Source organism: Grus americana, chromosome 13 (assembly GCF_028858705.1).
Source record: "Grus americana isolate bGruAme1 chromosome 13, bGruAme1.mat, whole genome shotgun sequence".
NCBI lineage: Eukaryota > Metazoa > Chordata > Aves > Gruiformes > Gruidae > Grus > Grus americana.
Window position 1 is genome coordinate 11,686,308 of NC_072864.1, and position 222,350 is coordinate 11,908,657.

General features: G+C 40.9%; 4 protein-coding genes and 1 non-coding gene across 9 annotated transcripts; 1 reads left to right on the plus strand and 4 right to left on the minus strand.

The window, feature by feature from the left end:
* Positions 1 to 80,572: 80,572 nt before the first annotated feature.
* Positions 80,573 to 123,244, plus strand: SLC7A10 (solute carrier family 7 member 10). The gene is given in 12 exon segments (XM_054840322.1): positions 80,573 to 80,614; positions 80,616 to 80,712; positions 107,733 to 107,937; positions 112,790 to 112,941; positions 113,714 to 113,839; positions 114,821 to 114,974; positions 116,498 to 116,621; positions 116,717 to 116,820; positions 117,896 to 117,992; positions 121,211 to 121,360; positions 121,615 to 121,792; positions 122,815 to 123,244. Coding segments are annotated over 12 exon segments (1,557 nt in total). The 3' UTR covers positions 122,943 to 123,244.
* Positions 123,245 to 131,432: 8,188 nt separating this feature from the next.
* Positions 131,433 to 156,808, minus strand: LRP3 (LDL receptor related protein 3). 3 transcript variants are annotated; one of them, XM_054840443.1, is made up of 8 exons: positions 156,202 to 156,808; positions 150,926 to 150,973; positions 148,119 to 148,255; positions 145,030 to 145,168; positions 136,325 to 136,533; positions 134,953 to 136,039; positions 133,634 to 133,766; positions 131,433 to 132,720 (listed from the first exon to the last, which is right to left on the minus strand). In XM_054840443.1, exons 3-8 carry the CDS (start codon positions 148,240 to 148,242, stop codon positions 131,908 to 131,910), a joined length of 2,505 nt encoding a protein of 834 aa, XP_054696418.1. In that variant the 5' UTR covers positions 148,243 to 148,255; positions 150,926 to 150,973; positions 156,202 to 156,808; the 3' UTR covers positions 131,433 to 131,907. The 3 variants fall into 3 exon arrangements, with proteins under 3 accessions (XP_054696418.1, XP_054696420.1, XP_054696421.1); XM_054840445.1 differs by lacking the exon at positions 156,202 to 156,808 and adding an exon at positions 155,834 to 156,044; XM_054840446.1 differs by lacking the exon at positions 148,119 to 148,255.
* A 19,553-nt stretch (positions 156,809 to 176,361) lies between these two features.
* On the minus strand, positions 176,362 to 176,435 carry TRNAT-AGU (transfer RNA threonine (anticodon AGU)). The gene has a single exon. It is a non-coding gene; the product is annotated as a tRNA-Thr (tRNA).
* Positions 176,436 to 185,065: 8,630 nt separating this feature from the next.
* Positions 185,066 to 204,797, minus strand: WDR88 (WD repeat domain 88). Its single transcript, XM_054840757.1, has 11 exons — positions 203,868 to 204,797; positions 203,104 to 203,214; positions 199,350 to 199,438; positions 196,041 to 196,104; positions 195,421 to 195,559; positions 194,368 to 194,497; positions 191,526 to 191,710; positions 190,065 to 190,147; positions 187,770 to 187,838; positions 187,281 to 187,373; positions 185,066 to 185,831 (listed from the first exon to the last, which is right to left on the minus strand). Exons 1-11 carry the CDS (start codon positions 203,961 to 203,963, stop codon positions 185,694 to 185,696), a joined length of 1,197 nt encoding a protein of 398 aa, XP_054696732.1. The 5' UTR covers positions 203,964 to 204,797; the 3' UTR covers positions 185,066 to 185,693.
* Positions 204,798 to 204,903: 106 nt separating this feature from the next.
* GPATCH1 (G-patch domain containing 1) lies at positions 204,904 to 221,670 on the minus strand. Of its 3 annotated transcripts, none has more exons than XM_054840756.1 (20): positions 220,094 to 221,670; positions 218,930 to 219,064; positions 218,568 to 218,653; positions 217,966 to 218,126; positions 217,519 to 217,616; positions 217,297 to 217,355; positions 216,721 to 216,966; positions 215,720 to 215,867; positions 214,892 to 214,971; positions 213,653 to 213,857; positions 212,716 to 213,003; positions 211,084 to 211,265; positions 210,680 to 210,807; positions 210,270 to 210,403; positions 209,756 to 209,925; positions 208,861 to 209,065; positions 207,695 to 207,805; positions 207,099 to 207,223; positions 206,446 to 206,591; positions 204,904 to 205,218 (listed from the first exon to the last, which is right to left on the minus strand). In XM_054840756.1, the coding sequence occupies exons 3-20, from the start codon at positions 218,577 to 218,579 to the stop codon at positions 205,197 to 205,199; spliced, it is 2,520 nt and encodes an 839-aa protein (XP_054696731.1). In that variant the 5' UTR covers positions 218,580 to 218,653; positions 218,930 to 219,064; positions 220,094 to 221,670; the 3' UTR covers positions 204,904 to 205,196. The 3 variants fall into 3 exon arrangements, with proteins under 3 accessions (XP_054696731.1, XP_054696728.1, XP_054696729.1); XM_054840753.1 differs by having other exon boundaries at positions 220,057 to 221,670; XM_054840754.1 differs by having other exon boundaries at positions 204,904 to 205,780; positions 220,057 to 221,670.
* Positions 221,671 to 222,350: the final 680 nt, after the last annotated feature.

The window sequence follows — 222,350 nt, forward strand, 5'->3', positions numbered from 1 at the left end:
AGCCTATCATTCCCCACAAGACAGAATGAAAGCAGCAGTAAGCCCTGCTTTGTCAAAAATCAGCTGAAGTCAATGTAAACAGCATAAAAGCATCCATAGCTGGCTTGTACTGCCCTTCTCTAGGAGCTCTGGCCTCCTTTCAAAGGTGTCTGTAGAAGGCCACTAGCATTGCTGAGTGAATCACCTCTCTCCTGGCTCTTACTGTAAGGGCATCGAGAACCTATCCATTTTACTTTGCACCGCCCTACAAATCTCCTCTTAGGGATTAAGCTCTTTCCCAACCATTGGAAAATCCAGCTCCAAATGCCTGACCTACACGCACAGGCTCAGTCAATAGGGAGTGGAGGGGGATATCACATTTGTTTCTCAATTGATTGAAAGACCAAATGAAGCTGAGTCAGACAAATCCCTTGGTTTCCTCACACTCCACTCCCTTTGCTTTGGGGAGCTCCAACATGCGGGGAGGGGAGATAACACTTGGCAACAGCAAAGAGGAGCATGCAGAAAAAGAAATAGGGAAGTCTACCTCCCAAAAATTACTGTAAAATCTGACTCTCAAAGATAGGCTGGTGAGACTGGGAGGAAGTGGAAAATCATCATGCCAGGAAAGGTCCATTTGCTAGTCAGAGAGCAGAAAAGCTGGTCACTACCAGCGGATGCCTCCTGTTTTGTTATCTCTTCCTGCTGGGCTGCCCAATGGGAGGATGAAGAGTTAGTCAGCCCATGGCCTCCCCACTTCCGTATGCTGCCTCCTTTGAAAGAACTCACTCATTTTCAGCCCAGATATTTTATCCTGCCAGAGAGTTGGTGCAACTGGTTCCCGCAGCCCCCTGCAAGGCCACAGCAAGGGCACAGAGGGGTGTAGTCCAACACAAGCTGTGCTCTGGCAGGCCCCAATGGCCACCGGCAGCTGGTCCTGATTACAGCAGCCCCCGAGATGCTGTAATCTCTTCTCTAATATTGCTCTAATCAGTGCTGAGGCCAGCTTGTAACCTGTCCTCAGATCAGGGAGCTATAATTAATTGGCTACAGCTCCCTATAGGACCTGGGCACAGCTCGAGATCCCAGCCTTTGCAGTCTAACTTGAGGCTAACACTTATCTGAGTCTAAACATTGCTGTAATTAGTTTTTCCCCAGTGCAAACCAGGACTGTTAGTGCTGCATGCTAAATAGAAAAGATATGAGGACAAAAGTATGTGAATTACTGTAAGTTTTGACTACTGTTCAGGCAAGTTTCAGCTGCTGTTTACTTTGCTATGGTATGAAGGCCCTGCCTCAGTGAGGAACCTATAGAACTGAGGCCATACATCAATCAGACCTGAGCAATGCAGGAAAAGTACAGTATGCATTTCTTCCATAAAGGCAACAGTAAATAATCTACTAAGTTAATGGTTCACTGATGCAACTCAGTTTAAGAGGTGGAAAAAAACCTAGGGATGTTTTATCTATGACCCTTGGCTTAGGTCTGAGATACAGCTTTAACTGAAGAGCAAAGGTTAACTGTAATAGAAAATGTCGGCATTCTACAGCTTACAAGCCACATTCTGATTTTTTTTTTGGTCAAAATGAAGACAACTTCTTTAATTATGGCAACAGAGCCATAAAAAGTTGATTGCAGAGAACTATTTGTCAGTTTCTTCAGAGTACCATGGAAGACAACAGGAGTAGGTGGAAAGAGAAGACTTAGGAAAGGGGGGAGACTTCATATTTGCTTCAAAAGTATGAAGAGAAGCAATAGTCAGGAGAGGTCTCATTGATAGGAGAAACATCCATTTAGACAGAGTTAAACACAGTAAAATTTATGTCTCAAAAGTTGTGCCCAGGCACAGCTTTCACTATGGGCTCAGTATTATCCTACCAGACAGAGCATAAGCAAAGAAGCGAGATGCAAAAAAAGCAGGCAAATAATAGGAACTCTTCAGACAAATGTTGCCCTTGGGTAGCACATAAATGTAAAGGAGAGCACAACATAGTGCCTCAGCCCGGGGGCCAGCCTTCCAAAATGCAGCTGGGGGAAATACATACATTTCCAATCTGAAAATCTAACACACACACAGCATAAGGCTGGAGGGTACTGCCATCACTTTGTTTGACTGATAACTGCTAATACCTGGGGGCATGGTGTGGGGAGGGAAATTTGAACAGCAAGTCCCTGCTCTTGACCAGTATTACAATGCATCGATACTCAACTGGTCAGTTTGCACAGAAATAGCGTGAAATAAAATGACAGTGAGGGCAGTATGAGACACTGACAAGCACCAAAAATAAAAAATAAATTGAAAGCAGTCAGTCTCCACTGAGACGAATTTTCATGTGGTTTTTCTGGCATTGTCTTTTGGAAAACACTGGGGTTTTGCTACCCTTTCAACTTCTGGAGTTCTCACAAAACCTCTAAACCAGGTCTTTATTTATAATAGGAATTTTGAAACTATTTTTTGCATTCTTTTAGACTCGTTCAATTCTTGACCCCAATTACACTGAATAATGTGGTTACAACTAACATAAATATAGTTCCATTATAAATCAGGACGTGTTTGGCTGGAGACAGCCCTTTTTCTTGCCTTTGCTCATGTTCTGCAGCTGTCCAAATACATCCCCACACTCCCTGGAACCTGCAGCACAGTCTCACTGCCACAGCTGGTGGGGGCAGAGGTAATGGGCTGCAGGCTTCCCTCCCTTCATGCCCAGCCAGCAAGCCAATGCATGCTCCAGTTTACACTGTGATGCTGAAAGAATATTGTGTTCCTGTGAGGGGCATTTGATCTCCCTACCAGGGATGAGGGCCATCCGTGTCAGTTTGATAAAGATTCAGTAGCTGGCTGGTTGACTCCCTGGGGCACAGTTCAGTCTTGGCTTAACTGGAGCAAACATCTTACTGCATCGCTATGCAGAGAATAAATGATTCCAGGAATGCAACTATAACTGAGTATTCAAGGCTTTCTATACTGGGGATTATTAAAATGACAGCAATTGTCATCAGATATCAGCAATACCACATTTGATTAGAATAGGAAATAAAATCTTTACTGGTACTATCTGCTGGTGAACGCTGATCTTAACTGTCATGCTCCTCTGGTACATCAGGTGTCATATCAACAACAGGACAGCTAGGGAAATCAAGAGCCCAGCAAAGCACTTCCATGATCCTATCTTCCCCACCAAACACAAGACTTGTCAGGAAGATTTTTCATTAAATGACAGAAATAACAGGGGCAGCAAACTGATGGAGAAAAAAGGACTCACCCATCTTTACAGAACTAATTTCTCACCATGTCCCTTGTAATTCTTTTTTCATCTTCACCTCCTACTACCAGCTTACCAAAACCAACCTGAGTTGTGCCAAGACAAGATCAGATCTGCTTCTAACATTTTCAGACTCCACTGGAATCCAAAAGGCCAGAAGTGCTCCCAGGAAAACCTGTTCTTGGGAGGTTCCCACCTCAGTTCCCAGTTCACTGGAGGTCACACTGGATAAGCATTGACAAGCTTAATGAAACAGCGGGGTTCAACATCTGACTGCAAATACATGCCAGCTCAGGGTCTGGTCCTTCAAAAGTGTATTCATGTATAAACTCCTGTTCAAGTCAGTGACATGGTGGAATATCCCTAGAAGAGGATCTTTGACATCTTGTATAAGAGTTTTAAAAATACAAATGAATTTTCAAACTACACTGAAACACCACCAAGCCTCTAAACTGTCATTAGCAAACACTGATCAGGTCAAAAAGAACAGAGTTTAGCCCTCTGCCTACAAAGGGATCTAGAACTCAAATTCCACCATTTGTACCAATTTCTCAGATGTCCACACAGTTTTGCCACTATCTGAGATACACCTTTGCACAGTAAGTTGGTGGCAAATTTATTCAATTAGGAGCTGAATTAGGACTGAATTTAATATGGGTTTATTCTTTTCATTTTATTAGGATCAGCAAAGTCTCTGCCAGATCCAGCAGATCTTACTCTAATTATATGTTTGATGGAACTCACTGCCTGGAGACACAAAAGGCCATAAGCACTGAAGTCCCAGCTGCTTTTGGTCTAAATGCCCCATGCTAACACGCCTGGTGTGGACACAGGCAAGACCCAGCTCTGTTCCACAGACTCAGAGGAACTGCCTGCATCTTCCTGCACTACTCAAGCAAGTAAGCAAACTGAGTGCTTCCTGCAAACAGAGTGGTCTCCCCACAGAACATGGTCACCTTCCTCCTATAAGATTATTGCCTTCATCTCCCACCTTCACCAACAGCTCAGTGGCTAGAGCATTCACCCAAAATGGCAGTGTGGAAGGGAATCAGTAATTGAGGGACATACCTGCTACCCCACAGGCATTGGAGAAAGGGCTTTCTCAGCTCTGTTGGGAGCCACTGTTCAACTTTGCATTGAATCATTAAACAGTGACTGAGCCAGAAAGAGGGTATGGGACAGGGAAAGAGACTATTTGTCAGCCTAAAGCTAAAACATGAGGTGGCCTACAGAATATATGAACTCGTGCCTCAGCTGCATCTACAAGCTTAGGACTTTAGCTACAGTTCAATAATTATGAAGTGCACCACAACAAAATATCCACTTGCCTTAAGCTATGACTGTCTAGTATTTATGGCTATTTTCTGTATATTCCCTGTTCACAGATGTTGAACTTAGAGATTATTTACTCAGGGACAGATTCTGATTCATTAACACAGAAGAGGATATATTTCATGAATAGTCCCACTGAGACTAACTGGACTTTCAGCTTTACTGCCCAACTCTATACCCTCTCTCAGCAAAAGGTTAACTGGGAGTAAAATACTAGAGGATTATTTTTATCCACTGGGGGTTTATTTCAAAATACCTCCATGCTTTCAGAATAGTGAGTTTAGAAAGCTCACCCATTAGAGTGCAGTACATTGGCATGAAGTGAAAGTTTGCAGCTACACGTGATCCCGGAAACTCTGCAATACATGCTGAAGTGCAGTATCATAGTTTTGCAATTAGATTCACATTCTAAAAAAGAACTGAGATAAACTAAGAAATAGTTCTCCTACAATATGGCAAAGAATTATGAGAATTTATATAAAGTTTGCAGACAGCTGCTTCCCAACCTCTTGGTCATTACCCTAGGCTTAGCAATGGGGAAAAGTTAGAGTGGAGCGAGAGAGCCATTGTGTCCTCTTAGGACACTTTGTAGGAAATTACACTGATGAAGTTCTTATCATTAGGGTGGAAACCACCTCTTCGTACCTTGAGAAGCCTTCATGCACTCACAGTGCTAAAACCTAGTTCCATGCATTATATTGGAGTGTTTCCTGCACTGACACTGAGCCAACGTCACGGTAGCTTCAAGCTGCACTGAGGGCTGCTGCTGCAAGGGGTAGGTCTGACCATGTTATCCCTTCCCTTGTGCAAGCACTAATCTTTGTGTGACTGCACAGGCAGCCAGATCTAGGAACTGATCCACATGAAAATCAACCCAATGTATCAGCTACCCTGTGTTCTCCACACTGCTCCCTAAAGCACTGGTGCTGAACACAGCTGGGGCCGTACAGCCATTGAGACACCTTTCTCAGGAGGAACCCACACCTGGATTAGCACAAGACAGTCATGATGCTGCAGGCTAAGAGGCTCTGCTGTCACGCTAACCTGGTGAAGCAGCAGTCAGTGGGAATGAGATGACAGGACAGGTGCTGAGTGGATATCCACACCGCATATATCTGATGTACAAGGGTTCAAATGGAAAATTAGGTTGCTCTTATATGCTGTTGTGAAATTCTCCTGTTTCATAAACAAACATTTGCATCTTGGACACCTTTTAACATTTCTTCAGACACCCATGTTGAGCAAACTGGATACATATGTTTTCTTTGTAAAGTTTCCAAACACAGTTGCCTCAGCTTTTATTTCAATGTCAGTGGGAATCTAAGCTAGGTAAAAGAGCTCAAGACAGGGCCCTTTGGGTAAAAGAATATTGCAAATTATTTATTCAAAACATCTAGTATAATGCAATTTAATGTTTTGCAATGGCAGGCATTTCACATGTATCAATACTTCTGAATTGATCATTCAAGCCCATCACAGCACACACAAAGGAAGAGCGCAACCTGCTGCCGCCAAATCAGGAAGGAGCTGCTGTGCCCTGATACTGACCCTGTAATATGTGCACACCACACTGTGGGTGGTGTGAGGCAGGGGCACCTGCTAGTTGCCCCCCTAAGCACCCCAGAGCTTCAATCATGCACAAACTCGTCCGAACAGGAGCTTGCAAAGGGCCTCAGTTCTCACCGATACCTGTCATGCAAGCATCACTGGAACCACCAGACTTCGTGGTTAGCAGAGGTGACTTCAGCTCAATGCAGGACTGCATTCAAGAGAGTTTCGTTGGTGCCCTTTACTAGAAATGGGTAAACCCCATACAGTTCATACTGCAAGGGCCACAGAATTGTCTCATTCCTGACTCTTACATTTAGTTCCTCATCTTTTGACCCAAGGAGTTTTTGAGGAGGGGCCAGAGCAGCAGTTCTATGATCCTAAGTCATTGCTATCCATATGTGTAGTGATTCAGGTTATCCAGAGCAATATGCATCTGATAACATTAGCTCAAGCAATGGCAAACTGGTGCATAAACCCATGCTGGAAAATAATGAGGAGGTTGCTTAGGGCTTAGCAGTTGGAACACAAGATTTGGATCAGCTACAGAGGTGTAAATCTTGCTTCAGTGGGCTTAAAGAGTCACATAGGAAGATTTATCCCCAAGATTGTCTCTTGCAGGACATGCCTTGCAAGAGCAGATTAAATCTGCAAGCAGAAACAGTATGTTGCTTTCTTTTTCCCACCTCCCTGGAATAATTTTATTGATACAGCGCCAAATGCTCTTTTCTGTATACAGCAGTATGATTCTGTAACTACTCAATTAAAATTGGCAGTTAGCTATGGCCTTACGCCCACCTAACAGAGCAGGATTTGCTCTGTTGTCTTTTTGTTGAAATGTGACTACCCTTCCTTCATACCCTTCCTTCTCTCGTGCAGATGCTGACCACAAGGAAAACCACAATGATAAAGCTGTTTTCTCTTATTAGTCCATTTTTGTAAACAGTTCTGAATGCATGAGCATAGCTCCTTGGTGCGTGTTAAGGAATGGAAATCTCCATTCTGAGTTGAAATCCTACTGAATTCGCTTATGTTGCTTTAGTTTGAAAGGAGAATGTTACCTAGGTAAAGCTGTATGTAGAAAAATCTTTGCAAAACAAAGGGCAATTTAGGTGCAAAAATAATGCAGAATGAGCTCCTAATTGTTCCCATACTTACACAATTCTGATTTTTTTCTGCTCTGCTGGAGCATTTTTTATTTTCATCCTCCTTTTCTTTACTTCATTGAGTTATTGACAGTCAGATAAAATATTACAATATACCCAATGTATCTAAAAAATAGGCCTGACTCATTAGGCTGAGTCAATCTAACACATTTTCCAAATTATACTCATATAGTCTAATTTTAAACCATTTTAATATAATTTTAAAATGTTTCAGATTTTGGCAGAAAAAAAGGCAGCTAGCAATGGCAGAATAAAGATCCAGCTGGCAAGGAGATAGAAAGGAGAAAACAATTTTGAGAAATACATTTTAAATGGCAAGGAACTAAATATCTACTATAATGAAAGCAAATGGATTTTAAATAACCCAGCTAAATTGTTTATGTATTTTTTAAATAAAAATAATTAACCATCTTACAAAAACAAAACCTTCTTAAATACAATGTACTTACAGAGGCTCTTGAGTGGAAAAGCTTTCTACTGCTCTGGCTTATAAAATAATCACACACAAAAGAAATTCTTCCCTCTAAAACCACATACTAACAAATGTTGTGTTTTGTTCTCACATTGCTCTGCAAAAATTATTAGCTAGTAACTTTCTTAGATGCAAATAATTAACTATTAGCTGTCTTCAATACAGATATGCAAAAAAAGAAAACCAAGAATACAGCTATCCTTCACCTGCCATTGTCATAGGCAGTATTTCGGACTATCACATGAGCTGTCCTTACTGAAAGGAAAAGTATGGATGCTTCCAGAGATACCTCTAAGAGAAGAAATAAGAAGTAAGCCTCAGAAAATGGCATTTTTTTATCCTGAAAAGGGTATATTAAGAACAAGTATGATCTCTCTACTTGGTCTGTCCATAGAAAAGTGCAGTAACTAAGACAAAAAGAAAGGTTGAAAAGCAAGATATATTCAACTGAAAATGAGAAACTTGATCCGGAAACTGCTTAAAACATGTCTCAAATGTAAGGAAATGTCCTGAACAGGCTACAACTCCCATCATGTATCTCTGTCCTCCCAGCATGGATGAAAATTTTCTCACAGAAAACCCCTGCTGCAGCGCATCAGATGTAAAATAGCTGGGCACACTGTCCTCTTGAGGCAAACAGGCTGGCAAGAGCCTGTTTCTCAATTCCTGATGTTAAAACACTCAGGTTTGATCTGGGGCTTTAGCAGTTTTTTGGGTATAGGAGGCAAAAAACCCACTTGACTTTCAGATGGATATAGAACAGGGTAGTTTTGGAAAAAAAAGCCTTTCGGGATATTAGAGCATCAATCTAGCCACAGACAGAGGAAATCCCTGTGGAAGAAAACTGACGCATACAAGGCAACCAAACCTTAAGCAGTTAAATGTCTCCTGGCCCGCAGCAGCAGGACTTGTGCGCTATATGTGGTGGTGGAGACTGACGTAGGACAAGACAGAATCTTGCAGGTGCCCACCCTCTGGGGGCCCCATCACTTGTCACATGCTGCTGACAAGTGTCTGTCTGTCCTTTTCTTTCCTCAAGGCTGTTTGCTGCAGCCATCACGAGGCTTAGTGCCAGTGCTCTCAGCAAGGAAGGACAGCACAGCTATCCAGCCTGGCTCACGTCCTGCCACACATTTTATGCACAACCTCTGCCCAGTCCTCGGCACAGTAGGCTTTCAGGTGCTGCCTCCAATAGTGCAAATGATAAACAGCTTCTGGCATAAGCATAGACTCAACTTCAGCAGCACAAAAATGGAATAGTACCAGGAGATGGTTTTAGTTATTCCAATTTGCTCTAATTTCAATATGTCACTCAGAAAATAACTGTGGTGTGCACAATAAAAAATTAGGAAAAAACAAATCAAAGGGTTAAAGAGACACAGCATTATAATTGACAAGATATTTATATTGTTTGGTGGTTTCTTTTCTTCATGATTCTGCCAAAACCAACCTATAACCACAGCATTCAATTTTTCAAGTGTATTTGCCTGAGGCAAGGCAAATTTTTGCACCTACACACGTGGGCTTTTTCCAGGCATGTATGTGGCTGTAGTGAGTGCTATTATCCTTCATTAAAAGTGATAGATCTTCAAGATAAACAGGCATGGATTACCATTCCCCAGCTGAGTCTGGATCTATTACGTAAGTAGTCACTCAGTTTCTATAGTTGAGCTTTACAAACATAAAGTTATATGCGCTTTCTCAATGTCTCTCATCACATTATAATTTCTTTTCTCTTTACCTGGAATGTCTTATAATTTTTCAGAAACCAAAACAGTTTCTCTTACTAAATACTAACCAAGTACTGAAAATACATACGTTAAACTGTGGAGTGTTAGCTCAGCAAAATCTAACTTAGTTCCAAAACATAAAATTTTTCCTTAGAAAATACTCCAGGTGTAATTACAGGCTCACGCAAGTTTGTTTTTCAGTAAAGGTAATGTAGAATTTTCCTTCATTGTGCAAAAATATCAGTAGTCGCATGTTATGAGAAAGCTTGCCTGAAGTGATGACAGGTTGCCTAGATATACCAAAATGCCTGGAAACACCAGGATGGAACAGGAGTTTGGGTTTTTTTAAAGAACAATCCACATTGTCGGACAGTAAACAGACTTAGTCAAAGATCAAATTTTCACAGAAGTGGTAGTATCTATATTTGTTCAACAAGCTTCCTTTCAGCTTCCATACACAGCTAAACTCTCAATCAGCTCCTTACATTATTTGTTGGCTAGCCTGAAAGCTTCAAGCAAAGCTACTTTAATGGCCATTAAGTATGCTTGTGTCTCAAAGCGCTGCAGATGGTTTCCACCTCTATGAATGAAATCAATGCAGATAAAGAGGACAGGGGCAGGAAACTACAAGAAATAGTATCTTAATATTATCTGCAACATAGAAAAACCCACCCTAGTTCTATTTATCCATACACTAAGTGCTCTGGGGGCAACCTCTGGTCCATGAACATTTGGCATTTGGTTGGAGTGATGTCCATGTGCAGTAGGCAAGCGGCTGACTATTTTTCTTGCACACCCATCCGCACAGTCCAAAGTACATTATTCTAATGTACAATGACTCAATTATGGATCTGCCTCCAGATGTTCATTTCCAAAGCCATGGCAAAAGTCTGCTTCTCAGACCCCTGGCCGAGTTTGCCATGTAGGGAATTAGGGCTGGCTGGAAAAGAGCTATTCCATTTCATGCAAAATAATTTCAGTGTTTGAAATTTGTCTTCAACACAATACAAAATAAAACCAAAAACTCTCAAATATCCTGGGAGACCAAGCCCTGCATCCCCAACTCAATAGTCAGCAGTAAGAGCATTCATTGATCTGTGGGAGACTCAGGTTCAAGTCCCCACTCTGAACCAGGAAAATACTGACTTGAATCTGGATCTCCCACATCTCGGATGAGTGTCCTAACCACTAAGCTTGGGTGGAGCTCTTCCTCTTGCTTTACCCCACCCTGGATCTGATGACATTTTTACTGGAACAGATATATTTGTGTGAAGAAAAAAAAAAAAAAAAAGGCCCAAAACTTAGGAACTACTCTGATATGAAAAATCACCTCTGGATATTTAGAATCTGCCAGAATCTGGATTTATTAATCCATTTTGAAAACGGGTGAAAACACGATGTTTATCCTCTTTGAAGGAGCCCATTAGCAAATACAAGAGAGGGCTGTTCTGCAGTAGGGGAACAGGATTTGTCAAGTGAAACAGAGGGAAATACATCCATTGCACATTTCAGAGTGCTCTGCAGGACTTACTGAGCAGCAGCCAGACCAGGAGGAGGAAGAAAGAGATGGTGCTGAAGGTTTCAACAGAATATAGACTGTCCCAACACTCTTTCAGTCATGGAAAAGACACTGTAGGAGCAGGGAGGATACATATGGAGGCTCCCTTGAGCATCCCTGGGGCACAGAGAGCAAAGGGTAAATTGTATCTCCTCCCTTTTCTGCCGACTCCTTGAAGGGCAGTACCAACTGGGCACTAGGAGGTAGGGTCAGGAGCTTTTCAGATGAGGATGCCAAGCACTTCAGCTGGTGAATTAACCCAGAGCCCTCACGCCCAGACAACAGCTAGATCCTATTATTTTCAGGGCAGAGCTTGAGACTGCTGAGTACGGTCCCACTCCTATTTTTATACCATGGAAACTCACTGAGAAGGCTGCTGTGAAAAACAGCATCAGTTCCAACAAATCTGCCTGCTTTTCTGTTCGGCAACTGTGAAACATAACTGAGTTATACCAGTTTTGTGGGGGAGGGAATTACAAAACTGCCTGACAAACTGCCATGGATTTCAAGAGGGGCCTGCCCAGCCTTCCCTTGGTGAAGTCCCTGCTGAACAGCCTTGAGTAGGGTTCAGCCACACAGCATACTCTATTGCATTATTGTGTTCATTATTTCCTTTTCTTGATGGGTGTCCTAATTATTCCATAGATTTTATGCATATGGAATCACAAGCTCATTGTTTTATGTACTCACAGGTCAAAGAAAAAGATGCACTAATTTTCCCAGGAGTTATTTCTACTTTTTTTTTTTTTAATGTAGAAGCCTTTTGCTATGAAATATGGGATTCTTTTCAATTATTAACTCCTATCTGGTAACTTATTATGCAAGATAAAATTTAATGACTGTTTAACCTTGGGCCATACACCAGCAGTAGTCATTTTGTGTAACACTGTTTCACACTGAATTCCCTTGTACCAGAGGAAATTTTTGGGTTTAAATTTTTTTATTTTTTTACAATTTTATTATATTTATGCTTGGGAAAAATATGGTCAAATGCAAAATACATTTCTCTGGCTCTGTTGGAGTTTTAATTTGATCCTAATAGTACTGAATTTCTCAAGCATTGTACCAGTTCTATGAATGTCAAAAAAAACAACAGGTGTGCATTAATAATTGTTTAAGGGCGAACTGTTTTCATGTTTTGTCCACACAAAGCCATAGATGTAATGGGAGAGAAAAGAATTAAGATTTCTGTGTTTCCAGACACGTGATTTCTTTTAACGTTATGGAGATGAACAGTTTCATTGAGGAGGACAAACAATATCGAAAAAGTTATGTAGAAAGAAAAAATGTTGTCTTCTAAGACAAAGATATTTGGAGAAATTCATACAACTGATTACCCCACAAATACTGAAGAATACAGACAAGTCTATCAGTCAGCGCTCCCAGGCAGAATATCAGCTTGTGCTGACCAAGTCACCTTCCTGTTTAGGCTGCAATCTTTTTTCTTTTTTTTTTTTTTAATATATCAAATTAACACCTGACATTTGCTCCTGAAAAAGTAATCTCCAGTCAGCTCATTTCCAGTATCAGCAGACAAATACTATTTGTTTATAATATCGCAGGAAAGACTGTAATCTATCAGATGACAGCAAGGGTATTTACTTTCTACAGGATTTTTTTTTTAAGCAGTAACTGCTTCCACCCAGCTTAGATATCGATACAGTCTCATCAATGCTCTCTATTTGTACAGTACCATTGGCTGGTTCAGGATCAACAAACTGGAGGAAGATCTGGAACTGGTCATCTTATTAGAGACTTAAGAAAAACATTACTGGATCAAACCAGGGCCCTGTATCCAGACGCCAGCAGTGGCGAGTAACACACAGTGATATTACCCCAGTATAGCCTCCCAGTCTACAGTAACTGTTCCAGCTTCCTAACTGTAAGAAGTATCCTTCTGCTTAATAGTCTTTGATGGATTTTTCCCTCCATAAATTTCTCTCATACTTTTTAAACCTGTCAGCTTTTGGCATCCACCACAATTCATATCAATGGGTTTCATATTGTGCTAAACCCCTTTCTGTTTGCTTTGAACGTGCCCCTTGATAATAAATTTGATGTCACATTCTGCAACACTGACTGGTATCCCCTAATCACCTCTATAGGCCACTCAGGACCTCCATTGCCTCTTACTCAATCAGGCTGCTAATTCCTAGCCACTTTGGTTCTCTTGTGTATGGAAATCATTCTCTGCCTTTAGTTGCCTGCAGCTGTTCTGTCCTTCCTGAGATGAGAGAGAACACTGCACAGTCTTTAAAATGTGCATGTCTCAAGGATTTACACAGTGACATAACAGTATATTCTGATGCGTTCTCTATTCCTCTCTACTAAATTTGAATATTTAATTTACCTTTTTTAAGTGCTCCTGAACCCTGAAGCCAGCATTGTTACAGAATTAGTTAATAAAACCTCCAAATCTCTACCCAAGTGCTAGTAACTAGTTCAGAACCAAGGAAGTTGATGTGTTTTTCCTATGCACATTGCTACATGCTGAGGTCAAAAAGGCTCTGCTAGTGTACTGCAGTACAGTATGCATCACATGAAGATCTGGCATCAGATATTGTAAGTATTTCAAAGTCTCTGCGTGATCCAGTTTGGTTTGTTCATTTGAAACATCAATTCAAGTCTTGTCTCAGGTTCTAGGGTTCCTCCCAGAGGGCTATTCAATCCTTACACTAGATTGTCCTATATACTTTATGAAAGGCTGGGGAGTCTAGATTAATATTCACGCTGTTGCAACAGGCAACCGGTCTCCTCTTAGCTCTTTTAAGTGAAGCATCCATTCATCTCCCAAAAGATGTTTAAATGCTAACACATCTGCATTACACAGTGATCTTGAGAGAACCCAACATGTAACAAATTTGACACTAGTTTGCATATCTAATATTGAGGTAAGACCATTTCCAAATAGCTGCTTTTTCAAACTGTAATACTAACCCTTTTCCACACTTTCCCACTCAGTCACTTCACAGAAGACAGGTATGCTTCATTTTTAAATATTTGTTGCAGATGATAACACCAGGAAAAATATTTAACAGGAATAAACATGACATATAGTGTGTAACCCTTAATTTTACCTACCTCTGACCAAAACATTTAATTGTGAGGGTATAATTAGATTCACTGTGTCAAAACATTCTCTCTCAACTATATTCCCAATACAGAGCATTGTCCTTTACCCTACATTTAACACAGGTGATGGAAAAGGATTCTAGTCAGTTCTATTCCCTAAACCACAGAAGCTGTCCTTCCACAATAATCTCTTTATCAAACCACCAGATTGTTTTCTTGCTTAATATGACAGACATAATAAAACACTAGGGGCTTTGAGTTTCTTTCCAAAGTTCACAAGGTATGTTGGCTTGTACGTACATGCTTTAATGACAAGAACTAAAACACACTGAAAAAATATGCAGCAGCATTGAAAGTGATCCAGGATGAGCAATATGATATTCAGCTTTACTAATTAGTGCAGAACATAGTTACTAAATTACCAATATCATTAACACATTGCATGCAACTTTGCATAATAGACTGTAAACTAACCACATTGTAATTCCTGAGAACAGATAAGCACATTTGGTAGATGAGGCTCCCGAAGAATATTTCCTTAGTCATAACAAGATCCAACTCTTCTATTTTCCCTCCCCTATCAAGTAATTTTTTTAAGCAGATGAACTATTAGACATAGATTTTTTTACTGTCTTCCCCCCCCCCAAACAATTAGAGAATCTGATATGAATCTGAGTGAATTTTCTGGATAAAGCATTACAGTCCAGGTCACACTCAATCACTAATCATCTTTGTATATGCAAAACTCCACATCACATAGATAAGAGAAGATAAAAGCTTGACAGACTCCCAGTTACTTACCTTTTGTATACGTTATTTATTTCAATGGCATTTGACAAGAAAGGGTATATAACCAAAAGAAAGACAATGCTGTAAATAAGAGAAAGTTTTATATATTTTAATTCAGGAATATCAAGAGTTCTTTAGACGACAGCAAAACAAAGCCTCTGTCTGGGTTAGCCTTCTCTGTGGTGACTGCACCAAAGTTGATGCAATAACTTAACCTATAAGTGGGCAAGAATCTCCCATGAGCTTCCATGCACCATCACTTCCATGGCTGACCTACCCAGGTATTTATGTGAACAATACTACTTAGCCTAGATGTGAGCCCCTCCTCTCTAAAACCCTTTAGATTTCACAGTTACCAGTGTGTCAGATCATATCTTATAGCACTTCAGGCTGAGAGCTTTAGGACTCCTTTCATGCAGCTGGCCCAGCTGCAGAAGAACTTGCCTGTCTTCCAAGAACACCATGGCAAAGGTATTGCAGGACTAACAGCCCTTGAATGATTTAGTCTCTCTATAAGGTGCGCAGGTTCCAGTCCATGTTACAGGCAAATCTGGGCTAAGACAGACACACACTTCAGCAAAATTTGTGCTTAAACCACCTCCATACCTAAATCAGGAAACTCTTATATGGATACCAAAGGGACTAAGTCACAAATCCAGCTAAGATCCAGGTTGGCAGTGCAGTACTGATGTGCTCTGACTAAAATGCACCTTGTGGGAAGTGCCCCCTCCTCCCTGAGTTTGGCAAACATGGTGCATTTGAAAGACCTTTCACATTAGCGTATACAACCTGAGGCAAAAGCTGGGAGTCACCCACTTTCTCAGTTCTAATCAGATGCCAGAAAGCACTGGCTGAAAGCATTTTTTGTCTCTTCCTACCTCCTTTCTCCCTCTCTCTGTCCCACGCACTTTGCTTAGGATGGTACTTTGTGATTTGCTTGCAGCAAGGTCTATTCCTGACCAGTCTAAGACATGGAGACTCTTTAGTGTGGTGCCCTTTTCTAAATCCTCTTGCACATAATTAGTTGATATTTAAATACAGTCAGTCGGAGTTGAGTATGTTGTCTGTAAACAGTGTGAAGGGAGTGAAAGAGAGACTGTCAAGCCAAACAACTTGACATCCTGCCAGCCCAGCAGGCATCTGAAAGGAGTTTTCAATTTCACATCAACATTTTTGTTCCAAGAAAAAAAGAGAACTTGCACTCTATTTAAAAGCTGTTACAATTCTATATGCTGCCTGAAAAGGAATGTACTTCACCTAAACTCCTCACATATTATAAAAGAAGCAACCTATTGACACAAATTAGGAGCTATGATGTTCTTCCACCTCCACCCATCAACTCTTTCTGTCAAAAGGCTTTATATATTTAAGTGTACTAGAAGAAATTCAAACCCACCCTTTAACCTGGTGTGAATGTGCTTCTAAGTTAGTGTATAAGTTTCAGCATTTAATATTATGCCACACTCTCCTCACTTTTTATCCTGGACCACATGCTTTCATCTCTGTAAATGATGCCTGTAAAAGTCAGATTCAGTTGCCAAATTTAATAATTATCCAAGGGTGATTTTTCTCTGTACTAATAAATTGAAAACATACATGTTGTTAAAAAGTAATCATATCTCAATTTCATTTCCACCACTGAAAGTTTTTGAGTCTGTGCCAAGCTAGGTAAAACTACTGGTTCCTGAAGATATTTATGCAAGACAATTATATAGGTCTTTTCAAAATTTAGAATTTACAAACATCTGGCAAACCTTTTGTTATTATGTCTTCCTCTCTGCATGTTTTTTTTCCCTTTTCATCAGTTCTTGCAGTCAAGTCGATCAAATATTTTAAATAAAATAATTAGAGTTTAAATAAAAAAACCTCCCAAATGTTGTCTCAATAACACTACTCCAGTCTCCTGATGTGTTTTATCCACAGGAAATGTCTTCATAGATAAACAGGCATGAGAATTGTCTGCCAGTTCTCCTTGTTGTCCAGACATTTTCTGAACTTTACAAGTCACATAGACTTCAGCACAGTCCTGAATCTGAGTTGATAAGCCTTGCTAATGAGGCAGGTATACTAGCTTGGGCTTAGTACTGTGCTAATGTGTTTGTACTCACATCCAGTCAACTCAGTGTACAAGCAGAAGAGCGAGTCTTTTTTCTCTGGTAGACACATCCATTGCATTCTACAAAAACAGTACCTGTAACCTGCAGGCAACTATGCAATGAGATAGAAGCAATACTTGTCAAAACACAGACTGAACATTCAGCACACACAAATACTCCTATTGAAATAAGAAGGGCTATGAGCATGTAAGATTGGCTCATCCTCAAGAGTACAGTTAATCCAGGTACACGCACCCTGTGCAATGCTATTCCATAGTCCATACAGAGTTCACGTAAAGGATTTTCTTAGATGGCTTTTATGGACTTTGAAAGTGTTCCAGGTACTCCACTCAACTTAGCATCTTAGAAATTTTACGATCTCAGTGTGGCATACACCATATAGAAAGCAGCTGGGTTTTCAAACAGGTTCTCCTAATCTTTCACAATGTCCCTTTTTAAACCTTCTTTCCCAGGAACTCACAAATACTTCTTCACAACTGAGTCTCCCCCATCTCAGGCAGCCACATCTCCCACCTTGAAAAGAAATACACTTCACATAGTCTATAGATTATAGTCTTTGCCTAGTCTATTCCAAGCCTTCTAAACCGAAAATGCAGTTTCCCAGGAACCATGAAGTATGGTACGTTTCTTGGCTTTCACACGTGTAACATGCTAAATTAAGATACCAGAGAATATAGAACCTGTGTGCTTCATCCTTTAAGGTTTTAGCTACAGACTAAGTCACCAAAGGAGGCCTACAGTCACAGAGAGATGATCTACAAGTATTTGGTGATCTCAAGATTGAGTCTACAAATGCCATCCTAGCATAGGACAGATATTTTCCTTAAAAACAAATAAGTAATTGGGAAAAACGACGGCTGCTTTAAAAAATTGCTCACATGGGGAAAGCTGAGCAGCAATGTAATGCTGCTATTGGTTAATGCTGATATAAAGAGTGCCATCCTTCTAAGCCACCAGGTCACAGCAATTAGATGAACTGTGGCTGCTGGTGTAACAACATATTTTGCACTAAGCTGCTGTCAGAGGACAGGGTATGCTTAGATGTTTTTCATAAAAAGTTACAGGTTGCCCGGAGAGGTTGTGGAATCTCCATCCCTGGAGATATTCTAAAGATGTCTGGACATGGGAAACCTACTCCGGGTGACCCTGCTTGAGCAGAGGGCTTGTATGAGGTGACCTCCACAGGTCCCTTCCTACTGCAACCATTCTGTGACTCTGGAATGACATGGCTCCTTTCCAGAGACATGAAAGTAATATCCACAGCTCACATTGACAGTACTTCAGAGCATAAGGTGACAAATAACAAGGATGAACACACAGTGCAGATTTTATCACATTTTAGAAGTGACACTTAGGAAATCAGCATGCCACACCCTTGTCAGTGCTTTATCAGTTTCCTTTAGCCATCAGTCAGTGCTGATCCTTCATGACTCAAGCTGCCTATCTGGCACTTTCCTGTGGTGCCACTAACTAAACTGCAACATTTGAATCTCACAAGGGAGGCCACTGACAAACTAAAACTCAAATCTTCCCCCCCCCCCCCCCCCCCCAATACAGGCAAAACAGACAGCTTTGAGGAAAGGATTTGGGGAGAAACAGAATGGAGAGCCAGACCTTCCTAGATGTAGCCCAAGGTATAACTGGAACTCACTCTCTAGGCAGACTTTCTGCACTGTTTTTCCCCCCTCTGTTCTGTTTGCCACAGAGCTAAATGTCTGAAGAACATCCTGTGCATCATTCCCCAATTCATGGGCTACAACAGCATCAGTACAGCAACACACCCTCAGCCCTGGTTCATCCCCCTCAGATGTCCCACAATTTGAAGGATGTCAGTCATGTTAAAGCCAGAATATAGTCCATGCAAACATGAAGCCCTTTCCTTTTATTGACTCAAGTAATTTACTAAAAATAAAGAATCATTAGTCTGAGATTACAGAGAGTTATCTCTTTGGATGAGGTCTACAGTGTTTTAAGATTTTGTCTCTCTGACTGGAGCTTGTCTCCACAGGAACGCTTTCCCAGTTACATGGTAAAATTACACTGGTGTAGTTAAACCTCTGTAGTTATATTAGAATTACTTCTTCCTCCCTGTGGTCACTCTTATTCCAGAATAAGGATAGGGTTTTATGTTTTAACTACTTCCAACTACTACATGGGATAAATAAACAGACAAACAAACAAAAAGGCATTCTTGTATCAGAGTAACAGTGCCCAGACACAAGGCAAGATCCACACCACTCCCTTAGATTCTTTGCACGCTAGATTCGACCTCAACACGGTTCCCTTGCAGACGAGCCCTTTGCTGCTGTTGCTTTGCACAGCTTTCATCCAGCTGCTGGAGAAAAATCCCCACAGGAGTTAAGGCCCTGCTGTGCACACGCAGCAGGACCTGTACTTGCTTTGGAGGGCCTTTTTATCCCCTCGCCAGTCCTCCTCACAAAATGTCTTACCCCAGAAGCTGCCCTGTCAGAGTTACAATAAAGGGAGCTTTTTCTATAAAGAGCAAACATATACCAGTTCTCAAGATGGAGCTACTGTGGGACTCTTTACCTGTCCAAACCTAGACTGGAGCTGATCTGTGTTTGCCAAAGCTATGCTGAGGTTTCTAAGGTCCTAATGAGAGACACTCCGAGCAGCCTGCCAGACAGGGAGCCACAGAGAGACACTGCCTGCGCTGGAGCGACAGCAGTAGCAATGTAAACTCCAAAGAGGTGTTCATCTTCAGGGCACTGAGTTAGGGTGCCTTGTCCTCTCACGGTAACAGGACAGTAATGCAGAGGCAATTACATGGATACAAATCCACAAGTGTATTTCCACATCATTGTGACTGTCCACATCAAGGGAGGCTGTAGCCCACTATCGGTCGAGTACTATGTGAACAGCTCTGAGTCAGCTTTGCCCAGCTGTCTCCAAACTAATTTTATAAACTGCTTTCCAAAGGCACTGTCATCCTTCTCCTGCCACCACCTCAGAAGGCATTGGGGTCACAGCCACTATAGGAAAGCAGGAGCAGCTGCAATCAAACCTGAGGTGAAATGATTGAGCCACAACTTCACCTCACAATACCACAGGGAAGATGAAGGTCCAAAAGGTGGCTCAGATGCCTTGCCATAACCTGGGAGGGGCTGGGATAGTTTCAGAGGTGGTGCGCTCAGCTCCCTGGAGGGAAGGTGTGCCTGGAATCACTCATCAGGAGGTTCCAAACCAATTAAGAGGAGACGCTTACAGGCTACATGTACTTTTCTTTTATATTTTTCTCAAAGGAAATTGCTGGGCCACGATATCAATGAACTCGTACCTCTTTTCCAGGATTACATGCAGGAGATTATATTAGGGGGGAAAAAAAATCCCCCACAGATTTTCCATGAACCTTTATCACTGGCAAGAGCCCGTCCCACAGTTCTTGTTCACAGATGACTCCAAAATTATCAGATATGAGCAAAACTTCTCAAGCATAACCATTTTCCCAGTACAAAATGTCATTTCACTGAAAACAATCCTTTTCTTTAGCGGCATGCTCTATTTGTTAACATTTAGCAATGGGAACTCTCAAAGCAAATTTTTCTGCATTAATTTTAAAATTACACTTCAAGGAAAATTTCTTATACAGAAATTTCCTGGCGCCTTTTTTTTTTTTTTTTCTCCAAACAGGAAGGACAATGAAAAATCCTCAACTTTCTAATAGTTGTTAAAAGTATTGGTTACTTGTTTGAACTTGTTATAGGAAAAACACTAGGAAAAAGACAACACTGACTGTGTTTGGTTTATGTTACAAGTTAATATGCTATTAAAATGTTTAGGTCTTATTATGCACTTTAAAAATGTTAGTGCTTAATGTGCTCTGATTAGGGCTTAACAAGTCCTTTAAAATGTTACAATGTTAAACCACCAAATCACATTGTCTCTAAGGAGTAAGAGGCTTAAAAAAATCTTCTGTTCTTCACAACCTAACTCTTACATTAATAAAAACAAAATCCAGTCATAATGAGTTTATATCATATATCAGAATGTTTTGACATCCTTAATGACTGGGAGTTTAAAAGTTGGCTTAACTCTATGTGCTAGTGTGTGCTTGTTTGAGTGTAGGAGTTAAGGTTAGTGGTTTTCTGAAAGCCTTAAATAACAGAGATAATGGAGATGAACATCATGCGTTTTTGCCATAACTGGTGTCTGGAATCCTATTGCCTAATTTAAAGGGCCAGTTATGTGACTGTGAATAATTGAGAAAATATCCATTGAGCCTCATAGCTGTGATGCATTGGGCAGAATACCAATGTAGTGACACCACCAGCGAAATCTGGTAAATTCTGGTTAGTACCCACTGCTAAGCACTAAGGCGCAGATTTTCAAATGTACAAAAGCATACCCACAGTGTTGCGTGGGGGACGGCGGCACAAACTAACAAACTCGGGCCAGACTCTGCTACCTTGCTCAAACCATTCAGTATTACAAGCCAGTGGTGGTCTTGCAATGGCATTGGCAGTCACGGATTTCCAGCATTAGAGGCTTACAGTCACAGTCTCATAACAAACAGTTCTTGTCACTATTCCTCACTTGGAAAAAAGATCCGCAGCAAAGGAAATCTATTACAAACTCCAACATAATGTGACAAAAAATTAAAAGAGTAGCAACGCTGGCTTCACAAAACAGATGCATGTGATAAATAATTGCAAAGTACAACATTCTAATTGGGGGAGGAATTGTTCTGGTCTGTACAACAAAGGACACCTGCAACAGCGGTCAGTGGATGTCCCCTATCTACAGCTGTGCACAAAATGCTATGAAAGTAAGCACGATAGGCTCGTTTTTTTGTTCTGCTCTTCCAATTGAAATGTGTGTTACTCTCTTGAATTTGAGTGATCACTCAGGCAAAATGTATTCACTTCAGTATATGCCCAGCTTTGTTGAAAACTATAAATTTGGGAGACGTCCAATCACAGCAAAACAAACCCACATGACTTATCTAGCTAATTACAGAGTGTGAACAGTGAATTCTAAAGTAACAGCCATGGCAGATAGTTCTCGAGGTTGAAATACACTTGCACGCCCTATTCATCAAATAATTCCAAATAAATAATTCAGCAAAATGCTCAATCTTCATGGATAATTAACAGAAAAGGTGGCCTAATTAGCTCAATAAACTGTTTGGTGCAATTAACTCCACTAAGCTTTAAAGGACCATTCTTCATGGATACAGTTTTCAAGACGACTATTAAAGTATTACTGAGTATTTTTCAGTGACGTGGGATGTATTTTTGAGCTGACTACTGTCACAACTCAGACCATTTCAAGACGTCAAGAGCACTGATGGCTCCCCATATTATTTTCTCACCATGATAGCTCAAAGTTATGTTAGCAACTTAACTTATGCACACCTCTGTGCTGATATACCACCCTGCTATATGCAAGCCCACAGTGTTTACTTACTCCTCATTAAACTGGATCAACATTTCTTGCTAGATAACATGACATGGAGAATTTCTCTTGCCTTTGGTTTTATTTGTTTACTAGCATGAGTTTATTGTGAAACAAACATGAAAAATGTTCAAAGGCTTAAAAGTTCTTTCCCTTTCTCTTGAACTTTCATGTTCTATTCATTTTAAATATGTGGTAAATTGATTTTTTTATTTTCCATATTCATTTCCCCACGTTCCTTTGTATTAAGATAGCTAACACAGAAAAATGATTCCATCTGCTCTGCACTCATTTGTTTATGCCTTCAGAGATGCTGGGTGCTCTGCAGAGAGTAAATAGAGCTCTTCAGAGCTACTCTTCCCAGTCCAAATTTTCTCCAACCTCAAGCACCCAAAATCACAAGGTTAGATTAAAACTTACTATTATTAATCAAATTCATTAAATAATCCAGACACAAAAGCACTCTGTGCTTTAGTTTTCTTTCAATTTTCTTTCTAGTGTCTGAAATTTTCTACTATACACATGGCAGGTTTTCAAAGCCTTCTGCTTAACAATTACAGCTTAAAACTTGTGTGTGACAGAGAGAAGACACAGAGAGAGCGAGCAATAGGGGAGAAAGACAGAGAGAGGGAGAGTGAAAGACAGCCATGGGATTGCTGACTTAGCAGGTATTCCTTGCCCAGGAAGGAACTGGGGTACCAAGGCCAGAGATGGGAGCCTGGGCCAGCACATGGCAGAGCACCCTGACGTGCCCAGTCAGCGAGGTCAGCCTCATGCTTTCTCATTTTTGGGGGATATGTGGCTGTTGGAGGTGCAGGAGCACAAGGCGCATGCCTGGGCCCAACAACTCCCCAGGACAGCCCATGGGCAGACGTTCTGTACAATTGCCTGCATATTTCCCTCCTGTGGGCCCATAAAACACCCCAGCCCATCTCCCTTCTTTCTTTTGTGCTCCTCTCTAACTCATTAACTTATTTCAACAAATAGGGATTTTTTTTTGTCCTGTGTCAGCCCAGTCCGGGTGCTGTAGTGACAGCTGACCAAAGCAGAAGCTTTGCAGGGAGGAGTTTGTGAAGAGGCACAGGGCAGGAGGGCAGAGCAGTGTGGACGCGCTCTTTTAGCTGGACTCCATAAGCTGCTTTCTAGCTTCCTTCGCTGGAAGGGGGCTGTTGTGAGCAAGCTTTGCTTCACGCACACTTCACCCTGTGCCTGGGACTCTAACCAAGGCTGGCAGCAAGCTACAAGCATAGCAGCTTGCAAACACACCCGCTGCCATGCTGCGGAGCATTACTGCCCTGCTTTCCCGCAGTGCAACAGGGAGCAGCATTTACTGCAGTGGAGAAACTATTACATTCAGATTCTGTTAATATTCCTTAATAGGCGAAAGGCAGAAGAGTGGGGGAAGAGAGCAAACAATACGTAACAGTGTTTAAATTATAGTAAAGTACATTAACAATAAATACTCCCCTGTCAAGAATATGTCATGTAATTATATTTACTGCACTGAACAGAGGTAACCAATGTTTTGAGAGGGTGGTTTTGCACTCCCAAGATGACTCTCCTTCGGGGACAGCATATGTGAATAATTAGTCAGACATGGGATATCAGCTGAGAAAAAACCTCCTCCAGTGTAGTGTGCCAGTTGTGATGGCTAGAAAGTTAGCTCCCTCTCCTGGAATAGACCAGAAAGTTAATGTACATTGCACTGATCTAAACCAGGGCTCAGGCATTCTTCGGCATTTTAACTCTTTTTCTCCCTAGTCCTAGAACCTCATTCAAGGGAAATCTATGCTTCCTGAAGAACTGGGTTGTGCAGAGGGGTACAGCATATCACCTGAGCAATTACAACAATCTCACTGCCAAATTCACTGTGACCTTTGCTAAATTGTTGTACAACTGCAGGACGCAGAATACACGTCTGCAGAGCACAAGCAGTGTGACCTGCTGTCACAAAATGCCAGGATCCATAAAAATGTCATTGCAAACCAGACTTCTCTCACGGCTTTGACACTTTGCCCCCCAGCCCTTCTGCAAGCAAAATGACCATTGCTGCGATTAGGAATTTGGCCTGGACAGAGTGCATGTAAGGACAGCAGGACTTACTGCCTGAGCTGAGAATTTGAGAACTAAGGCTGAGGTGGAGACAGAGAGCAGATCATAAGAAGAAATTTTACTAGAGTTTCGAGTGTTTTTACTAAGTGTCTCTGCAAAAAAGTTGAAATACTGCATAGTTTTCACACAGTTTCCAGACCACATGGGAACACAAAGCACTTCTACTTAGAGAATTACAGCTTCAGTTTGCAGATCACAGTAGCTTGGAAAGCTGAGATGCAACTAGGAGAAGAATGAAAATGTAGGCGTTCATAGCTCGCTCACCATTTGGGATTTAATCAGATTCAGATAAAATCAATGGCAAAGCAACTAAGAAGTTCCCTTTGTTTTAAATGTAGGGCTTACAATAGCTGTATGAATATAATAGTTATATGAAACTGCACATAGAAAAGTATAAATAAAATTGTTTTCCTGTCTAACTGTAGACTTCATTAACTGCTAAATACAATCCTTTAAGATTATATAGGATTTTTCATCTGAGAAACTGAAATTTCTTCACACTTTGGACAGTACACTTCAGAGATAAATGAGCAAACAAGGCAGAAAACCAAAAAGCAAAATGAAATGCACACAGGACAAGTGATTTGTCCAAACAGGAAACCATTAGGATTAAAGCCCAGACTTTCCAACTCCTCTATCTGTGCTTTCACTACAAAAAGAGCCATTCTAAAATTGAGACATTTAAAAAAACAGTGACAAGAAAGAGACATATACACGGACAATTCAACCTCCGCTAAGTTGGAACCACCTCCGGCAAGAGGCTCACTCTTTCTACTGAGGAGTCAACTGCCTTCCAGCTCAGACACTCCAGTTAGGTAGTCAGAGCCTCTTAAGAGCAGTATTGCCAAAGAGTTTTAGAGCAAGCATAGGACTCCATGCCATAATAGGAGAGATTATCCACTACTGTATCTCACTAGCTGGGTAAGAAAAACAATCTCGTTATCCAAACTCAAAAGCTTTGTACTTTATATTACTATTATAAGTAGATATTCATAGATACACACAGAGTTGTCTCCAGGGGTGTTGGTGCTGTATAAACACTGAGCAAGCTAAGGTTACCCTAGTTCAATTGCCCAGATAGGACAAGCTCCTTAAAAAAATGTGACCCTCTCTGTTGCTGAGCTTGGATCCTCCTGAGTATCTCTCTCACAAATCCACTATTCAGTTGCAGACTTTGGGGACAGTTTGAATAAACTCCTTTACTTTGAGGTTTCAGTAGGTGCAAGAGCCCCTTATTGACTGTCAGCCTTTCCCAATATGAGTGAGGTGCAAATGGGATGAGTAGTGCTGTGGACAATGCCTGCATTGCCCTGCTCTCCAGATCTGTCAGTCTGGAAGACCTTCGTAAAAGCCAAGACGTTTTCAAGCAGTTTTAATAAAAGTAATAAAAATCCTATTTTAAACCAGGGTATCTACCCAAAGAATTTCACTGGCAAAATTATATCTTCCTATTTAGATTTAAAAAAACAAAACAAAACAAAACAAAGCTTCTTCTACAATAAGCACACAACGACATAAAATTTCACTAACAATAAAATATACAATAAATTTCACATATTATTTTCAGGATACCATATTGAAAGACTCTCATAAAATAAAATATTCTACCCTAATGCCACACAAATTAGTAGTTAGGTTAGGGCTAGTCAGCTAATGCTAGCATTAGATGAGATATGTTATAAAAACATGCTCTCTTTGAAATAGCAAAACATCACATGCAGAATAGCCATCTCATCCACAAAAAGGTGAAGAATTTTCTGCCTTCTGAGAAGATCAATAACTGTTGATTTTCACTCCTGGGATCTGGCTGAAGCTTGGCTGTAGCAGGAGACCAACAGAGTCACTAGAACGCTTCCCACCTTTCTACTCAACTTACACAGGACTCATTAGCTTTGATAAACACTGGGGAGGAAAAGTGACAGTAAAAGCTAGCAGCAGTCCTGATCATTATGTTGGAATTCAGTCAAGAAAGGAAGAATAATGCCTGGATAATGAAGCACAGAGATACAGAAAAGATACACACGTACTGGAAACTTTCAAAGGGTCCCGCAAATAGCCTTTTGCATTACAAATCTTGACTAGTATCTGTGACATGTATGTATATTCCCAGAGAGACACATATTTGGAGGCAAAAGGAGGACTCAAGTTGTTCTAAACTGTGTTTTCCTGGCTCTGTGCACAACTGGTATCTGTAAAGGAATTGCAGGAATAGTAGAGCATGGAGCACAGAACCTCTCCCAGGACTCAAGCTAATGACATCATTTCTATGTCAGGATGAATCTAAGTTGCCAGAAATTATTTTGGCTCCTTCAACTTGTACAGAACTCCTGGAGAATTAAATATTCCCAAAACTTAGTTTTGTAAAAGCTGTACCTTAAATTTGGCCCTATTTATGTCACAATACTGTACAATCTGGCAGCATTTAAACACAGATAGTTTGTGCTGAGTGCACAGTAGTAACTAACAATACAACTGGTCTTTTATTCTGAGTATTGGGTATAAGAATTTACAAGCTTGTATAATGTTCCAGGGTTGTAATATTACACATCTTGGAGGTTTACTGTAATTCCTATTGATATGAACAAAAAAAAAAAAATTCTTTCTGAATGAAATGTTGCAAGTTAGTGAAGACTTTTATTCTCTGCTGCATAATCTGATTCATGTTTACCCTCAACATTAATATTAGCTGTGACAGCTATATTAAGAAACGCCTACAAAAAGTAGCAGCTTTACAAACTCTCATGTTCCTGCAGTGACTGTTGAACTCTTTTTAGTCAAATAACGTAACTTAAAATAAATGCAAACTGTTTCTTTTATTTTTCACTCATGAAATGTGTGGGTTTATGCTTGACTTTTGCAATTAAAAACAAACAAAAAAAAAGGAAGTCATGTCCATTATATCAAGTGTTTCCCATAAACTCCCCTGATAGGTTCATTGCCAATATTTTTATTGCTAGTCCCCATGGAAATCAATACAACGCCTTCCAAATCTGTTTCTTAGAAAGGACTATTCAAGTCCCATCTTTCAGTCTCTGTAGATTTTCAGTAATTGCCGAGATGTTCTGACGTTCAATGATGCTATCCAAATACGTGTCAGATTTGATAATAGTGCTATGTTAAAATAATCCCTTTAAAATACTATATGCACACTAGTAAGAACTTGTCAAAAAATGATAAAAAATTATCAGTTGATTTAAATAATTTAAATATAGTATTTTACTTCAAGTTACAATAGAATTATGTACAATTTAGATATTTAAAGCCAAACGATCACTTTGGTATTCTCAACATTTCCGTTGCTTAATTTCTGAGCCCTCCTGCTTCCTTTTGATTCCACATCTCTGCAGTCATGGTATAATAGAAAAAGGAAACCGAAAGTAAGAGACGAAAAAGTTCATATTTTAAAACACCAGTTTTCACATGAAGAAGTTTTAATTTTTAACCCATTTCAACTATCACTATTCACAACTATCTTTAAAAAAAAACCAAAACAGCAGAGGTATGTACGCACATGCAAACAAATATCTTAATGGATAGATCAGAGTCTGTATTTCTTCTAATTACCATCCACGCAGACCGCTAGCACATGCAATGAGGTGCAAGTCAAGCACACTGCATGTGGGGCTATTTAAAATCTAATGGCTACAGAAATAGTGGAGTGGAATTTTTTCAGAATAATTATGAGGTAGATCAACAAGTACTTAAGACTTTTTCTAATTTACTTGCTAATTTGAAAAAAAAAGAAAAATTCTCAAAAAATGTGTCTTTTAAGAACTTGATTTCCTAGTAAGGAATGAAAAGTCTAAGTAACTGGTTTTTAACAAATGATTACTGCCATGATCCATTTGTGAATATAGCCTTGACTTTCAGTGAAAAATAGTGAATCATTAAGCTAAAGCTAGAATATTAATGACAGCCAGTAATCACTTTGAAGCTTTATGCATTTGGCCTGTTTGGATGTAAACCTAGTGTTTTTGATCCTTTCAATTGGAAGCAGATTCCCCTAATGTCATCCAGAGCACTACAGAGAAAGTCTGTCCTGCCACTCTTCTTCCTGTGTTCCCACTGTGCTGAGAGAAAGCCAAACGCACCTGTCCTACTCTGGAAGCACATAAGAGACAGAGAGGACACATCTAGGGATAGGATCAAGGTCTGTGGCCATTCTTACTTCACAAACTGGTTGTAGAAAAGTCAAAGGACTATCCAGTGACTCAGGAAACTGCACTATGCCATTAATCCTAGACTCTGTTTATGAGACCTGTGCAAAATAACAGCCATTATTATGAGCTTATGCTCTGTCAGCTATGGAAGAGTGGCTTAACTTGTACTTGAATGTGCAAAACATGGGAGATGATCAAGAGAGTCTCTTACTCAGAGGAAATCCAAGAGGTACTTTGTCCTGCTTGGAGACAACCACCATTGCTGAAGTAACTCAGCTGCTGCTCTCCTTGTTAGACTCTCGCCATTCCCGGCAAACAGGACATACAGTACGTGTTTCTGCTCTGTGTTGTTTCACAGTACTGCACCAGCCATAGCAGGAGGTGAGCAAGCACTTCATTCAAACTAAATAAAAGTGCCCCATAGAGTGAACAGTATTTTTACTTTTGATTTCAATGAAGGCAAATCACAATGTATGTGATTGCATTTCCTTCCAAACTATACACATTGAATCCTAAATGGTCAATTAATATTACTTAAAAGCTTATATATCATCTCAGTTCCTTTATATAGGTCAGATGTATTTGATGGTTGGTTTTTTTTTTCTCATCTTCTTTAGTATTATGAAACTGGACAAAAAATGTCTGAAGTTCCTCTTTTATGGAGGGTGTATCTTGTACAGAAAGTGCTGCTTTCGTTACATCTTGAACTCTCATTTTGTGACCTGTCTCTTTAGGTTAAAAGGGCAAGGGTTTATGAAGGACTTAAGAGCTAACTTACAAAGGCCATAACGTCCCTCTGTTCACAGTGGCAGTGTTCAATTTACCTAGCTAATAGGTTGTTTCAATTAAACATTCACATCCTGCACAGGGTGAATTTCTGAACTATGAATGGTACCTGTGCTATTGTTGATACACCCTTTCAGAATCTGTGGTGCATCAGTAAATGTGTTTTTTCTGCCCAAGCATCTTTGAATAACACCAGGGTATTTGTACAAAGAATATGGCAGGAAGGGAAGCTAAAAACTGAAACCTAAGACAAAATATGAAGAGATAATTATAGTTAAAGAATTTGTGTTTGATTACTGGGCTTTACATCTGGGAGTGTCCTATTGCACTCTCATATTAATATAATCTTGGCAATCTGAGAACAACTGAGCAAAAGAAAAAACCTATCATTCTGCACAGATGTGAATCAGCAGAATTGTGTTTTCTCAACTGGGAAGTGGTTTAAACTTCCTCTTTCATCTCCTATTGTTTTTAGAAAATTGTCTTGTGATTGTTCTTCAGCTACACAAACTAAGCCACTCCCTAGATAGGCCCAGGATATGCTTTGATTTCATTAACAATTTGAAACAAAAACCAAGAGACCTAGCAGTAGGATTAGATACGTACCAGGAGATATGACACCATCTCCCTGGCATGAAGGGTTTTTTTCCATTTCAAGCAAGGATGAACTTTGATTAAAAGCAGATAGCCAGGACATAATCTCTTGGCTTAAAAAGAGATATGCTTGTCCTCCATTCTTCCCTTGGCAGCACATATTTAGTACAAGATGGGACTAAGCCACCCTCTGCTACTTCCCTTGCAAATCCCATGGCAGTGAACAGAAGATCATATCTGCAAGTTACAAATCCCTGTGCAGATTCTGGGCCTCAGATCTATATACCCTGACAGCTGCAGGAGCCCAAAATCTGAGCGTAACAAAGACAGTCTTACAAAGAGCTCCCCTCACCCTGATGCACCTTTTGCCCAGACTGCAACTCCTGCTCTGAAGTATCATACACATCAGTTGACTGTCTTCCTACTGCAGCAAGGCCTATGATGCATCGATTGATATGCCCACCACCACCACCCTCATCCCCATTTTCTTTCACTGTGGAACTAACATAGAGAAGGGGGGAAAAAAGATAGAGGAAGAAGACACTCATATGGCCTGCTGCCAGCACTGGCTTACAGAAACACCCTGCCTGAAACTTGTCTGCCTTTATGCAGACACATGCATTTGCCTTCCTTTGCTTGCAAGGAATTGTTACATTTTCACTTTCCTTCAGTGGTAGAACTGAGATGGTGAAAAAGTTTAAACAGAAGAGAGATGAGCAGCTAGCTAGTATCTGTGTCTTTACTGTGCCTGGTAAGTCTGTCCATGCATTAAACTCTCCTGTTAACAGTCATCAGATTATACAAGGATACTAGGAACATCCTAGGAGTAACTCCATGAGTGCTAAGCACCTCATTAAAATTATACTTGTCTCATTTAGGATCACTAATATGTGAAAATTGCCCAATTGTGGCTTTCAATTTATCTATATATATCAGAATTCATAGATGACTGAATGTTGAAGGGGAGGGATAGAGATTGCAGTGTGTCGCATTAATTCTGCAGGAGAGCTCCCAAGGGGAGAATGGTGGAAGCTGCTGAGCTGAGCTGCAAACAGCCAGAGGCAGGAGGGGATTTGTGGGGTAACACCTGATCTGTGTTTGCCTGCATTTTCTCTCTTCCCTCAGCATCTGCTTCTGGCCGTTGACAGAGACAGGGCACAGGGAAGAGAGAGCCAAGGCAGAATCTTCAGGGACAGCAGTAGTTACTAAAAATCATACGAGTTACTTGTATAGTTTTTGCTCCTGTTGAATTAAAAACTATGAACTGGTCATAAATTTGGTCAGAGAGATTTATGATTTTTAAACTGGGAAAAAAAAGCTGAAATTTTAAAGTAGAAAAATTTCCCTTAGTAAATGACTTGAACAGACTAAGGGAGGAGTGATTTCTTGGCTATTAACATCAGAGTAGCCAGCTGCATAGCATTCACATTTCATTGTGGAAACAAGCAGATAAACAATCTCCTTCCATTGTTTGTAGTAATCACAGACTGCTAAATAATTTCGTGTCATTATTTTAGTTGTGCAACAAATAAGGGAAATAGCAAATTAGGTCTAAACCTCCTGTGTGTTTTGTTCTTGTATTTAAAATCTGTCCTTTTTTCACCTGTTTAAGTCAAATCTACAATTTATGCATGGTATATGTGAAAAGAGGACACACATACTTTTGCCAGAACAAAAGTGCATCCCAAATCTGCTTTCCCCAGAAATTGTGCTTATTTATATATTAGTTTTAAAATTCCGGTCCTGTCAATGCCATATAGAAGTGAGGCTGTGTAAAATGTGTTAAATCTAATAGTACTCTGCTAGCCAGTAAAACTTAAACTTTCAAATCTGTAAGACTGAGAAAGCCTGGACACTTAATACTAAGAGGAAAAGGAAAGTCTGTATTATTCACTAAAATTCTCACCTCAAGCTTTGTAATCTCCTTTAAAATAGATTGATGGTTAGGGTATCTAGAAAACTAAGAAAGTCAAATTATTAATTCTATTCACTCATGTTTGCATTCTGATAGCACATATTATGAAACAAACCCTGTTGTTTTGGGCTCTGTTCAAATACAAAAGAAAAATAATCCCAGCCTACAGGAGTTAATTAATGAAATGGACAGAATAATTCCAGCAGACTTGAGCTCTGCTTGTTCACCTTTAACATCTACAACATGTGCTGTAGATGGGAGGGTATCACTGCAAGATCAGTTTATACATCAGTAGCAAGGTATTTGTTCTTCGTGCTTGGTACAACTTGGTATTGATCACTTACTGCTGGCACACAGGAAAGAACATTTTCAAACAGATCCTTTGGTTTTGTTTTGTTTTGTTTTCCAAAACCACATAGTAACTTTGAGCTTAAAATAGATATCTTTTACCCTTGATCTCCAAAGCCCAAATCTATAATCAATTTTAAAACAACATTTTAAAGACAATTCAGAAAAGAACTGGAAAGTGTCAGATCATTTTTATGCTAACTTTGTATTGCCAACTGGTGTTAAGTATCTCATCATTCATGAGTGCAGCACCTGAACACATTGAAATGCAGAGTGACTGCTGACTTGCACATTTCTGAGTGTGTGTAGGGAATGAGCAGGGAGAAGACAGAACATTCTTTTAAAACTACTTGAGGCCAAATATGTGCATCCTTCATTCACTGCAATGTCACAAGATGCTCTGTGTACACCAGTATGACCTTAGATAATCCAGAGGCTAAACCAGCTCAGTACCAGAGTAAGCTCAGACTACAGTATTAGCTGTTTTCCTTGCTCAAGCTGAACCTAAGAATTAGTTACTTTGGGGGAGTGCATTTCTATCTGTTGCTTTGACAGCATAAGGATCACTTTTCACTATAACACACTTGAAACAGAGAGGTCTGGGCAACCTGAATGCCCAGTGTTGAGAGGAAAGATGACCTTGTGGTACCACTGTTTATTCATATTAATATACTGAAATTGGTTGACAGTATTCCCCATGAACCACTCCGGAGAAGAAAATAGAAGGAATTAGATGTCAAGCTGCATCTTCCCCACAGAATCCATGCCTAAGTACAACACCATAGAGCCACTAAGAGTACTATTACTACACTATCATCACAGAGCCAGGTAGATGTGATGTTAGCTAAATGCAAAACAATGCAGTCATGACAGGAAAATGCTCTTCCCAGCTGCATTTAACTGCAAAGTGGTCTACACAGAATGTTTCCTATCACTAAAGGCATTTGTTCGGAAATCACTCAGGTATTATGGCCCAACCCTGAAGCGCTGCATATCCTAGTGACTTGGGCCATGGAAGTGGGAACTTTGAAGAAAAGAGCAGCGTCACATTGGAAAGAAGGGGTGGACAGGCAACTCAAAAGAGCACAGAAATGGGGAAGAACGTAGCCAGGAAAAGGGAATATATAGAGGAGGAAGAAAGAATGGAGAGACATGCTAAAGAAACAAGAATGCCACAAAGGAGCAAGGTCAGCAGTAGAGTGGAGGAGGGTGAATTTACTGGGAAATGCTGCTTTAGTCATCCCGAAACTGTTAAGTGGTCAACTGGTTTCATCTGTAGACAATTAGCAGGGGCAGAGATGGAGCAGATTCACAAAACTGCCTGAGGAAGTGGTAGTGTCAACCCCCTATCACCAAAAGCTTGGCTGTCAGCATGCTCACTCAGGTTGTGTGGGATCAGTTGCCTTTTCTGGCTGATGACATCTGAACCAACATTTCTGGAAGTGCTCTGCCCTAGGGCATTCAGAGGGGAGTACTGAGCAGGGAGGGAAGGATAGAGCAGTCTCTCATGTTAATGCTATTTCACTTTGTATGAAATACTTTTATTCAACATGTGTGAAGGATGAGGGAGCAAGGAGAAAATTACTCCATTACCTGGTTGTTGACAAGATGGATGAAAAGGTTGAAGTTGCTGAATAGTGAGTATTTAAGAATTTCTGCAAAGTGGAACAGCGACCAAAGAATGGATTGAGAACAATCAAGGGAGCCTAGACTACATCCCAGTGAGGGCAGCTGCGTGCTCTCTTAGAAGATGTTGCTTCCAATTATCTCAGGCAGAATGGGAATGAAACATCTGTAATCCAGAGCAACTTCTTTAACTGCTGGGCAACTGGATTAAAAAAGCTTACAAAAAACCTGTTTGAAATGTTTGGAACAAAAGGAGAATTTCACCTGACAAACAGCAACAATTCATGTGGTTTTCAATTTGGTAAAGAAAAACTGTAATTTAATGGTTTGCAGGAATTTTTATTAGTATTATTATTATTACCATTATTATTATTATTATTGTTTAGCTTGGTGACCAAGCCAAAAATTTATTTCTTGTACAGATCCAAAAGAGACAAGAACAGAAACAGTGGTCTTTTGGCTGTGAGATATGGGAAGTTTCGGAAGAATTCAGGCATCAGCAGTGGGGGAGCTGCAAAGAACAGCCAAAATCAAAGGCAAGAAAGCTGAAAAAGGAAAAATGAGATACAAAGAGGAAGAGCTAACCCCACCCTATTCTTTCTGGCACCACAGGCATCCAGAGTACATGACACATGATTTCTTCCACTGTATTACAGGAGTAGAACTCACTTGATTTCTACCACGCCTTCTTCTTATCTACCATCTTCCACCTACATTTAAGATTCAGAATTGCCAGAATTCAGGTTTTCTCTCTTGGCAACATTCTCTTGTCCCTCCCTCATTTCAGTCTGAATGTGTTGGGGTTACCAGGGTTTGCTTTGATGCTGAACCAGATCTGAAGGTATCTGCATAAGCCCTGTTCAAACTGTAAGCCTTAGGTTAAGCAGGTTCTTCAGCACTGCTCAGCTATTCCCTCACAACTGTGTATAAAAATACGTAGTTCTCTCTTACAAAATAAACCAAAACTAAATAGGCAGATGCAAGCATGATTTTATTCATTCATCTCATTCTTCATCCATATGTAAGTTCAAAACCATTAGTATAAGTTAATTGTAATCGTAAAACTATTCAGAGACTTTGCAGTGAAATATCACTCAGACTTTAGTTGGTTAACTTCAGGATTTTCTTTACAATTTTTGGACCACTTTTTCAGTTCCTAATGCGTATAAAAACAACACACCTGATATTTCTAACACAGTTCAATCTTGAGCCACACTGACTTACAGGAGTTCTTCTGATATTTTTTTTTTTATACGCTTTAGTTTACCAGAAAAGTACTGAAAGGTTATGTTGAGGCAGTCACAACTCTCAGTGTAAAAGTACAGTTCTCTATCTAATAATCAAGAACACTTCAACTAAGGGAGAGAGGAACATGCCAAGGACTCAACCCCATTCAGCCTTATGCATATGACCAGCCCAGACAGTTCAAGAGGACCAGATGTGTGAGAGTGTGGATCTTTAGGTCTTTAACACAGTGGAGCTTCTGTGTGCAAAGTAAACATAATAATGTCTTTGGGACTTCAAGTCAGCTGTGTTATAGAATATTGCAAATCTAAAATACATAGCTCATGTATTGTTTTAAACCATCTCTCTTGCTTCTTTTACACCACCAGTAGAAAACTGAGATTTTTCTAGTTATTTATCCTTAATGTGTTTTAATGTCCTCTCTCGAAACATATCACAGAGTGGTCTAACAGCACATTGTTAGCATGATTCATAACAACCACACAGCGGAGGAAAGGTTTGAGTTGAGCCCTTTGCAGTAAACTATATTCATGTTACTCCTGTGGTGACCCATGGGAAGTACAAACTTAGGAAACATGAGATTTGTGTTGATTTTCATCATAGGTTAAATAAGCCGAAAGTCATTGTGATTCATTAAATCATTTTTATGCATGTCAATAGGATTGCCTATTCTGTGATAATTGCACAGTTATGGTTATGAATCTCATACTTAACCTGAATTAAAAAAAAAGATAGACCAGTCAGCCCAAAAGAGGGATTCCTGTGGTGCACAGCATTATGCCCAATTACTACACATTAACACAATCTTAATTATTAATCTTTTGTATTTGCATAGTACTTTTGATCCAAAAGTACTTTGAAAGCTGTATACAAACAATACCAAAGAACTGCTGCAAGCTCTACAATCCTGGGACAAGAACTCCCTGTCCCAGGAAGCACTCAGCAAATGGGGATAAAAGGTCTCAGCCACTCGCACCAAGGCAAACCCTGCCGCAGAGGGGAAGTACCATGAGACTTCTGAAATTCTTATAAAAGCAGAGAGGAGCTCTACTTCAACATTGAGCAAGCTGAAACTTTTGCATTTGTCTTACTTGGAAGACTATAATCTTGAGGTACCTTACCAGTATTTTAATACAGAATGCCAGACATCACATTTCATGCTTCAATTCTGTTTAAGAACACACAAACTTCTGAATCAACTAAATGACTTGCATACCTTTCCCAGACTTTGCCTTGTCACTTCCGTACTGCCCCCTTATGCTAAGAACAGCTTTATTTTCCCTCTTTCTTATTTGTGCTGTTCTGCCATCTTCTGCCTGTTCAAATCCTTCCTCACAAAGGCTTGAGCAACACAACTCAAAGAGGAAGTTAATTTTAAACACAATAGCTAAAATACATATGGCTCACTATCTAATTATAAGATCTCTTTCACTTACCTAGTTAATAAACTCTCTAGAAGCAGTATTGTTCCTTTTTTAATTTTTTTGTACTGTTATGGACCAAGTAGTTTGTCATCTTCTAATATATGTATTGTTAGACTTACATAACAGTTAAAATATACTTATCTATCTGGTATTCAGAAAACACCAGCTATTAGTCAATTAAATCAAAGTATCGTTAAAGTGTTCAACTTGATAGGAACTCTCCCACTCATTTACAAAACACATCGTTCAGACTCTCCATTGTCATAATTTCTTTAAAATACCACAACAGATACCACAAGAATAGAACCATTCTAATTTTAATACAGATATATATCATAATCAGAAAATAGGTCCTGCTCGAGCAGATGCTGTGATGTGTTACATCACATTTGTACACCAAAGTATCACTGAATCAGAGATGTTACACACTGCTGGCATTTGCCTCCTTTCAAAGGGCCAGCAGAAAAGCTTCTGCCCAAAACAACTCCCACTTTCACACCATGGCCATGACATTGTTGTATAACCAGACAATAGCACAAATAAATAAATCAATATTGTCAGTGCTGTCGGCTCAATCCTGTTTACATTTTAATGAACTCTTCTGGTAATAACTTCCAGTTTCCTCCATTTCCAGAAAGCCAGCACTCCATAAATATTGAGTTGTACTATTATCTGCTGATGTACCAGTTTTCTATAAACAGAGAAAATCCAAACTTATCACTGGGCCTAGCTGTTGAAAAAGGTTAGTATAACTAAATAACAAAACAGGAATGTTGTTTACTTGTTAATGTTCTACTAATGAAAAAAAGCTGTTATAGCTTTGATTAATCTAGACCATACTGGACAATTCTGGCATAACTTTCCTTGAAGAGTGACTATTGATTTCCTTTTCATTCTACACTTTGATACAACATATCTGGAATCTAGCCCAGGTTTCATAACTGCTACTATCTCCACATTAACAGCCTGTGCAAGATTAGAAATAGCTTTTGAAGATATATGCAAGGGTGAGGCAATCCAAGAATTCTCTCCATTTCCACAGGTTGAGCTTTTACATCTGTCTATGTAACAGCTTTTAAGGAATTAAAGGTGTTTGTAGGCATGATCAAATTCATCAAGTACAACTAATTAATTATGCCATTGTTTAATCTTTTAGCACTGCATTGTTTTTTCTCTTCTCTTCTCTGTCTGTATTTATAATACCTGGTGCAGACACAGTAATTACCAGATACTATGGGATAGTGACTGCTTTATCAGCGTGAGCTTGGGAGAGCCACACTGTCTCATAAATGGTGAAGAGTGAGTAATACTAATGGTCTCAAGTAGATGCTAGTAAAAATCTTTGTACTACTCCCCTCCATCTCTTATTCTCTCTAATGATACTCTGTATATAAATCTGTATTCTAGAGGGATGTCTCCTATTGATTTATGCACACACAAGGCATAGGCATAGCTTGTCCAAAACTTGTAGGCTGGATAAGTAGCTTTCACCTATGAAGAGCAATGTATTCAAAAAAGGCCATGGTAATTTGCAGACAGAAAAAAATTACTTGTAAAGAAAATACTTTAATACACTGTAGTGTAGTGTATTAATTACCTGGCACATGTGGGACATCATCATCGTCATGTATTCTGGTCATTTCTAGGAACACATAGCATATTAAGTGACATGGTATTCATGTCTCACATAAGTCATCTTTGAGAGTGGGTATACTCTATTTTTCCATTTTACTTCCTTAAGTCACAGACCAGCCATGCGGTACTGGGTTAACAGCCAAAGAACTGCACTAAATTAGGAGTTGATCAGTTTGCAACAACAAAGATTAGCACCTGGCCCATGGAATGATTATGAAGCAATGACACAATGCCAAAATTTAAAAGGCAACTGTACTTCCAGAATGGATCAGAAAAGGCTCTTCCAGCAGTTAGGAAAACATCAGTGCCATGTAAAAAACTCTAAGGTTTCCAGTCTCTCTAGTTCAATATGTCATTTGACACTGGGATTTAAGTGCAGAGAAGGTCACAAGGATTAAAGAGGCAAAGAGAAAGCCTCACAGAAAGGAAACCAAAATAGTTGGCTTGGTTGGCAAAAGCCAAAAGGAGACAAAATCATTGTTTATGAGTACAACCACAGGAGTAAGCACTAAAGGAAAACCCATTTAAACATATAAACAGTGTTTGTCCATTGAATGGGCAATGGAAGCCCTCCCTCAGTGCGGTAGAAATTTAAGAGACCCCAGACAAGACAAGTCTGCTACAGCCCCCATACTTCATATCTGGCGCTGATATAGTGACCATAGTAGGCTCATAGACTCCTTTGACTGTCAGCTGCAATACATTTAGACCATTTTAAGTGGCATTGCTGCAGTACTGAATCAGTGTTCTTTTCTTCCAATGGAACTTTACTCTTAATTGAGCTTAAAAAAAAGGAAACAATTTTATTCCATCTCTTCTTTCAAGAAACAACTTTTTGTGACAATTTTATAAAAATCTTTATCAAAATGTAAGGTTTTTTAATACCATTGACACTAATGGATTTTTTGCTTTTGCTATGCTTTCGTTTTAATTGAATTAAAATACATTTAGTTCAAATAATACAAATTAATAATAATTCATTAAGCTTTCCTCTTTTCAGCTCAAACTACACTAGGTAGTATTACAATTATTTGGCATAAGAGTTATTTTTAAGATAAATTCATAGTGTAAACTATAAAAATCAACCAATACTGAACAAGTAATTCAGCCACTATTAATTTTAGTATGTATCTATAATGCAATATGTTCATGACAGAACTCAGGAGTAGTCCTTTACTTATCTGTTTACTGGGAACATATATTTACTGTGAACTCTCAAGCAAACTGGTAATACTAATTTATCAATGTAAGAAAAATAAAACCATACCATTTCTGTCAATTGTCAGCAGCTGGCATAGTCAAAGGCAATGAGATGGCCATTCTTACAGAAAATCTAGTTTGTAGATCCCCTTTTTATAAAAATATTACTATTAAAATTGCTCTTTTTAACTCTAAATAAATGTAGAAGTCAAATGACTCAATACAGTAATAATAAATTGCTTAAAACAAAAAATGCTGTGTAAATTTAAGACTTTTACACCTGTTGCTGTCACAGTCTGCCAAACACTCACTATCACAAGAAAATTTTTTCTATCTAGGTTTGTGTTGGGCAAAAATATTAGAAAATGAAGCTGTTATTCAAAAGAGAGGCTTTCTGTTACACAGCATCTTCAATTATTATTTTGCTATTGTCATGAACTCCAGAAGGACAAGCTGGGTGACATGTGATGATGACTGTCAGACACTATAGAGAAAGCCTGGTGAACAGCAGGCTGAAGGGGAGTTTGAACAGCACTCTGCTGTTGCAAAGTGAGCAATCATCAGGTTCAGAAGTGAGAAGGAGCATTATGTGCAGAAGACAAAGTTACTTCCTCCCCCTGGGCTACTGGTAGCCTTAGCTAGAGCTCTCTACTCAGATGCAGAGCAAGGGGGGGAATTCAGCAACCGCAATGCTCAGGGAGCTAGAAATCATGATTTGTGCAGGCAAAACAAAAGAACTAAAGCTGTCTCCAAAGAAGAGAAAATCAAGTACTAGGTAAGGAGTTTTCAAGTATGTAAAACGTTTCTGCTTGGACAAGTACCAAGCAATGTTGCAGCTCACTATTAGATAGTGGTCTCTAACACAGTAGCAGGGGAAAGGATGACCTGGGCACACTGGAGCTCCTTTGAGACCATTTACAGAAGTCTCTGAATGTTTTAGGCAGATCTCATTCTATCTTGGAGGAGGAATAGCAACAAAAGGACCTTTCTAGCCTTTTTTTTTTTTTAATTAATGATCTTAGTGTGTTCAGGTTTTCTATTTTTATTGTTCAAATCACAGAAATAAGTAGGAGAGAAAGGGAAGCAAGTGCCCAAACTCAGCTTACAGTGACATCGGACAAAACAAGTAGCAGTATTTGCTTCATAGCCCTGAAAACACCAAGCCACACTCTGGATTTGGTTTCTGCCAAATCTCATTTCAGAAAAGCTATAGGCCTAATGGGATCATAGACTAGGCTTTTCTATCCATACTCTAGTTTCCTGAAAAGCCAAAAAAACATGCTGAACTGAGCTACTGAGAGGTTCTCTAGTGTGGAGATCAAGGGTCATGGGAATGGGCTGTATTTCAATGAATATGCTCCCTGGTCTTAGCAATGAGATACAATCTCATATGCACAAAATAGTTTATTACCCCTTTGATGACCAGTTGCATTCACATGGGGACTCACTTGAAAAATTGGAAAATTTGCTTCTTATATTTTAACTGGATATTACAGTAGAATAACAAACACATAACAAGACACAAAGGAAGCAGAAGTTTTAGGCAAAATACATGCCATGCATTTTTGATAGTACAGGTGATTAACCAAATTATTTGGGAAGTTGTTACTGAAGTCTTGATATCAAGGTCAGATGTCTTGGTACCTAACTAGAAGATAGTGGTTTCCTGCAGGTATAGCTTGATCAAAGTCTATGGCTTTTGCCATAGAGGTCGAAGCATTCCCTTCCAGCACAAAGAATGTCCTTAATAAGGGCAGTAACACAGTAGGTAAAGGGTGGAACAAAGGCGGCCACAGGCAAAAGCAACAATTAATAAATAATAGTCTGCAACACTCTAATATAGCACTTCACATGTCCAATGTGATAACTAATTAATCATAGCAACAACTTTGTACTCTTTCATCCAGCACCTCAAAGTGCTTTACAAATGTTAATTAATATGTAGGCTGTACTTTGAGGAAAGATATTAATGCATTGGCCCCAGTCAACATTAATTTGTTCTTCAACAGCACGGCTTGTGAAATCTGGTTGACTTTCCCAATGAAACATAAAATGTGCAAATCTTCCTGGCAACAAATCTGAAAATGTTCTCCATTCAAATATAAGCTATTCCATTGTATTGCTGACAATATGGCATGCTCCATCCCTCCATGTTGTACTCCAGGATAACCTCACATAACACAGCATGCTTTAAATGTAAGAGGAGATTAACTTTTCACAAGAAAATTGGATAACTGGTATTTTAGTCTGAACATCTGGCACATTTTAAGCTAAACTGTTTCTTTAAAAAGCTGGGGGTTTGCTGTGCATTCACATACTACAAGCGTTTGACTAACTTTAGCTCAACAGCTGAAACAAAAAGCTAATTTCTTTGCTGCAATGACCAGAATGGGGCTACCCAACATGACCGGATGTCTGTATATTTTACAATTATTCTAATTCCTCTATTTAGCACTGTAAATTTACATGACATTTTGTATACATTCAACCAATTTCTGCTCATACAATCAATCTCCTGGCTTCAAAGGAGCGTGTGCATGAATGAGACACACAGGATTTATCCAACATGCCCATTAAAAAATCATAATAGATTGCTCTGTAAATTCTTTGAGTGTGTTCATATTGTGCACATATCCCCAACTACAGAGTTGCTGAAGCAAAACTTTTGGGGCCCCTATGATCAGAGCTTGAGAAGGTCAGCTAGTTCCCCTCTGTTACACAGGTTAAGTAGAAAATGGTTAATAGTTGGAAAGCTATTACCAACTGTCACAACTTCTCTCTTCTTGTCTTCTTAAAGTCTCATAATAGTACATCCAGACAACCTTAAATTTGCATTGTTAGAAAGCTCTATTTATTCTCCAGAATAATAAACCTTCTGATGTTATTCAGGTTTTGTATCAAAAACATCTTCACAAAAATGTATTTCAAATACACACAAACACACACACATTGAAGTTGTTGGAAGGAAATGCTAAGAAGAGGCAGTACCAAACTAATCTAATCACTAAAACATTAACATCACAGAAAGGGCTGCCTAACATTCTGTAATAAACGTTTACCATTTATTTTGGGAACCACTTCCCATCTTCATGCCCTAGAAAAATACCAGCAGTGCAGGACAGAAACAGAACTAGCAACTCCTAACTTTTGAAATGAAAAGAGTTCACAGCAGTGCCAAGTTTCACCTTAAGGGTTGGAGAAGGGAAGGAAGAAAAAAAAAAAAAAGAGAAGAGTGCAAGAACTATCATTGAACAGGTGTCTTCTTAATAACATGAGTAGAACTAATAAGCTTAATTTCAGTTAGCTTTGAAGTCAGGTGCAGGCTATTAAGAGAAACAGTGGGTTAGCATTCCTGGGAGCAGGTTTACTAACAGTATTACACAAATAAGAAGTCATTTCTTTATGACTTGAATGGCTATAACTAGCTAGGGCTTACAGCGTTTTTTTAATCAATAAAGTGATTAAGATGATACAAATCACAATATAAACTGATACACTTTGGGGAGGGTCTGTGTATGTGTGTGCATGTGTAGCAACTGCTTGTAAATTATGAAGCATCTACCTGTGTCTAATTGGTTTAGAACTTAAAAATGTAGATGTTGTAAACTGGAAAAAGTTTAAAAACCTCTGCCTAGCAACCAGTATCATGTTTCAATAAATCTGAAGTATTCAACGGGTACACTTACTAATAAGGACCAGGAAAGAGTTGAAGAGTCAAACTGTTGTTTGGATCATGAAGCAAGCAGCCTTCTGCTGCTTTTTAATCACAATGTATTTCAACTTCTCATCTTTTCTCCCATCCAGGGACCTGACAAGCAACTCCCTAGCTACCACTTGTCTTAAAAGACAAAGACAGCATGTCCCAGTGGCACAGATAACCTTTTGACACTGTTCTTTTTTGGGGGTTTATGTGTGCTTTTTAATAAAAGGAAGAACAATCCTTTCCTCTTTGAGATAGTAAGGAACTTCAGAATGAATACAACTTCCATCTAAACACAGTTTAAGTGTGTTGATACAATATTTCTTTGAATTCTTAAAGGTACACAAACAGCAGCCTCCTGACTTCAGCAAAACGCTGCCTTCACTTCATTGAATCCAATATCTTCTTCCATGATTACATCATTTAAATCCTGTTAGACTAAACATCAAGACTATACTCTCCAAAACTTAGCATATATGCCATAGCTGGAGATAGTAGATGTCTCTGTTAAAACAACCTATTCTTCCACATATCTTTCATTTCACTAGAAATGCCGAAACTTAAAGAAGAACCATGATAACATCAGTTTGTGACCCTCTGTATTTCTGGTTAGAGTTTTTTCTTTCAAAACAATACTAGATACCCATTGTCAAGGTCAGAGATATTAAAAGTGATTTGTTAGATGTAAAATACTGTTTATTATAGTCTAAAGAGCAAGCCAGCTTGAAATAATAAATTAGTGCCAGATGAAAAACTGCCAGAATTCTCTATTATACATGCCTTTCCCTGGAAAGCATCCCAGATTTTTTTCCTTGATAGGCTCTTTTACTAAAGACTCCCTGACTTATGGAGTGTGAGCAAAAGTTATAGCTTATAAAAGGGTCAGTGAGGAGCATTAAGGGGCTCTGAAAACAACAACAACAACCAAAACTCGCATATAAACTCAGCTGTGGCTACAGCCTAAATGGTACAAACTGATGAACTGCAACAAATGCTAAGAAAAACTTAGGGAGTTCACCCACATAATTGCACTGGGTCAGATACTTGTAGCATCATCAGAAATCTGAAAACTGCATGAAGGAAGAAACCCAAATTATTCTCCTCTTCCCCACCACTCTCCATTGCTCTGTGTTGTTTCACAGACAACATACATCTGAAAGAAACAAGTAACTTGTATGAATTAAGTTCATGTTGAGAATGAAATGCATAAGTGATTTGATACTATGAAAGATAAAAGCGCTACTGATACCAGCAGGAAGGCTGGACTGTAATGAAAGACTGTTTCCTGTCCCAAGGTAAATATCGCCAGGTATACTGTTAGCTGTTGCTATTCTTCAATGGAAAATAATAGAATTTATATCCTTTTTTCTAACTGTGGGACTAAAGAGAAATGGAAAAGACAGCCTCTTTCTCTCTGTCACATGCATGATTATTGATTTCACCACCATATGCTGAGAAAGCAGGGTGGGACCATTGGTCACTGCAAGTCAGTGTTAACAGCAGGGGCATAAGGAAGCGCTTAAAAACCAAGCAGATGTCTCTGGCTGGGAACCTGGGAAGAGAAAGGGATGACTACAAGTTTTCACTGTACATGTCGCAAATGTCATGTAGTTCCAGGTCTGTTGGCTTGCTGCAATCTCACAAATAAGCCAAAAAGTGCCATCAAAAGCAGTCTGCCAGCAATAAAGCAACAAAGAGGCCCCCACCGGAATGGTCAATGCTGAAAATAAAAGTCATGTTATAAATGTTTACATGATGTAAGTTTGGAGTGTAGAGTCCAATAATTCTCACTGGCTCTTCTCTCTCACTTCCGTTCTTGGCAGCTAGATAACAAGTTCAGCCAAGCAACTTACTTAGAATGTACTGACATGAATCCCCATAGTGTAAATAACATATCTTACCTATGAAGGGTGATTATGTTCCCTTTATTCTTGAAAATAACATCTTCCTAGCCTTTTCATGAAAATCAACTGTTTGCATTCTTCATAGAGTTTATAGTATAGTCTATAAACACAATATGGAGTATTGTTGTTAATAACTAGAAGTTTGACATGGGCCCAAATCTAAACCATGGAGCTGACATCCCAGAGCATAGAGGAAGTTTGAATCTGAACATTGCATTTCCAGCCTGTCTCTGCGGGAAATGAATTCATAAAGCAATAATAATATCATAAACAGCACTTAACGCGTTAGGGCTGATCCTGCCAACACGTACTCCTCCAGCGCAAAAACTCTTGGCAGGTCTTAGACACTGCTGAAGCTTCACTGAAACTCTGTAAATGGACCTTTTGCGGGATTTAAGAGTCATACCATTGCCAAAGGGTGACATTAACCCTTTCTGTCTATACCACTGAAATCAGTCATGGTGCTAGCGTAAGCAATACATGATATATTCAATTAGATCAGGCGATACATCACTCCTGCAAGAACACCAGTCATCTGATTTTTGTCATCCTCCCTTTTGGGATTTTATCACTAGTGATTTTTAAATAAGGGTAGATAAATCTCATGAGCACAGAAGTCACGAAACACATTTGGGTCATCTTCTGAAACATCGCAACTACTGTTGTCTGCTCTGCAGAATCAGATCCTTTTTGTTGATGCTTTCTGCAGCTGACAGTCCAGTTCAGTCTGGCTCTGCGTCTGTCAGGGACTGGGCTGGAGGGTATCGTACAAACTGAGAAGGAAGCCAGCAAAGGCAAGTGCTGTGTTACTGGAGGAGGAGCAGACACGCTGAACACGTTGGAACAGTATAGCTCTGCTAGCTGAGATCTGTCCCCTGTCCTCACACTACTGGCACTGGCTACAGTTTCATTCTCCAGCTGGCTAGACGTGTACCTTCCACAGCAGACCAGCATTACCCTCATGAATACCTGCTTCTTGCCTTCAGACTTTCAGAGTTGAGATTTTCTTTTCTCCTAACACAAGCATAAAAATTCAAGTTTTGTCTGTATCTTAAAGTATTTTCTGAATATGAATTCCTGGAGCAATTCTTCACCTTCCACTCTTCTACAATCTTCAATGAAAGCATTAAAAGTGAGAGTACAATTTGGGCAAAATTTCCAGACAGTGAAGAATGCTTTCTGTGCAAAGAACAAATTGGCATGCGCAAATACCTCATATGTGGATAAGATTACTTGCAGGGACAGGTACCATAAAGGTACTTGCATAGACAGGTACACAAAGATACATACAGTACCCAATTCGTATACTGTCACACAATGTTTGCATAAGAAATTCAAAGTTATATCTGCTTTAATTTATTTATTGCACACACTATTAAACTACTGAATTTTTAATGTGTTTCTTCACTCTAATGTCAAACTGAACTTCCAGGGATTTACCATGAATGAGGAAAATGAGTATTTAAAAACAATGGAAATTGCCTTAGCAACACCCAGTTATTATCACCTTTCAATCTAGGCAAGTCTCAAAAGCTTAAAAAAAAAAAAATCTAAACACTAAAACATACTCTTTTCAAGTTTGAGTGAAGGATGCCAAGAAGTAATATTAAATTGCAGCTGCCCTAGGAAACCTAGCTCAAGACAAGCCAAACTGACTTGATGTGGATTCTTTTCACTGGGGCAAAGGAAAATCAGCAGTACAGGTTGAGGTCAACAGTCATCTAGTAGCGTGATTCTCAGAGGATGTTTGTCTCACATTGACCCTCTACTGGAACTTCAACAGGTTCGTGCCCTGTCAGAAGTGATGGAAAATCTTCACAGAAAGCAAAAGATAAAACAGTACTCAGATGGTATGGGACATGCTAGCACCAGAGCTCAAGAGGAGCTAGCACCTCCTCCTTGACATCAGCAGTCACAGGACTGATGTGACACAGCAGCTCCAAGCTGCTGAGAAGTAATTGCCTGCCCTTCGTGATGTACTTAGCCCTTTTTCTGCTCCAGGATATCAACCAGAAAACCTTTAACTGGAAGACAATAAAGTTGACAAAAAGAGACATGACTGTGTATATTTGAATGCTCATATAGAAATGCTTATGGCTGATCTCTTTCCTCCTGACACATTCCCATCTGGGATTTGGAGGGTGCATCACAGAATTCATAGCATTTGGGATTTATTTACTTGCTGTCTTAAGGCTTTCCCTAAGGTAACTTGAGCATAAAAGATTTTAAAGCTAAACAAACTAAACGATGAAAAAAACCCAAACATCTCAAATAACAATCTTTGCTGACATGGGTTATCCTAACAGCTGACTGTCAAGGAAAAGTAACCCATGTCTTTGTGGTTAAATAAACAGAAGATGGGCACACTAAAATATATTTTCATGCTATATACATATAATTTGAGCAGAGTTGAAACCCTTTCCTAGCAGGACTATAGCAGACAGCCATCAAAACTGCTGCGGGAACACAGCGATACAGCAGACCAGCTTGGAACTCATCCTCTGGCTTTTGCTTCCACTATCAGACAAACTCTCAGAAAAGCACCTTTCTGACTAGCTGCCGAGCCATTACATCTTCCCTTACCACCCCTCAGCAAAAAAAGACACAACTTAGGATAAATACATAAGTACTAGTTGTACAATCATATTGCCCATTACTTTTAATAATGTTACCTCCATTAATTGTAATAATGTTTTCGTTTGTTTCTGCTGTCTAGCAACCCCTGGCAATTTTCAAAATTAAGTCCTCTCTTCATACAATGACTGAGGAACTGAAACAGTACAGCACTGTAATATTGTTATAGCTTCACTGCATCTGAAATCCTACTACTCATTCCCAAATAATTTCACCTGAACAGTGAAGATTTTTTTTGATGGACTTTCAGAGCTTATATCTGAAGTGAGATGATACCAGAATATAAAAAAGCAATTTATAAGATTTGCTTAGCAGTTATGTCGACCTTTTAATCCACAAATGTCAAATGCTCCAACACAGAGGCAAAACTTTTAGGTTTATTTCAGAGACAAGCAAAAAAACCAGACAGCAAACAGATACCAACTCTGCAGAAGAGCTGGTACTGGAACCCAGTCTTCTCACATTTCCTGTTCCATGACTTATTCACTGGGACTACATTCCTTCCATTCTCTGGGCATCTTTCCACCTTTTAATTAACCGCCAGTAGCAACCATTAACTTGCCTGGAATTACTGAAGAAAGGGGAACTGAAGGTCATCTGTGTTTTTGAGGAGATGGGATAGAAGCCCACCAACAATCTAGTATCAGGCTCACTCCTGGCAGGGAACATTGCCACATGGTTCTTTCAAGACTTCTCTGGCAGCAGAAAGATACTGCAATGTAAAATACAGCCAGGAGTCACAAAGTCTAATGAAGAGCCAGAATGAATTCCTAGACTTTTTCCACCTCAGTTCCACTGATACAATGAAGTGATTCCCAACAAACAGCACAATCACTCCGAGTGCCAGAGCATGAATCAGCACATTGGTCCTCTCTGACCAAGGATTCTCCAGCAGTTATCACACTATTCTGTAAGGCCTTTGCTCTGCTCAGATCTCCCATCATCAGCAAAATTAAACTTTCCGTGTTTTATTTGTAGGATCTGTCATAGCACCTCATTCAGGGTAAAGAAGTTTCACACTAACTTATTCTGCATACTTCAGTTCTGTAAAGTCTCAAATCAGTTCAGACACTACAAGAAATCCTATAAAATTTATCCTTAAGCACCAGTGGAACAATGTTAACATGCTGTCATGTACAGTAATTAAACATATGCTTCTCTCAAGATTCTGACAGCCAATGTTCGGGGCTGCACTGTCATCATCTTGTATTTTTTCATACTTCCTTTTTGACATGGGACAACTCTACAAATAGCCTGTCACTCAAGGCTTTGCAATAACAAAGTTGAAAGTATAAGGTATTTTGTGTTCTGTGCATATTCTAATGCAACTGAAGTAAATCAAAGCAGTACATATAAGCATTCTGAATAACAGGTCACTTTAATTTACAAAAATATGTAGGGATCCAAGGATTAACTCTCATGAAAGATGCAGGCATTTTACAGTACCATTTAGGAGGAAGGCAGGTACCTTAGTACAGAACTGTGATACAAAACTCTGATGCCTCACCTGGATATGCCCTAATTCTAGAGGAACCCTTAATTTTTACCATATCATAGAATCATAGAATGGTTAGGGTTGGAAGGGACCTCAAAGATCATCTAGTTCCAACCCCCCTGCCATGGGCAGGGACACCCTCCACTAGACCATGTTGCCCAAAGCCTCATCCAGCCTGGTCTTAAACACTTCCAGGGAGGGGGCATCCACAGCCTCTCTGGGCAACCTGTTCCAGTGCCTCACCACTCTAACAGGAAAGAATTTCTTTCCAACATCTAATCTAAATCGACCCTCCTTCAGCTTAAACCCATTACCCCTTGTCCTGTCACTACACTCCCTGATAAACAGTCCCTCACCATCTTTCCTGCAGGCCCCCTTCAGGTACTGGTAAGCTGCAATTAGATCTCCCTGGAGCCACCTTTTCTCCAGGCTGAACAGCCCTAACTCTCTCAGCCTGTCCTCATAGGAGAGGTGCTCCATCCCTCTGATCATCTTTGTGGCCCTCCTCTGGACTCGCTCCAACAGCTCCATGTCTCTCCTGTACTGGGGCCCCCAGAGCTGGACACAGTACTCCAGGTGGGGTCTCACAAGAGCGGAGTAGAGGGGCAGGATCACCTCCCTCGGCCTGCTGGTCACACCTCTCTTGATGCAGCCCAGGACAGGGTTGGCTTTCTGGGCTGCAAGTGCACACTGCTGGCTCATGTTGAGCTTCTCATCAATCAATACCCCCAAGTCCTTCTCCTTCTCTCTCATCTTGTTCCTTGCGTTCTGCCTAGCACCTATACAACCGTGAACCTGGATGCAAGAATTCAGTGTCTGTCCATCAAAGCCAGATGGCCTCAGCCATGCCTGACAGCAATCAGAAGACCCCACTCTTTCCAAATGCAGTCAGAGAGCAATGCACACTCTGTTGAAGTGCTCATGTGCAGAAATGAATTCAGAATTCACTGGACCAGAAAAGAAAGAGAGAGAGAAGCCAACATGAACCTGCCTCCCTAGCCAGGTGCTCAGAGAGCTTACCTGGGAACTGTTTGGAATTGGGACTGGACCCTGATTTCTGTTGAATTCTTTAGTCACTGACTGACAAATTCATTCCCTCCCTTGAACTCAGCCTCTTCCACACAGTCTTGTTTTCCTTCTTACAGGCAGCTGACACAGTTCTCCTGAGAGGAGGAAGATGCAGGCTGGAGATTCTCGTACCTGAGGACGGTCTGAACATTGGCTTCCTCACTGAACTACTGCACTATTATATACAAAAGTGGGCAAAATCACCTTTTAAAACAAATTATTTCTACTTAATTCTTTGAAAGGACAGGAGCCAGGACCTATCCTCAGGAAGGCAATTTGAGCTATGAATCCACAGCTCCTGCTCTATATGGGCCCACTGAACCACCTGACTACATATTCCTGCTGGAGACCCATCGCGCTCCACATGGAGCCAATATAGGGCTCTGCTCTCTCCATGGGCCACATACTGGAGGATACCCCTACAAGACAGCGTGTATAGCCACTTGGAGAGACAGAAACAAACTCCCGGTGACTGAGCTCAGGTGCCAGACATGACACAAGTGTGTTAACTTTGTGCTCTGCCTAGGCTGGTTTATCCTCATCAGAAGAATGGCAGGCTGCCCCACAGGGCACTAACACAATGATACCAATGATAGAACCCAAGGGAACAGAATGAAGCTGCGACGGGGGAGGTTTAGGTTGGATATCAGGAAAAGGTTCTTCACTGAGAGGGTGGTCAGGGGCACTGGAACAGGCTCCCCGGGGAAGTGGTTACAGCACCAAGCTTGACTGAGTTCAAGAAGCGTCTGGATAATGCTCTCAGTCATATGCTCTGATTCGGCTGGTTCTGTGTGGAGCCAGGACTTGGACTCATGATCCTTATGGGTCTCTTCCAACTCAGGACATTCTATGATTCTACAATTACACTGTTTCCTAGATCCAGACTAGCTTGTCAGCAGTTGCCTTGGTACCTTGTACAGCCCTGCACTGCTCCACATATGGTGTTAAGCCATCACTGCCTAAGAACTACATTCCTACCTGAATCTACCCTCCAAATCTGAAAGCTCTTGTCAAAGGACTCAAATCAACAGTTTCCCCTATCTCACTAAGTACCCACATGAACACCAAGTCTTGCATTTCCCTCCCAAATTAATCCAGCTATGATCCCTTGCAAATTGATCAATTCCTTGATCTTGTCCAGTATGCTGAAAAACACAGCATGGCAGAAGTTCAGAGCATGAGAGAACTGAAAGGGTAAGGGGGGAGCCCAAGCCTAGAATATTAAAGTGTCTACCTAGAGCATATCAAGAGTTGGCTGACAGGAGACAGGGACAGACAAACTTGTCTGTCTTCACAGTGAAAGACAGCTACATCACTCATCCATATAAACAGAGAACTACTTTACTTCCTCAGAGTTTTAGCGAACATCTTGTAGAAGTAAACTGAGCCTTTCAGGAATGCAACATCAACTCAACCAAACCGAAAAACGTGAAAACCTTTCTCTGTGTACAATGTGTAGCAGTCATTGTCAGCCATTAGGAAACTAGTGCCCTTTTGCAATCACAAATGTCTCAGCTCTGTACAAAACCTAGTGTAAAGCTACCTGAATCCAACTGTAACTTATCAATATGAAAATCCTGAAAGTGCTAATCTTCCATTTTTCATATGCTGTGCTTCTGTAATGAAAGGATTGAGTGTATCTTTTAAAATAAGTATTAAAATTACACTAAGATTATATGAATAGGGAGAATAAACTTTGACAGACAAAACCAGAATTCTGCAAGAATATCCAACAGACGTTTTACTGCTTTACAGTGGTTATAGCCAGCACTTCTGCAACAAAGGGGAGTTTCAATTACTCTGGGGCACCAGGCACAGATTGAAACTCATATTTTCTTATCTATTTAAAGTTGCTCAAATAAGCATAAAGTAGTGGTGTAATCAGAGAAGCTATTTCCATTAATCTTTATGGCCTGATTTAAAAAAAAAAAAATCTAAACAAAGTTAGTTTATAGGGACGATCTTCCTTTGCATGCAATCTCACAATGCACACAATACCTGTGGGTTTACCCAGGCAGAATTCCCACTGAATCTATGGGGAATTTTTTCCTGATTATAAAGCACACAGTCATTTCCAGTATTTTACATTAGTTATCTCTGAGATGAGTATTGCCAGTACTGGAGCAACTTTAAATAGAGAAGTAGGACTAACTCTGTAGTAGCTTTTGCCTGAATTCTGCTAGCTATGACATTTTGTAAGTCCAGGACCAGCTGTTCTTAATGTCCCTGAGTGTATGCTAGGGCAGCCCAACATGTGACATTCTGCATTTAATTAGAACTTAAACTCATATATATTGAGACAAAAGTCAGGATAAAAGATGCCCTCCAATTCATTTGAAAGGAATTATACTCTCCAACACACATGTGAGAAAACTGTAATGTTTCAAACTCTAATTAGGAAAAAAATAGAAGAACAATTCAATTACCTCACATGTATTCCTGTAAGTTATTCATACAGAGCACGTGAATGCTGTTATCTTCATTACAAATGATACAGACATGCATTTATACCTAGTATGCTAGCAATTCCAGTAGATGATGTAAAGCAGGGTGCTGAAGAGGACAGACTCACTTGGTAGATTTACCTGGAAATAAAAAAAATGCACAAACCCAAGACATTCCCACTAACTTCAGCAGGCTTTGGATCAGGCTCTACTTGCCTGCCTAATTAGGGCTCTTCTGGCTTCCTGGCAGCAAAGTTCCAAGAGGCCACCCTGCCAAGACCTCTCCTACTTGCTGTTGACTACTACTCCCCCTCCCCAAGGAGGTGGGGGTTCTACAGCACAGAAACCAAATACATCCTTTCCAAAACTGCCAAGACATGTATGAATCCAAATGTGCAATCCAAAATTCAGTTCAGCTTTAACAATATTTCCTTTGTCATATGGAAGTTATTGCATGCTCCACTCCAAGGAAAATACAGATATCCCAAAGTCTTACTCAAAGGCCCAACATTTAACACTTTGAAGTAAGCTACAAGAGTCGAAAGCTTTGGCGAGCTTTACCAGATTTATCCTATGTGTTTTAATTGCCATCTAGTGGGAATAACGTGCAACTCCGTCTCTCGGGTTAGAGCCCTTCATAGAGAAATCCTGTCCTCTCCATCCCAGACGAACTTGTAAATTTGCAGGACATAACTGCCCAGAAGGTGTTTGTTCTGGCTCAACTCACCTGGACAAGGTGATGCATTTTGTCTGGGCCAGAGGATGTCTATCAAAACCAACTGGTGATTGTGCCTTTTCATCCTCAAAAACAAAGCCATACCTAATCAGAATAAGCCATACACTTTTCTACGGTCTGAGAAACAAATTATTTCTGTATGTCATTCCCAATGTGAGGTTTTCAAAACTGTGGAAGGACTTGGACTAAAATGCCAACAGCCTACATTTACAGCAGCTCTTAGGCATTGGTAATGAGAAGATACTGCAATGCTTAGGAATCATCATTCAAATCCCAAGTATTTATAGGGAAAGAAAAAACATAATTCTTCACTTATAGGTTATTAAATCTTTAGGCCTAACTTGACAAGTAGGCTAGTCCTAATTTACAAACATATAATCAAAAATATTTTCCTATTTTCCAAGCGTAAAGCACTGAGCCTACCAGCAAACTCATTAAGCAAAAGCAATTTCCATTTATAGGAGCTTAGATTCAGCTTTCCAAATACCTCATTTCTATCCCTCCAATTAGCATGCCACATATGGAAGATATTATACCAGATACCCTTCACCTTTGTCCTCAAAGCTATGAGAGGGACCAAGTGTTCTTTATTTCCTGATGAATCCTTAATTACCTGCAATGTGATATATTCCTCCTTCTTTCTTTTTGATCCTAAAATCTGAAAGGCAAAGCCAGCAAGGCACACTGTCTTTCTCTGACCCTTTCATTCTATATATTTCCCAGTCACAGACTTTAAATAATAAACACTTGCAAATGTGTAGTACCCATCTGCATTCCCTTTCAGTCTGTCTCTTCATAGACCTGGTAGTCTCTTTGTTAATGGCTCAGCTAGATTCATATCCATGATCAGTTATTTCTCAAAGGGCAACAGAGATGTGCCTGGACAGCAAACTGCTGTCTGCCCAGTATGGTGCCAGAACCATCAGATCCCAGGCATCTGAGTGGTCATCGGACATTATGGAAAAATCAATGTTTAGTTGATTTCAGTACTTCAGATCCCAAATCCTATGTGTTAATGTACACATCACAGGCTGACACCAAGAGCAAGGGAGAAACAAGGAATTGCTGGGGTCATCAAATGTATCTGTGCCTATGCCCTCCTCTGAGAACATTCCAGTACCACACCACTTCTTTTGAAAACAGCAAAGTACGTCAAATAACATTTTTTAGCTAACAAGCCTTACAAAATGTGTGCACCCTTTTATTTGGCATCCTATCCTACAAATACACAAGTTGCCAGGTAAGCCAAAGATAAGATGCTTACTTGCAAAAGAACAGCCAACTAGCATGTGGCACTTTGCTATCAGCCTGGAGTTCCCATGTTAACAGACCTTAACCAGGACTGGATTAACATTTAAGAAACACTTTTTATGTAAATTTGGAATCTTGAACTTAATATCTGGTCTATGCTAGTGAAGAAGTCTATGGCATTAAATTGACAAAGCTCACATTGGCAAACCCTATTCTACATCTGTCAGGATCATCAAACGATACTTAATACTTAGGACAGTGACAGTCGAGACAACTATATCAGTTAAGACTGCCACTCTTAAAGACTTTGCTCAAGAGTGGTTTTACTGGAGCAGGACAAAAATGCAGCTTCAGTGGATGAGCTGCGTCTGTGTTTTGCTTAGGTAGTGTTGTGGTACACCTACAATCATCTGCATGCTGTACCTATAAAGTGTAAGAATGGCATCTCTTTTTTACTTTTATGCTCTAACCTACTTTAGAATAGAAGGGCACCAAAGCAGCTCAAGCAGTTTTCCAGACAGTATGTGTAACAGCAAGGTAAGTCAGCTTTATCACATCTGTGGCCTTGACTGGAAGAGACTGTCTCTTTGGACAAGTTTATTAACACAGGAGTCCTCTGTGTTGGAATAATTGTATGGTTGCACTTTATAGGACATGGCAAGTGAGGACAAAAAGAGTGTGACCTGCCTATAAAACAATAACCTTATTGAAAGAAGTTCATTATCCCAAAATGATCTGATCTGTTAATACTGCCTTTCTGTTTAAGGCTCCTGAATGCTCAGCTACAAGAAAAGCCCAATCACATGCTCAAATCCATGTTAAAGTACAAGCACAGTTTATAACTCAACACTTTCTGAATTATTATGTCCTTGGGACATGGAGTTTCTGCTACAATCAGTTATTTTTATTTCTCATGTAGCAGCGATTCCATCTGGAAACAACAGAGTTATCTCCTATCCAACAAGGCAGCGTGCTTCCATGTGCTACGTGTCATCCCCTGGTATCTGCTTTCCCTGGACTTCAGTGTTTCAGTTGAAAAAAAAATGGAGAAACAGGCAGTGGCCTGTTGCATAAGGTATGCTCAGCTCCTGACAAGACTGGCAGACAGTTAAGAAGGCACCAGGCACTGATTGCTAGGACAATTTTCTGAATGATTGCTCTGTAATGCTGTCTGGGTCAAGCCTGACCAGCTACAAGGCAGCTATCAACAGAGACTTTGCAGGCTGTTACTGCTTGGCTGCTTCACTACATTTAAAAGCAATACGAACCATCTTACACTTAAGTGCATGATTCAAGGTGCTCAAAGTATCAAAACAGCCAGACGTTTTGTGACAATCTACTAATAGCCATTAGCATTCTCAAATGAAAAAACCCACATCTCAATGCCAATATTAGTTTAATTACTTACTGTGCTCATAGGGACTAACTTTAAACCATACAAACAAAACTGAAAACCAGTAAGTACCGTGGTTGGTTTTTTTGAAAACAGGTTAATAAAAGAATAGTAATAATGTATCAGAAAAACACAGACGCAACATAATAATTATCCTTCACACTTGCACAGCACGTTTCATCTGAGAAACACAAAGTACTTGAAAGACTAAAATTAATTCTAATTAAACCTCTCAGCATCCTATATAGTTATATGACATTTACAGAGCGGTAAGCAAGACTCAGAGGTTTGGTAAGTTGCACAGGACAATACAGCTTGTCATTGGTGGAGTCAGACCAAAAATCAAGATTCTGGCTTCTGGTTCTAACTGCTAGGCTACCCTGCCTATTTTGTTCAGCATCAGGTTTTCTGCTATAATAAAATGACAGATGAGGCAAAGAGAAGAGCAACCTTTTTATATTCAAAAATTGTGAGATTTAATGGCAAGCTAAATTGTTTTAATAACTGACTATTTTCTTCAGGCTCTACATATGCTTCTCCGTTCCCCAGTTTTCCATCTCATACGTAGTCAAAGCATGTTGAATCAAGCACCGTCAGGATAGAAATTACCTCTGGAAGGGAAAGGTTTTGTCTGTCCACATAAGATGCATTTTCCAAATCTAGAATGATTTCAAAACACATGTAATAGCAGTGGCCATCACAAGTAGAGTTTTCCATTAGAAATAATTGTTAAAACATACATACTTAACTAACTGTATTTTAATGAAACTTCTTCTTTTTAATTATTATTCAGTTCTCAGGAATGAAGGAGGGAAACTGAAGAAGCCAGACAAGAGAAAAGATAGTGGGGGATGAAAAAGAAAGAAGGTGCCAATCAGATAATTGCTTAGACCAAAGATAAACACTTTCTAAAGCATTAGAATAACATTTCACATTATAAGAGATGTAACATCTGCAAAAACGCAGATTTTTTTCAGTCTTTTTTCTTAGTTTATTAAATAATTATAATGTAGGAAAAAGCCTTTTTCAACCAGTGAAACTTGTTAAATGTGCCTCAGATCTATTATTAGCAAACATAATAATTGCAGCAATTATTTGCAGGTCAACAAGGAAAAGACGTCATCCACAAGAACCAACTGAATGCTGATACCTTGGTTTCAACACTGTTCAAAATGTAATTGATTTTCATAAAGAATTTGGTACATAGATGTGTACATTTGGGAAGTGGGGAGAAAACTATTACCAATTCACAAAGAAAATTCCAATTTCATAGTCCTATACCATACCTAATTTCCACCAGCCAAATGACTGAAACTGTCAGTGTTTAAATATAGTTTAACAATGTTGATCCTTCCTATAAGAAGGAAAACAGGACAGAAAATTATAAATCTGATTGTAGCTACCCATAAAAGGACAAGATCAAGGGAATAACAATAAGCAGGACAAATCATTATGCTTAAAATAATTGAAAAACATAGCATACACGGGATTGAGTTTATTTAAAAGTGCATACGCTGAATTCACCCATATTTTCATAGAGAAATTACTTATACTACTGAGTAGAAAACACATCTCCTACTTTTGTGTTGCAGTATTGAAAAATCTGGCCTATAAGAAGTCATTTATGGAACTAAGATATACAGAAACGCATATAGATCACAGAATAGCTGAGGTCGGAAGGGACCTTTGGAGGCCCCTAAGCCAACTCCCGTGCTCAGCACAGGGCCAACTAGAGCGGGTTGGTCAGGGCTCAGCTTTTGAACATCCCCAAGAGTGGAAATTCTGCAATTTCTTTGGGCAACCTGTGCCAGTGGTGGACCACCCTCTAGGTTAAAAAAAAAAAAAAAAAATCCTCATATCTAGTTGAAATGTCTCTTGTTATAACGTGTGACCATTGACCTTGTCCTTTTGTTGCATGCCTCTGAGAAGAAAGAATGGAAAACTTAAATAATTCCTTGCTGAGCCTCCTTTTTCATAAAGAAATGTCTTTTAGCATTTGTTATCTGAACTACTGGATCTTGCCCATATAACCCACAAGCATAAGGATGTTTGTTTTTTAATTTCTTCCTAAGTTCTTTTTTGGGTTGGAGACCAGCTATTTCATGTGGGTTTTGAGCAAACTGTAATTAATTAAACCGAGTAGCTGGAATCATCAACAGAAAAACCTTAGCATGCATTCTGGAATGAACAAGTAAACTAATGCACAAAAAACCAGATGACAAACTACTGCAACAATAAGCTGTTAAGCTTTATGATAGATATGTAAGGCCTGATTTGGGGAAATATGCTTTAATAACTCTAAGTCATATTGTGAAATGATAAAGAAGCAGAATGGGAAATTATATGATTTTATACCATTGCTGTTTACCCCTAAAATGTTCCAGAAAAACTTTTTGAATTAACATTGATATATTCATAATGAATTATTATCTGCATAGAACACATCTTGACTACAAAATGTGATGCAGATTCCTATATGCTGTTCTCTGAGAAGGGAAAGGGGAGATCAAAAAAAAAAAAAAAAAAAGCTAAAAAGTGCTGATAATCCTTAGCTGTCACTAATACCAAATACATTGCTTGTACAGAATCCTCACTTACTACACAGACCATCATATAGAACCTCATCTTTTACTATTATTGTTTGGGTACCAGGTATATGATGTACACAAAACGTGACACTGGAAGAACTCTGTGTTAGAGCAAGCGAGCTGAGAGCTGCTATATTGCAATAGCAGATCACCTTGCCTCACATTTACCAATCTTTTCCTGAGGAAAAAGTCTTTCATATGAACTTCAACTTCCTAATTTAGCAATAAAACCTTCCTCTTTTTTTTTTTACTCTAGCAGCAGCTTTTCCTGTTTAAAATATTTTGCAATTTTGCTCAGTCTCTACATGGGGGGGGGGGGGGGGGAGGGAGCAGGGGGTGAGGGGTTTATTTTTTTATTTTTAAGTGTAGCGCTTTTAACTGAAACTGTAATGTTATGCTGGTACAGGACACCATAAGGAATACGACAGGATACCATTTTCTAAAGATGAGAAAGTGCTTGTTTTCTGCTTGTGCTTGCTACACCTGAACATTTGTATGACAGAACTAATCCTGTTTAATAAGCACACACTCATTTTATGAGAGTCCTCATTTTACAATCCTGGTTTTCTCAGAGTATGTAATCCAATTTTTATTCACTTCCATCTACAAAATAATTCAACTTCCACATACCGATTCTTTTTTTTTTTTCCTTTTTTTTTAAATGAAGAGACAAGGAAAAAGGAAAAGGAACAAAATAATTGGATTCATTCCACTGGAAAAATCCTAGGTTCACTGACCAAAGTCACTGAGAGAAATCAAGATACAAAAAGCTTTTTTTTTTCTTTTTTTTCCACAACAGTTGTCAAAACTGAGGGGATCAGAAAGAAAACAACATGCTAGGGTTTCTGCTTTGCCACAAGGGCCTGCTATATTATTTACCATATAGCCATTAACCTCTGAAGTAATGGATTGACATGTCAACCATTTCATTAGAGTGACACAAGAAGAAGAATGACTCCGTGTTTAACACAGAGCACTGAAAGGCAATGAGAAAAGGTCCTGTTCCTGCCTGATACATCAACAGTCTATAAAAATCAGGGCTAAGTTTGCTCAATGTTATGCTAAGATCCACAGACATGTTATTTCACAGTATCCTGCCTGAGACACCTAAACTCAATCTTTCAGAGATGCTGAGCACCAACAGTTCCTGTGAAGATGACTGCATTTGTGATTGTCCACCGTGGTCATTAGCATCCAAAGCTAGGCATCCAAATTTCAAATATTTACTTTGTAAATGTAAAAACCTCAATCTCTAGGACTCAAAAGTTGTGTTTGAAGTGTTTGCGTGCCTCTTAAAATGATTTAGTGTTTCTGTGATGCTAGGATGCAAAATTTGTGACGGGACCAGAGGCCATTGGCTAAGTAATCCACTAATACAGGTAAACGTGCTTCCCTTAAAGAGCTGTTCGGCTCTCAGATGAATACTATTGGGAAAAAAACAAAGCAAACAAACAAACCCCCATGTTTGTGTTATGAAATAAAAATAACCGAACGCTCAATACAGTAGGCACTTACAGATTCTTTTTATGAAATGATGCCTTGTGAGGTCCAAGGAATATGCATAACAGAGCAATGTATATATTTGTATATCTCTCTCACACTGCATACAGTATTGTGCAATAAAAGGGTGTATGTGGTTTTGACCTTCTGTTTTTCCTCATAGCATTCTGTGTACAGTTTAGCTACTATATTTGGTCTAATGCAAACAACTACACTAGCACAGATTATCTGTTACTAATTACTTCTGTATCGGTTTTCATTTTCCCATTGTGTAAAGCACTATTTAGTGTATTTCTTACAGAGATCCCAACTTTAATTCAATAAGGTCTCAAACACTCTTGTAATACCAATCACTGAGTCGTTGCTCAGCCCTCCACACAGCTACACATCATGCTGCATGGTTGAGTGTGCTCCATTTCTGCTGGAGGGCACAGTGGAGCAGGTGGGCAGAGTGGGTATGGTTACTGGGAGAGACTAATAAGATTTTTTCCCAATTTGCCAGGGTGCTTAAAAATAGCAGTGCTGCTTTGAGGACAAAGAGCAAGAGGAGGTACAGAAGCAGGCAAAGATAGGGCTCTACTAACAAAATGCTCAGGATTTGAAAAAGAGTCACTGTGTCCAGGCTGCTTGGATTGGAGCTCTCCTTTTCCTTACAGGCCTAGACTCTTACTGTTAATTTTTTAATTTGGTGACAATGCAAAAGGACTTTTTGTTGGGGGTTTGGGTTGGGGGGGTGGATTTGTTTGGGGTTTTTTAACACGAAGACCATTTGTTGCCTATAAAGATATCCAACAGCTTACCTATCACTCTTTCTTTTTCAGGTTTTTCTTAAAACCAGATGTTACAACATAATAGGATATCTCAAAATAATAAAAAGGGCCCCTAGTGCAGGGCAAGAGCACCCAGACATTACAGCAACAAAGTAACTCACTGCTGAAAAGCCACCATTAGACTCCAAGAATTAGCTCTCTAATAATCATTTTGTTTTCAAATGGTTGGTCTCACGGATCTGCACTCTATACTCCACACTTCTCCAGATAGCGACAGTTTTCTTCCAAAAGTTCGTTTTTCTGACAATTTATTTCTTCCCTTATCATAAGTCTGTCCATCTCTCCAGTCTCCTCAGCATTTCAGCTGCTATGGAAATTGCACCAGGTTGTTACCACACAAGAACTATCTCAACTCTCGAGTTCAGAACAGTCCACATGGGTCTTTTTAGACTACAGTCTTTGCTCACATCCTCCCCACTAGAACAGAAAAATGTGATATGCAATTTCCACACAAGATCTTACGTCCTTGCCTAACAGATCAGGTGACTGGCTCCAAAATTTACTAGCACTTATTCGTTATTAGTACTTTGCTCTTCACCGTTGCTACTGAGCTGTGAATACTATTAGGTGGTAAAAAAGCATCTCATTTGCAAGAGCACTAAGCATTAGACATAGTCTCACATCTAAGATATACTTGGGATCACAAACTCAGCATCCTCTTGTTGAGCTCATTCGGAAAGCTCACTCTCAGATCCTAGAGCACACCTACCAGATTAGACCTTGAAGAAGGCACATCTGAAGACAGACAAGTATGGTACTGTTGGTCATCCTTCTATCCCAACAGTCCAGTGCACTAAGAATTTATCTGCAGTGTAAGACATCTGGCATATGTATCATATCCTGTGTGAGGGCCTGAACTATGTATGCCTTTCTAGGCATGAGCTCTATTATGTTCCCCTGGGCATTCACAGTATGATGCTCATAATGCAAGAAACAGAGAATGAACCCTTAGCCAATGGTTGCAGCACTCAGCTGGGTGAAGGACAGCAAAACCGAACTTTAACTTCAGTAAAGAAACTGGTAGTGGCAACCTGTCCTTAACAAGCCAGCTGCGAGAGCACTGCTGAGCATGATGCCCTTACTGATTTGTCCACCCCTGTCACTAGATGAAGGCCCTGGTGTCTAATGCAGGGTTATGGGGTTTCCAGCACAGGAAGTGTAGTATGAGGCTGTGTTAGTCTGTGGTTATGCACAGGACCACAAGGGTGCAGAGGACCCTTCACCTGCTGCATGTACAGGTCGCAGTGCTGTACAGCACACATCACATACCAGGCTCCCTGCACTGTAGCAGTCCTTCAAAAATGCAGTAAATCAGAGCTGCTATGCAGAACATGCAGAGCATAACTGCAGCATATCATGTGCAACAGTCTCCCATTACAGGTAAAAGGACAGAGTCATTTTTTATGGACTTCATTCCAAGATTCTGAATATAGTGAATTAGGTTCAATCCATATGAGAAACTGATTTCTAGATCTTTTATCCAGAAGCATTCAAACTCTGCCTATTCTGCCTATGTAACACAAGTTCACTGGTCATGCCATGCCACCCAAAAGCACCTGATGGTTAAATGTCTAGGATATAGATTATCAGACTGGGTCCTGTCCTCCCAAAATATTGCCACTTGTCCTCTTCGTCCCTGTTCTGCCAGCTGCTTTTTGCCCAAAGAGAAGTGAACAGAAATTGAAAAATCAAGTAATTCAAGAATTTTCAGGGAGAAACCAGTCCTGTGTGCAGTATACATGTGTTTGTGAGCACCAGAGTGACCTTCATTATCCTTGGAGGCATAGGAGAAACTGAGTTTTTATTCTCTTCAAGTGCCTGCCTCCCTGATTCATGTTACCTTTTCACCCCAGTTCACGTTCTTGTAAGGAGCATGCAAACAGCAAAGAAACAACCATGTACAACTAGGGGCAGTGCCCTGTTTTACAACACAAAGCAGAGGGCTGTAGGCATTCTTCAGAAATTGAAAAGCCAGCAAAAAAAGGGTGTGTTGGGGTATATGAATTTTACCTTCATAATTACCCTGTTATTTAAAGCTAATGAATAATTACTACAGCAACCTTGCTGTCATACAGTGTACACCTACTCACCCACAGCTCAAGATGAAACCAGAGAATCACATTTGGGGCCAAATCCTCCAAATAAATCTTATTGAGTTTAATGCTTAGTTTGCCAGTATCTCATGGCATTAAGCACCCTTTACTGAATCAGATCCCTCACTCAAACCAGTCTCAAGTTAATCGCATCTAGGGGTTTTTTATACTTCAAAGTTCTTGGCAATAACACTTTCATGTTTACATTCATCTACTGATTCTTTATTGGAATTTCTTCCAGCATTTAAAACTTTTTACATGCTGAACTTTCCTTCAGAGGTGCTGCTGACAAGGAAAAAACAAAACCAAAATCCTTCATTAATACAGTGATCCACAATAACTGAGAAGTCCCAACAGTGAAAGTAAATTCAAGCAAACTGAGTGAGCTGAAACTTTTTGCAACTTTTACAACATTAAAGCTTTGAAAAATTAAGACACTGGAGTGTCTATATTCTCCTCCACAAATCTTGCAATAGGGCCAGTATCAGAAGAGTTAAAATGGCTTTTCTGTAAGCAAACTTTATCTGCATTTGCCTTTTAAGCAAAGCAGATTTTCTGACTGCTGTGTGCTCCTGCATGAGAATCAGATTTAAAACATTTGAAAAAAAAAAATATAGAAAATACAAACCTTGAATGTGCTTTCCCCATATTATCCCCTCTCTAAGGGAAATACAGGAGAGAGGTTGATTCTGGTGAAGAGCAGTACAAGAGAAGATGAAATCCCACTAGGATTCTGGGTTACCAGGAAGGAATAAATACTTTATTACCCTAATGGAAAGCAGGTAGACTTTGTTCAGCTGCATTATCAACAATGAAACCACTGTTTCATACACAAAGAAAACAGAAATAGACCTGTGTTGGGGTTTTGTTTGTTTGTTTGTTTTTTGGGGGGAGGGTTGGTTTTCTGTTTGGGTTTTGTTTGTTTGTTTTAAAGACATCCTTGGAAGGGTGCAGGGAAAGAATGCAAGCTGTCTCAGAGCAAAGTACTGACCTTAGCTCACTTCTGAGTAGATGGAAAAGAATGTGTGCAATGTCTCTTTTGCCTCTCCTACTAATTTTCGCCCCAGTCTGTGGTACAGGCAGCCAGAAGAGAGGAATAGGCCAGCCCTTCTCTTGCCATCCCAGGGGGAGAAGAACAGAAGCGTCATTAGGAGGAGAACCCAGCACATAGACCCAAATTCACTCCATCTACAGAGAGGTGATCCCTGTCATCACAGTTCCAGAGTTCTGGCAAAATATGTCTATTTGTGCATTATCACTCAAGATAATCAGGGTGATCTATTTGTTATTACCACTACAATTGAAACACAGTTAGTAATTAGGACTACCTATACTGTAAAAGAATTTAAGACTGATTTCTAATGCACATGACTTAAAATCTGTATTCAGAACTCATCCCTCTCCTCCATGTCAACACTGTTTTGATGCAACTCAGCCAGAGTTGCAGTCTGCTGGTACAGTGTAAAAGCAAAATTATCAGCTATATATACACTGTACCAACATAAAGCAGGGATAGTTAAAAGGTATGAGATTATATTGTCTTCTCTGTCAACCTCAGAAGTAAGTCCAAGTAAGAACCTGTCACACCATAGGGCTTCTCTGCTGGGTTCTGGGCTACCTCTTCCCTGGGATCTGTTGCCAAAAAAACCAAAAAACCGCTGTGTATCTCTTCACGCTGAACCTAAGTTTATCATGGCTTCAGTCCCCTGAGGGTTTTTCCACCTCCTCCTCTCCTCATCAGGAAGAGGATGGAAAGCATGAAGAGAATAATAAATGTAAGTCATGAAGTCAACAAAAGAATCCCTTCCATTTGAAGGGATGGAGGAGGAAGGAAAAGGCAGCCTGGGGGTGCAAGGAGCAGTCTGAGAGCTTTTTTGCAGGGGAACAAAGGTGAACTAAGCAAGGACAGTCAGAGCACAAACATCGCTGTCAAATGCCTCTTGGGGTGCTGCCTTAGGAGTAAAGCAGCACTGGTGTTTGCCACCTTACAACACACACCTGGCCGCCTTGCTCCCATTTGCTTTGGGGATTGACGCACTTTTGCACGTGTGCTTCTCAGTGTTGGTTGACTTATACTAGCTCTCCTGAGAAACCCCATGGAGACATGGGGAAAGAGAGACAAAGAAAGGCCAAGCAACTGAAGCTAGTGATTGTGCATCTCAAGCTCTGGTTTTCAATTCACTTACAAAAAAAAAAAAAAGAAAAAGAAAAAAAAAAGACAGTTGGATAGGACAAACATTGCTGAATCTTTGCTATTAAATGAAACCAAGTCTCATTATTTCTGCACCTGCCTTGTAATTCTGACAAGCAGGGTAAATGCAAATGCACTCTAGTTAATTTTAGTTTTCTGAAACCACATAAAAATAAAGAAAAATTTGGATTTGGAATATTATCCATGTTGAAGCAAAGCTTTATAACACCTTCTGAGACAGCCATAAAACTGTTGCTGCATATCAAAACAATGAAAAGACAGCCCAGTGCGTGTTAATGTGGCAGCTTTACAGTACATTACACCTCTTAGCTATTTTTATAGATTTATAAGAACTGAATTTCCCAGTTGTTCTACCTACCCGTAGGCACCACTGCCATGGATATAAGTCTTTCACCCACTCACTGTATGCAAAATGTTAGATACTGAGTGCTCAGGACCAGACCGATTACTCACAAAACCAAAAGGACCATGAACAGCTAGCCCGTGGGGAAACAGGTTCAAAGCTATCGTTTTCTTCCCTTAAAAATACACTTTACAAAAATGCAGAAGCTCTGACAAACCACAGAAACAGAAAGAGTGAAGCAGCCAGTATTTCAGTTTGATAATATATCCTAGTACAATAACAATACCAAAAAGGGTGGGCTTTAGTGCCTAGATGAACAGTTTCAGAACACCACAGTAAGTGAAAGGTACGTGTAACAAGCTTTATATTTGTACAGTGAGCAAATCCATTATTCAATATTCTCAATAGTATATGCTAGATCTCATGGATCAGGAGCTTTTGTCAAGCCTTTGTAACATGCTTCTCCCCAGCTCTATTCCTACCTATCATTAGTTCTCGTTTCCATGGGAGCTCTCCAGGCATTAGCCTTACAAAAGTCACCTGAATTACTGAGGAACAGGGAATAAAATATCTGCAGGGATTTCACAGCTGTGCCCAGAGGTTTCATCTATTGTATACATTATTTTCAGACGATGCCCAGTTTCCAGGCATTTGGTCCACATGGGGCTATCCTGTTGATCTATTGTGTCTTTCAAGAGCCAGTTTCTTGGTCTGTTGGGTTTTTGATTACCTGACAGGAACTTCTATTTATTTCCTCACAGTGAAGCAGAAAATGTCTCATGATTTAATGAGTCTACAGGTAAAAATAATTTTAAAATATATGCCATCCTCAGAGATCAAGTGGACTTGCCACAATTTTAGATCCTGTATGGTTTATTAAGCAGAGAATAATACATGTCACAAAAGACATTCAATAAACCAGAAGAATGCTATTTAAATGATTTGTGGATGGTCAGTCAGGGAACATTTAAAGTATTTCCAATGATGGAGAATCATTTAATATATGTCCAGAAACAGACAGAAGTAGATATATAAAAAGACTACTGGGAAGTCATTCACCATCGCAAGTCCTCAACACCAGGCAGTTGTTGGGTGCCCTATGAACTGTAAGTTTGGTGGCAGCAGAATTTTAGATGATCAGAAGCCCATGTTGGGGAAAAAAAAAAAAATCTTTTTGAGTAGTCTGTATTAGAAGCTTCAGAAAAAAGCTACAGCAAATCTATAATGAAGACTTTAGCACCCTGTCCCCATAGACTAACTAGGAAGCCAACTTCTGACTCACCTGCTCCATCAGAGCTTCAGGCTGTAGTCTCAGAAGCACCTGTTCTTCTGAAAGCCGAAAGAAATTCAGATGACCTAGGTAAGCGTGTGACAGGGATGGCAGAATGGAGCATGCCCTGCAATAGAGGAAGATCTTGAATATCAGACTATTCCTAGAGCGGAGGCTAAGGCTTGTGCTACTATCTGAGAAACCAGAGAAAGCAGACACACATGAAGGAAAAAAAAAGGGTTGGAAACTGTAGCCAGAGGTGCACAGAGGAATTATTTTATTTTGGTATGATGCCAGGCTCCAGTGGAGCATTGGTCCAGGACTCAGTTTCTGCACATTCAGCTACTTTTTAGGGTGAGAGAAAATGGCATGGATGATGTGCTGGTTTTTGAGCAAGGAGTCCTGGTACTGGTGTGGTCAACAACTATGATCTAAAACTGAAGATGAAAAGGAATTTCCCAAGCTTCAGTCAAGATACAAACACTTTAATTTACAAAGCCCCAGCAAGAACAGGGCTCCACCCATTCCCCAATCTACAGAGTCTAAATACTTAACAAAAATGTAGTCTTGCAGATTATTCCTTTTTAAATGGGAACAATCTACTTTTTTAATTAGCAAATATAAACAAGCCTTCCACTTTCTACTTTCTATTTTGGGTTTTTTTTCCCCCCTCCAATCTCATCTTCTACCTCTTTGTGACTGAGAAAGACTTCTCACTCTTCTGGGGATAAAGCAGACATGACACCATCAAAGTTGAAAACTATTTCATGTTTTCTTGACAAAGGACCGTATCTCATATCAGGAATACCTGGAACAATAGAGGCCATGAGCTAGAGTGCTAGGTATGAGACTTAAAGACAACTCAATCTAACCCCCTGTTCTGTGAGTCGCCTTCTGCAAACTTGCCTGGTCAACCTCCCCTGTAACACCACCTGCCCCACAGGGCTCTTGTAGAGCAGCTGTGGTAAAGACTGTGAGGCATGCTGAGGACAAGGGAATGGATGCCAGCAAGGAACTGTTCTTCTCCCTGTGCACTATGTTCCTTTCCCTTCAAGTTAAGAGGAATTGGAGCAGAGCCTTTTGTAATGAACATAACAAAAGATGATGAGTTGGCCTCAAAGCAGTAATAAAAAAAAATTTAAGAACTCTTATAATAAAAAACACATTCATATAACTGGGCTTTATTATTTCCCACAGTTTTATTTTAATATATGACTCAGGGTGTGGAGACGAAGGTGTGATTCAGAGCAATAATGGGACTTTAAAAGCTTGTGCCACAGGGGTAGGCTAGGCCCTCTGGTTGCCATTTACGGAAGCCCCTAGTCAAACAATACTTCTACTCAGGTCCACATATGCTTTGTCCATATAAGGTAAGATGTGCACAAGGCATGGTGGGTACACTAGGAGGAACAGACAGGAGATGCGTATGTGAGGACAGAAAATACTGTGACTAGAAACCAGCAGAAGTGAAAGTGCTAGCCTTTAGATGCTGTTAAGTATTGGTAGTACTTAACATCAGGTACCAAAAAGATCACCTAGATACATGTTGGTTCTTAATCCTTGCAGAGTATATAACCATGGCCTTTAGACTATAGGAGGCTGAGCACCCTGAAATCCATACACCACATGGTGCCATTGGCAATCAGTGCTGGGTAAACAAAGAGAAATAGGTAAAGCAGGCGTATTCAGCCATGGCAGCATGCAGGTGTTTATCCAACACACTTCGCTTTGGCCTTCTGCACACACCTGCAATTGCTCCATTAAGAATCACCAGAATTTCAGAAAATTATGCTTGTTCCCTTTCCTCCAAGAGGTCATCTTAGGAATTGTCAGTGAAGAGAAGCAGATGTTTGTGAATCAGAGGAGTATACCAAGCCTCACAAGGAAGTGCAGCATTCAGCCATAGCCAAGTTAAATAAGATTCTTTGATTTGTCACTGGCTTCCCCAAAGCCCCAAAGATTTGCTTTGAGCTCAGCTTGAATGGACAACTCAGGTAGAAAAACACCAAATTTGTCTGAGCTGTCAGCAGCTCCCCGAGCTATTCCTGAAAGACTACAGGACTCAACTCAACAATTTGAGACTTTCCAGCTGAAAATATTCCATGTGCCACAGGCTGACTGTGGTTCCAGTTCAACAAAGCACTTAAGCACGATTCATTAAGAGCACTTGCCTAACAATCTGCTGTCCTATAGTTCCACAGGTGATACAAGGTCTAGATTATCACTGTTTTCAACACTACACACCATGTAGTGCTGGACTTCTGCATCTCAGTGCTTTAAAAGTTGCTGCAGTTGGACACTTTGCTCTTTTGAGCAAGATTCCCCAGAAAATGAGGTTTTGCAGTCATGCTATAGGTATGTCTGTCCATCCACGTCTTCCAAGTTTGAAAGGAGGATGAAGATGGTCAGGAGGCATAAAAGCAGAAGGTCAAGAAAGGACACTGGGCAGGGTACTGAAGGGAGGCAGAAAGAAGCCCCTGAATTTAGGGTGAGCTGCAGGACATGAACCCATCCTGCAGCAACATTTGTTGTGTGAACACACAGAATACTACTGGAAGAGAGATCAGTGAGATTACAAACAAAGAATAAACTCTGAATTCTGGTCCTCCTCTCTGTTAGAGAGACAGCCTTTCACTAGCTTACAAATTCCCCTTGCATTTCCTTCTTGTGATGTGCAGACAGCAAGTGAATACCAACACCTGGCTTAAACTGCATCTTTCCAAGTGGTTGATGTGTTCACATGAAAGATGATTGGCCAAGTGCACACACACAGAGAACAACCCAGCTGCTTTCCAACATAATCTCCTTCTCTACTGGCAAGTTGCTCCAGAAAGAAGAAACATGCTGCCTTGGAGAATCTTCTGCTTCTACTTACATTTGTGCAGGCTGCTCCCTGTTTGGATTGAGGGCGCTCTGCACTCTCAGTAACCCTACAGAGAGGTGCAGCCAGAAAATCTCACCGCACCCACCCACCTCCTGAACGTTGTCAGGCAACACCCAAAGAGCCTAACCCCTTTCTAGGGAAAAGGGCAAGTAGGAGGAAAATCTTATGCTATCATAAAAAATGTTTGGGAATGATGCGCTGCGCAGCAAATCCCCTACCCCTGTGATGATACTGTCGAAGTCTAACAAAGAAAAGCCATCCTGTCCCTCCTCCACTTGAAAAAGCCCACCAATAATACAATACATAAGACTAAAAGTCTCCAGGCAGATTGCAATGGGAACAAAACATCTGTTTTAGAGATGGGCGATCAAGTCCAGAGAGGTAAGAAATTTGTCTAACAATCACATTAAGTGCCAGTGTCTGAGCATCATTCACTGTTTTCTGGGCTGGGGCACATAGAAGATGTGAGTGAACAGGCTCACCGGCAATCCTACCTATGCGTAGCATCCCTGCTTCCATGCAGCTTTTCTTTAAACATAAATAGTTTTGACTGGGAACCATCCAAGGCTGACAAATTATAAATGGCCACCCAGAACTGAAAGAAAAACACCAATAATGCTGCAGTACTCTTACAGTACATATTCTTCAAGCAGTGCGAGGAAAGAAAGGTTTGGTGGTGCTGGTCTAGTACATTTGAATGGGACTGGGCTATCCAGACCTCCTTCTAGCTCTGCCTTGCGTGTGAGCAAAGCTCAAAAGCAACCCAGTCCTTTCTGTCTGAGTGCACCTGTACCCTGCAGCAACCAGAAAGGAGGGGTGGGTGGATGACCTGATGTACTTGCGAGAGCCTGTCATCTCTGTCTCAGCAAATTTTGGGGCCTGAGTTTGTCATTAGTGGGGATGCCAAGCCCAGATTTTAACCTCCTTGCAGCTCTGTTTTCCCTGTTTACCAGAGAAAATTATTTAATAAAAATTATTCCAGCGGGTTTACAGTGTAGTTTCTGTGAACTCTTTTAATAGGTAAGTACTGGAGGGGATGTGTATGAACTCTAAGCACAATGCACTTAAACCAAATATACATTTCTGTCTGTAAGACAGGTCTTCATCTTGTATATAGATGAGCTCCTGGATAACAGGATAATCTATTTTATTTGTGGTTCTCTGTGGAAATATTCACTAATACATTAAGTGAAGAGCATGATGCATGTATTCTTCTCAAAAACAATAATATTGTACAGATAAGAAGTGTTGTAATTTCCTTACTATTCCATGATACAATAGATGTGCCAGCTTACTAACAGGAAAGGGAAAAAAAAGATTTTGTATTTCAAAGACTGTTAGACAACCTCGTGTGCCAAACTGGCTTCCCCATTCTCTGAAGTACACAACAAAATAAGGTTCTACAATTCAGTCTCCACCTCAAGCCACTCACAGCACCCCTGTGAAGTACATTGTGTGGGTTGGTTGGACACCTTCAGGCACAGCAATCCCCTCTGTGCTGCACAGGCAGGGGACACACCTTTGCAGGACAACATACTAGCTAGCAGCTGAGACATGCCAGATTCTTATAGTACCCCTCCACTGGAAAAGGCCATGGGAGCACACCTTGTCTCTTCCAGTGAAAGCCAGCAGGCTAACACAAAGCCTCTCACTCAGGGCATACAGTTCACAGGCCATTTAGAAAGCTGATCCTTTCTGTTTCTCAGCTGTTAGTTAACACCTTCCAGCTGAGACCCAGTAACTGGCTGTGTAAGCACTTCTAGTCAGTTCTAGGGCAAAGTCAAACAAGTTGGTTCAAACCACTGCCAGGTGGCTCAGCTAACTTGTTTTATTTTGTCCTGGAAGACTCAGGAGTGCTCACAGGTCAGGAAGAGTTGAGAGGGAGCTCCAAAATCCCATATGAATGGAGCTAACTGGCATCCTAACCATTAGTCCCTTTGAAGGTGAAGCCAAGACAGGTTAGGTTAAACACCATTGACTTTGCCTTGACATAATCAATTATCAGGAAGACAGTATGCAAAAAGGCAGGAGGCAGTAGTCTGCTCCATCATGTCTCAGTGGTAAATGTTTGGACTAGCAGCCTGGAGATTTCCTCTGGCAGCTAACTTATCCCCTATAAGCAGAGAGATGCTCTGCCCCAGCATCTTGAGTGCAGGCCCACAGCACACTGACACAACCACACAGCCATGCCTTGGGCTCCCATAGAAGCAGGGTTCGGGCTCCACTCCACGAACCATTGCAGGAGCCTACAGAGCACTCAGGAAGAGTGTAGCCAGCAGATCCCAGCTGTGGCCACATGATGCTATCAAAATGAAGCAGTAGGTATGGTTTCATGCAACTTAAACGCAATCAGAAACAGAATTCTAGAGCTAATGCCAGTAGCAGAACTAATGTTACTTGAAGTCTTTAAAACAGACTATACCTATGGACCATGGTGATAGTGGTTGGCCTGATCTGAGAACGACCTGCATCCCTTCATCTAAATTACAGTTGGGCCATACTCAGACTGGGAGAACACATGCAGAACAATCACTGGTCCTCTGTTCTTCCTGTTTTCCTTCTTCATGCATCAGGCACAGATACACAAGTGTATTGCACGGCCAGCACTGCGTTCCTGCTACCCTCACAGAGACGGCTCACTCCCTTCATGGCATACTATATAAAATTGTGCTTTGCAAATACACACTGGAAGATTATTAGATTTTTTTTAAAAAAACCACTCACTTTTTTAAACCCAAACCCACTTCACCAAGACTTTTACTACTACAGTAATTTTAATCTTAAGCTTAGATGCCAAACTTTGAGAAACAAGTACTTAAAATAACCACACAGGAGGCACTTGTGGTCAGTTTTACTTTAAAATAGTGAGTTACAGATCCAGAGTGCCATCTACTGGGCTTCTCAGAGGATGACAAGAGTTCACAGGAGGGATGATTGGAGTTGTGGTTTCCGTGTCTGATACAGAACTTGTTTCAGTAGATAAAGGGGAAGTGGTGATATGAACTAAATTTCCTTTAAACTAGTGCTTTTAACTCTGCCCAACGTGTCATGTTCATAAGCAAGATAATATGAAATAAAATCCAAGTGATAATTGTCATGTTACTTGTGTAACTGGTTTTAAAAAATAAAATCCCTATCCCTCTCGAGGTAATTATTCACCGTACACTTACAAACTGGAAAGAAATTTCAAGGTGGGTGCCCTGGAATCTATTCAGGGATAAATACTATTCATTTTGAGTGACCAAACGGAGACTAAAAATTCATAAGTGCACCAAGCTGAGAGCAATTGCAAATGCAGAAGTGAGGAATAAAATTCAGGATTATCTCAGCTGACTGGTGAAATGGTGTAAAGTCAGGATGCTAATATTCAGCTGAACGAGTGGTGCAAGAAGAAAGAAGGGATCTAGCACACAGATGCAGAATAGGGAAGGACAGGGTAGATAACTATGCAGAGGGAAAAGGACCTGATGGTACTTTTCTTTCTGAAAAGGATGTGAAACAGCTAGAAGCCCAAGTCAACAGCACAACCACGTCACACACATATACACCAAAAAAAAAAAAAAAAAAAAAAAAAAAAAAGAGTCCCAAGCTGGGAGAAATGTCACTTCTAAGAAATGGAGGTAAATATTCCAACCCAGATAGCAGTTGTGATGCACTAGCTTCAATACTATGTCCAATTTAAGACACCATCTCAGAAGTTGAAGCCAGTCTTGATGACAGCAATAAAAACAGGGTTTAGAAAGCATGTCCTTCAAGAAAAAAAAAAAAAAAACCACACAAGGGTGTTTGCAATCTGTAGAAGAGGAGACTAAAAGAAGTGTTCTAGCAAACTGATAAACCAAAGCATAGTACAAAAAAAGAAAGAGACAGTTTCCCAGTGACCACTGAGGAAGAAAAGATAGAATTATGCTAATCACAATGAAGAAAATTTACACTGGTCATTTGAGAAAAGCTTTTTAGTTGTTATAGTGGTGAAACGTTGAAATACTGCAGTGTTATCAGAGATCCTTAAAAAAAAATATGCATAAACCAAATGCTTGTTCTGAAACTGATCATCCTTTGAGGTCCCTTTCACCACTGCATTTCAGTGTACTCTGATAACAAACCAATTGCACCAGTGCTTAACTAAAACTAGGTTCTTTCAATAACCCTGGCTCTAGAAACCTCATTCATCAACAACCTACAAATAGCTCTTTACATAATCTACTTACATTCATCTACTTATGAGCTGCCATGAAATATCTTTGAAGGGGTGATAGAATTTGAACATACAATGGCATACTTCATATAGGTGGAAATTTATAAATAGAGTTTTGTACACAGATATCTAAGTGTCCAACAGTTCACACCTGATGAATAATTTACCTGAAAGACGGCAAACATTCTGGTCACCAGAATCTATGGATAAAATCCTGCTGCTCAAAGGGAGCTGTAAGTGCAGTGAAGTATCTGGCCCTGACTCTGTACATTGCCAAAATATTGCCCTTTGTAGAGGCAGTGGAGGGAGTTATTAACACCAGGCAAGCCTCTGCTGTGTACAAGAGCCACGTTCCTCCTCTTCTCAATGCCCAATGAATGCAATACATTACAGAATTCAGAAGATATACTTCATTGTCAGAAATAACTCTGATCAGAGAGCTTTGCAGAAGACCCATTTCTGAGCCTGCTTTTCCAATTATCTCATCCAGGTCCCCATTCAGCAAGCTTGAAACATACTCTTAAAGCTCAGCCCACTCAGAAGCCACTGTTGCAAGACTGAAGATCATGTATTTGCTAACTCCAGCTCTTGGTTACATTCCTGCCCCTTACCGATGTGAAAGGGAGTCTTCCCAAAAACTTGAAACAAGAGGAAGAGACAATGTTTTATTATAAACACAGACTTCCCACTGCCTTACTGCATGCCACAAGACATTTTTGATTAAAGATGGTTGCTGGATTTCCATGTATAGCCCTGGATTCCCAGCACCCACACTAACCCGTACGGATCAGTGAAGGAGAACTTATTTACCCCTTAGCCCATTGTGTTTAAATTGCCCTGGAGAGCAGTGCTTTGCTAGGGCAAGGCAGTGGAAGGCTTGAAGGATCTTCATACTGTTGCTAGAGAATGGCTCACACATTCTGGTTACTTAGCTCTCACATTATCATTTGGCAAGGTATAAACATAAAAGGACGTTGTTTATGAATAATATTTGATGTGATTGAAATTTGTAATAATCAAGGAGGATGATAGAAACATATGCAACAAGTTATTAGGATTATATTTAATCATAGGAATTACTTTTACCTGGTTCAGACGCTTAGCTAGTTTGCATGAACTAATTAGCCTCTTTGACCTATTCCAGAACTGTTCCACTCTTGGAGGAACCTCTTTCCTGTTACCATTATTGCAGAGAATAGCAGCTACCCAAGAAGCGCCACCCTTGACAATTTCCTCCTTTACTGGACTAAAGGAAAAGATTCAGCCTTCCCTTTTCAAATGTACGTTCCTCATTTTCTTGTTTAGCTACTGGGGAGTCACACAGGAGTCACATACTAATGTGGCTTTTTCTACTAAAGCTTTCTGAAAACACAAATGTACAATATCATGTTACTAGAAATACAAAGAACAACATTTTTTCCACCTTTATCATACAGACACTGAACATGATAGAGCAAGGTGATGGAGAATGGGCCACTTTCAACAAGTAACTGATCCACCTGCACCTGGCTACATTTAGGGTTGCCTGTTGGGACTCATTCACATTAAAGTGAAAAGGCTTCATATGGTTCCCTCCCACTGATGTCACCTCCCAGTAAATGGGCCTTCTTCCTGCTCATATGCTTGCTCTTAATCCTAATGCCCTACAAGTTTCTGTACTGCTACAGAAAGGTGACAAAGAACAGAGTAACAGCAATCCTATTGCAGCAGGAACCCATAGTCCCAAGTCAGCCGTCAGGTGTGGGGCTGTCCAAATCCCTCTAACATGGGCTTGGCACAGGGCACATCTGTAGGGACAGTTCAGACCAGAATCTCTCATATTTTGTGCGGGCATAACAGGCTTTCCACAAGAACTATTCAACATTGCAAACCTTACTTGCAAGTTTATTAGCAATTAAGAATCACTTTACAATCCCATTACTCCCCAAATTTCCTTTTGCTAAACCAGTCAGCCCACAGCTTTAAAGATACACTACAAGATAGTTTATCCTTCCAAGTAACTATTTTCCAGCTGTTGTTTATGGTGACCCCATTAAATTCAAAGTTGAATTATGTTTTAACAACTATGGTATGTTTCAGTTTTGCAGGGCTGGTTATCTTTTAAGATAATAGAAATTTGTTTTGAGGGATACAAAAATGCAGTGAGACTGGACAGAACATCTACTATCATGGAGAGTCTTTATATTTCTTTAACCTTGCTCTCCTCCCATATGCTTCACATACATTAAAGACCATATTCATTTGAAAACTCAGTCACAGCATCCCTTCATAAATGGCACATTAAATTCCCTTTATTATTTCTCCCCAAAATACAAAACCCAAACTACATTGTTTGCTTCTCTTTTTTTTTTTTTTAGAGCGTAAGTAGCGATGAATGAAATAACTGGTTCCAACAACTTTAATAATTTCTGTACATTTCAGAACATGGAGAAAACGAGGACAAAAATAGCAACAGAAGAGAACACATGCAAGCTTCATTGCATCCTCTCTGTGCAGTTGCTATGCAGCAATTGCCTTCCTACAAAGAACTTTGGCTTTTTTGCTTACTAACATTTCGTCATTCAAGTAGATACAGTATGTTCAGATCCAAAACTAGTTAAAAGAAGTCTTTGCTCTGGGAGCTGTCTCAGATAACTACTAATTAGAATGTACATGCCCTCCAACTTGCTCATTTTGGAACTATGTTAACAATAGGACAGAATATACAACCTAAATAAGCAGCCAATACTACCATAGAAAGAGAAAAGTCCTCTCTTCACCCTCATGCAAAAACACAGTGAAGCTGGCAGGCACTCAGCCTTAAAAAAAAAAAAAAAGCATTTTTGGCAGTTAATGTGGGCAACCTTTGTCACTGCTGTCTTCTCTAACAGGTTTCTGGCCCACTGCTGTTTTACACTCCTGTGTTTTGCTATGGATGTGTGCATATCAAAAGCTCATGTTGTAAACCACCACCTGCTTACTCCTTCAGTAGCAGTAAAACACTTAAAACCTTAAAACTTTGAAAAGGGAAGTCATTTATTATGCACACACTGAGAAAAGAATCAGTAAATCAATGTTCTTTATATGGATTTAGGTAAAGAACTTATCTTCTTTCCAAGGACAAATGAGAAAAATTAAGCACTCTACAGGAGTCCAAGACTACAATCCTAAATTAAGTTACCAGCACAGATTTCTTGGCTGCATCCCCTTGCCCATAACCGTTATAACCCTTATCCCATACACTCATGTGGCAGGGAGAGACTGCACTGCTGCTGCACAGCCACCATCTTCCTCCATCATGAACACAGTTGCACCCAACCCCGTTTGCCCACCCTGTTTATTACCCACACTACCTGGTAACTAGACTAAACTGCTTACAACCTTATTGCCTGCACAAGGAAGTACATTCTGGCAGAGATGCCACAAATAAGCACCTACCAAATTAATGCTGTGCATCTTGAGAAAAATACAATCGTCTACCTCTATTTCATCTCCCAGGGCAAGGGTACAGGTCCCTTCAAATGGACATTTATAAGATCCTTACATGGGTGGGCAGCTGAGGGGTTGGGTCTCACTATCAGAGGCCTCCATCATGGCCCAGGGAAGCACATGCTGCCCAGCCGCAAAGGCTGCCTCTGCCTTCTGGGAACAGCCCCACACAAAGGCAAGGACATGGATGCTGCCCTCAAGGATGAAACTCACAAAACAGAATTTGGTGCTGAAACTGTAAAGTGTAATAGACAACATCCTGGCCTTGCTGAGCCACAATCAGATGTGCCAGTTCATTAACGTTCCTGCTGCAGAAGTTTTTCTTGGGCCAAAGCTGAGCTTTCACCCCATGGTTCTCCTGCACCAACTGTTCTTGCAGCTTTGTTCAAAATGCACCTGATGTGAAACTGGATAGGACGACAGAATGCTCTTAAGGTTCCTCTGTTTTTCTCAGTTTTAATGGTTTGTTGGCTACCTCTCCTAACCAGAGTTTTCTGGTGCTTTTCTGTTAGGTTTTTCCTTTCTTATTACCAGTAAAGTACTTGAAAATATATTGCTAAAGTCACCCAGTTGTGGCTCATGGCTTTCAGCAAGGAGGAACAGTTACAGAAGAAAGTATTTATATCGGCAGCCAGAGTGCACACATGTATGAATACTTAGCATTTTCCCTGGCAAAGCCCCCTAAACTGGCCAGAATGTTTAAAAAAATAATAAAAAATCCTGCAGCTACAGCACAGTTGAGTTGAAGAAGATTATTAGAGTTAATTGAATCCTAGTATTCATTTTCATCATCCCACAGCCAGCACGCACTGTTCCTCAGTAATCAGTGTAAGAGCACTGACTGGGATTTTTATCTTCCACACAATACCACAAAGATTATACACATATTTCAGAGGAAACCAACCTTTCTACCACAGCAAAAAAACCAAAGTACAGTGTTATCTTTCTAAGTGGTCATTTATTTAACAGATTCTGTGGTTGTTCTGTAAAGGTTAATTGATCCTAAACTTCATTATGCTCTTAGAATTCAGCAACACAGTTAGCAACACCATTAATTCCCATATTTCTTGATTTTTGTACTTTTTTTGATGAAGTTAAATCCATTTTTTAACTTTTACAAAAGACATACTGTCATAGACAACTGTCGTGAAGTAAATCATAATGTCCATATAAGACTAGCACACAGAGACTTTCAGAGGCACTAGAAATTACTTGAGCTGCAACCAGTGGAAAACATAGCTCTGAAACAATCATTTAAACCACCTAGAAGAAATACTTAAAAAATCAGGTTACTTTTAAACATCTGAAACTTTGCTTCTAGTCTTTGCATTTCCCTGTCTTTAAAAGGAGAACAGTAGTACTGTTTACATAGTTCAGAAAGTAATGCTTCTTGTAAAATGCTTCCTTATAAAAAGTACATAATAATTCAATAAAAGGACATTTGAGAAATAGTTAGTGAGGCAGTTTCTTTAGAAACAACAAATCCACATAAATCAATTTTGGAAACAAGTCTCAGCCTCTGAAAATCAATAAGCCTTTCTATAACAGCAGCAGTATAAAGCAGCTTTATAAAGTAAAATCACTTACAATTATCAGGTTTGTGAGAACAATCCACCAATTTCCTCAAACGACTCACCAGTTTTCAGGTCATACTTTTCATTCTAAAGTCAAACAAAATCAGACTGACATCACCACAGAAACTTCCCACCTTCCTTCACTGAGGTGAAGGACCAGACCTTCCTTCTCCCATTGACACCACTCCACCACATCCAATTTCCATCACCATGTTGGTTGTCCCACTGATGCACACTATCTCCTTCCCACACCTCCCAGATACCACATAATCTTATGAAAATTTTCTAACCTATGCACTTTCAGAATAGGTCACCCATGTGGGGATCCTCTCTGAACTCAGAGCTGCTCTCAGGAAGGTGTTCATCTTGACTTATAAACAAGGAACAAACCAGGGATTTCCATCAATAAATCCTTGGCTGTTACAGCTTAAGGAAAGAGTCCAGGTTCCCAAGCTACAATTTAATTTTCTGATTTCATCTGAGAACAGAGGAGACATCATGCATTGACATTCTTATGAAGGCACTTTGTCCACAGAGCAAAAAATTGCTAATTACTACATGACACTATTTCCTTACATTTACCTTGGTATTCCTATGTTCTTGCTGCAATGAAGTATCCCAACATTCATACATCATCTCATGTGAGAAAATGAAATAGTTATTATTTCCTTAAGCTTGCCAGCAGATGACTCCAGCTGCAGCTTATCAACAGCCCACTGCCTGCCCAGCAAGGCACCTGGGAGGGCGGGGGGAGACAGCCCTCAGCTGCAGGCTCCTCAGCACCAGCTCCCTTGGCAGCTAGTGCACACAGGGGCTGGGGGTTTAACTCCTTTCAGAGAGGTTCGAAACAAAGTGGGAAGGAGGAGAGAAGCACTAACAAGAAAAGTAAAGGCAGAAACCAAGCAGTCAGTGTTTGGGCATTGCCTTGTTGATTTTATCTATGCTTGCTTGGCCAGTATGCTGTCAGTACTGATTACAGGCAATAAAACTTTTTTTTCTTTAAGTTATTGCACTACCACAACTAATGAAGCACAACGGTAGGTGGGCCACTGCAGAGAAGATTCATGTGGAGACAGCGCTGTGAAACTGAACTCTACACGGAGTTAGCTTGGTTGGTCATAAAAGTCACCCAAAATGAGCTGAGGGCACGCGGGCTACCTGGGCGTTGGGACAGACCCTGCTGCCTGACAAACCCAATGACGGAATCGGTCATCTGACGCTTGGCACTTACCGAGCTGTGCTAAACTGTGGTGTGACTGCGGTTGTTCGCCCCCGCTGCTCGGGGGACACGTTTGCAGGTTTCTCAGAGGTGGCCGTCACGGCCGGGACACGCACCTCAAGCGACACGCAGCCCTCTCGGGGACCGTCACCCCGCGAGGGACCCCCCGCCCGCTCCCCACGGGTGCGTCTCCTCAGAGAGGCGGCGACAGCTCCCGCACGGGCTCGCCGCGCGCCCCCGGCTCGGACACCCCCTCCCACGCGCCCGGCCGGGGGCGGCGCATGCGCGCGGAGGCGGCAGCGGGGCAGAGCGGCGCGGGCAGCGATGGCCGGCGGGGAGCAGTGCGGCGCGCCCGGCGGCCCCGGGCGGGTGGCGCTGAAGAAGGAGATCGGGCTGGTCAGCGCCTGTGCCATCATCATCGGTAAGGGCCCGCGCCGCCGCCCCCGCGGGACAGCGCGTCCCGCTCGGCTGAGCCCCGCGCCGGGACGGGGACTCGGGGCCGGCCGGCGCTGTCCGGTGCGGGGAGTCGCGGCGGTGCGGTGAGGCACGGCACCCGCGGGCAGGTGTACCGGGAAGGTTACAGGGCGATGTCGCATGGGACAGCGCGTCTCGGGCAGCCGTGAGCTGGGTGGAGGGGGAGAGCGGCGGTCGGGACGGCGGTTCGCTATCTCCTGTGATGCACCGTCCTTGTTGAGGTGCCAACGAAGTAGGAGCAAAAGCCTCTTCCACCCAGTCGTTCAGCCAAACACTATCGGGAGGTTTTCTAAAGCGTTTTCCTGATGGCCTTATGCGGCTCTTATTTCTAAGGCTTAAACAGAAGTTGATTCTTTTATTGGAGATTGGGGTTCTTCAAAATGAAGGTGGCAGCTTGGGCTTTCAGAAAGCCACCAAATATCCCAGGACCCACTGTGTGGAGCTGGCAGCACAGGCGTCGGCAGCGATGTGCTCCCCTGCTTCCTGCACCTGCTGATGGCTGGCAGAGCTGCCGCCGCTCGGTGCCTTTTCCAATAAACCTTCTGGTTTGCGTTTCAGAGCTGCCAGCCAGCGGGGCTGAGCCTGCTTCTCCTGTAATAGAGTCAAAACTGAGCAATTGAGGCAGGCTGTGCTCAGCACCTTCCCTCAGTGTGCTCCATCACCGCGGCATTTGGCCTAGAGAAGCGGGAGCAAGCCTGGGGAAGGAGCAGTTTCCCTGCTGAATACAAGCAGCCTGTACAAAGACAGCGAGCCTCAAAACCCCATGGGAAGACCCAACCAATGTCTTCTCCACCACAAACCGTTGGAAAGACTCTCAGTGACAGCTGGGGCAGGGTCTGTGGCAACACGGGGAGATGGCAGTGGGCGTGACAGGAGCTGCCGCATCAGCGGGAATACACTGTGCAGTAGCAGAATTGCCTGGGACACGCCGTTGCAAATGATGTCCCCAAACTTGAGGAAGAGGACTTTACTGCATACTTTATATAGGTTATCGTACTATCATACTAGTGCAATTTTATGCTCTTAGTCCTCTGTACCTTTATGCCCCACATTTAGGTGGATAGGGTCTTGCAAAAAACAACCAACCAACCCAAAAAAAGAAAGAAATTTTAGTGCCATTGAACAGGATCTCTTGCATCATGGGCAAGGATATTGTATTAAAGGAAAATATTTCATTTGATTCCCATAGTGAAATACTAAAATCTAACGGGCAGTTTGTGGGAAGATGTGTTCTAGGTACACAGACATACCTTTACATTTAATCCCTTGGCATATTTAAGGGAGCAAATCTAGTTTCTGGATCTCAGTGGAGCACAGAGACCTTGCGTAAGAGTCGGATATTTGTGGGTATTCAGCGAGTCGCAGTGCTGCGTACCAGGTCACCTGCGAGTAAGGCACTTCCAGGGTTAGATGTCACCTGAGTTGCTGCTGGCCATAGGGAAAATGTATGGCATCTATGTCATTTGTTAATTCTGGTATTAGATAATTGTATCTCAAGACTGCTACCCTGCTCTTTCAGATCCCCTCCCGGTCAACCTTTCATCAGCCTGACTCATTTGCAACACGTTGCAAGCAGAATACATATACATAAAACTCTTGTACAAAATAAATTTTGTAAAACAGCCTCTCATCTAATCAAAGACATTTGAGTAGGGAAAAATATTGACATTTATGATAAATTCTAGTAGTATCAAGCAGTTTAAGAAGGTTATCTGCATAAACCTAAAAATTCTGCTGCAAATTCCCTCATATTTGACATAAGTTTGAAAAACAACCCTAGGATCCTCTTTTGGGGTTTGGTTTATTTCTGTGCAGGTGTGTGAAATTGCATCATGTATCACAAAGTCTTCAGTTACAAAGTGATATATAGTAAGAGTATAGTATAGTTTTGTAGATGTCACTACGTAAAACATTACAGCCTGTAATTAGAAGACACTGTAAATTATACCAAATCGGCTTGGAAGCCATTATTAGAGTTCAACAGAGAAATCTTATTTAAGACACTTTCAGCAAAAAACTAAACAACTTGATCTGAATTGGTATTAGGCAATACCAATTAGCTCACAAATTTTCTGCATGATAAAATTTAACATAAGGAGAAGACTTCTTTCCAAATGATTGAATGTGAGGCAAAAATGGGTGCAGTCAGTGTCAATAAACTTTGGAACTGATGACAGACCAGAACTGTTAGGTCGGCCATCATCATGGATTTCCCATTTCTGAGTGGGAAACCCTTTTTCCTTCAAGAGTTTGACATCAAACTGATGTGTCCCATGGCAAAGTCATATTGCTTGAGAACACCAAGAAAAAAAAGAAATCACCTTTAAAAAAACCCTCTGCTTGCTCTGTGTAGAGCTAAAAGAAGATTATGCTCTCTATTTTTCTTTAAATTTTCTTGTTATGTTTATTCAAATAGTGTATAAAAGTGCTGCAGATACAGAAAATGTAAGAGGATATTTCTGCATTATCAAATAGAAGTTTGATGCTGTGATCTGCCAGCATTACACCAAATGTTCTGATTTAGCTGACTGCTCTACAATTCTAATCAGCTGCAGGACGGATATAGAGAGTTATAATCTTCTAGTAATTAGTAACAGGAAGAGGAAACACAAGGAAGTATTTGGAAAATACTGTAAATATGAGCCTATAAATATGTGATTAATAAGCCCGCAGTTGCCTTCTATACAATAATTCTGCTCGTTTAAAATGCAGCATTATATGATTTGCAGTTGGAGGGGGAACAAAAAAAAACCATATTGTTTTCTGAGTGCTCCCCAGCACAATGAAATGAAGTGAAAGAGAAGGCTTGGAGGTGGGAGCACCATTACCTGGTATATTTGAGAATATTCCAATAATGTCAGGGTCTCTCAATGTTTCATAGTCCATTAGGACCCCATGAAATTTCATGGTTGCCTCTGAGGAAATAAAAACTACCTCTAGATGCAGGTACATCACTTCATCCAGCTTAAACATAACAGACTTCCGGCTGTTAGAACTGAGGAGGCACTCAGCCTGCTCTGTGAACACGGGACATGTGCTGGTTTGGGGAGCAGCGTCCCTCTTACAGGAGGGCAGAGGCAGCCTTCATCCTGCCGGCTGCCCTGCAGCTCCCATAGCCTGTGCCAATTCCCTGCAAAACAGGTGTTCCTTTTCAATATTCTTTCCGTGTTTAGAATTATAGGACAATTTTCTTACTGCTTTTACAACTGAGATATTTGTCAACATAATAAATTGCTATGCCATCTTAATACACTTAAAAACTCATCCTTTCAAATATTTACCATCTCTATAAAGAGGTTTGAAAGGCTTTGCTGTAAGAAGTGTAACAGAAAATATTCAGAAAAAATAGCAAAGTACATCAAATTAGGAATATAATATGCCTGTCCTATATCCACCCCATAGGACAGATTTGTCCCAGTAGCCTAGCTTTTTCACAACACGTAAGACTATCCTTCATTATTTATATTTTTTAATTTGCATAAAAACAAGCCTAATGAGAGAAAAAAGCTGTTTCCAAAGGTTGTTTCATGTTTAGGCAGAAGACACCTCTTTGGAGAATCCTAATGTAAATGCAGTTACTAAATACAAAAACTTTTTGATTTAATGCTAAAAGGAGACTGATACTTAATGACTGTAAAACCGAACACAGTGTTTAGTAGTAGTAACAAATCTTTCTGGCAATTTATCTCTGCCACAGAATTTTGGAAAGTGCCTGAGACTTGCTGTAGGAATACCCAAACCGCTCTGTCTCAAACATGGTTATGTACAGTGAAAACAAATCTCTCATGGGCTCCAGCTATTAATAATCTTCTAATGTACTCAACTACACTGCAAATTAAGCTTGCCAATACTCAGATGAAGTGATACAGCTTAAAAAGTAGTAACATATGTCCTTTATTATCTACTAGATAATAACTTACAGATACTGTATAATTGCTTGAAAACTGAATTAGTATTTATTTAGCAGATACAGAAATCTATGCTGAATTTAATTCAACAGTTATTTTATACACTTTCTACATAGCTGGCTTCATATCTCATTTGTTGAGCTACATCTGTAATTAAGATCATCGCACGTGTATCTTTTCTATGAGCACAGGCACATGAGCTATACAGAGAAACTCTTATTCAGTGCCTTCAAGGAGAGTTTTGCCTGTGTAGACGAAAAACTAAGTAAGAAGCTCCATAACTTGGCTCTGTGTAGTTTCTACCACATTCCACTGTTCTTTAGAAAAGTACAAGCATTAGAAACAGCAGCCTGATTAACGTCTGATACCAGCCTGGTTCTTTTGGTCTGAATAACAAAATTCACTGTTCTTACATTAGAAATGTACATTTACCTGTATATACAAATTGCACGTATGAGATATTTAACAAGAGATGTTTGATTGTTTAATACAGATCAAGTAGCTTTATGTAAAACAAACAGTTAAACATCTCTTAAAACATTTGTTTATGTGGCTTGTAAAACTGCATGGAAGTAGCCATAGGGTCATACTCACATTATGGTGAAGTCTGTTGTATACACATGAATGATTTTATGTCAGGCTATATAAGACCCATTAGAAGACCTACAAATTGAGTCACAATAAAATATGTCAGCTAAAACTAAATACATCTCCTTATTTTGCTGAGCACAGGCGGTCAAGTTATCTGCATCAGCTGACTTGATGTTGCTTAAAAAATGCTTGCAGTGCTTATTCTCACACACAAGCTTGGTATAAGATCCCCTATAAACTGCTTCCCAATTCAAGTCCAATATCAAAACCATGTTCAGCTGGCCAGTGAGCAATATGTTCAGTTATTGCTGCTTCTGGAAGTAGCTTTTTGGAATTTTTCTGTCCACATCACCCAGGAAACAGCACACACTTGCTTTCTTCCATAGCTGATGTCAGTCAGCCACTTTATGGATGGTCTCAGCAGAGTGCATACAACCTGAAAAGCCCCTTACATTGGAGATGCTTCCTTATGTCAGGGTTGTCCTAATATGTAGTGCAAATTACTGACCACATCATGATAATCCATCAAGGGAATGACCAAATAAGTTTCCCTGGTTGTCATTATATCTGCCTGGCATTGTAATTATTTACTAACAATTGCATATGCATCTACAGGGAAGTCTTCATTTGGATAAATATGACCTCCAAGGGCAGCACTCCGAGATAAGACCGAGTTCAGAGGTATAATTGCACTGGATGTGATTTTTCCTCCTTGCCATTAGCAGAAAACTATTTACCAGCCTTCCTGCATGTCATTTCTCTCTCTCCTTGCCACTATGTCTCTTGCCATTTTAACATGCCCTAAATCCCACAGGCAGTCTTTATAGACAGAAACCTAGTACAGGATTCAGCAAGCTGCTAGCTTAATGCTGGGGAAGGAGAACACGTGGAATTGGGAATAGTCTTCATACTCATCTTTTTCATAACATACAAGAACTTAAGTAGAAATAGATAGGTTTTAACACCAGATGCTTGATGAATACTCTCCAATCATGTTTCATAGGCCACCGTTGCTTAAGGAGACCAGTCACTGAATCAACTGGCACCCATCAAATCCAGCTCTTTATCAAGAATGTATCAAATCATTAGGAGATCATTTTTAGTCAGGCCCAATGGACTTCACTGGAGTAGTACCCAAGTTACAGGACTGCAGCAGAAAGATAGATGTATGAGAAAGAAGAAAAACACCCACATCTCTGTATGATTTCTTCTGATTTCTGTGATCCTACCCAGGAAAAACGGTGGTGTTGCAGCAAGAATCTTCTCCCTCTGTGAATCTGTGTGAGAGCATTTCACTTTTATAGCTAGCTGAAGTTTCAGGACACACTTTTGTTCGCTGACTTGTGAGAGTAATACAGATTACTTCAGTGGTTCTCTCTCAAAAAAAAGTGTTTCTAAAAAGAGTCTTCCTTATCTCCATTACACACCTTGCTAACTAATATTTTGAGCATTCGGTTCCACATGGCACTAGCTGACATAACAGACAAAGTATTTACACATACATGATTTTTTTTCAAAGCAATAGTTCAGGATCTAGCTCTAGACTGGAGAGAAATGTAATTCAACATCTTATCCTCTTATAAATGCAAATTATGGTTAAATAAAGGCAGCAGTCAATTTTTGTTCAAGATAAATGCCACATCTTTCTTACTAGCAAGAAACCACAAAGACACTTTTAAGGCACTTGCGAAGATTTTTTTCCATACAGTCCAGAGGCTTAGGTTCAGATTCAAAACTACTGAAAATGACATGTCCAGGTTCCATATGTACATTAAAGCTGATAGGTGTCTGTCATTTGGTATGATAGCCAGTATGAAAAAGCGCGTGCTACTGAGAAAGATCAGACCCTACATTTTGAAAGAAGGAAACCTAGGGATGCCCATCCAAAATGCATCGTGCAAGTTACATTTATGGCGTGATATGTTTTAGGGGTGATGGCATGTTGTCATGCTCTTCGAGGCTGTTCCAATATACAGTTATCCATCAGAATCATTTGGAGTAGCCTTTCACCTGAGTTTAGGGAGCTGAAAACAAGCTGCAGTTTCACTTGCAAGTAAAAACCATGGCAAAGTTCAAATTAAACTTGGTATAAATCCAGGGAGATCCTGCAGCTTCTCTGGGCTAGCGGTTTACCTCTGAGACTGAATATACAGAGGGAGGCAAAAAGGAGCTCTAATTAGAAATTCCTGGCAGAAAAAGAAAAAGCAAAAGCCTTAACTTTATATTTTTCTTAACTGAGTCTTTCTACACATAGAGAACGGTTTTGTTTGTCCACACATGTGCCTTTTTGTTGCAGTCTGTTTCCAGGAGAACTCAGCATGTGAAGTCCCTCATACACAATACGAAGAGCAAGAGCCAAAACAGCAGCAAAAAAAAAAAAAAAAAAAGAGTAAAAAATGTCAACATGAACAAATCCTTTCCATATGATCTTCAGGAACAGCAGTAGGGCATAATGAAGATCTTTTGCAAAAATCTCAATTTGTACTTTATAAAGTCAGTGATACATGAGCAAAACTTGCAACATTTGTAACACAATTCTATTTCCACGTTATTAGCTGTCAGGTATTCATTGACTGGTGGTCTTGGTTTGGGTGGGGTTTGCTAGTTGGGTTGGTTGGGGTTTTTTTTTTCCTTCTTGTCTTCTAAAAAAAGTAGAAAATTCTGATTGGGACACAATGACTCGGAAGGCTGAAGTGATGGGCTTTCTGCAATGGATGTCAGTAGTTTAGGTACCCTGCACCAGAAACTCTCCTTCTTCCTCGACAGATGAAAAAACAAAGGTAGCATCCTTTGGTAGTGTCTTACTCCTGATCTGGCAGTACAGTGTCTGCTTTCAGCAGTGCCATAAATCTCCACTCGTGTTCCCTTTTCCTGTGCCTTGCAGCTCATTTCCTTCTAGCATAATGTAGCCTTTTCTGTTGAGAAAGTCTGTTCTGCTTTGGCAGGCTCACAACAAGCAGAAATGGTTTGGTAGAGGTTTAGCTTTTTTGTGTTTGGAGGTTTTTGTGTGCCAAACTTTTCCTTTCAAGACCCCGGTTTTTGTTGGGCTGCGGGGAGAGTTTCTACTAGCTGCCACACTTTTTTGTCATCTTGATTGCAGCATGATAAAATGAGAAGGCATTTGTGAGTACCGAAGTGCCCCAAATATAAAACATCCTAACGGTGGTTTTTTTTCTGCTGGTCCTGAAAAACCCAGAAGTCTCCCAAAGAGTTCTTTAGCAGATGTTCCATGGTGAAGAGCAGGGAGCCAGCAATCCAGCATGGACTGAGCATCTCAGCATCCTAATTCCTTTTTAAATGTCTGTATCCCTCTCTGTGTAGCGAGAAAGCACAGAGAATATACAACCCTGTTCTCCTGCAGAGGAAAGCCATATAATGGTAAATACATTTCTTCACATGCCAGCCTCCACAAAATCTCTTTATGCAGTATTAGTTTATTCTCCTGATGTGTTCTTCTGGCACTGGCCTCTGAAAGTCAGGGCTGAAAAGCAAGATTAGAGGAGTGGTTGTCTGCAAATTGTTCCCATCTTCAGGAACTTGTAGATTCTATTTTTCCAATTTCAAGGTAATGAATGGCCCAATCTAGCATTTAGGGTGAGCCGATTAAATTCTTGCTCCTGGACATGGTTCATCATCTCTTTCAGACAATAGAGAGAAATTCCACTGGATCTCAGAGAAAGGTGGAGAGAAATACACTGGTGATGTTTAAGCCTGAGGAATTTCTGTATCATTGAGTAATGGAATAACCCCCATGGCTGAATTGCTCTGATTCACTTACCACTTTCTTTAGAATAGTACCAAAACTTACAGAAAAATAAAATCTTTCTGCACCTGAAAATTAAGCTGAAATTTTTTTACCTGATCCTTAAGCACTGTTGTAATCACACTTCAAACACAGGGCCTTCAAGATCAATAGTGTAAAACATAGCATTGAAAATCAGCAAGACTTCAGAAAGGTTACTTCTGACTCCAAGAAGTAGGTCAGTGATCTGGATGAGTGGCAGTTTTTCTGCTGTGAAAAACAATAGCTCTTTCATCAGTTACATGAAGCTGCATAATCTAGATCAGGCCAAACATCTTAATATAATATACCACAAAAATTATGTTTGAACAATATAAGGACCTTATTTAGAGTCACAAAAGCCAGGAAAAATCAAGTTAAGGAAGAATCTCATTCTATTGAATACACTGGGTCAGAGGACTAAAATCCACAATATTATATGCTCTATGACCATGAATGTTGCAAGGCTGCTCATCACAAAACCTCTAGTTCACCTGGGACACTGGACAACTCACAAACGTGTTAATTACGCTACATTAACTCTGGGTCAGATAATCACACAGGGGTGAGCAGTCAGGCTAGAAAAAGTTGCTCTCTAAGTATAGAGATGCATTCAGACAGCAGAGGACAGAAGTTGAGCTCTGAATACTGAAACATCTTCTAACTTAAGCAGCTTTGCAAAAAAGGTCATTGCACTTGAATACATGTGCATGACGTCATAAGCTACAGATCCGTTACATTGTGCAACCACCATGAAACAAGGAGAAAAACTATTAGCATGTGTCATATATGATGGGGTTTTAATAGTCCCATATTGTGCTGCGAGATCATTCCTGCTCAGGCCCCACGAGGAAGGTTGATGAATGCAGAAGAGTGTTCCTTGCATCCCTGCCAACCCATGCCTTGGAAAGGATCGATATGTGCTTCTTCATAAACCTGAAAATAATGACTGCCAAGGAATATGAGGACTTACAGCTTTAAGTTCTGTGCTTTTATATCATAAAAAAATCATCCTTTTGCAAAAAACACCCAAGGGATGAGTTTTTCTTAGGGAGTTGCAAGGAATGAACTGAGAAGAATGGAAATGAGGGGTTGAGTTCCTTCTCCGGATTATTACAAAATTCTTTAGCAGCTCTCCTGAGAGCTTAATAGAATAGGTTTGCTTGCTCATTTTTAGGGAGGTCATCTCAGACTATATTTCATTTCCATTTCCCCATGACTTTTTTTTTTCTCTGCCCAGATTTTGTCCTGTTTTGATAGCAGACTTATTTATTTGGTAGTTGAGGTTTCAAGCCTTGTTTTATCACTAATTTAAAACAATGCAGACCATTCTGATGTCCGTGAAAGGAGATGAAGCCATTTCAGAAACAGCATTCTAGGACTCCATAAATACAAAAGTTTCATAGTTTCTGATACTCTTAAATGAAGTCTGAAAACTTGAAAAGCCATACACATTGGAAACGTAAATAATCAGCTCTTTTTATAAGTGTCTTGATAATAGTAATAGCATTAGTTAGTACAAGAGAGCAGAAAGTAGCCAAGCTTGTTAAGCTTCCAAACACTGTACTTAGACTCAAGTAAATTAAAAAAATAGCTGAATCGATATTTTAAAGAATAAGGGAAAGAAGTATTTGATTCTGGGTGGTGTCCTCACATGCTTAGCCTTCAGCTTGGAAGGGATTTCTGTTTGTATGATAGAATTAAAATATTTGTAATTAAAAAAAAGCTGATGAACTACTTTTTTGTACTACTGCTAGTAGATCTTGTTGCAATAAAGCCATTTCTTATGGTAAACTCTGCCAGAGAGCAGTAGGACAGAACATCTACATGTTTGTTGGTTGTGGACATGACCAGTTCCCTAGCAACACATTAAGATTTAAACAAAAGGTACCCAAATCCTGTAGATATTATAAATGCATACAGAAGGAATAGCTCCCCTTTGCGCACTTGGGCTCCTGATGGAAGATTAAAGACCCTTTTCTTAAGAGGTTCCCCAAGTCCCTCAAATCCTACTGAAGTCAATGAGAACAGAGGATTTCACTGCCTCATAGGATCAGACCCTAAATCAAATTAAAGCAGCTAGGTACGAAGCACATTAATCCTTTATTACCCACATACCTGAGCAAGGCTGGCAGTCATACCGCAGTGAAGTCAGGTGAGAATGGACCATACTGTGCTCAGGTTGCACAGCACAGCGGAGAGCGATCACAACACGTGTAATCTGTTCTTGTTAGATATAGGGGGCCAGTCTCATACTTTCCTTTTACCGCAAATCTAACAGTGAAAACACTTGTCATTGACTTCACTAAGGGCAAATCATGCCTGACAAATTTGGTGGCCTTCTATGATGGGGTTACAGCATTGGTGGATAAGGGAAGGGCAACTGACATCATCTACCTGGACTTGTGCAAGGCATTTGACACTGTCCCGCACAACATCCTTGTCTCTAAATTGGAGAGACACGGATTCGATGGATGGACCACTTGGTGGATAAGGAATTGGCTGGATGGTCACACTCAAAGAGTTGTGGTCAACGGCTCAATGTCCAAGTGGAGAACAGTGATGAGTGGCATTCCTCAGGGGTCAGTACTAGGATCAGCACTGTTTAACATCTTTGTCGGCAACGTGGACAGTGGGATCAAGTGCACCCTCAGCAAGTTTGCCAATGACACCAAGCTGTGTGGTGGGGTCAACATGCTGGAGGGAAGGGATGCCATCCAGAGGGACCTTGACAGGCTGCAGAGGTGGGCCCGTGCGAACCGCATGAAGTTCAGCAAGGCCAAGTGCAAGGTCCTGCACGTGCGTCGGTGCAATCCCAAGCACGACTATCGGCTGGGCGAGGAATGGATTGAAAGCAGCCCCAAGGAGGACTTGGGGGTATTGATTGATGAGAAGCTCAACACGAGCCAGCAGTGTGCGCTCGCAGCCCCGAAAGCCAACCCTGTCCTGGGCTGCATCAAGAGAGGTGTGACCAGCAGGCCGAGGGAGGTGATCCTGCCCCTCTACTCCGCTCTTGTGAGACCCCACCTGGAGTACTGCGTCCAGCTCTGGGGGCCCCAGTACAGGAGAGACATGGAGCTGTTGGAGCGAGTCCAGAGGAGGGCCACGAAGCTGATCAGAGGGATGGAGCACCTCTCCTATGAGGACAGGCTGAGAGAGTTGGGGTTGTTCGGCCTGGAGAAAAGGCGGCTCCAGGGAGATCTAATTGTGGCTTAGCAGTACCTGAAGGGGGCCTGCAGGAAAGATGGTGAGGGACTGTTTATCAGGGAGTGTAGTGACAGGACAAGGGGTAATGGGTTTAAGCTGAAGGAGGGTCGATTTAGATTAGATGTTGGAAAGAAATTCTTTCCTGTTAGAGTGGTGAGGCACTGGAACAGGTTGCCCAGAGAGGCTGTGGAGGCCCCATCCCTGGTAATGTTTAAGACCAGGCTGGATGAGGCTTTGGGCAACATGGTCTAGTGGAGGGTGTCCCTGCCCGCAGCAGGGGGGTTGGAACTAGATGATCTTTGAGGTCCCTTCCAACCCAAACCATTCTATGATTCTATGATCAAATGCAGGCAGGGCACAGGAGCTGCTCCAGCATCCCAGCCGCCCTTTGCAGCAGGTAGGGATTGTCCTCTCAATTTCAGACACAGGGAAAGTGGCACACAAAGGCCAAGAGGAGCAAATTCACTTCCAGCCACCAACTCACAAGACCTCCCTGAAGACAGGTGTCCAAATACACCATCTATTGAAACCCCTGCATTTCTCTTTGTGGCCTTCTGACATAGTCCAAGGACTTCTCAGCTGAGATTTAGCTGCTCAAAAGCACCAGAACTGAAAAACCCCCAAACCAATGACAAAACTTCTGTAAAGTGACATTTATAAAGAATCGACTTCAGGCAGAGGTCTGTTGTTTTAGGAAACTATGAAAGAAGAAAAACAAGACAAATCAAACATCTCCGGTCTGTGGCAGAACTAGAACATAAAGTATTGTAACCAGGGTCCTATACCTTGCGATGGCAGGGGTGTTCAGGTCTGTTAATCTGTATTTTGGAGGATTAGCTAATTTAATTCCATGCTTCTGTGTACTCAAAACATTCTGTAAACAAGTTCTTCCATCCAGGGGGAAGGAGTGAGATTTTTTTAATGAAATTTTTATATAGCTTGTCAACCTCTTAGACAAACCTGATATATAAAGACATCAGTGAGCAACATGAAGTCTACTAATTCTGAAGATACTTAATTTCAAGAGATAGTTGTGGTATTCGGTAATACAGGATTCATATGCACAAATGAAAATTATATAGTAATATTGCTAACTCTTGAGATCATATTACAACAGGTCTGGCATTTTCCTTAAATTCCCAGGTCATAGATATTTAAGAGCTTCAAGAAAAGCTGTTGTTTCTTTTGGAAATCAACAAGTTTCTAGTTCTTGTCAGTAAAATTATCTAAATGTATTCCTTAAAAATAAATAAAATAATTAAAGTCAAGATACAAGTCAGCACCAATTTCTGAATATGCAAGGACAGCCACACAGCATTCTAAATGATGCCTGTAGAAGTATGTACTAAGCTGATACGTATTTGTAAATCTCATTTTAACTCAGGTTGAGCTAGTTACCAAAGTGCACTTAAATTTGAGTGCAAGCATTGTGCACTAGTTGTGCACAACCCAGGAAGCATAAATACAATTTTTTTGCTTTTTAATTCCACCTCAGTTCATTGACCATTGTGAAACATAATCCTATCTTTGTATTCTTGGCTAAAACAGAGACAAAGCCATTTAGAGATTTAGTGTTCCCATGCTGATAGAGGTAAAACTAACTACACCAGAATTTGCTAACACAGATTTACAACCAGAAGAATGTAAACTTGAGAGCTAGAATGATTTCCGATCAAGGAACTGTGAAACCAGCAAGAACAGCAAACTTTGCTAAAGAGCTCATGTCTTGTTTACATCTGCATCCAAAATAAGGTTTGTGTAAGATCCCAGGCAATGACAGTAGAGCTTAAAGGAGATTCTTAATCAATCTTTCTTCCCAGTAATGTAACCTGAGCTATAACATACCAGTTGGTGTATTTGGATGGCTTGTCACTGCTATTTTCATATTTGTTTTAAATATGTATTACCTGGAATTTCAATTCAGGAAGCCACTTTCAACATTTAATCCCTTTAATGTTCAGGACAATACTGAAGACTAAGCTTTACCTTAAAAGTTTAATGTACTTAAATTCCCATTATACCCCTTCAGAGATTAAGGATCAAGTGATGCCTAGTTTAGAGATGCTCTTCTTAATGGTCATAATGTCACAGGTTTGCAGAAGCTACATAAGCATGGTCCAAAAATCCACCAACTGGCCTGAGTATGAGAGCACTTTTGCAGGGTTTATCTCTGTAGGGTCAGAGCAGAAAGCATAAAACCCAATAATTTGAAAGGAAAAAAAAAAAAATCAAGGGCAAGAGTGGGAATTAAGTTTTGCCTTATTTACAATTGAGCAAATCATTTCAAGCTGCATCTTTTCTCCAGACCTGCTCATTCCTATAACGCTGCCCTGTGAGTCCTCCGTGTCCCTTTGCTGCTGCAGAGCCCTGGGGCAAACATGGCTCACGTGTGAGTTCTTGGTAGCCACAGCTGCAGGTTGAAAGGGCACCAATGCATGCAAACAAAGTTTTTATTTCTCAAGGAGGAACATTTTTCCCAGGAAAAAGCTGCAAAATGATGCTGTGCAAGGTAAGCAGGAAGGTGCCACGGGGCTGGGGAGCAGGGTCGGGGTCAGAAAGATGGTGCGAGCTTCCAGGCTGGTGTCTTCTGCTAGAGCCTAGACTCATTTAACAAAAAAGTTCCTTCTGTGCACTTGTATTAGTGTACAGTGTAACTCTTAAAATTGCATACTGCCATTTTATTTTATATTTCTAATTAGGCAAACCATGAGGACTGACAGCTTTCAGGAATAGACAGGAAGAGGCTTTCCCACTGGGCAGCAGTTGCTGATAAATTTTCCAGACTATTTGAGTAATCTGTTTACCATGCTCAGTCACAATGAGCAAGAAGACTAGAGCTAGGGGGAGGGGAAAAAAAAATAAAAAGAAATGCACAGCATTTTCCGTGAAATGAATTATGCTTGAAAGATGGTGTGAGGGTCCCTGCCATTGGCATGAGTAGGGCTGAAGAGTCTGGGCTGACAAAAAGCTGTATCTGTCATACTGTCCTTGTCTGACCCACAGCACTCCCCCACACAGCTGAACTGTTTGGCTGTTATTAAAGACAAGTTGGTGAGCTTTACAGCAGCATTTTGTAGTTGCTTTTCTTCTTGATAAATGCTGAAAATCATTGCAGGTGCAGAGGGCACCGTGAGAGCTGTCCCAGAGGCGCAGCTGTCACTTGCGGGACTCCTCAGCCAAGGGACAAACATTAAATCAGCTGCATCTGCTGGCATCTGCCTCTTAAGTTGTTACGAGGGGACCTTGCTCCACTATGTTTTCCTTAAAATCAGGATTTATCTGGTAGTAATCAGTCACACAGTGTCCTAGAGAAGACCCCCACCTCCTCCAGCATGCATGCAGGGCAGGGCATTAGGAACTGCCCATTTCCTCATCAGGGGATTTAATGACACATTTCTGCCATTTGCAGGTAAAATTCCAAGTCAAGATATTGAGGTCCAGAGAGCACAGAAAACAGATGTGGCACAGATAACGAGGGCTAATACAGCATAAAGCTGCACTATTTATAGAGAGCAGAGTGCAGTGCTGCACTTTCTTACCAGGGCAACCCAGGCATTTTAGGAACGTTAGAGGGGTTTCCTGCACACCCCTCTCACAGCACCAAGGTAGGTTTGGCATTCAGTTTCTCTTTGGAAACTAGTGGAAGGGTTGAAGCATTCTCTAATGCCACAGGAGCGCTTGGTTTCAAGGGTCCCTCATGTACTGAAGTCCCACAGTCAAGGGGTAGTTTGACCCCCTGTTCCCTGCAGCCCCCTGCACCGCTGTCAGGGGTGGTGCAGTGGGACCCACCAAAAAGAACTGCTCTGCAGCTCTCTGTTGGAGCCCCTCACATTCACCTGGCCGCACTGCCCTGCCATAAACCCTACTCAAGGTCCCTGATGTCAGGGAAGAAGGCAGGAAAGGAAGGTGCAACATGAAGCTCAGCAAAGATGGCTGGTAGTAATCCCTGCCTGGACACAGCCCTACTACTACATACGCTGCTTTCCGTGCGGCAGCATGCTAGAGCTCACTCAGTGTTACTCCTTTGAGAAAAATCCCAAAGAATATGCCTCCTAGTCCTGAGAAGGCTTTTCCCAATATTTCTGCCTTATCTGTGGTATTTGTTGCAGTGCCCAGAGAAGGGCGCGGGAGGCTGCGGGTTGCTCTCCGTGGTAATGAAATGCAGCCCACATAGCCCAGCGCTGGCAAGAGAAGAGGAGAACAAGTCAGAAGTTAAGGAAGTAGAGAAATCAGACCAAGTACAAGAGTCAGAACAGAGGAGCAGGAAATAAAGCAGTGGACTGTGTGCCTGAAAAGAGCAGACAGAGCCTGCAGCTGGTGAAAGGATTAGCAGAATAAAAGGAGTTCTCAATTTAGAACAACAACAAAAATCCTATCATACAGGCTTTAACTTCTCCTTTGATATAAACACATTGCAGCAGCCTTACTCAAATAAAACAGAATAAAACCATGCACTAGGAGATGTCCATCTTCTCTTTTATTATTTCACGTGCTCTGAAGAGGCCTGATCCCCAGCGTCTCCTCAACTTCTATCTACCTTAGCACAGGTCTGTCCTCTGCACGTCATCTAAGTGTTTGGTCCCCGGTGCAGGGAGGCATTGCACACGTGCGCACCATCTGACTGATGGGGACAACCATGTCTCCTTCCAGGTGCTCAACTGGGCCCTGGCAGGTTTGTAAATTAATCTATCGTACCTAGTGTATGCCCACATGTGTGCTCAGGAGAGCGTAATGCTTGCAAGACAGAGAATGGGATCAGAGTTCCCAGTGCTGGTTTTGGATAAGGGAGCATTTGCCTCCAAGTACTACAGTGATAAGTGCTCTTTGCAATTTAATCAGTCTTATGTTTTCTTAAAATATCAAAGACAAGAAAACAGAGGTGGTTCTCTCTCAAGGGAAAGATAACATGCCATCGCCTTGCAAACAGGTTGATTACAGTAACACTGGGGAAAACATCAAACCAAAACTGCGACAGCCACAATAATATTCCCTAACAAACTTCAGTTAAGAATGATATTCCGTCCTCGCTGCAGGTCCCCGAGCTATCCCGGTAAAAGACGCTTTCAGTCCCTCACGTTTCCCAGCTGATGTCACGGCCTGATTTCACCTTTTCCCTGCCCTTCGTGACTCGGTGCCGCGTTGGGGACCGGCCGGGGCGATGCCCGGCACGGCCTGAAGGGGGCGGCTGTGGCTGGCGGACGGGCAGCTGCCTGCGCGGGCAGGGCGGGGCGGGGCAGGGGCAGGGGCAGGGCGGGGGGGTGCGGGGGGGGGCTGCGGGGGGGGGGGCTGCCGGCCCTTCCTGCCGCACCCTGCTTTCGGGAGAAAAGGGACGGGCTGCGAAAACTGACCGTGTTTCCTTGGGGTTTTACGGTCACTAAATCAATCAATCAATCAATCCTGTAAGTGCAACACTTTTGCAGAAAGCTGAGCCTGGCTTGTTAAATGTTCCTGTCGGTAAAAGGCAACGTGATAAATTGCAAGCATCCTTGTGAGGATGCTGCAGCTCATTTTAATATACAGATATTACATTTTAATATATAAATATTAAAATGATTGACAAATCTCTATAGTATCTTATGCAATAACGAAATCTAACCCTAGGGCTAAAACAGACTATCACACCCTCTGTACAACCGCATCAGTTATTATTAGTGAAGTTATGACTGAAGTATTTACTTTCCTTTACTCAGTTTTCTGTTCTAACCACAGCTTCATTGTTAGAAAAACCCGGTTCTTCAGGTCCTCCTAGACTACACCTGTATTTTAGTGCTCAGAAGGCAAATATCTTCTTTATAAATCTACAACAAGTTAAAGAAAACATTTTTGTCAGTATTTTACGTAGCCTAATTTTTAAAATCTTTAAAGTTGGGTGTAGCATAATCAGATTATAAATACTTAACCCAGTAAAATCCACTTGGAATGCTGGAATTACAGTTTATAATGACTGCTCATGTTCTTACTTGCTAGGAATTTTAACAAATATTTGAACTGAAGTCAGATTTTAAGATCATTTAATTTTGTTAAATACCAATCCCTGTAGACATTAAATTATCACTGTTATTTTTATAGCCATTTTTCAGTTTTTCTTTTGCAAGCATATTAGCAGAGGAGCCATAATTCATTTTCCACTGCTACAGTAGTTACATTTTTAACTCGCATATGAAGTTAAATGGCTATTATTTTAATGCCAAGCTCTATAGATTCTTTTATTCTTCATCCATTCTTCATTAAGAGGTTTCTGAATGCTATTTAAAAGCAAAGAAATTCAAGGCCATTGCATGAAATATCTAAAAGCCTGCCACATAGCCTAAATTCATGCTTGACTAGAGGTTAAGACGACACACTTGGACTGTTTGCTGGCTTTAATTCAGCTGAGCCCCTATAGCCTAGTAATTTTTTAGGCCCGACTGCTTTGTTGATTCAGAACTTCATTCACCCTTTTATTTGAACTGGGAGGGCACTTATAATCTCTTGTATTAAATGCTACACTTCTGTTAATAAGCTGGAGAGGAGCAGGGCAAAAGCTGAGCAGCACGGTGTGCTCATCCATCCCGTTACGTGCCACGGCACGGCTTCGGCGCGCAGCAGCCATCACGCTCCCGGCAGAGCCAGCGCACGGGTCAGGGCAGAACCTGAGGTCAGCCAGGGCAGAAAGCAGCAAGTTTATTTACTGGAAATAACTAGAGCTGGTGGGACTGCTTGTGCTGCCACAAGATTTCCGGTTAGCACCAAAGGTACGAGCTACGCATGTTACTTCTTGGCTGGTTTTGTAGGTGTGTCATGCCCCGAGTTCACAAACAGGCAGTGACAATCAAAACCGGTTACTAATGTCCTCAATTAGGAGTGCTTAATTCCTGAGAGCCAATTAGTAACTGACAATTAGCTGGACTGGAGGCTGCTTAGTTTAGCAGTTTTCTGCTAAATAAATATATAAATAAATATCCATGATGAGTTACTTCATCACCATTATTCACAGAATCCACCTCATATTTAATTTGGTTTTAAACAATTTGTAAAGCATGATTCCTTTTGACTAAGCTTTTTCTGTTGTTGTTAAACAGTAATCTCAAATCTTTATAATATTACATACTCAGATACGATTTATTTATTTATTAACTCCCAGGCAGAATGCAAAGCTTCAGCACTTGTTTATAAGAGAGCTATTTTAAGCAATGACACCGACTGTCATCCTGTTGGCTTGAACAATGTCCACTTAGATGTGGGAGTGCTTAGAGAATGGGTGGACTTTTGGTTGTTTTTCTAATCACAGCTATCAGTGAAAACGGTATCTGCTGTTGAGGATACAATATATCAAAAGAAAGGTGTAACTGAAACCAGGTTGGTCTCAAACATTTCATTAAAGAAAAAAAATCTCATTTTCTACAGCTTCATAAAAAAGTGACAAGTAATGGCTTACATTCCCCACACTGGCACTGAGAAAGGATGCTGGACTTGCCTTTCATAGCCAAGATACCCAGACACACACTCAGACCATCTGTTACTACTGTAGCAATGAAACACCCAATATACAGTTGGGGATATAATCCTTGATGATGCTGACAACTGTGTTTGACTGCTGTCTTCCTAATTCCTACTCTGATTCAATAAACATGGGACACCTCGGCAATGATGCTGAAGGAAGCGGGACGCCCAGGTGACGCAAGCTTTCCCTCTGCCAGCGCTACCTTCAAGCGTCGCATCTCCCCATGGCATTACCTGCAGCATGCCACCGAGTGCTGGGTGACCCGCCTTGAGCTTTGGCGTACCATCTCCTGAGGACAAGAAACAGCACTCGAGGGAAGCAGGAGTCAGGCAGGATTTATGCTTATGAACCATACAGTTTTTCAGGAATGTTACCTGCTGTAATCCTTCACTGAACAACTAGTCACAAAGTTATTTACCTGACTGTGGCTGAAAAAAAAAAAAAAGGTGCAGAATTTCTTTGTTCTTAGTATTTCACTTTGTAGGGGAAAGAACTGCTTAGACAACCTTCTAGTCCATATTACAGACCCATTCAGAATTTCAGATGTGTAACATAGATCTTTAATGAAATGCACAAGCAGTAAAAAGGCATGAGTGATATTTTTCTTTACTAACCACGCAGGAAATTGCCTAGTTTTATCAGAAATACGGTCTCTAAATACAATCAGTAAGGCCATTCCTAAAGAACTGCTGAATACTTTCAACAGGCTGCAAGATCCATTATTTTTACAGTCTGTGTGGATTGTGTGCTGCTGATAAATAGATGCCCTAAGAACTTTGCACGCTAAGTGAATACACAAAGTATTACCAGGTCCCTTTATTTTCTCTGATATTTAGTGTTTTCCTTCAAAGTGCAGTTCTTGAAGTGTTTTAATGAGAATTCAGCTTTTGTTTAAAAGACGAGTTTCAACTCCCATAGTCACATTGAAAAACATCAAAACCTGACCGCAAATGTACTCTTGTAGTTCAAAAGCCAGAGGCAAACTGAAAACACTGGATTTTTCAGTAAAGCCCCATGCCCTAACTTTCAAGTTGGTACCACAGTTCTCGAATGGTTCGGCTCTATACAAGGTGCTGACCTGTGAGCAAAACCACACGCTGCACGTGGGAGCGACTGGTCTGGGAAACCCATCCCAGGGTCAGGTCTCAACATCAAAGCACAAAAGATCCCAAACGTAATTAGATAAAGGACTGGAAATTTGAAAGGATGAGGGTTTTGGCATAAACCTGGTGCAGGACCCACTTTCACTAAGTCAGTGGAGACAGAGCGTGGCTGATAGCAGGCTGAACTCGCTCCACACCCAGGTCACTGCCATGTCACAATAGCTGTTTTGGGTTTGTCCGACCTCGGTGGCATCAGCAAGTGCACTGGGTCGCAGCCGCCCCGGCCGTTGGGGCTGTGAGAGCAGCTCAGAGGACAGGCTGAGCTCTGTGCTCAGATAAAACTCCCCAGCAGCAGGTTACAACGCCGCATACAAAGAGCAGCTGGGAAAAGATTTGGTCGGTATTAAAAAAAATTTAAAAGCAGAAATTCCTATATCAGATTTTTTTCTTTGTTATCTGCAGCCTGTTGTTTCACCATAGTCACTTGCCACAATACGCACTCTTTCCCATATACAGCATGATATTTTGTCGTCTCTTATATCTAGGTGTTTGTGCCTTTTTTTTCCCCCCTTTCCCAATAACTCTTGAAGCAGAATTACTCCATGAGAGCCTCAGCTTTTGTTTAAAAAAATATGTTCCTAACCCTCATGAGTTGTTTGAGAAAATTGTCAAAATCTGGACCATGAAGCCTTATAAAAAAAAAATTACAGAATAAAGAAGGCAAGTAAAATAGCCTGAAATATACCACATCTAAGATCTGCTCCAGTGTCATGATTTTTTATTTTATTTTGGACAACATTGAGAGCGATTTCCATATCCTAGAAAAATAGGCTGGGGGGTGGGGGAGAAGCGGCTGTGTCTTTTCACCTCTCCAGTCAAGTAAGACATCCGGCAGTGCAAGACTGAGCGAGAGCACCCCACGGTCTTAGTGAATGTGTGCAACTAGCAGCGTGGGAGCACATCACCCAAGGTCTCGCTGGCTCTGACAGTCCTGCCAGGGTCATCTTTTCACACTAATGAGCAGCTCCTGAGCAATTTTATGGGCCAATTTCTCTAAGTCAAGAGCAAAAATGCTTTTCTTTAACATAAAGCAGGTGGAGCTGTGAGGTCTACTTTTCTCCTCGCCCCATTGCAGACCACTGTTATTGTGAATTAGCAAAAAAAAAAAAAAAAAAAAAATCCAAACACCCCCCCCCCCCCCCCAGAATTTGTTAAGTTCAAGGCTCTCAAATAGCTCTTTTACAAAATCTCAACTCACTAGAGCAGAAAGAGGATTTCATTCCAGAGCTCAGTATTTTTGCAGGATGTCTTTTCAAGGCTCATTGGTACTACACAATACAGTGCTGGGTTGAGGACAGCTTCTGTCCTGCAGAAAACTGATACTTGTTTAAGGTTAGGAATATGAGAGGGCTGAGCATTGAGTATCTTTTTTTTTTTTCCTTTATTATTAGTAGAAACATTTTCACATGCCAAGGGAGTGAGCTTGGACCAGCAGACAAACTCAGACTCATCATCCTGCTCTCCCCCCACTTGGTACACTTCACCTGCCCCATTCATTTTCTCCATCTCTTCACATCTTAGAAGAAAAAATAAATTCGGTGAGCATCAGGAGTACCAGCACTAGTAAAGCTGAAACAAGTTATCCCCAACATGGTGAGCACAGTAACGAGAGTCTCCCTGAACTGCACAGCCAATTTCTTTCTTGCCCCTGAGTTGCTCACTAAATTCCCTCCAGTTCCTGCTGACCGAGGCTTGCTTTGAAATACCTATTTGTAGGTAAAGCATCTGCCTTACTGCTAAGTCTTCTGGCCTTAGAACTTCTGCCAAGGAACATGAGACCTCCTGAAAACTCTGCTTCTCGTCAGGCAGTTTCTGACATCTCATTTTCTTGGAGTGTTTCAGCATCTCCACCATATCTATTTTTAAACACGTCCTACGCCAAATGAAGCGAAGGTATTTTCCAGGCACATTTACCACATTCATGGCAGGTTTCCATAAGAACATTTTGTTGTCAGAAGGGGCGTAGCACTTCCACTCCTGCTGATACAGCTTGTGCACATGTTGCAAGAGCAAAATAATAGGAAATCCATAATGAAGTTGGAAGAGAATTTTGCCTTATCATATATTCATTCATGAAGGACATTAGATTTTTTAAAATATGATTAACTACTTAAATTACAAAAAAAAAAATCCTGTGAATTTTTGTATGAAAGGACCATACAGAAGGCTGCCCATTCCTTCTTGTCCTGCTACTTCAGATAGGTGCACCCAGAAAACGTTATCCTTAAACAAAAAAAGTACTAGCTACTTCCAGCTCAATACAGACTTGCACGCGAGGAGGACTGCTTTGGCAGCCTTGCCATAACAGGAGGCGTCACTCTAAGCCACGCTGCATCATGGACACCTCCACCCCACAGCAGTTTGGGTTTGAGTAACAGCCCTGCTGCCGATGCCCCTCGCTGCCCAGCGCCCAGGCAGCCGGGGACGAGCGACGCCCTTTCCTAGCAGCAGAAACCCGAAGCACAGAGAGGTTCAGGGCTCTGACAAAGCCAAATGCAAGCATTTAAAAGAACATACCATAGACTTTCTGTCTACGCATTGAAACTGCGCTTTATCACCGCCGTGCCAGACAACTGCCGCCACCTTATCTCTGCGGTTACACCTCACCAGGACTCGCCTCTCTTCCCCGGGTCCATCATGACATGGCTGATCACGCTGCTTCCCACAGCGCTGCCAACACTCATCTCCCCATTTCCCCACCCTTCCCAGCCCACTGGCAGACGTGCCCATCACACCGAAGCAGCTGAGCAGGTACAGAAAGCCAGGTGCACAGTCAGCTCTCACCCCCTCACCAGCGTGTAAGCCGCAGTGGCGCTTGGGGGTCACCCCATCAGCCCCACACAGCACAGGTCTGCAGAGATGCCACGCTGTAATGTTGCACATCACCTTGAAGATTTGCTAGATTTCTTGTCTGTTATCCGTTTGGGGGATGCCACGCTGTGTTTAGATTCAATCCCTTCTCCACGTACTGACACAATGAGAAGGCGACAGTGTGGGGGCGGAAGCTCTTGCCGAGAACTTGCTGTAGGATGGGTATTTGCATCTGCTGTTTGCTGCCAAAAATAGCAGCTAACCTGAGCTAAGGTAAAAGAGAGCACTGAGCAGGAGGAGATGGTGTGAGAGGAGCCAGGAGACTCATTTATGGGTTATTCTGTCTTTGGGCAATTCCTGTCTGTTCAGTACTGGGGTCCCCAGTACAGGAATGAGTACTGTCCCATCCTGAAGAGGCAATTAAAACCTATGGATCTATTGTGGCGAAGAGTGGTATGTCCTAAACTCAACAGACTCCCCAAAATACCACCGACTCCTCCCAAAATTGCAGTATATTCAGGTGCATTGATCTGTGAAAAATAGATACACACAGGTGTCCATGCTGGCAGGTAGAGGATCATTTTTAGGGGTCCTTTACAACTTAAAGCCTTCCTCCACGTGCTGTTACAACTGCAGCACGCAGCAGTGCCACAGACTTTGTCAAGATGGTTTTTAAACTCCTAAGGCAGGTATTTCTTTTTCAGCTTAAATTCAAGCTTTGTTACAGTTCCTGAATAGGGCACAACCAGCCTTCCAGAAAAGCTTGTTTGTTTTACATACGTTGCAATGCTTCAGCCAGCAGGAGAAACTATAACCAAAAAGCCTCATAAATTTTATCAAGTGTTATGTATGCTTTAGCAATACATTAACTCCTCATCTATCATCTTGAAAGATTTCACCGCTCCACTCTAGCCATGCAGCTTCCCAGTAGGGAAGACCCAGGACAAATCTATTAGCGCTATGAGTAATATTGTGTGACTCATCCACATCAAAACCCCTCCCTTCAGCACAAGCTGCCACGAGCAATGCCGGAGCAGTGGTTAGGGCTCCCCGTGCTAGTTCAGCTAAGGGATAGCTATATTTAATTTTACTGTTATTCTAGTATGATCTAGTTTTGATAACATCTACATCCCTGATCTGATTTTTTTTTTTTAAAATGCATAGAAAGTGCTTCTGGTCCCAGAGGACATCTATCCTACCTGCAGCAAGAGGTCCCAGGTGGGAGATGCCTTGGTCTCCCCCAGGGATTCCCTCCATGGCTAACGATCTCAACACTGCCAAGATTTTTCTGAGCTTTACCCTCAGTCTCCTCCATCACCATTTAAGCCAGTTATTTCTGGCTTGATCTTATCTGTGCATCATGGACGTTAAAGAAAGCAATCCATGCACACAAAAATGTATTCCTTACAAAACTGGCGGTTCCCTTTCCCTTGCTAATCTCTCTGCTCCCACTTATCTTACGCCTTCTCGTTTCTCAGTACGTGCCAGAAGGGCATCCCTGCACCCCCGGCCCCCAGCTTGGGGTGGAGGGAGGGCTGTCCCACATGCCAAAAGGGGAGTTTAAAATAGCCTTTGAGTCAACCCGTCACTGGTTTCCTTGCACTTGCAGCTCCTTCCCGAGTACAAACACACCCCGGCCTGACATTTTGTCACTTTTTAAGTGAGACCCGCCGAGACGGCCTCAGCCTCCGTGCAGTGCTGCACCCATCTGCAGCGGCTGGTGTCAGATGTAGCCGGAGGGTCCCCGTGTCACTGGTGCAGAGGTACCTTGTGGCTCATGCTCCAAAATCTGTCCACGTGGGAACAGGTTGAGCACTGTCGCAGAGCCAGACCAGCCAGCTACAGAAGTCGCTTGCTTAGCCCTTTAACAATACACTAGCAAATCTTTTTTTTCTTTTTATGTGGCTTTCAGGGACAGTATAAGATTTAATAATGTTGCTTTAAAGGCAGCATCAACATTTTGGTGCTATGCAGTGTATTTCCTAAAGTGGCAGCTGTGACTCAACTTTCATCTAAAAAGAAAAATTACTCTGGCCTGCCCATGCCCATGGAAAGACTTACACAGGGGAACAGCCAGCCACAAAGCCTACAAATTAAAAAGAAAAGTTGAAAAAAATTTTTTTCCAATGTCATGCCTTTTTAAACCGATTTCACAACTCATGGGGGGTCTGCATCAGTTTCTTTAATCTGTAGCAATATTTCCTTACTGCTGCCTTTGGCCAGCCTTATTTGAAGCTGCTGCACTGCAGATTGAGCTGCCTGGGGGCACTTCATAACGTGGTTAAATTGTAATATTGAGAAGCCAGCTTTTACACCGACACAGCCCTCATACGCAGCGTTGCCCTTTCATAAACTGGCATGCCAGCATATGGAAAGTGCCCAGCACATGTCCCATCACCCCATCCCAAGAATGTATCTTTATTGCATTACATATTATTGTATTTGGTCAGATTCTCTGATTTGCCATTGCAGTGCTATGCTATTGCTTTAATACTCAGGGAATGGCTTCACCTGTGATGAGACCCTCTTGACACAAGCAGCCCATTGCTCCAAGAAGCCCAAGACCCTCTGGGCAATCCGGCGGGGATTCAGCAGCAGCAGGGCTGCCCCTACGGCCTCCCACCTTCCTGCTCTTGCCAGGAAGCAGCCACTTGTTTATCGGTTGCCAGAGTTGTCTATTTTCTACATTAATTTCATTTCAAACCACAGATAGAGTATCTGCTTCAACACGCGTACTGCAAACTCACAGCTGCGTGCGAGCAGAACCAGGGCAGACCGACTGGATGAGCTGCACTTCCAGAAGCTGATTTAGAAACACGAGGACAGAATTGAAGCCAAATGCAGCAAAATTTGGCATAACTGGACATATTTAGGGAGCTTGCTATACACTGCAAGCCGAAAAGCATTTATAAAGCAGAGGGGAGGAAGAAAGCCTGGGTTTGATGACACACAGGTTCAAAGGCTGCTGAGAAGCTGGTTTAGATGACAATACCTCATTAACGACCAGGATCCCCTATTTTATTTTCATGTTTACATTAATTAGAAATGCTGTTCAACAACTCTGTCAATGAGGATTACAATACTAACTCATAAAAGAAGAAAGCACTCAGCAGAGTCCTACAACAACGGGGTCTTCACATCCTTTTGGGAAAGGAGTGCTATTCAGATATCGCTGAAGGAGTCCCAAGACTGACAAAAAAGAGCTCTCCTTTCAGACCCTGAGCAGCTATGACGCACCTCTTGCAGAGCAGTTCCTGCTGGTCTGAGAGGACAACCATGCCCTGGCCCCCCACAAAAAAATAGAGCATCTGTGACATCCAGCACTCCCCTTCTACACACCCAGCACCACCTCGGCTCACACACTAATCAAAGAAAATTAGTAGAACAAAGTCACGTTGTCAAGTATTTCAGTCACCCCACAATACCCCTTTAAAAAATCCATGGGTGATGACTAAGCAGCACAGGTATTGCAAATATAAAGCATTATTTAATTTCTAATATTTGAGACTTTGAGATGACTTTTCAAGCACAATCTTAAACCTGTCCTGGTGGCAAGAGCACCCCTTGCCCCTACATTATGGAAAATGCTAGGGGGTGGGGGGTTTTGACCTCCCAGCCCCCTTGAAGATGGGCCTTATCTTGTTTAGATTCCTCTCAGGAGGAGATGAAAATCTTCATTACAAAGATGCTTCTAACTCCTTTTGATAAAATACTTGGGCATGACGGGTGACAGCAGCCATCTGAGTTCGTGCCACAGAACCGCTAATTGCAAACGTGGATGCTCACCCGAGCATCCAGCAGAGCTGAGCGCGCACTTGCCATCCTTGATTGCTGATAAACAGCAACGCTTTCCCCAGGGCGTAACCAGATGAAATGCAATCATGCAAACTCTGGAAAGAAGGGTTTGGTAGGGGAGGGTCTTGTTTGGTTGGGTGGGAGCTGTGGGTTTGTTTGCCTTTTTTTTTTTTTTTTTAATTAAAATTTTTTTTTTTTACCTCATTGTGAAACTTTTGTCCTTTCCAGGTAACATCATTGGTTCTGGGATCTTTATTTCACCAAAAGGAGTTTTGGAGCACACCGGCTCGGTGGGACTTGCTCTTATTATTTGGGTGCTTGGCGGCGGGGTGGCTGCCCTTGGCTCGCTATGTTACGCCGAACTGGGAGTCACTATCCCCAAATCAGGAGGGGATTATTCCTACGTCACAGAGATTTTTGGTGGGTTAGCTGGGTAAGTACCCTGTTTCTATAAAGTAATTTGAAAACACGTTTATACTAAGTATATTAAGTGTGGAAATGATATCTGACTTGGAAGAGACAGGGAACATTTGTCAATAAAATGCTTTTGTGAAGTCATTCTTTCTGTTCTCATTAGAAATACCAAATCGCCCCTACGCAGAGCTACAGACACTTTCACTTTCCTCTCTGACTCAATAAAATCCATGATAGGAAAGAACGATGCTGTAAATGATGCTGTGTCCAAGTGACATTCCAGCCATGGCACACAGTACCTCATATTGAGGAGCTTCACGCACCATGGAAGCCAGGCTGGAGCTACTTGCCATGAACCAAAGCCCTCCTTTAACTATCGGTGCAGAAGGCAGCAAATATTTCCATGGCATTACATTGCGAGACCTTCCTACAGGAAGGCAAGAAGCCTCCAGGTAGGTTTCGGTGTAAAAAGGGAGGGCTGAGCCATATCTTCCAGTAAAGCCAGGCTGGGATCACACCCTGCTGCTCTTTGCTGAGCCACCACCTAGAGCCTGCAGCTTCGGGGAGCTCTCACTAGCACCTTCAGTTTTCCGCTTCAGGACGCCCGTTGCCCCGCTGGCACTCGCGCCTGGGGCTCCGAGCTGAAAGGGGCCCTTCGGGAGCCTGCAGCGTGCCTCCCCTGGGGAAAAGATGCTGCTTCTCCAAAAGTTCAGTTTTCTCTTCTGATTTAATCCTTCTACAGCAAAGAACATCAAATTAAACACACAAAGCTTTGGTGCATCTGCCAAAGGATTTTCCCAATGGCAAATCTGGATGGTTTGGTCTTCTCACACAAAGATGTTTGTTTATTATAGGAGCACACGCTGTACCCACCCAGACCACAACAGTTCCTTTTCACTGCTGTTGTCTTGTCCCTGCCCCACAACCCCCTCCCAGTTTATGATGTTTTCCTGCACAGGAATAAGGAACAAAGAAGTACTATTTGATTGCAACAGCCATTGGAGTAGTGTAAGTCCCAGCTTCTGTGCCTGGCAGTATTGATAGTTGGTTGCATAAAAAAAAAAAATTAAAAAAAATCGTAACGCTGCTAGGTGTGATGTAAGGTGAATGGAATAAAAGAGAGGCAGGACAGGGCCATGTCCTGAGCTGGCAGAAGTTCTGGCTGCAGAGCAGCAGCCCTGCTCCGAGTACAGCTAAAAGACAGCGCATGAAACGCTGCTGAAAGCGGTGGTGATGACAAAGCTCAGCTGGAGATGACCCTGCAGAAGAAGGGACACTTCCCTGGCAGCTCTGGCCAGGGGAGAAGGAAGAGGTGAGGGAGGGTTCCTGTTGCAATGGGCTCTGGTCTGGTACCAGAGAGTAGAGTTCCCACTTTCATCTTCACGTACAAATCATCTTGGTTTTAAATAGCATTTGTGTATGAGCACACTAACTGCAGGGAACACGTCACATCCCGTACTGCTGGGGCCATCTGAGCACAGCTCATCTTACGTGCATATGGGCTTGCACGTCTGTGCAGGTCATAAAAAGAACATTACCCAAACCAGTAAATAATAGGCTTAATATGTATTCTTGCAGAAGACAATGAATGAATTCAGCTTCATTAAAAACCCGCTAGTGCATTCTGATAAATACAACTTCTTCTGAATGCTCAACAATAACGTTGCAACCAACATAGCTGCTTCACCAGCAGTGACTGATGACTGGACATATATTCTTACTAAAAATCAATAGTACTGAAATCAGCAGAGAGCTAAGCCAAAGGTTTGACAAGTGTCACTCCAAACTGCAAGTAAAACATACTTCAAACATAGTTCTATGTTTTCTTTTTGTTCTTGTTGCAAAAATTGAAAGTTTCCAAAGGCAATAATTCTTTCGGCAATGTTGGGTAATAATAATATTCAAACTAGCTCCAACTTTGTTAAACCAGTCCAGGGAGGTCGTTTTACCAGCCCTTTCACCATCAGCACATGCAGGAGCTCAGATTTCCCACACAAAGTCCAACGCTCAGAAAAGAAAAGGAGGGGGGAAAAATTAATCACAAGAGCAGCTATACCTTCCTTTTTCTCTACATTCAGCTGTCTCAAGCCTGTTTCTAAAGGTCTAATCACTTCTTAGTCAGCAAGAAGAGAAGGTTTAACTTCCCAGGTTCTTGCAGTGCTGTAGATTACTGAGTGACTGTGAAATCTATCAGATAGGGTTCAGCTCCCGACACCCTCAGTGCCACAACTCAGCCCTCAGGGCAGCAATTCCCCCACTTTCTATTTGAAGAGTGGGGCAAAGTAACCCCAGCTGTGCCACCACGACATCTCCCTGCTTCGAGCTGGACTTTGTGCTCCCAGCGCCGGTTACGCTCCCTCTGCATGGCGGCCAGGGCAGAAAGCACACCTCCAGCCCTTTGGCTTGCACCGCGATTTGTCAAATTGTGTGCACTGCAATAGCAAGGACATCTGAAACTCAGTTATGTCCGCAGGAGATTTCATCCCTGTGTCACTTAAATTAATTATAGCTGATCTGGAACAGTTATTCTTTGCTAAGGAAATTGTACTCTTAACTCTTCCTAGACAACAGACGACAAAAGGTGGTGCTTTAAAAGCTAAGACTTCCTAGAAGACTCAGAGCATTGGGTAATCATATTGGGGTTAATTCCTGCCTGCCAGCCACAGCCAACGTCGCCTCCTCACCAGCAGCTCAACTCAAGGACAGCCATGCCCACCAGCCTGGGCCTCCCGCCCCTGATCCCGATCCTGCCCCGGCAGCCGCCGATGGCACTGCCAGAGCAAGGCAAGTGCTCGGCGCTGCAGCCCCAGCCCCAACGGCTGGATGGATGTTCGGGGACGTGAACATCATCTGAGTGACCAGAGTGGATATCCTTTTCTCAGAACCAGGCTTTGGTTAAAACTTACCTGGAAATACAAAGATAAAAGTGGGCCTACATCTTAGGCAAGCTTCCTTCTTATTTCAATGCCATCTCTCGTTTGAGCTTCCCATTTGACCGTGGAACTTTGTCACCCTCTGCTAAAATTCTGCATTTACTTTAAGTGGTGTTATCAGTCTTTGCATGTATTTCAGTTCAGCATGAAAGAAATTGACTGTCAGAAAGCTATTGAATTATTCACATTCCCATTAAACCGTATGCTACCCAATACCAACCGTAACGCGCTCCACATTACAACATAGAAGCAAGGGCCAATTTTGCCTGAAATACTGTTTCCAGAGTCATTCTCCCCACTAAGCATCGTAGCTGAACACAGTTCTTAGCCAACACGAATTGTATGGGCCAAGATAACCGTGACAGGGAAGAGCTGGTGGCCTCTGCCCGCCAAACCCCACGTCCCCGCAGGCTCTGCCCGAGCCCTGCCGGGCACACACAGCTAGGGCTCCCGCAGGGACCACGAGGGCCGAATTTGACCTTGCTCAGCACCACCAGCATCCTAACACTATCAGTAAATTATTATTGCAGTCTTTAAGTCTTATGTAGTCTTCAGGAGGGACCAGCTGGGTTAACTCACCCAGCAAGCAGGGTCTGCAGAGCTACCCCAAACAGGGTACACCACCCACAGCACCACGTAGCACTCAGCAATTACCAGAGGATAGTGCTCTGAACCATGGCAAAAAATATTAGAAATTAGGGAAAATAAGGAGGAACCACACAACAAAATAAAAAGAAAGGGAAAAAACCCCTGAGTTTTAAAATCAATAGTGCCATTTGGAAAGTAACCAGCTCTTGCATCATGCCAGTTTACCAAATTAACTCTCTGGTAGTTAATAAGAAAAAGGAAGCATGAGATTGCCCCATACTTCTCAGAAACAAGAGGGCAAAGTAAAGGATGGGCCTGAGACACTCACCACCTCACCCCAGGAGCAGCCGGTCAGCAGCACTCCCTCTCTCCAGGTTAAGGGCAGGAGGAACTCCCCCAGCTGTGCCAGATTTAAGGGGCTGGCAGCAGGCAGCATCCTGGGAGGGAGCAGCCCACGTAATCTAGAAATTATGCTGTCTTATTTGGAAATATCATCTCTGATCCTCACTTGCGCTGGGCATCCCTGCACATTACATTTGTGCATGTATATGAATGAATTAATGTGTATGTATCTGTGTGTGTATGTGCATGGCAAGAAGGATTTCGCTTTCTTGCAGTGATTACTTCTCACTACAGAAATAATAATACTTCAAACATTTTAAAACACTAACCAGATCCACTGCGGCTTTTATAAGTACTTTTTTTCCTTTTCCCAGAGTGAGAAACCAAAATGTCTCACGCTTTATATTTGCAAGGGTACCTTGTTTGGTGCAATCGCCTTCAGCTGCAGCTGGAGGCAGACGACCAGCCTGGGTTGACCCCAGGCAAGCGATCACAGAATAGTGCAGCACTAAGCTGCCCTGGCCCAGGTCACGGAGCCAACCCGAACCATGACAAGAAACCCCGCAACGACCTGTGGGGAGCTGGTAGCAGCCCCAAGAGTGCATCTGGACCACAGCTGGGGGCCCTGCTGAAACCCTTCAGAGATGCCTTCAATGTAGGGATCGCCGTCTGCTGCAGTAACATCAGCCCAGGAGCAAGAGAGGTGCTTCCGCTTTGACATACAGAGCTAAATCAAAGCGTGCCCACTGGGCATGATCCTCACTCTTCCATACATCCCGAAACTGTGCTTTGCTTAAAAATGTTTAATTTAAAATCCAGATTGTGCTGGGAACATGGGAAAAGGGATGAGGAGAGGCACAAGTAGGTGACTGTTAGGTGTGAGCGGGACAAAGGTGCTCAGTCCTGACGCCTCGGGAGCCGCCCCAAAGCACTGCACAGCTGAGCACACGTTACCTCCTCCAGCACACCCCCAGCGCTGCTTTCTTGTGCTTTTTCTTGTCTTTTCAGGTTTCTGCTGCTGTGGAGCGCGGTGCTTATCATGTACCCAACCAGTCTGGCCGTCATTGCACTGACCTTTTCAAACTATGTCCTGCAGCCTGTCTTCCCTAACTGTATTCCCCCCTATAATGCCTCCAGGATCCTCTCCATGGTGTGTTTACGTGAGTATTTGCTTCTTGCGCACACACAAAGCTTGCCTCGGTTTTACATGGGATGACTTGAGGGGCTGCTCCAGCCAGGCTGGGGTCACAGCCACAACCCAAAAGGCAAGCAGGGAGGTCCCAGGACAGGCACTCTGACCAGTGCAGGGTATTCAGTCCCCTCCCGCTTGCCTGCAGCACTCACAGTGGGCTGGAGTGGTGCACAACGGCGCCCAAATCCCTGCGGGTCCTGGGGAAAGTGGCGGCAGGTGAGCGTGTGGGATGGAGCAGTGCTGTGCTCCCTGCAGAGCCACGGGTGCCTGGCACGGGTGACCCACCGCCATGGGAGACCCACCACCATTTGAGCCCTTCCTAGTCTGGTTTTACATTCACAAATGCAAGCGTGTAGGAAGCACAGTACACCACCGGCTCTGCATTAATTACTTACGGAGCCAGAAAAAGCAAACCGGAGTTACGGGGACTGAAGACATTCACCGTTTCTGTGAGGAGGCGGCAATCCCTGCACGTTGAGCACTGCTCAGGCACAGTTACTGGAGCTGGGGGGGAGCCTCGACCCGCAGCGCCCAAGGGGGGAAGGCTGCTGGCTGCCAGGGATGTCCCTGCAGCTGGGAGTCTCCTAGGGAAAGGCAACGCTGCTCCTCACCCTCGCTCCCAGCCACGCTAGACCTCCCCGCAGGAACGCGTGCATCAGTCTGTGGTTTTCAACGCTTTGACTGTGTGTTCTTAAATAAACATAATTTCATTTCACTGAATTCAGTCTTTTGCTCTCCAGTCCTCCTGACCTGGGTGAACAGCTCCAGCGTTCGATGGGCAACACGCATTCAGGATATATTTACAGCAGGAAAACTCTTAGCCCTGGCCCTTATCATTACTGTGGGCTTCATACAGATCTTTAAAGGTACTCTGTGAGACAGCTCTAAGACGGGTATGGTACTGTTGATAGACTTGTCTTTTCCCACTTCCTGCACTGTTTCCTCCTTACAAACCGCCCCAAAGGAGCGCTGGGTTTAGCTGAGCTGTGGGGCTATACGCTCACACAGCCACGGAAGGGGTGGCACAGCAGAGAAATCAGCTGTATCCCCTTACACAAGCCCCTTTCTGGCCCACCTTGTCAGTTTTGATAGAATAAAGAAGGGCAGCTGAGGATGTTTTGGAATAGTTACTTAATTTTTTTAATCTGTTAGATGTTCCTTAAATTTGAAGTGCTCTGGGCGTCAAATGAACAAGCGATGCCCTGCCCAGGACAGGAAGACACCTGCTTCATTTGGGGCACTAGTCCAATTTCCTACAAAAAGTCACTTATAAGATTAAAAATAGGCAGAAAAAGTCTCACTGATTCGCCAACTGAATGGAAAGCAGAAAACACAAAAGGCTCACAATGTTTTTGTCGTGTATATGATGAGTCATAAAAAGGAAGATGAAATATGACACTTACAGAGAGCAGAAAACTTGTTTTCTCAGTGGTAATAGTCCCACAATCTTGACGAATCTTCCAGCCCTGCAAACATTTCAGTTTTCAGTATTTCTACTAAACACCACCAAACTCTTGTAAAAGAAAACCGCAGGTAGGAATTTACCCTGCCAAGGAGGAACCCTCAGACAGTGCAGGCTGGCAAAGGGTCCCACGAGTGGCGGCGGTGACACCAGTGCCGCGGCACAGAGGGCAGTGAGGGATGCCCGTGCCTACAGCCCGAGCTGCCTCCGCAGGATGCCGTCCGGCAGAAAGCACTGCAAGTGCGATGCCAGCCCATGGTGACATGAAGAGCATGAAGTCCCAAATCCTTTAAGGAATAAAGAATAAAAAGCAAAAGTTTACCTATTTTCCGGTGTCTCTGGTAGGTAGGGGTGGTTTAACATCTTGCTTGCGCTCTGTGTGCAGGAAACTATGAAGAGCTGACACCAAGCAACGCATTCAATTTTTGGATGACTCCATCTGTGGGGCATTTAGCGTTAGCTTTTCTTCAAGGGTCGTTTGCATTCAGTGGCTGGAACTTCTTGAACTATGTAACAGAAGAACTGGTTGATCCCCGCAGGCAAGTATCCATTTCCATGCCATCCGCATTTTCTTGAAGTGCTGAGACATTGGAGCCATCTGGTAATATTATTCATTTAATAAGCTGCAATGATGTCCTTCATGTCTATGAGACCGGTCTTTCTAAAGGAAAGAGAGATATTTTTTGTTCAGAACAGAGAGCAGACAAGTTAAAGAAATGCTGAAATTAAAAATGGATTGCACAAGGCATTAACTGAATCAGACCAGCCTATAGGCAAAGCAGTATCTTTATGGCACTATTCAATGGCACAGTGCTTCTGTAGCAGAAAATTAACCATTGGTGAGGTGCCACACAAGTATCAATAGAGTGAATCACTTCTATCAGAAAAAATTTGAGTTATGCTGGAAGTCGCTTTGCTTTTTCACCCAAAGGGGATCTTCCACAGACACCCAAAAGAGAAGATTAGAAAGTCGTGCAGTGAAGGCAGCGCTCCCTGCCCCAGCGGGGCTGTGGGCACCTGCCCGACGGGACGACCGACGTCGGGTGGCTGCTGGTCCTGGGTACAGGAAGGGGCTTGGAAAGGATTTATCATGAGCAGGCTGGGAAAGCGGGAGGGAGAGTGAATTTTAATATAGTAAAGCAAAGTTCAAATGTTTCAACATTTCTGAGCTGATGAAGTGGAATGACAAATGCCAAGATCAGCTCTCGGAGCATTAGTTATTTCTGGGCATCCAATGCACACGGCAATTAAACAAGGAGAAATTTAAGCAATTACGCAGCCTGGATGGGAACGAATTCAAGCTGCAGCCTTACGAGCAGCTCTGCACACGCCTTCACACTAGTGAGTGGCAACGTGCACGTCCAGAGATCTTGGCAGGAATAAAGAAAGTGTGGTAATGTGTTCCCTCAATAGAACATCAACATTTTAATGGATCACAACAATTTCAAAACTGAATAATGAAAAGTTATGACTTAAATAAGGCAAATATGGTCTCAGCTGAGAAATAAAGAGAAAAGGGAGTGAATGGCCTTATTATTATTATTATTTTTGCAGCCTCTGAGGGGAAATAAAAATATTTTTAAAAATTGGATAACCAAGAACACTTCCCATTTTTACTAAATCTGTTCAAAATCAGAAAGGCTAAATGTGTTTTTAAAAAACTTTTCCAAATCTGACACACAGAGAAAAATGCATTATTGCATTAGCTGCAGAACGGTTCAGGTGTCCACCTCTAGGGAGGTCTCTGGGTACACAGGGCTTCTGAGAAACGGCCATTTCGTTTTTCAGCCACGCACTGCCTCAATCCCAACCAACAGCCCGAAGGGAGCACGCGGTGTTTTTGTCCGGGGGAGCTCCCCTCTGCAGACGTGGCGTTTCATAGCACTTTTAGCCTTCTCCAACCTGCAGCGGGTCAAAGAGCTGATGGAAGCGCTGCCCCCTTCCAGAGAAAGAGCGGATGAACCCACCCAGCTGGGTGACCTCCCCTGGGCCGTACACGGTTGTTGTGGTCTCACTGTGCATGACTCTAATTTCTTATCTACCCTCCTAATTCTTTTATTAGGAACCTACCTCGTGCCATATTCATATCCATCCCATTGGTGACATTTGTGTATACGTTCACCAACATTGCATATTTCACTGCCATGTCACCCCAAGAGCTCTTGTCCTCCAACGCTGTGGCGGTAGTAAGTAAACCATTCCCTGGATGTCTAAAATACACTTTGATTTCGGTTCTGTGCTTTGCCGTGTATTTCAGTTTCTCTGCCTTCTGTTGCTTTAGACATTTGGTGAAAAGTTACTGGGCTATTTTTCCTGGGTTATGCCAGTCTCAGTGGCCCTATCTACATTTGGAGGAATAAATGGATACCTTTTTACCTCATCAAGGTTAGATGCAGTACAATTTTATGAACATTATCTAATTTGGGGAGGGACTGTTTTAATTTCATTTGCTAAAGAAATGCTAACTAGACATTTTGGATGTTGTAGAGCGTGAGGTCGTTGTTGGGCATGTTGGATGCATTCGCTTATGAATTGCTCTGTTTTCAATCAGCAAATGTAATACTGAACCACGGAATCTCTTGCAAAATAATCCTTACGAGCTACTGAAAGTGTCTGCGGACGTGCAATAACTCACAGTAAGAGCCAAACACGGCTTTAGCGTGGAACCAAAGTCATTTTACATCAGTGAAGCTCCAGTAGCTACAAGCTAAGCAGTGCTTCGCTCAAGGAGGAGTGTTAGGGCCCGGTGCTGTTCCCAGCTACAGACATTTTCATTCCCTACTTTCACACAAGATGCTTTGCATGCACACTGCTGATAGTGGGACCACAATCTGTAAAGATGATTTATATTAATTGACCTCTCTGAACTTAATTAAAAAGCTATAAATTTTTTTTGAGGAAACAACCCAAGCCTTAAGTCCCTTGGGAAAGTTATTTATCTCAGCACTTTCACGAGTATCACGAGATGCAACAGATCTGAGCACATATGTAACAGGTTACGCACTAAAAAAATTAAACTCTGAGGCATGTTAAACCTTATCCAAAACCCTTTTGACACTGGAAATATTATCTGTGAGATTTGTTTTGTGCCTTGGCTATGTCAGCTGATCACCTCAGAACCTTCACGGTATTTGTCCCACCCTGGGTAAGGAGGCAATGTCAGCCAGCAGACAGAGACTGGACAGATGTTGGTCCTCCTCCTCAGAGGTAATTACACATCTCAGAGCAGTTCATTTCACAGATGACGTTAGCCATCAAAGGGTCTAGTTTAAATAACTTAGGCCAGATTACACAGACCGTCTCTAGTGGTCTCCCCAGTTGCAGCCCAGCACCCACTGGCCGCAGCTCCCTTCCACGCCAAGACTGATGAGGGCAGTTGAGATTAGAGACATTATATGGCTAGATATTGAAAAGGCTGTTGTACACCCAGTGGATTCAGCGCCACTATTCTTATTTCCAGGTTATGTTTCTCTGGTGCCCGAGAAGGCCATTTGCCGAGTTTGCTTGCCATGATCCACGTCAAGCACTGCACGCCCATCCCTGCCCTGCTCGTCTGTGTAAGTTTTACCATCTGCTCTGTCATCTTGTAACCTGCTCGGACCTGGGGAAACTGTTAGAAATATTGAATCACACAGAGGAGAGCTGGAAAAATCCTTGAGAGGTCATTTTACTCCAGAGGAGGAGAAGCAAGTCAGCCAGGAGTGCTCCTTGGCCGAGCAGCTCCGATGGCCCCAGAGGAGAGCAGCCTTCAGCCTGGGAAATAATCCCTCCCACTCCCAACCACCCTTGATGCTCGGAAGGTTTCCCTCACACCTAACCTGAAGGGCAATATAAGCCCATTGCCACTTGCCCTTCCCACAGTGGAGATAGGGACTGGCTTCGTCTGGAAACAGAGGTACTTCATTTAAGAAAAGATGAGTACTTTTGATCGATTTTGCCTGTTTTCCGCAAACATTTAACCCGGAGGACATCCCCATGGTCACTGCTAATCCCACTCAAGCAGGGCTGGTTTAGATCCCACCGCCAAAGCCAGAGACACGGCGGGTCCCAGGGCGAGGACAAAGCGCTCCAAAAGTTGCTTCTGCTCCCCGAGCAATACATTTTGCGAGGGATGATGTGGCTCTGAGCACCACGGGCATTTCTCCTCTCCGGGCCTGTAAAAAAAATTAGGTAGGGAGAATGATTACAGTGGCCCCGAATAACGCATCTGCTGAATGGTACGTCGGGCAGACAAGGGGTCACCTGCAAAGATCAGAAGCTATCGGGCCAAGCGCTGGGAGGGCTTGGGGCTGGTCAGGACGCTGGTGTGCTCCCAGGGGAGGAAGATTTCTCTCACTTGTTATACAGCGTAAATTTCCGTGATACTAATGACTGACTGACAGAAGTTATTACTTGAAACGAAGAGCTTCATACCCTTTTACCAATAGTGAAGCTAGAATATGTGATGGGTTTTACTGTGGCATAGAAGATGTTAAAGAGGAAAGTGGCTCCCGGTGGCCTGAGCAAGGGAATTCCCCGGAGGGCATTTGCTTAGCTGCAGATTTGCCACTGATACCAAAACAGTGAAGGTCCACACCAGGAAGGTGCACATTTACGTGTGTCCCAGCTCTAACAGCAACTCTGGCACAATATATCCAGACTAAATTCCACCAAATAAGCCTCCTGCACATTGCACTTCTGTGACAAAACACCCACGTAGCTGAAGCTTTACAGCATTCCCGGGATTTAGTGCACAATCACAAACACCTTGCACGTTGCCCGTGCAGGGTTTTGGGGTAAACTGCCCTCGGTCTGTCCTGCCCCGGGCAGCCAGAGCGCGCTGGCCCCATCACAGGCTCCTGCCGGGCAGCTGCGTTCCGTTGGTGCCGATGAAGCAGAACTCCTTTGTCCTTAAAAATACAGCGGCTGAAATAACACGCTCAGTTGAGGAGGCTGCTTCGCTGTGGAATAGCCCTGACACGAGCGGGTGCCTGAGCCGAGCTGGCCGACCCATCAGGCGTACGCCAGCCCCCCGCTCTGCTCAAAACATCCCCTTGAATTACAGTGCAAATCACAGAACCAACGCTGCCTATCAATTCATCGCTTGAAGGCGTTTTAATGCAGCTCAGGGTATATCAAACGCTGCTAAGAAATATTAATTTCTTAACAAATAGAAATATAAAAATAATACAGTGTAGGCAGCTACAATAGCAAACTGGGTCAGACTTTAGGCAAACCTAATTAATACATCAGGTTCCTTTTTCTCTTCCAATGAATCACACCGAGCTCTTTGCACGGAGAAAGGTTTCTTTGTGCACGGAGAAAGGCCCTTTTAACATCCCCAGCAAGACCTGTATTTTTACTAATCCTTTCAAAAATCAAGGGGCCAAGCTAAATGTAAAATAAACAGACTGGGGATTTTTTGCAAGACGGTGCGTAGGGGCCGGCTCTCCCGCCTGCCGTGCCAAGGCTGCAGCCAGGCGCCCGGGGGGAGCAGCACGCCCCTCTGCAGCCTCGTGCCACTCGGGGATCACGCCCACGCCGTGAGCAGATCTGACACATCGGTGTCACCTACGCATGAAATCTCATTGCTCCGGGCGGCACCGCTGCAAAACCCTTTAGCGGCAGGAGAGGGTCTTATGTGTGTATGACACCGCGCGCCTGTCAGAAACAAGGAAAAAAGAGGAAAGCAGGGAACATGTTATATGACATTGATATAAAACGCTGTCCTGTTTTAAATCTATTTTGCGGTGAGACTGCTCAACGTGTTGAAACCGCCCACCCCCGCCAAGCCTGCGAGGCTTTGAACAGGGGAACAGAGGGACCAAAGGGTCATTTGGTTGCAGCGGAGCGTAACTCCTGGTGCCGGTGGTGCCAAAGCCCTCCCTCCCAAGAGGATTTTCTATCAAAACAGCTAATTAAGCAAAAGGCACATAAGCAAAAAGAGACCCTGGAGTAACACAGCCCCAGATCCTGAGCACTCTCTGGATGGACTTGGATATTTAGTTTCCCTCAGGCTCTGGCCACCGGCAGATGTCTGTAGGACTCGCACGTGGTGCAGGCAGGGGCTCACGTGCTGCTCAGCTCCTGGGGTGCCGACAGGCAGGGGTGTGGGACCCGAGGACCAACTCCTTGGCCCTTGAGCCAGCTCTCCTGGCTTTACAGAGTTACACAGAAATACGGTACAAACAAGTGAGCGTAGGCATGGAAATTTCCACCATCCATCTGCTGGTTTCCAAACACGAGCAACGCTCAAGAGATTAATGATGCCAGTCATCTGCAGCACGAGCCGTGAGCCAGCAGGGGAAAAGGGCAAAGCTCTTCTTCTTTATAACATACAGGGCACCTGCAACAACGTAGTGCACCAACCACAACACGTTAGTCTGCAAGAAATCCCTCTTTTGCCGAAGCCCTCATCAAAGGGTTCAATAGCTTGTAAAACACGCAACAGAAATGGATGGAGTGGGGCAACAGAGAGCTCTGCCAGTCCTCCCAGCCCTGCCTGCCTGGCCACGGGCAGCAGAACCACCTCTGCCAGCACCCCGAGGTGTTTATAAACAGACTCGCTGCTCTCGGGCTTCAGCGTGCCCCGAATAACCCCCAGTCCCCATTCGGCCCCAGCCCTGCTGGCGCAGCTCAGGGATAATGCACCGAACCGCAGGAGGCAGCAGATGCCCAGCGGGGGCCGTAAACAAAAGGAGTTTAACTGCTTTTATGGTTTATCACTTGTTTTTATTGTTTTTAAGCTACCTTTTCTAGTAATGACTCAATTAAGTCTATGCTTCTCTCTTTAAAGTGTTTAGCCACTCTTATCATCATGCTCGTTGGAGACACATACACGCTAATCAACTACGTGTCATTTATTAACTACCTCTGCTACGGAGTGACAATTATAGGCTTGATCGTGTTACGCTGGAAGAAACCCAAAATCTTCAGACCTATCAAGGTGACAATGTTAAAGCTGAATCTCTTGGTTGCAATGGTGATGCAAAGGGTGGGACGGGCACGCCAAGCTCTCCATCCTCCTGTTTTGAAGAACCATTTATTTCCAGATGTAGTGATAGTGCTTTAAGGTCCCAAACCATGTCCCGGGGGTCCTGAAGCCGCAGCACTGCCTGCAGCCCCCCGCAGCCCCCCACCACCGGTTGGCCACTGCTGTTGCTCTGCACAGTCGTGCTCTGCTCTGCTCTCTCCTGGCAGGTGAATCTCCTCATCCCCATCACTTACCTGGCGTTTTGGGCATTTCTGCTGATCTTCAGCTTATACTCCGAGCCGGTTGTCTGTGGAGTTGGACTCATTATCATTTTAACTGGAGTGCCAGTGTTTTTTCTTGGAGTCTACTGGAGAAATAAACCAAAGTGTGTAAATAGGCTAATAGGTAAGCCAGCGCCGCGGTGCCTCGCTGCGCTCCTGGGGCCGCTGGTTGTGCTCGGTTCTGCAGGGATCTGCTCGGGCACTAAAGCAGCCAGGGAACCTGCGCGAGCCTGACCACCGCTCTCGGTCACAGGCAGCCACTGGGCACCAAGTGGCTCTGGGCTTCAGCGGCGTTTTTGGGGCCAGGCAGCGCTTGCCTTCCAGCAGCTGCTTTTCTCACTCCTGGGCACGTTTGCCTCCTTTCGTGCCCCTGTGCATCCCCCCCACCCGCTCAGCTCGCCCACAGCAGCCTGTCCCGGAGCACAGGGGAATAGCTTTAAGCGAAGGAACGCTAAATGAGCTATCACAAAAGGACTAATAAATGGCCAGGAGCTTTGCCTCCCCCCTGCCATGCTTTTCTCCCGCTGCGCCACCAGCACGTCCCACTGCACAAGCCCCGCACGGCATGATGAATTATTTCATACGCAAAAGATAAGAAACCCTTACTTTATCACTCGCGTAAAATTAAAACCGCACCTGAGTCTTTTATGTTTTGGTCGTGTTGGCTTTTAATTGTTTTGCTCTGAGGTGAGGACTTTCAGAGAAGCAAACCAGGCCCTCTGCTCTGACCGGACGGTTTCCACGGGCTGCGGCGGGGCTCCGCTGCCAGCAGCTCCCCAGGACCAGCGGTCCCCACCGCTGCCGCAGGGCCGACGCCGTGCCAGGAGGGCTGGCAGCCGTCCCCTCCCGGCCCTGCCAGCCTGCCGTGCGCAGCACCGGGCAGCTCTGCGAGGGGCCAGGGAAGGGCTGTGCGTGGGCATCCCGGGAGCTGCCCGGTCTGAACCTGCCCCTGCTTCACAAGCGCTGCTTTGGGGCCGAGCTGGAGATGAAAAGGGCTGGAGGGGGCAGTCGGCTGCGCAGCAGGGTCGAGCAGCCCCAGCTGGGGAGATGCGTGTTTGCTCGCACGTTGCATCACCCCGGCATCGCGCTTCTGTTTAGAAGAGCTTGGCCATCCCCATTAACCACCCGCACGTTTGCTCTTCACAGAGGCCGTGACCTGCTGGGGACAGAAGTTGTGTTTTGTGGTCTACCCTCAGGGGGGAGTCGCCGAGGAGGAGGAGGCACCCTCGGCCCGTTCTCGGCGACCGGCGAGCGAAACAGCCGTGAGGAAGTAACGACGTGGCCTCTGAGGCTGAAGTGGCTTCTTGTTTACATGCTGATTTTTGCAAAAAGTTTTTCTGTAAAAAAAAAAAAAAAAAAGTTTTTAGAGCTCCAATAGTGAAGCCCATAAAATGAGCTACACCCTTTATGACATCTGTAGCTTTTAGTTTTTCCCTAAAAAAAAAAAAAGAGAAAAAAAAAGAAATAAAATATAAAATAAGGCGCTGGTTGTTTTCTTCTGGCAGCGTACTTGCTCGGCAGGGCAAAGCAGCACAGATACAGCTCTGGAATACTGATTTTAGCAGCCGTGAGGGTCCATCAGAGACATACAAATTTAGGCATTTCAAAAGTAGGGCAGCTCCCAACGCAAAATCAAAGTGGAGAAATCAAGAGAAAGTGAGGAGATCGTGGGGCACCCATGCCAGCAGGAAAATTCCTGTTGCTGTCCCTGGGTGGGGTGAATCCCCACGTAACACGCGAGCTTTCAAAGTTACGATCCAAAGGATGAACCTCCACATACCTGCAAAAACACAGCGTGTCCGTCGTGCACCCGAGCTCCGGCGCGGCCAGCTCTGTCGGGGCAGGGTCGTTGTGCTGAACACTCACCAGCCTTAGAGGAAAGGGTACAAAATCAACAGTCTGCTTCACTGTTCAGACATCGTTTGGTGACACAGAGAAAAAAATGTACAGAAGCAGCGATACAAATCTCAAGTATCTTAATTTTTAACATTTTTGCAAAGGCAGAGCTGGGCTCCTGTGTCCTGGAGGGGGATGGAGCTGATGGCACCGCCCGGGAGCTCTTGCGCGAAGCTCAGCACGATCCAGGTGCCGACAGGGGAGGACGGAGATGTGGAGGGGTTTGCAGCGGGCTCAGCAGTGGGAACTTGAGGGAAACGCGGGAACGAAGCCCGACATTTCTCTTTTTTACTGAAGTGTCAGGTGATTTCACATTGCTTCAGAGACAGATTCCCCACTTCAACTATGCTCAGCCAAGTAACAAGCCTAAATCATTCTCACATCAGATGCTCTTTAGAAAGTGTTTTGCATATTTTATTTGTGGCAAACACTAGGAAAAAATCTAGTTCACATATTTAATTAATATATAGAGATTTCCTGCTGTAGCAATATGGCCACTTTCGCACCAAAGAATCTTCTGAAAATGCAAAATGCGAGAACAGCTCTGAGCAATATTTTGAATCACTACTATTCTTTTACAACTTTTGAAAACAAATCCTATCACATTCAGTAGCCTTGGTAACAGCCATGTGAATTTAATTTTAAAAGTATCTTTCCATGTGTTACAGGCCCTGGTACAAAAATTAAGACTTCATTAATCTAGTTTGTCGAGTACCACATGCTCTACAAAGATTTAAGACTAAACTCAAAATGAGGAGCGAGTTCAAAGAATGTATCTTTCCAACAATTCATTATTCAGAAGTATTTTTATTTTTAAATATCTATCCACCCCTCTGCAAACTTTCAGATGGTCGACACTAAAAAGAAACACAACTTACACTCTTCTCTTTGTATAAAGCTGTTAAGCATAAGAGATTAAAATATATATTTAGCTGAAGCAAAAGGTGTGGGTTTGTGTGTACATATGCACACATGTAAAAGAGAGATTCCACATTTTAAATAGTTCTGAAAATATAAAGTTTGCTAATGAAAATCCTATCTATTCAGCTTGCCTTTTTTTTTTTTTAAATTCACAGCACACGTCCCCTATTTCTACTGGCTAAGCAGCACCTGAACATTTAACCCATGGCAGAAGCTCTCAGCACTGAGTCTTATTTTCCTTAGGTCAAAATCCACTTTCTGTGGTATAATTTCCAACAGATTAGGTTTTTCAATAACTCTATTATGTAGTGGGAAAATTAAATGTATTATAGCACCAGCAACAATGATTGCTTTCAGAACTGCTAAGTTTTGGCACGGTTTTACTTTTGTTTCTTTAAACAATTAAGGTATGTTAATCAGTCAGCACGGAAACTTTGCAGCTCTTGAGACAAGAAGTCTGTATGGTAATGAGAAAGGTGGTAATTAATAATAATAATAATAATAATAATAATATGCTGTAACTACTACCAAGGCTTTCCTTGGCTATTGTTTAAGAAAAACAAAAGCAAAATTAAAGGACTGATTGCCTTACAGTTGTTAACTGGATTTAGCTCAAATTTTCCCTGATTATGCCGCCATGCTTTAAAACAATCAACATTTGGCCTTAAATCAGAAGGCTGAATTTAGAACAGGATGGTTTAGTAGATCTCATCTTCGAATTGCATGCCGATCCCCTAAAGGTGTTCCACAATGTCTTATTTCATTTTTAGGAACAGCTTCATCTGTGCTCCCAACATCATGTATATTATTTTTACAGGTTTGCAAAAGTTAGTTCCTAACGTGTACAATTTCTAACCATAGAAATCAATCTACAGAACTAGAAAGATAAATTAACATGGTAAATGTAATTTAGTAGGGTGCTCAACCCCGTGTAAGCGTGATTTTTCCAAAAGATGAAGCAAAAGGCCCAAAGGAGACATAATCGCTTGTATTTTAAAGCCCACTGAACAAAAGAAAAACCTCGAGACAGCTGACACTACAAGCATGCCAAGTGATACTTGATACGGAAAAGCAAATCGTTTCCAAAAGAAAGGAGTTTAAACAAAGCTTTACAAGCAATGCAATACTATAAAAGACTATATATTATATGCTATTATATTTATGTAGCATAAAGTGTTAGAGGCTGTAACACAGAAAAATACTCTGCGCTGTTTATTCTTTTAGCGCTGGTAATAATACAGCGTTCAGAGAATTTCAGAGGGAAAAGGAGATAATGCAAGTATTAGTGAGAGTATCACCTGTAAGTCAGCTTAATGCAAAGAAGTCAATGAAAGATGCATTGGATGGTTCTTCTCTGCATTACCACAGTATCGAGAAAAGCAGCAACGGATCACGACACCACCGTGCCACGCGCTGCGCAAAGCGGAGCCTGGGAAGACAGTCCCTCTCCCAGGTACGACGATGTTCAATAGGAAACGGGAGCTGGGCGGGCAGCGATGGGAAGCACAGGGAGAACGAGGCAGAGGTGCTGCTGCTGGCCCGGCCGCTCTCGAGCACTTTCATCAACTTGATAAAGGAATCGGTTGTTTTCAGTTCATGTTAGTACATAAACCAGAAGAGTTTGATCTCAGCAAGGTCAAGGAAAGAGACTCCTATCAGTTCAGAGCTTTCATCCAACTCGAGAAGGATTGATGAGTCGCTGCGTATTTAATAATACATTTGAGTTGGAAGCATCTTTACAAAAAATGTATCCAAAAATACGCAGACCAGATTTCATTAGCCATGCTCGGTCACTTCTGAAAGCGCAACCCTGACCCAGCCTTTGGCCCCAGCCTAGAGCCAGCGGCTCCAGAAGAGCACGGCCATCGCCTGGTGAGGAGCTCTGGTGGGTTGGGAAGCCCGGGACAGAGCCCGCTGCCATTGCTTTTCCGTGAACAAGCTAATGCTGTGGAAGCAAACGTGCCTCTCCGTGCCAAAGAGCTGAAGCCAAATAAAATGACTCATCTTTGAGGGGAAAGCAAACAAATGAACAAACAAACAAACAACCCCCAGCAAACGTGCTGTCTCACGCTTCATTTTCAGAGGGCTTTGTCAAGGTATTTCTCATGTTTCACTCTCTTACTTGGGAATTCTCGGAACCTTAAAAACGAAGTAAGTTTGCTTTCCAGCCCTTTTGTATCAAGCACCAAATGACAAGAAGTTAGCAGTTATTCTGCTCCCGAGGAGGTTTATGAGAGATATTGAAGTAGGTGTCATAAATGAAAATGAAAAAAAAAAAAGGGTAAACTTTACTTGGCATTTGTGTTTTCCTAAAGCTTTACAGTTCAGATGGGTGTGCCCCGTCCCCACCTCAAGTCCAGCCATGAATACAGACAAAGCCTCTTTGGCTTTTTAAACCTCCCCCTTCGGTCCTGACGCTTCTCCCCAGTGCTCTAACTTCAACGAGGACCTTCTGCACTTGGACAAATAAAAAAGGAAAATCCAAGGAAAAGGATTAGAAAGCAGCCAAGAGATGCTGAGAGGCCAAAAAGAAATTTGTCTTAAAGTCCTAAGGCAAGAGATAGCGATAGGAGGGAGGGAGACCTAGAAGGCATCGGAAGGCAGGAAGCACGTAGAATGAAGAGGGAATAAAACGTAACCCTCTACCACTCACACCAGCCTTGGCCACCATGTCATCCCTGTAGCCAAGAAGACACGAGCGTGGAAAGGGGAGAGAGCCTAGCCAACAGCTTGCTGGGGTAACAGACTGACAAGAGACAGGAGATGAGCTTTGCTGCCTGCCAGGTTCAGGTGGATCGCTGTTTGTATGGGGTTTTAAATCCTAGCGCCTGCCTGGGAGATTAAAACCTGGTTTCCGGCAAAGACCAAAAATCTTAAATATGCAAAAGCAGTTCTTCTCCCTCTCAGAGAAGGGTCTGATGAAAAAGTACATAATTCCCTCAAGACTTTGAGTTAGCTCTTTAGTTTGTTGCAAGACATATCTATTGCACTGCACAGGCTGCCAACGAACTCTGCTGCAAATGCACAGGTATCATTTATTACTCTATTTCCATTTTATGGGCTATATTCATTTCGGCCTCACTTACCTCAGGATACGGTTTGTAGTAGTACTGCTTGTGCCACTATCATTGCAGCTGAATCAGCACTTCATGACGAAGCAAAGCAAACACTCTTTCTACCAGGTTAGGAGGTATCATCCCTCTGCATCAAGCAGTGTTCTTCCACCCTTCATGGCTACGGATAAATCTGGTTGACCATAAAGTCTGTCCAATTGTCTTCAACACAGATAAAGATTTCCAAGTCTGTACAGTAAATCTCTGTCTACACAAAATAACTCAGCCTCCACCTTCTACTGAAAAACCGCAGGACAGAGCCAGTGGTACCCTCCAAAGCACTGACTGGGGAGGGGAAGCAGCAGCAAAACAAGCATTGCCCTCAGCGATGGGAATGAGAGGCTGTACTGCAGAAGTAATTTAATTTTTTTTAACCACCTAAACAGTCATACACTTCGGGGCTTCTTTTTGTTATTTGGTGTATATGCATACACACATTTTAAAGGCAGGTGTATACAACAGTGAATTGCTAGTGCTAAGATTTCACACGTACTATCTAAAAAAGTGATGCACCTCCACAGCTTCAGCTACCAGAAAAAGCAGGGGGAAAAAAAGAAACAAAACCACCCAAAACAAAACCCAACCCACCCACCCCCACCCTCCCTTCATGTCAACACACTGAGCCATGGGTTGGCATGTGCCAATATGAGTCAAAGGCTGGGGGAGTACAATTTAGGCACCCTCCATCTTTGGTGTTAAGAGTGACAGTCAGAAACCCACCGTCTCCGGGCACGTGAAATTTTATTAAAAATTAAGAGATCCAAAGCAAGAGCAAAGTATGATGATGCCCAGCATCTTACTTGCTTAGTATCATTGTCCAGGAACCAGCAGACACTGGCAACCACGATGCCATACCTGAACCATACACTTGTACAGACGTTATGGCAAAATGTTGTATCTAAATGAATATATACAACATGTAAATAAAAAAAAGGCACAGAACAGAAAAAGAAAACAAAGTACATGTAAGGGACATTACAGTCAAACACGAGCTGAAAGGTGTCAGAATTTCAAACAGAAATATTCCCTGTGCTCTAATAGCAGTAAGAGAAAACATAAGTAGGTCACTTTTCCCTTAATGCTGCTGTGAGCTTCCATTCTTCTTAAACTAGTGTCGGTATTCTGCTCTATTCAGAGATTTTTTTTAGGGAGGGTTTTTTTTGGCCAATTGGACAGCGGAATTTTGTATCTTAAGAAAAGGAAGCTATCTTAAATACTTTGTTTCCTTTCTGTCTACAAAAATCTGTAAAGATTATTAAAATAACAAAATTTTAACAAGTTTATTAGGTGATTAACTTTAGGTTGTGCAGTCACTGAAGTGTGATATTTTCCACTGAGCAAAGAAATGTAACAATGAGCTCTTCCTGTTCACATGTCTGGCATAGCAGCAGTTTCCCATGGGGGGAGGTGTTGGTTTTTTAATTTTTAGTGCTGAATACAAGGAGGCAGCTTACATGGAGCAGACCTTAAGTGTCTTGGAAGATGGTTGATACACTGCTTAATGCTTACAAGAGCTGGAGGAAGGGCAGGCATACAGTAATGCAGCCTTTGTGGGTTCTGCAGGTACTGACATTACAGGACACTGCAATGCACTTGGTTGTGCTCACAGTGCAGACACAGAGATTTCTTCTGCAAAACTAACAGTGAATTTGTGACCCCTCCCTCCAAGGAATGAGTCCTGGGGGAGCTGGGAGGGAATACTGCCTTGCAGCATGCAGAAGTTAGGAGCTTACAAAGAGCACCAGGCTTGTATCTCTCATTGATGCAAGGCTATAAATTCCAGTAGTGAGGGCTGTGAACATTTCTGTGCACTTCAAGCATCAAATTTTCATTTACTTGGATTTTTTTAAGTTTCTTAAAAATAAAACCTTCTCAATGAAATTTCCACCGAGTTACCAAATGGATCAGTACACAAAATATGTATAATATATGTAAGAAGTTATACATCTGAAAATAAAATACAGTGTTAGCTGTTCAGGGTTGTTCCCAAAATATAGCAGTATTCTGAAGTACATATTTCAACTTTAAGAGCCTTACAGTGGTGATAGTTTAAGGCATAGTATGATCAACATTATTTTATTACAGAAATACATTTCTGTAACAATTAAATAGACACTTATTTCTAAGGTCCTTCATATCTGCACAATATTAACCTTGAAATATAATCTCCCTCCCAATTATAATTAACTGCTTCACACATACAATTCTATGTATTTAAAATTACCTTTAGGAAAAAAAAAAAAAAAAAAAACCAAAACCAAAACCAAAACACTAAAACCTGTAGCCTTAGATGAAAACAACCCTGACAGTGTAATGACTACAGTACATGGCCTTGCAAACGTGGAATGTACCTAAAACGTTTACAAATACTCTGAAAGCAATATCTCTTTCAAAACTACATTTCCTTTGATGAAATGAATTCTGATCACAAAAGCACTTGGAAAAAATGAGTGAGCTGTATTTATTTAATGTAACTATGACTCTTTCTTGTTACGCATTTTGCTGCAAGCCCTTCCTGCTATTAGTGCCCTTAAGGAATCTGAATCTTCTGCCTCTGGAATGCACAGTATGAAACCAGTTTGCAACTGAAGAGGAAAAAAAAGAAAAATCACTGCAATTTAATTCTTCCATATTACATTTCAGTAAAGCCAAAGTCCTATTCCTTCTCTTTAAGGCACTCCCCCAAAGTGAGTCCTAGTAAAAGATCCAGGGCAAAATACAGCCCAAAGGAAAAAAATCTTTGACACTTTGATGTAAACTTAACTGTTCTCTGTGAAAGCCTTTTTGCCTTTACAGCCAGGAGGGTCCTGCGGACAGCAGAGCCCAGGTCCACAGATGCCAAAGTCCACCTCAATTTTACAAGTTCAGTTAATAACTTTGGGCAACTTGAATTCCTACAGCAATAAACAGGCTTCAGAGCACTTGGGTATTTACAGAGCAGCAGCACCAACTTCCTTGTTAACTCCTGTACAAAGCATTTTAGTTTATCACTGCATCATGGGGGAAATGAAGCAGAGCTCTTGTTAGAGCATGGGGGAGCCCAGCCAACACCCCAACCATCACAACAGGGCCAAGCTATCACACAGTGATGTTCTGTCATTCTGCACCGAGTCACTCCTGGTTAAGCAAAGTCACCCTTCTTCCAGGTAAGTAACTTGCTTGCTTTTAATTGCACCCTAAAAACCAAAAAGGCACCAGTTTACATTTAAGTGTTGTACAATCCACACAGTGTCAGCTTTGAAAATGGCACTGATCTATTTCAGTTCTTAAAAGAAAAAAAAACCCAAAACCTCCAAAAATAAAAAGTAAAAAAAATTATTTATACATCTGCACCTAGGTAGCAGATTTACAAGCAAACTTGTGAAGCAAATTTTATTTCAAAATAAAATAGAAGTCTGATCCTGACAGTTACCAAGTGCTCAGTGCTTCCTACTGCAACCACAGGAGCTGTGAAGCCTCAGTATCCTTCAGGGCACACCCAAAGTGGTATAATCATAAAAGTCCCTGAAAACAGAAGGGAGGCGGGGAAAAAGAGGGTAGGTAGAAAGCAAACAATTCTTCAACCTTCACAACGTCACTATGAAGAGAATGTAACATATGACAACACAAAAAAGAAATATTGCTGCAACTGGGCTTCAATGCACTCCGCTTATACGGAAGACCGCTAATCTCTTAGTACAAAGCTGTAGCAGGTAAGACACCTGGTATCATTCCGGGCATTCTACGCAGAAACTTTGGTTTTAGTGGACACCTCAAGGTACATATGGCCATCAAAACATTTCTGAAGGAAGCAAAGGAAGTGAACAATTTCTATAAAGAGGAAGCTACAAAGGATTTTATTTCCTCCTAAGTAATTGTAATTAAAATTATTAAGTTTTAATTAAATTATGATGCCTAAAAAGACAACAATATAATTTCTAGTTTAGTAATCATAGTTACAATGACTAGTGCCTGCCCTGGGTTCCAAAATAGTTCTCTCTAGTTTCACTAGAGAGAACTGAATACAGAGTGAATAAATGCACAGAAGAAATACCAGAGGATGGAGATGCCCCCAAAACTGCAGTGACCCATTCTTGCTCTCCCAGCCCCTGACATCGCACACTGGCCTACTTCTGCCCCACTGGAGTTTCAGGAATAACAACAAAGACAAAAGCTTGTCCCATTTAGTCTTGTACTGTACTCCCAAGGGGGTTAAAGCACACTGGTTTTAAGAGACAAAGTTGAGAGCACAGACATACCACCTATCAAAGTGCACTGTCATATAAACAACGAAGTTACAAAATTTACAGGGCCAAACCAAAAATTTTTATTAGCAAACAAGTAAAGATTCGTCATCACTGGTATTGATTTCAGAGAGGGGAGTAGAGGACTCTAACATTGGCACTTCCACAGAATGGCAACAAGCTGCATGAATACCCAAAGGCTCCTCCCGGTATGAGTTAGGGCAACATCGGTTTTGTCCATCCACTTGGATATGAACATTCATAGGGCTGTCTGAATAAGCAGACTCCCATTTTTTTAAGGGTAACCTACATGGCTCTTCACTCAGCGGATGACTTCTACTTAAACTACTGTCCTCTGGGACAGTCCTCCTGGATGCTGACCCTCCATGGATCGTTTCTGTAACACTTTCAGACAAAGGATCTCTGAAAGCCTTTCCTGAATCCACTTTACTGGACTGCTTAAGCTCACTGCCAGAGGTCTCAGCACCTAAAGGTTTATCGGCGTGTCCAGTCTCAGGCTCTGCATGTGCAGCTGTGCAAGTATTCGGTAAGACATTTGAAGGCGATGGCTCTGTGATTTCAGTCTCTGGCTGCAAACTGCTACATCCAGCTTCTTGTAAGCCCCTAGCTTGGCCATGGGCATCTGCTTCTAAACTAGGTCCTTCGGGGGAAGGTGGAGAACTCCGAATAGTCCCATCAGCACGGTTGATGATTCCATCACCCAGTGTAGTCTGTGAAGTGCGGGCGGGCGTCAGGAGCGGGATCTGTCCTCTCACCCGAGGTCTGTGGAAGAGTCTGTTCCAGAGCCTGCCCAAGCGGCGCCGAGACGAGCTCCGTCGTGACGAGTGTCGTCTCATCTGCCTCCTCATAGCTGTTCGAATGTTCTGCAGCACAGAAGCCTGTAACACAGATGTAACAAACTATGATTTCACACACATTCAAAAGACCTAAACCTTGTTTTTTCCACTAATATCTGCACCTTATCAGAATTCTCAGACTTGATCCCTACACTTCCTTGTTAAATGCGTATTTTCTAACAAACTATTTAAGAATACCAAAGGCAGCTCTGCCTTTACCAAAAGACTCTCCCTAAAGTGTTTCCTTTAAGAGTTTAAGCTCCACTTGTCTGCCCAGGAAGATGCTCCACCTACAGGAACAGATCATCACCAAAGACCCAGACTGCAGACCACCAAGTCCTCTATCATCAGCAATAGCAGAGGATCCTCAAAAGCTGACAACAGCAGAGAAGAAAGGCCAAGGTAAACTACTTCTCCACTTGAGTAACAAACTACAAGAGCTTTATCACACTAGGAACTGTATCACAGTTGGATACTTTTGACAGGACACAGGAGATTTTTGAGAACTCAGCAATGAAATGGAAGAATCACTTAATGGCTTCCCAGTGTAATGTATTTGTGAATGAAAAATAATCCACAAATTTCCCAAAAATACTGCTGGAGACCTTACTTTCTTATCACTTCAGGCACATTTACAGTTTCAGCTTGAAAAGCCTTTTTTCTGTTTATTTTCTGACCTTTCTCTCTGTCTCTGTTCATTCTATCTTGATGTACAGCAAAACAGTATATGCTTATCTCACTGCTGTTCCCTAGCAAACACATTTAATGGGTTCAAAACTACCCACAGCACCAAGATGCGTAACTGTGGTTCTTCAGCTCCAAGTAAAACATACACATTTTTATATGACTTCATATAATTAGCACAGCTACTGAAAGAACATAATTCCAGACTGATTCTATCTAATTTATAGCAGTTTGGCTGCTGATAGGTTCATTGGCACTTGTGTCTCCATACTTGTGATGCATTGTACACAGGGAAGTCTTCGACTGGGGGGATAAGTCCTTGTGCAATCAGCTGCCCATAGGAAGGCGGAGCTTCCCGCCGCACAAACTCTGCCTCAAGTCGCGTCATCTGGGTCTCAAACGCTCTGGAAGCGGAATCGGAGGAAAAACATGGAAGAGAAGTAACAGTCAGTTTGTCCTGCCTCCCTGACATTAATGTACAAAAGCAGTGCAGCAAAAACACAAACCTTCAACTAGGCTCTGTAAAAATCTTATCAGGATGCTAAAGTAAACAAAAGGAGTAAGAGTAGAGGGTATAAGCATCAGGGAATCAAATCAACAAACTTTCTGGTGCAGTACCAGGTTGGACTCTGTGGCAACTGAAGTTTTTTCAATTGGCCAGCTTACGCTATTAACAGTGGTAACTTGTTCAGCGAGGGCCCAAAGGTTATTTTTGGAAAAGACAACATTAAGAACTGGAAACAATCACAAAACAGGGGCAGCTTGCAGCTGCAGAGAGCTTTGGCTGTCCTGCCAGAACCGAGGCACCGAGGTTCCCAACATAGCACAGAGGCTGGTTTTCAGCTCCTTAATCATGCAGATTTGATCAGGAGAGAATGTAAAGCACACTGTGCTGAACACACAAATGGTATCAGCAGCACTGCACAGAGCTGGTGTACATGACAAGAGCTGAGCTTCAGAAAGTCCCTTACGACTCTCTCCCAAAGGGCAGAACCAGGCTTGCACAAACACAGACACGAAACGCACATGCACTATCCGTACAGCAAGGCATGTGGGACTGGGGGAATGGGGCACGGCGCACACCGATGGCAACACTGGAGGTAAACAATTCCAGCTCAGAACAGGCCCCACCACAGCAGGACATCGCTTTTAGTAGAACTGAGAGCTAGAGTATTTGGGGAGGGCAGGGGGAGCGTTATTCAGTTCAAATTCAGTAAAGACTTCACAGTAACAGTTCAGCATTCAGATTTTGGCAGTGCAAGGGGTTTACTGCAGGAGGAGGAGGTGGGAGAGGAAACTGCTCAAAACAGTTTTGATTTAAGTTAGATACAGGTTCTGCCAGGCTGCACAATAAATGTGTATTTCTCATAGACCACAGAAGAGCTTACATTCCCCTCATTGCTTCTGAAAATTTTAACTGCTCTTCTTTAAGCCTAATGCTGTGACTGCTATTTAATTGTCATCAATTCCTTGGATTGATTTCACAGTTTTTTGCAAATTCTCTGGTTAACAATCGACTTTTTTTTCCTTTAAACAAAGAAGAAAAAAAGCCCAACAGCTACTAAAGCATCATAAAAGCAAGACGCTTACCTGTATTCCCTGGTCCTTAGAGAATATAATTTAAATGCACAGCCCAGTGCTATTACCAGCAGCAAGCCACACACAAGACTCCCAATCAGAGCAGCTGTGATGACCTTCCTGGGAACGATCACCAGACAGTTATGTTCATCGCTTCCATCCTGGCAGTCTTCTTGGCCGTCACAGCGCCAAGTCTCAAAGATGCACAGATTTGTACCACAATGGAAGTTTCCTGGCTGGCAAGTAAAGCAGTTTTTTTCATCTGAGCCATCTGGGCAGTTCTTTTGGTTATTACAGCGGTCAAGTATTGAGTAACAAAGTCCACTGTTTCCTTCACATGGGTATTCGTTCTTCTGGCAAGCGGGACAGTTCTCCTCATCCTTGCCATTTGGACAGTGCCACCAGCCATCACAATGCTGTTTATCTGTGAAGCACTCCTCATCGCTGCCACAAGGATGTTCCCAAGGAAGGCAATAGCCTTTCACCTGATAGGTTGCATTGAACCCATGGCCAGTGCTCTTGGAGCGCGCATGATATGAGACAGTGAGCTGGCCCTTTGACGACTCCACGCTCACTGAATGCCTGTTGTTGTGGTACGAAAATGTTTGCATTAATTTATCACCTCTCTCTCCAATACCGTCATACACCTTTACGTAGTCATTGTAGCCTAACTGCAAATCAAGCTGCAACAGAACATGTCGATTATCTTGCGTGTCCACGTACCATGTGCAACGAAGGTCTGATCTGCTGTGATCAGCACGGAATAAGTCTGGGGAAGCAAAAGATCCATAAAAATTACCCAGCCTTTTGCCACAGGAAAGATCAGGACAATTATCTTCGTCCGAACCATCACTGCAGTCCTTAACTGAATTACATCTCAGCTCATTCATCAAGCACTTGGTGGAGTGGGCTGCGCTGCACTGGAACATTCCTGAGGGACAGATGCTGGACGGAGGCTCTGTTGGAGGGACAGTGCAGTTTCTCTCGTCTGAGTTATCACCACACTCATCCATGGAATTACACTTCCAAGTACTGGGAATACACTTTCCATTTGCACAACGGAATTCATCTGACTGGCATACAGCCTGACCTATCTTTCCTGTGAAAGAGGGAAAGGAGGAAAAAAGTCAGTATCAAAACTTTTGGAACTTTCCAATGTCTCTTTTTAACATCTGCTACCCTGCATGTCTTAAGTCAATCAGTCAGGCCAGTACACTTCACGAATGCTGTTAAAAAGCCAAGTGGAAATAATATCAGCATTACCATGCTAACACCTTACAGTCATCAAGACTGGCCCGAGACTCCTGTCGACAAAAAAATACTACCATCTTCAAGTTTTGCCAGAGAGACTATAAGTGAAGCCAACAAAACTGTAAGGTTTTACCTCTAATATAAGAAAGGCGAAATCCCTGAGCCTGTCCTGAACTTGATGCATCTGAGTGAAAAAATATCCAAACATGGTCCCTTGCAGAGATGAAAGACGGAGGTATGGAAGATCCACACACTTTGTACTCCTCCCTCTTGGAAGACGGGCCAATCATCAACCAGTCTACTGCACACTTCTGAGAGTCTTCCAAATCAAAGTTCTTAAAACTGTTAGGAACAAAAGAAAACAAGTTACAAAGAGGACGTGTATCTGGAACAATGCCAAACAGAAATAACAGACTGTAACAACTGACTTTCTGCACCAAGCAGTGCTGACATAAAGAGATCACATTCAAAGATAATGAAACACCAACAGTATCTTGAGTACATATAAACAGAGCACTCAAATTCCCCCAGTTTGGAAAAGCACCCATCTCACAGGCATAAACAGCATGCCAAGTAGCTCCAAAAGCTGAAAGGATGAGTCCTCTTTCACTCAGAGTCCTTACACAAAACTGCTTCCTAAAATACAGATATGAGAAAAAGCAAAATTCCAGAATACATCATACAGAAAGTAGATTAATTTCAGCAGTCTTTTCCAACCTTAAAAGCTATGAAACTATGGGATGAGAGGAGAGACTACTGTCTTGGAAAAAGAATAATAGGGAGCAGTACAAAGAACCCTAAAGGGATAAATACAAGAGACAAAAATCAACTCTTCAAGCTATGGATAGGCAGGGAGAGGGCTAGAAGAGAATAGGACTGCAAGGGGTGGAAATGGAACCTAAAGTCTAACACTACTATTTTTTTTAATTCAAAGACTAAAATATTCCCTTTCAGGGAATGCAAACACAGAGCAAACAAGCCTGTAACCTTTTACAGTCAAACCTCCAGCCCTTCTGCTGACCCAAGCCCAGTGATTATTCAATAGTAGCTTACCTAGTGCAAAAAGGTGCCCCAATTGTTTGCAGAACACCAAACACAACCAGATTAATATTCCCTAACCTGTAGAACCATACAGGGTATTTGTTGTCTGATGAAACAGATTACATTTGCATTCAGTAACCTGCAAATAGCATTGCATAGAGAAGCACACTCATTAGGAAAGGGCACACTGTTCAGAACACTTAGAAATGAATTTTGGTCCTCTTTGAAATAACTCGGCTACATAAAATTAAGTTGGTAGAAGTTTGGGCGTACTCCATGCAAACACCTAGACAGAAGTTTCAGAAAGGCTGAAAAGGTGCTATGAAATATGGACCTCTTTCCACAAAGGACTTTTCACAAACACAGAAGACAAATTCTTTGAAAAAGATAAATGGAAAGATAATTTTCTGATATCACTGTGTATTTACGAAAGGTTGTCAATGCTTGCCAGATCTTGCCCTTTGAAGGTAAAAGGGAAAGAGCAGCAACTACGTGAACTAGCCAATTTATTTAAGCAGGAGACCCAGCCTACACACACCTGTACGTTCTGCCAAACATACCGGCTTAGTAACTCACCAAAATCAAAATTATCAGCAAGAGCATGAGAAGTAACAGAGCACTGGGAAATTAAGAGATGTCCAACAACATACATGCAGGCAAGGACAATCCACCCAGAAACATGTCCTTTCTCTTTTGTACCTCTTTTTCTCCCACCACGCTCTATGTGTCTTCCCAGCTCAGAAGAAATATTCCCACAGCACCTAATTCTTTGCTACAAGCGCCCTCATCAAGCTTCTGAAACCAGCATATTTTGCAAGGAAATTTTAGATGACCGTGAAGTCAGAATGAAAAGATTTAAGTATTCAGCCCTGCAGAGGTAAACTAAAGAGTATCTCTGTCCCAAGTGTACTACAAAAAACTTTTCAATGACCAAGAAAGTATATGAATAGGCACTACAGCATAAAAATGAATTATACAAAGCATCAGTGAAACTATAGGCATCCACATCAAGTCTGTTGCAAGAGATGTGAGCATTACTGAGCTACCACATTGGTTTCGCTCTCTGTAACTCATTTTGGCACCAGACATCAAGAAGGATTCCTACCATCTACTTGGCAGATTGTTTGTAGGGTTTTCTTATCATAAAGACTTTTTGGATAGGTATTAGAAATACCTATCTGCCCAACAAATTTTTTTTAAGAAAAGGGAACAGTCACTAAATCAAGAAATGGAAGCTCAGAACTGGGAAGGGGGGGAATGACTAGAAAAACTTCTGCTTGTGTGATACAAACAAGATCATTTAGTAAATCTTTTGATCTCTTACTTCTGTAGTTATTTTAGATGTACCAGGACTAACCTTAAAGAGCTAAACAATTTGTTCTCCTATCCTACCCAGTTCCCAGCACTCCAGCTGAGTCCCACAGCCACTCGTTTTCCCCACTCTGCTGAAAAGAGCTACTTTTGTCTATCAAGTAACTAATTCACTCATCCTGTGGCTACACAACACAGACTGCACACACCCAGGGGAGGATTTGCCTATATAATAAAATGTCTGTACCTTACATTAAAATGCATTTCTTTCTAGGAAAAAAAAAAAAAAAAGAAAGGGTTTAACGCTTTTAAGATTGACACAAAAGAAGAGTACAGAAAAGTCAGCTCCACGCACATGCTTTGTTTACAAACTGTTTTGCAGACTATAGCAATACCTCTGGAGACCCTCCATTTGTATATAATTAACAATATCTTCTACTTGCACCTTGAGAACGTATTATTGTACATTGCTAATAAAGGTTGGTTTTTTGTTTATTATAAAAGGGTGTGGAAGAGGAAGAAACTTTAGTCCCACCTTCCAACGAGGAAGCACAGGCATACAGAGGATAACTGCTTTTCCTGAGTATCAGTTGTGGATCTGAAATAGATTCAGAGCAGAATCCCCCACTGCTCCACTAAGAAATCCAACCTTTAGCCACAAAACCAACTGAGTACAAGTGTGATGAGGCAGAATAGACTTGCAAGGAAGTCTCATCTTTAGCACCCTCCCTGGAAACACCATGCCTCTCAGGGATGCACAAGCTACTGAAACAAATGCCTTGGTATTCGAAAAAGGCCAATACAGAACATTCACAAGAATGAACTTTTTTTCAAAAACAATAAACATCTTAATCCCAGGTGCTTAGGAGTTTCAAACACCATTGAATAAACACCATTTCTCTGAAATAGAGATGTTCTAGTTCTGATGTAAAGTTTTATATATAATAGATACCATAGCAGTTATAAAATTTCTTCTTCTAAAGGCAAAAGCAAAGCCAAAGCAATTATGTTCTACCTCATGCAAACTAATCAACAGACATATCTTGAACAAATTTTGCTTTGATTAAGGCATTGTCACTCCACTCCAGCATCCTTTTAAATTATATTGTCTCCACTGGAAGCAAATTTTGCTCCATTTAAATTGATGGTGATTTTACACAAGACCAAAAGCATGATGTATTTGAACGAGACATCAGCCAACCTCACCACAAAAAACACTCCTCTGTAATGGAAATACAAAGCAACATGAATACATATGTGTGCGCATATAAATATATAAAATTGGTTTTCACTTCATAATGCATTTGCAACAACAAGGTTTTGTGTCAGAAGTTTCTGCCATACTAATCCGACATTAAATAGCCCACTGATTTATTTTACCTAAGAGTCCTGAATAATGCGTTCAACCTCTGCTACTTCACTTCTTTCATCATCTGTAATTAGATCTAGTGCTGCTGCTGTTACAGTCTTCTGAAGAATAATTTAATCATGCTACCCACAAAATAGAGCACGGGGACATTTACTTATTCAGTTGAACTTTTTCAAACTGGAATGCAAATTTTTCTGTCAAAAGGATTAGCCCAGTGGTTCAATGAGTGATGGTATACAGTGGAAATAAGGGACAAAGTCTTGTGCTCCTACTCCTTGTAGGACTGTACAAACATCTTACACTCTTTGGAAAAGTACTTAATGAAGTCTGTAGTTACGGTTCTTGAGGAAGGTCTCAGGCCCTTTGTATCCAAAACCTACATCATTTTCTGTGATTAAAACAAGAAACAGAATGAAGTTGTACTGAAACAGAAAGTACTAATGGATAATATCACCCATATTTCATGCAGCACCAGTCAGTACTGCAGATTTTTAAACATCTTGGGCAGGGAAGCACAGGGTTTGGGAGGAAAAGCAAGAGACAGGTCAGTTCAGTCACTAACCCCCTCCAGCAAAGCGCTCTGAGGCGTCTGAAGGAGTGGAATGTGGACCCAGAGGTCCATCCTACCCTGCAAGCTGCTGCGCACGGTGGCACTAAACTCCAGACTTTGCACCCCTCAACTACAGCCTTCCCCACCACATCTGCAGGCATCCCACTCCACCCATGAGCTTCACTTATAGGGCAACACTCCTCTGCTTTGGCATCTCAGCACTCAGTGACGAAGGGAAGGAGAACCTGGCTTTCCTCCAGGCTTTTCTTCCTCTGCTCGATCAGAGCACACAGCCTAGTTCAGAGGGCAGGGAGAGGAGGAGCGCTCGGGCACAATACCGCAGGAGTCAAACGTTGGTATTTCAAGCACTGAGAACTGCAGTATCAACAAAGTACAACACACAATACTAATGCACAGAACATCCTTTAAAATGCTTTGTCCCTTAGGCTGTTCTCACCGTTACTTGTGATCTCCAACACAGTACAGGAATAGAGGAGGAGACTGGTGTAAAAGAGCAAAATTATCGGACCAAATTTTGCAGGTTTTGTTTCTTCTGAAAGATCCTATTCAAAGGCACTAACTCCAGTTATCTTGCTTTTGGAATGTCCCTTCCACAGCTAATTCCTTTAAAAAAAAAATCCCTTAGTTTTATACAGAAGTACAAGAATAGTCTGTTAAACACTGGGAGCGTTCAGACTCTGAGGATCAGAACAACTCGATGTGAACTTACAAATGCAGCACTAAATCTGTTTTTACAGAATTCTGCAGAAATGGGTAAAATCATCTGATTTCTTCTTTCAGTGGTATAATACTGAAAAAGGTTACCTCCAACACTGAGCAGGACTCCAGGATCTTACAGAAAATTACAGGATCAGCCATAAATATCAGATCTTGCCCAATTTACTCAAATGAAGCAAGAGTAGCCTACAATGATGTTATCCTATCAACTGACAAGTATTTTTATACTGTTGGAAAGAACTTCATTAAACCAGATTATCATAAATACATATTAACATTCTGTAAAAAAATGTGCTACCTGCAAAACTAATGCTTAGCAGAGCTAAGCTTTTTGCCATCTGCACTGAAAAGAGTAGTGGCAGCTAGAAAAAAAAAAAAAGAAAAAGTACTTCTATAAATAATGTAGGGAATTCCCTACAACCCTCTTAGTAACTTAAGCACGAGCAACTACAGATTAAAGCAAAAAACTAAAAGCATTCTTAATAACTGGAAAAGGAAAAATATGGGATGTAAAATCGGAATGAAAGTAATTAGTAAATAAATTTAAAAAATAAATGTCCAATTTGGCCCTCTAAACTCATTAAAAAATTGGAGAATAAATATTATGGGTAGATCAGTAGAGCACATTCCCAAAATAAAACAGACCAGCCAATTAAGCAAGAAAAGTTACTTCTATTTGCCAACCTCTCACAGCAAGTGCAGACTGTGAACAACTGATGACTTAATTGGCTCATTAAAAACTTCTGCTTAACCACTGAAGCACAAGGACCTGGAAGTCAGGAAAGCTCTATGCTACTCGCAGCTCCCAAGCACCAGCTAACTGTGTAACCTTAAGCAAGACACACAGGGGCTGTTCTTTCAAAAGCTGAGCACATGCAACTGAATGAAATAAATGGCTATTATGAGTTTTCTTCCCAATTAATGTAAAGTTCTGAAAAAACATGAGTTTGGTAAATAGACTATGAAGCATTTCCTTTAATTCTTCATACAATTACAGACCAGCAAGCCTTTACATGAACAGGCCTCAGTTTTACTCAGGAATGGAAACTCGGATGGTAGCTGACGATTTCTTTTTTCAAAGCCAATGACGTGAATCACTGAAATGAAAGCCAATGAAGGTGATTCCTCCCTCCCCCGCCTGCCGCAATTAGTAAGAAACAGCTTGACTGGGTCACTAAGTAGTTCACTTTTCAATACTCTTATCCTGAATTCTGAACATGGAGAACATTTTACTCTCAGTCCTACAAATTCCTATAATAAAACGTGATTTATTTATACTCTGCCTACATCAGGGTTAATTACAACCACAAGGTAACAGCAACTGCTAAACAAGAATTATTTTGATCTTTTTCTCAGATATGAGGAAACACACACATATAAAGCCTGTAAAGGATGGTACGAAGGCATATGACATCTTTATCTGATCTTACAGGATTTTTATGTAGTCCTCTGTGAAAACAGGCATAAAAATAGAGAAAATGGGTGGAAAAATCAAGTAGTTTCCGAAACAGTAACTAACAGACTGATTACCTGAATCTAAAGTGACACAACATAGTCCTGGAAAACAGTAGCTACACTATTGTTCCCAGGTCTCAACAGCACCATTCCATCAGACACACAGACTTGGAAAAAAGCATTAAAACGTGCATAATTAAGAGAGGGGTATAAACACAAAGAACATATATTTCCCGTTCTTGTGAAGTCTCCCTCAAGGATTTCTAAAACTATAAAGCAAAACAATAAGCATCGAAATGTGAGGATATGAAGAAAATCAATTACACACACATGAAAAGTAGATATTAAGACAAAGCTTCTAAAGGACATGCCCACAGGAGCCAGCATCTTACATCCACATGTAGATCTAGGCACTGTTCTATCGAAAGCTGCTGAATAACCGGTTTATAAAAAATTGCCACCTACTGCAAATGTTTTAGAAATCAAAACTACTTTCAATTGCAATTTTATCCCTTAATGACTCCTGCTCTATCTCCAATATGATGCTTATATAACATTGCTGTCTTACTGTCAATGAGAATTCAAGATCAAAGGAAATACATTCAGCGTAACATAACACAAAGGAGGTGGGGTTTTTTTAAACCTTTCAAAATACAGATGTTATCACAAGAACTGTATTTGATTTTCCTAGGAAAATTAAAAAAGCTACTCTTTATGCCATTATCAGCACACTGTTAGGACAAGAAACATACCCAACTGTTAACAAGAAAAAATGTTTGCATTTGAACCCTCTTTCCCAGTTTGCCTACATCACACTAGCCCAGGCAAGTCAGCTGCTTCTTTTGCGTCCTTGGCATTATGAGGGCTACAACCTTCTAAAGAAATCCTCCGATGCTGTAACATTTTGCATTTCATACACTGGAGTGAGTCATTCCAAGTACATTTATAGTCAGAAACGTAACACCACAACACTACTCCCTAGGATGTAAACACATAGCTCCCATTGTTTGTATGTGCATAGGAGGGCAGGATATAGCAGTGATAGAAAACAAACCCATTAAGAAGAAATCTTTCAAAATACACTGCTAAGCACACATCTAAACTGTATACACACATTATTACCAGTTTCCTCGTCTTACTTTCCTTTATTTCTTTAGGCTCCATTACACACACTTGCAGAAGAGAATCCTAACTGGGAGCTCTGAGAAGTTTTCATAGCATAAACTGCAGTACCATTCTCCAGAGCCAAGTCCTGTGTCTCATTTGTATGCTTCCTCAGAGTTTCCAACAATCTCTGCTTTGAAACAAATTCCCCAAGTCCAATACAATTTAATGGGGTTTAAAAGCATGTTTCTATTTATGGATCTCAAATTCTGGCAGGTATCTACTTCCTTACTTTTGATGAGTGGTTCCTATTTTGAACTATGGATGGTGGAGCCCTCCTATTACTCCATCTGTGGCAGATTTGTTTTTAATTGCTGAGCATCTGCAGTTGAAGAGGTTTGCAGTCCTTTTAAGCAGCTGAGCAAAGAATGAGCAGATGGTGTCAAATACAACAGTACTAAAAACCAAACAAAACCCCCTTTCCTAGGTTTGCTTTTTTTTTTTTTTTCTTTTTTAAAATAAGAAATTCTTGGTTTGAGAAGGATACTATGATTAGCCTGGAGAAATTAAGCATGTTTGCAGTATGCTGATATTATAGCCTAAACTTTCTCAACGAACCATCTGTAATATATTCTAGTCTTTTCTAAACAGTATTTTTACAGAATGAGTGGAAATTGTGCCGCAAATGCTAATTATTATTTAATTCTGTTAGAAATAAATATTAAGCAGGAAAGCATGTATCTTTTGGTTAACAAATAACAATAAGCAAGGATCACCTTCAATTGTCAATTAAACGTAGCGCCTTTCAAGACATTACAGAAAAAGCTGGTTTTGCTCTAAGAATTTTAGATATCCCATTGAGGCTGTTCCAGGTTTTATAGCCTTCACCTACTCCTATTTACAAGCAATGAAGAGAAGAGGGACTGTTTAACCTGAGTAAATATATCACTGTTTCCCACGTCCTCATCTATCAGAGGTGAATGAAATCTCACACAGGTATTGTGAAGATAAATATATTAAAAGACTACAAATGACTTGCATATATAATAATGGATGTCAGAAGTAGCCTACAGAAACAAGACACAGTGGAACATTTCTAAAATGAGAGAGGTGCCCAACCTGCAATCGTGCACCTGTAATCAACTTCAGCTTCATTCGACCATTCAGTAGCTCTGACAAACAGACTCATACCGGTATATCAGATAAGAACTTGCATTTCATTTCATTTCAGCAAAGCAATCCTTTATCTCCACAGAATATCAAACCATACCTAATTGTTATCATGTCTCCACGATCTCCTCGAATGTACCAGCTGCAGTTTACAGCTGGAGGATAGTTCAATGGCCAGGAAGGACTATAGATGACTCCTCGTCTCTCTGTGCGCTGTTCCAGTTCTCCACTGCAAGCATCTGTTAATAAGCGGGAAAAAATATTATTGTTAATCCTTTGCCTAATCAACAATTCACATTAGCTACAAGTGCTTTCATCAATTTCTGGAGATTGCAGACAAATGAGAGTCAACAGTTTTATCCTCTTACTGCTTTCTTCCCTGCCCCAGTTTTTAATTAAGACACCCGCTCTAAGTGTGGGTAAGCATAACCTGCATTTCAATGCAGGATCAATCAATAACCTTGCATGAATCTACCAAAGGCTACAATCAATATTACTGCATGGATCTGCCAAGAGGATGTAATACAGAAATCCTTCTTACCAGCTTCCCAAAGCCTGGGTACGTCACCCAGCAACTGAAGAAGATCCATATTCAGTGTGAAGTATCTAGAAGCTCATTTTGTTGTAACATGTTCCTGGACATGTTGTTTATTTTCCTAACCATATGACAGACCCGAAGTTGGTTAAAAAAAAATATCCCCAACAAAAAAGAAAAAAGTAAACTGGACTCCAACATCAGATGTTCATTGAACATTGCTAAGTACTCTAAACTCCTCCTGCACTCCCATAGATAGGAGAAATTTTCCAGACAGGGAAAGGAGCAAACAGGGCTAAATAAAGCTCAATATTTTCAAAGCACTTTCAGATCTTCCTATGTAAAACAGGAGGCAATTAAGGCTACATCAAATACTTATAATTTGTAATTAAGCAATTCAAAAATGAAAGTGAAATGTTCCAAGGACAAGTGGGAAAGCTGTTCTGATGGGAAAATGTACTCTCAGCAGACTACAAGAGGGGAAATTCTGTGTAATGCAATAGCTATTCTGAACATTCTCCAAAAATATTTTTTAAACTATTTTTAAAACAAATTACTATCTAGAGCATGACTTGTGGATTGCAGCAGAATATTCCAATTTTTGACAGAAGCTTACTTTCTCATAGCTTAAAAAGGTGAGAAGGAAAAAAAAAAAAAAAAGATTGCCTGTACCTCAAGTTTCCTCATATGCATCCAAATACTGCGTTATGAGTCACAGATTTACAGTAATGCTTGAAATTCAGCCACATAAATGCAAAAATTCTCAATTCACAGTCGGGATCAGATTTAGCTGCACTGGAGGGACGGAGTGAAGAAGTGCCGGCAAAGCTTCCTGGCTGCACTCGAGTCAGGCGGCAGGGCTGCCTGCAGAGCTCCTGGCTGGGGCTGGGGCCAGGCTGCAGTATCCCCCACCGGTAAATCTGTGCCTGGCACTATTCGGTTTGTTCACAGTAAGCACTTTTGAAGTGAGAGCCACAGGAATATAAAAAGCATGAGGTGAGTAACTTACCTGAGGCAAAACATATAAAAAGCCATTATTTTTACTCTCCAAGCAGGGCATTCCACTGAAATGTATGCATATAATTCCTACTAGTTTAAAAGGCCACAAAAGCACACAGAATACAGAAATACACAAAAACATATATCGCAAAATATTTGTTTGGAAAATAAAGTTGTTGGAAAAACAAGATCATTTTCGTTATCACATTTCTAAAACCAGAGAGGCTCCGTGCTAGATGCTGGCAAAATACTGAGATGCAGATGCAATTACAGAATTATAGAAGCAAATGTAAGAGCCACAGAACTTTTCACCTCTAGTTCTCAGTTTGTTTAGGTCTATAACTGTGCTCCTCCTTGTCACTGCATCAATGTATCACAGCAGCATAAGAGGACTTAGAGCTAGCAACCTAAAAGGAGCTGGAAAGACTGTATTTCATAACTGCCAGATTACTAAAACTCCTCAATGGGAAGGAAACAGAACGCACAAAGCAGAAAGAGCAAATACACCAGACAGCACTATCCAGAGGCTTCAAGCAACACTTCTGCAAATATTTCTGTTCCCCTTGTACCAAATACTGTTCTGGGTTAATATCCCTTATTCATAGTATATGCATTAGAACACAGAACAGTATCATAATTACATGAAGCTTATTTTAGTTTCCATTCTGAGAAAGTCCCATTGACATGCTGGTGACTCTGCACGAGCACTTCCACTCACGCATTCATCAGTGCAGTTAAGCAGAGCTTTTATTCTCCCAAACACTTGTTTCTTAGTTTTAGGAAGTATTTGCAAAGCTCCCAAGCATTAGTTATTTGAAGGATTCCTGCTTTTTTTGAAGTAACATCACTAGCATTTTTTCTTTTGCAATAATGTATAGTTTCCTAATTTGTAAGCAGTGGATCTGATGTAACATGACAGCTCAGGTTCTCAGTGAGAAACGTTTTTTTCTTATTAACACTGCACATCTGCTACGAACACAGGACATGGAAAGAACAGACCAAAAAAAAAAGATTTTCCATCTTAACAGAAGAACTGTAGCTGTGAAAATCTAAGGACAGAAGCAAGGTAAGGTAAGCTGCACTAACACTATATGCCATTTGCGGCAGTTCATCTGACAATGGACGATGTTGCTCAATACTTTCCCATAGCTTTACCCCTCTGACACACAACAAACATTTCAGACTTGCCCTACTCAAAATTAAAAAGACAACTGCTTTGCTCTTACAAAGGCTCCTGATTTGAATGGACCACTAATCTGAATTCATATTGTCAAAATATAATTATACTATTTTAAGGATATGTGCACCGTCCCCTAAACCTACTGAAGCAAACGGAACAGACACCCATCCACCCCCCAAAACTACTACTGGGTTTAGTCAAACCTCACCTAATTGCCTTACGCTTCTGATGCCTTTCAGTTCCCATCAGTGCTCATTACTATGGCAATTGCAATAAACCAACAGATCTCCTTCCTAACCAGTGGTCTGCCTCTTTAGTCCTTGTGCACCGACTGCTGTGTGGCAGACAAGGTGAAGTATCCGAGCACTGCTTTCAGCAGCTGTTCTTTCACCTACATACATTTTGAAAGAAGAACCTGTACTAAACAAAGCCTTCAGTGCTGCCAACAAAACAGAAAAAACACACAAGGGCATACCTTCGTACTGCTGGCCTTTCAGTATCAATAAAGGGGCCCCACTTCCCTCCTCAGCTCCTGGCCATGAAGTTTGCAGAATCACATACATGCGTAAGTATTGTGTTATTAAACTGGGCTTCGGCATGACAGTGTGATTCCTTAAGGAAAACAAACAAAAGCCTTTTCAAATTGCCAAAACATCTAAAGGAAAGGGAAGTCTCTAAATAGAAAGGTACAGTCCTGGATTCCGAAGGCCTTATCATCAGCGACAACACACAAGAAGAGCGGTCACAATATTTTTTCAACAATTGTTCTGTAACTCTCTTTCTGCAGCCGTTCTGAACAAACCCAGAAGAAAAGTGAAAACCCAATTTACTAAAAACTCCAAATCGCTTACATTTTCCACATTTAGAATTACTGGAGAAACATAAGAGAATACCAATACTGATACCAGGGATTGGTGTTCTCTTACATGGATTGGCAAACCAACCCACCAAAAATCTTAACTGAGATGGTGCTTTTAAAAAAATATTTCTTTTTTTTTTTTAAAGATAAATAGTGAATTTTCATAGATTAAAAAAAAATTAAATGCCAGAAGAGATTTGAGTTCAGAGAGTTTCTGTCAAGCAGGTATAAATCTTAATGAGGCTCCTTCTGCAATAATCTAATGGATTTTTTCTACTGTAAACAGCAGTAGATTCCCCCGCCAGTTAAATATGCCACAAATACTTGTAAGAAAGTTTCCAAAACTTCACATGAATAATATTACTCCTATTTTTGCAGAAGTGACTATAACAGAAGAGATGTTGACCTCCACCACAGGACAGCACTGGGGGCACTAAGCTGTGCAGGAATAAATTTTCACACAATCCCAGCAGAAAATAAATCCTGCAGTTTCACACTCTTCTGCAATGCCCCAGGGTGCCCCAGTCCCAAGGCACACATCCCAACCGTCTGCTCCAGGATAAAGGATGGTTTGCACCTGCCACAAGGAACCTTCTCTCAAAACCAAATGCTTGGCAATATACACTTCCTCAGTGGCTATGTCAGGGTCAGCAGGAAAGTCTCCCTGCGTTCTCCAAAGGCTTCCTCAAGGAGGGCTTGCACACACTGCTGAATGCAGATTGCTTACACCTGTGGTGAAAAAAAGGACTTAAGACTCCCCTTCACTTTATCCAATTTCCGGCAGGCTGCTTCTACCCCCAATATCAGAAACAGCAAAGGGTTCAACTTGCTGATCTGACAAAATCTGAGTTCGCACTCTGCTGGATCAACAGGCTGAAATGGCTTACCACGAGCCTGGGGCAAGGGGGCTCAGGGGGAGGACTGCTCCCTGTCAGCAGCAGCAGCTTTTCTGGCTTAAAGTCATTCTACAAATACAGCTGAGATGGTGGCTCAACCCGCATTCTCCAGAACTCACTATTTCTGCTTTTTCTTACTTTCTGAAAAGAAACCACACTATACCTTATCATAGAGATCAATTCTGTAATAAGCTGCTTTGTCAGGAGGTGTTTAGGACAGCAAGCATCCCTCCCAACTTTTATCAGGGCTCCTAAGGAACATCTCCTGTGAGACGACTCCTGGCAGGGTCATCTACCTCGTGACTGCACTATCCTAACCTGTTATCCTCCAACGCACAGATAAGAGAAGCTACGCATGGATCACACTATAGCAATGACCTTTTATGATCGTTTTTCTCCCCTGCTCCAGTTACGCTGTCAGGAGACAAAGTAACTCAAAACTGTATCAAGACAAGAAAACATGAAGGCTACAGCACTCTGAGGTTTTCAGCATACTTGAAAGAGTAAAAGCCAAATGTTACAACTCACTCTGTTTCTAGCAAAAGAACAGTATTAGAAAGCAGCAGAGCCAACTGGATAAAGTATTGTATATTTCAGGCCAAGAGAGTACCACCAGTCTAGGCCAGGCACTGTATTACACTTTGTAAACTCATGTATCACACAGCTAACTGATGACAAACTCCATCAACAGCCAAAGAACCATCCAGGCAAAACAGACTAGGACATAGAGGACATTCTGGGTTTTTTCCAATGAAAGAATGGAAATACTATGTTGCGAACAACACATCCTATATGGTTCATCCACACTTCCCCTAAACTAAATTTAAGGAAGTTACCTAATCATAAAATTACTACCTTTTCCTGATTTAAACCTTCCCTCAAATCCCCACATTGACTTGAACGCTCAAGTTCCCGCATTAATCAACCCACTGCCTTAGAATTATTTTCATGTTTTCCCATTTCCTTTTCTCCTGTTTCCCTTATTTGGTTTTTCTGTTTTAATTTAAGTTGCAACCTCTTTGGGCATAAAGTATGCCTGCCAACGTGACTGTGGATTGACAGGCACAAGAGGCCCCTTATCACTAAGAGGACCCTGATTGCAATGTTCCCATAATGTCAGTAAGTCACAGTACTGCTATAGAGAAGGAAATTACACTAAGTGCTGCGATTCTGGTTGAATTTCCATTTTGACATTCATGAGACATTTTTAACATTCTTGTTTTAGCTCCCTCGGGAATGGGCCACTGTCCCTGGCTTGATATTCCCAGGCACATTTCCTAAACATAGAGTTTTCCCCTGAATGTATCAGCACGTACTACGACCTTAGCCTCGAGCTTACGATTTTTTTCCTAGCACAGTGACACTGAGGGAGTCTATAACCCCAGGAAGACTTAGAAGTCCTAAACTTCCTAAAACATTGCTGTTTCTCTCAAACAAAGGTCATACTGTTTTGTTAAAAGTTCTCTTCGCATGGGGAAGAAACAACTTAAAATAACAGTAAATATAAATAAAAAAAGTACATCTTACCTAATGAGGTAACAGCACTTTCTATTTTCCCAGTCAGGAAGAGATTCACTGCGTAAAGACAGAAAAATAATGTTGATACAGGTTCCAGTGGCACAGGGCAGCAGTCAGTAGTTAACCATTACTACATGTCTGCTGGGGTGTTAATATAAATGCATTGCAGTCTTCCAGCAAGAACTTTGCTTATCTACACAGGCAAGTCATGTAATCGACTATTATCCTTCACCGTAACTATATAAAAAGTCAACACAATGTTAGTTTACTATCTGTCAAACATGGTATCAAAAGAAACAACTGCCAATCTCTTTTAGGTTGTCTTCTGCAGGATTTTTTTTTTAAATTGGGGAAGACAGAGGAACAATTACACTAAAACATTCATCATCACCGCTAGTCACTCTACCTGCTTAAATGCTGGAAAATAACTAACGAGACTATTATCTTTAAATACACCTCCCCCGCATAAAGCAAAGCTTGTTCCTCTCAGGTAAACATCACCTTGAAAATAACCTGCTAACATGAGTACCTTGACTAATCAAAAGCAATGAAGTTTTCACTGGTAAAAGTCAAAACAGGATGAGGCGGTGCTTGCAACACACATCTGACTTATAAATTAGTTTTGAAATACTCTTCACTTTCTCAGAAATCTCCTCTCACAGTATATACTGTTAGAGTGATCTGGTAAGAGTAGTTATTGCCAAAAAAACCTTCTCCTGTGTCATTGTTCCTCCAGAGGTCAGCGTTAACATGTAGTTCCACATTAGTTTCCCTGTACATTCTTTAAGGCACTTCTCTATCAAATATAGCATATTTCCTACCTGCTCTCATTTTAGCAGTATTCTAATATCTACAAAGACAGCCTATTAATAAGATGACAAATGTTTAAAAAAAATCAGAAAGGTTTAAAAGGTTACCAAAACTTAATTTACAACATCCCAGCCCAAGCACTCACTTTGGCTTTATTTTGCATGCGTTAAGTCCTAAATCTTTTTATAGTTGATCTGTTGGCAAGCATTTAGTAAAAAACATCATTAAAAAATGAACAATAGGAGAAGAGAGGAAGATAAACCGTCCCTGTTCCCAACAGTCACTTGGGAAGCTGCTGACAATTAACACTATTTCTATCTCAGAGTAGCATGTACGACTACGGGCCCCCATTGTCTTCGACACCGTCCAAACACATCACAAAACAATGACCCTTGCCCTGACCACCTTCTGGGATAACTTAAACCAGCACAAGAGGACAAAAGTACCTACCACTAAAGAGGTGGAAATAGAAAAGCTAAAAATGATCCCTTAGCTTGCCAGTTTGAGCCCAGTCACAGTTTTCAGTCAGTGGTGGACCTGAACTATCACCAAATTGCAGCAGCCCAGGTGCCTACAGCAGTCGTTCCCTGACTCATGTCTGGATCTCAACAATCCGGATTTTCTCCTTCCTGAAGCCAGAGCTCCAAGACCTAAATGCAGGCAGCAATTTCGGCAGGCGCACAGACTGCTACGGACCTCAGGCTGAGGCCAGGCCCTGCAAACCAGAGAGAACAACCGCTCCTGCCATCACCCGTTGCAGAGGACGCCAGGGTACTACCCCAAGGGCAAGGGCAGCGACTTCTTGCTCCTTCTAAGCGGTTGCAGGATTGAGCTTTTAGTAACGCACAAGGGAAGGAGGGCAACCAAATGGCAGCGTAGGTATGCCGTGGCTTGAGAAGAAACAGGTCTGAACTGCAGCTTTGTGTTAATAAGCATTAACATGATGTTCAAAGGACCTTAACAGCACCGATTTTATTACATAATTAATGTACAGTAACATTTGCTATATGATAATAACAACGTGCCATGTAATTATTTCCTTTGTTTCGCAGCGCTAACTTGCTCCGATAGGTCAGTAAGCGTACCTAGGAGCAACACTACCACCCTGTACCAGCAAACAGCTCGGCTGTTAACTCCTGCTCTGTGACAGAGCAGCATGTTCGTTTGTGACAAACCTGGGATCACAGCAATAACAGCAAAACAAGATTTTCTCACACGGTATTAAAGCACCACTATTCTTGTAACCATAGTAATATAGTCATAAAGACTGAGAAGAAATTAATCAGTGATTAAGTCACAAATTTAATTTCATGAAAATTAAATTATTTTGGTTTGCTCCAAAGAAAGTACATGAATATACTCTGCGTAACTATTATCACCACAACTGAAAGGAGTGTTTGAAGATGCATTGTATGGAAATGTCTGGATCTGTACTACCATTCAACAATCTTTTTTCACATTTCCTACCTGAATCTTGCCAATGGCCATAACAGAACATGAGCTCCCAAGCAGAGGTTCCCTCGCATGGGTGATGAGGGGCCCACTATGCCCTTTAAATGGAAATAAATACCATGAAGACAAGGGGCATGACAGGGTGGAATTAGCTGACTCAGAGCCACGTTACTTTCTTCTGAGGACTGTTAAACAGCCCTAGTTTGCCACCAGAAGGACAGCGTTCTAGGCAGCTTTGCACACCAGGCCTGGCAGATACCCAAGACAGACAACCCCCAAAAATGCTTTTTACCTCTGCAAATGCAAAACATCTATTGGCTGCTGTTGCAAGTTCTTTGCTCTCATTTTCAAATGCTTTCACACTAAGAAGTCAGCAGTCAAGAACAGTTCTTTAAAATAAAGTCTAAGTTTCGCATTCGGTACTTTCCCCAGCGACTGAATAAGCTTACAGTTTTCAGTATCTGTTTTCCTCACTCTTGGTCTCACTCAAGACTGTCAAATCAAACCACAAGAGCACTGTAAACCAGCATTTTCTGAAGCACTCAGCTCTCGAAAGTGTCAGAGACCCAAAAGAAAGAACCACCTTTCCTTGCTTGTTTTCTTGTCTCTTGTCAAAACAAAACCTTGTCAAAATAAAAATAGGTGAGAGGCTAAGGGTATATTAGAAAGTTTTCTAGATGCTCTTTTTCTTTACTGTTGGGCAGAGTTATGGGAAAGCCAGAAAAAAAAAAAAAAAAAAACCAAACCAGAAGTGGTTCAGTTGGCTTGAAGTCCATGTAGGAAACTTACTGTGCCATTCATTTGGATTGCTAAATAATTCTCAGGGTGAGGTTTTCAGCTGGGAAAGCAGTTATTTGGATCAAAAGGGAAATTTACATCTTGGCACCTCCAAACCAAATGACAGCTACCAGGCTTTTCCCACAGCCAGGAGGAGAGACATTAGCTTTGCTGTTTTGATTACTTCCTATTTGATAACTTTCTATGTCCTCCAGAATTTCTCAGGAATGAGAAACAAAACAGCCTCATGAAAGAACAGTTGCAACAAACCCAGTTCCAATCTTTGGAGCAGCAGTTTACAGACGAGGTCACATACAGCAATGGTCAGTGGCAGTGCATTGATACAGACACCAAACATCACATACAGCCTATGGGAAAACAAAAAGTAAAAGAAAAGAACGGCAAGAAGCAAGAACCAAAAATAAGGACGAATGGAAAGGACAGACAAGCAGGAAGTAAGATACAAAAATAGTTAAAGCAGCAGCATTATATTCTTATGGGTTCACTGAAGCAGAATACCTTACAAGCTTCCCACCTCTCATGTTTCTCAACTTCCACTACTGTCAGTTGTGCAAGGAATAGGAATAATACATTCCAGCTGAAAAGAAGAGCCAGACAGTGAAATTCTAGAAGTCATAGAAAGCAGAAATCTACTAAACTTTCAACCTGGCATTACCCACAGCTATATATAAGAACCGTTCTCACTTAAACTCTGGAGTTTACATAATCTTTTATTATCTTATTAGTCATTTTAATAACAACTGTGTTATTTCTGTTAAATAACAAAAGCTTTAGCAAAGATATGACCTGGCCACAAAAAAACCCCAAGAAATTCAGAGACATGGCAGAAACTTGTATCTTTCTGTAACTTTAAATAAATAACACAGCAGACATTATCCTCATGCTGTGCACATCTCTGACATCCCTTTAAGTCTGGGCAAAAAAAAAGTTGTACTAGCTAGAACGGATGTTCAAACTGTTCTGTAGTTTAGATAGCATTTTACATTGCACTTCCGTTAATTAAAATAGATATATTTGCAGTAACCAGAGCAGCTTTTAAACTTTTGCTTCCTACATCTTTCTAGGCAAGCACTGATGTTAAAAAAAAAAAACAAACCTTTTACAAAAATAGATCGAGCAGTCTGGCCACAGATACCCATTTCTGATCATTTACGTAACAAAATGTAACTGTCACTTGGGATTATTAAACATAAACTCTAATCCACTTTATCAGCAAGTAGCTGTGGTTTTAGCACATTCTAGTTGGAGGAGCTTTAACAGTTTACCAAATAACCATCAGGAGAGTTCAGAGCAGCCCCAGCACCACTCAGCTGGGCGCAATGCTTCTGACAAAGCTGCTCCACCAGAATCTTTCGGCAGCACGCAGGAACGGAGCAGTTGGCTTTAATAACTCCCAATTTCTACGTGCCCCTGTTAAATACGCCGGGCCTTTCACTCGCTCATTCTAGTCACAGGCGTCAACGCTTCTCCCTAACAAAAAAAACACATCTTCCCTGACAGAAAGGGCTGACAGACTGGAAACCAGTAATACGCTTCATCACGTTGCCATAACTTAACACCTGCTGCGAAGCAGAGCGGGGAGCAATTGCTTCAAGCAGAAGGGAGGGAGGAGAGCAGAATATGGCAGAGAAACGAGGGGGGGGGGGAAATGTTTTTCCATCCTGCCACTCAGAGAAGTGACAGGCAGGCGAGAAACGCGACCGAGCGCCGGGCAGGCGATGCGGCACCGCGGGTAGTTTCGTAACCGCGCCGGGAGCCGCTGCCCACACCGCGCCTCACGAGAGCTGAAAGTCTGGAGAAGGCACTGATAATGTCTAAACTTTTTTTTTTTTTTTTTTAAGAGCTATGCGGGGTTACCGTAGAGGTTTCAAAGCCAAGGGCGAAAGGCTAGTTTCCACAGGATCGGGCAGAACTCCGCTCGGCCTCCCCGCCGCCGGGGAGCGGCCGGCGCGGCGACCCGGGCGGGCGCCCTGCGGGACCCGCGGCCGCGCTGCCCTCCGCCCCTTCAGAAAGCGAGGGGGGAGGGCGGTCGAGGGATCCGCGGAACCGGTTCGGTGTGTCGTCGTCCCGTCCCGTCCCGCTTCCCTCCCCCCCCCCCCCCCGCCCCGGTAACGTCCCGTAGCGGACGAGGGGGCCCGGCAGCCCCGCCGCAGGTGCCCGCGCCCCCCCACCCGCCGTGTCCGGACATGCCCCGCCGCACGGGGAGCGGCCGGGCCGGCACTCACCCAGGCAGATGGCGGTGAGCGGCACCAGCGCGCCCTGCCGGAGCTCCGCGGCCGCTGCCTTCTCCATGGCGGGTCGCCGCCGCCTGCCCTTCAGCGCGGGGGGAACCACGGCAGCTCCGCGCCCGCCTCGCCTCTACGCCGAGCCGCGGGAGCCGGCGGCACGGCCAGCCCGCGGTGCCCCCGCAGGCCGCGGGGCCGGGAGTGGCGCGGGCGCCTGCCGCCGCCGCCGCCCCATGGCCGGCCCGCGCTCCCCGCTCCGGGGCAGGTGGAAGAGGACAGACCGCAGCGCCGCCGCCGCTCCGCCGCCCCACGTGACAGGCCCGCCGTGCAGCTGCGGCGGCCGGGCCGGAGGGCGAGGGGAGCGCCGCCCCGCTCCGCGCCCCGCCGCGCACACCTGAGGGGCAGCCGCGAGCCGGCGGGCGGCGCAGGCGGAGCAGCGGCCCGGGGCGGAAGGGAAGGCGAGGGCCGGGCCCGCCCGCGCAGCGCCAGGGCGCCGGGCCGCCGGGCTTCCTGTCAGGCACGGGGCGCCCCGCTCAACGCCTCGCCCCGGCCCCCTTTGCCGCAGGGCCCGCGGCCACGGCGCGCCCCGGCACCCGCGCCGGGCAGGGGGCGGCAGCGCGGCGCCCCGCAGGGGACTGCCCCTCCGCCGGGCGGGCTGCGGGGAACCCGCGGCCCCATGGTGGGAGGCCGCGCCCGGCGCCGCCGCGGCCCGCCGGCCCCCCCTGCCGGGGGAAGCGGCCCCGCGGGTGCGGGGGCGGGCGGAGCTGTGTGTCCCGTGTCCCCCACCCCCCCCGGCTGTCGCAGCCGGGCTGGGGGAGCCCCCTCGGCCCAGCCGCGCCAGTGTGTCCTTTCTTGACGGAGTTCCCTCTGAAGCTGTGCTGCGGGCCCGGGGGCGGCAGCGGGGGCTCGGGAAAGCGGCTGCTGGAGCTGCCTCCTCCGCGGCTCGCCGAAGCGAACGCGTTTAAATCGGATGTCGCCGGCAATGTGCACTGGGGGATGAGCCTCCCCAGAAACTCGGCTGAGCCCGGAGCTCTCCGCTCCCGTCAAGGCACGCTGTGGGTCACTCGTGCAAAGGGATGGGACGCGCATCCTTCCAGGCCCTGCGGCGTGTGAAACCAAAGGAATCTGGTCATAGGAACAAGGTTGCGTATCCACAGCAAGGCAACACAATTTGGATCAAAATAAGTGACGTGAAACTATCCTGTTCCACTGAAAATTGGCAAGTTTCACTGTTTACCAAAAGCAGCAAGACAACAAAGTTAACTGGGAGCTTTGTGAGCAGAATAGCAAAACAGCAAAAGATGAAAGATACCCTTGTTCAGGTGCTGAAATGAACCACCTCTATCTCACATATTTCCTGAACTTTTCATTGTTTTTCCGTTTGCAGGTGCTCTCATCCTCCCCCGGAAAACCAGTACCAGCTCCTCTGTTGGTGGCACAGCTTCTCTCTTGCAAGGAGCAGAGCATGAGTGCTGCAGCCTGCTGAGCAGCAGTTTAATTCAGCTACAGATACCACCACCAACAGAAAACTCCGTGACAGCACCAGTTCTTAAACTATGCAAATGAGGGCTGTGCTACAGGGCACAGTTCAATCCTCCAGGGCAAAGATGAGGTCTTGGTGCATTTCACTATAGAATCATAGAATGGTTTGGGTTGGAAGGGACCGTAGAAAAAATTCCCCACATGCTTTAAAAAAAATTGCATCTTTGCATTCGGTGGTAGCACTACAAGAGAGATCCCAGATGTGCCGTCTGTGGATATTTACAACAGAAACTCTCCAATCACTAAATGAAATATTCATTGGTAAAATCAACATCACAAAACAATCAGAGACGTTATTGTACCCAGGGATGCAATTCCCAAGTAAAATTCCTATTTAAGGGGTTTCTGTCCAACATTAGCTGTGCTAATGACACGCACGCAGGAACTCACTGCGCTGGCTGGCCTGCCCTCCAGGGCGAGTTGCGGTAGGCACAATTCAGTTATAAAAACAGAGACTCGGTTATTCTGTCATCGATGGGCCCGGGTTCAGCTCTTCACTCTGACTAGACCTCATGGAGCGATCGTATCAAAAGGGCAACATTCCTGGGGAAGAACAAGAAAAGCAAGAGAGAGCAGGAAGAGGAACTGGGATGCTGAGGTAAAGCTGAGGCGTTTGCTAACAGTGAACGTCACCTTTTAGCAGCGCACGCACCGTAAGTAAGATTCTCACTAAAGAGATGCAACGACATAAATTACAGTTGCTGTGCTATATTGAAAGCTTTGTGCTGTTTCAAACTTCCGATTGTCATCTTAAGAGTCAGGTTTAGATCAGGTCCTGCCCAAAACCAGGTTAAAAATAAGCATGTGCAAGAATGCTAATAAGCGTGTAGAATAACAAAAGTGGATGCGGGCAGGGAAGCGAGTGGCTGTGGGGAGAGCTGGGTTTCCCGAGCCCATGACAGGTATCTCGCCCAGCCGTGTACGTTGTCAGGTCTTTTGTACCATTTGGTGCACACCCAGGTACACGTTTGGATAGATATTTCAGATATTTGTTAATTATCTGTGCCCCATGGAGGAAAACAGCCGCACAACTCTAAATGTCTGTTTACGTGGTTAAAATACGAGAGAAAAGCACACTTAATTTGCCTGGGGTGGCATGCAGTTTAAAAATATTAATTAGAACTATGATCCTCATTTGCCCATAAGCTCATGAGTGTAATTTTAAACACACAGCTCGGTTAAACAAATACTTTCAAATGTGTCTACAATAAAACCACTCCACAGAGCTACTCTCATGGCACCATATCTTGTTTAAAATTAATCCTCTCAGCAGAAAGTTTCAGAGTTGGATTTGGCCAGGGAAATACAGAAAAAGACCAAATTATAACATGGGAAAGAAACCACCAGATAAGAAAGAAAAGGCAAAAATGGATGAGAAAATGCCAGGCCAGGCCGAAACTATTTTAGGGCAACGGCGATGACAGATGCTTTCCGGAACGTCTACGGGAAGCAGATCACGTTGGACGTAGAAAGCACATGAAAGTCAAAGCACGGACGCAGGTTCCCTTTTGCTGATTCTCGTTTGATAGTGAAAAACTCTGGCAGAGTGGCGAAACAGAGGGCTAAGGGCTTTAACGCCTGGAAGCACCGCAGTTCACCAAAGGACGTCTCAGCACACTGAGATACTGCTTTAGGCCTTTTTATTTCAACAATATAAAGTGTGGCTACAGTAATATCTCGAGGGTTCACGTGATCCTTATCCTCGCTGAGCTACAGACTTGTGCCTTATCTTAGCGGCCCTTTGATGGAATTATAATAATTGTAATTCACATTTGTCTATCACTCTGGATCTTAATGGATGCCTAATGGATGACTGGCCTGAGGATCAATAGTATCACGTCTTGTCTACTTGGGATGAGAGAACTGGATGTTAAAACAAATACTTCTACTATGCTAAAGATGCAGAAATAATAAGCAGATCAATACAAACGAAGTTTACCTGTAGGTGAGAAGGCCCCGCACGCAGCACGGAGGGGACCTGGCTGTTCTGCAGATGCAGCCTGCTTTACCAGTACACGTGTCTGTGCACTTTTTAAGTAGCATAATAGATCACACAGCATTTTCCACAACTAAATTCTTCCTAATCTAACCAGACAATTCTTAAACCTTTAATGGGCCCTTGATTGTAAAATCATTTTGTCTGGGTTTTTGAGCAGTAATCTTCAAATTACAGGTCTGTAACAGCAATAATGGAATGCGTCATAAAACAGTTTTTCCTCAGTGAGTCTATTATTGTAATAAAATAATGTATCTAGTCACCTCTACATTCTGCATTAACCCTTTTTATGATAATTATGAGTAAAGTGCATCTCTCATTGCCATTAAATAATATCCTTGCATCTCACTGAAACGGTAGACTATATAGGATTGAAAGCAAAGCGAGATATGCACATTCTTTTTTATCAGATTCTATCCGTGCCACTAACTTGTTGTTAAGCTTAAACCCACTCAGTTTAAGAATTATTCTTATACTTCAGTGTTCACGTAAGACTAGCTTAAAATTCTGAGTCCTGATTTTCAGTCACACACTTTTGTGTTCACAGAAATATATGTGAAAAATAGAAAATTATATATAAAATTACATACACATATGCTCCAGCATCTACTGGCATTGGGGAATTCATGATCATATTACAACATCCACACAAACACTATGCAAACATAACCAGCAGAGCCCATTCTAGGTGCTCTGCTTCAGGACGATTTGCAAATCATTTTAAAATTACTTTAAAAGAGTTGCACTAAGCTATAAACCATTGTTGCAAGCCAAGTGTCAAGCCTTCATATCCCGTTTCAGAACATGTGATAAGGAGATGGCTCTAGGAAATTTCATTACTAGAAGTTATACATTATATATGCTGGAGCTATAGGCACATTCATTCATTTTAATGCTTTTGACAGAATTGGATCACAAAAAAGTCATGTAACACCACCAAAATAAAGTTTTGATAAAGTTTTAGAAAGTGTAATCAAAGCATATTACAAGTTATTTTTTAAAATATGCGGTAAAAAGATAAAGACATCATAAAATGATACAGCAATATTGTCAAAAAAATTATGGATTTCATCAATATTAGTACTAAAAATGTTAAAATAACTTGGAATCTTATCCTGTCCATGTGCGTAATATCTGTCTTACTTTGACCACATATAATTTTACATTTTCCACATCAGTTCCCTCTGTATCTAATTTTTGTAACTCATAAAAGCTTATGCTTCTTTTATAAGCATCTCTTTCTTTGAATTAATTTGGTTGAGATTTCTTTAAACTAAGACTATAATTTTACCTGTTCCACAAGTGCTTTCTATGGATTTCTCTCATTTTCACCATAAATTGGTTTCAATGCAAAGGTAGCACGTACAGAGTTGTGTAGATAAGCAGGCCTGCAATCCCATCTATTTTAATCACCACTGCTCTCTTTTGAAACCTGGCATTAATGAAAACTGGGTTAGAAAACATTAGTTGTGGTAACATGCATTATTTGTCTCAATCTCACATAGTTTACTGCTAGTTTTATTTTTACAAGGGTTCATGATGCACCACCATACAATGCTATCTGCCTGGATTTAATAAGGTTTACGTTTACTGACAACTACACTCCCTGAAAGGGAAGAAAACTCTCAAGGGTACTTTGCTGCACTGACTTTAACGCTATTCCTGTCTTGATCCATTATAGATCATTATTAAGCTTCACGGTGAACTATTTTCCTTACTCTTCTTTAGGAATTTGTTATTCATGTATTCTACGAAGAGCTGAAGAAACCCCGTTGTAACTCACATTCATTTTCTTAAATGTGATGGGAATAAATATAAGCAACTTGGTATTATAGGAAAGCGAATCAAATTGTTTGATGGAGAAATACTATAATAAGATCACTGATGTATAGGCATTTTTCCAAAGAGAGTGCAAAGCTGTGATATTCCTCTGTGACACCCTGAATCTTCAATGAAATCCTGAATTTGTATCAAGCAGACCAGATTATGAGTAGCAATTGCATTAGGGTAATTACTTGAAAAATAAAATAAAATCATTCTCTCTTGAAAGGGTTCAGTTGTCTTTGTAACTACTATCAAGGCAGTATTAATTGCATCTTAATTTTTTTTTGTACTTATAACTTAGCTCTGATAACAAAACTGAAGTCTACATAACCTGCGCCATTAAGTAAATTAGGTGTCATTTTTATTTAACAGTGCTATTGAGATCAGAGTTTTGAAACATGCAGCATAACTACAGAAGAGGATTGGAATTGTCTTCATTTCTAATCCTTACAGAAATAATTTGAGGAAGCTTGTCAGAGTTCCTTATCTAAATTATTGATAGGTTCCACTGGACAGCAAGTCATTCTGGACACCTGAAAGAGAAAAAGCCAGGCTGAGACTAGCGCCGTTTCACTTCTCTCTCCTTTTTGTCTTTAAATATTTTCAATGTGATTCAGTTTTAAAAGTATAATCTCACGGCGCTATTTTATGCCAGCAATTGTGTCAATTGTTTCCTGAGGCTCTCGTCTATCACCTGCCAATACGCACAGCTCGTTGCCTGCAGCACGCTCCCCTGCTCTGGCTCCTGGGATCCTTTGTTGTCCCGCTGTATTGCGCAGAGGTTCTGCAGCTTACACAAGTACAATGAGTTCCTACAAATTTATTTCACTTGTGACTCCACATTAAAAGGCTATTTCGACACCGCACTTCCTACCTCCCCGGTGACTTTATCATTTAAGAACTGTATTTGGATTGATTTAAACTGTGGTGATGCTAGTTTTTATTATCCGTGCACTGGAAAAGCACTGCAAGACAATAGTGAGTCTCCTGATCTACTAAGATGCTAATTGATTTCTCTCTTCTGTCCATTCCTTCATATCTATTGGTGAGCTAAGTTGGGATGATTCAATTCAGTTTATGATAAATCCTTTTATGCTTTGGTTATGTTAGGGGCTTAAAGGATGTACTATTCTCCTCAACGTACAAAATCTTTGGTAAATGAGGGCTAAAGTAACTCAGAAGTGAGTCCCTTCTGCTTGTAAATGATAGACGAGCAATGCCAAAATAAGGCTGAATCACGTTTCATGTGTATGAACGTGTTTTCCAATTGCCCTTCACATACAGAAATCCAGGGGAGTAATGGGCTCGGTAAGGCTTGAAGTTGTCTTTATTACTTTACTTCTTTTCTACAGGAGAAAATGAAACAAACTATCAATACATTCTTAGCCCAACATACACTAGCTGCATGAATTACTACAGACTTATTTTAGAATCTAAGTAGGAGATCAAACAGATTGGAATTAGAAACATGAAAGCTTCTCTAAGTTACAGGATGAACACAGTGAATGTGCATTAAAACTATCTGTCTCCTAGGGAGAGAATAAATATTTTCTGTGCTCAGTATGCATATTGTTATCAGAGCAGATGAAAATAGCCGCATGAGGTTGCTCAGCAATGTGCTTCCAGCCTCCAATTCTGTTTAAAAAAAAAAAAAAAAGAAAAAAAAGAAAAGAACAGAATAGAATTAAATAAGGTGTTGCATGCAATCAGGCATATCTAAAATTGAGCATGCATAGAAAAGCAAAACATACAATTAGGACTGAACAGACACCTTCAAATGAGTTCAGTGACTGGCTTTTGTACTGCGTGGACAAGGGCTGGACTCAACTGCAACGCCGATGGAGAGGTTGCAGAGCAGCTCCCCTGTCACGCTACCCTGTAGTGTTCCCACTGCCAGCCTAGAAAATACTCTCTGGTGTAACACTACCCATTGGTAGGAACACTAATAACATTTAGAGCTGTCTTCCACCCATTCTTTTAACTGGGAAACTTGTGCGAAGGCTTCAGACTGGTATAAATTAGCCTGAGCATGATGTTTAGCAAGCTGACATTTGAAGAATGGCGCAGCAAGTAACTCAGAGCTGGTGCTCTGCCAGTGCCACCTGCAAGCGCTGGGGTAAAAATCACTGCAATGCCCACGGTACAATTCTGAATTGGACTCTGGGCACTGCAGCAATTCCACTGTAAAGCAAATATAGTTATGCTCTATACTATCCAGTATACTTATTATAGACTACCATTTTATTTGCATCCAACTATAAGTTCAGCAGGAAAAGCACAACAGAGGGTAAGGATAACCAGGCTTCTGCTTCATTGACAATTAAATAATTTTTCATTTTTTTCTACTACTCATTGTGTTACCAATATCTAAAATGTAGCTGCTATGGCTACTCTTTTTCATTAACATTTGGCCCAGACATGTCCTTAGAGGCTTTATTTGGTCCTAGAGAATGTAATTTGTGTTCCACCTGTCCCAGAGGTTGTCGCTAACACTGATTTATCGCTTCATTTCCCTTATTTGTCTACTATAGTTATATTTTTAAAGTTCCAGTGACACATTTTTTTAGTATGAATTTCTGTTAAACCCATTCCACACAAAGCATTGCACTTCTTCCTCACTGCAATACCTCACATCATAGTTTTAAAGGTCCTAATGATTTTACAGTATGAGGGAATCAGCTAAAATCATTATTACTAACAATTCTTTCACATTTTTTTCCTCTAAGTTCTCAATATGTATTCATAGCACAGTGATTTTTGGGTTCATAAAAGAGCAAATTACAGCTTATTTCCCAAATGATTGCAAAGCTCTTCTTAACATGCATAGACAGAAAACATGGCAAAAATTTGCGACTATGCACCACCGAGGCCGTTCCACAAGAAGAATGAGATAGGATGTAAAGGAACGCATGAGCTCACCTACCAAATTCTCCCTGTTTTTCACAGGGATAATACAGCCGGGCTCGTAGTACTGTATTAACAGGAACATAAGGATGACAATGTATCGGGTCATCAGGACGATAATATGTTCAGCTAATTTCACTAAAAGTCAAAGGAAGTTTAAAGCACCAGGAAACAGAAATACCAACATGTGCTCACGCATGAACGCGGACTCTGTGCCAATACTTACCATGAAAGGGATACAGGACATGTCGAGTCCATCGCTACTAAGTCACGAGGTATGTTTCCATGATACAAAAAGCTCTGCTCTCTTTGCTGTCTCACACTGAATAAACAAACACGGTCTTTCTGGCACCTCAGTGATTCTACCAACTGTTAGCAGCAACAGCAAGAATAGGTATTTATTGTATAAACACACAGTCTCCCAAACAAAAACTGGAAGCATGTCATCAGGGATGGTGGGATAGTAGCTATAGATAGGAAATTACACCTGCCCTGAAGGTGTAACGATTTCATCTCTGTTCCTTGCTGCTATTTAGGCTGGTTTTTAGTATTGAACAGTGTACAAAATCTCTAAAAAGTAAAAACTGTCTGAAGCATGCAAGTGAACTCTATCTGATTAATATAAAACTGAATAACATTTTGACAAGTAAGCATGCTAATTCAGACTGCATTGCTGAAAGAGAAGAAAACAAAAAAAAAAGAGGATAAGCATAAACCATGGAACAAAATGCATGTCAGAGATTTGCAGAAGAATCAAAGCTGCTTCAGTCTTCAGTGGAGCTTAAAACCATGAAAAGTCAGATTTTCTTTTGCATAAGGAAAACCCTGTAATCCAATATACCCTTTAACAATGACTCAGACTGTGCAGCAGAGCTACGTATGCCAGTTGTACATTCTGACCAAAGCACGTAAATAAAAGAAGAGCCTGTGGTAAAGGGACTGAAGAATGTGAAGGGAAGATCATTGCAACAATTGTGTAAGAACCTCATCATAAGAAAGTAGCTGAATGAACAAGACAGGGACCCTGTGGATTCACACACACATAGCCTATAAGTGTGCCTGGAGAGAGGGAAAAAAAAAAAAAAGAAAATAAAAGACTATGAGGATACTTAGTGACTTAGCGGATCAAAATGTTTTAAGAGAGCATAGGTACTTGTTTTCATAAAGCTTTCAAGAGATTTTTCAGAAATCCTTCACACGATTTAAGACCTGAACTATATAACTGTACACATTGTTATAATACAACATCATAAGTAAATATGATGCCAGACAGAGGCAGTAAAATATTTGTCAAAAATTGAAAGACAAAGTCAAGGAAAATATGAGAAAATTCTTGCCCTTGCACTTCCCTATTTCTGAAGGTAGCCTCATCTGAGATGCTCTTTCATATGCGTCAACCTCTCACAGGGGATCAATGGTACTCCCCTGAGCTGACATTTGTTTATTTATCCTTGAGGGCAACAGTAGTGTGGCTGCATGTGCTACTGCCCCGAGATGTCATCCCTTCCCAGAATATTTACGTGGCTGTCAAAACATTCCCGTTATTCCCTTAATTGAGTGGGAGAAGAAGGTGCCAGATAGAGAAGCCAAGTAAATTAATGGAAAATATTATTTTAACAGAAATAAGGAAATAAAATTGAAAAAAAAGCAATAGAACAACTTAAGATAATATCCACCAGTATCTGGAGTAGTAGGCAGATGAACGTGAATGTTACAAAATGGTACCTACTTAAAATCAGAATTATGTGAAGTTAATTTTACCTTTCCTAAATATATCATTTCTGTACAGAGTTCTCAGTCTGGGAAATCTCAAAAGTAAACAGATGTTCCAAAGGGACTGGGGGGGGAGAATACCCAACAAGCAACAATTAAAAAAAAAAAGCCACCAATTTATACATGGGCTTCTCTGGATTTATACATTACACACTTATGAATTCTCTTAAACAGAAAGCAGTCAAGCTGGTAGACAGAACCAGCAGGGTCACAAATTCTAAATTAAAAGTAGTTAACAGAAAAGTACTTTGATCTTGTACAGATCTGAGAGGAGTTCAGGGTAATGCAATATACATGCCACAGAAATTCCCATGATACCCAGATTGGCATATGGCATTTACAGCTATCAGTGTTCAAATATCCTTCATTATAGCACTTTTTCCCATGGCAGCATATTAGGGGAGATGCTGTGAAGATTAAATCAGATTTAAAATCTATTTGAATAAAGGAATAAGTATTTATTTATACTTAAATTTGTAGTCACTTTGTCAGAATCATTTATAGACAGGTTGTGTTGATTTTTCAGTTACTAACTCAACCAACCAGTTGCTTCGGGAGTTCACTGTAATTAGCTTTTATGAATCTATCATTATTCGCAGACCATCTTGGAACAAATGAACAAAAATATTTTTATGCATTCACGTTGTTGAGTACTAAAAATATGGCAGCTCACGTATAAATTTCATGCAACTTAGGAAAACCTATGCATTTAAAAGTATTGTTCTGCTACAGTAACTTGTCAACTTTCATAAGTGACAGTAATTACAGTAATTGTGGGGGTTTTATCATACTTATGCAGTGCTCTTCTGCTCTAACTACAAAAAATAGTGGTAATTATGTCCAGAAAAAATGGCATTATACTAGCTTGAAAAAAAATAGTTATCCAAAGGGAAAATATTTGATAGCATTGTTTCATTAGCCAACATGGCATTGATCCACTTCCAAAGCCACAGGTGCAGCAATCACAAATTCAATTCTTCTTGTCTCCCCAACTGCAAAGAACTTCTGTACTCTGATTAGTTCATTTGTTCTCAATCCTACATTCACTGAACTTAATGGCAAAGCAGCGCCCATTGATTGCAATGATACAGAGGTATGAATCACAAAGGTTTGCTATTTCTCAAAAGCGAGAAGCACACTAGCAAATATTTAAAATTGCTTGGCAGTTAAATATTTCATCCCATGTCTATACATTTACTGAAAGTACAGCAATCCCAGTTGGAAACAATTGCAATTACTCACCGCAGTGCCCACATTTAGCTCGGCACGAGTCTAGCTGTATTTTTGGGCAATTTACTTGATGCATTCCAGCACAGAAGGGCTCGCTAGAATTTCCGCAAAGCTCTGTAACGTCCAGACTTCAGGGCACAAAAGGTTAATGCAGAAATCATCGGTGATACATAAATCTCGATGTGCAAGCATTCACAATTTTAATATTACCACGATATAACTTTGTTTCAGAAATATTTGTATTTACTGAATAAAGTATGGTCTCTTCCTTATGGGCTCTTTTCACTTCGGTGGTCATTACTGAATATTCTTCCTGAAGTTCTTCGCAGGGAAGAACAGACACAGTGCAAAGATCTGGATCAATTTCAGATTGCACAGTACCGGCCAAGAGCTCTGCAGCCAAATTAGCCATGGTCAGTGTCAGGCAGGCCTAAAGCCAGCGGTGCCGAGACAGCCCCAAATCTATTTTTATGCTCTCCTGAGGGCCCCGCGTTCAGAGTTGCTGAAATACAGAAACCAGCAGCAGCTGTATAATCAATTTATATGAAATCATTTGGAAATTATTAAGTCAGAGATTCAACAAGATGGTGTCAAAAGAAGTGACTAAATCCTTCTCTAATTTCTAGTCCTGTAACACCCAATTTGGACCACTGCAAATAAACTACAGTGTTATGGGTCTTACTAGCATCTTTTTAAGAGATGTGCAGCCTTGGGCTCTAATCATTCCAAATTCGTGTTTGCAACTACTAATTCATTAATTGTCCCCTAATCTTCCAGGTTCTGTTTCCACAGACCGCAGCCAGAGAGACTGCCAGAAGAAAGGACAACTGACCTCATGGGAAACAATATTAAAGGAGCACATGGAGTTCAACCTGTTCTTGCCGTCTTAGAACAGGGGCAGATTTTGGCCATGGCAACCAAGGCAGTACGCTCATTTTGACCAAGTGCCCCGAGTTAACTCTTCACCAAATGGTTTATTTTTCTGGGTAGTCAAAGAGCTGAAGGACACAGAGACCTGTGTATCTTTTCAGCTGGTTACAGTCGAGAAGTAAAAATCTTGAGCATTTTTTTTCTTTTTTTCATTCAATATGCAAACCTTACATACTCTAGTTTCATTTAAGGAATTTGCTAGAAATACTTTGGATACATTTTCTCAGGCAAAAGAAAAGGATGTCATGTGATAACGGTACCTGAACAGTCTGCATAATCCCAACCTTCATCACACACGTGTGTGCAGTTATAGCGATTAAGGACACACAGCTCTTACACTTTAAAGGACATTCTATTAGAAAACAAAAGAATAAACTTTAGAACTCAGCTAAGACAGATAATATTGTACAAAGATTGGGTTTGGGTTGCTTTAAAGGTAGGGAAATAATAGGATATTGGTACCTCGCTCAATTAAAATAATGTGTCAAAGTATATTCATTATATAAAACCCAAACGACCAGGAGAAGCACTGAATAAAAGAGCATAACCCATACCAGAGAAAAAAACTGAGTGATTCTGTTTTGCCTGAAAATGACATGCAAATTAGAATGTTAATTGAAAAAGAAAGTAAGTAAGTAAGAAAGAAAGTCTAGTACTGAAAATAATAGCCACTTGGGGCTGGTCAAACAGAAGACTTAACATGTTATTTGGCAATTTCTGTTACTGACAGTGAATATTTATTCTAACAGAAAAGCACTATATACAATATAATTCATCAAACATAAACACGCAAAATTAATTGAATAGCTTATATCAGACATTTTTCCAAATATTAACCCAAATCCATAACAATTAGGGACATTGTAATAAATTATTTCCAGGCTATGACGTTCTAGTATGTTCATTCAGTGAGATATGTCAAATGAAATTATAGGTATAAATGGTCATGTTATTTGCTCTTACAATAGTTTCAACCATTACATTTTGCTATCACAGGAGAAAAAGAGAGGAAGATCTTTAATGTATATAGTATACGTACTAAAAAGCACATTTGTTTAAAAAATCATCCAGAAACAATACCTAAGCAACCTTTATGTCAAAAAAAAAAGCTGTAATTCAGATGACAATTTCAAATTACCTCTTGTGTTAAATATTATCAAGAGATTTTCAGAAAAACTCAGCACTCGACAGTTTCCATTGACAACAATGAGAGCTCAACACACACTTCGGCAGGAATAACGTGAGGGCTAATTGTATTTAGTCGCAAGTAAGTAAAGAATAATTGTAAATACCGCGGCAGATAAGGACAGACCTTGTTGTTTTGATGGCGCTGCACAGTTAATAACACAGGAAAAACTCTACCCACACAGCTTGGGTTGATTCATCTTTTCCTCCCTTCATTATGAATCAGATTCTTTATTATCTTTTTATTGAATGAAAACCTGACTACAGCACAGTCAGTGGGAGTTTTGCCATTGACGTCAGTGAGGTCAATTCTTGATTACCTCACCAGCTAATATTAAAAATATCCTTGTATATTTAAACCTTAATCATAGCTTAACTATGTTTTTCTGAAGAAAAGAAAAGACCCGTTGCAAAGAGAAAAGACAGATGCCTGTTTCATCTACCTCAGGCGTTATCTTTCAAACGACTTAAAACAGAGATAAGCCAGAGATGCTGGCTTTTCTGTTGTTGCTGAACGTATTGTAATTTGCATGCTGGCCCTTCCAGTGCGTGAAACAGAAGTTCCCACAACCACGTCAGTAGTACACGTGTGCCCGTGCAATCTGCGCAATCTTATATCTCCAGCATTAGAAAGGCAACGTCCTGGAACAAGACTCATGCAGATGAACCCAGAGCAAAGCACTCGCCTGCGGGAATCACACTGCACGTTCCACAGGTCCATCTGCAATGTCTGCACCTCATAACCTTAATCATAATGAGAGATGTACAGAGACTGAGCAGAGACCATAGCCATTGATAAATACCTTCAAAATATACCAAATTTCAACCCATTTAGAGATGGAAAGGCTCTTTGGCTGAGAAGGAATGTTACATGTAGAAGGCCTTAACATTGTAGACTTTATTTCATAGGTGTTAACAAGACTCACCCTAGGTAATTGTTTTTAAAACAGTTCCCGAAATGAACAATAAGCCTATATTCATGTAATAGAGATTTAGGCAACGTTTTTACAGGCATGTATTTCTTACTGCAAATTCTATCTTCACAGCACCTGGATCACGCTTAGGACATGTGTCTCCTGTGATGTCAGGGCGCATAGCTTTCAAATCTGTACTCCTCCTACACAAAAACAAGATATAAAATTTCTTTTTATGTATACACCTGAACACAGGTCCCAATGGGAAGAATGTAAACTGCCCAGTGCCCATCTCTTACTCTCTCTGCTGCTGCCCTCTGTTGTGTTTTGTCTTTTAAGTGACACTCTACAGGATACCCTTCTCTAAGTTCACAGGCTGGTTTTAACTCTGTAAAGGTCTGCACTGTAAATATCAATAGTAGAATACACAAGAGACTGATCTGCTAGGTGATGGGAGCAAGTCACTTCTCAAGACATTTTAATGTCATTGCTTATTTTGTAAGAACAGACAATGAAAATCTTGCAAGAAGTCTATAAGTAACAGGTATCATTTCTGCAAATTGCTTACAAATTGCACCATCCATCCCAATATGTTCTACAAGCAGCAAAGCAGTAACTGCATATTTCTGCATATGCAGACTACAGTATCCCAAAGAGTTCCCCCCACCCCAAAGTTCAGAGCTGACACATTACACTCTGGCAAATCCTTTCATGACACATACATCACATCAGATTATACAGGCATGACACCATGCAACTGGACATGCCTGTCGAAGCATGACACATCACAGAACGGTGTGTCAGGAATCACGGAAGGGCAGCCTTACAAACTGGGGTTAACAGGCAATGTGGCTTCACTCGATGTTTTCATCAAATGTTTTCACCCAAATCTTTGTGAATAATGTGCAGGCAGCAATGCCAGCTCACAGGCAAACTGGAAAATATCTTCCCCTAAGCCTGTAGTCACTGCTGCAATAAACAGCCACTAAACATTTGACTGCCTCTAATATTTTCCTGCTTTAGGCAACTGTCCCTATGATAACGATGTCTCCAATATGCACATCTGCCTGCAGGAGTCACTTCACTTTTCCCTATTCACAGACATGGAGAAATGAAAAATTAAATTTGATCAGGTCTGTATGTGAGAGTTCAAGATCCTGAGCTGGAAATCACCAGAGGCTAGTAGGGTATTCCGGCAAAATATCACTGTGTGTTTGCCCTGTGCTTACGTTCTGCCCTCGACATGGGCTATTGGCCACGATTCTAGAGAGGACACTGGGCTAGATGCACCTTTGGTCTGATTCAATTTGAGTACAGTTATTTTCTTACGTAAGTGATACTTCACATAGTCAACTTCATTGAGTCAGTACCACGGAGTCTCCATGACTGTGACAAGCTCTGGATACAATCTCACAGAGCAAGCTGGTCATGAAACTCCTAGGAAAATTATTAGCCACAACAGCACAGGAGCAAAAGATCTTCTGGAGCAACTCCTGCCACTTTGAGCATTCTCTAAAATGTCAGACACTGGCTTTTTATTTCACCATTTCACATTATTTTTATATAAATGCTAAGCTGTTGAGATATTACTTCATGTATTGTTGTTCTATAGCACCTTGACAGAATCTCAGCAGCTGATTCTCAAAAACAGGTTAATTTTGTGCTCCTAAGTCAGCTATAAATCAATAACGGGTACAAATTATGGGGGTTTTGCCAACTGTCTAAGAGAAAACCTTATTAAAAATATACTTACCAGGATAACTTAAATTTATTACCCTACAGCTCCTTAGAGGTACTGTATATGCTGTGGTTAAGCCAAATGAAGTATGGCAATATATCATCTTTTTCCACCACTGGTCTGCTCCTTAGACGTGCAAGACATATTAAGTGTTCAAACTGTGTTGGTTACACACCAAAAGGAAAAACTGGCAGCAGCTGAGAACAAAGTTAGAATCTAAGCTGTCACCTCTCAAAATGTAGTTCCTGGGCTTTAAAAGTCACTTGGCCCAATCCAGAGGTCTATAAGACAGTGCTATTGCAATAGTTTAGTCTCCTATTTAAAAAGTACATTTTCTCATTAGAACACATTTTCTAGCGATGTAGCTGCTGTTAGAAAACAAAAGGAAATAGACTTTATTTGTGAATATACAGGCAGTCAGATTCCTTGTTTCTCTCTTTCTCACCTCAGTAAATTCATCACCACTGGGATAAAGCATTAAAAGTTGTTAGAACACGAAATTCTCTTCCAATTACACACATAAAAAGATATTTTATTTATTCATCCAAAGTTAATTTTTAAGGCTTTCATAAAAGCCCAGAACTATGGTCTTTTCTATTCCAGATGAAAAGCGTTTTATTAGACTAATTCAAGACAAGGCTTTACTTTCAACTTGTAACAGATGAGAATGCCACGTGAAAACCATCAAGCAGGTTCAGGCTGGAGCACTGCTATACCTGGTTGGTGCTGGAGTCACCTGGCTGAGTTCTTTTGGCACGTATTTTGCATGCTTTGTATTTAAACCACGCAAGAGCAAGTCAAAGGCAGGTGCCATCTAAACAGCCGCTGAATATACAAAGGCAACATTTAATTAAAAAAACTCTGCGTTTCTAAACTGAAAACGTTTTTGCTGAGATTGAGACTGCACTGTTCTACTTACATGGGGCTTTGGTTACAGCCTACGCGTGAACAATCCGTAGCCTCCTGACCCGTTCGTCAATCCATGTCTCACGTATTTTGTCCTTGCCCATACACACTAGAAAATTACGGTAAAAATGAGTAATGATTAAGGAAACAGTGCCTTTTAGGAACCATTAGAGAAAATCATGGTTAAATTACCCGTGTGTAATGTCCACAGAGAGGACTCAAACAGTTACTGCTCAAGAACTTACACCGTTTACTTCATCCCAAATTTTAAAAGGTGGGTGGATTTGCTTTCCCAGCCTAAATAATAAAACAGTATTTTTACTATTAGCAATTAAGTTATTCTTTGGTTCCACCTTAATATGATATCAGAGATTCATTACGGCTCTAAAAACATTGAACACTGTATGCTTTGTGGATAAAAGGACCAGAGCACAATTAACAAGTCTAGGGATTTGTCTCTATCGCATGAATTGGTTGGGGCCGTACGTGAGCTCCTATACGTGAGCTTTTACAAAAGGTTATAGTTTATCATATTGAACTTGCCAGGATTCCCTGTCTTTAGCAGGTGCTAATTTGTTCCATTTGCAGGAGGTAGTCATTATGGGAACCTGTCATACAAAATATGGTACATATCCTTCTTTCTTACAGATTGTGGCCATGTGGTTTGGGCTTAGCATCAAAAATATCATTTTTTACAATTAGAAAGGTTTTAAAGTATTTTCTAAATACTCATCATAAGCTACCCATTACACCTACCTCTTTCAGGCAATATCAACCATATACTGATATAATAATCACACACCTTCATGTAAAATGTTGCAATATTTTGAGAGATTAAAAAAGGGAAAGTATCTTCACAGAAAAATACTGGCCTGTAAAAAACACATATTGTGTATATTTCTGTAGGTAAGCATAAAATAATCTGAATAGCTAGTAAGCATCTTCAGCAAAAAGACTAAAACAGCCCTATATAGTAAATTTTCAAGGAGCATCTTTATTTTAAACCCTTCAAAATTTTTATTTGCAAGTTGATTTTCTACCCCATCAATGAGGTGAAGTCAGTCAGGCCCCTTTTCCCAGAAACAGTCCAAATGCATCTGAACGTTGCCAGCACTACTGACGAGGCTTAGCACCAGCATGACCTAACTGCAGAAAGACCGAGCGACTGAGAAGAAAAATAAAAACATGGCTTTAATAATATTGATTTTATCCAAAAGCTCAAAGTGCTTCATACAACATTAATTAACTCTCCCAGCAACTCTGTGAGATCAGTAAATATTATTATAATTTTGCAGATGGCAAAAGAGATCAAAAGTTAAGAGCAGCATGTCCAGAGCCAAGCAGCAGCTGGAGAGCAAAGAGCAGGTCTCTTGAAGCGCAAGGCCGGTCTGACCGGGCGCTCTCTCGTTTGCTGGGAATTACACTGATCACATTTGATTATAAATGTATAAATGTATACCAGTAGCATAAGAGCCAAGGGGTCTATGAGCACCACTTGCTGTATTTTAGAGCAGTCGATGACATGATTATATACAGAGTACAACTGCTTTACTTCGCTGGTTATTGATGTGATGCTGTAACATTTGAGTGAGGAGTGGGAGAAGGAAACTTATTCAGATCACATTAAAAATAAAAATACAAATATTTATGCAAAGACAGCTTTTACTACGCAGTACTTGGCAAACCACGTATAAGCTTTACTGCAGTTGTAACACTATTGACAAATCTGTAACTACAATCTTACTTCGGATTTAAGTGGCCTTCATCTGGCCTATTCCCACGTGTAAATGTAAAAGAAAAAACAAACCCAAAAAACCCATACACACTCAACATGCACATTTAGCTTAAGTGTTAGTGATTTGTTTAGCAATTTTAAACTACCTTAGAAACCTATTGCTGTAGAATTTCACATGATAAATAATACAGAATCTTTTTGGCATGACTAGTAGTCTGACATCTTAAGAGAGGTTTTTATCACACGCATTAAAACACTTTACATCCCCCAGCGCAGTGGCAGGTGCCCCAGCTAACCCTTTCCTCCAGAGTGGAGTTTGGTCCTGTGGCATCACTGTTCGTGACTGCAGGATTTAGTTGACGTGAAACTGCTGGGGTTTCTCAATACTAAAATTTCACAGGTCCATGAACTCTGCACCTCAGCTGTGGCTCAAAATCAGTGCTAGAAAGTTACGTTATTTTGTATCAGCTACAAAGGTCAGAGGAACAGAAACATCCTCGCAAGATTTTTATTTTCAAAATTCTTGTTTCCTGCAGGATCCAAACTGCTGCTGGTTGAGGAACAGCAGGGGACCTGGCTGACATTCACCGCAGCTTCTTTTCCCCAAATCTTCCTTAATTTGCACTTTCCAATTGTCTTAAACTCTAGTTCTTTTTGTTTTCTTTTAGACAATGCCAATCCATGGGAGGTTAATCCCAAGATACTCCTAATTTTTTTAAAAAACATATTGCAACTTGCAATTATGGTTTACTTATATTTATCACATACCAAATACCATATGTGTGGCATTTTTACAGTAAGTACTACTCAAAGAAAGATTCCTGCAGGTAAAAGTCATAACCAAAGATGCTCATCCTGGACATTAGACTTGTACATTGCATTTGGGGCTACTGACAGCTGTGATTTGGCCGCAGATGAGAGACCTGAACATCTGACCCTCCAAATACGCCTCTGCATCCACTTACTCCAAAGAATGCCCGAGGATATGGCTGCTAGGCTGGGACTGCTATTAATGGGATTTAAGCCTTTTGTCGTCAGATCTGAGGACAGATTCTGCCTTTGTTTACAGTAACACAAATTGGGAATAATTTCACTGAACCTAATTCACAAGCCTAACGGGCAGGATTTGGCCTCTGATTTTTAAAGATAACCTTCTGTCCCTCTGCTGTTACCACTAATTACACGGAGCACAGCACTGAGCACTTCCTACAGCTTGGAAAAGCCACACTTTACGTAACACGAGCAAGTAAGCAGAGGTGAAGGTAGCTCTCGGTACTGATGGGCGACAAAAGCCCCGACACCAGGCGCGCGCGCTGCCTGAACTGCGACGTCTTGATTTTTTCAATAAGTATAAAGGATTTTTTTCCTCTCAATCGCCGCGCAGCTGCAGCCCGGCGCCCCCTCCCGTCGCGGTGACCCGGGCGGCCCCAGCGCGGCCCCGTCCGGCCCGTCCCCACGGCAAAAGACGGATCCCGCCCCGTACAGGCACCGCTGGGATTCGAACCCAGGATCTCCTGTTTACTAGACAGGCGCTTTAACCAACTAAGCCACGGCGCCGGGCGATAGGCTCACCTTCCGCGCAGCCCCAATACATCGGCCAACAGCGGCCCGGCCACCTGCCCGCAGCGCGGCCGCCTCTGCGGTGCCCCTACCGGTACCGGAGCACGGCCCAGCGCCGCCCGGAACTGCCCGGATCAGGCTCAGCTCCTGCCGAGGTTCCGACACGCAGCTGCGGCTCCGGGGGGCGAACAGCGTGTTATAGTTGAATTGAGACAAATAGAGTCCAAAGTAAATCCAATCTGTATTTATTAAGGTAGGAAAGCAAAAGCAGCGCTGGGCGGCCGGGGAGTCGCAGCTCCACCAAAGGCTCGCGAATTCAAACAAGCTAAACAGCCCCCTTTATAGGTTGATTTTCGCGCCTTTCGGCTTTTTCGGTTATCGTGGCTCCTCCAAGTCTGGGTAGTTTGTTACAGAGATACGAGTTGTCATAGTAACATAGCACTGCAATTTGCAACATTTTGGTTAAACCTCACCAAACAGGATGTTCTCTGGTGCAGAATGGTGCAGAAAGATTGCCTTTTCTCGTCCAACCCAATTTGATCACCAAATTACCTCCAATTACTTATTACAATCCCCCCCTCTTTTTTTTATAAGTAATTTGTTGATCAAATCTAGACAACACTTCACAGGCCGCGTCCAATTCAGGCTCCAATTCTGACTATCAATAGGATAACAACTTTTCTTGTCCCCACGGTTCGGTACCTCTCTGCCTTCCTCGTCTACTCTTTAGCAGAGAGCAACGGGATATTAATATCTTCTCGGCAGCAGCAGGTAGTCTTCAGGGGAATTTAGCTGTTATCCTGTTAATAATTTAGAGTGAGTTATCTCTCAAATATATTTCCACCTGTTTGGTTGTTGGGCCCATTTCTAGGCAAATCTTATAGCACACTGTACAATAAAGTTGTCTCTTAAATGAAACACTGTCTCTTAAATGAAAGACAGGACCATTTACAATTTAAACATTGGCAAACAACCCAACATAAATGCCCGGGTTTCAAGCAGGGTATTCCCCGGAAATCTATTTTCACAACAAAAGGGAAAAACCTGAGGGATTCCTATTAGTTTGTATAGTCCACCCCCCCATTTGGTCAGGTATCCTTTCTTCACTTCAAGGTGACTCGTAGTGTATTTGGAACCACTGATCTGGAGTGATTCATTTACCGGTCTCGTTTTTTCTTATCTTCATTCGGAGGTCTCCTGGTTCCGACGTTACAGTCCACCTTTCTGGGAAGATAGGTCCCTTAATTCTGCTGGCATGAGTCCACCCTTTTTCCGCTGTTCGTACAGCTGTATCTGTGGTAAGTAGAACAACAAAGGGTCCTTCCCAACGAGGCGTCAGGGAGGCTTCTTTCCAGGTTTTGATTAGTACCTGGTCTCCAGGCTGGATTCGGTGTATGGAAATGTCCAAGGGAGGTCTTTGTACTACCAAACCTTTCTTTCTTAGTTCTTGTCTCCTTTTTGTCAGTTCTAAAATATATTCTGTTAAAATTTTATCTTCGACCTTCGGGTGCTCTACTAATAATCCAAAGTCATAAGGCATCCCATACAACATTTCAAAGGGGGATATACCAGTATCTGTCCTTGGTTGAGTTCTAATGTAAAGCAAGGTCAGCGATAGACATTTGACCCAATTCAATTTTGTTTCCACCATAAGCTTTGTTAGGTGTTTCTTTATTTCCCCATTCATTCTTTCTACTTTCCCGGAACTCTGTGGGTGCCAGGGAGTATGGTATTCCCATTTTGTACCAAACAATTCAGTTGTTTCTTTAGTTATTTTGGACGTAAAATGTGGGCCTCGGTCTGAGTCAATTACCGCAATAGTTCCATACCTTGGAATAATTTCTTCCAAGAGAATTTTAATAACTGTCTTTGCAGTAGCCCTTACCACTGGAAAGGCTTCTACAAAGTGCGTAAGATGATCAACCAAGACTAATAAATACTGATATCTCCCAACCTTCGGCAATTCAGTAAAATCCACCTGTATTTTCTCAAAGGGTCTTTTAGCCAGTTCGCGACCTCCCTGAACCTTTTCCCTAAGTTGTCGTTTATTCACTTTGTGACAGGTTAAACATCCCTCTAAAATCTTTTTAGCTAGACCATATACTCCAACACAGGCATAGTTTGTTTCGAACTGGTCTACTAAAGCCTGAATTCCCCAATGGGTTTTATGGTGTAATTTATTCAGTATTCCCCTAGCTAATCCCTTTGGAAGAATTTCTCTGCCATCTGGTAGCAGCCATTTATCACCATCTCTTTTTGCTCCAATTTGTTTTAGTTTATCCAATTCCTGGAGAGTAAAAGCCTTATCTATTTTTAGCTTTTCTGGCTCTTCCCTCAAGGTCTGAACCATTAATAATGCAGCCCTTTTTGCCTCTGCATCGGCTAGATTGTTTCCTCTTACTGTGTGGGTTAGTCCCTTCTGATGTCCTTTTACATGGACTATGGCTATCTTTAGTGGACCCCTTAAAGCCTTTAATACCTCTTGGATTAGTTTTTTCATGGACTAATCCCTTCCCCTGGGTGTTAATTAAGCCTCTCTCCTCCCAAATTTTTCCAAAAGTATGTACTACCCCAAAGGCATATTTTGAATCGGTATAAATGGTTCCAATTTTATTCTCCAAAAGTTTTAATGCTCTCAGTATGGCATATAACTCACACGCTTGTGCGGACCAAGATTTACTTAATGGTCCTGATTCTTTTATCTGAAAGGTGCACCCATCCACAATAGCATATCCCGATTTCCGTTGTCCTTCAACCACTCGTGAGGAGCCATCCACAAATAATTTTTCTCCATCGTCTAATTCATCCTCCTCCAAATCCTCCCTTATCTTAGTCTGCAAATTTATTAGTTGGAGACAATCATGTGTCAAATCTTCTCTAGGTTCTCCGTATAAAAATTGGGCAGGATTCTGAATAGAGGTTGTTTCCATTTCTAACCTAGGGGAGTTAATCAAAATTCCCTCATATTTTAGTAATCGACTGTCCGTAAGCCACTTATCAGCTCGTTGTTGCAATACTCCTCGAATGTTGTGGGGGGTGTATACCTTTAGTTCACCTCCCAAGGTGACCTTTCCAACCTCTTCTACCAGTAACGCAGTGGCCACTATTGCTTGTAAACAAGTGGGCCACCCGCGGCTTACAGGATCTAGTATTTTAGAATAATATCCTACAGGCTTTCTCTGTCCTGCCCACCCTTGGGTCAGGACCCCATAGGCTGTCCCGTTTTCCACATTGATAAAAAGTTGAAAGGGTTTACGGATATCTGGTAAACTGAGGACAGGTGCCTCTACCAGGTCTCTTTTCATGTTTTCCTAACGCTCCTCATCTTCAAGGGTCCATTTTACTAACCCGTTCTTAGTTAGTTTTTCATACAAAAATTTTACTTTACTGCTGTAATTTTCTATCCACTGTCGACAATACCCTAATAATCCCAATAACTGTCTTATCTGTCTTTTATTAGTGGGCGCTGTTAGAGACAAAATTCCTTTCACTCTTTCAGGGTCTAATTTCTTGTGTCCCTTTGTGAGCCAATGCCCCAAATATTTTACCTCTTCTTCAGTAAACTGCAATTTGGACTTAGAGACCTTCAATCCCTTAAGGCCTAAAAAGTTCAATAATTTGATGCTTTCATCTCTGACCTCTTCTTGGGTTTTTCCAGCAATCAATAAATCGTCCACATATTGTATCAGGATTAGTCCCTGGCTTAATTCATAAGATTCCAATAACTGTTCCAAAGCTTGTCCAAACAAGTTCGGGGATTCTGTGAATCCCTGAGGCAAAACGGTCCACCGTAATTGTTGTTTTCTATGGGTCTTGGGGTCCTCCCACTCGAAAGCAAAATAGTCCCTACATTCTTTCTCTAAGGGACAGGCCCAAAAAGCATCCTTTAAATCTATAACACTATACCATTTATAGTCTGGACTTAACCGATTAAGTATAGTGTGTGGGTTAGCTACCACAGGAAACCGGGTAATGGTACGTTTGTTTATAGCTCTCAGATCTTGTACTAAGCGATAGGACCCATCTGGCTTCTTTATGGGCAATATGGGAGTATTGTGAGGAGACATACAGGGTTCTAAAAGCCCTTGGGCCAAAAGCCTCTCAATTATTGGCTGTAACCCTTCTCTCCCTTCTCTGGACATGGGATACTGTTTTATCCTAATTGGCTGGTCTGGGTCTTTTATAGAGATCGTGATCGGTTCGATATTTAATTTTCCCACCAATCCTGGGCTATACCAAGTTTCTGGATTAATCTTGGCTTTATCTTCTGCAGTTAATAAGCATAATCTTACTTTTAATTTCTCCTGATCTACTTCCAAATTAATTCCTAATTCCACCATCAGATCTCGTCCCAAAAGATTATACTCAGCTTCTGGGACCAGTAAAAATGTTCCCATTCCATATTTATTGGGGGCTTCTATTGCTACATTTCTTATTAGGGGCACCTTGAAAGGTTCCCCCTTCGCGCCAATTACTTGGAGTTTATCCTTTGATTCAACACATCCAAATGGTAATTTTTGGACGGTTGATCTTTCAGCGCCTGAGTCCACGAGGAACTCGAACACTTCATGCTGAGGACCTAATTTCAATTTTATCAAGGGCTCGGTAACCTTAGGGGTCCCCAGCAAATAGAGCCCCTGACCCCCCTAATCTTCCTTAAAAATCTCCTCATCCTGTATTCTTTTCCGACAATTCCTCTGCAGATGTCCCTTCCTGTGACAATAAAAACATTCCATGTCCTGTAGACCAAGTCTCTTCTGTTTCAGTTCTATTGGGCCCTTCCGGGGACTTTCTCCTCTTCTGCCCTGATTTTGCCCTTCCCTTACAGCAGCCATCAAGATTCTGGAATGTTTCTTCTGATTTTCTTCTTCCCTTCTCACATACACCTTCTGAGCTTCTCGTAATAATTCATCTAACCCTCTTTCCTGCCAATCTTCTATTTTCTCTAACTTCTTCCTTATATCCATCCAAGATTTAGCTACAAATTGAGTTTTCAGCAGGACTTGACCCACTTGGCTATCGGGGTCTAACCCAGAATATAGCTGCAAACTCTTTCTCAATCTCTCCAGCCATTCAGTGGGGGTTTCATCTTTCCTCTGTTGTTCATTAAAGGCCTTATTAATACTATTCCCTCTAGGTACAGAATCTCTAATCCCCTGAATTATCATATCCCGGAGATCAACCATGTTATTTCTATGTGCAGGGTCTTGATTGTCCCAATGGGGCCGCTGTAGGGGCCATTTTACATCTCCGGCGGGACCATGCTGATGCCTCTGATCCCAATGTCTCATGCCTGCTGTTCTAATCATCCCACGCTCTTCATTTGTGAACAAGATCTTCAAAATAGACTCCATCTCGTCCCAAGTGTAAATGTTGGGTCCGAGGAATTGATCAAAATGTTCTGCTACGCCTAATGGGTCCTCTAACAAGTGTCCCATTTCTTTCTTAAATTCCCTCACATCCCCGGAGCTGAGAGGTACAGATACAAATCCGACTCCGGGTTGTGCCCCCCCCCATAGCGGTTTCCCTTAACGGATACAATAAATTTTCCTCTCTTCTCTCTCTAGTTTGACTTCTAGTTATTATTCGATTAGAAGGAGGAGCATCTTCCCCAGGGTCTGGGGGTGCTGTTGGAGGGAGATCCTGCTCAAATTCTTGTGGTAGCGGAGGAGGGGGAACATAGGGTGGGGGAGACGCTGGAGGTTCGTCTATATCCCACTTTTTTTTCTTATCATTTTTCTTTTCTTTCAATGGAAACAAATTAGTGTTCTGAGCCGTGCCCAGAATCCATAAAAAGGGATATTCAGTCTCCTCCTTATTAAATGGTTGTTTGTTGTTAACATATATATTTAATTGTTGACATATCCAATCCTCCAAAGATCCATAAATTGGCCAATATAAATCTTTTCTTATTTGTTTTCCTCCCCATATTTTCATACAATAATGGACCATTTTCTTCCTAGGCTTCCCTTCTCGGTAAGGGGTATCATCCCAATATCGAATCATTTGACCTAAAGGGCTATCTTGGGGTATGTCAGGGAGCCCACCCCCACCCCGTATCTCCTGCATGGAAACAGAAGCCTTACTTTCCTCCTGTCCCATCTTCCGAAAGTGCCTTCTCTCACTCGAAATTCACTCGCTTCCCTCCGTTCGTGGCCCACGCCCTCGCGGACAATGGGAACCGCACTATTAGGAGGTCCACACTCGCTTCGCCCGGCGGACTACTAAGCCCAGTGGACGTCTCAGTCACTCGCACTCCGGGTACCCAAACCCGACCGAACGGAACCGCAATATACTTACTCACTCCCGAGTCTTCATCCGGCTCTTCGTGCACAAAAATTACGGGAAATGCAGGATCTCTTTTCTTCTTTTTTTTTTTTTTTTTTTTTTTTTTTTGCTTTCCTATCTCAGTTCGGAAAATCCAGGTGAGCTAAGTCGGAATCTCCTCCGGGACCATCCGAGGATGGGGCGCCCTCCCAGAGTTGAAGTCCGAGTCGGCTGTCTGGATCCGAGTCACGGCACCAAATTTGTTATAGTTGAATTGAGACAAATAGAGTCCAAAGTAAATCCAATCTGTATTTATTAAGGTAGGAAAGCAAAAGCAGCGCTGGGCGGCCGGGGAGTCGCAGCTCCACCAAAGGCTCGCGAATTCAAACAAGCTAAACAGCCCCCTTTATAGGTTGATTTTCGCGCCTTTCGGCTTTTTCGGTTATCGTGGCTCCTCCAAGTCTGGGTAGTTTGTTACAGAGATACGAGTTGTCATAGTAACATAGCACTGCAATTTGCAACATTTTGGTTAAACCTCACCAAACAGGATGTTCTCTGGTGCAGAATGGTGCAGAAAGATTGCCTTTTCTCGTCCAACCCAATTTGATCACCAAATTACCTCCAATTACTTATTACACAGCGCCTTGTACTGCAGCTGTGAAGAGCCGGGAAAAGAATGGCTGCGGCCACTGCTCTGCCGGACTTCTCTGTGCGGGACTGTCAACTGCACGCACACGTTAGCATTTGTTTTGGCACAACATCTGAAGGAAAATACGTAAATGTCAGCATTTCAAAAAAATATTTAGGCAAGATTGCTTAGGATTAGGCTCCAGTCCCGCCTTATCCCAGCGTCTCGATTGCCCAAGGCTCACAGCAGAAGATACTCAGGGAAGATCGGGCCTCAATTACACGCTGCAATCATCTACAATGATGCAAAATTTAACCTACAATATGCATACACACACATTGCTCATGTGCTTGATGATCTGTGCACACACATAACACTAGAGTGCCTGCTCAAACATGCACATGTTCGTACAAGCTAAATAATCAGAAAAAGCCATTTGGGTAGCTTTCCACAGAGCGCATTAGAATTCTTCAAACGGGATTGATGCTGCCACCAGAAAAACACCTTCCCTTGGGGCCCCAGCCCATTAGGCTATTACCTGCGCAGAGCAGCAAACGAGGATGCGCCACACCAAGAAACGGATGTTTTTACCCGGTAGGAACGAGCCATGAACGAACACAGAGGCTGAGGCTGGCCCACAACCCAAGGTTATCGGCAAAGAATCATCTTCATGAATAGACCTGATTACAGGCCTGGAGTGTAATCAGAATCTGCAAAGCGTAGAGATTGCTTTGGCAATTTAACAGTCATCTAAGGCATATTTACAGCCAAATTATAGATGTTATTCTTCAAATAACTCCTACAGAAGGACAGCCACACAGACTTGGTCTAAATCAGTCTTACAACTTTCTCATCAGGTTAGGGCAAGCTCACATGGCACGCAAGTACTACACAAGTGCTGGTAACGGACAGAAAACAGCAATAAGTAATAAAACTTACTGGTTTTATTAAAGCCAGAATGTAAGAATGCATTTTTCCTTGTTTTTCTCAATTTGGGAAATAGAGGATTCATTCAAAAGAAAATTTCACATTACTAATGCAAAATGAACCAAGTCTCTTTATTTACCCTTTTCAGCTCAAAAAATCAAATCTCTATTTTTTCCACTGAAACAGGGAAAAAAAGCAACAAAGAACACTTTCAATTCTAATATAACATTAATTATCCTAGGAGTAATCTTTTCTAACATACAGAAATTAGGTCAGTATTACTAACTACATTAACAGCTGAATTAATTTGGCTTTAAACATGCATATTTTATGTGATCTGTTTAAAAAAAAACCATGAGAATAGATACAGCATTTTCTTTTAGCTTCTGTTAACAAAACAATATTTAATTAAGGAGTAAAGAGGGGAAAAGAATGCTGGAAAATACTACAATTTGTCACCTAATACTTATTCAAAGCCATAAATCTGTACAAAACATACTATTCCCTACAAATATTTTTCATTTAACCTTGGATTCAAGAGTAATTGTTACTACACAATTCACATAATTTAAAAAAGGGAAAAAACCTACCTACTTAGATTTCTTTGTACTCCACAGCTTGACTGCATTCCAGGCTGTCACATGCCCAGTTCCAACTATTTTCCCCACTTTAAGTTCCTTTTAGAAAGAAGTGTTGAAAAGGTTGAAAACACTATTTTTAGGAATAAGGCTTCCGAACATTTTGAAACACTTACTCTTTTATTAATTGACATTCTCACATAGACTGAATAGATATAATCCGCTCAGTGTTGCTCCTAAGGGTAGAAATAATACCACGCTCCTTGTTGGAGGGAGCCTTTATTGCACAGAACTAATTTGTGCTGCATCATGTCAGACACAAACCACAACTTACTCTCAATGCCTGAAAGCCCCTTTACAAAATTTTTGTAAGCGGTATGGCAACAAGTTGGAAAAAAGTTCATAGTCTTATTCATGGTTTTAGTCACAAAACTCTTTCTGATGTCCACCGACTGCAAAGATTCTTTGTTTGCCATACTAAAGAAGAGTGGCTTATCTAAAGAACAGAAGGAAATCTATCAATAATTTACATATCCATATATTTTCTTTAGTAAATTTAAACTTGGTACAAGTGTATTCATTTAAAATTGCTTAACATTTCCCAAAGGACAAGTCGGTTTATTCTCTACTACCATGCAGCCCAAATAAGATTTCTACTCGTGGGGATTTTATTCTTTACCTGATACATCACAGCTATTTAATGGATTAGTACAATGTATTTTATTATTCTTCATACAGAGTACTATGGTAGAGCAAGGTTAGAGGAAAGTCCTAGCTTTATATATGTATTACATAAAGATGTACAGACCGCCATTTATACTTAAATGTGTTAACGTCCCCAGACTCTAGATTAATTTAAAAATTGGGAGAAACAGAAGGTGGGAATGGCAAACTTTTTCTCACTGGAGAAGACAGACGACAGAATACACACTTGGACATCATTTCAGAGTCACTATGTTGCAGGCATAAGAAAGGTTTTTCACATTCTTCACACTGGAGTAAATAAAACAAAAAATGGTAATTCAGTTAATCATCTGTGACAGACGTGCATTATTTCACCCATGATGGTACAGCTCTATGTACACATACACCTAGGCCTGATTTTCGAGATGCACTGAGTGTGTATAACTGTCATAAACTTGACAGAGATAGTGCTGCTCAAAATTCATTCCTGTGATGAATGGAGTTTTTCCGCTCAATAGAACTATATTTTATGTGAACTCTGATTTTATTTTTTTTCAACTAATACAGTAGCATACTTTACTTTTTGGGTGGCTTGATGGGTATCCAGTTTTTAGCTGTTCTGTCTTGGTGATAATCACTGGGTGGTTTGGGGCTTGTTTACTTTTTTTTTTTTTTTAACCTGACCATTATTTGACTAAAGGAGCAATGTAGGGAAAAAAATAAAAAAGGAAAATTGATACATAACAATAATTTTAGAGGAAATATTAACCCACTGTAGTCAGTACAAAGAAGTTTCTTCTGCTGACTACACACATATTCATGAAGTTTAATCCACTTCTAACAGAGTCAACATAACATTGTTTCCCAATTCACTACTTGTGAAACTATTTACAGAAAATTTGAGATATTTTTCTAACTATTTGGTATGCTTTAAGTATTGCTAAAACACACCAAAAATCCTTTCCTATACCAATTTTAACCATACTCTCAAATTTCTGTTAATTGATACACATTGAACACATCTTCACTGCTGGCACATTTATAAAACTCATTTAACAGCTTAAACACTGTACACTGCTTTTGAATACCAGCTATTCAACAAGAAAGTCAGATAAAAATATTATAGAAATAATTAAAAAGTTAGTTCTTTTTCATGCAGTGTCACTTAATGGTTATTGACAAGGAGAAAAATATACATAAGATCTTGCAAACCCACTACCAAAACCAATTGAGGGACTGTAATAAAAAGCATGTTTCGATAGCAACAAGCTTGTTAATGTTCTTCTTTCCTAACATCTATTTATAATTCATGTTTTAGAAGTCAGAATACATACAGTCTCAGCTTTAAAAAGACACTGCTCAGAATTTCTATAAGCTGATTTAAGTCCAGGAGCACATGAATATTACCTGCCTTGGTTTAGTAATACTCCTATATAAGTGGCCAATTACTCTGCAGAAGCATCAAGTGTAGAAAACCAAAATATGTTTATTTGTAAAAGTACACATACATGGCTATGTTTTCTAAAAACAAAAATGCACCTGTATATGAAAATTGGTGTCCTTACCAAAATCAATTTAAAAAAATAACTGTTATTACCACATCCCACTCCCAAAACCAGATTTCACAATCTTTGCAAAGAGAGAACAAACACAATGAATTTTTGTTTTCACACTAGGTATGTGACACCTTTCCTTTAACATTTGAAGTTTCTTTCTGCATAAAGTATGAGGTGTGGTTAAAAAACAAAGTGATAGAACCTGAGCAATTTTTGAGCCACTTGCTTTTCTGCTTTCTATCACTGAAGCAATATGATCCATCTTTTCAATATTCCACAATCTCAAAGTAGAATCCTGAGAAAAAGATGCAATTATTTTGATGTATTTGCATATTACCAAAAGAGTGATTTACATAATTTCCCTAAAGATGAAATCTCATCTGATGAACCGTCTCAATACAAGGGCTAAACTCTCTCACATTTAAATACCATGTCTTTAGAAACAATCTTTAGCAATCTTAAAACTGCCCACACATTTTAAAATAACCAAAAATAAACATACTTATCAAATTCTTTTAATGATTTTCTGTAGTTATGTGAGGTAAATAATGATTACAACTTAGTGCTTTTATGAACAACTTCACCATTGTTAAATTTCATCCAAAAAACAAAAAAGCTAAAAACAAAGGATGAAATCTTCACAACCATTTATAAGTTAGCTCCTGAAACCACATCAGGAATTAGTGATTACCTTTGAGGCTGAAAGAATCCATTTATTGTTTTTGCTAATTTCAACATCTGTCACCCAGTCCCAATGACCCTACAATAAAGCAAAAATTTAACTACAACACAAGGGGAAAAAAATTATTCTTTTTATTGTAATTTAAAAACCCCATCTATTTGTACCATAAATCCATTTTGAAATGCAGTGAGAAAATTCTTATCTAGACTACCTCATGTCTAGTCAAGAAAAGAAATTGCTATGAAGTTCATAGTTCCTACATATACCTGAAAACAGCGACTGTTATGATCTCTAGTAACCAGACCACCAGTTGTAGCACTCAGAACCACAGCTACACGGTTACAGGCTTAAGCTCCATTTAAGCATAGGTCTCTTCTATTTTTTAAACAGTTTAATAAAGAATTGTAAAGAGAGAGTTGACTTCTAATACTCATTACTTAAAAAAATCTCGAGGCTGTTTATCATGTGATAATGGAGGGAACAGCTGGGGGAACAGACAGCAGCTTCCCCCCCATTTTAAGGGAAGCAAACCAGTTCTGAAAGCAGGCCAAGTCAGGCAGCTCTATCAGATATCCTCGCCCTGACAACAGCAGCACAGCTGGTTTGAGGTTAACAGCATTGAGTTGGCATAAGAATAGAAACAGGTTAAAATCTAAAATTAATTATTTATTCCAGCTCGGGAGGTTATTCAAACATGAATGGTATTAATAGATAAAATTCCTAGAGTTTAGGAAGGCATGGTGTCATTTTGATAGACAAATGCCACACCTGAGAAATACAATAAAAACATGAACATATATTTTTCCAGCACAGAAAAGTAGTCAAACATGCATACATAAAACATGGCGTTTATAGCAGAATCTTTAAAACATGTTTTTAAACTGAGTTATGAGCTCAGAATATAATTATACCAAGGCAGATACTAAACCGGAATTCTCCATAGTTACAAAGATTATTAGCATTTAAACAGATGCCTTCTTTTTTTATGGGAAACTGAGTTACAGTGATTGCTATGAACTGGGAAATTTGCAGCAGCTGTATTATGTAAAGCACCGACGCTGGTGGAGAATGTGTACTGTTACTTCTCAAAAGGTTTAATCAGTACAGTTCCAATTCTGGAGGTTAGGTAAGCTTACTTTTAAGGTAACAGTGTGAGGCACAGGCTTATGAGCTCTCTCTTCTATAAGAAGATACTATCTTGAATACAACAGCAGTTGAAAGTGATTTTTAAGCCCAAGGTTTTGAAGGAAAGTGGTTTTTTCTGAGATCTTCCAGGTGGGTTTATTCGTGAGCGTTTTAACTAAGCCTTGAATAGTGTATGCAGTAAGTAAAAAAGTCCATTAAAATAATATTTTCATGAGATACGAAAGAGCCAAGGTTGCAAATCTGAACTCTGACATTGCTTGACTTCTGTGAAATTAATATTTGCGAAATGCATGCACATAGCTTTATGAGTACTCTTAATCCTTTTCCTCAACCCACATGTCTGATCATTAGTTCAAGTCTTGTGGATTGTTTCCACTAAAATAAGAAATGAATGAAAGGTATTGTAATATAATATGGTATGATTGCAAAAAAATAAAGTCATGATGGCACAAAAAAAAACCTAACGAGAGATTTTTTTATTTTACACAGGTGTTATTTACCACCTCAAATTTTGAGTAGTATTACCATGGATATGGAAGAAAAGAGGAGGCCTAGCTCTAAGCAGGGATAGGTAAATACTGAATAGCTACCTCATTTACAGAATTGTCCATCCTAGAAAGTACTGTAACATTGTGGACCACATCCCCGTCCCTATCAGCAGTCATGTAAACTATGTAACCCAGGGACTGAGCTAAGCTTGACAACCTCAACACTGACATTTACTTTTTTTTTTATGTTTTTAATGTACTGTTTTCTGTGGACATAAGCAAGCACATAAACACACAGATATATGAGAGTGCGGCATTTCAAAATTACTATATGCACTATCTAGGCTCTTGTTACTTGCTGGAAGAAACTCCCTCCTAAAACATAGGTACAACTCCATTCAATATAATCCTTAAGTGAGCTTGTCCATAAAAAGAGAAATGTAATAGCTTATTAACAACTGACTTGACAAAGGTAGTATTTTTGTAGGTAATTGTATAAGAATATACTGTTGTAGGAAATTCAGTCACACGAATCCAGGATATATTCCTGCCTGTATCTAAAAAGGATAGGCAAGGGTATTTGTCGGGTAATGAAATATACAATGCTCTTAAACCAGCAATACATTTTACACCTTCTCATCAAACTAGTGACCAAATCAGAGTTCAGTACCTTTAAGCTTAGCTTTTTATAGCATGCCTCTGTATCCCATATAGCTATAGTTTTGTCATATCCGCCAGACACAACAAGTGATGCTGAAATATAAAATCAGAATACTATATTTTATCTTTGCTTTGTCATACAGACTAATAAAAGAGGCTCCTTCTAATGGTGAGTCACACTTTATAAAAAAAAAAACAAACCAATGAGCTATTGGTCATGCTTTAACAAAATAGCAGAAGTTCCTTTCAGCTGCTTGTTGTTAATGTTCTTAATTTTGTAAATATTAATACATAAATTTAGCAAACACACAACTGAGTGGAAAAAAACATACATGAAAAATGTTGTTGACTTAGAAAATTAAGGAGATACCTTGTTTAAAAATTCAAATATAGAGAATACTTTCAGAATTGTTAGGTCAACTGTGAATAAAAGCAAAAAAGTAGAGTTAAGTGTGGAAAGCATGCTTTCAGATTCCAGCATTCATAAGCCTATCTGCATTTGCATGTCTTCAAGCCACAGGTACATTTTCCCCCACAGAGTTGCTATTTATTTGAGTTGCCTAACTCAGAAGGCACTGTTTGGGTATCACTGCAGGTTAACCCAGTCGGCACTTTGGGAGTCATCTTTACTGGAGTATTCAGGTGTGAAGTTGCAAAAGAAAACAGCCAATTAGATCACAATGTGCAGAAATTCATACTAATCCATCCCAGTGAAAAGCAAGTTGTTTCAGTGCAGTAGCAGTTTGCAGTAACACTAATTTCATGTTGTGGAGAGACCAGGAGTTCTCTATGACCTAGTGAAAGTAATGGAACTGGGGCAGTAAGAAATAGCTCCCCACTACCTCCCCTCAGACACAGGTAAACTGGGGAGTCTGTTTCTTCTTCCTATTGTCCCCATATCCAAGCATCAAGGAGACATCAAGTTCCAGGTGCCAAATTGTCTTGCTGTAACTCATAAATATCATCTAATTTGAACATGGTAGTTTATGTGCTCCATCTGTGTAGGTGAGAACGTCCATGAAGTTTTTCAGAAGTGTATTACTAGCATACGTTGTTTGGGCTGTGAAGTAACCTAACTTTTGGGGGTACTAACAAAGACATACACATTTTCATAATTATTACAGACCAATACAGTATTTCCTGAACATGTTTTTTCAGCTAACTAATTCTAGGAGAATAGCTGAAAGTGCTAAGTTAATATTCTAACATAGTATTGTGCTTTTGCTCCATTATGATCTTTTTATTATACCTCTTGATGGGTGTATCAATTAAGCAAGTGTTCCAGTTGCCTGGTTAAGATGGAACACAGACCATCAACTTCAATTTACTTATTTACATGAACATCATTTTCTCATGTTATCTTGGAAATGATTAATTAATTACCTGCATGATTAGAGTGGTCACTCATGGTTCATCTGAGACGTCCTATAGATATTAAGATACATCATGCACTAGTATTAAGATAACTCACCATCTTGGCTAAAAAGGCAGGAACTAACAGAACCCTCATGCCCTTGGTTCAAGGAAACGGGTTCATGACACTGGAATTCTCCTGTCTTTATGTCCCATATTTTTAAGCTTTTGTCCCAGGATGCTGTGCATAAGTAATGACCATCAGAGGTAAAGCAGCAATCTGAGATAGCATTGCTGTGTCCCCTGAAACACAGATGACAAACACAGAAAGAGCGAGCTTTTGTAACCATTACAAATCTATCAAAGAGCCTCCTGCAATATTAAGCACGCCATCTCCATCCAGTAAAGCACCACAGGCATAGTGTGAATTTTAATCATATGAATAGTTCTGTAAAGTCTCTGGAGCTGCTTACAACCTCACAGCCAGCATGGGTTTAAGTCCCTTATTGGATTATGTCATTTTGCAGGACAAACCCAAGTTGTTAAGTGACAAAGTGATCAGCTTTTTTTTTTTGTTGAACGCAGCTTAACAAGAAATTGTTCAGCAGCTAAAACACAACCACATTTTACTAAAAGCAAATTACCAAAAAGGCCACCCTTTTTTCATTCAGTAAGTAGCATGCATCTATCTCTACATGTAAATTTCAACTCAAACACTTAGAGGAAAAAGATTAAGCAATTCCAGATTAAAGCCTAATTTTGGAAGCAGTGATACCTATCGGAAAAGAAATCTGAATGTTCCAGAACTGGGTGAGGACTCTAGTGCTTCCTGAAATCTACAGCGAGGAAAGGATTATGAACATCTCTTACAGGAAACAATGCTGTAGCCACTGCAATTTAAAAGGAACATTACTACGTTCCAGATTGAATTTCCCATCCAAAGTAATTCCTAATCCCTCAAAGACAATTTTATTACAGTGTTTAAAGGCAGACTCTCTGATTATTGTTTTAAAAATTCAAAGCTAAATTGGTTGAGTTTATTTAAAGCCATTGATATTTTTAATGGATGATTTGACATCTCTATTGCTGTATACTTCCTTCTTAAAGTGATAAAAATATCCTAAATTGACATAATGATTTTACTGTATGCAAGAGTTTAGCATGTGAAGGCTCAGGAGATCATACAGAGCAAGGCTTCTGGCACTCGGTGTGACCTACTCCAAAAGCATGTAAGGAAAAATGATCTGGAAAAACAATCTCTGTACTCAGAGAGTGGCCATAATTGGTTCACTGTGAAAATGAAAGTACATATTGAGCTTGGGTCCGCATCTGTCCTGAATCCAGTCCTATTTCATACTGCCATTAACAATGTAGAGAATGAGATAAAGAGTACAGATGTGAAATGAAGCCAAAGAGGGTCTGCAGTTATACAAGGGAGAAGATAAAAAGTCAAAGTTATCTTCACAAACTGAAGAAATTATCGAGAAAAAAAAAAGGGTTCTAACAGCCTCTATAGGAAACAAAGCTGTCATCACTGCAGTTTGTAGGAGTCTTACAGTGTTTAATCAATTATCTAATACACGAGCTGCCTGATGAGGTCAATTTTGGCAAGTCTGACATTCTGTAGTAACATACAAATAATAAACTGCAGATTTGTATGATAACATACAAATAACAAACTGGGAACAATGGACTACATCACAGTTCTGCAAAAAAAAGGATGCAACAAATATTGACTCCTCTTCATCATCATGCTGTCAAAAAAGGTAAATCTCATCCCAGGATGTATGAATGGAGGCACATCCACAGAGAAGCATGTAATAATAGTTCATTTCCATTTTTTTTTCCAGTTAGAGGGAATACTGTTTACATTATGGGCCATATAATTCAAGAAAAATGTGGGCCAACTGGAAAGATCTCAGAGATCAACAACAAGAATGATCGATAAAATAGGAAATAATAAATATTAAATTAATAAGGATGGCTTAATCTACTGAAAAGATGACTCAGCAGATACAACAGAAGTTCTTGGATATATGTAAAAATGTAGAAGAAAACAAGGGAATAATCTGATCTCCGTGTTTGAAGTGGATCTAAACGGAAACAAGTGAGCTTAAGCTGCAGCCAAAATAGTCGACCTTAGGGAAAACTTTCTAATGATCAACACAGTGAGGCAACAGAACAGAACGTTTGGAAGCCTGTGAGGTCTTCACTGGAGCTCAACAGAAGCACAATAGATCATCCTGTGGTTGCTCTGAAGCCCAGGAATTTTATGAAGGGCTAACATGATCTGGTTGCAGTGCAAACCCTAATTATCACAAAATATTCTATAAGAACTCATAATTAATTATAAATTCCCAACATCTAGATATATTTTCTCCTTTTCTTCTGTATTATTTTTGCTTTACTCCATAATGTTTTTAAAGACTTCACTATTCTAAGTAGTATTTTATCTCCTGATTCGTGAATGACTATACATTTTTCCTAATTAGTAGAAATTAGAATGAGAAGTTTACACTGCAGTACCATAATGCATATGCTATCTTCTGCCTGCATATATATAGCCAAGAACCTAGAAGCTCTAAAAAACAGCACTAGAAATGCTTAAAGTCATCAAAAATACATTTTTTCAATTATTTACAGCAGGAAGTTTAAGTAGACCATTTTATTCACACTATGTCATTTGCTTGCGTATTACTTTATTTAGTTCAACAACTATTGTTCGTTTTCTCTAGTACAAATCTTAGTATAAATGTCACTGGTAATTGTAAAAGATACATATAATGCCATGCATAATTAACTATAGTATTGTTTCTTACTCATTAATTGTAATTGAAGTTTTATTTAGTTCAACAACTATTGTTCATTTTCTCTAGTACAAATCTTAGTATAAATTTCACTGGTAATTGTAAAAGATACATATAATGCCATGCATAATTAACTATAGTATTGTTTCTTACTCATTAATTGTAATTGAAGTGGATCGTGTTATCATATCCCATAGCTTTATAGTCTTATCATATGATACTGAAGTCACTCTTCGGTTATCAGGGTCAAAACAACATCTTGTGATTGTACTTTTGTGATGACCTATACAAAAACCATCAAGTGAGACTATTAGTTATTTTGAATAATTACATCTGGACCTCAGAACACAGGTCTGAAAGGCAGAACTACCCATAACATCTATGCATCAATCTATTTCCAAAACACTGTAATTTCAAAATTGCTGTTTTACTGGCTAGGACACTTCCTCACCTACCTCTCGATGAAAGAGAGGCCTCATAGTTACTGCAGACAGTATGAAATATGAACCTGTACCCAGGCACTCAACATACATGATTAACGTAAATTCACATGCTGCCGTGCAGTAAATTACTTCTCAGCTCCATTCCTGAAAATAAGTCTGGAAGCGTGGCCCCATAATACAGATGACGGTTAACTGCTCAGATGCTTAGGGAGCACTTAAGCAGGTAATTATATTTTAAGAATGCAAATAGCACCATTAAAATAATGTAAACATAATGTGTCCTGATAGTGTTACCTAACAGAGAGAGTTCTAATGAAGCTATTACAATCCATTTGTTGCACTTTTTATTTTTAAATGCAAATGATTTTACCATCAGGCACCGATTCACAGGAGCACATTAACCATATGCTAATTTAACATTTGTAAGACTGCTCATATATTTAGAAGCTGATTCTGCAGGAACAGCAAACTCCCTGACCTGCAGTCCTGACTGCAAGCCTCATGGGACTGAGGTCTCCCTAGTGAAATTACTTTCAAAGGGAAAGTATGCTTCAAAAACCAATCACTGTTGGTCTAATTTTGGTCCATTATCTCCTTTTTATAAATCTATTCTGAAAAATACTGGGTTTAATGTCTTACAGATAAGTTTCTTTAGACCTTCTCAAGTAAGGATATTTGAACTAATTAATTTTCTCTTTTTTTTGGTAAGAAAAAAAAAAAATCAAGAGCTGCATAAACAAGATGTAAAAGTGGTAAGTCTTACCTTGGATACGTGCCACTACTGTTGCACTCATTGCATCAAAAACATATATGTCATTTTCTCTGTCTGAACTAGATACCACATATCTACCATCACAAGAAATATTACATGAAGTTACAATGCCTTCATGTTCTACTGTCCACTAAAGAGAAAATAACAGGTTTTAGAAACATGCTTTAGGGTCAGAGAGAGTTTTACAACAGACTTTCTATAACCTGTAAGCAGGTTCAGAAAGAAGGCTTTTGATACTACTTTGTTTTGGTGAAAGCTGATAGATGTCTTTACACCAATTTTTTTCTATTTTTGCATTAGCAATAAACTTAGACAAGGCCACCTTGTTCAAATCCTAAAATGTTACTTTAATTAATCTTAAATACATCTTCTGAGACAGGCTATTATTATCATGCCTATTTGTATCTGAAATAACTGAGACATGTTCATCAAGAAACTTACCCAAGATCAAGCAATTATCAGTACCAAAACTAGGACTAAAAATCAAGCCTACCTGCCCTAACTATATGGTATTGTGCTAACAAAGAACGTTCTTATTTATCAATAAGAAAGCAATAAATCTGAATTTTACCATTGTACCTTCTGCAAGATGCACTCAAAAGGATACCTACAAGCCTTTTTCCTGTTTCCATATCCCAAGCCTTGACAGTGTTATCATATGATGATGTTACCACTCTAAAAATGATGTTTATGAAAACAACAATCAATATTTTCACTTAAAAGAAGGTATTTATAAAAAATAAATCACAACATTTAATTCTGACATTGATTTGACATCCTCATACCCACTAAATTAAAATAGATTTTTAAAGGCTACAGCAAAAATTATTGCATAACTTAGTTGAAAAAAGGATTTCAGATAGAAACTAATAATAAAAATGTCATGTATGTAATTTTCAGTGCAAGCAGTCAATGCAATTTCATTTCATCCATTACAAGATATTTAATTACTTCTAACATTAGAATAATTTTAATGCCATTATGATGTCTTTTCTTTAATGAATGTGAAGTGTTCTTGTCAGTAGGGCTTTTTGGATTTTCAGTGGTTATGTTGCTGGGTAATCCTCTACCACAAACGCTGCTCTGCACAAACACAAAGCCACATTAGACAACAAAGCTATTCAATAAGGTTTACTACAACTGGCAGTTTTCCATTAAGTGGGAGGTCAAAAATTTTTCCCTTATACACATTTATTAAAATATTCCCAAATATCTTAAGTAATACTTACAATGAAAATCAGTGGATGTGACAAATGTTTTTAGTACCAATGTAGCTTTTTTTCTTAAATAAAGTTCATAAACTGTCACTTTGATACATTTTGCCCAAGAAACTTGATGCATTAACATTCTAACAACTAAAAATACAATTTTATTATTAAAATATTTTTATTTTCTCCATATGTGTATACTTCCTGCAACCAACACAATCTCTGCTCCTATACAGAAACACATAATGCAGAAGATTACATGAAGTTTATGAACTGGAGCATTTTGGATTGTAAAGTGATTTCCAGAGCTGCACACAATGGCATTTTACTTGCTGTTTAGCAGTTTTTAAAAATATACACAATTGCAATAGGCAGCATAGCATGCGTACTATTCTGTGATCAAAAACCCAATCGATCAACTCTACAACCTGATAAAAATTGATTTAAACTATGACTTAATGATAAAATATGCCAGAAATAGTACCCCTGGAGGCACTGCATGACCTACTTAACCAAATGTTAATATATGCTGCAGTTGTTTTAATTATTATGTCCACAGATTGACACTGGATTAAGATGCATTTCTTCTTTAATTGACAAGACAGGCTTAATGGAAAGGCTATAGAATATTAATTAACACTACAGACAGAAGAAAACTTTTATGAAGGTATAAATCTCACTGACAGATGAACCTCTGAACCTTGGCTAATTCAATGTTGTTCTTCTATAGAAGTGATATATATTTATAGACCCCTTTCAGAACATATGGCAAAGACAGACTTCCAGCCCCGTGTAACTCAGAAACAGAATTAAACAAGTCCTTTGCCCTAAAAGAGGCCATAATCTATCGGACTATTCCAACATGCATTTAAGACAATAAAAAGATTCCCGTTTAATTCAGCTGACATCATACACAAAACAGAAAAGATTTAAGAGCTCCTGTACAAATTGTGGGTGAGAACAAGGTGAGATTTATGGTAGTTCACATAGATGAAGTCTGGCAGTAAACAGTCTGCTAGTAGAGTATGAAAAGTGCAAGAATGGAGAGAAGTAGGAGGATTGGAAAAGGGGGAACATAACCCCCATTTTTAAGAAGGGTAAAAAGGAAGACCCAGGGAACTACAGGCCGGTCAGTCTCACCTCCATGCCTGGCAAGATCATGGAGCAGACCCTCCTGGAGGCTATGCTCAGGCACATGGAAAACAAGAAGGTGATTTGTGACAGCCAACACGGCTTTACTAAGGGCAAATTGTGCCTGACAAACTTGGTGGCCTTCTATGATGGGGTTACAGTGTCTGTGATAAGGGAAGGGCAACTGACGTCATCTACCTGGACTTGTGCAAGGCATTTGACACTGTCCCGCACAACATCCTTGTCTCTAAATTGGAGAGACATGGATTCGATGGATGGACCACTTGGTGGATAAGGAATTGGCTGGATGGTCGCACTCAAAGAGTTGTGGTCAACGGCTCAATGTCCAAGTGGAGAACAGTGATGAGTGGCATTCCTCAGGGGTTGGTACTGGGACCGGCACTGTTCAACATCTTTGTCGGCGACATGGACAGCAGGATGGAGCGCACCCTCAGCAAGTTTGCCAATGACACCAAGCTGTGTGGTGGGGTCGACACGCTGGAGGGAAGGGATGCCATCCAGAGGGACCTTGACAGGCTGCAGAGGTGGGCCCATGCGAACCGCATGAAGTTCAACAAGGCCAAGTGCAAGGTCCTGCACATGGGTCGGCGCAATCCCAAGCACGACTATCGGCTGGGCGAGGAATGGATTGAAAGCAGCCCCAAGGAGAAGGACTTGGGGGTATTGATTGATGAGAAGCTCAACATGAGCCAGCAGTGTGCGCTCGCAGCCCAGAAAGCCAACCCTGTCCTGGGCTGCATCAAGAGAGGTGTGACCAGCAGGCCGAGGGACGTGATCCTGCCCCTCTACTCCGCTCTTGTGAGACCCCACCTGGAGTACTGCGTCCAGCTCTGGGGGCCCCAGTACAGGAGAGACATGGAGCTGTTGGAGCGAGTCCAGAGGAGGGCCACAAAGGTGATCAGAGGGATGGAGCACCTCTCCTATGAGGACAGGCTGAGAGAGTTGGGGCTGTTCGGCCTGGAGAAAAGGCGGCTCCAGGGAGATCTAATTGTGGCTTAGCAGTACCTGAAGGGGGCCTGCAGGAAAGATGGTGAAGGACTGTTTATCAGGGAGTGTAGTGACAGGACAAGGGGTAATGGGTTTAAGCTGAAGGAGGGTCGATTTAGATTAGATGTTGGAAAGAAATTCTTTCCTGTTAGAGTGGTGAGGCACTGGAACAGGTTGCCCAGAGAGGCTGTGGAGGCCCCATCCCTGGTAATGTTTAAGATCAGGCTGGATGAGGCTTTGGGCAATGTGGTCTGGTGGAGGGTGTCCCTGCCCGCAGCAGGGGGGTTGGAACTAGATGATCTTTGAGGTCCCTTCCAACCCTAACCATTCTATGATTCTATGGAGGAAAGGAGATGCAAGACAAAATTATAACAGAATGACTTATCATGGAGTACAGAAGTAAGCAAAAGAAGTTAGACTTTGATGTAGTATAAGTTAGGAAACCACAGGAAGGATTGAAAAAGTTACTTACTTGTTCTAAATTTTGTACTGTTTCCACATGCACTGAAATTGAACCTTGAAAGCATAAAAAAACCGCACTTTTTAAAATAAATTAAAATAGAAAATGGTCACCTTCTGTCATCAGGAGTCAAGTTGCACTCAGAAATTGGGGCGGTGTGTTCTTCTTCAAAAACTTGAATAGGAAAACCTTTCTCAACATCCTTGAATAAATCCAAATGAGTTTGATTAGGAGGGGGTTTGCTGAATTGTAGAAAAAGTATGAAGCATCATAAAGTAAGGGAAGATAAAGCTTGTGAAATCAGTAAAGTTAGTCTTATTTCAGTTACTCCTACAATCTCAGACCCTCTGTTCCTTCTTTTCATTTCCAGACTGACTGAAACAGAGTTCTTCATCTAACACACCCAGACTTCTATTTATGTCCTACCCATCACAATAGTTTTCACCAGAAATTTCTAGAAGACAGTTCTCCTTAGACTCTCACATCCATGTCCATACCTAAATCCTGGCAAGTCTTTCTTCATAAACTACTATATGGCTTTCAATTTTCATTCATACTTAAAACTCTCACTCTCAAGGCCTGCCATCCCTGTATCAATTATTGCAACATCATTTTCTTCACAACTGCAGTCTCCCCTGCTTGTATCCATGTGCAATGCTCTTCCACAGATTTCCCTTTACTGTCCGTATTATCTCATTCCCTCAGTTTGTGTTCCTTCATTGATTCCTCGTTCTGTCACAAATACAAGCCTTGCCTTCAAATGCAAAGCTCTCTGTGATTTATCCCCAGACATCATCTCCCTTCTGCCCTACCTTTGACGTCAGCCTTTGTCACTCAGTTGTTACACTTTCAAAATTTATGAGTCCCCTTTGCTGTCCTTCATGTTTTGAAGGAGTTGTCTATAAATAACTAGAAATCTCTCTCATAATACAAAATCCCATTCACGTCTGTTTTGTGATTCCCACAACAGCAATCAACAGATTGCTGAAGTGCTAAGATGATGACCCATACTGCATTACACAGTTTATTTATCACAGAATCAGTCAGGTTGGAAAAGACTTTTAAGATCATCGAGTTCAACCGTAAACCTAACACTGCCAAGTCCACCACTAAACCATGTCCCTACATGCCACATCTACACATCTTTTAAACACCTCCAGGTGACTCCACCACGTCCCTAGGCAGCCTGTTCCAATGCTTGACAACTCTTTCAGTGAAGGCATTTTTCCTAATAGCCAATCTACACCTCCCCTGGTGCAAGCTATATTTCTCCATCATCTTCTATCTACTTTGTAACACAGATATTTTTAAGTGATTTCAGGAAGGGAACTCTCTTTTTGTCATATATGTATAATGTTCAAAGCATAGTGCAGTCCTAACCCAAGAGTAAAGCCTTGAAGTTATTTAGCAATACAAATAAAAATATTAATCAAGTTTTACACATGGATTGTGGTGCCTGGCTATAAATATCAAAACAAAAAAAACCTGGAGGGCTGCTGACATGCAGGGTAACTCAAAGATCAAAGTATCACAGGATCGGTCATCAGAACCTTCATCTAGGTAAATAATCTTCTATTTCCATGATTAACCAAATTATTTCAATTAGATTTTTGTTTGTGTAAGTACCAAGAGGCTTCAGAATCAGTCTGGAAGCAAGCAACATAAACACCCTTCATTGTGTATGTGTTCTTTCATTTGTCTTCATTATGAGAATAAAATCTTGCACCTCTGACTGCTGCTCCCCTTTTTAACATCAATTGTCAAGTCTCAGATCTAGAGCTGCTTCCTTACAAGAACTTTCACTTTGCTATCCTGCTAACTTGGCAGCTCTCGGTAACAGAAAAAAATGGAGTGAAATTAGATTTATTTTTCACTTATTTTCTGAATGTGTGTCAATGCACTATAGGCCTAGCAACTGACACTAGAATCATTAGGAATGTCTCTAAGACTGAAGAAAAAAAAAACCCCAAAACCAGATCAAAGTTACCATATGTTCTTGTTCTATTTTTCTGAATCAAAAAAGCCTTGCAGTTACAACTGCCCTTCTAGACTTATCTAGTCTTTGCTGTGTGCACTATTAATCTTTATTTTCCAAAAGATGTGTAGGCTGTCAGTGAGATATGGTCTGTTCTCAAGAGGAACTTCAAATGCTTTCTCAGTACACTCAATCATTTGATATCTACTCTTTCAAAGGGAGAAAAAAAGAAAAAAAAACCACCCCCAAAGTGAAATTGTCAGGGCTGGCCTAGCCCCCCGCAACCAAGTCCTCTGTACTCTCCTGAATTTCAATTGCTTCAGCTGTTCCTGCAGAGGCAAAAATTAGACTAGTCCAGACAAAATTAATCTTATCAAAATAAATGAACATAATTTTGCCTATACATTGCTATCAGAAAGTTCCCAATACTCAGGCAAATACTTTTCAATAGATTCCGAAAAATAAGCATTGCTCAACAAGTGTTGAATAAATCTTTCTTAGATAAAAATTATAATGTTTCTTAGACAGATTAACCCTTCCATACTTCAGGCAAATAGCACATTATAGTCTTTCCAGCAAAAAGAACATTCATGGATCTACTGTGCTTAAAAAAATTAATGGATTACCTTCTTATTTTTGGGTCTTGACTTCAGTTTACTTACACGTAAGACAGCTGAATAACATTTCACTATAGAAAAATACAAGTTTCAGTTCTCGGTTCAGACAAAGCAGGAAAGTTTGGAACTGTCAATCCGACAGTTATTAAACTATAATTGTAATGACTAACACACTGAGATACTTATTTTTATTACACTTTTATTTCTCCTCTCTACAATATTTGCTTAAGATCTCCACGTTTATTTACTTTGGAACTGATCATGAAAAGATGGGACTTTTTGCATTCTAGACTTCCCGATTTCTCAGATCTAGCCATCCACAGCTCTTGGATAACATAATGGTGCTAACCTGAACACTACCTGGACTTCTTACACTTTTAGGGTTCTTGGGGTTTTTTCAGTACATTTGAAAAAAGGTTTGGATTATAGTAGAAGACTAGTACTGCATTGGTAAGAAGTCAACACTTTAGATCCTTTATAAAATTATTTCATCTGTATTCCTATCATATTAAGGCATTACTATAACTCATTACCAATTCTTGAATCAAGTCATGACAGTTTAATACATGCCAGATCTCAATGCCTGCCATCTATTTAGCACAGCTACACCGTCATTTGCTTGCGTGAAACTCAAGGGCTCACATAACTATATGTCTCCAAGCTATCTTTGAGACTAAAGTTAGATTTGATCACCCAGAATCTGTACACTTCCCCAGATCAGATCTTGCCACTGCCCTCCCCAAGGTGGCTGGAATTTTAGGGAAAGGCCAGCTAACTACATAAAACTTGGAGGAGCAAGAAAATAAAGGGTGCAAATCAAGATCTAAATAAAAGGAAGAAGCAAGTTGCAAGTATGAAAAGACCATGGCCATGCTGATAACAACTGTGTGATCCCTAACTTCTACTTCTCCACAGACAAGCATATACATAAACAAGTCAGAAAAAGGAACTTTCAGGATGAAAAAAAGTAAGCTTTGTGTATTAACTTATAGTTTTAAAATATTAATAAACTAGAGCTCTGATTCAGTGTATGCTACATATGTTTTAAAGGGTCACCCTTTAATGTCAAAGAATATGTTCAAAGTATGAAATAGAAGTTTTACTATTTATCTGTGACTGCAAAAACATTTACAGTTGCTATTTTTAAACTTCAGTAAAATATCTTCAGAAGGCTCCTTGGTGATTCAGTCAATCTTCACGCCTGTATAACATTCCTTGTTTGATTTCAGCTTTAAGATTTTTTTTTAATTTGTTGTTGTTGCATTTGTAACATACCCAGAGCTTCATTGTTCTATCGTGAGAGCATGAAAGTATGTTTGTGTCTTCAAAGCAAAAATGGCAGGAGCTCACAGTATCACTGTGTCCTCTCAGAGTTTTAAATTGGACCTGTAAAGGAACAGAGCAAAGTTTAGGAATACTTTTCCTTGAAATTATTTTTGACAGCTTAGTCCACGAGGGGGAGTATGAAAGCAAGAACTGGAGCAGAATATTTTGAGTTCCATTTGTCTGAGAAGAGTTCCCATCCTCTCCTTGGTACTAGCTTGGAGCTGATTTACCACATCTGGTTGAGAAAGAAAGGTTGACAGATGTGGATTTTATTTTTCTGGAGGAGAAGGAAGTTTGGATTGGTTTTGTTTCCTAATTCCTCTTCCTCTCATAAAAAGTAATATTTATCTTTAAAGTCCCTCTCAAGTTTTTCAAACACCCATTTCCCTTGGTTCTGGCCCACTGAAGGGCAGCACATCAAGCTCTTAGGCCACACGTTTTAGCTAAGACCGTTACAAATTTTGTCAAAGATGTTTTGATGTGACTTTTCTTCAGTCATTTGGGAATTTGCTCATGACTGTCCAGTATGCGTTTGTGTGAACAGCGCTAACAAAAAAACCTGGTGCCGTGAGCATTAACCACACGTAAATCGACAGACAGCACTGCACCCCTCACCTTTCAGCAGCCCCACTGCCCCCGGGCACAACGCCCGCCTGCGCCAGTCCTCCCCGCCCGCCAAGGCCGGGCCCTCCCTCTGTCCCTCCCCGGCCTACCTGCGCCGTCAGCTCACGATGGTCCAGGCGAGCCTCCACCGGGGAAAGCTCCGGCCCCAGCGCCAAACGCTCCCCACGGCCGCTCCCCGCCGCCATTGGGCCCCGCGTTACCTCAGGCGGCGGGAGCGGCGCTCGGGGCCGGGCCTCACTGTCCGCCGCCGCCGCCGCGGAAGAGGGGCGGACGCGGGGTTCGATCCTACCGCTGCTGCGTTACTGCTCCCGCCGAGCCCCTCTGAAGCGTTAACAGGGCCCAAACTCCGAGCAACTGCCGTGGAAGGCTGTTGTCGGGTTTATTTTTTTTTCCTGCAACGGAGGCAGCCACAAGGCCCAATGTCTCATTTTTCCCTCCATCACTCCAGTTTTCTTGTTGACTTCACGTTTAAAACCGCGCAATCTGTGTGTCAACACAAGACTATTGCATCACCTTGCTCGCATCAAGAGCTCTCACAAAGCTGTGCATACTGAAAAATACATTAAATCAGGCACCAGAGAACTGCCATCTACAACACTGAATTTCAGTTTCAGGCTTTTGTTAGTAGTTTTAAGCAGGAATATTCTTTTGGTTTCTCTGTACACCTGGAAAGATAAAATAGACCCCCAGAATTTAACGGCCTGATCATTCTAAAGCAGTTCAGTTTATATTAAAATATTTCTACAAGATGTTTTTTAAATGTACTGCGTGAAACAAAGTGCTATAAAGAGTTTTAATTGTAACTACATAAAATAAGGCAGATTAGTACTGTAACTATAATCTTCTAGTTCATTAGCCTTAATAATTTGTGTCAAAGTGACAGTTTATTGGTTTAGATCTGCTATGGTAAATGCTATATACAATTTGGAGATGTAAAAGTAACTCCACGTACAGCCAGATACTGCAAAATGCAATAGGAAATTCTGCATTAGGCTCATTAAAAATACTTGCACCCAATACAAATTTTACATTGCTTTAGTTTTTAACTTCCTAACATAATTCAGACTGAAGTTTACTCTCCAGCATTTTAGAGGTCCTAGGCAATGACTTACCATACAAAAATTATTTTTAATACTTAAGTTTATTAAAATATGTTGTTTCATGTTAATTAAAACAGAGCCTGCAGTATTTCAGATTATGCTGCCCAGAAAGGGATCTTTTCAAGATTCCATAATCCATACATTTTGAACATACGAAGCATCACAAAATAAACATATGCACATTCACTTTCAAACAAATTCAATATGAATACAGTATCTACAGTGGTTCAAAGTCTACATGATTGATCTACCATCATGGAGGAGATCAAAAATTTGAGATCAAAAGTCACACAGCACTGAAGAAGGCAAGCTCTCTCTTCAGTACTGAAGTTGTTTTAATCTATAAGGGGGAAAGAAGAAGAAAGAGGTCAGACTGAATAGTTACACACTACATTAACATCATTTAATTACTCGAGCAGCTTCTTAAACGTTAAAAGAGAGATCTGGGTTATGCAAGATAAAAACATGTTCCCAGTGATGTAAAGAGAGACATGGAAATGTGAAGACTTCCAAAATAACTGCTTCTACAAAGAAGTCTATTTTGTGCAAAATGCATAAACCCCTATTTTAGTTATTTAGAAATCAAAGGAGTAGTTTGTTTTTTAATAAGAAAACACCGATACATTACTGACGTTCAGTTCCAAAGGAATGGAAGGCAGAGTCCTTTGGAATGCCAGCCTTTCCATTGGTACACGTCCATTCCACTCAACACCGAGACCCCAATCATTCTGCCAATCATTCAGCTGGATGTAGTATTTCAACAAATATGTTGAGACTTCTCCTTCAGCTAATAAGAGACGCTAAACAGAAGCCAACGCAGTGACTGTTCCACATGGATGCACTTAAAGGTGACTATGATCTCAATGAGAGAGTTACTTTTGTTTGTACTTTACTTCAAGCATCTGAGGAAAATGAAATTGCAAATTGTTCTTTTTCAATTTTCACATTTCTGTTGGCACTATGTTGAAGTCTCTAGTTTATAAAAATGTAACAGCACAGTCTAAATTTAGCAGACATGTACACGACTCAAGCATTGTTCTGCTTGCTTCACTGCTCCTTGCTCAAGCACAGAATATCTTAAGAATCAATGCCACAAAATGGATCTATTTGAATTGGATCTTTCACTAATTATGAATAAACTGAAGCAGACTCAAAATATTCTGAAGCAGACAATGTTGCTTCCAATGTTTCCAAGTAAAGAGAAGTAGACAAAGTAGCGGAAATATGAATCACCATCTGCACTTGTTCAATATTTAATTCCCATTTAAAATACCTTCCAAAAATATCAGTCATCTTTACCTATAACCTCCATTAACTAGCAGAGTTTTGTATTTAGTGCCCTTTACCTTAAGAGGCTTCTATCCTAAAATTAATTACCCTCTAGCTTAAGATGCCTGTTATCTGTAATCTTTCCTCACTTTATTAAAAAACCTGAGCTGTGTTTTACATTCATAAAGAGACCGGCTGATCCACATTTGCTGCAAACAGAATCACCGGAATGACGACTCATAAACTGAGGTTTGGTTACCAAGTGCAAAATCTGCAAGTGTTTAAGTAAACTGTTTACCTTCTTAGAAGTTCTTTGGGTGACAAGCCTGTGGTATCTATATCACTAAGGCTGTCACTGCTATCTGCAGTATCTGAGCTGCTGTCTTTTTCTGATTTTTTGTTCTTGTGTTTTCCTTTGTTTTTCTGTTTCTTATGTTTCTTTTTCTGTAAAGAGAAGAGAAATAATCCCTTATTTTATTGTGAAAGACTTGGGTTTTTCTGAAAGGCAACAAGAAGAAAAAGTTGATTTCAGTGTAAACTCCAAGCTTAACTGAAACACGACACTTAACAATGACTCTTTTCCACTACTCAGACTGAGCTTTAATAAATATATACCAAAATCACCCATTTCATCCCAAGCACTCAACCCCCCTCTAAAACAGGAATTTCATTATTATTGTTTGTATACTAAGCCACGAACTATATGCAGCTCTCAGAATATGCCTGACATCTCCAGCACACATTAAACTACCCATAATATTACATCTGTAGTCACATTGTATATAGGGAAAAAGCAGCACCCTAGTTGGATAATCTTCTGAAGTTCAGGTTTCAAGACACCTGAGAAACTCAGTTGCTTATGTTCTAATCCCAATATATCTATTTTCTGCAACCTAGCATAAATAAAAAGATTTGACTGGCAGATCAAAGAATCAATAACTATTTAAATACCTTTTCCTTTTTGTGTTTGTGTTCTCTCTTAGTCTTGTGTTTCTCTCTGTTCCTTCTATGTTTTTCTTTCCTACTAGGCCCAGGAAAAGATGCTGGCACTGCTGGTTCTTGTTGCCAAGTAGGGCCTAAAGCACAAAGCAAATGCGGAAACAAAATAAAAACCACCACCATGACAGAAAAGATAATTTAATTATTAAATTCTTTATTACTTTTAATCTAATAGGATAGTTTAAAAGAAAAAAAATCTAAGCTGTCAAATGGAAATGTCTAAAACTCCTAACTGCAACCTCCCTACTGCAACTAAATGCCTTTGCAATCTCTTATTAAATGAAATTGCAAGGCTGCTCTTGTATTTTCACCACAATTTTTTTATCATTTTCTCTATAGAGCTACAACAAAATTGGTACACAGGAAAAGAGGTTCCTGCTAGTGGATCATAGCATAGTAAAAAAGCATTTGTTGATGCCAGTTTGACATAACACAGGCATTTAAGAGGTAAAGTACCTATTCACAAATGTTTTTTAAAGAAGAATATCGTATATCTTACATACAACTTCAATGTGCAGAATTTGCACACTGAAGTCTACGTAACCTACCAGAAGAAAAAGCTGGAGGCAACTTGGGTCCAAATTCCTCTGTTGCATTCAGTTCCTGCTTTGAAGCAGGCAACAAAGAAACGTCAGGATCAGTTGTAGCAGGTATGTTCTCTATGAAAAAAAAAACAAAAACTTCTTTATTTGAAAGGAAAATAAGGTAACACTTTTTCCAGGAAGTGCTGAAGGAAGTTAAAGGAGACTTTCTAAAAATCTCTGAGAAAGCAAATTGATCAATATCCTATATGTCTGTGAACTGCTTTGGTCAACTGGATAGCTGACGTTCTGAAACTTGTCAACTTACCACTTTTTTTTTTTTTAAATCAAAATTGACCGTTTACACTCTATAATTACTAACTAAATTAATGTTAGTTCATGTGTTTCCTTTCATTTAGTAGCACAGTACTACTTTTCCATTACTTAGAATAAAAGACTCCACAAGATGTATAAACTTAATAAATACTAAAAGTTAGATGTTAACAAAACCGACTGTGACAGTAAGTGGACAAAGTATTTCCATTGTAAGCTAAGGCTATTGTACATTTTGTTAATTTAATGACATTCTGAAAATGTGGGAACTTTTTACAGCTCACTTTAGTAAAATTTAATAAGAAGTAGAATAAAAGATTGGCCTTCTCCCTCTCTTGTGGAAGAGAGGCAACTTTTATAAAGAGAAAACAAGTAAAATGCAACTTTTTGATGTCTTAGTAAAATTATTTCAACATTATATTTTACTAGAATGTCAATATTTAGAGAGTGAATTTAATTATCAAAGCAATGCAAGTTATTTATTTCTGAATTTTTCAAATATCCACAAGACAGTAATAATTTATCAATTTATCTTCCAATTTATCATAGGTATAAAAGTTTCCCTGTATTTCTCAGTGAAGCATGCTCATTAAACATTAGATGTTTTGTTCCCCCTCATTATTTAACAAGCATATTCCATAGGGCAGCTTGCTTGTAAAATCTACACAAGGCAATGTAAATAACATTATAACATGCAAGGCCTTATTCAGTGTTGTCCTATTCACATTTTCTACGTGCCCAGCTCCACCCTAGATGATCTGCACAAGAGCACAGCACTATCCAAGCAGTCCTGGAGTATTTGATTCATAAATGAAGCTTTTACAAGGTATTTTAAAAAATGAACATCCATTAAGTACTACCTTGTACATTAGATGAAGAACTGTCTGGTAGATCAACTTGCTTGGTGGTTTCTGAATCTATTACCGAAGTAGTTGGTTGCTGTTCTTCATCACTCTCTTCTTCAGAGGAAGATGATTTTTCATCTGAGGAACTCGCAAAGATGGCCTTAAATAAGTCCATGGATGGTCTGCTTTCTTCTTCCTGATCCTTATCTTCATTAGTTACCTGCAAAACAGCATCATAACAAACTCTATTTAAACACTAAAGAAACTAACAATCTCTCTCTGATAAGTAATAGCTTCAAACATGCTGACATGCATTTACAAAACCCTCAAATATCACAATAGCTGTGAAATGTACAGTCTTAGGAACTGCTAGTCCAAAATAGTAAAGCTCTGAAACGCTACTAAACTAAGTCAATGTCCTGTAAAGGGTAGTGCAATTTGTGCTACACAGACAGTGGAAAACAGATCCCAAGATATTATAAATTCTTATTCATTAATTCAAACTTCAATTATACGCTATTAAATTTAAGCAAAAGGAAAACATCACCTCTCTCCCTAAAAGATGCAGCCTCCTTCATTCAAAGCAGAAAAAAAATACATTCTGTGCCTGTGAGCTAAGTGGGCTCAAGGGACTGAATTTAACTCTCAAACTGCTGAGCTACATTTTATCTTAAGCTGCTACTTCAAGCATAGTCATACTTGCTGTCCTCGTACGCTGTACCTGTTTTACATCTAAGAGTTGCAACTTCAAAATTCTCCAAAGTACAATCTCACGTCTTTGCTTATCCTGAGTTGGCTCTTCTGCAAACTGATCTGTATTATATCAATTCACATATTACCCAACCTTATTTCAGGGTTGTGAAGGTATACAGCTATTCCCCTCTAAGTTTAAACACCGTTGCAAACTCACCTCAGTGGGAAGTGCGTCACTCGGCCCAGTTCCACATTCTTCTGTTGCTGGCACTGATGGCTGCTGCTGAGCATCAACTTTTGATCTAGCAAGACTAATGAATTCACTGATAGAATCTTTTTTCTCCTTCTCTTTATCTGACACATCCCATCTTGAAGGTTTCTTTGGTTCTAAAAAATTCCCGAACATTCAAATCAGTTGCATGCCAAATTATCCTGCACTTCATGGCCTACTCGATTTTAAATTACTCTTCTTCTTCAATATAGTTTGACATTTTTCAAATCTTTCTAGTGAATATCAGACTTACAAAGGTCTTCTAGGTTGAAGAAATTAGCGTAATATCACTGACTTCGGTATTTATATCACTGAATTTATTTTCAATTTGTTTGTTTGGGGTTTTTTTCCAATTAGAAAAAAGAAAAATCAGGTGGACAAGTTGTCCGTGACAAAGATATGCTTTTCCTATAATATTATCTCATTTATAGCTAAATGAATAACATAACAACAAACTTACTGTTAGAACTGTTATTCTGTTGGATTTTTTCATTTGTTGCTGGAGTTACAGATGTGGTGGGTTCAGGCAGAGTTAAGAAATTAAACACAGAATACTTGTCTCGTTTCACTTTTGGTAACCCAACAATGGAAGAACTAGAGGGAAATAAAAATGTTTGTTGATTATTGTTGTCAACACAGAAAAGGCCTCAAATTATCTACAACAAGCTGAAACATCCACATTAGTCCTTAAAATGCATACTGTTTTGTCAGAGGTCACCAGGTTTAATACAGCAAATAAAAACATTAGGCAGTTCTATATATTCAAACTATTACGACACAAGAAGAAAATATCAAGCCAGATTTTCCACAAGCATATGAAAAACTCAGAATTTTCAAAAAGTGTTAAAATATCAGTATCAATCATCTTACTCAGGATATGGATCAGGAACGTTGAATCTTTTACACAACAGCTTTTCAGGATGCCATTCAAACTTGTCTCTTGTGAGTTTGCCAAACATCTTCATCTTCACAGCAGTTTCCTTATCATCAATATCATTCTGAAAAAGTAAAATGTTTATAGCTGCTAAGTAAGTAACAACTTACTAAATTGACTATTACTGTTGTAAGACTAAGAACAGGACAGAAACAAATACTTAAGCACAGTTTAACAAATTGCTGATTTGTATGCAGTGTTTTCAAAAGTTTGCTAAACAGAAGGGCTATAAAGCATTGACATTACATCTAAAGAATTTTAAAGAAAAAGAATTTTGAAAGTCAGAGTTAAGGCAGCAACTGTAGCTCCAATGTACTAAAAGAGCGTAAACAGCATATACCTCTTGGTCCCGAGGAACTTCAACTTTGTCAACATCATCTTCATATTTGGCCCGGGTAAACCTGGATGACAGTGTTGAATTTGAGGATTTGTAGAACATTGCTGCACGGAAGAACTCCTCTTGTTCTCTTCCTCGCTCCCATTCTGTCATACTTGGGTCTAAGTAATGCTCCAACGTATCTACTATAAGATAAGGAGAGAAATGCTTAGCAGAGATTACAGCTTACTTAGGTCTGATGCTTTTCAAGCAAAAAATAAGATAATGAGCAAACATCATTGCAAGTATTTCGTAAGTATTTAGTTTAAGGAGAGCGTTAATTTCAATTGTGTTATTCCTTGATAAGCACAGGTAATTTTTCAAGATAGCAAGAATGATAGCATTTATCAAACACAAGATAGTTATTTTAAACAATTGTACTTGTAATGCTGACTCCTTAACTCACTGCCCTCTAAGAAATGTTCAAAATACTTGACGTATTTAATAAGTGTTTAAAACAAATTATATAATCCAAAGCTTTATCACATAACTAAAACACAGAACACAGAGTTAACCAGTGAGTAAGCCTGGGCAGGCTTTGGTAACTTCAAGGGACTTTCTGGTGCCCAATCATAAATACAGAACTTGGACAAAGGTTTTTGTAAACAATAGAGACCCTGTTTAAAGCAGTAGATTCACGTTTGCTCCCAGAAGGAATAGGAAATAACACCAGCCAAGCAAAGACACTCTTACAAACAGAATCGTAATCATTCAAGTTATTTAAATATTTCTGCATTCTCATTGTTATGACTAAGGAGGCACTTACGGTCGTAAGATGATACTCAATTTTACACATGGAAAACCCCAGTCCTGAACAGAGGAACTACGGGTTCAAAGCTCAAGTAGTCTGTCCCAGATCAGGCTACTGACCAGGAAATCTTTTTTTCACATAGCAAAAAGTATTATTTAAAAAAATCCTAAAATAACAAAAGCAGGTTTTCTACCTGACACAGCACAAGAAGAGCAGACGAAGGCAGTTGGGTTTTTTTTGTTTGTTTGTTTTGAGTAAGAGCTCTACATGTATGCTCTGATTCATTAACTTTAGGGTCCTTATCTCCTCTGGAAGTGCAGGGTACAGGTTTTCTTTTGATTTTTTCCTGTCTTGTGTGGGAAAAGGCAAAAAATTGCTGTTCTACTGTGACCCAATAATCTTTCTGCCTTTATAGGATCCGTCAGTTTTATTCCTCCAACAGAAATAAACTACATGAAAATGCTTGTTCCATGTATAGCTTAGACTTCAGCTTTGGCTGATACCATACTTTGCCAAATGAAAGACAGGAAACCGAGAAGTACAGGTAATTAAGTAGATAATCCTGGAGAACTTCACTTCTGCTATGGCATAAAAGTATGAAGTGTAATGCCTAAAATCAAGTCTTGCTGACACTTAAATTGCTAAGCAGTTTTCCTGAAGTCAATACAATTAAATATCAGTAAAAAATTATTTTAATATTGGCCCTAAAAAGAAGTAGAGGGAGAAATGTTGTGCAATTCAGGAAGAGAACTCATAGTGAACATAAAATGCAACAAGATGAAAAAGGGGAAAGAAAAAAAATTCAGAGAAAAATTAAAATGTCAGGGATTAATCTCTTCAGTTACCTTTTTCTCCTTGTTTAAGGCTTTTCACAAAACTTTCATATCTTTTTTGTTTTTCTGGATTTCTTGCAAATGGTTTGAAGTCACTAGAACCAGCATTTGCTAACTGCCCCCCCAACAACATTTGCCATTTGTGACAAGCATCATCTGTGGAGGCTGGCTGGAATCTGCTATTTCGTGACTGCTGAGGTAACATTTTTGCTTTCATTTGTTGTTCAGCTGCTTGTTTCACTTCTTTGAGTCTTTCTCTATCTTTCTCAGACAGATATTCCAAAACAGAAGGAGCAGGACCTAAACCCAAAAAAAGCAGTAAGAGATAAGCAGAAATGAAAAATTACTACAACTGTTTCTGCCACTTTAGTGAAAAAAAAAAAAAAAAAAAAAGAGTCTACCACTATGCATACACATTCAGAGAAAATGCTCTTAAGCGTTGATAAACAGTATGATGGCAGATAATAAATTGGCCACTACTGCATCTTTTTTGGTATTTACCACACATTTACATATTACTTTGTAGACTTTACTATTGTAGATACAAATGTGAGACATATTTACAAATTACCATTTAGTGAATTTGCAAATATTTCAGTGAAACTTCATTTTTACAGGAAAAATATAAACAAAAAAAACTCACAGCCTACTATATTCCGAACTCATAATAAAGCCACAAAAAACCCCTGTAAACCTACACAACAAAAGACAATCCCACACAAACTTTTCTTCTTTAAAAGGTTTAAGAAAATGAAAATACAGGCAGATATGTCAACAATTCCTGTGTTGAGATGAAAGTGAACAATGACAAGGTATTCTAGCTATTCCAACTAGATTTAATATTTTTATATTAGAGAATAGTGTTCAAGGCTAGACCAAATTTTTACTCTTATATAAACAAACAGGGGACTTGAAACACAAGCAAATGTGTGGTCACATATGTCAATACCTTTTAGACCAGTCTCTCCTAGTCGTTCCCTCCTCTGGGACGCATTCAAGGCATGCCTGCTTTGTTGTGTCGTATCACACTCAAGTTTCCCCGTCGATTCCTCTAATGCCTTCTGTAAATGGTAGCTTTCATTCCCAGCTGCTATCACAGGTCGAAAGTAATGGACTGGTCTGTAATTTCGTGGCAGGTCAGGTGGTTGATAAATCTTGGTGGGGGGGACAACAAAACAAAAATCCAGTAAGACAGAGATACGACTTTGGATTTAACACTTACAAGTGTGTTTCAGAAAAAGTCATCTCAATCTAAAAATTCCTCATTTACAGCTTAGCAGTAGAAACATGTATTACAAGCTACTGATTCTTTTAGACCCAGTCAGTAAGTGGCATCGTAACACAAACTTTGGCAACAAGTACTTGTATTATTAATATGTAACGATTACGAAAAATAGGAAAACATGCACACCAAGCCACAGCAAAATTAACAAGACTCTTAATATGCGTCACTTTTATTTGAGAAAATGCTCTTGGTACTGCTTAGTAATTTTTTTTAAAACAGAAGTCACATGATTTAATCAATTAATTGGACTATTGAGTACATCAGTGCTTACTGTATTCTAATGTCTTTCAAAGTCCTTTTCCCTCATGTTCTTCATTCAAGCTGTTACTTCAAAGGTTATCCCTGCGCCTCCTATATGACGTAATTTTATATACGACACAAATGTTCTTTCTTTTACTTCATTAGAAAAATGACCATGTCACACAATTCTGTCATTCTAATTTATGCAAATATATGGCATAAATTATGCAAATTTAAGAATAAGGCTAACATTATTTTGTCACCAAAATAGTGAAGTGGATGAAGTATGGGGTCTGACTTTTACAGAAAATTGAATATTATGTCTGAAAGATCTAGAAGCAAAAGATGTTTTTTTTTTTATTTCAAAGTTAAATCCAACCACTAGTCCAATTTTATGCCAAGTAACAGTGGACAGTATGGAAGGCATTTGCTCAAAGCCTGTATATAGGCAAAGTTTAAATTCATCCAGTAGTCTGACAAATTTGAGGTTTGTATTGAATAGCTTCCAACACTACAATTTTGCTCATTCAGTAATCTTTTATTGCTGACCAGAACGTTTATTTCTAAGAACATAAAAAACATTGAGCAACAGTAAAGTCCATACAGCTCACATGTCAATTTGCTGATGTTATTCTTAATCCGAAAATATCAGTATCTGCTTACCTTGCTTGGAGTTGAGGATTTTGATGCCAAGGAAAAACCATCCAAGATTTTGCCTATGTATTTAACTTCTCTTTCAGACCCTACAAAACAACCATGCAGTTGGTCAATATTTAAAACATGTATGTTTGGCAAAAAGCATTTTTTTCTGAATATTTTCCATTCTGCAATATATTTTATGGAGCATAATTGTAGTTCTTTGTCTTCAATGCCTTTCATTTAAATTTAAGGGTTCTGAATCTGGATTAGTATTATACAGCTAAAAAACTAGTACCAGAGAGACTGCTGTAAAATGAACATGGCTAATGGTGAGGCAACAGTACTGCTACTGTGCATAGCTAACATCATGAGTGCCATTAATTGTGTACAACTAACATCAACAAACTCTAGAAATCACTACAGTATTTCATGCATTTAAAAGTTGCACTAAAAATAAAGTAGCACCAAGATAAAATTTACAAATGTTATTTGAAAATACATATGTAAAAAAATAAATTCTCTTTGCAAGTAATGGTTCGTATTTTGTAGCTATGATTCACAATCACTTGTTTCCTTCAGTGGAATTGAATGCTGTATCTCACAAAGAAGCACACATTGTCCTTTTAAAAATATAATTTGGAGGTTTAATCTACATTGAGATCAGTGGAGGACTTAGGAAATTATTTCCAGATTTGTACACTTCAATATAGAAAGCCGACTAGGTGAAGTTTCAGATATCAGAGCTAGAAGATGCCAGTCTATTGAAAATTAAAATATTTAAAAAACTTATGTCATTTTTTTTTCCCCAAATACAAATTACACTAGCTCTTTAGATAGAACTACAGTTCTTACTTTTTTTGGATCTATACTGCTTAGGCGCTGTCCAGCCGTACAAGCCATCTCCAGGTTCCTCATCTTTTAGAACTGTATCATATTTTGACAGTGTTTCAGTTGCATAAATATCATCGTCTTCCTCCTCTAAAGCTCCTACACCAAAAGCCTAAAATATATTTTAAATAAAAATAATGAGAATTCAAAAGTGTAAAAATAATACTTTTAAGTCGTATGTCAGAACACACCTACATGCATATCTATCCATCTATATTATAAAAAGATGTCCAGTAAACATATATATACTGGGAAAAATGTACAGCTTCACAAAAAAGAGTGCTAACAACTATTGGAAAAAACCAACAACTCACCAAACACAAAAGCAAACATGTTCCACTCCCTTGGCAGGGAGGGACAGTGAATTTGATCTGTGCAGGGTGAGGACAGCAGCCTAATACCTACCATAAGGTAACATCTACAGTCTGACTAAGAGCAGGTTAAGTTCTCAAAAGGATAAAACGTAAGTTGGCATGAAAATTAAACAAGTATAATTCCCAGAAATATAAATTGCAAGTGCTTCTAATATAAGAACTACAAATGCCACAGAGGGAAGTATTTGTACCACGGGTATAAATACCACCTCTCTAGCTGACAGATTCAACATTACTAAAAGTATTCAGTAAAATTGACTAAAAATGTAAAACCGTATTGAGTACCAACTTTCTCTAATCAAAGTAACACGAGAATTTTCTCCACCCAACTATTCAGAGTGAGGTATTTTATAGTTCTCTTTAACAATATTGTTAAGTGAAGACATTTAAGAATTCTAAGGATTTGCCCACATCTTCATATTAAGTAAAAAAAAAAAAAACCAAACCCAAACCCAAACCTGTTCTCAAACCACACTTAAGACTTCTAACAATAACCCTACAATGACTAGGTGCCTTCCACAATGAAACATCAAAATTTATTTAAATTTTACTGCACTAATAATAAAATTCTTTTAAAAAAAATGTCCTTACCTGACCCGTAATACCTAGTTTTCTTCCTTTGTTGTGTCTCAGATCACCAAGTAAATTGCTTGTGTCTTCAGAACCACCTGTGAAGAGATTCAGGTGTTCTCTTCCAGATACACCAAACAAAGCTTGTGAGGGATCCAAACCCTTATAGCCAAGTCCATGGACATTCTCTTTCGGAGTCAAATCTACAGGCATTACATCTTTTGGTGCAAACGTCACATTCTCTGGCTGGTACTCATCCTCTTCATCCTTGCACAAAACAGAAGTATATAACAACAAATATGACTAAAAGTTTTGTACATTGAGCTTTTACAATATTTAGTTAACATGAGACTAGGCAAGTTTGCATTTCCTAAATTATATGTGAAAATGTGTATGAACTACACCTGCTCAGGTAGCAAATGAATAAATTTAGTTACATTAAAACTTTTCTTCGCAATAAGCGAAGTATAAATACTTTTAACAAAACTTGGAACTGCGTGTTAAAATACTGTTCAAAGACATCAAAGAAGTTTTTTTAGAAGTATGTAAGAATGTGTGCTAACACAAGTCAACAAACAACTTTTGCCTGTTTCATACCTCAGAACCCTCAGATAGTCCAGGAGGTAACGCACAACCATATACTTTCACTGCAGGGTCTGTAAGAGACATAACAGCATCATATTAAATTACAGTTCTTTATTAAATTTCTCTAAGATTAAAGAACCAGGCCAACTAAAAGGAGGCTTTAAAATGAACTTTCTAATCAGTCTATGAATGCTAACTTTCTATTAATGAGTTCAGGAACTTCACTGAACTTACCAGGTTTCTGTCTGCGTGGCTTTCTTTTGACTCGCGGTCCAATTCCTTGTCCTTCTTTCCAGCCCATTTTTCGTAACAGTTCAACCCCAATTGTTATTCTACGAAGAAAACAAAAGGAAAAAAATTACCTCAAACCACATTTTTAATATTTCTTGAGAAGTAATATACATATATACTATTCAAAATTATGTTTTTATAGCCCACTTTAAAATCAAATCTGAATGTATCAACATTTGAATATACACTACATCCCAGTTAGTAAATGTTTACCTAGTACAAGTCTGTACATACCAAACAAAAATCCAGTGGAAGCCACTTTCAAAGTGTAACACTGCAGATCTTCCAGTCTCTTGCATTGATTACTGTGGTCAAACATTACTTTGTAACCAATACAACTCTTCAAAGTGAAAGGAATTGTTTGGTTAACTTTTATTGAAATTTACTTACTTTGATGGTCCTATTAAATCATCAAATGCTGTGGTTCCTGGAATGGCAGCAACTACTCCTGCAATCTGTCTAGCTTTCTCTTTTATTTTGTCTTTAGCTTTGGATGCAAAATCATCTGTGGTTGTAATATCTTTTGGTGCTATCCCAAATTCACTAAGATCCTGGAAAATATAGACAAAATGGAAAAATTCAGATTGAAAATATGTTTGTCTCAAATGCTTACTTACTGTAATGGTAAAGGAAAGAAAACAGGGTATGACCCTCACAGTGGCTAGATTTTTCAAGCCATTTATACAGTTGCTTTTTCAATAACTTGAATGGTCATATTTTAAACAGCTTCAAAAGTATTTGTATTTTTTGATAGAGAAAGAGAAAGAGCTGCGTTCTGGGTTGGGGGTTCTTTTATATTGAGGTTACAGGAGCTTCCTAAGTGAATCTATGAAACATCCTATACAACGTAGCAGTATAACACTGTATGCAAGAAGTGATTTTAAAGTTACTTCTATTTTCGCTATTTAAGTTCTTTAGAAGATTTCACTGCCTGAAAAACCTGCTGTCATGGCAACTACTTCCAAAAGATTTGTATTCCTTTCTAAATTTACCTCTTCATCCATGAAGTCTTCTGGTCCAAGAACGGTTCTATCCGCTCTCTTCTGCCTTGATGATACAAAAGCTGAAGGAGTCCATCCTTTAAAGAAAATAAGTATCTAAGTAAGGTACTGTAAACTGCAACATAATATTTGAAAACAATTCAAACATTTCAACCTTACACCTTAAGGATACATCACGGGAACATCAATAAAACTGCAGTCCAAAAACTCAAGGGAAAATAACAATACTGTGTCAACTATTTACTGTATAATGAATAGCAGAAAAAAATGCTTAATGACAGTTAATTTGTTTTCACTAACATTAAATTATGGTAATCAGTTAATCTTTCCCAGAAGACAGAAAAATATCTAACCTTCCTTTGTGCCAACAGTGTTAAAATAACCAGCAGAGAAACCACCAGTAAATGCTCCATGGAAACGCTGATATCGTCCCTTTGCATCTTTAACAGTCTGTTCTTGAAGAGGAACTGGCTTTTTAATTCGTTCACCTACAAACAGATAAATCAGAAACTAAGTCACAACATTGCATAAAGCATGGACTCCCCACTTGCTCCAGACACCATTTCTTTCCTGCAATTATGTACACTGCTCAAGTAAAACCACAAAGTGTTCAAATAGAAATCCTAAATTCTAACGAGTTCCAAGAACTTTTTTTTCCTGTGAAAGGACGCTTTTAGTTGTTAAGTATGCAAGACCCCTGACAGGATTTCATCACTTAAGCAATTGTTTTGAGAAATTACACCACATCAAAGTGTCTAAAACCAAAACAAACTACAAAAACTGTAAACTTTGACATAAACATTTGCACCTTTTTAACTATTTCTATGAATTAAGTGGCACAGACTCAGGAGTCACAGTTGTACAGAAGTCCTTGGACAATGTTGAGTCTGTCTCACAAACATAAGCGTAGGATGTTCACGTCAGTATAACCGCATACACCTGATCAGTTATATTTGCACTCTAGTTTTTGTTTGTTTGTGGTTTTTTTCTGAGATTTGAGGAAAGAACAGAAGAAAATCAGCGCCCCAGCTCCAACCAGAACAGTACTGGCACAAACCCTGGGGTAGCCCAGACCCGAATGCCGCAAAGCCGGTGTAGTGCTGAGAGGACTTTCTTACACTGCTGTCGAGAGAAGCTTTCTTTCCCAGGCTCCTTTACTCGTGGCCGCTCGCCCAGGGCCGGTGCCAGCACCCCTCTCGCAGGCCAGCACGGCTGCCAAGGCAGCTCCAACGCCCCTCGGCAGCAGTAGAAGGAGGAGGCAGGTCTGCGCTAGGCCCACACGCCACAGCTTTCCCGAAGTGAAGGCCGTAAGGAGGCGGACAACAGCCCCGGAACAGACCGGACCGGGCGGACGGGCAGGTAGACCCTCCGGGACACCCAGCGCCTCACGCCGGGCTGCCTCCCGGCCCGCGCGGCTCCCCGGCGCAAAACAGGACAGAGGTACCGAGGAGGGGCAGACGAGCTCCCTGGGGTCCCTTACCCTCCTGCAGGGGTTGCAGCGCGGTCCCATAGCTCACCAGATCCTCCTCATCGCTGTCACTGGACTCCGCCGCCGCCATCTTGCCGCGACGGTGGCTCACGCAGGACAAAGCTCGTCACGTGGGGGAGGCGGGGCAGCTTCCCCGCCGCCGCGCGCCCCAGCCTCCCTTCGGGGACCTCCAGCCGCGGCGTCGGGCCTGGCCGCCGGGTCCACAGCGGTAGCGAGGACCCTTCTCGGTCCCCGTCGCGGAGGGTATTTCCTGCGGGGAGCTACGGTAAAGCGGGGCGGGCACGGCGGTGAGCGGAGCCTGCTCTGGCCGCGCGGGGTCCCTCCAGCGCACTCGGCGCTTTCAGTGACTCCGGCCAGCCCTTTCGGCCCGGAGCACTCCGGAGAGATGTGGAAAGCGCTACCGTGCTGCTCCGGGATGTTGTTTAATGTCTTCAGTAACGCTGGAAAATGCCGACACTTGATAAGCAGGGGCCTTGCTCGGCTGCCCCCAGACATCTGTGCAGCAGATCGGGGCCGCTCGCAAACGCCTCAGGACAGAGGGCGAGGAAAAGGACAGCAAAACCTCGGCGAAACGGATTTTGTCCGAATCAAGGTGTAAAGTGAACTCCACCCTGAAACAATATGAAAAAGAGAGGTGTGGATTTAATTGAATTACAGGCTTTAGCACATACTGGGCAAAATTTGGTTAACCACGTTGGTTTACAAGCTGTTAAAAAAGAACGTACAGGAATCAGTGCCGAAGTCTCTTCATTCAAACCCTTAGTAAAAGAGCTTTATCCTTCTGCACCTTCAGGTACCTCTGCCACTCTTTGGGGAGTCTTGTGTCATGAAAGAAACTTTTACTGAATATATTTTATACAAAGACCACATAAGTATTCACCAGTATTCAACAGTAAGACCCAAGTGTTCAAAATATGGATTTTAATTTTGTGGCTTTCCACGGTGTTACCCGTGAGAAACTCATACATCGATTTTGATTAATTTGATCTCTCAAGTTTACATTTACCTTAATACTCAGATTCACTACAAGCACAACATACTACAAATTTAAAAAACAAACAACCCGAAACCACCTCAAACCCAAACAAAACCCACTTCCTTTCGGGCTGAAGATAGATTCTGTCAATCCACAACTTTTGCAAGCAAGTATCACCAGTTTCTTGAAATCCTTGAAAATAAATCACAACATAGCCTTGGGAGATCCCTGCCGTTCTGCACGTTTAGTGGCGTATCCTCTAATGCAGTATCTGCGTGTGTTTGTATACACAGAACTGGTCTCCTTCGAAGTGAAACTCCCTGAGTTTCATGTGGTTTCAGGTTTTCATAGGAAATATTTACAGGGTTCTATGCAAATAGGGACTACTCTGTTTAATTTAGGTCACTTAAAAACAATATAGTAGAAGCCACAGACGTTTATCTACATGCATTATCTTTTCTCATCATTACTAATTAGTAAGCAGTTAGCTAGAACATACAGTGGCAAAATGATTTGGTAGCACAGTTGCTGTTTCTCTTTGTTTAGGAAATTGTTCTTGAATAGTCAATTCTATGTGACTTTGATTTAACGCACAGGCTTAAATAAACCTTTTTTGCACAATGTTAACAGAAAATCTTTTGAGGGTCTTGTCTGTTATGTTCAAAGAGTTGGGGTAATCAAATATTGACAGGTTTTTTCCCTTTAAGGCTGTTATCAGATTAGAATTACTTTTGCATCCCAGTGGTATTTCCTTCTCCACGCTAAACTCTATCTCCTGTTTACAATTGTTAAACCAGGTGACAATTGCTATCTGTAGCTGTTAAACAAGACAGTAATTCCAGTGTCTTTTGATAATTGTAATGAAACTAAAATATTAGTAGGTCTGGATAGCTTATGCTTAAATGAAATTTTTAGTGTCATTTGGCTGGTGAAAAAAACATCAACATTTTTGAATAAAAGCTCAAATACTCACCATGTAAGGCTGAAAGTGAGCCCTTAAGCCATAGGCAGATTTCAGGCTTTAGTTTTCCAGTACATGTTCAACATCTATTTTTGAATCAGTGCATCAAGAAGGTCGACCATAAAAGTATCTTCCTACATCTTTTGTTATATCCTTTAAAACCAGTTCTTCAAACAGATAACTTCTTGTTGATTAGTTTTAAGTTATGCGAGTCACAGGAACTTCAGGCTAAGGAAGCAAAAATTTGATTCATTTACAGGGATGTTAAAAACATGTTAAAGAAAACAGGAAAACAAGTACAGGAAGTATGAAAATACAAGATTAAATACACTACCTTTTTATTCTTCA

Bases quoted from the DNA above. Each gene is read 5' to 3' on its own strand.
- LRP3 (XM_054840443.1), bottom strand. From the start codon at position 148,242: ATGCCGAAGCCCAGTTTAATAACACAATACTTACGCATGTATGTGATT. The intron at 136,534-145,029 runs GTATGGTTTGAT...TGTTCCTAACAG, and splicing joins GGAGACATGATAACAATTAG to TTTTAAGAACTTTGATTTGG. The intron at 133,767-134,952 runs GTAAGCGTCTTG...TTCCGCTTCCAG, and splicing joins CTAAGGACCAGGGAATACAG to AGCGTTTGAGACCCAGATGA.
- GPATCH1 (XM_054840753.1), bottom strand. From the start codon at position 220,135: ATGGCGGCGGCGGAGTCCAGTGACAGCGATGAGGAGGATCTGGTGAGC. The intron at 218,654-218,929 runs GTTAGATATTTT...TTTTCTTTAAAG, and splicing joins CACTGTTGGCACAAAGGAAG to GATGGACTCCTTCAGCTTTT. The intron at 205,219-206,445 runs GTAAACAGTTTA...TCCCCCTTATAG, and splicing joins CCCAAAGAACTTCTAAGAAG to ATTAAAACAACTTCAGTACT.
- WDR88 (XM_054840757.1), bottom strand. From the start codon at position 203,963: ATGGCGGCGGGGAGCGGCCGTGGGGAGCGTTTGGCGCTGGGGCCGGAG. The intron at 199,439-203,103 runs GTATGTTACAAA...GATTTATTCAAG, and splicing joins ATAGAACAATGAAGCTCTGG to GATGTTGAGAAAGGTTTTCC. The intron at 190,148-191,525 runs GTGAGTTATCTT...TTTATATTTCAG, and splicing joins CTGCCTTTTTAGCCAAGATG to CATCACTTGTTGTGTCTGGC.